This window comes from Cynocephalus volans, chromosome 17 (genome assembly GCF_027409185.1).
Source record: "Cynocephalus volans isolate mCynVol1 chromosome 17, mCynVol1.pri, whole genome shotgun sequence".
NCBI classification, from domain to species: Eukaryota; Metazoa; Chordata; class Mammalia; order Dermoptera; family Cynocephalidae; genus Cynocephalus; species Cynocephalus volans.
Genome location: NC_084476.1, coordinates 6,753,667 through 7,038,321, shown reverse-complemented (window position 1 = coordinate 7,038,321; position 284,655 = coordinate 6,753,667). Strand labels below are relative to the sequence as shown.

The window sequence follows — 284,655 nt, the reverse complement described above, 5'->3', positions numbered from 1 at the left end:
CCCAGGAAACCCAGGCTGCCTTCTAGAGACTCACCTGAAAGCTCCCGACCATCTGAGCTCCCAGGGAGAGCTTGGCTCTTCTCTTGCCTCCCACATCCAGTCCACTGGCAACTTCATTTGATAAATATTTATTGAGCACCTAGCACCTAGTGTGTGCAGTTTAATTCTAATGAACAAATAAGAAACATTCAAATGGTATGTGCTCTGGGAACATAAAGTGGGCTGCTGGTCATGCAGAGTGGTTGGGGAAGGAGGCTGCTGAAGTGGTGTGTGAGGACAAGAAGGGGCCCCACGGGGGCTACAAGGGACAGCTCTCCAGGCACAGGGTGCGACAGGGGCAAAGGCCCTGGGGCAGGAACAAGACGGGGGCATGTTCAGACCTGGCAGAAGGCCTTGTGGGTGGAGCACAGTGATAGGTGTGGGGATAGAAGAGACTGGAGAGGGAAGGAGGGGTGGATGGTGCAGTGCAGGAGATGAGTTTGGACTTTATACGGGTTACCATAGGGGACCACCAGAAGGTTGTAGGCAGGGGCACAATATGAGCTGATTGACATTTCTGCAAGTTCACTTTGGCTGCCATGTCGAGGACGGGCTCCAAGGGTGTCTGGGGGTGGGGGGCCACTGAGGAGGCTGTGGCAGCTCCGGCAGGGACATTGGAATGGATACAGAGTGAAGTGGACAGATGTGGGACACACTTTGGGGATGGAGCCAGAAGCCCGACTGAAGAGCAGTTGAGGGGTGAGGAAAGAGAAAGACCAAGGGTGATGCCGGGGTCTGGGGCCCCAGACCCAGGCAGATGTTCTGGCCATGTTGAGTTTGAGATGCCTCTTGGAGCTCTGAGAAGGGCATGGCGTGGGCAGCGAGACATGAGTCTGGAGTCTGGGGGAGAAGCCCTGCTGAAGCCATCAATTCTGAGACTAGAAGAGGTCACAGGTGGCTGGTGGGCTCTTGGGGCAGATGAAATGATTGCTCCCAATTCCTCCCTCCCTGTTAGAGAATTACACATCCACACCCTTTGCGTGGTGACTCTACTGTGCCTCCTACCCCATTGACATTGGCCTTGGCCGTGTGACTTGCTTTGGCTGCTGGAATGCAGGCGGAAGCACAGGCAGAAGCACAGAGAGGTGTTCTGAGCGCACGACTCAAGAGGCGTTCTCCTGCACTCTCTCCTGGCCATGAAAAGGATGTGCCCAGGAAGCCACTGGTCCCAGAAGGTTGAGAGACATGCGGCACAGGCCTGAACCCAGCGGCGAGCCACTGCGTGTGGGGAGTGGTGGTTGTACGGCACGCTCATGGCCACAGCCACCTAATGTGACAGCAGAGGCTAGACCTCTCCACCCTCCCTCCTGGGCGGTGGGCAGGAGGAAAGGAGACTGTGCCCTGGAGGGCTTGGCACGGGATCCGGCCCACAGTAAGTGCTCAGCAAACATCAATTAGTATCACTAACATGCTATTAATTGTGACTCAGACAGAGAAGCTTCTCCAAGTGTTTTCCCAGCTCTGGACTCCTCATGGTCAGCCCTGCCACAATCTGCTCCAGCCTGTATTTCTTCTTGAAATTTTATATATTATTTTCAGCTATTACCACTGTATCCGAAGACAACCCTGGTTACCACTTTGGGGGGTTTCCTTCTAGTCTGTTTTCTTAATAACTGCCAGAGACTATGTAAATATGAGGTACTTCCAAAAGTTTGTGGAAAAATAGAATTAAAAGATAACACAAATCTTTCCATAAATGTTTCCAAGTATCCTCATATTGGGCCATTGGGACCAGAAACTTCTTGGGAAACTGTTTGTGTATACAGACATGCAACACAGACAGGGAGCAGAGGGTGGTGGTGTTTTGGGCAGGCCCTCGGTGGTTGGGACGGGCAGCAGCAGCATTCATTCAACATTTCCACGCACCAGTGCTCCACACTGTTGGAGCTCTGCCTGTGCGGCTCCAGAATGTGCCAAGACCAGCAACTCACCTCTCCCCTGGGGCAGCAGCCCTGGGCCAACCACAGATGGAAGCTGGAGGAGCTAGAGGACAGATACTCCAGCACCCTCGCCCTTTGGTGAGGGACATGTCTGCATGTGTCCCAGAGTTCTCCGGGGCTTCAGCCCTCGGTGCCGAGCGCCGCAATCTGACATGTGACACGTCCACTACCAGCACCTTTCCTTCCCCGTCGCCTCCACTCCCCTTCCAGGGCTTCCTGGGTCACCTCTGAATACACCACTTGTATTTGCATCTGTGCACCATGAGGCCACCAGCTGCCGTGTGCAGGCTTGGCTTGTGTCTCTGATCCCTTCCCACAACCACTCAGCAAATTCTAACAGGGCCCGTGTTTCGTAGCATGTACTGCTGCTGTGCCGGACACTGGTGGCAAGAGGTGTGGCAGTGCAGGTGACACAGCCTCTGTGCCCTCCATCCAGAGAAGGGCCTCAGGCTAAAGCGGAGATGGCCATTTCCGGCACATGTTTTATTCTGCCAGATCGAGGTTATACAACACACCCACCGCACCACCTGACTCGGAGAATTTCCCCATGTTCTTAAAAATCCAAAAACCTCCCTTTTAAACTAAGCCTATTTAAGAATGATATTAGCTACTATGTTCAGAAGATGTTCTTTGTGCCGGGCGCTGACCAGAGTGTGCCGCGTGTACCAGCTCATCTAGTCCTTCCAGTGACCCACAGCTAAGTCCTATTATCATACCCATTTACAGATGGGGAAACCAAGGCACAGAGAGGCCACGCAGCTGCAGACTGTAGATTTACATTCAGATCATGGAACTCCAGAATTATGGGGGGAGGGATATAGTGTTTGTAAACCTCCCTTACTTTTTGACATTTATCTCTATTTTCTAGTTGCTGTAAACAACACACAGCGAACAGCAGACCCTCAAGTGCTGTTGGCCTTGCTAATTATTTCCTTAGAGTGGATTCCCAGGAAGAGAATTATGGGGTCAAAGGGCAGGACTGTCTTTAAGACTCTTCATCCCCACTGCCGGGCTCTGGCCTTGCTTTTGGAATCTCTGCCTTCTTTCCCACACTGTCTTAAGCCGAGCATCAATAGGAAGGCTCCAGCCTTGGCCTCCCCCCACCCTGCCTCTGCCTGCCCGTCTCTGCACCTGAGAATGTGGGGTGACCTCCATCCCAACATCTCAGGTCCTGTCCTATATCCCAGCCAGTCTGAGGCTGGCACCGAGGCAGCAGGGCAGGGAGGGTCTTAATGAAGAGGTTGTAGCTGGTCCTGGCACACAGTGGGGCTTGGTTATTGAAAAAATGATTGAATGAATGAGACCCCTGGCCTGCCTGGATCCACTTCCAACTGCAGAGCAGCTCCCCGTGAAGCAGCCTCCACACTCTGGTGTCCACAGGGGCAGTCCCCGAGCAAGAGGGCAGCCCTTCACTGCTGAGGGACGGAAAGGGGGACAGGATGCAGACCCTGACCCCTCAGTCTGCAACCAAAGCCCATATGCTCCTGACAAATGCTTTTCTTGCTGAGACAAGTGCTCCAGGCAGGGCACCTTTGCTTGAGCCAGGCCCCCTGCCTGGAGTGCCTTGCGGCCTGGGTTTTCTAAGTCTGAACAAAAAGGAGAGCAGAAAACACTGTATTGATTGTTGCATAACAAATTACCCCCAAACTGAGCAGCTTAAAACAACAAACATTTATTACCTCGCCCAGTTGAGGAGGGTCAGGAATGTAGGAGCAGCTTAGCTTTGCAGTTCCTGCTCAGGGCCCCTCTACAGGCGGCAGTCAGTATGTCAGCTGGGGCTGTGTCATCTGACGGCTTGACTGGGGCTGGTGGATACACTTCCAAGACAGTGCACTTGCAGGGCTGTTTGGCTGCAGGCCTAGCTTCCGGCCCCACGGACTTCTCCATAGGGCGGCTTGGGCATCCTTACAGCATGGCAGCCGGTCTCCCCAGAACAAGCAATCAGAGGGCGCAAGCAAGACGGAAACCCAAATCTTCTATGACCTCCACTTGGAAGTCACACTCTGCCATTTCCACCACATTCTATTGGTTAGAAGTGAGCACTCCCTTCAGTCCACACTCGAGGGGAGGGGAACTGCACTTGCCCTCGGGGAGGAGTGGATAGTTTTTTAAAACCACCACAGCTGCATCCCAGTGGTTCAGAGAGGACTCACGGAGAGGGTCTGGCAGGTGCTGAGCCCAGTGCGGGGCCCCAGCAGGCACTCGGTCCGTGGTGACACTGTTGTTTTATTACCACTACCCAGCACCTAAATGGCACCATCAGCATTATCTTCCCTGATCCTACCTGCCTCGTGTCAGCCCTTGTTCTCAGGCGGCCAGAGGGACCCCATTTTCAACAGGACAAAGCCCAAACCCTTCTGCTTGGCAGTCAAGGCCTTCAAGGTCAGAATCCGGCCCATCCAAACTGACCCCCCCTTCCTCTGCTGAATGTTTCCTCTGTGCCAGCCGCTTTCTTCCCACCACACACCCTTAGCCAGGCTGCTGCCCACTGGGAATCATGCCCATGTCAAGCTCCACCTCCCCCTTCACTCTGTCTCTTCCTCCATCTCTGGATTCTTGCAGCACTGAATCCACAGCTGGTTCCACAGCCATCACATCCTGGGTTCTTCCATCACTCACCGGTTCACCCCATCATCCTGCCTCCTTCCCTACACTGTGTTTTTTCTCATCCCCTGCACCTAGAAGCCACTGTGTTTGAGCCTAGAGATGAGTGGGGAAGAGATCGCGGCCTGTTCTCCAGGAGCTGACAGTTGTGTCCCCCAAAGACCAGGCTCATTGTGGGAACTTCTGGGAGTCCCACTGTGATGTGGAGCTTTCAGTGGGTGGGCAGGAAACCCTGGCAGAAACGATTGTCCCCACACAGGGCTAACACCACCATCACCATCACCATCATCATAATCATCACCACCACCATCATCACCATCACCACCACCATCATCACCACCACCACCACCACCATCACTATTACCACCATCACCAGCACCACCATCGTCATCATCAACGCCACCACCACCATCACTACCACCACCATCATCATCATCAACACCACCATCACCATCACCACCACCACCATCACCATCACCACCACCATCATCACCATCACCACCACCACCATCATCACCATCACCATCACCACCACCATCACCACCACCATCACTATCACTACCACCACCATCACCATCACCACCACCACCACCACGATCATCAACACCATTATCACCTCACCATCACCACCATCACCACCATCAAAACCACCACCACCACCATCAACACCACCATGACCACCATCAACACCACCATCACCACCACCATCACCATCATCACCACCATCACCATCACCATCAACACCACCATCACCACCATCACCACCACCACCATCATCATCATCACCACCATCACCATCACCACCACCACCATCACCATCACCACCACCACCATCACCATCACCACCATCATCATCAACACCATCATCACCATCACCATCACCACCACCATCACCACCACCACCACCACCACCACCACCACCACCATCACCACCACTACCACCACCACCACCATCATCATCAACACCATCACCACCATCATCACCACCATCACCACCATCACCACCACCATCATCATCAACACCATCACCACCATCATCACCACCATCACCACCACCACCACCACCATCATCACCATCACCACCATCATCACCACCATCACTACCACCATCACCACCACTACCACCACCACCACCATCATCAACACCATCACCACCATCACCACCACCATCACCACCACCACCACCACCACCACCACCATCATCAACACCATCATCACCATCACCACCACCACCATCATCATCAACACCATCACCACCATCATCACCACCATCACCACCATCACCACCACCATCACCACCACCACCACCACCACCACCATCATCATCAACACCATCATCACCATCACCACCACCATCACCATCACCACCACGACCACCATCACCACCACCATCACCACCATCACCACCACCACCATCATCACCATCATCACCACCATCACCATCATCACCACCATCACCACCATCACCATCATCACCATCACCACCATCACCACCACCACCATCATCACCATCACCACCATCACCACCACCACCATCATCATCATCATCACCATCACCACCATCAACACCATCATCACCATCACCATCATCATCATCACCATCACCACCACCACCACCACCACCACCACCATCATCAACACCATCATCACCATCACCACCACCACCATCATCATCAACACCATCACCACCATCATCACCACCATCACCACCATCACCACCACCATCACCACCACCACCACCACCACCACCATCATCAACACCATCATCACCATCACCACCACCATCACCATCACCACCACGACCACCATCACCACCACCATCACCACCATCACCACCACCACCATCATCACCATCATCACCACCATCACCATCATCACCACCATCACCACCATCACCATCATCACCATCACCACCATCACCACCACCACCATCATCACCATCACCACCATCACCACCACCACCATCATCATCACCATCACCACCATCAACACCATCATCACCATCACCATCATCATCATCACCATCACCACCATCACCACCACCATTATCGTCACCACCATCATCGTCACCATTTGGATAAGAACAGCTCCTGAAACCACACTCTAATCAGGCTCCATTCCTTCCCGTCAAGCCCTGCAGTGTCAGGAAGGGCCGTAGTAGATCTTGGCCTTCACCTGAGGAAACTGCCTCACCTGTGCCAGTCCCCCCCACATGGAGTCAGAGGACCCTTGCACTGACAGCACCAGAATCTCTTCCCTCTTGGCTCACCTGGTCCCTTCCTGTTCCCCCCTGTATAGCCACCGCAGTTGCAACCAGCCTGTCTACCCCAGCAGAGCAACACGGGGCCCCCAGATCCTGGCTCTCCCCACAGGGGCTTCTCATACTCTGTTGGCCTGAGTTTCAGAAGCCCCCCAGGAGTGCACCTCTAATACAAGACCCCTGCCCCCCACCAGCCTGCCCACCTCTCATAAATGACCCTGCTGAGTTATGTGTTAAAACAGCCCAGCCCTGAGCACCGTCTCTGTGCCCAGCACTGAATGAGGCAGAATCTGTCTCTCCCCTCTGTGCTCAGGTGATGAGAAAGAACGAGGGGCATGGGGGTCTATGGGGCCAGCTCAGGGCTGTGCAGAAGGAGCTGGAACCTCCCAGATGCCCCCAGCTCTGTCCTGCCCGCAGCCCTGTGCTGAGCCCTCAGCTCAGAGCAGACAGCCATGCTAATCCTGTCCCAGGCTGATGGCCGCCCCCACTGGGGAGGGAGCACAAGCCACCCAGAAAGCTGATTTGGAGTCCCCTTAGCTGTGGATGGCATCGTGGTGCCACCAGGAGATTATACACATGTGAATGGTCCCCGGCAGCCGACCTAGTGCCCTGAAAGAAGGCAGCTAGCTATTAAGGAGATTCACGGGAAGGGGGTAAGGCGAGGAGGAGGGCTGATCAAGCTGTCCTGATTGTAATTGTCCGGAGGTGCTGGCCTCTCTCGTAAACACGCCGACCGCAGGCCCTGCCTCTGCGTCGCGGCAGGACTTCTCCCTGCTGGGACCATGCTGGCTAATGTTCTTTCAACATAACTCTATTTAAATTCACATTTCCATCATCCCCCAGAGGAGCCGGCGAGAGAGCTGAGCTGCGTGGTATAAGCCAGGAAAGGATTAGATGGGGTGGGTGTTATTTTTTTCCTTTATTTTCCCTCAGTGATGGAGCTGGGGTTATGGTGGGGGGTGGGGGCTGTTCTAGAATCCCGCCATATCAGAATTGGAAGAGCTGTCAGAGGCCATCAGATCAACCCTCTTGATGTCCAGATGGGAAACTGAGGCCCACAGGGCCTCTCAGCATGCCCAGCACAGCAAAGCCCCCTTTCCAGATTTCTTCCCAGACTGCACCCTGGGGCAGATGTCAAGGAAAGGCCTGTGAGGGATTGGGGGGACCTATAGGGTCTGTGGAGACCTGGAGCCCAGCTGGGCCTTTGCCCCTGTGCTAGTTAGCAGGTGGCACAACTTTCTTCCGAGCCACTGAGCCAGGCCTGCTGAAGCCCCCTAGACATCAGCCCCTGCTCTGCTGCTCTGCTGAGCCCGGGGACGGGGGAGGGCAGCCTCAGAGCCCCTGTCTTGAGTCACCTTTCTCCAGTGCACAGCCGGGGCCTCATTTCCTCTGTGGGAGGCCCCCAGGGGCTGCAAAGGCCATGGCCTCTCAGGAGAGGAAGAGGGGGTGAGTGAGGGGCTGCCAGATCGAGTGGCTGGGAGTGTGGCTCCCAGGGGAGGCCACAGCCTGGACGGAAGGCCGAGTCTCCTCTCTGCTGGGGTGAGGGGATGGGGGCTGCAGCTTAGGCTGACTGGCTGAGACCCCCAGGGAGGCACAGCCCCTGTCATTGGGCCAGGCCTGGAGGGCAGAGAGCTCAGGGCAGTAGACGGAGGCAGCGGAGAGGAAGTTAGCTGCACCAGGGATGAAACTCCCAGCCTTTTGGGTGCCAGAAATGTTCAAGAAGCATCTGGTTTTGTTTTTTAAAATATCCCTCATTATCAACAGCTTGGGTGCCGTGGAGGGGGCTTCAGCCCAGCCCGGAGTTCCCCCTGCCGGGAGGCCTTGCCACCACAGTGACAGTGCGGTGGAGATGGGGGGTCACCTCTTCCTCCAAGCAGCCAGGCAGAGCCCCATCATGCCGGGTCCTGGCCATTCGCCAACCCAAGGCTCGGGAAGGCTGCTCTAGCTGCGAGGGCCCTCTTTGTAGACTGCTGGGAGGGAAGGTTTAGCATGGTCTCCACCAGGACTCCAGCCCAATGGATGTATTAGTGGGATCCTCTCCTCCTGGGCAGCAGGTGGTGGGGGAGGCTTCCTTCATGGATCACAAGGCTCTGGGCTGCCACAACTTGTGTCCAGCAAGGGCCCTCAATTGTACTCCCATGGGCCAAAATTTTCTCATGTTTTAGGCCCTGTACTGAGCCCTGACCAAGGCTCAGAGAGGTTGAGACGCTCACCTAGGTTGCACAGCCTGGAGGTGCCCTCGTCCCTACCTTGTGCTAACCCCCGTGAGGGCGTCCCCTGTGACCAGTCTGCCGCTAGGATGGCCCCAGGAGGCTGGTGGATAGAACCTGGGCCGAGAGTCAGGAATCCTGCGTTCCTGGCCAATCACCTCCTCAACTGTACTCTCTGTCCTCCATCAAGTCACGCCCCCTCTGGCCTCAGTTTCTCATCCGCTAATCAGGCCGACCTCCCGGTGCCTTTGCAGAGGTCAAAGATGACAAGAGACACAAAGTCACTTTGCAGAGTGGTTAGCAAGGTGTCACAGACTCATATGCTGCTGGGGCAGTGGGTGTGTGAGGTGGGCCCAAGGGTCAATTGGGAAGGTGGGGACATGGGGTACACCAGGTTCCTCTGGCTGGCCTGCCACTTTGCCTCCCCACAGCAGGGGCCAGATGTGAGGGGCTGACACTGTGTAGCATAAGCAAGAGTATGTGGGTTCCGGTTGCAGCCCTGCCACTTGCTAACTGACTTTGGGCAAGTGACTTCCCCTCTCTGAGCCTCAGTTTCTTCATTTGTAAATGGGGATAATCATAATAACACAATAAGCCAAACCTCCTAGGACGGCCTGAACACGCGATGAGCTGAGGCATATCAACTGCATAGCACAGGGCTTGGCACATAGCAAGGCTCAATACATGTCGGCTGCTGTTGTAATTATCATTACTACCACCACCGCCACTGCTACTACCTCCAATGCCACCGCCATCAGCACCACCAACACCAACACCACCTCCATCACCATGATGACCACCACCACTATCACCATCACCACGATGACCACCACCACCTCTCCATTATCACTTCCAATACCATCACCATCACCACAATGACCACCACCACCATCACCATCACAACGATGACCACCACCACCATCACCACGATGACCACCACCACCATCACCATCACCACGATGACCACCACCACCATCACCACCACCACGATGACCACCACCACCATCACCACCACAACGATGACCGCCACCACCATCGCCACCACCAGGATGACCGCCACCACCATCGCCATCACCACGATGACCGCCACCACCATCGCCATCACCACGATGACCGCCACCACCATCGCCATCACCACGATCACCGCCACCACCATCGCCATCACCACGATCACCGCCACCACCATTGCCATCACCACAATGACCACCACCACCATCACCACCACCCCCATCAATGCTGTCATTACCACACCTTCTCACTACTTTTACACAGAGACCCTCATTCCCCCCTTGGACCCTGACCCTACTCTCTCATAGACCATCAGATACCCCCCCAGGGCCTGGTTGAGTCCGAACAGGCCCTTGAACAGTGCCAAGGATAAAAACTCCCCGCCTTGATTACCAGGCTCCAAAACCATCTCAGCTCAGGCCCACCCTGTGGGGCCTGATTACAACACAGGTGCCTATTTTTGGCCCAGATTTGCCACTAGCACCTCCTACTTGTCACTGTGCCCGCCCCCTACCCTTTTCCCATGTAAATTACCAATGTCAGAACTGAGAAGGCTCACAAGGGAGCTGGATGGAATAAACTGTGGTCATTGCCACCTCCAGGGCTCCAGTCCCAAAGGTGTCAGTGAGGCCCTAGGCAGGGGCCACCTGGTGGACACACGGGAGAGGGGGTGAGTCTGGGGCACTGTTGGATGTGGTTTGGCCAGGAACTGGGGAGCCTTGACCCAGAATCAGGACACCCCGCCCCTTTAGGTCCCCGAGGGAGATTGGTTCCAGGGACGATGACTGAGTGGGAGGTGAAGTGAGACTTGACTGTGTCCAATTCTGGAAGCGTCCATGGAGAGTTCCATCTAGTCCTGAACAACTGAGGTCTAAACTGCCCCAGACCAAAGCAGCCTGTGAGGTGGCTCATCTGATCCTCTAGGTGCCCACCCTGAATCTCTGCCAGGAAAGCAGTCAGTTCTCACCCCAAGCCCCAAGCAAACGGGGTCTGAGAACCAGGGCCAGCTATGACTGGCTCTGCCCTCGTGCCTGGGGCCAGCACCTGGACAGCCCACCCAGGCCTTTATAGGACTAGGAGGGACTCTCAAACCCTGAGAAAGAAGAGAGGGGAGAGCTGTGGTCATGGGCTCTGGCAGTTCAACGCATAGGGACTCTGCCTTCAAGCAAGGTGGCCCTGGATGGGGTCACCCCAGACCCTCTGGACAGTCTTCCTCTGTGCCCTTGATGGGAAGTGTGGAGATGACGGTCTTTGAGTTCCTTCCCCCAGAAGCCAGCTGTTGGGATGTTGCCCTGTACCTTCTTTCAGCTCACAGGACCGGTGGGAAGGACTCGTGGGGAACAGAAAGAGCAGGTGGCCCGAGGCCAGGATAGGCTCTGCTGCCCACGTGACCAGGTGCTCTTGGACCAGTCACCTGCCCATCTCCCAGATGCCAAATGAGAATCTCCATCTCCTAGAACCTTTGAACCAGAGTCTTAGAGCCAGAGAATCTCGGAATCGTGAAATCACAAACCTCCCAGGATGTTTGGGAAAAAATGTTTAGAGAGAGATAACAAATGGCAAAGGAATTTGGAAATGCTTCCCAAATGTGAAGACAGCTGATTCCTTTGTGCTGTCTCGGAGGGTGGGCGTGGGGTATGTGGTGGGGGTAGAAACACGAGGGCGGCTGGAGAGGCATCGAGAGGCTGCCAGGACACCTGCTTTTTCTTGAGCAGGAACCCAGAGTATGACACACTGCTCCAGTGCCACCAAGCCCCTCGCCTTCTCCTGCTAAATGCTATCCCCACGGTGGGGTCCCCACTGGCCTGGGGCTCAGCAGTGACCACCAGGAGCCGCCCCACCCCCCACCCCCCCAGCTACACTGTCCCCATCTGTCAAATAAGGTGTCTGGATTCGATTCTAGTTGCATACTCCTTTCCAATGAGATCTCACACAGAACCCCCAGTCCAACATCAGAGTGGTTCTGGGTTGGGGGGTGGTTGCTAAAGGGCCTCCTGGTGTCCTCCCTCAGCCCCTCTTGCTTTCAGCCCCTCCAGAGCTGCCCCACAGAAGCTGAGACTGCAGAGCACGTCTTTAGACCCCTCACCCGGATGGATGCTCTGTAGATGCACATCCCAGACTTCGGCACATCGGAGCGTCACCGACTCCAGTACGATGTCTCAAGGTGGCCCGATCCCACGTGGGCCCGGGCTCCCCGCCAGCCCGCTGGTGCTCCCACCTGTGTCATGCCAGCTGGGGAGGCAGCTAGAGTAAGGGGCATGTCTGCTCAGAGGAAGGGGCTCTTCTGAGGGTGGACGTTGAGACACTTGGGGCTACTCAGTGCTGCTCTGGGTCCAGGGGGACCAGGGCCCAACCCAAAGAAGGTGCTTAACCAAGAGCAACTGAGTAAATGGCGCTGCACAGGGGTGGCCCGTCCTGTGTGTCTCTGCCTGGACCTAGGCCCCTGGGTGGTGCTGGGAGTTGGGGTTGGGAGGGATGCCGGCATCCCTGGGCACTGAGGGGGTCAACCCGGCTTATATCTGGGCTGGGCTGGGGGGGGATCTGAGCTCCTTTCAGAGAGAAGCGGGAGCCCACTGACAGGTTTTTAATGGTGGTTTGATGTGATCAGGTGGCACTTGGAAGTTCACACTGATTGTAACGGGAGATGGACTGAGGGGCTGGCTGGGGACTGCACAATGGCCAGGAGAGGTGATGGTTGCTTGGACCAGGGTGGGGAGGAGGGGGGCCTTAGCGGGGACACTGCCAGAAATGGGTTTAGGAGAGGTAGGCATCAAGGATGACCCCTCAGCTGGCGTCCAGTCCAGACATTTTGACGATCGGGTGCCATTCACCTCGTCAGGGGACCCTGGGCGAGGACCAGGCTTGGGAGTAGATCTGAAGCTCTGTATTGGACATATTGGGCTGTGGGGGCCTTGAAACCCACGGGGGAAGTCAAGGAGGCAGTGAGATGCTCACGTGTGGGCGACGGCGGGGCTGGGTACAGCACAGGCTGCACGTACAGGTTTTGCTATAGGTACGGGTTGTTGCACTACTGTTGGTACAGACTGGGCTACAGGTACAGGTTGTGCATCACGACTACACAACAGGCAGTTGAGGATGATGACTCCAGTGCTAAAATGAGGACAGGGCCAGGGGCTGAGTCTCAGGACTGGCCACTTGCCTTTTGAGAACTCCTGGTCGCCATCCTGGGCCAGGCCGAGACAAAGCACGTCTGGGAGAAGCTTCCTCTGCCCAGTGGCACATGTAAGACATCACTGAGGGCTGGTGGGCTCCTCCTGAGAAGCCCTTGCGGACCCCAAGAAATATCTGGGGTGACATTAAGAGTAGGCTGTGGCCCCAAAGTCATGTAGATGGGGGAGGGTAGTGAAATGATGGCCCTGTGGCTGATGTGACTTTGTCAGGGCTCATAGCTGGTGAGCCTGGACTGCTGGGATTCAGGAGAGTCTGACAGCCCTTCCAAGGTGCGATGATTCTGAGATCTCTGATTCTCACTGACCTCAGAGTCCACACAGGGACCCACCTTATCCCAATGCCCTGTGGTGAACTGTCCCCATGCCCTGACCTCGGATGTCTCCAGCTGTCCTTCACCCCCAGCAGTGTTCCTTGACATGGCTAGGGGTTGGAGGGACGGAGGAAGGAGACTCCAGGCAGGCCTCCTTGCTGTGTCCTGTAGTGGGAGGCTTCTTGGGAAGGGGCCAGGCAGCCGAAGTTGCATCCCCACGGCTCACGTGGCTCAGACATCCTCATCACATTAGCAATGAAGGGCAGCTCCCTCGTACACTGAGGACTGCGTCCAGCTCTGGCAGGAGCTTGGAATGCCAAGCTGTCTCAGGGATGCCACCGCAGACAGATGAGGGAGCTCGCTGGCTGCGGTGGGCAGAGTGGCTTTGCCCCTGCCCCCAGGGGGCTGTCTGGGATGTCTTTAAGGAAGCTTTGTTAAGCTCCATTAAATATGCATCGGCCCCATTAAACTTTCATGTCCACTTTGAGGTATCACATTTTTCACCTCCTCCTGGGATGGGGGAGGACTGAACCGCAGGGAGGTGACCCAGGCAGGGACTGGGGCTTGGGAGAGCCTGGCTGTGCCTCCCTTGGCCAGCCCAGGCCCTGCACAAGGCCCAGTGGGAGACTGCAGCCCTGCGGTGTGCCATGCCCCAAGCCCTCGTGCTCCCCCCGTCCCTGGGCTCAGGGGCTCAGCCAGAGTCACCACACTGGGATAAGTGGGGGTCCAAAAACTGTAAAGGGCCAGACAGTAAACGTTTTAGACTGCAGACTTGTCTTTGATTTCTTTTACAACCTTTAAAATGCCAACACCATTCTTAGTTCACCATGTTAAAGAGCAATTATTTAACGACACTTGTTAGGGAAGGAAGGCTTTATTCAGCACATTGTGAAGGGTACAGGGACCACGGCAATGGGGTCCTGCAGTGGGGGAGAGAGATTGGGCTCAATCCCAAATATGGTGTGGGCAAGTGGGGATTTATAGCCAAGTGGGGGTCTGTGGATGGAAAATGTGTCACTAATAACTAAGCCTGACTTAAGTTTGGCCAGACAAGGAATCTTTGTCAACCAGCTGAACAAAAGCAGGCTGGAGCTAGATTTGGCCTGCAGGCCATCGTTTACCAGCTCCTGGACTACTGCACGGTGCCTGGAGGAGTAAAGGCCTTTGGAATTGGGCAGACTTGGGCCAGGAGTGGAGCCCTTTAGGATATTCACAGCCTGTGCACCGCTGGCTTTCACCAGTCTCTGGGGAGCAGATGTCGGGTGTCAATGGTACAGGAGAACTACCTGGCAGGGCCCTCCTGGCTTTGCTGCTCGCAGCAGTCACCTGGGGAAGATCACCTGTTTGGGCATCTGTGTTCTCTATAAAGTGGATACACAAACAGGATGTCAAAAGACTGGTGAGGATTCAATGAGATGCAGTGGGGAAACCCACCAGAGCAAGCAAGTTCACACCACAGCCTGCCATCAGAATCACCCCAGGTCCTTAAAAAATGCTCTGTGCAGAAGCACAGTGAGATAGCACTCACGCTCATTACGATGGCCAACATTTTAAAAATGATTCTGAAAAAGGAAAATCACACATGGCAGCAAGGATGTGGAGAAATTGGAGCCCTCGTATGTTGCTGGCAGGAATGCAAAATAGTACAGCAGCTGTGGGAAACAGTCTGGCGTTTCCCCAAAATGTTTAACAAGGTTACCATTTGACCCAGCAGTTCCACTCCTAGGTGTATGCCCAAGAGAAGGGAAAGCACACGTCCACACAAAAAACCTGGGTACAAATGATCACAGCAGCACATTCCCCGTAGCCAAAATGTGGAAACAACACAAAAGTCCATCAACGGATGAAGGAATGAACAAAATGTGGTCTGTCCCTACAGGGGAATATTATTCAGCAGTAAAAAGGAATGAAATGTTGATACATGAGATAACACGGGTGAACCTCAAAAGCTTTATGCTACGTGAAAGAAGCCAGACACAGAAGGCCACGTGTTGTATGATTCCACGGATCTGAATTGAAGGCCACGTGTTGTATGATTCCACGGATCTGAAATGTCCAGAACAGGCAAATCCACACACAGAAAACAGATTAGTGGTTGCCAGGGACTTGGAGGGGACAGGGTGGGGGACTGACTGCTTAACTGGCTTGAGTTTGGGGTGGTAACAAAAGTTCTAGAACTAGACAGAGGTGATGGTTGTGCAGCATTGTGGATGTCCTTGATGCCACCAAATTGTAGACTTGAGGATGCAGAAGAAAGGAAGGAAGAGGGGGAGGGAAGGAGGGGGAATGGCACTCTGCTCCGGGTGGTGACATTGGTCCTTTCTTAGCAAAGGACAGGGCTGTCTGATCTGCTGCTTATGACTTTAATGAGAGTATTTCGGTGGTAAAATTACATGTTCCAAAGTTAACAAAACAAAAAAGACCTGTGTGCAAATGCCATCTCTGTGAGGGACAGGTGTGTGACCTCAGACAAGTCACTTCGTCCTCGGTCTTCCGATCTGGAAGTGGGAACTCTCTGTGCCTAGCTCAGTTCTTGCATTGTTGACTGGACCTGGAACATAGAAGCTTCTGGAAAGAGTCGCTGCTGCTGGCCTAGTGGCTGCTGTTGTCTTCTCCTCACTTAACCCTCAAGGCTACCCTGGGAGGCAAGAATTGTCCCCCTACACACACACACATTTGACAGACGTGGAGGCTGAGGATGGAGGGGGGGAGGGGCTGGAGGGGGTGGGAGGGGGAGGGGGCCCTGCCAGCCCCTCAGACTTCAGGTGCTGCCACCCGCCAGGCCTCGGTTACTCTGAGTCCATGGAGGTGACCCACACACTCCAGAGGGGCCCGAGGACCAAGGACGAGATGCTCTGGAGCTGGAGGTGAGGTGGGCCCTGCCCTATGGCAGCTTCTCAGAGCCCCTGGCGTCCTCCCCAGCCCCTCCCGGCCCCTCTGTGTGACCGATTTCCCCATGTCTCTGTCCCTGCGTGGGTCTCTGTCCCTGCACGCAGGCGGCCCTGGGTCTCTCCCCACGTGCGTCCCTGTGCGGGTTAGCTGCGTATGTCTCTGTCTCCGTGTCTGTCCTTCCCTGCTTCTCTGTGGTTCCCGCCTGGGTCTCTCCGCCTCTCTCCGTCTCTGTGCTGTGTCTCCCTGGGTGTGCCCCTCCGTGTCTCACGCTCTGCTTTTATCTCTGCTTATCTCTGTATTTCTCTAGGTCTCCCTGGGTCTCTCTCCCTCCACTTCAATGGAATATCGACCAGCCTGGCTTATGAAACCCCGTTATTTCTCAGAACTTTGCCTTTGAAATCTCAGCACGTGGGCTGGGGCCTTGGCTGGCGCCTCAGGCTGCCCGGGCCACACAGCCCACCGGGGGCCCAATCAGAGGAGGCTGCCCAGACCACTGCCCACCCCCAGCCCTGCCTTCCCGGAGATCTCAGCCAGACCCTGGCTGTGGCCAGACCTTGCCTGTGACAGTGGCCGGAGAAGAGGAGCTCTCACATTTGCTGTGGGAGGAAGTGGTGGGAAGGTACAGTCACTGACTGTCACTGGACTACCATTGCAGCCAGGTCTCGTGTACACTTCTCCCAGGTCTGTACCCTGCATGGTTGTGCCATCCTGGTTCTGTGAGCCCACAGGGGGTAAACTGAGGCACTAGAGCATCAGATTCATGGAGGCTGACACAGCTCCAACCACATGCACCCCTCCCCACCCAGGGGACTCCTGCTCATCTGTATTGAATGATAAGAGCCACTGGTTTGGAGACATGGCAAGGATTTTAATATAAAAAGGGGCAGCAAGGGTCTAGAAAGGCCAAGCCCCGCCCTGAGCTCAGGGAAAAGAGAGAACGCCTACCTGATGGTCTGTCAAGTTTTCACCCTCAAGTGCCATCGTTCAGCTCCAGACAGCTGCCAGCCTGGTGGGATGCCTGGCCCATTCTCCCTGGTGTGGCTCCCCGGGCGCACATCCTCTGGCTCTGCCAGTCTCTCCACCTCACTTTCCGTTTTGGGCCAGGTGCTCCAGCCATACTGTCTTCTTTCAGTCCCTTATAAACACCACACGCATTCTATTGCAGGCTACACGGGCTGTTCTCACTGCCTGAAATGCTTTTCCCTGCGATCTTAGCCTGGCTCATTCCCACAACTCCTTCACGCTTCATCTCAGACACTTATAAGGCCACTGCAGTCGGGACCCAGTAACTGTGTGTGTGCATGTGTGTGCATGCGTGTGCATGCATGTGCATGCGTGTGCATGTGCGTGCATGTATGTGCATGTGTTTGAGTGTGGGGTGTGCATGTGTGTGTATGTGAGCTCCACCTTCCCTCACACCCCTTCTCTAATGCTCCTGTCTCTCCCTGTCCCTGTCTCTCCTACGCTAAGCCTTGCTATATTTGCTATATGTTACCTCCCCTACTAGAACAGAAGCTCCATGCAGGTGGGAACTTTATCTTATTACTGTGTGTCCCTAGAGTCTAACCCAGTGCCTGGCACAAAGGAAGCACTTAGTAAATACTCACCAAATGAATGAATGAATGAATGAACGAATGAATGCCTTGCATTGGTTGATACCATGAATGGCCACAAGTCAATTTTTTAATTTCTCTAGAGAACTAGCAACAGGACTTGAACAGTGGATGTACAAGCAGACCCATGTTTTGGAAAAATGACCTAGTTCCTGGGTGGACAATGGATTTACAGGGACAGTGGATGTGTAAGACCAGGGCAGCCACCCCGAGGCCTGGAGGTCTAACGCTGGGCAGATGGAGGTGAGCAGAGCAGAAGGGTTGGAGACAGAGCCCTAGATGTAATTCCAGAGGACTACTGATGGATTGGTCTTTCGAAAAAGCCAGTTGTCCCCAGGGATAGAAGGGCACCTGTGTGGGGAGGTGGCGATGGGACAGAACCTAATCCAGTGGCCCGAGGCGGGTGGTGGTTAAGGGACTGGCTCTGCGTCCCAGCTGCCTCACTTTAGAGCAGCGTGGCTTGCAACAGTGGCTTTGTGCCTCTGGGCCCCTCAGCTTGATTATCTATAAACAGCCCCAGCAGCTTCCTAGGCTGTGTAACGACCCATAATCTCAGTGGCTTAAACACATAGGGGCCCGCTGTCCACCCACACAGTGTGTCCATCCCGCCGGGGCCCTGGAGCCAGGCTGACAGAAGTTCTGCCACCGGGAGGGCAGAGCGCAGAGGAGGGTCCCATGGCAAAACTTACATGCTCTGGCTCAGAAGTGGCCGGGTCCCCGCCCTCATGGCTCACTGGCTGGAGGAAGCCACATGGCCACGCCTCGCTTCAGGAGGGCCGGGAAGCGAGAGCCCCTGGAAGTGGGTTCAGTGGATCTGGTCTCACGGGGTGCCGTGAGCACTGCAGTACATGAGATGCCGTGGGTGAGGTGGACTTGCACGTAGCTGATGCTTACTATGGGGCCTAAGTGACTATTCTCCGAGCATGTCACTGGACCTGCCTCCCCGGCCCGGTCCTCTTTCCTCCCCCCTCGAGAGGGCAGCTTGATCAAGGTCAGCGCTGCCCGCACCTCACTCACCTGCTGTGGCCAACTGTAGTATCAGTCACAGAATCGTTCCCTTTCCATCGACCCATCCTTTGGTTGTTTGTTGTGCCACCTAAGGAGAGCGCCCTAACTCTGGACACTTAAATGTTCCTCTGTGCACGGGAGTTCTCGGGGTTTGCAGAGCTGCACGTGTGCATATCTCAGGCTGCCCCACCTCACCCAGCCAGAGTCCCATCACATGCATGATGCAGGAGACGCTCTGTGCTGTATTTTCCGTGGTAAGACCGAGTCGTAGAGCATGATACAACACATGGTATAATAAATACATACAGCATACACTCCTGCCATTGTGATACCTAGAATACGCCTCTTGGCTTCCAAGGAGGAGATGGAGAGAGGGCTCTGAGGAAGGACAGAGCACCAGCTCCAGGGAGGGGCAGTGTGGGGCAGTGGTTAGGGCCCGGGGTGGGATTGAAATCTGACTCCGCCACTTGCAAGGGCTGTGACTCAGAGCAAGTATGGTGGAGACCTTCAGTGTACTGGCCGGGTCCTCTTGAGTCCCTTTCCCAGCACTGCCAGGCTTTGCTGCTAATGGTTTGCAGCCATTGGCTGGTGCAGGGTACAGAAGGCCAGCTCCTGGCCTTGGGATGGGACCAACACTGAGGGTACCATCTATGCTGTAGAGCACCTCACAAATCAGGCGGACCCCGGCGCTCACTTGGAACTGCACCCTTGTTGGCCTTTGTCCCCTCCCCTGTCCTGCTTCCCCACTCCTTACCAGCTTCTCCTGGGAGTCCTTCCTTCATCAAATCACTTGTCTTGAGATCCTTGACTCAGGTCTGCTTCTGGAAAGCATAGACAGCAAGTGACTTGGCCTCTCTGAGCCTCACTTATCTCATCTGTAAAATGGACAAAACATTCCCTACAGCATGCAGTTAGCACGAAGGGCCTTAGCATAGGGCCTAGCACACAGTAAATTCTCAATAGATTGGAATAATAAATGGAACACATAGGAATCTTGTCAGTAGTGCTACTGGTGACTGAAGCATTGCCCCCTGGACTGGGTGAGGGGCAGTATCCTGGGTCTCCTGCACAGCAGTAAGGAAAAAGCAGCTTTGGGAAACTTCTGTCACCCCTCCTGGGCTCATCGCACCCACCTGTCCCCACTGGAGAAGTTCTCGCCCTTGGCTCTGGGCTTACAGCATAGGGCCCTTGATGCTCAGATTAGGGGTTGGTGCCTTGCAGGGAGGTCAGTTACAAGAATGGGTTTGGCTTCTGACACGGTCACTTCCTGGAGATGTGGCCTAGGACACTTGGGGACCTGGGTTAGAGCATGTGGACGTTTTACTGCAAAGTCATCCCTGTTATGGGGGGTGGGGCGCGGATAGAGGGTCTCTTCACGTGGAAGGCAGAGCTGATGGGCTGTCAGAGGAGAGCAATGGGCAGGGACACCCTGGCCCCTCGCTCCCACCCTGGGCCACCCAGCTCTGTGGCCACCTCTGCCAAAGGGGAGCAACTTGAGTGAATAATGGGTCAAGGTAGGAACGTGCTCTTGCCTGAGAGCAGGGCATGGTGAGCTTCTCTTCTGCAGCTCTTTCTGAGTCCAAGGGAGATGATTTTGCAATTCTGTGAGCTGGTTAAACAAAAAAAAGGAAAAAAAGGAAGCTGGTCTGTGCCCCTCTCCCCAGAGTTCTTTGGGTGAACGTCTCCACTAGGCCGGGGCTAGGTGACCCAACCCGATCCATGATTACAGCAACACCATCCCATCGGATGGGGCTGTCCACTAGAGCTAAAGACTTTACAGTGACATCTCCTTTCACCATCCTGGGAGGTCACTATTCCTTCCCTGTTACTGAGGAGGAAAAGGGAGTGACCACCCAGTAGGCGGCGAGGACTCAAGGGCGATGGCGGCTGAGCTCTAAGCACTGGGCAGTTGTGCCCGCCTCCAGGAGCCTCTCCTCCTGCCCCTCAGAGCCACAGACCCACACCGGGTCTGTCCAAGACCGTCCCTGGCCTGGGGTGGGTTTGTAACCTGAGGACTTTCCCTGCGGGGTGCAGGCGTCGGGGAGCCCCTGCCCCACCTGGGCCTGGCTTCTCCAGCCACCACCCCACGGACACATCTCAAACCTGGGGTTGAGATCTCCTGCAGAAAGGAAGCCTCAGAGCTGCCCATGGTTGTTATAAAGTCAGCAGCCCCAGGAAAGAGGGCGTCGGGTGCCTCTCTGCTCCCCTCCTCCCCTCCTCTCCTACTGCACCTTTCATCACAGGGAAAAACCCAGAAAGACAACCAACGTCAGCTGGAGTTACCAAGACAACCTCCCTGCCACCACCGGCAGGAAGGGAAGACAGCGGGGGTGGGGGGCACCCTCTACTGGACCCATCTCCGGGTCCAGGAGATGCCCGGGCTGGGCCGGCTGAGGGGCCAGGCAGGTCACACTGCCATGGGGTTGTCAGCCTGGGTTACAGGAGGTGGCTTTCATCTGTGAGCTGCTGCCTTCGAAGCGGATTTGATTCTCTCAGGTTCCCAGTGGCGAGATAATTGAGGAGGGAGTGGGAAGGGATGGAAGGGAATCCTCTCTGCTGTGGAAAAAGCTCAGTCACGGCTGCTTCTGCCCGCTGATGGCTGCCCCGTCTGGCCCAAGCCCACACTGAGGGCTCGGGGACCTGGGGAAGGACACTGAGGGCCACAAGGAAGAGGCTGAGGAGTCAGACTGGCTTGGTATAAATCCTGACTCCACAGTTTCTAAGCTGTGTGACTTTGGGCAACTTACTTAACCTCTCTGAGCCGCAGTACTGGATGGATAGTGGTTACCGCCCTCGTGGGGTTGTTGCGAAGATCAAATAAGAGAGTGTGTGGAGGGCCCCTCCCGTGAGGCTGGCCCCCAGCCAGCCCTCAGTAATGACAGGAGCTCTTCTGATTGCCAGGGACCGTCCTGCCCAGCCTGCCATGCTCAGTGCTCACACCTGCACCGCCCAGGAGGCAGCGTTAAGACCCTGTTTGTGCACAGTTGGTTTGTTTAATAGGTGAGGCTCAGAGAGATGAGCAACTTGCTGACAGCACCCAGCAGGTAGTGCAAGGTGGTTGGGTCCTCTCCCAGGCCTGTGTGATCCCACAGCCCAAGGTCTTCCCCACAGCCCACCTTCTTTGAGCTGCCCCAACTTTGCATGGTTTCTGGAGGCAGATGGATGCTTCCACTGGCAGGAGCAGGAAGACTGGGCCTCCCTGTTGCCCTCCAGCCCTCGGAGTGGCCCGTGGTCCTCGTGGCCACCCCCCACTCCAGGCCTCTTCCCAGGCAGTGGCCATGTTTTCCTACCCCCCACCCTTGTCCTTGGAATGACCTTAGAACAGTCACAAAAGCCCTGGGAGAGACACAGAATCCAATCACCTGTCATTAATTGTTGTTCCTAGTGTCTGCCCTAACAGAGGGGAAATATAAAGAGTTCAGAACAGAATGCAGCAGTAAACCGATTAGCTGAATCCAATCAGCGGGGGAGGCCCCGGGTGGGGGGTTTCAGGCTGGCGTGAGCAGAGAGGAGGATGACGGGCCGAGGAACGCATCCTGCTGGCCAGGAGCCCCCAGGTGTCCACTGCACATGGAGCTCCGTGCCCCGTCGGGTGGCAGGTAGGACTGTAGGTGCCCCAGCCAGGCCACGCTGACCAGCAAGACTTCAGCCCGCTGAGAAGGTAACCCCAAATCGGTTCCAGAGTAAGTTAGCTTCTTTCAGCCCCGAGAATGTTTAAAATTAAGTATAGACATGTTTAAGAGAATCAAAACAATAATAATAATATTTTTGTCTCAAGTGTGTGCATGTTGGGTGGGTTAAGCATTTGTAAAGTTCCAGAGAATTTTGCCGAATAAAGTTTGAGGACAGCCTTGTGATTCTGCCTTAAAATATGAAACTGAGCACTTAATTTAGACTTGAGATTTTAGATTATATCCTTAGAAAGTTTGTAAACGGTGCTGTAATTCACCACATTTGTAAATTCAGTGCGTTAGATGTACAAAAGATGTACTTAAATCTGTTTTCTCTGTCAGACTATCAAGGTACTTAAAAAGAAAACGGAATATATTGTTTATTTATGCGGCTTAAAATGTTTAAAGGAGCTTGATTAACTGGCTTTGTAAATGGGACCAAACAGTAATCAAATGGCCCTTAAAAGGGATTGTTCCAATGTGCTAGATTTATAAATAGAATGGTAACGTGTGTAAAGTGAACTTAACAGCTTAAGAAAGAACAGCGTTTTTGGATGCATAACATTCATGAATCAAATGTTAATGTTTAAAATCAATGTTATTGTCTGAGCAATTTTTTCTGTGCACAAAAGCCACCCCAGGGAACAGCAAACCACTGACAAAGATACATCTCTCTCGCCATTCAGAACTTACCTCTCCTCTGGATGGCACCTGCCGTATTTCTTCCTGAGAGGTGAGCTCCTAAGGTGACAGACTCTGCAGCAGTCACAGGTTTATGGTTAAAGGGATTATGTCTGCTCCAGGGGGAAGTATTTGGGTCTTTGATCAGGAATTGGCCCACAGGTCTCTAGTGGAGCAGCTGCCCAGAGGCCTTAGTTAACCCTCCCACCCAATGGGGAAAGATTCCTTAAGCTCCAGCAATAGCCAGGAAGTATCCACAGTACCAAACAGTTAATAAGATCTAACACTGCTATGGTGCTTGTTACACACCAGGGACGGTGGTGAAGCATTGTAGCTATTAACCAGTGTAATCATAATGACCCATTTCACAGATGAGGAAACTGAGACACAGAGCTGGTGTGTGGCAGAGCTGGGAGTTGGCCCCGAAGAGTTTGGCTGCAGAACATCACACTCCAGTCCTTCAGCATCTCGCTCCATCCTCTCGCCACCTCTCCAAGCTACACATTATTGTCCCATTCTGTAGATCAGACAACTGAGGCTCAGGGAGTCTGCAGCCTTGCCCACAGCAGCTTCTGGCCTGTCTGACATCTGTGCACCCAAATCCAGGGGGAGAGGTGGACTTCCAAAAGATAGAACTCAATGGTTTTGTAATTATAGTCAAGGCCGATGTTTTGCAGGCAAAGGGCAGGGCCTCAGCATGCATGTAATGGGAAGACTTGGCCTGGTCTGGGGACAGGGGAGGCATCCCGAGGAGGTGCTCTCAACGCCAAGACCTGAAGGATGCTGCTGGCAGGTGATGTGGGCACGTGTGTGCCTGCATCTGGTGGGGAAGGTGTGGGGGCAGAGAGTGCCAACAGAGGAACAGCCCATGAAAACTGGGCCAGGAGGACACCAGAGGGGGGCCAGGTGGAGGCTGGGAGAGAGGCAGGCTGGAGCAGGTGCAGGGGCCAGGTTGGACACTTTGAAGGTGAATCCTGAATTTGGAGTTCTGTTAAGAACAACTGGAGGTGGCTGAAGGGTTTTCAGCACCAAAGGGACATGGTTAGCCTCATGTTTGTGAGCCATCCATCATGGGAAGGCAGCAGGAGGAGATGGTGGACCAGTGAGTGGCTGCCGCAGGCATCCAGGCTGGAGGTCTGGAGCTTGGGCCAGCCTGAGGCACATGGAACAGTTGATTTAGAGGCAACATGGACAAGGGTGGTGAGGGAGAGGGATCAGACATCAAGGACCTCAGGGCCAGGCTGGGCCATAGGCATGGTGTGTGGACCCTGTGACTGCCACACCAGAGCCCAGACAGAGGGCCTTCCATTGGCCAGGGGTGCAGCCTGCCCCAGCAGGGGCTGCGGCAAACTGGCCTCCATGGAGCCCCCCGGCCTGGCCCGAGGTGCCCTCCCAGCGACCTGAACCGCTTAAGTCCTCCCAGAGGAGTCCGGGTAATTTGGTCTCTGTGTTTACTCCTGCAGTGAGCGCCTCTGAATCTTTCATCTTGACTGCTGACTGTATCAAAATTCCCGTGGTAATTGGATCAGGTGCAGTATTTTCCATGAGGATATTAAATCAGGCCTTCTGCCCGCGTCCAGAACGATCCATTTCAGAATATAAAGACGCAGGATATGGCATTACCCAAGGTATTTTTCCTCCTTTAACCACCCCCCCAATCATGGCAGCTCTTTATTTGTTGCCAAATAAATCGGGTCGTCCTCCCCTACCCCCATTTGTAGCCAAAGGAGAGGAAAGATTCCTGTGGGTGAAAGAGGGAGGCCAGCGGCCATGCAGGAGACAGGCAGGGCTTGTGGATGACAGAGCCGGGGGTCGCCCAGGACTGTGCCACCTGCAGGGGATCCGTGGGCTCAGGAAGAGTCACCCACGGGGCGGGGGTGCAGAGCCCAACCAGCCACTGTCCTTCCCTCCAGCCCCGGATCAGGCCGAGGATGGCCACATGGGGAGGGGGTGTGGGCATTCAGCTTGGGTGGGAGCCCCTGGTCAGCCAGGCTTGCCCCGGGGGCCAGCTTCATGATGGGACATTTTAACTGTCCTTAAACTGTGGGACAGAAGCTCATGGATACAGCAACACGCAGGGTTGGGAGGGAGTTGGAAAGAAGCTCAGAGACATTTAGTTTTTTTAAAAAGGAGAGGTAGAGCATGAAGGTCACGTCGGAGGTTGACGAGGACATGTCAAAATGGCCCTGTCACTTGGAACGACAGGGGTGGTGGCTGCACAACAGCGTGGAGGTACCAAACGCCACTGAGCTGTACACTTTAAAATGGTGAATTTTATGTGACGTGAATTTCACCTTTATTTTTAAAAAGTGGCTCTTGTCAAAATGCTGTGTCACCTGCCACCAACCCATTTCAACTTTTCAGCCAGTAGTGATCAAGTCTGGGTTCTGTGCCTGGCAAGGATCTAGGCCCCTGGGGCGTAACAGTGAACATAGCAAAGATTCCTGCTCTGGGGAGCTGACTCAGAGATGGGGAGATAGATGGTAGGTAAATGTGGTGAGAAGTTCCAGCAGAAAGGTACAGCAGGGAAGAATGTGGGCGGGGAGGTGACACTAAAGCAGAGACGGGAGAGGGGAGTGTGTGAGGAAAGTGCCGGGAGGGAGGGACAGCAAGGAGGTGAGTGTCAGGGAGCAGGGAGCAGGGTGGGGGGAGAACAACTGAGGAGAGGCTGGAGCACAGTGGGGCCATGTCCCGCGCTACCGTCTCGCCAGCAAGAACGACGCGGCACACAAAGGATCCTTCTGCAGATAAGCTTTAATGCCTCTTGAGAGGAAGAGCATAAGCTTGCTAAAAAATGGAGACCCCCAGCGAGGGGAGCCGCGCCCCTTATATAGAGACAGTCCCTCGCCTAGGACGTGTTCCCATCTGATTGGTGGCTGCCCAATCGGCCCAGCTGACGCCACAGGTGGGGCGGAGACTAGAGGTGGGGAAATTCCCAGCACATGCGCTCTAGACTTGTTTTTGCCGATTGTCAGTGTCGGCCGGCGCCATCTTGTAATGGCGATTACGGTGTGACGTGGGCAGCTCCCCACAGGGCCATCAGGACCCCAGCTTTGTCCCTCAGTGAGCTGGGAGCCATTGCAGGGTTTTGAGCAGAGGAGGGTGGTGATGGGACAGCAGGGTCCCTCTGTCTGCTGGAGCAGGAGAGCTGCAGGGAACAGGGGACAGCATGGGGACTCCAGGCAGGTGGCTGATGCAGTCACCCAGGTAAGAGTCAATAGTGGAAATGCACATGAAAACCACAAAGAGATCTCGGCACACAGCAACCCCAAGGGCTAGAACTAAAAAGATAGCACCAAGTGTTGACATGCACGTGGAGCAACTGGAACTCTCATATGTTGCTGTGGGGGTATAAAATGTCACGGCTACTTTGCAAAAGAAGAATATGGCAGTTTCTGATAAAATTCAATACACATCTGTCCTATGACCCAATAGTTCCACTCCCAGGCTCACGGCAGAGAGAAATGAGTGGTCATATTCATGAACAGACTTGCACAAGAGTGCTCACGGCAGCTTTATCCACAATAGCCCTAAATTAGAAACAGCCCGAATGTCATCCACGGGAGAGTGGATGAACACGTCATGGTCTGTTCACACAGTGGAACACCACATGGCAATGAGAAAGGATGAGCCCCGATACTCATAATGACACGGATGGATCTCACATCTGTTAACAAGGAACACACAAGAAAACAGACACCAAAGAGTCCATACTGTACGATTCCATTTGTCTAAACTTCTAGAACCTGATGTGTGAACTCTGGCGATAGAAGACAGAGTAGTAATGAAGGGAGAGAGCATAAGGAAACTTCCTGGAGTGACAAATGTCCTTTGCTTTGATCTTTGTCATGTTTTACGTGTGCATACACATGTACCATCCATCAAATTGTATGCTTATAATTTGCACATTTTATGGAATGTCAATTATACCCCCCCAAAAAAGTGGCATAGAGAGAGAGAATGTTCTCTCCAGCCCGGCTGTGGGGTGCTGGGTGGGCAGGAGGGGACCGAAGGCCTGGAGAAACTTCATTCCCTCCCTGGGCAATGAAGGTGGTCCCTGCCACTCACTTTGGCCCCTTTCCCGTGGTCCCTGTCCCTCATTTTGGTGGGCATCCCTGGTGAGAGATGCTGGCCTCAATGCGGGCAGGCAGTCTGAGGAAGCGGTTATTTATTTGGGGGATCTGGCCTGTTTGTCTAATGGGGGAGGGGCTGGCTGCGAGCGTCACGGGACCAGATTCCTGATTATAACTTCATAACAGGCACTGGCTATTCGGGAGGTGCTGATATTTATGGAATAAATACGGCACGATTTATGGCCATATCTCCCTCTGATGTCCCATCTGATATGCAATTCAATTTCTTTTATTGTTTTTGGGCCTTTGCCATGGAGGAGAATGCATAAATAAATAAATATATGGGCAAATGGCAGCCGGCAAGCCAGGCCGGGGCTGCCAGCCGCCGTCTCCAGTCCCATATTAGGCCCATCGATCACACGTTATGAAGCTGGAGCCAGTCCCCTGGCTGGGATGAGCAGCAGACGTGCTGGTCACTCCCTGTTATTTAGGGGCCTCTGTTGGCAGGCTGCCCTGCCTGCCCTCTGCCTGCCACTGGGCCATGGTGTCCGTGCTTGGGACCTGAGCCTGCACCACTCTGTCACCCACTTGCAGGGACCTCAAGGACCTCCCTCTGCCCAAGACCCAGGAGGGGGTGTCCCAGCTCTCCTGTGGGCCGAGGACACTGCAGACCCACAAGATCTGCCCCCCGCCTGGCTCTCCCACAGGAACCCCTAGAACACCATCCTGCTTTCATGCAGAGCGGCCAAGCCAGAGGTTCTGCTTTGGAGTCAAGCCACGTCTTCAAAACCAAGCACCGGCACCTCTGAGCCCTGGGGCCCTGGGTAAGTCACCTCCTCCCTGAGCCTGGCTTCCTCATCTAAGGAGGGGTAGCAGCCTTTGTTCTGGGCAGCTGTAGAGATGGGAGGAGGCCCTGCACACGGTATGGCACATGGCCGGCCATCACTCCAGCAATGACTGGCACTTACCGTGTGAGCTGCCCGGATGCCACGGGCACTAGCAGACGGCATCCCTGCCCTCAGCGAGGCCCCGTTCTGGGGGCGACAGAAAGCTCAGTGGCTGGTGCCCGGGGTCTTCACCGATCTCCAGGACTGTCCCCTGCTGTGGACAGGACCTCAGCCTGTGGAAGGACACTGCTGGAGAGCTCTGGGGCCAGCTTTAAGGCTGCCTTCACAGCACCTGTGGCCCCATCTCACAAGGACTCCCGCACCCTGAGATTCGAGTGGCCTGCAGAGTCCCTCCTATGCCCCTCAGGCACTGTCCCAGAGAGACCAGCCTCAGGGCAGAGGCCACCCACCTCCCAATGCTCCCATCCTGTGTTTCCCCGTCCCAGAGCAGGCTCTGAGCATTGCATGCTCCCGGCCTGGGCCGGGGTGTGAGACCTCTGACAGGCTCTCAGCCACACCTGGGCAAGGCTCCAGGGACCTCTACGGGCCCCTCCTCCTTCAGTTCTCCCACCTTCCTCCTCCAGCTCACACTGAGTCCTCCTGCTGCCAGGCCTGTCCCTCTCGGGTCTCCTCAGCCTTCAGACTAGTTCTGTGTTCATGCCCAGCCAAGGTTCTGCCACACACACGTGCACACATACAGATACACTCACACACTCCCCCTGTGCAAGCACACACACCTCCCACGTGCACACACTCCTTGCCTGCGTGTACACATGCACACATACACCGCACACCACAAGCACCCACCACCTTGCACCCCCCAGGTCCAAGTGAAAGCCTGACAGCTCCCAACACATCCTTAAGACACATCACTGCATGAAAAGTGATTTGCAAAGAATGTCCCCATTGGAGAGACAAAATTCCCTGCTGGGGGTTGGAGAATAAACTATGGAGAAGGCTGAGCTCAGCTGAGACTTCAACAGGAAGAGACAGGGTGCAGTAGGGAGGGTGTTCCAGGCAGAGGGAACAGTGCATGCATAAATGCTCGGTGGCCCCAGCGGAGCTCCCAGAAGGCTGCGGAAGGGAATTCTCACCGGGCACTGATGCTGTGGACCAGCCTATATGTGGTTTGTCCTGGAAATTAGGAGAGTCAAGAACTGGGTTCCAGTCCTGACCCCACAAAGCCATGGAACTCTGGGCGAGTCCCTTTTCTTTCCTGAGCCTCAGTTTCTCATCTGCAGCCTGGAGCTAATGCCCCCTCCCTAACAGGATGGTTTTGAAGATGAACCTGATGATTTCGAACATCACGTAGGTGGTGGGGAATAGCCCGGCCCAATGGGTGCGAGGATGGGGGTCTCCAAGTCTGACATGGTGCGGCAAAGGGGGGTGTCCTCCAACCCCACCTGCGCCCCCCCGTGGGCCCCATTGCTGCCACCACCTGTGGGGGTTCTACTGTACCCACCTCCCTGTCCTCCAGGTCCCCCGCCCCGCCCCGCCCTCCTGGGGTAGGCATAATTTGGCAGCCGTACAGTTTAATTTTCTAAGCTCCCCTCTGCTCGGCTGCGGCTGCGGCATCCCATCGGCCCCAGCAGGCGGCATAAATTTCCCGCGGCCTATGCAGAGCCCCATTAGCACAGCACGGGGAATGCTAATCTGCTCCTGGAGGTCCCAGGCCGAGAACCCCACCTTTCTCTGACATTTGTAAAGATCACATTTTCAAAATAAAGCCACGTGAAGGGGAGGTGCACTCGTAGATCATGTCCCCATCCCCGTCATGGGCTTGCCAGCACCTGCCCTGCCCTTGACCTTCACCCGCCTTTAAAGGGCCAGTGGTCCTGGGAGAAGAGCCCCATGCAGCCTGGGCCTCGCTGGCCGGTTTCTTCCTCCCAGCCTCCCGCCTGCTTTCTGTCCACACTCCCTCTTTCTTTCATACATTCGCCCATTCACTTGGTGCTGCATCCCACCCATGTATTGAGCACCCAGTGTATACCCTTCCTGGGATGTATGGCAGGGACACGACAGGAAACCCAAGGATTCTTGTCCTCTGGAACTGACAGTGTTGTTGGAAAGAGAGACATGAAATGAGCACTCAATGACAAGTGTTAGAAGTGCCATAAAGGGGAAGCCAGGGGAGGTGTCATAGGGAGTGGGGCATCGTGGAGGGCTTCCTTTAGGAGATGATGTTATCCTGAAGCCCAAAGGAGGAGCAGGAGACGAGGTAGAAGGATATTTCAGGCAGAGGGGCGGCAGGAGCAAAGGTCCTGGGGTAGGACGGGGCCTGGTATGCCTGAGGGTCTGAAAGAGGCTGACGAGGCAGGAGTTCTGGAGCCTTAGCAGCTGAGACCAGAGAGGTCGTCTTTACCCGAGGGCAATGGGAGGCCCGGCAGCATCATGCCAGGCCCTCAGGCTTGGGGTCCCAACGTGGTCACAGAGGTGCTCAAGTGCTCAGATGGAGAATCCCCGGGGGCAGCTGGAGTGCAGCTGTCTCTTTTCTTGTACCTTTTCCTCCCTGCGCTCTGCTGGTAACATGTAATTGCTGTTTCCTCATCGTCAGCAGAAAGAGCCCAGAAACAAAATTATTGTTTAAGGACAGCTTTCCTGCGGGCAGAACCAGTGCCCTCCTTGAGTGGGGACACAGCGGCAAATGAGGCTGACCTGGCCCCCACCCTCAAGGAGCTCACAGTCTAATGGGGGAGACAGACCACAGACAAATAAGCAAGAAAAAATACGGCGGTAAGGTGCGGTGGGGATTAGGGGGAAAATAACGCAGGGTGCAGGGTGAGGAAGCACGGGGAAGGCCAGCAGGAGGCCCGGGATGGCCTCTCCACGAAGGGACACTGGGGTAGACTGGGATGCAGAAAGCTGTGGGAAGAGGGATCCTGGCACAGGAAACAGCAAGTGCAAAGGCCCTGAGGTGGGAGTGCGCTCCGTGTGTTTGGAAGGAAGGTTGGTGTGGCTGGAATCAGCCACGTGGGCAAGGACAGAGGGTGGCAGGTGTGGTCAGAGAAATGGGGACGGGGACAATCAGGCAGTGCCTCCTGCTGGGACAGCGAGGGCCACGGAGCTGGGCAGCGGCTGTTGGAGAACCGGGAAGGGGAGGCCCTCGCATGACGCTTGCGTGCGTCCATCATTCACCCGCTTTCATTCATTCGTCCGGCTTCACTCTGTTCTCTATTTACTGCTCATTCCCTTACCAGCCAGTCATCATCCCGCCTTCCTTCACGAGGCGTTTCGTGAGCACCCACTCTGTGGTCTGCCCAGGGGAGGAGTCAGACCCCTTCCTGGCCCACCCTCAAGGTGCCCCTGGTCTGAGGTGGGGTCAGAAAGACAAGGAAACCCACTGTGGTGAGGCCGAGATGTTTAACCTACACACAGGTGGTTCCACGGCCCTGGATCCTTGGTAGTAAACACCGGGCAGCATTTGGTAAACACTGGTTGTGTGGGGGCAGTGTCTGGGCACAGTCCAGCCGTGTCTGTGTGGACCTGGCTCCCAGCATTTTCTTGGAGAGTGCCAGGCCCAAGGGTAGCCGCTCAGGACTCCAGGTGCCCGAGGAAGTGGCAGCGGGAACTAGCAGGTGCCAGAGGCTGGGTCTAGGGCTGGAGGCTCTCACTGGGGAGGGCACAGCCTGGACCCCTGCAAGGGGTTGGGGGAAGAAAAGCCAATACATAGGCCTCAGAGGCCATCCTCTGCCATCCTTTCATCATACAGGTGGCAATTCTGAGGCCCAGAGAGGGGAAGGGATTTGCCCAAGAATGCACAGCATGGGAGGCACCAAATCAGAAGAAGTCTGGCCTCCTAGACACCTCTCCCAAGGACCTCTTGGGCACACACATTCAGCACCTAAAAGTGACCCCCCGTCTTTCCTGGGTCTGCTCCTCAACTTGTGTTCCATCTCAGGATGACATCCCCTACCCAGATGGCCAACCAGACACCCAGAAGCCACCCTCAGCTCCCCACACCTCCAGCCTAACTGGTGATTCCCTCCCCCAACACCTCCTGGGCACAGACACTCCCATGCCCAGGGGACCACACTGTACTTCCTGGGTCCTGTGGACCCCGCCCCTCCCTGGTCCTATCGAGGCCACTACTCTCTCAGTCCCTGGGATCCTGCAGCAGCTCCTCCAAACCATCTCTGCTTCCACACCCACTCCTGGCAGCCCATTCTCCCTGCAGCAGTCAGAGAGGACTTTCCAAAGCCAAACTTGCTCCTGTCTCACCTCTGCTGAAAACAATTCTATGGCTCCCACAGCCCCTGGTGAAGTCCAGCGTATTCCTCTCTCTCTTGCCTCCCAGCCTTCCGCATGCCGCTCTCTCTGCCTGGAATGCTCTTCCCCATCTCCTTTTCCTGGCTGTCCCATCGTCCAGGTCTCAGCTGAGACTCCACCTTCTCCAGGAAGTCTTCCCTGACCTCTCCAGACCAGATTAGGCACCTCCTCTTCACGCTCGCTGCCCAGGTGCTTTCTCTGACCGCCCTGTGTTATAATTACCAGTTTATGCTCCAGGCCCCCAAGTGCAGGGACAATGTAGTCATCATTTATCACTCTGTCCCCTGTGCCCAGCCCAGGGTCTGGAGTGTGAACTCACTAAATGTCTGTCCAGTGGATGAATGAATGAATGAATGAATGGACAACCACTGTTACCTCCTTGGCAGCCCAGTCCTTGGGCCTGAACCACCCAGAAGGAGGGCATTCTTATCCATTCGAAGGGCCAGGCTGGGTACAGCAGAGAAGTTGAGACAGTTGCTGGACCAAGTGGTGACATGCCCCAAGGCCAGTTACGTCCCTCAGCCTGTCTGAACGTGTTAACTCTGGGGAGGAGAAACTCAATGAGGGTGACAGATGAGGGGCCCCCTGTCAACTCCCATCAGCACGAGCCCTCCCTGTCCACTCTGCCTCCCATCTCAACTCGCAGGTCTCCACTGAGCTGTCGCCTCCTCCAAGAAGGCTCCCTGATTGCCCACACCTCACAGAGTTCATCCTGGCCCCTCGTCTATTTCCTTTGTGGCTCTTACCATGATCATCACCTGATTCATCAGTTTGTTTCCTGGGTCACTGTCTGTCTCCCTAATTCTCTGGGGAACCCCATGAAGTCACAGTCTATCTATCCCCTGCACCGTGGCAGCCCCAGTGCCCAGGCCAGAGCAGGCATAGAGCAGACAACCCCTAAAGGAATGAATGAATGAATAATTGAATGAATGAATGAATGAAGAGCACAGGCTCTGGGGCCAGGCATACTGGAGTTCGAATCCAGGCCCTGTTGCTGACTAGCAGAGTGGTCTCGGGCAAGGGGCTGCCTCGGGGTGAGCCTCAGTTTCCCCATCTGCGAAATGGGGAAAATAATAATACTTACCTGTGCAGATGATTTGCTCAGCCCAGGCCTGGTCTCCAGAAAGGCTCTGTGCTGGCCACTTATCCCTGCTCAGAGGGCAGGATGACAGGGGCTCAGGCCTGGCAGCAGGGTTCTGGGGGCCGGGTTTAGCCAGTTACTAACGTCTCTCTTCCACAGTTCCCCATGCACCCTTAGCAGAGCCCCAGTTCTTACTTCCTGCCCTTGAAGCTTGGCTGCAGAGCAGGCAACGTCTCCCCACTTGACAGAAGGAAAGACTTTTAGGCCCAGGCATATGGACAGAGAGCACAGGCTACAGAGACTTGGAGCTGGGCAGGGCCCCATCAGAAACCACCTAGACCGATGCCTTCGGATGCCTTCGCTGTCCGTATGGGCAAACTGAGGCACCCCAGAGAGGTAGAGCCCCACCCAAGACACCACAGTGAGTCTGGCCCCAGCCCAGGGCTCCTCTGCCCTTGTGCTAGTGCCCCCAACTCTGGGCTCCAACAAGGCTGCTTAGGAGCTGTCAAAAGGGATCAGCAGGGCCCTGGCCATCTCCCCAGATTTAATTAACAGTCCTTTCATCTCTGTCCTGAAGGAATCAGCTATCTTCTGTCTTCTTAATTAACGTTCATTAAGCAAATCAGAACAACAGGGTTTTTCTCCCTCCTTTCTTTGCCTGGATGGTTTTAACCCTTGGTAGGTAGGCTCTGGGGAGGGGAGCCCACTACCTTTGCAGGTAGCCCAAGCAGAAGGCTAGGCCTCTGCAGAGACTCCCCAGGTCTCTAGTGCAGGCTCATCCCCCATGGGCCACACACAGATCTCGGCCCTTCCCACCACACTGCCTCCATGCTGGCCCCTGGACTCCACCTGTATCCATCTTCCTAAAGAAGCAGGTGCAGGCGCTTTGCTGCTCCAGAGCCTTCCCTGGCTCCCCAGCACAGCTAGGACAATGGGCAGATCGTGCCTAGAACCCACGTCCTGCCTGCTTCATCTCCATTCCCCTCTCCAGGCCAGCTCATCTCCCCAGCTCCTCCTCACATGCTGTGCACCTCCCGGCTCTGCACACGCAGTCGCTTCCTCAGCACTGCCCTTTCCACTCCCCCCTCCGGAGGCCCTCTCGAATGCCACTCTCTCCTGCCCAGAATTAGCTCTCTCTGCTGGTGGTGGGGGCAGACGGGAGCTTCTGAAATCCCCGAGGGAAATATTCAGGGGTCACTGCTCCTGGAGGGGTCCCAGACAAAGGTGCTCCTGGGGGAGGGTGCAGGCACCCCCAGCCAGTGGGTCAAGGCCAGTGTGCCACAGGTGCCACTTCTCAACTCTAGGAACTGGCACCTGCGTGGCCCTCACCTGGGCATGTGGAGGGAGAACTAGGCTGGGCCAGGGCTTCCACTGTGGGGAGAGGGGTACAGGGACCACCACCCAGCTGTCAGGGAGGGGGGCTGGAGGATGGGGTCTGGGGCTCGGCCTCAGAGCTCCAAGCTGCAGGGAAACTGAGGTCATGTGGCCTGTAGCTCCTGTGGGTTTCAGGTCATGTGTGTAGAGAGGGGCTCCTGGTTTCAGGGACAGATGATTTGCTGAGGTGGTGAGTCCTACCAGAAGGGGACATCAGAACCTCTCTTGATGGAACATTGGCAGTGTTCATCTCATCACCCAGCATCCCAGGCACTGACCTCCACAGTTCTGGCTCACTCTGAGCCCTTTGCAGCAGTTACAGAAGTGTTTATTGTCCCTTTGTTGGCCATATTTGGGGAGTTATCCTGAGAGTTTGTGGGTGCACAGACACCCCTATGCCTAGGGGGCCACACTTTGCTTCCTGGATTCTGTGGACCGCAGCCCCTTCCTGAACCCCATCTTACGAGGAACAAACCACAAGGCTGGGAGAGACCTGATCATGTCCTGCCACAAATGTGTCCTCAACAACCACCTCCCCTCTCTGGGCCTCAGTTTCCCCATTTGTAAGCCTGGGTCCTGGATCCAGTGACCTTTATAAGCCCATTTTCTTGAATCCCAAGACAGAGAAAAGTGGGGGATGTTTCGCTGTAAGCCATGTGCCAGGGGACGGCAAGAGCTGCCCCTGCCCCCTGCCGCCACATGCTCGGAGCCGTTGCTCCTGCTTGGGCTGTTGGAATACAGCAGCCAGTAAGGATCTGAGAGGCCAGCACCCACCTGCTGGCCCTGTGGAGGCCTGCCCTGGGCCAGGCCTGCGTGAACAAAGACTGAGGGGTCTCCAGGATGGGTGGTGGAGGTGCGAGCAGGGGTTTGATCTTGGCAGTGGGTTGGAGGGTGGCATGAGTCCTGGGCAGCTGGGAGACCTGGCTCGGCCCTCCCCCACTGTGTGTTCTTGGGGGTCACTCCATGCTCTCAGCACCCCTCTTGGCTCCCCATCAACCTGGCCTCACACACAACACTCTGGGGTCCCAGCGGCTGGGGAAAGGGTTGGAAGGGACAGTCGGACAGCAGGGACCCCTGCTCTTGGAGCCTGAGGCTGGCACCTGAGGGAGGCAGCCTTGGGGAAGGGCTGTATTCTGGCCCCAGGTCCCAGGTCCCAGGTCCACCCTCCCCTCCTAGTGCTGGCCAGCTCCCCTGCTGCTGTGGGACAGACCGAGTTGTCCTTGGCCACCAGGGGGTGAGAGGGACCGGTCCTGGTATTGTGGCCAATGTTGCCACCTGGTGGTTGATTATGGCTGAACATGAACAGCAGGACCTTGAGCCAGGCAGGAAAAACCGAGAATGCAGGAGGCCGGGGGACCCTGGCGGCGAGCTCTCCCAGACCTCAACTGAGGTCGTCCGCCCTGGCAGGATGGTCTCTTTGAGGGCTGCTGCCACAGCTGGGCAATGTTGGGCAGCACCCAGCCATTGGGACAGCAGGGTGAGGCATGTGTGGTCCTTGGCCCCTACAAGCTCACAGCCTCCAGCTCCTGCAGACCCTCCACAGGGCAAAGCCCCAGCTCACCGATGGCCCACATCATCTGGCTTTTGCACCCTGCCCCGGTCTCAGCCCCCAGTATCAGCTCCCTACCCAACGCTGCAGACACACAGGACTCGCCCTGCTCGTTCTCACCTCGGGGCCTTGGCCTGTGCTGTCCCTGCTGCCTGAAATGCCCTTTCCCCTCCTCATCCTCTACAACTCAGCCTCAGTGCCACCTCTTCCGGGATGCACCCTCCAACTCCGGGCAGAACTAGCAGCCCCGCCCTCCCTGCACGCTCCCCCACCCCACACCACTGTCTGCTGCTGCATCTGTCAGCCTGTTCATCAGTATCTATGCATGTCACGTGTCTCCCTCGCTGACTGTGAGCCCTGGGAGAGCGGGGGTGTGTAACAACCCTCTATGCCAGCACAGGACAGGGTACATAGTGGGCAACAGTACATGTTTGCTGAGGAATAAATGACTGTAAACACATGGCCACAACTCAGTCTTATAAAACAGGTAAGAACAAGACTTGGAATGTCATCAGGCTGTTTCTTAGTGGGCTCTTTCTCTCTCCAACTGGACCGTGGGCTCACAGAGGGCAGGATCTTATCTCAATTATAGTGATAACAACCTGAGCATTCCCTCCAGTCTGGGCTCTGGGCCACACATTTGCCAAATGCTTGAGTATCTCTAACAGGAAGGACTGAACACAGGGCACTAAGTGCTTGGGGCACGGTTGGAAAGATAGGAGGGGCTGACATCTAGGACACTGCAGAACTGACCCACCAGGGAGCTGCCACCACCTGAGGCTGCCACCTCTATTGGCTCTGAAAACTCGCCACTGTGACTGTAACCAGGGGCAAGAAATAAGAGCCAGGAGGCCACTGCAACTGCTGCCACCACCACACACGGGGCTGGAGAATGGAAGCACACTGCCACAGAAAACCTCCTTTCTCTGTGACCTCGTGTGCCACCAGAAAAATCCACCAGAAGGGCAGAAGCCAGCCTCTGCTCGGTAAACCTCAAGTGAGGGAATCTGACTAGCAGGACTAATTTGCATCCAGGACCTTAGCTGCAAAGGTGGCCAGGCACAGCAGCTCCTAGCATGCCAGTCTTTGCAGAACAGGGTGGCTCCTGATGAGGACGGTGGGGCAGAGGCTGCGTACCCACAGTCACACAGCAGGTGGAGATGGGATCTGAACCCAGCTCTGTCTGACTCTGGACGCCAGGTGGCTAATGGCTTCTGTGTCACACTGCTTTATTCCTACAGCCTGGGCCTCCCTCCTGCTCATACAAGCAAATCAATAAAAGCCTAACAGACTGAACTGAGAAGATGACCAATCAATTCATCTAAGCAGGGTCCTTGATCGAGAGTTATTAGGAGTGGTGGGGGGTGGGGGTGGGTCTCCCTTGCCCTGGAGCCAGGGAGGAGGATTCTGGTCTCCTTGGCCCCATTGTCTTCCCGCCTACATCACAGTCCTCATCTCTGGAGGGTCTGGAACAAAGATTGCCCCAACTCTAGGGTGAGGATAGTGGTTCCAACGGGCAGCCTTTCTATGTCTGGGAAAAATGTACAGGAACTCTTGGACAGTGGCTACAGCCTTTCCTGCCTTGGGTGCCACTTAGAGCTAGCAGCCTTGTGTCACCCAATGAGTGGGTCAGAGGAGTATTCCTAATCACAGAATATGCTGCTTCTAGAACCTAAGAAGGCCTACCGGGCATCGTGCTTCTTAGCAATAGAGACAACTCATCCCTTACCTTGGAGGGTGAGATGGTTCACTTAGATAGGCCATGGTACCAAGATATTTGGTCAAACATTATTTGAGATGTTTCTGTGGAAGTATTTTTTGGGTGAGATTAACATTTAAATCAATACACTTTGAATAAAGCAGATATATAATAGGGAGGGAGCTCATCCAATCAGTTGAAGGCCTTAATAGAGAAAAGACTGACCACCCTGAGCAAAAGACAATCCTCTCTTTGGACTTGAACTTCAACTCTTCCCTAGTTCTCCAGCCTGCCAGCCTATCCTGTAGATCTTGGACTTGCAGGCTCCACACCATGAACCAATTCCTTAAAATAAATCTCCATATTTATTTTAATTAATTTTTTCTCTCTCCATATATATGTATACTCTTTCCATATATGTGATTACATGTATATATATTATATATGTATAATATATACGAATAATATATATGTGAAAGATAGGTATATATTTAAAGTTATCACTATTAGCCAATCCCTGCAAACTTCTTTGGGGTATAATCCCACTCTTTCCTTAGCAGGTCCCGAGTTGGATTTAACCCTAGTTATTTGATCTCTGGCCAAGAGGGGAGGTGAGGGCAGATCCTGAGAAGGGCAAGGATTGTCTTATTGGGCATCTGCCTTATTTGAGGCTCCTGCGTACTCTTCAGGCATAGTGGTGAGGGTGGTGAGCACTGTTCTCTAGAAAGGGGGAGTGGACCCCTTCTGCAGGCCCAGAGAGTTTAAGGGAATCTGGAGATCCGAGGTTCTCAGCACATCTATCCAGATACCCACCCTGAGTCCCAGGGTCCCACTCCTTTCCTATCTGGACTCGGACTTTGGCTTAGGACACTTTCTAGGAATGAGAATTCATCTTTTCTGGAGTTCTGTTAATCTTACAGTTAGATCCTGAGCCTAGTTTTCAGCCTTGGTCTGCCTGGTGGCTATAGGAGTTGAAGGTGTCTTGAACTGTTGCCAACAAGAGCCTCTGGATTTCAAACTTTGCTCTGGATTGGTGACGGATCACCCTGAGCTGGTCATTTTCTCTCTTTAAGGCATCAGTGGTACTCAGCAACAGCCACCAAATTCCACAGTCGCTATAGTCCCTGCTCCCTACCCTCAAACAGCCGAGGTCGCAGGAGCCAGTCATCTCTCTCCACTAGTACCCTGGCCAAGTTTGCCATACGTGAAATCCTTATCAGTTGCACTGTGACTGCATGCAGGGGACCATCAGTACTCCACCCAGCTCCAGTGATACCAGCCAACCAGGATCATGGATGTATTATGACTTTCCCAGACCTTTGGCATTTTTGCCTTAGTGGGCTCCTTTTTTCATAAAAATTATGAAAAATGACATTTTGCTGGGGGGGAGGAGGGTATGGATAGTTATTGTTTAGTGGGAACAGAGTTTCAGCTTTACAAGATAAAGTTCTGGAGATGGGTAGTGGTGATGGCTACACAGTGTGAATGCACTTAGTACTACCGACTGTAACTTAAAAATGGCTAACTTAAATTCTATGTTATGTGCATTTTACCACAATTAAAGTGTTTTAAAAATTACATTTGGCAACTGCATGGATAGAAAGACAAATATATTAATATCATATATTAAAAGGTTTTCTGAGACCTAAACTTTTGGGATTTTTCTTCTGACTTTAAAAAGAAATCAGAACATTTTTGTGAGCTCTTAAAAGTATTGTAAGCCACCATGTCTCCTGTGCCTGATGGATGAGTTGGCCACAGATGGGTGCACAGCCAAGTGAGAGTATCTGGGTGGGCACCGACGGTCGGCTGCAACATGTTCTTGACCATAAAAGAAAGCTTTAATGAAGAAGCCTCCACAACACTATGAAAATTGAACTTGGAATTGTGTTACATTAATATTTTAACTTACGGAAAACTTACATATATAAACAGTTGTAAATCCATGAATATAGATGCCAGTCTCTTTCTTCTGGATTAATGTCATTCAGTACAGTTTTATAATTACCTTCATTAATATCTTGCACATTTCATACTTAATTTATTGCTAGGCATTTCATCACTTATATCACTGTTATGAATGGGATCCTTTTCCCTACCTAATTTTCAGTATTGTTGCTGGCACTGGTTTTTGCACTTTATCCTATAGTCAGCCATCTTATTAAGCTTTTATTAATTCTGATAGCGTTTCAGTAGAATCTCTATGGTTTTCTAGTTGTACAAATATAAGATAAATAGGAGATACAAATATAAATATAAAATAAATATAAGGTATAAATATTTGCCTTTTAATTTTTCTTATCTTATTGCATTAGCCAGAAGTTCCAAAATAACATCGAATACCAGTGGTGATATCATATACTAACTCCACTTGGATCTGTTTCTGGAATCTCTATTCTATTCCATGGATCTATTCTGTAGCCCTTTCCAGAACCGTATTGTTTTAATTATATTTAAATAACTGGTAGTTAACCACTCCACTACAGCTAATCTTGTTTCTCAAAATTTTCTTGACTACTCTCGCCATGTTGTTCCTTACCTCAGTGGAAGCACCTTTGGAATTTCACCGTTTATTCTTAGCATGTTTAGGAAGTTTATTTCTGTCTTTGTTAGAGTTTTTCTGGGAACAGCTGCTAAATTTGATCAGATGCTTTCTCTAGCATCTATTGATATGAATATGTGGCATGTCTCCTTTTCTCCTTTGATTTACTAATTTTAATGAATGGAGAGTAAAGGGGGGCATTTACTTGAGGTGGGGGTGGGGTGCGGCCTCTCCAAGGTGACTTTGTGGTGAGATCAAGGGTCCTCTTCACAAGTGTCGGGTTAGAACCTCTGCTTTGAGGGCAGAGCGAAGCCAGCAGCAGGAGGACTTTGCAGGTTTATCCGAGACGTGCAAATGTGCGGAACCGTCTCGGGACCTGCCGAGGGCGCACTTCAGCGCTAGGAGGACGTGGCAAAGCATAACGACCGAGTGGAGACCCGTATGTCCCCTTTCATCTCAGGATTTGAAAGGCACTGGTGATCAGTTTCCGTCTAATGAGCAGCCATTGAACCCTCACAACAGCGGGGATGAGCCTGCATCTTTGCCACCCCCATGTCACAGGTGAGGACACTGAGGCTCGGAGAGGCCGGGGTGCCCCAGCAGAGCCAGGATGACAAGGCGGCGCGGGCTGGCTCCAGAGCCGGGCACTCCCGGGCACGTCCACCAGGTGGGGGTGAGCGCGAAGGGACGGGGCCGGCCGCCGTCGGTCCCTCCCACCCCGTCGTCGCGGGTCCCGCCCGCGGGGAAAGGCGAGTCCGGGTGGCCCGCGCGCGGTCCGCGTGCACCGGGCGGAGCGGGGCGTGCAGAGCAGCGCCGGCCGCGGGCGTCGGGGCCCCGGGCCATGGCGGCGGCCGCGCTCCTGCTGGGCCTGGCGCTCCTGGCGCCGCGGGCGGCGGGCGCGGGCATGGGCGCGTGTTACGACGGCGCGGGGCGCCCGCAGCGCTGCCTGCCGGGGTTCGAGAACGTGGCGTTCGGCCGGCGGGCCGAGGCCTCGCACACGTGCGGCAGCCCGCCCGAGGACTTCTGCCCGCACGTGGGCGCGGCGGGCCGGGGCGCGCAGTGCCAGCGCTGCGACGCGGGGGACCCCGGGCGCCACCACAACGCCTCCTACCTCACGGACTTCCACAGCCAGGACGAGAGCACCTGGTGGCAGAGCCCGACCATGGCCTTCGGCGTGCAGTACCCCACCTCCGTCAACATCACCCTCCGCCTGGGTAAGCGCGGGCTCCGGCCGCCGCCCCTGTGTCCCCTGACCCACCCCCACCCCGGGAGGCTGAGCTGCTGCGCGCCCCCGATTGGGCTGTGGGACCCAGACGCAGGGGTGGAGGGCTCGGGAGACTGAGGGGTGCCCCTTGGAGCTCGGAGGGGCAGGAAGCCTCCTGGGAGCCCTTTGCAAAGCCGTGGTTCTGGGTGCAATTACAATCCCTTGCTTGTAATGGTTCTCCGTCCTAGACCCAGACTGTTGGGGAGAGGGTCACAGGTGACACACCAGGGGGTGAACCGTCCAACCTCCAGGGCAGGACTCCCAGCTTCGGGTCTTCTGGTCGACTTCAGGGGCTCAGTGGACCCCTGAGGCTACCTGCAATCCTCCGGTGTGCTCTGGGGGATAGGAGCCAGGGCATTCGCTACTGAACGGGAAAAGTAGCCCTCTGGGCAGGACCAAGTTTTGTCATGCTGGTGCGTAGCTGGACCAGTTGGTGTGGCCTGTCTTCCTTGCCCAGGATCCCTCCATCCAGTCCCACGCCAAGGTGCAGGAGTCCTTAAGTCCCTGGGAATCAGCATCCAAAGTCTGGACCCGTCCCTCACTCTCGGCCTCCCCCACCACAGGGAACTGGAATGCCCCCCCAACAAGTCCAGCCCAGTCCAGTGTCCTCGTTGAGCCCCTGCCATGTGCCAGCCACTGCAATAAGCACCTTTCCTGTTGCAGCCACACTGCCCTTTCAGGGAGAGGCTGTTGTCACAGATTTACTCCCTTATCTGTGATGTCACAACCTCCCAAAGCTTCAAAAACACAAAGTATTTTTATAACTCGTTTTGGCTACTAAACCTGGTCTGAGGCTATGGATGGACTTTTTTTATCCTAGTGAGGGTGAGTATTCATTTCGCTCGTGACGTCTCATCTGAGTCCAGCCTGCAGCCCCAGATGCCATTGGGAAGGGTGGAGGGTGGGGGGCAGTGGGGGGCTCGCACTATGTGTGGTATAAGGCTTTCATCATCTTCCTAAACTCTGAAAAGTTCAGAATTCCAGAACACATCTGGAGCCAACGAGTTTGGATAAGGGATGATGGGAGTGCATCCCCGTTTTTCAGATGAAAACATCGAGGCTCAGTGAGGTTGAGTGTTTTGCCCAAAGGCACACAGCTGTTAAGTGACCATCTGGATATGGGTATCTGTGTACATCAGAGGTCAGAGCATAAACCCCTTGACATGACCTCCACCACCACCAGTTGAGTTGGCTCCTGCTAGGCCTGGGTGACAGTGCCCTGTGGAGAGCAGGAAAATTACACTGGAGTGGTGAGGAGAGCAGGCAGGAGCTGGCAGAGTGCCGCCTGCCACTCCAAGAAGCTCAGTTCCCCTGGGACCATGTCACTTTCTCTTGGCCTATCCGGACCATTAGGTGGGGCTTCTGGATGGGGTGGGGTCTCTAACCTGGCATAGTGGGGGGAACAGGAAACCAGTGGGGAGGGGAGAGGCTGGGAGAGTTGGCTGGACAGGGCTGGCAGAACCCCAAGGCCACAGGAGAAGGATAGGGCGGGAGTGGGGAGACACTGCTCCACAACGAAGAGTGTCACATGTGTCAGAAGGAAAGGGACTCAGCCCAGGCACCCACGAAGCAGGATCGGCTTGGGGAAACTTCCAGGTGTTTGGATTTGTGGGTAGTCCCCACTCACGGAGCACTTATTGTGTGCTGGGCCCTGTGCTTGAGCTGCGTGACCTCGTTGAACTCTGCCTGGATCCTTTAGAAGCAGGTGGTTCTGATCCCTGTACAAGCAGGGCTCAAAGAGACCCCACACTGTAAGTGTGGAGCCAAGATGTCACACGCATGCACGCACGTACACACACGCTCCAGGCCAGCATCCTTCCTTCGTGTGGTACAGCACCAGGCACTAGGAGGGAGTCCAGAAGCATTTGTACAGCAAGAAAAGAATGAACAAATGAATGAATGAATGACGGTGTCACCTCCTCCATCCTCTGCTTCTGGGCCCAGCTCCAGGTTCTCTTTTGCCTGCTCTGGGAGGCAGAATAGGGTAGAAATCACAAAACAAGGCTTTGGACTCAGGCCCAGCAGAGCCACTCGCTGGGCAAGTGATGTCACCAGTATGTGCCTTGGTTTCCTCGTCTGTGCAATGGGGGTAAGAGTGATCACCTCCAGGTTGTGCAGGTTCCATGAGCTCAGTTTGGTGCCTTGACAGTCTTTGTGTGTGACGAGTGTCCATCTGCTGAGGATGGCTCAAGGCTGAGGTTCCCCTGTGGGGTGGGCTGTACTGCAGGAATTGAGAAATGCTCCCCTGGCCAACCCAGCTCCCAAAAGACATCCTGACCCTGGACGCTGTTTACGTAAGCGGGGTGCTGGGGGCCTGTGGCAGCCCCAGATATGGCTCATTTTGGGTTCCATATGACAGGTTTGCTCCAGGCTAAGCCATGGATTGCGTAACATCGGGGGAAGGAGAGGTCTGGGATTGTAGGGTGTCCCTGATCTTTAGAGGAGGTGGGCCAGGGAGCCCCTCTCCTTGGTCCTCAGGCCACCTCTGCTGGCTCCATCTTCCACCCTCCCCTACCCTTGAAGCCTCGTGGGAGGGGAGAGTGGGCGGCCCGCTCTGGCCCAGGATCCTCTGGAGGCAGTGGGGTGAGGGATGGGGGAGGGAGAGGCTGTTCGTCAGCCTGGGATGGAGGTCGCTGCTTTCCCAGCCCCCTGTTGCTCTGGACATCTGTTCCAGATCCTGCAGTCACTAAGCTGAGCCTTCCTGTCTGGGATGAAAGGCAGCAGCGGGGTCTGGCAGCTCCACTGAGGCCCAGGGAAGCCGGCTGGGCTGGGGTCTGGTGGCGGTGGGGAGCGTGGGAGGAGTGGACAGTCCATCTGGGGTAACAAACACTTATCGAGGGGGCTCTAACCACGTGCCAAGAACTCTCTGAGCTGGCATCCCGACCTGGCATGGTTTGTTCTTTTATAGATGGGGAAACTGAGGCTCTGAGGATGAGATCAGTTGCCCTGGGTCACACAGGCCAATAAATGTGGTGGATCCAGGACCCTCACCCTAACTGCACTTCACTTGGGAATAATGCTGGACCATGTGCTTCTGGGAAGAACCCAATCTGAGCCATGGCTTTTGGTGGGGACGGGGCGAGTCTTTCCTTCCTGGAACCACAGAAAGGCTCCTGAGTCCCCAAGCAGATGAGTTCTGAGCCTTCGAGCCTCAGGTGAAATTGCAGGGTGGGCTCCTGCCTCCCCACCCTCCGCTCTCCAAATGGCTGAGCGCCGAGGTGACTCCTTCCTGTATTCATTCAGCCATTCGCTCAGTATCTGCCGCGGAGGTGTGGCTATGAGCAGGACCATGCACAGTCCCTGCCCTCGTGGGTCTGCCAGAAGGTGGACTGTATGGAGGAAAGACAGAAATGAGGATTTATGCTCTGAGAACATGCATGGGGGGACAGGAAGGGCCTTGCAGCAAGAAGCCTGGCTCTGGGTGGGGCTGGACTTCAGGGGGACCCTGCCTGCCCCTGAGGAGCCCCGGAGCCAGCTGGGTCTCCTGAGCTCTGGCTCCATCACATCTTCCTGTTGAGTGGGCGGCTGTGTTTGTATTGGCTGGGGCCTCCTTCCTTCTCCCTGGGGGATCTGGCTGGAACACTGAGCCCTAGACAGGTCAGGGGTCAAGGCAGCGCCCCGGTTAGCTGCCATCCACCCACGCAAGGGGACCCCATGGCCCCTGGGCCCAGCCGGCCTTGGCTGCCTCACCCCTCTCTGAGCCTCCCAGGACTAATCCAGGAGTTTCAGGGTGGGAAGCCCGAAAGCCCAGGAGGGGTGCAGGCAGCCTCCCCGCAGGCTCGCCAGCCACCGCACCTCCCGCTCCAGCTGCAGCCAGCGGCGCTTCGGCAGGACCGTGAACAGGCCAGGAGGCTCTCCCGTCCCTGGTCTCCGCACATGTGGATGCCTCTGCCTGGCATGCTTTCTCTTCCCAGCTTCCCGCTAACCCACGTCTCGTTCAGAAACAAGAAAACTGAGCGCCTGCCATGTGCCAGCCCCCGTGCCATGCAGTGGAGATGCAGCAGTAGACAGATAGCTGTCTGCACACTCGGCCCAGAGGTGACCTCCTCCGGGAAGCCCCCACCGCTCCAAGGTGGGCCAGAGGGCCTGACTATGTGTCCTTGTAGCCCCTCGCCAGTCTGGATCACGCTGTGGGGAGGTTTTGGTTCGTTTGCGTTCACCCCTAGCTCTGAGCTGCCAGAGGGGATGCCTGTTTTCACAGCTGTACCCCAGCGCCCAGCACAGGGCCCGTGACGCAGGGGTGCTGGGTAAATGTTGGCTGGACGAATGAATGGAATAACAGCTAAAACTTAATTGTGCGCATGCTGCATGCCTGGGACTGTCCTAAGGGCTTCGCAGGCATTTGCCAATTTAGTCCATTATTGTTATGCCTGTTTTGCAAACAGGGAAACTGAGGCAGTACATTCAAGTCATTTGCCCAGTTAACCCAAGGGAGGTCAGGTGTTTTGCCCAAGGCCCCAGAGCTGGGAAGTGGTGGAGCTGGGCTGTGAACCTCAGCTGTAAGACCTCACCGATCTTCCTCTCCTGGACAAGGGAGTGAGTGAGGGATGCATGCAGGAATGACTCCGGCTCTCCAGGTGCACACATGCTCCCCAGCCATGGGTTCCCAGCAGCGCCAGCCTTCCTCCTGGCTCTGCCCTGCTCCTGCTCACTCCAGGGCTCCAGACCCTTCACCTGCCTCCCTCCCCGGGCCAGCCCTCCCACCAGGTGCGCCCTCGCCCCATCTCACGTCCTGGGTTTGCCTGTTGGAATTGCGGGCCACTCGCCCTGGCCCAGTCTCCCACCTGAGCCCTTGACGGGGTAATTTCACCAGCCTCCTGAATGTCTACCAGCCCTTGGATGTCATACAAGGGCCTCATACTTAGAGTCCAAAAGTAAAGGCACCTGCATTCATAGCAGCATTATTCTCAATAATCAGAAGGTGGAGGCACCCAGGGATTCACTGACAGGTGAATGCATGAGCAAAATCAGTGTGTGCGTACAGTGGGCGCTTGTCTGGCCTTGGCAAGGAAGGACGTGCTGACACGTGCTACAAGATGACGGACACTGGGGCACAATGCTAGTTGAAGTAAGCCAGACACAAAAGGACAAATACTGTACGATTCCACTTGTATGAGGTCCCTAGAGGAATCGGATTCATGGAGACACAAAGTGGAACAGTGGCTGCCAGGGGCTGGGGGAGGGGAATGTGGAGTTACTGTTTAATGGGGACAGAGTTTCAGTTCTGAACTTTCAGAAAAAGTTCCAGAGACAGATGGTGGTGGTGGTTGTGCAACAGTGTGAATGTCCTTAAGGCCACTGAACTGTGCACTTAAAATGGTTAAAATCGTAAACTTTGTATTATACATATTAAAAACAAAAAAGCAAAGTCAAGGCATCCTTCTTCTTCCCCTGGTCTCCCTATACATTGAAGCAAGAAACTGGTGAATCAGCTCCCTCCTCAGCCCTGTGCCTTCAGCATTCACCAGATAGCTGGACCTTTCTCAGAATGGTCTTGGTGTTTGTCCCCCTCTCCATCATCCCTTCAGCTCCTTGTCTGTTCCCTGACTTGTGGCAGTGGTACTCAGTGCCCTGCCGACTGTCTTTGCACACTTGTAGTTTGTACACTCCAGTCATGGCTCAGCTCTGACTGGACCTCAGAATCCTTCTTAACACAAAGCCCTAGGCAATCATTAATCAGGCAAAACCTGTTAAACACCGGGTTAGACAACGGACTTACCAATCCCAATTCATATTAAGGGCTCAGAATTCATTCAAAGATGGGAGGGCTGTGATGGACCCAGCCCCGTTTCAGCCAGGCTCTTGTGTCTGGCATCATGGTCATGGGGAGTCCCCAGCTCTTCACAGGGACCTACCATGCCCAGAATTGCCAAGAGCTAGGACAGAGGAAGTAAGGAACAGTGGGCAGCCAGACGATGGGACTCAGGGACCTTGCTGTGATCCCCGCACAGTCTGGAAGCAGCACTCCCGCCTGGTTCTAATGCCCACACTGGGCAGGGCAGCCTCGCCCACACGTTCCCAGCTCCTCTTCCCAGCCCCAGGCCGTGGCTCCCCAGATGGCTCCAATTAAAAGGCTTTGTTTTGTTTCTATTTTCCCAAAATAAGACTCTCCATTCCAAGCTCATTCTGCTTGGTCAGTGCCGGATGTGGGCCGGCTTGGATTTATGACTGTCCCAGTGTCATTTTTGATGGGCTTTATGTCCCAGCTGTCTGGAGAGGACATGGCTTGGCACTCCTGGTGCTTGGCCTTGGGGGTCTCTGCTGCACCCATATAATGGGTCAGCCAGCCGGAGGATAGGAGGGAGCGGGTGGGCCCTCTGTGTCTGCGTGGGCACCAGCACCCCCTTCCTGGGCAGCCCTTTGCTTGGGGACCCACAGAGCCCCAGTGGGAGGGTAGCCTGGTTCCAGGCAGCAACTCTGGGGGCTGCAGTCACATACAGACTCAGCTATTTTCCACGGGATATTGGTGGAGTCTCTTCTCCTTCCTGAGCCTCAGGCTCCTCATTAGTACGACACGAATAGTGATAGAACTGTTTGAGGAGCTCAGGTATGCAGTGTGCATAAAGCACTTAGCAAGGTCCCTGGCACATAGTAGGTGCGAAATACTGGCTGCTGTTGATAGAGACTCATTTGAGGATCATGACTCGTAGGCACAGTTGGAACAGTGTTAGACATATAGTCAGGCCTGCCTGCCTGTCTCAACTCTCTCACTGGGTTAGAAACTCTTTGAAGGCATAAATCATGCTTTGTCATTACTCACTCATCCGGTGAGCATTTATTGAGCACTTACTATGTGCCATGTGCTGTGCTCAGCTGTAAGGATTCATGGCACCTACCCCTGAGGGGGTCACAGACTAGTGGGAGAGATGGTAGGTTTTCATAGAACAGGATGAAGAAGCCCAGGGAGGCTGGGGGAGTGCCAGCAAGGCACCCAAACCCATGGATCCAAGGATGAGTGGCCAATTAGCCAGGGGAGGCGGGGAGGAGGGCATTCCACATTGGGCTGGGTGTTGGCAGGGCTGTGGCTGCCTCACGGTGGAGCCTGCAGTTCAGGGTGGCAGGAGTGTGGAGAGGTGGGAGGAGTGAGGCTGGAGCGTGTGCTGAGTCCGCTAAGCCCCGTGGGACGAGCAGGGATGCATGGGAGCCAGCCAGGTGTGGGGCAGGGGGAACAGCATTCCAGGCAGGGGAACAGCATACCGGGCAGCCTGGAGGTAAGGGGGCCATGTGTTCCCAAGCAGTGTCACCCCCAGTTAACAGTTGGGAATGACATTTTGGTCCAGCTTTCCCGACAGGAACACACCTATCTCCATCACTTGGAAGCCTCCTTGGGCCCTGGAGCTTGCAAGTGTCTGGGTTGGGGCTGCAAACTGAATGCTTGTTGCCATTTAGAAGATCTTGGGGCTGTTTTATTTCCCAGCCTTTCGGTTGCTTTGGGCAGAAACCTTTTCATCACGAAGCACAGATTAAGTTGTTTTCTTGGTCCTTCTAATTAACTCTCGTAACAAAAAGTCCCGCCGTGTCTCTGTGATGCTGCTGCGGCGTCTTCTCTCACCTCCTGGCTTGGCAAGGCAGGAGGAGCCCTGATGTTTCCTAGCGCGTGATGTTGCTTGTTTGCATGAAATCCCAGTGACTGCCTTTTTCCAATCGCGCTTCTAGCTGCCAGCTACCTTTTAAGTGGCTCCAAGCTCCCCTCCCGAGAGGTGTCTGGCTGCTCGGTGTTTACTGAGGAGTCTGGGCAGGCGGCCTGCAGCGGGCTCCGCACGGCGCGGTCGGTGGACGCACGTCGGGGCTGACCCCTGCCTGGTCCCGAGGCCTGAAGGCTGCGCGTAGCAGACACTGCCTGGGATTGCTACACACGCTTGCTTTGAAGGGACTCAGTTATTGTGCCAAGCTGTGCCACAACGGAACTTTGAAAGACATGTTAAAACGGAACGTGGCAAGGCGGTTGCTTTTTTAAAATTTTAGTAAAAATGTGTTTTCTCCCATTTTTAAATTAGAACAAGCTTCAGGAAAGAAAATTGGAAAAATGCAATAAAACTGAGAAAAGGAAGAAGAGTCACTAATGTCCTGAAGACAGACACGCACGCTTACCAGTTTGACGTCTTTTTTGCCGGATCTTTGGGGATCTTTAAGTAGAAATCTGATGATTCTGCTGTCTTGTCTTTCTTAACTCAACATTTTGGCTTCATCTTCCTCTGTGCGTTCCAAATGCTCTGTCACTGATTCAATGGTGTCAACCATTGTGCAAATTTATGTCCTACTGTTTACTTAACTTTCCCCTTATGGTTCCAATTTTTCCCTTCTATAAAAAAATGCCTCGATGAATGTTTTCATGCATGTAGGCTCCTCTCCTTCTTTGGATTCCAGAAGTAGGTTTTCTTTGCCGAAGGCCAGGAATATTTTTGTGACTCTTCATTCATGTCACCAAACTGCCCTCCCAAAGGGCCAAAATATATTTTCCCCCAAACTCTTCTGTTATGGTGGTAAAATACACATAACATTCACCATCTGAAACATGTTAAGTGCACAGTTCAGGGGCATTAAGTACATTCACGCTGCTGTGCAGCCCTCACCACCGTCCGTCTCCAGAAAACTCTGTCCCCATGAAACACCAACTCCCCGTTTCCCTCTCCCAGCTCCTGGCAGCCACCGTTCCACGTTCTAGCTCTATGAATCTGGCTATTCTAGGTACCACATGTAAGTGGAATCCTACAGTATTAGTCTTTTTGTGACTGGCTTCTTTCACTTAGCATCATGTCCTCAAGGTTCATCCATATTGTAGTGTGGGTCAAGATTTCCTCCCTTTTTAAGCTGAGTGATAGTCCATTGTGTGTGTACACGTGGTGTTTACCCATTCCTCCCTCGATGGACGCGTGGGTGGCGTGCATGTTAGCTACTGTGACTAGTGCTGCTGTGAACACAGGGGTGCAAACATCTCTTCGAGGCCCTGCTTTCAGTGCTTTTGGGTGTACACCCAGAAGTGGAGGTGCTGGATCATATGGTCATTCTATGTTTAGTTTTTTGAGGCACCACCAAGCCGTTTTCCACAGCAGCTACACCATTTTATGTTCCCAACAACAGTGTACACGTGTTCAATTTCTCTACGTCCTTACCAACACTTCTTATTTTCTGGTTTTTTTATAGTAACCTTAATGAAGGGAGGTGAGATCCAATTATATATGTGTATGACTTCAAAGCCTTCTTGGAAAGATTTGTATTATCTTTCAATTCTATTTTTATAAGAACTTTTTTTTTTTTTTTTAAAGATGACCAGTAAGGGGATCTTAGCCCTTGACTTGGTGTTGTCAGCACCACGCTGTCCCAAGTGAGCCACGGGCTGCCCCTTCTACAAACTTTTTGAAGTACCCTTGTGTAAACACACGAACACACACACACAGTCATACCCTGCGTAGCGATGTCACCGTCATCAACAGCTGCATATACGATGGTGGTCTCACAAGATCGTGATGCCTGTTCCGTACAGTCTAGGTGTGTAGCAGGCTACACCATCTAGGTTTGTGTAAGTAACTCTGTGATGTTCGCACAACAAAATCGTCTGATGCATTTCTCAGAACATACCCCAGTTGTTAAGCAACCCATAACTGAATATATATATGTATGTGTGTAAATATGTATATATATTTGTAAATAGCTTTATAGAGATATAATTCACATACCATACAATTTACCCATTCAAAGTGTACGGTCCAGTGGTTTTTAGTATATTCACAGAATTGTGCACTCATCACCACAATTTTAGAATATTTTCATCACCCCTGAAAGAAACTCTGTACCCGTTGGCAGTCACTTCCCACGTCCCCCCATATCCCCATCCTGACTCCCAGCCCCCAACAACCACTAATCCACTTTCCGTCTTTGCGGATTTGCCTATTCTGGACATTTCACGTAAGTGGAGTCATACGATCTGTGGTCTTTTGTGACTAGCTCCTTTCATTTAGTATAAAGTTTTTAAGGTCCAGCCACATGGTATCCCGTGTCAGTACTTCATTCCTTTTTATTGCCCGGTCATACCCCATGACATGATATATATGACACATGATATGACACACCACATTTTATTCATTCATTCATCGGTTGACAGACATTTGTGTTGTGTCCGCTCTTTGGCTGTTATGAACAACGCTGCTGTGAATATTCACATGTGAGTTTTGTGTGGACGTATGTTTTTACTTCTCTTGAGCATATACCTAGGAGTGGAATTGCTGGGTCATATGGTAACTCGGGTATGTTTAACATTTTGGGGGTCTGCTGGCTGGTATGGGGTATGTTTAACATTTTGAGGAACTGCCAGGCTGTTTTCCAAAGTGGCTGCACCATTTCACGTTCCCACCAGGAGCGTGTGAGGGTCCCAACTTCTCCACAGCGACCAACACTTGTTAGTAACTGTCCTTGATGGTAGTCATCCTAGTGGGTGTAAAATGGTATCTCATTATGATTTTGATTTTGATTTCCCTGATGGCTAATGATGTTGAGCACATGTGCATGTGCCTGCTGAACATTTGTGTATCTTCTTTGGAGAAATGTCTATTCACATCCTTTGCTGTATTTGAATGGGGTTGTTTGTCTTTTTACGATTGAGTTGTAAGAATTCTTTGTATAGTCTAGATACAAGCCCGTCACCAGATATATGATTTGCAAATATTGTCCCCCATTCTGTGAGTTACCTTTTCATTTTTCAGTGGTGTTCTTTGAAGGGCAAAAGCTCTGGTTTTGATTAAGTCCAGCTTATCTATTTTTTCTTTTGTCACATGTGCTTTGGGTGTCATATCTAGGAAGGCTTTGTCTAACCCCAGGCCACAAAGATTTACTCCTTGATTTTCTGCTAGGAGTTTTGTAGGTTTGGCTCTTACATAGAGCCAAGATGTTAAAGCAGAGGACTAAGGTGATTTCTCTTTGGTACCTAACGAAGATTATGGTCAGTGACAGAGGTGGCCGCAGCGTGGGCCAGAGAGAAGAAAGCAGACCCTGGGTGGGGGGAGTAAGCTCTGGGGACTTGGAGTCTACTGCTAATGATAGAACTTACAGGAAGGGCTCCCTCCATTGGTCATTCGTTCATTCATTCATTCATGCATAAACACTCGGTGAATGCCTGCCATGTGTCAGACACTTTGCTAGGTGCTGGGGTGGCAAAGAGTAAAAAGAAAAGCCAGGCGCTGGTGGGGAGGCCCTCTGTCTCTCAAAGGAAGCCGACTGAGGAGCAGTGACCCCGTGTGATGAGCTGCGTACAGGAAGCTGGCACAAACAGTGGGCTGTTATGTTATAGGAGACTCCCCCCGCAACTCGGGGAGGATGTGGGGTGGGCTTAGGCTAAAAGAAAGCTTCTGTGAGGAGGGGGTCCCTGAGTGGAGTCCTAAATGGGGGCATGGTATTTAAGCCAGCATGGAAATTGCCTTTTAAAATTCACCCTTTATTTCCTTGTTGCTGAAGTCATATATGCAGTGAGTTGAGAAGTCAAATACTTCCTCAGAGCCAACTGTGGAAGGCAGCAGGAGCTACCCCCGCTCGCCCACCCCAGCCTCCCTCCCAAAGTCCCCCACCCAGAAGCAGCCACGCTGCACTCCATGAGCTGTTTCTGTCCCCTGTTGCCTCCATATCTCCCAGTGGGGTGTGCATATAGCCAAGTTTTTCTGTTCTGAGGCATCGCTTATTGGCATCCCGTGAGGGAAGAGGAGGAATTAGGGACCCCCTCCTTCCTGCCCACCCTGCTTCCCACCCACAGCCACCCTTTCTATCCCCGGTCTCCCAGCGCAACTGAGTCATTGTGATATGTCTGGTTTGTTGTTGTGTGCGCTCCTGGGGCATGGTGGCGGCAGCTGGGTAGAGTGGAAGTGCCAAAAGTGCAAAGGCCCCCAGAGTGGTGACAGCAGCATGGGGGAGGGGAGGGGGGCTGAAGGCAGGGGAGAGGAGAGGCCGCTGGGGGGTGGGGGAGTGAGTAGAGAGGCCCCTCCAGGGAGGGTGAGGAAGAGGAGCCCAGGAGCAGACCCAGGAAGGAGGGCCAGGAGGGTGGGCTGCACAGAGGCCTGGGGCAGGGGTCTTTTGAGGTGATGGAAATGCTCAGAGGCCCAGGAAAGGAAATAAGGCAGGGTCCCCTGGCTGTGGCCATGAGGGGCTGGGGGTGAGGTGGCTTTGCAAGAGCAGTTTCCATGGAGTGGCCCAGAGAAGCTGAATTGCAGTGGGTTGAGTTGAGAGATGAGGCCACGGACCCGGTGGATCCAGACCTCTCTTGGGAAATTTGGATCAGAAGAGAAGTTATTGGAGATATTGGAACAAAAAGAGATGGTTGCCTATCAGGGGTGTTACAATGCAGATTCCTGTGCAGGGAGGTGAGTTGACCGAGATGAGAACTAGCCAATACCTGGGGAGCCTGCCAGTATCTCCCACCCCGGAGAGCCTCTAATGATCCATTCAAGACAGTGCATGCATGCAGCCACTGTGTTGCCCCTGGACGAGGATTCCAAGTGTCCCTTCCCTTCTGTAACATGGGTCCACATCCTCCTGGCTGCAGGAAAGGCGTACGAGATCACCTACGTGAGGCTGAAGTTCCACACCAGCCGCCCAGAGAGCTTCGCTATCTACAAGCGCAGCCACGCGGGCGGCCCGTGGGAGCCCTACCAGTTCTACAGCGCCTCCTGCCAGAAGACCTACGGCCGGCCCGAGGGCCAGTACCTGCACCCCGGCCAGGACGAGCGCGTGGCCTTCTGCACCTCCGAGTTCAGCGACATCTCCCCGCTGAGCGGTGGCAACGTGGCCTTCTCCACCCTGGAGGGCCGGCCCAGCGCCTACAACTTCGAGGAGAGCCCTGGGCTGCAGGTCAGAGAGGAGTGTGGCTCGGGGGTCGGGACTGGTCTGCAGGCGGGATGATGGAGTCAGGGGACAGCAGGAGAGTCGCAGTGGCAGGACCCTGTGGTTTTCAGACTTTACACTGCAGAGACCTTTGTTGCGTCTAAACCTTTTGTGGATGCCAGATAATGAAATAGATAGAGGGGCTGCTCGGTCCACCAGAGGTGTCCCCTCCCTTGCCTCCTGGGCAGAGCCCTGTGTCTCCCAGGAGCCATGTGACAGCCACCAACCCACCTGGCCCCTTCCCTGTGTGGGTGAGCACCTGAGGCCTGGAGTGGGGAAGGGATCTTCCAGGGGCGTGCATGAGTTGGTGGAAGGGCCCCGACCAGAACATGAGTGTGTGCAGACCCCCAGCTGGTTCTCCTTCTGGAACTGTCTGCTGTGGGGCTTCACTTCCTTCCCCTGTGAACTGATAACAGGGCCTGCCCCAAGGGCTTTTACAGGATAAAATGGGGAAAAGTGCCAAGAACATGAGCTTTGGAGTCACAGAGTGCTGGGTTGTAAGGCAACAGTGCCCAATAGAACCTCCTGTGATGTTGGACGTGGGCTCTAGCTGCACCACCCAGTGTGGCAGCCACTAGCCACATGTGACTCTGGAGTACTTCAGTGTGACTAGTGCCACTTAGGAGCTGAATTTTAGATTTTATGTCATTTTAATAAATTTTAAATTAAATAGCCACATGTGGCTATGGCAGCCACATGTGGCTATGGCTGCCACCTTGGAGAGTGCTGCTATGGGGTAGTGGTGACGTACGTAAGTGTCCAGGACAGAGCGTGGCATGTAGCAAGTGCTCTGTCACGCTCTGAAGGTGAGTGTTCACGGCAGCTCTCCTATCTTGTCTTGTGGCATAGAGAGCAGCCGGCCTGTAGCTCTATCTGTCCATTTAGGTCCCTCCAGCTCAGCCCACATGGGTCTACACCTAGGTTTGCGGCCCCCGTATATGTCCACATTCCTGCGTGTCAGTAGCCATTCAGCTGCAGGTGTGCAGGTCTTCTTGACGTTGCCGGGCACCGGACAGCTCTCTAGTCCACCTCCCTGGGTTCAGACAGGCCTCCGATGCGTCAAACTGCCATCTCCTTCCATCAAGACTTTCAGAGCATCTCCTTAACCTATCTGGGGTAGCAAGGGGGCTGGGGTTAGAATCCTGTTTGTTTCCAGAGGAGACACTGAGGTCCAAAAGAAGTTGTGTCCGGCCTGGGCTGTGCAGTACAAGAAGACATGGAGTCTGCTGGGTTGGGGGTCCTCGAGAACGCCCTCAGTTTCGATGATTCACTACAAGGACTCACAGAGCCCAGAAAAGCTGCTGTACTCACGATTATGATTTATTACATTGAAAGAGTACAGGTTGAAATCAGCAAAAGGAAGACGCGCATGGCACAGGGTCTGGGAGAGAAGCCGTCCTCTCCCAGGGAGTCAGGTGGACAGCATTTATTTCTCCCAGCAACGGTGGGTGACAATATGCACAGAGTATTATCAACAGGGAAACCCGCCTGAGACTTTGGAGTCTGGGGTTTTTACTGGAGGCCAGCCACTTAGACACGGCCAATGCCTGCATGGCTGACCTTAGTCTCCAGCCCCTCCAGCGATCAAGCCGATACCGTGTGGCCCAGGACCCTGTCATAAATCACATTGTCAGTATAGACTCGCTGGTGTGGCCCAAGAGAAGACACTCGTATCAGGCAGGACATTCCAGGGGCTTAGTGGTCACTTCCAAGGAGGCAGGGGCAAAGGGCCAAACCTCTCTTTGGGCAAGGTGAATACTTTACCACAGATAATCAGATCTCCAGACGCCCGTGCCCTTCCTGTCTCATCAAAAATGTCCAGGGCCGAGCCCGTGGCGCACTCGGGAGAGTGCGGCGCTGGGAGTGCTGCGACGCTCCCCCCGCGGGTTCGGATCCTATATAGGAATGGCCAGTGCACTCACTGGCTGAGTGCCGGTCACGAAAAAGACAAAAAAAAAAAAAAAAAAAAAAAAATGTCCACATGTCGTCATCTTGATTTTGTTTAAGATTTCAATCTATTCTCTGCGGGGCTCCAAGCTCTGTACATTAGAAAACACCAGCCACGGCTGGCCGGTTAGCTCAGTTGGTTAGAGCACAGCCTTATAACCCCAAGGTAATGGGTTCAGATCCCTGCACCTGCCAGCCACAAAAAAAAAAGAAAGAAAGAGAAAGAAAACAGCAGCCGAGGTCAGATGCAGACAGGCAGAAAGGGACAGGCTCTGCTCTGACCTGCTGCAGGCAGCTGTCACCTGGCAGAGGCTTAGGTGGAGATCCTTGACAGTCACAGATTTCCTGACTTGTTGCCTCGTGTGTTCTGGACACTGTGCCTGTTGGAGGAGTGACCTTTTCAGAAACGTCCCCCCTGCTGCTCCTAGGCAGAAGCCAAGGTCAGAGAAGGCCGAGCAAAGGCAAGTTCACCTTGCCCTTTTCTACTCGTCCCCACCTCAAGACACATCTGGGGCACACGTCCTTTCTCAGAGGACATGAAGCACGTTGGGGTGGGAGATAAAGAAGGATGTGTCCATGAGGCTGTGGGTCGTGGGGCCCTCTGCCCTTGGGGAGCAGGCTGTTGCAGAGCCAGGCCACCAGAGCTGAGTCGTGCTGGAGCCCACGTAGACCAGGAGCTGAAGCTGTTCGCCTCCTGCTTCTCCTTAACGCCATGGGCTGCATCCGTGATCTGTCCAACACCAAACCCAGAACCCACTGGTGGTCTTTGCTGGAGCCACTGCAAGTGCAAAAGCCCATCACCTGGGTACAGAGAGGCTTTGGTTTGCCCCAAAATGATCTTCAAGGAATCAAGGAGTGCCCTCTACAATCTGGGCTAAGGGAACAAATCCCCCTCTCTTCCGGCTCCCGTCCTGTGTCTCAGAGACTTCAACCCTGTTCCTTTACTTCCATTGCCTTCGCAGACTGAGGGAGCAGGTTACAGGCCAGAACATGGATGCAGGAACCCAGAGGAGGGCCACTGATGGGCAGGTCATTACCCTCTCTGGGCCCCGCTGGTATGATGAGGGTGCTGGGGTAGATGCAGGAAGGCAGGCTAGCCTAGTAGTTAAAGCTTGGACCCTGCAGTCAGATAGACCTGAGTCCCAGCTCTGCCATGCACCAGCCGTGCAACTTGGAATGCTTACCCTCTCTGAGCCTCATCTGTAAGTGGGGGTAATAACAGTGCCTACTCGTAGCGTTATTGTGAAGACCTGAGCCCTGATCTCACAATTAAACGTCAGCAGCTGCTGCACCTTCCAACTCTGACATCGGCTGGTTTGAGTTCTCTGGGTGGCGCTTTTCCTGGAGAAAGGAAAGAGTCTCATAGCCTTTGGCTTGCACTGCTGGGTTCCCCAGCCCAGGCTGTGGCTCCCTGCCCCTCCGCCACTCCAGGGACCAGCAGCATCAGCATCACCAGGGCACTTGCTAGAAATGCAGATTCCCCAGCCCTGGCCCCGACCTCTGAATGTGAAGCTGCACTTTAATGAGATCCCTGAATGCACATTGCATTTGAGAAGTGCAGCCATGGGTGACTCGGGGAGTAATGGGGACCTACAAACTCAAGCACAAACTTAGCATAGTGCTGAGGTTCCCACGTAAGATTTCTGGTGCTGGACGCCTCTCCCCGGCCGAAGCATCCCCAGGCAGAGGCCCTGGGTCCCAGGCAGTGGCCCTCGAGTTGCTCAGCTCAGGGGGACCAGGAGAGGCCACTGGCCTGAGTCATGCTGGGGCAAGAAGACAGACTGCCGGGAGCTCATTGTCTGTACCGAAGGCCTGATTGCCGTACCAGGGGCTCCTGGGCTGAATTAAAATGCTGATTAATATTCAGCCGGAGCCACCTCTGATTATAGCAGCAGGCAGATGAAAATGTCAGTCTTCACGTGGGTTTCCCCCATGCCCCACCATGCTCTTCCGTGGGGAAGCTGTTCATTCTGCCATCAGCAAGTACTTGTCGAGTGCCTGCTCTGTGCCAGGCAGAGTGGGAGGCTGGGGACGCAGCAAGAACAAAGGGCCCCGAGTCCCTGCTCTCGTGGGGCTTACGTTGTCATAGGAGAGATGTCACCGGGAACAGGTGACGTGTCCATGGGAGCCTGATCCTTGGCATGTGAGAAGCCGAGAAACCTAGGGCCTGCCCCATGCCAGCCCCGGTCAAGTGGGGCAGAAGGTCTCCGGGGCACATTATCCCTCAGCTGACCTCCAGAATGAGCCGCTGGGAAAATGCGGGTGACCCGCACAACAGGGTCTTAGACGAGTCCCCCACCCCAGCACCTCTGCTGCTTCCTGAGCATGTGCCAGCCCCACGCCCAGCTACTGACATGAGCCATCCTCCTCCAGACAGCCTCGTGGAGTGGGGGAGGTGCTACCCTTGTTCTATTTCACAGACGGCAAAGTGGAGGCTCTAGACGCTGAGTAGTTGCACAGCTGGTGAGTGGGGCACCCAGGTTGGCATGACCCCAAAGCACAGGCTCTTTATTTCTGTGGTGTCTTCAGAATTTGTCTGAGCTTAGCTGCCCCTTTGTCCCAGGAGCCCCCCAGGGCGGCTGGGAATGAATCCTCAAGAACCTGCTGATGGAGTCCCCCTCCCTCTCCCAGGAGTGGGTCACCAGCACTGAGCTCCTCGTCTCTCTAGACCGGCTCAACACATTCGGGGACGACATCTTCAAGGACCCCAAGGTGCTCCAGTCCTACTACTACGCAGTGTCTGACCTCTCCGTGGGTGGCAGGTAGGCGGAACCAGGACTCTGGATCCCAGAGGGAAGGCAGGAGGGAAGCCAGGCCCCAGGTGCTGGCGCAGAAGATGGCTGCCGCAGAGGAGTCACCACGTTGCTCTGTGGAGGGATGAGGAAGCCACTTGCAGCGCCCAGGGTTGCAGAGAGGAAGCAGCACCTGGGCCCTTGGCCTGGCTGCATCCTGCCTAGGGCCCCTCCCTCTGGGCAGCCCACCTCAGCTGTTACCACCACACCAGCTATGCACACGTGCCGAACCTGCTGGGTCTTGGTGCCTGCTGTTCCCTCAGCCTGGAAGTCCCTGCCCTTGGAGGGAAATGTCACCTCCCTGCCCCACAAGGAGGTGCCCTGCTATCTGGCCCCCTGGCCCCTGGGCATCAGTCAGTACAGGTTGTGGTTGGTCTGTCCTCTCCAAGAGCAGGGCCTGCCCAGGAGGCAGCGGCTCGACCCTCTCTGCTCCACATCCCAGGGCCCTTCTTGCGTGCAGCCTCCGGGTGGTGGAGCTCCAGGAGGGTTGTGGAGCCGGGGGAGACACAAAGAATGTCGCCCACATAAGCATTTCTCAGGTTCCTTCTTTGAAAGTAGAGAAGAGGACAGATGTGTCCCTGCCCCAATCACATGGAGTGGCAGATCTGATCTGATCGCTCCCCCAGTGAACGCGTCAGTGCGCACCAGAGTAGCAAGGATGGGCGAGGCAGGGAGGGGGCGTGCCAGAGGCCAGGGCTCTGCAGACGGCTGAGGCCTGGGAAGGGACGAGGAGGAAGGTTGGTGTGGCTGCAGTGGACGGCGGGGATCGGGAGGGCACAGTGTGGCCGGAAGAGGGTCAGGGTCGTGGCCGAGTTCATTCTCATCCACAGTCAATGGGAAGCTGTTGAAGGACTTGGCCAGCGAGGTAATAGGGTCAGATTTTTAAACACCCCTTGACAGCAGAGTGGGGATAAGAGAGAGTGAGACACCGATCATTAGGGATAGGGTGGGAGACAGGGTCACTTGGACCAGGGAGGCAGTGGCAGGTGGGAGCAGGGTCTGAAAGCTATTCAGGATGGAAAAGCAGCTGAACGTGTGTGTGGTGGGGCCGTGGGAGTGGGAAGGGAGGACGACAGCCAGACTCTGTGCTTTCATGACCAAGGGACGCTTGGGTGGCTTCACACTCAGAAGGTGGCTGGGGTACGTGCCCCGCTGCTGCACTCGGGGGTCTGCACACTCCAGAAGGCTGGGGCTTGGGAGCGATGGGCACTGGGGGGTGTTGGTGAGGGCCCCTCTGCTCCTTCTTCCCCTTCCATCCCCACGTATGAATCAGGTCAAACCTAGGAGGGGGGCCCTCCCAAGGATGGCAGACCACAGCGAGCTCCAGCACCTGCCATCAGGGGGCTTTGGGCCAGAGAACATCTGGGCCCCAGCTGCCAGAGCTGGACCACCCTGAAACTGGCAGCTGGCTGGGGAAGGCTGCTCACAGGCAGGGGACAGGTGGCCCAGCAGCATGGGTCCCAGGATGACCCAGGGATCTATCTCACTGTCCTTTCCATGGGTTAGAGGGCTTCCTAGTGGGGGGGAGGTGTTGGCAGCACCCCCTCAGGACAGGGGCAGTCCCTCGTCTCCTCCCCAATGACCAATGACTGCCATACTGCCTGGTGCCCACCTCACCCCTGCCTGCTCTGGGCTCCGGTGAGGATGCAGTGCTGTGTGCCTTTCCCATGCCCTGGGTCCCCAGATTAGAGAAAGCCCCAGGGCCCTGGCAGTGGTCAGCGACTTGTCAATGCCTGCTGAGGGTGGAACACGGCTTGTGGGAGCCACCAAGTAGCTGTAGAGGATTGCCCAGGAGCCCCGAGTCTGCACTGAGTTGGGGAGGAGAGGCTTCAGCTTTGAGCTCTGCCACTTAGCGTCCATCACTTCTGAGGCCTGAGCCTCAGTTTCCTCATCTGTGAAATGGGGATAATAACGGTCTCTCCCACCTCCGTGGCCGGTCCTGAGCAGAGCTGGGAGCTGGAAGCTGTGGTTGCCGTCTAAGTAGCTCAGTCTGGTTGCTTGGAACGGGGGTGATGACCGCAGGGGGTCAGGCACCACCAAGCACGCCATGTGGCCCTGAACACCTCTGTGTTCCTGCCTGGTTGCACCTGTCCCCTGATCCTGTGGGTGGCATGGGGAACGGGCCCAGGATGCCTCAAGACACAGACTCTTTGGGGATTTGGGATAAGTTGGGAGCTGTCCCCCATATGGGGCAGCCTCTTTCTTGCTCTTGTAGACACAGTTGAAGGAGAACTTCACAAGATGGCCTCCCCGGCCCTCACGCCCACTGCCCCTGGGACCACCGGCCCACCTTCCACCGGGGAGACTGCGATGACTTCTCCCTGCGTGGGGCTCCTCCCAGGAAAAGTCTTCTGCAGCCACCACTTACTAATTGATGGCCGTGGGCCTCTGTGCCTCAGTTTCTCCATCTGTGCAATAGGAGTAATAACGAGCTCATGAAGAAGAATGGGCTTTTCCATGTACAGAGCTCACAACAGTCCAGTGCAGTCAGTTCTCTGTCACCATGTCACCACTGCCCCCAGGGCACATAGCAGGGGTTCAACAAAGGCTCATGTTTGAGTTGTGGAAATCAGGGACTCACACCCCCACGCAGGAGCTACCCGGCGATTAACCCCTCATCTGCCGGTGCCTATCCTGCCCCCAGTCTATGGATCCTCTGCTCTGTGTTCTTTTCCCAGGTGCAAATGCAACGGGCATGCCAGCGAGTGCGGCCTGGACGCGGCGGGCCGGCTGGCCTGCCGGTGCCAGCACAACACCACTGGCACGGACTGCGAGCGCTGCCTGCCCTTCTTCCAGGACCGGCCGTGGGCCCGGGGCACAGCAGAGGCTGCCCACGAATGTCTGCGTGAGTGTCCTGGGGCCTCGGGGACCAGAGGCTAGTGGTGCAGGCTGAGAAACAGCCTCCCCTGAAACCTCGTGGCAGGGCTGCTCCTGGGGGGCCCGGTGCACAGGGTGGGGTACCCCTGCTGCTGCGGAGATGAGGGAGAGCTGAAGGAGGTGCATTTAAGCCTCAGTCCCCCCCACAAATAGCCCCCCCAGGCTGGGCCCACCCAGTAGAGGCACCATAGGGGGAGAGCTGGGAAGACCCCCACTCGCTCCTTTGTTTTAAGTGCTCCAACCCCAGCTGCTAATCAAAGCCAGGCTGCCCCCGTCCAGGGAGGTGCTGACCTGCCCACCCAGCCTCCCCCATGGAACCCCAGGCGGCCTTTGAGGTCCCAGCTCCCTGTGATGTGGCTTTGACCGCCTAACCTCAGAGAAATGCTGAGAGAGGGTGGTGCCATCAGACCTTCTCCAGGGATGTGGGGCCGGGAGGGGAGTCCCCCGCCTTCCCTCCCAGCTGGTGCCTGCTGCCCGGCTTCCCGCCCTCCCCCAGCCCACCCTGTCTCCCCAGACAGCCTCCAGGCTCTCCATGTGTCGCTGGCGCTGCGGCTGCTGGCAGGAGGAGCCTCTTCACACGCAGGCTGGCCTGACTGCCTGGGCCACTGGTGACCAGGGCTGGGGCAGGGAGGGGACAGCCTGTTCTGTGGGACAGGGTGCCCTGGGGGATCTGCCAGGACCCTAATGGGTTCCTGCTGCCCTTGCTGGCCTGCCTCCACCAGGAAGTCCTCCTGGGGCTGAGGAAGCAGTGCCAGCTGCTTGCACATTCCGAGCCTGCGGCTATTCCATGGTGGGGACACGAGAGGCCAGACTGGTTCTCCTGCCACGTCCTCACCCCTGTGGTCACATCTCTGCCCTCCTGGTCACCAGCCTGGAATCTGGGGCTTCATGCCTGACTCCTCACCCCGTACCCAGCCCTAACCAAGCAGCCCCTGAACCCTGAATTCTGTCCTGTTGATGTCCCTCCAACCCATCTAACTTGTGTCCTTCTCCTCTGGGTGCTGATGCTCCCTGTACCCTGCTCTGCCTGCCTCCAAGTCTCTCTCTAATGTGCAAATTCGATCACATCCATCCCCTGCTCAGACCTCCCACGGCTCCCCCTGCTCCAAGTGAAGTCCACTGACTGCGGCGGCCCAGCCTCCCTGGATCAAGCTCTGCCAACCTCTGACTTCACAGCCGCCCCTGCACACTGGCCCTGAGCGGCACGCTGCCCCCTGCACGCAGTCCCCCCTCTTCCCCGCCCATTACATGGCGTGCCGCCCCGCAGCAGCCTCAGCGCCCACCCGCAGCACAGGCTCCTGCTTCTCTGGCCGTGCCACAGTTTACCCTCCAGACTTTCACCTCCTGCTGGGGACATTCCCACTCTCCTCTCCTATGCTTGGCCCACTCCTCCTGCCCAGAGTCAGCACAGCCGTGACTTCCTCCAGGAAGACCTCCTGACCCCAGCACGGTTGTAGGGTCCCCTCCTATCAGCTCTCAGAGCCCCCCTGCTTCTCCCCTCGCAGCGCTGCACCTGCAGTGTTGTCACCTGCTGGCTGCTCAGCTTCCATCACACTGTGGCAGCACAGGTGCAGCAGCCGGCTCCATGCCCCATTCACACATGCACCCCAGGGCTCACCAGGGGAGTAAAGATAGGGCCGGCCCTCTATACATACTATTTTTTTTTTTTTTTTTTTTAAAGATGACCGGTAAGGGGATCTTAACCCTTGACTTGGTGTTGTCAGTACCATGCTCACCCAGTGAGCTGACCAGCCATCCCTATATGGGATCCGAACCCGTGGCCTTGGTGTTATCAGCACCACACTCTCCCAAGTGAGCCACAGGCCGGCCCCAGACTTTTTTTAAAAAAATGATTTAATGAGTAAATGGAGGGTGACTTGTGTTTTCTGTATGCCTGAGTGATCTCACAGCCTCTGGGGACCAGAGTCACACTACTATTATGACTTGGAGAATCCACGAGAGATTTTGGAGAGAGCCACGTTGCCACTCCAGGAGGTGGTCATTCTGTAACTCATGATCAGGTGACCCTGCCTCCTGGTTTGCCTGGAACGGTTCTGTTTATGCCTGTTGTTTTGCTGTATTGATTAACGGTGCACCATTTGCTCTTAAGAGCGTCCTGTTTTGGGAGATCAGTTGGTTGGTCTGCATATCCTTGATCAAGCCGGGCCTGAACTCCACCCTGGACTATGCTCTCACCCTTCCCTGAGCTGCCTGCTCGTTCAGCACAGGGCAATGCCTGGCACAGACTCCTCTCCTACCACGTGCCAGGGCCGCTCACACACACCCTCCCCCGCCTCCCGCCCACAGCCTGCAACTGCAGCGGCCGCTCAGAGGAATGCACGTTTGACCGGGAGCTCTTCCGCAGCACGGGCCATGGTGGGCGCTGTCACCGCTGCCGTGACCACACGGCCGGGCCGCACTGTGAGCACTGCCAGGAGAATTTCTATCACTGGGACCAGCGGACACCATGCCAGCCCTGTGACTGCCATCCGGCAGGTGAGTGGGTCCCACCCCCCAGCTCTCCACCCCCCCACCCCTATCCCGACCTCTGCTGCCCTGTGCCCTTCCTCCCCAGGCTCCCTGAGCCTCCAGTGTGATGACTCGGGCACCTGCGCCTGCAAGCCTACTGTGACAGGCTGGAAGTGTGACCGCTGCCTGCCTGGGTTCCACTCTCTCAGCGAGGGAGGCTGCAGGTGAGGACAATTATGAGGCAGGGTGCTGAGTCTCGGGGTGGAGGGCAGGCTTCCTGTAAGAGGTGCCGAGTTCTAGTTTGAGACCTGGTGAGGGAGGGCTGGCAGGGAGAGGGGAGGGACAGGTGTTCCAGTAGGGGGAAGAGCACAGCAAAGGCTCAGAGGCAAGCAGGAGGTGAAGCTTGGCACAGCTGAGCAGGGCGAGAGGGGACGCAGAGGAAGAGGAGACCCTCAGGAGGAGCTCTGGACCGACAGAAAGCAGCAGGGGGACAAGGTCGGAGGCCGGGCGGAGGCCATAGCAGGAACACTTTGGCAGCGTGCATGAGCGTCCGGCTGTGGGGAGGGAGACAGTGGGCAGATTCCAGAGCCCCTCACAAGGTGGACTTGGCAGGAAGTGGTGACCAGGGGGCTGGAGAGGAGGAAGGGTGGAGCCTGGCCCTCAGGGTTTGGGCATCTGGGTGGAGGGGGGTATGCAGAGGGAGTGGGGTGGGGAGAGGCTGCGCATTGACCAGATGTGCTGAGTCTGTGTCACCTGGTGGGACAGCCAAGGGGAGAGAGATGGGCAGGGAGCCACTGGAGTTTGGACCTCAGAAGAGGGGTCTAACGCCTTTACCATCACTTGATTGAGAAAATACACAATGACCAGAAAAAGTAAAGCTGTTATAAATTCAGAAGCACTTTAAATGAACTTGGCTTTGGTTAACGACAGTCTCCTCGTGTATTTGAAAGGCAGCGGAAGCATGATGGGGTGTGGGGAGGAGTCCCAGACTCCTTGCAAAACATTCGGTGTTTCTGGGCACAAAACTGACCATTAGACAGGGACCTAGCTGCTCCCCCAGGGTCTTTGGCCTCGGTACCTTGGCCTGTGCCACCCCCACGCCCAGCCTCCCCAGCCCGTCTGGCGGACTCACTCATTCTCAGCTGGAGCACCTCTCCTCACGAAGCCTCTCTCCCATCTGCCACCTTGCCCCCCTAGCCCCCACCGGATCAGTGCCCCTCCCCGGTGCTGCCACAGCCTCTCAGACACTCCTGCAGCACGCATCACACTTCCACATCTGCCTGTCTATCCGTCTGCACCAGGCTGTAGGGTCCATGAGGGCAGGATGCACAGATGGACAAGTGGGCAGGGGGACAGATGAGTCACTATAGCAGTGGGTGCATGGGTCACCTCCTTGGCCAGGTGGGCACAGTAAAACCAGGGGGCAGGCTCTCGGGTCAACCTGCCTCCTGGTGTCGGGAACAGGGAAGGGTAGGAAGATTTCTAACTAGGATGGGCCATTCCTGCTCTGAAGTTGCGCGTTGGACACTCTTCCCCTTGTCCTGTCTCTTTGGCAGACCCTGCACCTGCAATCCTGCTGGCAGCCTGGGCACCTGTGACCCCCGCAGTGGGCGCTGCCCCTGCAAGGAGAATGTGGAAGGCCACCTGTGTGACAGGTGGGTGAGCCAACGACAGTAAGCCTGCCACAGGTGACATCCGGGGTCACTGATGCGGCACCAACACTGGGGAGTGGAGGAGCGGTAGGGACACGGCCACACGGACCTGGGCAACCCCGTCCCCCTGCACCTTTCCTACCAGAAGGCTTTATGGCAGTGCTTACGCCTTGATCCACCCACCATTGATGGTTCATACGCCAAGAAATTACATCTGCTTTCCTAGCTTGAAATCCTGAAAAAAAGTAGCTGGAAAGGATAGGAGAGCTCATCTGTGTAATCCAGGGATAGCAAAACCATGGCATTCATACTACAGCCCTCCCGTGTGCCACCCACAGCAGACATCACCAATGGGGCACAGTGGTCCTGACCACGAGCTCTACCATAACCTCAGGGTCCATCTCAATGCCCTGCTCCGAGAAGCCCTCACCCGTTGAGCTGAGAGTTGAGCCTATCAGTCGTCCTTGCAATTCTATCATGGTACAAATGGGCATCTGAAGCTCAGCAGGACAAAGGGACTTGTCCAAAGTCACACCGTCCATCAGCTGCCTCTTTCAAGTGTTCGTGAGGCTTCCGAGCTCCAGCAGTGGGGCTGGCAGACAGACGTGGGTTTACCTCCTCGGGTACAATCTGTCTCCTTTTCCTGGCTCTGTGTCTGACATCTGAAGCCCTTGGCAGCACCAAAGCCATGTGACTGGCCCCGGCCTTGACTCTCACCTTGGCCAGCCCCAGGCAGCCCCTTCATCTGTCTCTGAAGGGTTTTACTCTGTGCCCCCACCCCAAGACCTCAAGTGAGGAGGTAGAGTTGGCGAGCCAGATCTAACCTGGGTTCTCCCTCAGCTCCACCCTGACTGCTTTGTGACCCTGAGTGGGTCTGCTCCTCTGAGCCTCAGTTTCCCCATTTGTGAAATGGGAGGGCGTGGTGAGATGTGTTCATCTGAGCTTGCTGGTCATTGGGGCCATTGCAGCTTCCTATGAATCGGATTCCTCCGTGTGGCACCTGCTCAAATGGAGCCTCCTGGGGTCCAACCAGGAAGCTGTATTTGTAATAAGCGTTTCCCCAAGGCTGTTTGGAGAAATGGCTGCTTCTAGCACTGGGACAGGGAGAGGACAAGATGAACCTAGAGTGTCTTGTAGTGCCAGAAAGCAGGGAAGTGCTCAAAACAGAAACAGACATGAACCAATAAAAAAAACAAACAAAAAAAAACCCCAAACCAGGATGGGGGCCCGTGTCAAAAGGACAGGAGCCAAACTGAAAGACCTCCCAGAGCTGGATCCACTTGAACAACAAAATAAACAATAGTATTGGATTAAAACCCAGAGAATAAACTAAATATCCACAAGTCCACACTGATGTAAATAGATGATTGAATAAATAAATAGACACGAACAAGGGGACAAATCTTCCTTGCAGAAGCATCCCAAAAAGTAAATGAGGGAAATAGAAAACCACTGCTGGAACATCACAGTAGTACGTGGCTGCAGACGAGCTGCTGATGACTGCTGACACTGGTGGGTGGAACTTTAAGGAGAAGCAGGATATTTGCATTGCCTCAAAATATTAATTACTGTGGTGGTTTTAACATATGTCCACAATTCTTTGATAACCCCTCCAGGAGGTGGAACTTAATTTCCCTCCACTTGAGCGTGGGCTGGATTTGGTGACTCTCTTCTAACAATTAGGTTAACATCGGGGCTATGTCATGTGGGCTTCCTGTACCCCTGTGATGTGATGGGCGCTACACCTCTGTGTATTTCTTCCTGAAATACATCACCCCAGTCTAATCCTGAGAAAACATCAGACAAACCAACCCAAATTGAAGGGCATTCTAAAAAAATACCTGACCAGTGCTTTTCAAAGAGCACCAAGGTCATGACAGACAAGGACAGACTGAGAATCTGTTACCGACTGCAGGAGACCAAGGACTCAACCAGATGCGCAACACCGTGTTCTGGATGGGATCCTGGAGCAGAAAAAGTACATGAGTGGAAAAGGGAGAAATCCTAGTAAAGCCAGGAGTTTGGTTAATGTTAAACAACGTTAACTTCTTAGTTTTGATACATGAACAGTGGTGATGTCAGATGTCAATATCAGGCAAAGCTGGTGACTGGGAACTGTCTCCTGTCTTTGCAACTCTTCTGTAATTCTGAAAAAAACAATTTTTTAAAGTTTCTCAGTGATTCTGGACTCCATGAGTCTGGCTGGTTCCTGACCTGCCCCTTCCTAACGATTCATGTTGCCCCCTGGGCATGTCCTGCCCCCATTCCAGATGTCGCCCGGGGATGTTTAACCTGCAGCCCCACAACCCAGCCGGCTGCAGCAGCTGCTTCTGCTATGGCCACTCCAAGGTGTGTGTGGCCGCTGCCCAGTTCCAGGAGCGCCACATCCTCTCCGACTTCCGTCAGGGTAAGAAGCGCCCCCTGCAGCCACCCCCGAGGGCCTGCTCCCAGCCCAGGCAAGTCTGCTCTGGGGAGGTCCTGCTTTGGTGGTGCGGGTGGGTGTGGCCCCTCCACCACGCCCCATTGTGGAGAGGAGCCACAGACCCACACAGCTTAGGTGGGCTTGGGTGTGAGAGGGTGGCTCCCCTGTGGCCGTCACCTCTCCCCAGTACCTACCAGCGACCCCTTGGCTCCCTCCCTGGACTGGAGGGCTGGGCAGGTGATAGATACCCTTTGGATCCTGTAGGGGAATTTCCACATGCCCTGTCGAGACTGGCCTCCCTTGGCATATCTAAATGCTGGAGATTTAGACTCCATTTCCTGGCCTCCACTTATTGAGCACCTGCTGTATGCCAGGCTCTTGCTGATCTCCTTACAGGCAGGGAAACTCACAGAGTCCCCAGTGGGTAGGGACTCTCACTCCCATTTCACAGACGAGGTGTTGAGGCCCAGAAAATGTAGGACACTTGCCTGAGGTCACATAACTTAGTCGCTGGCACTTGGCTTCATCAGCTCCGGAGTTTTGCTCTGGTTAAGACAGACCCAGGCCCTCTGTCTGGGTCCCTGACTCCAGGTGGCACAGCCGCACCTTTAGAGCAGGAAAGCGGCAGAACTCTGAGCTCTGCACTGAGTCAGAGCCTGCATGGGGCCCAGATGAGCCCCACGGAGCGCCCCCCACCTCCCGCGCCCCCGCCCCCGCCCCAGGAACGGGGCGTCCGGCGACAGAAGCTGGGCTCTGGGGCGCCCGAGACGCGGGGGCAGCGCGCCCTCTGCTGGACGCCGCGCAGACAGCAGGGCCGAGAGGAGCGTGCAATTGGGACCGCCCGGGACGTTCGCGTCGGCGGGACTCACTTTCCAAACCCTAAGAGGAGAGTCGTGAACCGTTCTGCGCTTGAGCCAGGCCCTGGGTTTTACGCTTCGTGGCTTCATTTCCTTTTATCTCACAATCGCCCTCGGCCAGCAGGTCTCAAACTTTTTGGTCTCTGGATCCCTTTATGTGCTTGAAAATAATGGAGGCCCCTGAAGCGCTTTTGTGTATGTGGATTGTTTGTAGGATGTTTGCTGTATTAGAAACGAAAATGCCTTTTTTAAGGGCCGGCCTGTGGCTCACTTGGGAGAGCGTGGTGCTGACAACACCAAGTCAAGGGTTAAGATCCCCTGACCGGTCATTTTTTAGAAAAGGAAAAAGAAAAGAAAATATTTTAAAATATTTATTAACTCATTTTAAAACAGCCGTAGCAAACCTATTACATTATAACAAAAATAACACAGTTCTGCCAAAAGAACTTCCTTTTTAAAAGACAAAACGTTTTCTGAGAAGAGTGCTTGTTCGATTTACATTTTTGCAAATCACTTTAAGGTCTGACTTAGGAGATGCCCGCTGATTCTCACGGGGGCCTCTGCCCCTCAGGAGGTTGTGATATCACGGGGCTTGCAGCTTCTGGAAAACTCCCTGTGCACCCGTGAGAGAGACAGAAGGAAAAATGCAAATAACACCTTAGTGTTAGTAAGATAGTTTGATCTCATGGACACCCAGAAAGGGGTCTCAGGATCTCCTGGAGGATCCGGACCAGCTTTGAGAACTGCCACCTGGGCCATAAGCACTTCATTGCCCCTATTTTGCAGATGTGGAACCAGCTTCAGAGACGTCAAGTAACTTGCCCAGAGTCACACAGCCAGCAAGGGGTAGAACCTAGTCTAGCACCAAGGAGCCCCAGGCCTCCCCTTTGTGACCTCTGTTCCCTCTCTTCATCCCTACTTCCTCACCACTTGGGTGCCCCGGGTGTTTGGTTTCCACCCCGTTGCCCAGCTGCCCCCTGGACAGTGCCCTCTTGAGGTCAATTGTTTTATGCTGGCTTGTGCTCAGTGTTAACTGGACTGTGCTCTGTCACCAAAGGGAGGAGGGACTGAACTGGAACTGGGGACTAGAAGGCCTGGGTTCCTGTCCTGGCTTGACCTCTTCCTAACTAGGTGGCCTCCCTGGGTGCAGCGGGGCTGATGACGCATGTACCTGGAAGGTCAGGGCTGGTGAGGTCACCGATGAGAAGGTTCTCTGAGGACCTGAAGACGAGGTCAGGTCCAGTATTGTTATAGATTGCCCAAGGCCCCCACAATGGCATCTCCAGGCCATGTTCTCATGTTAGCTCGAAATTCCACTGTAGGAGCAAAGCAGGTCCTGAGGTCTGACCACGCCCCAAGCAGAGCTGGGTCTCTGAGCTTTCTAGCTTCTCCTGGGGCTCCTTCCCACCCTGAGAACCCTGCTGGCCTTGTCACCTGGAGGCCACCCCCCGGGGCCTCACACTGATGGAATGTGTCTGTGTTTGCTGTCTAGGAGCAGAAGGTTGGCAGGCCAGAAGTGTGGGGGGCCTCGAGCATCCCCCACGATGGAGCCCAAGTGGGGTCCTCCTGAGCCCAGAAGATGAGGAGGAGCTCACAGCACCAGGTACCTGCCAGGCAGGGGTACAATGTCCCTGTTAGTTTCCTATTATAACAAACTGCCACACTTAGTGGTTGAAAACAACACAGGTTTATTCTCTTAGTGATCTGGAGGTCAGAGTCTGAAATGGATCTCACGGAGCTAAAATCAAGGTGTCAGCAGGTCTGGGTTCTTTCTGGGGGCTCTCAGGGAAAATCCATTCCTTGCCCCTTCCAACTTCTAGCGGCTGCCCGCATTCCTCGGCTCACAGCCCCTTCTTCCACCTTCAGAGCTGGCTGAGTCTGTCTCATATGCCGTCACAGACCCAGCTCTCCTGCCTCCCTCTTCCATCTTTTAAGGATGCTTGTGATTACATTGGACTCAGCTGCATAATCTAAGATACCCTCTCTACCTTAAGGTCAGCAGATTAACAACCTTAATTCCCCCTGGTCGTAACATACCGTATTTGCAGATTCCAGGGATTAGGATGTAGATGCCTTTGGGCCCATCATTCTGCCATCTGATCATGGCATCTGATGAAACCCCCGTTTTTTTGGTCACACCCTTGCCACGTGGGGCTCTTTCAGTGCCATGGAGCCACAGCCACTGTCACACCCCAGACAATCCCTATGCGTTTCCCGTCAGCATCTTACCCTGCCAGGCCACTACGTTCCATGTCCAGGGCCGTGGGGTTCCTGCAAGAGGAAGGAAGTTCTCGATGATTCTGAACCAGCCCCCACCAACTGGGAGAACTTTGGTCTCCTGCCCACTTATCAGTCCCAGAACTGGGAGCCTGGAGCCCATTCTTAGCTCTACTGTGGCTAGATTCAGGGTCCGCTGGTTCCCTGACCTAGTCCTGCCCTTTCCCTCACTCTCCAAGAGGAGCTAGAGAGGTGATGCCACAGTCTGAGGAGCCGTGTGCCCCGCAGCCAGGAAACTAGGACATGGGGGTCCTTGGGCCCGCTTGTGGGGCAGGCGCTGCAAGTTCAGAGGCACTTGAGCAGAAAACACACGCGGTCGACATATTTAAGAAAAAGGAGTCATTCATTCAAGAAGTGTCTGCTGGGTTCTGTGCTGGTGCTGGCACACTGCAGTCAGCGAGACGGATGGCCGCCCTGCCCTCCTGGCGCACTCAGCCCGGCCGCTCCCAGGGCCCCCTGGGCGGCTGTGAGGTGGGGGTGTGGCAGGGGTGTCAGGCTTCACCCCCACCGCTCACAGGAGGGACACGGAAACAACCCCCCAGGCTGGCTGGTGAGTGCCCCAGAGCTAAGACACGCATGTGCCCTTTGACCCTGCAGGTGTCCTTGCAGTATCCTGGCTACAGGCGTCTTTACTCAGGGGCAAAGACATGCAGAGCAGGCCCTGAGTGAAGGAGCGTTTGTAGTGGTAAAGATTTGGGACAGTCCAGCGGGGGAGGCTGGCCGGCCCAGTGGTGGACGCCGCCGCCGCGTGGGCCTGGGGCTGCAGGCCAGTACGCAGAGTATAATCCAGTGTCCGTCACTTATCATCTCACATACAGAATGCGTGGACAAGGGTGGGAGGATGAGACTCACACTATGACCAGTGATTGATTCTGGAGGCTGAAGTTGGGGTGCAGATGTCTTATTTTGGGTTCCCCCCAAAGCGCATGCTGAGACAAGGATGTGAGTACAAACTCATTTGCAAACTGATCCCTGATCAAAATGCAAGATGCGGAAGGTGGGAAGCCAGATAGGGAAGCAGGAAGGCTGGTGAGGGGCGTTGCTGAGGCTACTGCTGGGGGCTGCCCCTGGGGACCCTCGGACGGCACAGAACCCACCTCGGGATCCTCTTGCTGTGGAGTGAGGCAGCAGGGGATGTCCGCCCACTCCCAGGGCGTCCTGCACAGGTGAGCACATTCTTCAGCCAGAAAATGCCCTTGGGCGGAGGGACACAGGGACCTTCAGCCTGTTCAGGAATTGCCCACCCAGGCTGAGGTGGGGCGGGCTAAGAACTGGGGGGGCCCACTGCAGAATTAAAAATGTGGAGCCCCTTTTTCTGGAAATAGGGGAAAGTGCCATTAAAGGCCCTAAAATATAAAACCCTTTTCCTCGAGGTAAATATCAGAGCATCTAACTCGTGTGTGGACTCAAGAAAGTCACAGTTTGTTTTCACAGCCCCTACATGGAGCGCATTTTGTGCATTTTGTCCTCCCCAGAGCAGTGGACGGTGCGGGACGAGCTCGCTACCCGGAGCCTGCTCTGCCCGCCGCTGCCTCAGCTAGCCCGGGCAACAGCCACGCTGAGCGGCAGAGAGCTGCGGGCCCTGTCCCCTCTCCTGCTTTGCGTGACGTTCAGCACGAGTGGCTGGCCGGACCCGGGAAATAACATAGTGAGAGGGGATAGGACAGGGCTACCCGGTCGTTTGTGTTTCTCAGAATGCCACTGCCTTCTTTCCCAGTACGAAGCGAGTTCTGATTCGAATGGGAAGCGTGGCCTGGGGCTGTCCACGCCTCTGCTTTGTCATAGGTGTAGCTCCCTGGCCTGGGCCCTGAGCCTCACTGGGCTCCCCGCGTGTGGGTCCACGGGTGCTTCTTGCTTGTGGGACATCAGGGCGCTGCAGTCCTGCCTGTCCTATCTCCCCTGCTCATGTACAGACCTCTGTCCCTGTGGACTTCGCTTATGAAACCTGAGTTCAAGGATAAAGATATGAATGGCCATATGGTGACAGCTGAGCGTCCAACCAGGCGTGGGGTCCTGTGGGACGGCAGGGTCACACACCCGAGAGGGACAGGCTGAGGAGGTGCAGGCAGGCCACCCGCGGTGTCTGCTGTGCAGAAGCCCCTGATTTTCTACTTGCTGCAGTTTTACCTTTTTCGAGTGTTTAATTGCCAACAAAATCAATAGGGACTTTTAAAATCAAGCTAACTATATGAAGACTGTCAGAGCCTTCTTCTCTTGTCCTCAGAGAAGTTCCTGGGAGACCAGCGGTTCAGCTATGGGCAGCCCCTCACGCTGACCTTCCGGGTCCCCCCCGGGGGCTCCCCTCTGCCTGTGCAGCTGAGGCTGGAAGGGGCAGGCCTGGCCCTGTCTCTGAGGCACTCCAGCCTGTCTGGCCCCCAGGATGCCCGGCAGCCGGGGCAGGCACAGCTCAGGTTCCTGTAAGTATCCTCCATCCTGAGAGATGGGGGTGAGGGGAAGGGTGGTCTCTAGGGTGGGCACACTTCAGAATGCCCTGTGGTGGGGGACTGCTGCTAATCGCAGGTTCCTGGCCCCACCTGCCCCCATGTCAGGCTCCTGCTCTGACTGCTTCTCCCTGTCAGGCTGCAGGAGACCTCCGAGGACGTGGACCCTCCGCTGCCCTCCTTCCACTTCCAGCGACTCCTGGCCAATCTGACTGCTCTGCACATCTGGGCCAGCGGCCAAAGCCCAAGCCCTTCCGGTCAGTAATGATACCAACGTGCCCCCTAGAACCAAGCACTCACCAGGGTGGGGACTGGGCTGGGCTCCTTCGTGCATAGCCGTGTGAAGTCCTCCCAGCTGGGTGGTTATTATCCCCATTTTACCAAGAAGGCATTTGAGGCTCAGAGAAGTCAGGACACTCGCCCAAGGTCATATAACCCATAAAGGCAGCAGGATGGTGGCTGAGGACAGATTCAGGGACTGGACAGGTGAGGGCCCTGAGGAGGACAACTCGAAGGGACAGGTGTGTGGCCAGTGAAGCAGCCAAGAACCATTGGGTGTGGCTACTCCACCTCCGCAGAATCCACCGCGGCCCTGGGTCCCTGCTGGCTGCAGGGGGCAGGCCAGGATTCCCCTGGGAGGTCGCCCCTGCCTGTCACTGGCGGTATCTCACCTAAGCCATCTGGGAGCAGGTCTGGCTTTCTGTCTCCCCAAAGAAGAGGCCAGGACGTCACCCGTCATTAACAGTGTATGTCCCCACCTCCTACCCTGGTCACTTGTGATTGACATGGTTATCCTCTGGCCTTTTCCTAGTGATAACCTACCTACACACAATTTTTAAAAATTAATATAATATCCTGTTATATACAGAATCCATAGAAGGAAAGGATATAAAATGTGAATTTCAAATTGTCGGTGCTCCAGCGTGACCACAGGAGAAAACATAAGAGAGCGGTCAGGGCTTCCCTGCTGTAATCAATCAGTTCAGGTTTAGGAGAAACAAGCAGCTCAGAAGCTGTTTACACCCATGGAGGGCAGGGCAGTGCAGGCACAGAGTTGTGGGTGGCTAATCCTAGAATAAAAGCCATGGCTGGGTCTGTACTAACCAGGCAGATTTATGTGAGGAGCGTCGAGGGGGGACCTCACAGAGAGAGGTGACCTGGATGGGGGCTAGATGAGGCAGGGGAGGGTGAGCTCAGGTGGCACAGCTCCCCCACCTTGGTCAGCGTGGTCCTTTGTAAAGGTTTACTTAGCCTTGACCGTTCGGTCTCATTGCTTTGTTGTGGCAGAGCAACCGTCCATTTGTGGGTGAAGCCATCAACCGAGTTTCAGACATTCAGTTGAACATGATTGACCTTTATTCTTTAAGTCCTCTATGTTTGTCATTTTGAAGTCACAACTAAATGGGAATATTTGGCAGATCGCTGTGAGTGGGGAAGCTGCAGTGGGGGCCACAGGTGGAACAGGACATAATGAAGGTGGTGACCGAAACCCCACCAGTGACAGTCGGTAAAATTGTAAACAAAACAAAGCACTGTGTTTCCTGTATGTGCACCATCACCACACCCCCCAACAATTCCATGTGCATGTCACACATTCAGAAATACCCATGTCATGGATGGCGGCCCTTGGCTCACTTGGGAGAGTGTGGTACTGATAACACCAAGGCCATGGGTTCGGATCCCTATATAGGGTTGGCCGGTTAGGTCACTTGGGAGAGCGCAGTGCTGACAACACCAAGTCAAGGGTTAAGATCCCCTTACTGGTCATCTTTTAAGAAAGAAAAAAGAAATACCCATGTTTGTGTATAGTGAAGTTGGGGTTTAGGCTCAGGTGTTGACAAAGGTGAGTTTCTGCCCTTGCAGCATCAGCAGGACATTGAAAGTCATGTGGAGAGCTTCTGTGCATGCCAGGGCATCCTGCCGCATCCCTGGCCACTGCCTCCTGATCGTGACAACCGAAACACCCTCAGATTTGCTTCCTGGGAAGGGAATGGGATTTTGCTCCTTTCGAGAACATCGGGCTTAGTCAGCTTTTCCCAGGGCCCCCTCCTGGCCTGGCTTCCCCTTCTTCCTTTGTCGGGGCTGTGGTTTCATTGCCTCCATCCCCATCATCCGTGCCAGTGGTCCCCAACCGCCTCCCCTGACCAGCACACCCTGAGGCTCCTTTGCTGAGATCCCCCCTCCTCTCTCCTCCTGTTGGGTAGATGCCCTCTCTTTGCCCCAGGAATTCTGTCTTCACTCTTTCCAGCAGCTTCCAGAGCTTCCATCTGTCATCCATTCAACATTCAGTTAACAGAGATTACAGGGCACCCACTTGTTTATGCCAGGCCCGTGCTGGGTGCTGGGGTGCACTGGAGAGGCAGGTGCGCATGTTGACCCTTCCTCTCACCCCAACCCCCACACCTCTTCCTGCTGATAGTGTTTTGGGGCATATCTCTCTAAACTGGGGGGGGCTGGCTAGTTAGCCCAGTCAGTTAGAGCACGGTATTGTAACACCATGGTTAAGGGTTCAGATCCCCTTACCAGACAGCCATCAAAACAAAACAAAACAAAACATGTCTCTCTAAACCTTTCTGCGTACATGGACTTACATCTGTGTTTTTAATATAGAAATTTGATCACATGGTATAGTTATCTCTCGGTATCCATGGGGGATTGAGTCCAGGATCCCCCACAGATGCCAAAATCCACGGACGCTCAAGTGCCTGATATAAAATGGTGTAGTATCTGCTTATAACCTGCCCACATGCACCTGGGTACTTTACATCATCTCTAGGTTACTGGTGACACCTAGTACAATGTAAATGCTATGTAAATAGTTGTTATGCCACATTGTTTAGGAAATAATGACAAGAAAAAAAGTCTGTTTGTGTCCAGTATAGACACAACCATCCTTTCTTTCTTCTGAATATTTTCAATCTGAGTTGGTTGAATCCACACATGTGGAACGCAGGATCCAGAGGGCTGACTGTGCAGTATTCTGCAACTCGCTTTTTTCAGCTGACAGGATGTCTTTGAGATTGTTCCTTGTCGTGACACATGGCAAAGGCTGGTTCTCTGGGCCTGCAGGGTATGACTCTCTGGTATAGATGCTCCATGGGGTTTTAACCGTCCCCCTGTTGACAGACACTTAGCAGGTTCCAGTTTTCACCATTACAAATAGTACTGCAGGGAACAGGGGACAGCCTCATAGAAAGGTCTTTGTGTTTTTGTACAGGTATTTCTTTAGGATAGAGTCCTAGAAATGGAAATGTAGGCTGAAGGGTGCACATTTAAAATTTTGATATGTGCTCCCAAATTTTCCTTTAGAGGGACTGTCCTCATCTATACTCTGATGAGAAGCTCGGCCCGCTCCGCTGTCTGCCTGCTTCTGGTTGCTTCCCAGGGTTTACAGATAGTTGTTTTCATATTTTGCCCACAGAATATATAGTTGTTTTCTGTGGAAAGTCTCCCCTACTCTATTACCAGAAGCAGAACCCTCCTAATTTGTATTCATACACCCACCCCATTTGTGTCAAATGTCAGATTTCTTGATTTTTAAAATGTGCCCATTATAGTTTACTTAAACACAGAATATTCACTTTCCTTGCAGGTAAGACATTTCCCTGACATTCCCAAGTCAATTAGCTTCTTTTTCATCAAAACCCTTCTGTTAAAAAAATAAACAAACATTTCAATTACTGAACTGTTGAGCTTGTTAGTCTCGATGCCTCTTACAATACTTAACACTTTAGAAATGGACCTTAAGCCTTGTCCCAAGGTAGTGTCCAGTTCTGAGCCGGCCACGTGAGTTCCACACGCCCCCTGCCTCCACTCTAAATGATCTTCAGAATGTTTACCAGTGGGAGGGTCGTGCGTGGTGTCGTCCACCTGATAGAAAGTGGTGTCGTATTTGCATACAACCTGTGCACACGCACCTGCATACTTTGCATCATCGCTAGACTACTTGTGACACCTAATACAATGTAAATACTACGTGAACAGTTGTTATGCCGTATTGTGGATGGTTGTTTAAATCTACACATCTGAAATAGCCTTTGAGAGTGAACGTCTTTTCATAAAATTCTTAGCTGTATCTATTTCTTGTTTTGAAAATTGCCAGTTTGTCTCCTTTGCCCTTGATTTGACTGTTTTTTGAGAAATTGTGATTGGTTCACAGGCTGCCTTTATCTACGTGGGCCTGTGTCATATGTGAATGGGAAGGTCTGGGGTGACACGTGTGTGGAGCTCTGTCCCGCTCTCTCTTCTCACTCTGCAGGACAGGTGTTCCTGACTGAGGTCCAGCTCACATCGGCCCAGCCAGGGCTTTCCCCACCAGCCTCCTGGGTAGAGACTTGCTCATGTCCCAAAGGGTACACAGGCCAGTTCTGTGAATCCTGTGCTCCAGGATACAAGAGAGAGACACCACTTGGAGGCCCCTATGCCAACTGCATCCCTTGTACCTGTAACCAGCATGGCACCTGTGACCCCAACACAGGTGAGTCTTCCAGCACCTCATCCAAAGGACACCTGGGCTACACCCCGTAGAGCGAGATGAGGACTGACCCGAACAGGGTCAGCCTGGCATGAGCTCCAAGGTATTGGCCAAGCTGTGGGGAATTGTGTCACTGAACTGTCCTCCTACTGCTGCCTGGGTATCTCATACTTTAATGAAAGTAGCAACTGGCATTTATTGGAGCATCAGGCTCTGTGCCAAGGACTCTGCGTGCATCAATGAGAGCCTTGAGCCATGGTTCGTGCAGGTGGTCTGCCCATGTGCCCACCTCTCTCTGGGCTGGCCCTCCTTCTCCTGGGAAGGACCAGAAAAGGACCTCGGGGGATCTTGCCATGCAGAGGATCCTGTAAGAAAGAGCACAGGCGTTAGCATGGCAGGTGATGGCAGGAGGACTCTCAGGAGGGTCACAGGGGAGACAGCAGCTCACAGGTGTCCACTGAGAGCTGCAAACCTGCCACCCTCACCCTTACGGCTTGTGGACTTGGGAAGGCCACTTTCCTCCCTGAGCCCGCTCCCTCTTCTGTAAAGCAGGGATAATGACAGTGTACACATGCCTGGGTTGTCGAGGTCAGGAGATGCCCAGGCTCTGAAAACAGACAGGCCTGGCTTGCACCAAAGCTCAGCCACCACTAACTGGGCGGGCCTTAGGGTCTTCACCTGGGAAGTGCAGATTTGCAAGTCCTCACTTTTCAGGAATGTTGGGAAATAATAAAATAATGTCACCAAGTTCCTCCAAATGCTAGACACCTTTTTATACACTACATCATTGACTCCTACAAAAATCCCTGCAGGTGCCTGAGCCCTTACTGTCCCATCCCACCAGGGAGGGACCGAGATGCAGGGCAGCTGCACGGCCAGTAGGTGGCAGAGGGGCACCTCGCAGGTCGGCTGGTCCCTGCCCGCTTTGGGCCCCACTTGTAGAGGCGCAGACCCAGACAGAGGCTTGCCCCAACCACGGCCTCTCACACCAGGGCGCGTGCTGCCTCCCTGGGCCAGCTGGGGTCTCTCTGAGAAGGCAAAGGTCTGCTCAGCCTTTTCTTTTTTTTTTTTTTTTTTTTTTTTTTAAAAGATGACCGGTAAGGGGATCTTAACCCTTAACTTGGTGTTGTCAGCACCACGCTCAGCCAGTGAGCGAACCGGCCATCCGTATATGGGATCCGAACCCGGGGCCTTGGTGTTATCAGCACCGCACTCTCCCGAGTGAGCCACGGGCCAGCCCAGCCTTTTCTTTTTTTTGTGTGTGTGCAAAGACAGTAGTCTGGGAGTCAACAGACCTAGCCAGGGGGGGCAGATGCACAGCACGTGAGGTGTCCCTGCTTCTTGTGCCCATGGCAGATGTGCCAACTAAGTCCAGATGAGGCTTCACAACCCTCCCCCACACAGAGCTGCAGGCAGCGCCTATTGAGGAAGCAGTGGTGTCATGAGAAGGGACCAATTGTTATCCCTGCAGAGCCCCTGGCCCTGCCGTGACTTTCTGCTCGGTTTGGGCAAGTCCTCATCTGCAAAACGGTTGCAGTGGCCACCATGGCCCAGGCTGGGAGGTGCAGTGAGCCAGTGGGTGCTGTCCGAGGCAGGGACAGTTGCCCTTGGATGCCACCCCCTCTGTGCTTGTCCACCCCCGGCTTCCCACTCCTCTCCCTGTTTCCCTCAGCCCTGGCTGGGTAGGGGCCTCCTGGAGGTGGCAATTGTGACTAATCCCTTCTCAGCCAGGCCTCTCACTCAAGCCCTGGCAGTGGGGTCTCCCTTCCGAAGCGCCCCAGGCTCTCAGCAGACACCAGGTGCCATCGGGCTGGAGAAGGGGGTTTGCAGAAGCCCCCACCTTCAGAAACCAGAGGGCAGGGGTGAGGTTCTGTTCTGACACCAGGCGGCCTCTGGGTACCCACAGACCCCAGAAAGGGGATCCTCTTTGCAAAGTCATGTCAAGGCCAGCATCCTGGGTCTGTGCCTCCCTTATGGCACGTTGCTCTTGGTCCCTTGAAGTTAAGAGGACACAGAGAAAGGGGAAGGGAAAAGCAGCGTGAGCGCCGTGCTAGCTGTGTCCCCGCAGGGCAGGGAGGGTTTGGAACACACGAGCAGTGATAGCAGGCGTCATAACCACACGTGCCAGGGCGTGTGCGGGGCCCTGAATGCCTGGGCTCACCGAGTCCTGCCAGAAACCCTTTGAGGTCAGTGCTGTCATTCTCCCATTTTGCAGGTGAGGACGCTGAGGCGGGGGTGTCGGATGGTTTGCCCAGGTTCACACCGGCACGCAGTGGTGGGTGTGAACTCGGGGTGGGCCGGCTCCAGACCTGGACTCCCCATCCCAGGCCGTGCCGCTGCCTCCTCGGGAAGGTTCCCACCCCACTTCTGCCTGGGACATGCTCCGTAACCTGTCCTGCCAGGATGCCCACTGTCCCAGGGTGGTAAGCCCGTGCTTGTCTTGCCCCTCAGGGATCTGTATGTGCGGCCACCACACTGAGGGCCCGTCCTGTGAGCGCTGCTTGCCAGGTTTTTATGGCAACCCCTTCGCAGGCCAGGCTGATGACTGCCAGCCCTGTCCATGCCCTGGACAGTCAGCCTGCACGACTGTCCCAGAGAGTGGGGAAGTGGTGTGTACCCACTGCCCCCCAGGCCAGAGAGGTGAGTAGCTCCTGCCCTGGGGCCCTGCCTCTGCCCTAGGCTCCAGGGGTGGGACCCTGGGTTTGGGCCATGGCAGGTGGGGGAGAGCCCAGCTTAGGGGTGGCAGGCATCACCTTGGGGACACTCAGTTCCACAACCCCATAGCCAGGACCCCCAGCCACTGTGGATTGCTGGCAGACCTTGGGCTGCTGAGCACATCCAGATGAGCTGTTGAAAATACTCATGCCTGGGCCCTGGCTCCATAGAGCTGAAGATGGAGCCCAGGAATCTGGATTCCTAACAAATTCCCTGGGTGATTCTGATACACAGTTAAGGTGGAAAACCTCTGATTAAACTTTCAGCTTTCAAAAAATATTATCAGGTAACGTGGGAAGCAGAAACTGGCCCCCGCCCCCTTCCCAGGCCTGTCTCCATTCTTCATTCTTGCTCCGGGACTAGAGACGTCCTTGACACCTGCTTCTTTTAAATACAGGTTTATGGAGATATTATTCACACCCCTGACAATTCACCTTAGGCATATTACATTATTAATTTTTTTTTTTAAAGATGACTGGTAAGGGGATCTTAAACCTTGACTTGGTGTTGTCAGCACCAGGCTCAGCCAGTGAGCTAACCGGCCATCCTATATAGGGATCCGAACCTGTGGCCTTGGTGTTGTCAGCACCACACTCTCCCAAGTGAGCCACGGGCCAGCCCCTTACATTATTAATTTTTTGTTATGGTAAAACATATAATATAAAATTTGCTATTTTCACCATTTTTAAGTATGTAATTCAGTGTCAATTACATTCACAATGTTGTGCAACCATCACGCCATCCATCTCCAGAACTGTCTTCATCAACCAAAACAGAAACTCTGTACCCACTAAATTATTGTTTGACGGTTCTTCCTCCCTCCAGCCCCCGATAACAACTATTCTACTTTCTGTCTCTCTGAATTTGACTATTCCAGTTGTCTCATTTAAGTGGAATCATTTGATATGTATCTTTTTGTGTTGGCTTGTTTCACTTAACATAAGATTTTCGAGGTTCCCAGACATCTGACTGTACTTTTGGTACCTGTGGCTGCATTAAATTAACCCTGTCAAATGCCCTGCTTCATGGGGATTGTTCTGAAAGCATTTCTCTGGCAGCCAGCAGGTCTGGGTGGACAGCCCAGAGCAGGGAGCCAGAGAGCTGAGGGATCAAGGTCCCCCCGCAGGACCCTGCACCCCACCGACCGTCATACTACCCTCTTTTTCCATAGCCTTCCATAGCCTTCTTTTTCCATAGCCTTCCCCACTGGCTCCCTGACTGTGGAGTCCTGGCCTACAGCCGTGAAAGTGGACAGTTAGAGAACTTCAGACAGACCCAGGCTGAGATACACATACGGCAGGACTGCAGGGGAGTGGGCGCTGCTGTGCACAGAGGGAACCACCCCCCGGGGTGGACTTTTGATCCAGGGCCTTCTGCCAGCCATTTCTTTATCCACACCTGTGTCCTTCGGGCCTTGTGAGAGCCTGACACACAGAGAGCTCCCGGACAGATGACCTGTTCTCCTGCTCCCCATCCTGACCCCTTGCAGCCCTTCCCAGGACCTCCAGGGCTGCTTCCTGGGTGTGACCCACCCTCACCTGGTTCCAAGTGAATGGCCAGTTAACCATGTGGGCTCACATTCCTCATCGCCAGCTTTAGTCTCGCCTTTCCCATCGTCATCTCTATTGGAGAATCCCAGAGCCATGTATTAGCCTCTACCTAGAACTCTGTTCAGTTTTCCTTTCTTCGCTTTTTCTTCCTAGTATTCCTCATCTCCTCTTTCCAGGTTGCCTTTAGTAATATTAACTAGATTTCAGTGGGAATGATGAGTTTGGAGCCCACGGGGAGCCTGCATCTATTTTTCACAATGACAGCACCTTTCTTTTAAATTATAAAATTAGTACACGCTCATTGTAGCAACTGAAGCAGTGCAGAAATGTAAAGAGGAACATGAAAAGGCATGCAAGCAAGACAGCTTAATGTGCCCGTCATCTCGCCACCCCGCAGACCGCAGCTACTATTTGGGCCTGTGGATCCCACCAGATGTTTGTTTCATGTAGATATATGCAGAGAGACGGGCATGTTTACAAATGGCTGACACTGCATGAAGCACACAGTCCATGTATGTACTCTTATGACCCATCTGTGTCCAGAGTGGACCTCCCAGGCCACCCCCTCCAAAAGCCTCCTCACACGGCCTCTCTTCTGGATGTAGGGCAAGAGTCTGAAATGAACAGTACAAAGAAGTTCAGAAACCGTGAGAAGCAGAAAAGGTTAAGGGGCCTGGAATGGCACATGAAAGAGCAGCTACAGCTAAGAGGGGGAGATTGGGGAGGTGAGGGAGAGGATGACGGGGGGCTACAGTGACACTGGATGGAGTCAGTGGGGACAGTGATGAGGAGGTTGACCAAGATACTGGCGAAGATGGTGATGATGATAGTGATGATCGAGATAGTGCTGATGCTGAGATGGAGATAGTGCTAGGGGCAATGACAGTGAAGGTGATGATGGGCACAGTAATGACATATGATCATGAAAATGATCAGGATCATGATAATGACCAAGATGATGAAGAAAATAAAGTGATCAAGACAGTGACAACGATGAAAATGATGATGAAGATAATGGTCAAGATGATGACACTGAAGACGATGGTGATGATGACACTGGAGATGATGGTGATGATGATAGTGAAGATGACAGTGAAGATAATGCTGATGACAATGAAGATAGTGGTGATGACGACAATGATAATAAGGGTGATGATGACAATGAAGATGATAGTGATGACAATGATGATGATGACGGTGAAGATAATGGTGATGACAGTGAAGATGATGGTGAAGATAGTGGTGATGACAATGAAGATAGTGTTGATATCAACAGTGATGATAAGGTGATGATGACAGTGAAGATGATCGTGATGATGGCAATGATGATGGTGATGACAATGAAGATAGTGTTGATGTCGAAAATAATAAGGGTGATGATGACAATGAAGATGATGTTGATGATGGCAGTGATGATAAGGGTGATGATGACAAGATGGTGTTGATGACAGTGATCATGAAGATGAGGATGATAATGACGAAGATAACGGTTGATGACGAGATGATGGTGAGGATGACAGTGAAGATAGCATTGATGTCGACACTGATGATAAGGGTGATGATGACAATGAAGATGATGGTGATGACAGTGAAGATGATGGTGATGAAGACAATGGTGCTGATGACAATGATAAGGGGGATGACGTGAACAGGTGACCTGCCAGGCACTGTGCTATGCTTTGCACAAATTGTCTCACTGAACCCTCCTCACAGTCCTGTGAGGTGGCTGCCATTGTTGTCCCCACTTTACAGACAAGGAGTCTGAGTTCAGAGAGGCACAGTGGTGTTGACCTAAAAAGAAACTGAGGCCGGGGCTGGCCGATTATCTCAGCTGTCTAGAGGGCAGCCTTATAACACCAGGGTCATGTGTTCGGATCCCTGTACTGGCCAGCTGCCAAAAAAAAAAAAAGAAAGAAACAGGCCAAATATAGATAGCAAGGATTTATTGAGCCAATATGATGCATGCAACCAGAGAGACGCATGGTCGGGTCACCCTGAGAGGTGTGTTCTGAAGAGGGCCAGCAGCGCCTCGCGTTTTATAATCACAAGAAGGAGGAAGGATCGAAGGAGAGAGAGAGAGACAGCCCCGCCTAATTACTTTGGCAGGTTTTTATTGGTTGGAAGCAACTTATAGATTTGGGATTGTTACTGGGTTACATAAGGGTTACAAGAAGCATTCTAGGTTATCTTATGGCTTACTGGTGCCATGATGTCTGCTTCTAAGTCAAAATGGTCTTGTGATAATGTTTTCCAGGTCTTAGCCAAGATCTCCCGAGGCACTGTAATTTAGCTGACCTGGTCAGAGCAGATTCTTTTGGTCAACAGTGGCTTGTCCAAGACCACACAGCCCAGCCAGTGGTGGAGCTGGGACACGGCCTGCCCTGGAGCCCCTGCCCTGCTCCCCATGAGACTTGAGGGGTGCTGGCTTTGCTTCATGCCCACGTCACCCCCATGGGCCCAGTGTTCCTCACACCAGCCTTCCACACTCAGGGCGGCGCTGTGAAATCTGTGATGATGGCTTTTTTGGGGACCCACTGGGGCTCTCTGGGGCCCCCCAGCCCTGCCGCCGATGCCAGTGCAGTGGGAATGTGGACCCCAATGCTGTGGGCAACTGTGACCCCGTGTCTGGCCGCTGCCTGCGCTGTCTGCACAACACGACAGGTGACCACTGTGAGCACTGTCAGGAAGGCTTCTATGGGAGCGCCCTGGCCCGTGGGCCTGCCAACAAATGCATGCGTGAGTACCCACCTCCTGGACCCTTATGTGGGGCACATGGACCCCTTCTCCTCCGCCCCTGCTCAGGAGCCAGGCAGGGTGGCCGAGGAATCCACCTGAACCAGCCGGCCCCCTGCGAGGCTGTGCAGCCTTCAGCAGGTTACTCTCCTCTGACTCCTTTGTAGAAAGTGTTTGCTCTTCTCTGAGGTCTCTTTCAGCCTTGAGATCTTACAAACTCTGATTTTTTTTCCTGCTTTGGTAATTTAGTGCTTGTCTCAGGCTCACTAAGTTAGTACTTAAGGCCAACCCAGTGACCGTCCTGCCTGTGGGCTTCCAGTCAGGCCGTGCGTCCCCACCGAGGGGATCTTCCTCCTCCTCTCCCACTGCCTTGCCATTGCCTAGGTTAACTCTGGGCTCCCTGTCCCCTATCGGAGGCTACAGCTCGCATCGAGCACCTGTCGGCATCCTGCTGACCCTTGAGACACTGCCCTTGCAGTGACCAGGAGAGCAAGGTCATGTGATCCAGAACAGTGGGACAGGGCTCTGCTATGGCCCCTGACTGAGCCTCTGGCCTCTCTCCAGCCTGCCAGGGCTCGGGGCAGGCTCAGAAGGGCCATCTGCTGCCACAACTACTCTGGACTGTCTCTCCAGGGACATAGCAATCAGGCTGAGATTTGAGCTCAGCCCTTGAGCCTTTTCCCAGAATGGGTTTAGGAATCTGGACTGAATGTGAGGCATCTCCGGACACTCTCCCATCTTCTCTGCCCCTACTGGACGCCAAAGGCTGAACAGACAACCTGCGTCATTCTCCAATATCGTTTCTGCTCCCACCTCCAGCCTGCAGCTGCAATCCAGGGGGCTCGGTCAGTGAGCAGACACCCTGCGACCCTCTGACTGGCCAGTGCCCCTGCCTGCCTCATGTGACCAGACGGGACTGCAGCAGCTGCAGCCCTGGCTTCTACAACCTCCAGCCTGGGAGGGGCTGCCAGAGGTAGGTGGGGTGAGGCTGCCCTGGGTATCCTGGTAGGATGGAAGAAGGTACCAGGTAGTCTCCAGGGAGGGGCCAGGTTTGGAATGTGTCATTCCAGGCCCACTGACAGGTATAATGTGCCCTTCACCAAAGGGGGACAAAGGTATGGTCCCTTGGTGCCAGACTCATGGCCCTGGCAGCCCAGGACGCAGGCCAAGAGCAGCCCTAAGGGATGTGCGGGTGGGCAGGTGGCCAGTTTGGTCTCTGATTCCATTCTCAGTGATGTCATCACTGGGTGGCCTTTTTGGCCACAGCAGCACCTTAGATAAGCGTCTTTAGGGAACAGTGGAAGACTCCAGAGAAATGCTGAGTGAAGCAAACAGGTTTCATCCTTGCAGGACTTCTCAGAGCCTTTAATACGCTAGTTGCACTGTGACTTTCCAACAGAGAGGTATAGTCCCTCCAAGATGTTCATTTGTCCCCATAGCCTTTTTTTCTTTTTTTTTTTTTTTTTTTCGGCGAGCATCCTGTGAGACTTGAGCTTCCCAGAGCACAGCTTGGGGAAGCTGTTTGACGTGGACCGACATGGAGATGGGGTCTGGTCAGCAGACGGCTGTGATCTGAAGGCTGCTGGCCAGCCATAGCCAGCTGAAGCTGGGCTAAGAGTGGCCCAGAGCTTGCCTCAGATCCAGCTTCCTTCCCTTACTGCAGCTGCAAGTGTCACCTGCTGGGCTCCCAGGATGACCAGTGCCACCCCAAGACCGGGCAGTGCTCCTGCCGCCCGGGGGTCACGGGCCAGACCTGCGACAGATGCCAGCCGGGTTTCTTCGGCTTCTCCATCAAGGGCTGCCGAGGTAAGGAAGCTGGGTCCTTTCCAGGCTGCCTGGAGGGTGGGGCCTGAGGTCTCTGGGGAAGATGAGGGTGACAGGAGAAAGAACAGTCAGCCACAGGGCAGGTCTCCTAACGGCAGCCGTGGAAACGTGGAGCGAGGGAACTGGGAAGAGTTGCCAGTGTCCTCGTGCCACCCTGGAAATCTGGCCACAGACGCCACCTCTCTGGCCTCAGTTTCCTCACTTGTACGGCGGGGCTGCACCGGCACTTCCTGAACCTGACTGGTCCTGAGATCCCCAGGGAACATTTAAATGTCAGGCTGTCATTCATCACCTCCGACCTTCTGAATCAGAATCTCCAGGGATGGGCCCAAGAATCTGTACTTGAGGCTGCCACGGGGGTTCTGGGATCTGCCAGGTGTGAGGACGCAGGGGGTCTGGGACTTCCAGGGTGGGGGCCGCCATCTGGGCACCCAGCACCCCCTGTCGCTGGCCCTCTAGCCTGCAGGTGTTCCCCACTGGGCGCCACGTCAGCCCAGTGCCGTGAGAACAGCACGTGCGTGTGCAAGCCTGGCTTCACGGGCTACAAGTGTGACCGCTGTCGTGACAACTTCTTCCTCACGGAGGGCGGCGCACGCTGCCAGGAGTGCCCACCCTGCTACAACCTGGTGAAGCAGGAGGTGAGTCTCCGGCCTCGGTCCCGGCCGGGCCCCCTCCACCTCCCGTTCATTCCCAGTGACACCCCAGGGATGCCAGCTCTGTGCGGGACGCTGGGAACTGCCCACTCATCCACAGCTCTCGGGCCTTGTGGGCCCACTGGCCACCTTCTCCCTATGCCCACCCGGCCTCCTGGCCCATTCCAGCCTGGCTCCAGTATCACCCCAGCCCTTCCCCCACATTGAGGTGGACAGGAAAAAGGTGGCTCTCACCACATGCCCTTCCTGGCCACCCTATGGGCAAGGTCTCACACTTTCTCAGGTATGGTGGGCATGAGACCACAGGCACCTTTCTGTGGGAAGGGTCAGGAGGATACAGTGCCCGTTCTGGGTCACAAACAGAATTTCAAGCAGGGGGGTGGCATGGTACAGGAGTCAGTTTGAGTTCTAGGGTTAGCCCATTGGGGTTCCCTCCCCAGTCCTGTTAGTTGTCACATGCCCAGCGAGGCAAAGGTGGCCTTGGTGCATCTCAGTCTCTCTCTCCTACTCCAAAGCAGAGATTGTTCAGGGCTGCAACATCTTACTGGGAACCACTGGGGCCAGCATGCAGATTGCATGGTACTGCAGAAAGATAAGACAGCGTGTGCTGAATGTTAGGTAACACCCCCAGCAGTGAATGGGCCCATTGAAATCAGACCCATTGAAATTTCTGCAGGAAAACAGAAGAACATTTATACCAAGTGGGTAAATAAAGACCACTGGTAGCCTATCTCCGGACACTTTTACGTCCAAATGAGTTCAGGCCAGATTTTGCTGTCACCTAAGGAATGGGAATCCTTGTGGTTTTTCAGAGCATTTAGGGCTTTGGAATGGAGGAGAGGGCTTGGGACTTGTGGCCCTGCCTCCCGCAGTGGTCACAGGGTGAATTGAGCTAGGGCGTGGCAGGCGTTTGTACTGCGGCTGGCTCCTCGTAAGTGCTCTGTGAATGCAGTTGCTGTTCATATGACTGGAAGAATGGGGCTAGGGGACATTGCATTGCACCCTCAGCCAGCAGGTGTCCGCAGCGTGCCTGCTCCATGCCAAGTCCTGGGAATACGGCAAACAGGACAGACAAGTCCTTGGAAGGTTTCCCTCCCATGGTAGGACAGGGACGTGGTCAGCTGAGTGTCAGCAGGTGCCATGGGTACGAGAAGGGAAGAGACAGCCACAACAGGGTGGACAGGGTTGGCTCTCAGCTGCAACATGATGTGCCCTTAGCTTGGAGGCCCAGGGTAGGATTTGGAAAAGGAACCCAAAGAGAGCACAGGCCAGGCAGAAGGCAGGGGGTGTCCGGGCAGGACTTCCAGGCCACAGCCTCACACACCTTTCCTTTCCTGTCCCCTCCAGGTGGCCAAGTTGAAGGCCAGGCTGACCCTGATGGAGGGGTGGCTGCAGGGGTCCAGCTGTGGCAGTCCCTGGGGACCACTAGATATTCTACAGGGAGAGGCCCCACGGGGGGACGTCTACCAGGACCACCACCTGCTGCAAGGTACAGCTGGAAAGCAGGAGACTAGGAGGCAAGGGAAGGCAGGCTGGTCAGACGTGCCCTGTGGAGCCTTCAGTCTGGTCTTGTGCGATGATTTGAGGGCTCTCATGATACAGTCCTGTCACCCTAGGGGCCTCTCCTTCAATGTCCCCAGCCCACTTGTACTTGTAACTTTACTAATATCTGTCTCTGTCCCCATGCCTCCTGCCCTACCCAGACTGTAAGCTCAGGGAGGACAGGGGCTGGGTCCCATGTATTTACTCACCCCTCAAGTCTTGGGGTGCCCCCACTGTCTTGATTCTTACTGTTTTGCTCGTTGCTCGGTGCTTGCCACGTAGGAAATAAACAAGCAAATAAAGAAGAAGGAGACCTGTCACTAAAGCCAGGTGGAATTTGGCCCTGGGACAAGGAATAAGCACTGAAAATGAATTGATTATTTTATGAAGTTTTACACTTATAAGCACTATACTCCTTTAGCAGTCAGCTGTACATGAGCTGACCACCTGTTAGCAGGGCTATTGTCATAGGGAGCTATCAGGTGCCACATCTTAAAATGCCCACATGTGAGCCACATTGCAAATTCTGGAGCTGACTCGAGGTGGAAAGCCACTACTGTCCCAGACCCAGGAATTGCTTGTCATGGCTCTAGAAGGCTGGGGTCGCTCCCAGTCCCTCGTGTGTGGCTGGCTTACTGTGTGTGGAATGTGGGGTCGTGATTTGCCTTCTCCGGGCCTCAGTTTTTGCACCTATAACATGGGGAGGCTTTTCCTTTGAACCTGTTGGTGAGTCTGAGGAGAATGGGGGACACAAATGGGACCCCTGGGGTGGGGGCTTTAGTGTGTGAAATCTCAACCACTCTGTGACCCCCAACCTTTGGGCTTCCTCCAGGGGCCCGGGAAGCCTTCCTGGAGCAGATGACAGGCCTCGAGAGTGCTGTGAAGGGTGCCTGGGAGCAGCTGCAGGCACTGAGCAAAAGTGCCCACTGTGCCCAGGCCAGAGCCCAGAAGACCTGCTTGCAGCTGGCAGACCTGGAAGCAGCTCTGGAGTCCTCGGAAGAGGAGATTCTGCATGCAGCCACCGTTCTTGCGTCTCTGGTACCCAGGGCATCCCCCTTCCTCTGAGCCTGGGCCTTGGTCCTTGCCCCAACTCTGCTATTGACCTGGTGACCATGGGCATGCCTCCCCCTTTTGGGAGGCTCAGTTTTATCTGTAAATTGGGGATCATACGGTGCCTCCTCCACTGATTCAGTGAGATAATGTTTGCAAAGAGCAAGGCGTATTCCGCGTAGACAGTGAAGGCGCAGTCAGTGGGGCTGCGTCCTCATTGCTGTTTCTGTCCCTGGGACTCTGCTGTCTGGATGCCAACTTTGTGGCTAGCTTTGTGCATTTATAAAATCACTGATGCCATTCAGTTCTGCCCAATAATTTAGCCACAAGTGGTCCTTGCCTTTCTGGGATAGCTCTCAGTTTTTCCTCTTTTTCCCTTTTCTCTGAAGGTGATTCCTCAAGAGGGGCCAGGCCAGCCCACCAATTGGAGCCATCTGGCCACAGAGGCCCGTGCCCTCGCCAGGAGGTGAGGCCCAAGGCCCAGGGGCATGGTTAGGTCATGCCCAGGTAGTAGGGGTGTGGCTTTGGGCCCAATCCCCCTTCTGTGTGAGTTCTTGGTCATGGTCAGGAGGGTGTTTTCATACAGCCACCAAGACACCGCTGCCAAGATCAAAGCTGCTGCTTGGAGGGCCCTGCTTGCCTCCAACTCCAGTTACGAGCTTCTCTGGAGTCTGGTGGAGGGAAGGGTGGCCCTGGAGACCCAGCAGGAACTGGAGGACAGGTGAGACCTCCCCAGGTATGGCTAGAAGTTTGGGGTTTGTTCCTGGAGGTGATGGGGCCCAACTGGAGGCTGCTGGTTCCAGAACGGGCTTCCTCTGACTCCTGAAGTTCTTTGTTGTTGGTTGGGATATCTGGGATCTGCATCCCACTCAGAGTGGGGCCGTGGGGTCTTGGGCCTGCTTGGTGGTGAGTTACAGAAACCCACTTATGCTGGGGGATGCAGCTCAGCCTCTTGAGAGAAGAGACGAACACTGGAACCCAGAGCAGCACATCTCTCTCTCTCTCCCCTGCAGCATCCCCTGCAGCATCCCCTGCATCCACCCCCCAAGTTCAGGGCAGCTCCTCCCAGCTCCTCCCAGCTCCTCTGTGCCACCAGCTTCCTTCTTTGCCTCTGCAGACCAGCCAGCTCTGCTTCTCTACTCTGGGTGTCCCCTTATATCCCCCTCAGTTCAGGGCTCAGTGGAGACCCACCAACATCTGGCTGAGTCCCAAGCTGACATGCCCAGATGAGAGAATCTGACTGGCTCAGCTCAGATCAGGTGTCCAGCCCAGAGCCAGTCAGCATGGCTGGGGTGAGGTCACGTGACCCACTCCTGGGGGCAGGGGTGCAGGCTCTCAGAGAAGAGTGAGGGGTGGGAAGGAAGCCGGGGGTCTCCACCCCAGCGATGCCCGTAGTGAGGGAGGACTGGGTGGGGAAGGGTGGAGAGGTCAGGAAACCCATTCCAGCTGGCTGATGGCAGAATCACAGGCCATCAGGGCTAACGGCTCCATACAGTCACACGGCCCAGGGATCTCCATTTACCAGTGGAAAGTGACAGGCTCAAAGTCGCCAGCAAGCACGTGGCTGAGCCAAGACCAGGGCCTGGGCCACTGTGCTTCCCACATTGCCAGGCATTTTCCTCTTCACAATCTTGAAGAGCCAAACATTTGCAAAACATGTGATTCTGTAGCAGAAACCAAGTGGGAGCCCTTTCAGAACAGTGTGATTGGATTGAATGAATGAGACACAAGAATGTGGCCCCTTCACTGCCTTTCTGGTTCATTTGAAAGCTGCAGAGTAGCGGCCACCTTCCGAGGCCAGCTGCTGGGTACTGACCCTCCAGAGGACAACTCTGCCAGGGAACTTGGGAGAGGCCTTTGCAAGTCAGGGGCTCCTGCCAGGGTCCCGGACAGCGATGGGGAGGGATGGCCCCGCCACCATGCTCTGTGGCCATCCTGGCCTCTGTCTCCTCCCAGGTACCAGGAGGTCCAGGCGGCCCAGAAAGCACTGAGCACGGCTGTGGCAGAGGTGCTTCCTGAAGCTGAGAGTGTGCTGGCTGCCGTGCAGCAAGTTGGTGCAGAGGCAGCCCCGCGCCTGGCCTCGCCGGCTGTCCCCGGAGCACTGGTCAGCTCGGCCGGCCGGCCGGCCTCAAAGTTCTGCATGGGGTGGGGGTGAGGGGATCTAGCAGCTAGAAAAACCAGTGGAGCCCAGGCAAAGGCAGGTGACATGGCTTATTTGTAACCATATAGCACTCGATTAAAATGAGATAAATTATCTATAGGGCTTGACAGAGTTAGAGCTCAACCAGTCTTTGATGTTGATTATAATAATATGGAGGCTGGAGCCTCTTCTCCCCTATTGGCAATGATGCTGGATGGACATGGGATGAAATCCCAGCTCCACCACTCCAGTTCTGTGACCTTGGCCAAGGACTTTCCCTCCCTGAGCCTCAGTCTGTCACACAGAGCTCACCTGTTAGGTTATTTTAGGGCTGCTTCCATGGGGGCTAAGGGGGGATTCCTGAGTAATGCACAAGGTGGCCAGTCGTCTCCTGTGCCCCTCGCCCTGCGCTCATCACCTTTGGATAAATCAGGTCCATGTGCCTATTCAGTAATCCTGTAATCCCAGTGCTCAGAAACTGAACTTTAAAAAGGACTAAGCTTACACAAATGCACTTGGGACAAAACCTGACGGGAACTGACTGCCCGAGGCTGCTTATCTGAGGTCTTTGCAGACACTGCTCAGGTGCAGCACCTGCACAGTCCTGCCTCTCTAAAGTCCGGGAAATTCTGCACTGTGAAGCACATCCGGCCCCAAGGTGGCAGCTAAGGGACTGTGGACCTGGGGAAGGATTCTCACTTCACACTGAGGAAATGTGGTCAGGGAGGTTACTGAGTGGCCCAAGGAAGTGCAGCTAGAACTTGGTGGGGCTGGAATCTGAGCCTCAAGTGGCAGGTTTCCCAGCCTGGCTTTTCTTGCCCTGGCCCCTCTGCCTCAAAGTGTCCACAAGTAGCCCCACCCCCGTCATCCCTGCCCCTGGGGCTTTCGATGTACCTGGGGCATCAGGGAGGCCCACCGTGTTTTCGTGGGGCATGAGCTTGGATTGGGGGCTGGCTGCCAGGGGCTGACCCTCAGCCTCAGCCCAGCAGGGTGCCACTCCTCAAGTAGAGGATATGCCCCCTGGACCTTCCTCATAGTCCCTGCCTGAGCCCACTGTCTCCTTGCAGCCTCAGAAGTCCCAGGCTGGGGACCTGGGCCTGCAGGTGCGAGCTCTGGAGAAGACAGTCGCATCCAGGGAGAGCACGGTGACTGAGGCTGCCCAGGCCCTCCAGGCCACTGCCCAGGCGGCACTGCAGAGGTTGGAGCCCCTTACGCAGGTCAGCTTGTCCTTTGAAACAGGGCACTTGGAGGAGGTTGGGGCTGCCCTGCAGGTGGTCTGGGGTCAGGAGTTGCAGGAGGGGGAAGGGCAAAGACAGGAAGTAGTATTTCCATCCTCTGCTGCTTCCCACAAAACTCCTGAGAACCTCAGAGGCAGCCTGAGCCAAGGGAAGGGATGCTGACTTCCCAAGAAGAGAGTAAAGGCGTGAGAAGAGAGCAGAAGGACAGAAGGACAGGCAGACAATAGCTCCAGCAGCACCCAGGGCCACGCCCAAGACCCGTACTCAGAATCAGTTACAACTTGTTCATACCCTCATTCGTTCCCTAGTTCATTCTGCAGATATTTAGCGAGCACCTACTATGAGCAGTCCTTGGGACCCACGGTGTTAAATCACACAGTTTGACATTTATAGTCTATAAGGAGAGAGAGCATTCAATAATCAGGGAATTCAAGAAGTAAGGGGTGAATTTAGCTTCGTCCAGTGCTTTCCAACCTACTAAAGTATAAAAGACCTCTTTAAAAATTTTTTTTAACTTTTCATTTGGAAATAACTATAGACTTACAAAAAGGTTGTAAAGACAGTACAAAGAATTCCCCTCTGCCCTTCACACAGACTGTCCTTGGGCTAACATTATGCCCCATAGGACAAGCATCAATACAGGGAAAACAACAGGACTTAATACCATGAACTAGTCTGCATATCCCACCCTTTGTCGTGGTAATGGCTTGTCTGGGAGCCCTCATCTTCCTTTTAAAGACAGGAAACAGGGCTTTCTGTGAAGAGTGAGACTATGTCTGAAGAGCTGAGCCCAGTGCCTGGTACATGCCTGGGGAGCTTTGCTGTGTTGGGGCCCCCAGGGTCGTGCCCACTGACCTGCTGGCTACCCTGATCCAGGGCAAGTATGCTGGGAAGAGAAGTGACCTCCCCAGGACCCCACGAGAGCCATAGTAACATCAGGGCCAGACCCCGCCGTAGCAACCCCACCTTTCTCTCCCTCCTCACCCTGCTAAGCGTTCACTGGGGCAGCTTTTGGTGGCTCTTCAAACCCATTTTATTTATTTTTATTGCGGTGAAATTCACGTAACATACAATTATGCGTTTTAAAACGTACAATTCAGTGGCATTTCATACATTCCCAATATTGCGTCATTTCCTCCCTTATCTAGTTTCAGAACATTGTCTTCACTCCAGGCAGAAACCCCACGACCACTTAAAAAGTCCCTGTTTCTTCCTCCCTCAGCCCCTGGCAACCCCAATCTGCTTTCTGTCTCTAAGGATTAACCTATTCTGGATATTTCACGTAAATGGAATCATACAACATGTGGCCTTTTGTGGCAGGCTTCTTTCACCTAGCATAATGTTTTCAAGGTTCACCCACATCGTAGCCTGAATCAGGACCTCATTCCTTTTTATGGCTGAGTAATATTCCGTTGTATGGATGACCCACATTTTATTTACCCACGCACCTATCAAATGCGAATTCTTTAAGTATCTGGTTGTGTTTATTGGTAGCGGGGAAGAAACCAGTTTCCTATAAGTAAAAGTTGTACAATAAACAGATTTGCTCTTTCACCTCCACTGCTGGGACATGGCATTCTGGAAAGAAAGGTTCAGTTCTCCGTTTTCGCTTTAGTGCTTGCACTCTGCTTTCCTTCAAGCTTTTGTAGAACAGGCTGCTTCTTGGGAGTGAGGTTCAGCATTTAATACTTGTATAATAACAAGATCAGGTGTTCTGGGAAACAGCACGAGGCAACATCAAAGTTTTGGTGATGTTTTAGGGCCATGTGTATGTGGGTTTGGTGCCCACCTGACCCGCCTCCAGGCAGAGGCCAGCTATCAGCCTCTCTTCCCCTCTCTCCAGCTGCACCAGGAGGCCAGAGCTGCCCTGACCCGGGCCTCCTCGTCTATCCAGGCTGCCACAGTGACCGTCTGGGGAGCCAGGACCCTGCTGGCTGACTTGGAAGGTACGCCTGTCCCACTGAGCCCTAGGCTCTGTGATGCACAGATGCCCATGACAGCCACCTGACTCTCTCCTCAGCCAGGGCAGGCTTGGTTGCAGGGGGCGGAGTCCAGCCATGTGGGCCTAAGCCCAGCGGACCATTCTCTCTGCCTCTCTGGACCCCTCCTGTGGCTGCTCCTCTCTCCCCTCATCACATACTGCTCACCGGATATTAGCCCACATGGCCATCCCATCCAGACCACATGCAAGTCCCTCGGGACCAGATGGGAGGGGAATCTGATGCCGTGGCCTGTCCAACCCTGGTCCAGTCCACTCTGGCTGGGGACCCTGTTACCTGGTGCAAATATGGTCCAGTGCTGAGTTGGGGCTACAGGGGGAGGGATGGAGTTTCTCTTTAGAAGAAGGTGTGGGTTGATGCCAGTCTAGGTCTCTTTTGGACTTTAGGGAAATAAGGCTAAGTGTCCCCACTTTACAGATGGATAAACCGAGGAAGGGAATTACTGTCTATCCCTGGGTCAAGCTGAACTGGGAATAGAAACCAGCAAGTATTATGATTCTCCTGTGTGATGGGTTTCTGTGATATCCTCTTTGCTCCAGGCAGAAGCCCCCTCACGCCTTATTGGTGGCTTCTTATCCAGTGGGCTGGGTAAGGCAGGAACACAGCCCGAGCTCCAGAGGTCTCCTGGGATCAGAGACCACAAGTCAGGGGCTGGGATCAGAGACAAGTCAGGCCCCTGACGTTGTCTTTGCTCTGCAGCCCCACTCCGCCCCACCAACCCTGCTCCAGCCTTGGACCCAGACCCTCCGCGTAGAGGGTGGGCTGGTCAGTGCCTCCTACTCTCCATGTTCCTTGGTGGCCTGAAGTCCTGGCCACCCACCAATTAGGGGGCCTCCTATGAGAAAGGTGTGGCCATGTGTGCTCGTGTATCTAGAGGCGTATTTAGGAAAATGTAAATTTGATGATACGTACTGATAGATATTAGGATTTTAGAACATTAGAATTATAAGGGGTCTTAAAGTCATCCGCTGAAAATTCCACACCAGGCGGGGGACTCATCCACACTTGGCTTGCCTGTCTGCAGCAACATGGTGCTCACTGCCTTACCAGGTATCGCCTCACTGTGCATCGTTCTGAGAGGGAGAAAATTCTTGCATGTTCTGGATGGAAATGTGCCTCTCTGGTACTGCTGTACTATCTACCTGAGGGCTAGCCTCAAACCTCCAACCCCAGACTCTTTTCCCCATTCCTACCCCAGTTCAGAGACACCCCCTCCTGCCACCAATTGGCTTGTGTTCTGTTGGTGTTGAGGATGAAAGGAAAATTCGTGGATCGAAATGTGGAGCAGCATTTCCCCCGGGTATGATCCTGGGTCTCCTAGCCTGTGATATGTTCTGCCAAGAGAGGGTTTGTGTTCAAATAAATTTAGGAAATGTCTTGTGCTGCAACACCCTCAAGACCCTAAACAGACTATTAAAGGCTCTGAGAAGTCCTGTAATAAGAAAACTTGGTTCACGGGCCGGCCCGTGGCTCACTCGGGAGAGTGCGGTGCTGATAACACCAAGGCCCCGGGTTCGGATCCCATATAGGGATGGCCGGTTCGCTCACTGGCTGAGCGTGGTGCTGACAACACCAAGTCAAGGGTTAAGATCCCCTTACCGGTCATCTTTTAAAAAAAAAAAAAAGAAAACTTGGTTCACTTTCTTCCAACTTAATTGACATTTCCCCCTAATGTTTATTGACACCCTGCAGAATTTGGGCTCAACAGAATACACTTTAGGAAACACCATTTTGTGTATAAAAAGCAAGTAGATATAATTTCTGGATAGAACGATTATGTAATATAGCCATGAAGATTAGAAGCCTTGATTTTGTTAAATTCGTCTACTGTAATCAGAACTCCTTATGATAAACGTCCCTTAGAATTTTATTGGAAAGCGAAGGAAAGGAAAGGAACGGAGAAAGTCTCTCTTTACAAAGAGAAACTGCTTTCTATTAGATAATAGAATCTATGAGAATTGTAATATTTCCCTTTTTGTCTTGGCTGCTTGGGAGCTCCGGGGGAAATAGAGCATTACATTCCTGCAGAGTCATTATCCTAATTTTCTGGTACATCTCACACCTCTTTCCTTCCTCCCACCCCCCAGTTATATATGGCTCTTGAGTTTCTACTGTAATTGTCCAATTGTTGGTTTATCTGTCACTACACAGTGCCTCGAAGCCTTGTTAGGAATAGGGGGCACATAAAAATAAAGAGCTAAATGGAGTGTGCTGTGGCTCCCCACCCCCACCATTGGCCACGCACTGACCACATGTAGTTTTGTGACTTTAAGAGATACCATAATATAGCATGCATCTTTACATTCAGTGAGCAGTATGTCTTGCTCATTTTTGTTATTGTTTTCCTGGATAAGCCTGAGAAGGTTGTACACAGAAACTCCACTCCCGCTGTCCAAGGGTCTGGAACTGGTTGGGCATCTGCCAGTGACCGCCTGGCAGGCTCTCAATGTGTGTGCCCAGTTCTCCTGACACAGCCTCTGCCGGGTTTGCAGGAATGAAGCCAAGCTTTCCTCGGCCCAAGGACCAGGCCGCGCTGCAGAGGAAGGCAGGCATCGTCAGGGACAGGCTTGTTGCAGACACGATAAAGAAGACCAAGCAGGCAGAGAGGATGCTGGGAAACGCGGCATCTCTCTCCTCCAGCGCCAAGAAGAAGGGCAGAGAAGCAGAGTTGTTGGCCAAGGACAATGCCAAGGTCAGGGCCATGGCCATGACCACAATAGCTTCCCGCCTTCTGGGCCTGTGGAAGGACTGCATATAAGAGCTGCCCCGCTGTAGGTTAATCATTGTCCCTGTAGCTGTGCCCCCACCCGGTGTCCCCCGCTGAGTACTCCATACTTACTCACTGCTCATGGGTCCCCGGCTCTTGGCTTGGGAGCTTCATGTGGGAGACTTTGTTGATTCCTTATGAACGAGGTGTCATCGCTGTCCCCATTGTACAGGTGAGGACACTGAGGCCCAGTCAGGCCCAGGAACTTAAATCGCATAACCAGGACCCACATCTAGGTCGGTTTGGCCTTACTGCCTAAGCCTGTAGGCTTTTCTTTCATTGGGGCCAAATTTGAATTGACGTGTGTCTCCCCAGCTCTGTTGCTGGCTCTGTTGCTCCCACCCCAAGTAAACTGTCTTTATGGTCACCTAGAGAAAGGGCTGGATGTGAAGTTGGAGTTCCAGGCTTGATTTCTTGTCCTGCCGTTTGGACTTTGGCTCGTACCAGCCAGCCACCACCACCAACATAAATCAATCAATCAATCAATCAATCAATCAATCAGAATTTCTCTTCTGGAGAGAAATGGGTAGTATCCAGCAACTTGCGCTGTGCCCAGCACTTAGCCTTTATTCGTACGTGTTTGTTGAATGAACGAATGATCTGGTGCGTGAGGCAGATGACTGCTTGGCCATGAGAGCTCTTTACCTCCAAAAGGACTTACCCCACTCACTCTCTTCTCCCTGCTGCTGTCGCCCACCCCGCAGCTCGCTAAGGCCTTGCTGAGGGAGGGCAAGCAGGGGCACCGCCGTGCCAGCCGGCTCGGCAGCCAGACACAGGCCACCCTCCGACAGGCCTCCCGGCAGGTGCTGACCTCTGGAGTGCGCAGAAAGGAGCTGGAGGAAGCTGAGCAGGTACGTGTGCCAAGGACCCCGCCCCATTTCCTCCTGCCCCTGGCAGCCAGCGGGCACCCGCTCAAGCTATCCCTCCCTTCCCCCGAAGATGGGTGCCAGGCTGAGCGAGATGGAGCGGCAGATCCAGGAATCGCGCCTCTCCCTGGAGAAGCACATCAAGGCCTTGTCGGAGCTACTTACCAGGCTGGGTAAGGAGACTCCCGGGCTGGGCCCTGAACCGCTGGGCAGCTGCGGGATCTTCCTGTGAGGTCCAGGCCTAGGGAAGCTTTCTTCCTCCTCCTCCTCATCCCCACGGCTTTCTCCATCCCCTTCCTTGTGGCCCGTCACAAGCATCTGTAACTGCTCTAAGCCTCGTGCTAGGCAGGGTTGGCGTCTAGAAGTGAGTTCACTTTGAATAACCCTTAGTGCCTCCAGGGGCCTCTAGACTGGTGGGGGAGGGAGACACAGAAACTCACACGTGCAAGGACACCCCTGGGTACCAGGTAAGCAGTCAGCCCTCATGATGGAGGGTTCGAGAGAAGGGAGAATGTCACAGAAGCAGATGTGGCATCAGGGATCAGGTGCTGGTTTGGAATCAGACAGACCAGGATTCACATCTGTTTCTGTCCCTTCATTGGCCAAGTCATTCTATCTCTCTGAACCTCAGTTCTCCCATCTGTAAAATGGGAGTATCAGTAGGGTAATTTAGAAAGTGCTTGCCACAGTGCATGGGTGTTAGCAAGGAGGCATTTTGGATGAAGGAGACAGCAGCCACCAAGGCAGGGAGACCCCAGAGGCTGTGGAGGAGGCTCGGGGACACAGCAGTCAGAGCAGCTGGACTGAAGTGAACTGCATGCATTTCTTATAATTGTGGTAAAATATACATGACATTAATTGACCATCTTAGCCATTTTCAAGTGTACAGTTCAGTGGCATTAAGTACATGCACACTGTTGTGCTACCACCACTGCCATCCACCCGCAGAACTTTTTCATTTCCCAAACCAAAACTCTACGCACATTAAATACTAACTGTCCATTTCCCCCTGCCCCCGTCCCACTGGCTTATTTCACTTAGTGTGTTATCCTAAGGTTCACCCATGGAACAGCATATGCATTTTGAATCTTCGTTATTAATAGCAGGAGGAAGAGAGGACACGTTCTACGTTTTGTCTGGACACCAGGTCCACGCGAAGCTACTCACGCACATGATCTTACATGATTTTCACACTAATCTTTTGATGCGAGGACATTTATTCTCTTCCTATTTTGCATGAGGAAACTGAGGCATGGGGAGTTTAGATAATGTACCCAGGGTCCCACAGCCAGTTAGTGGGAAAGCTGTGGCTCATGGGAGTCTGCCCAAGAGCAAACGCTCTACAAGGCTTAATTGCTCCAGACATTGTCGTTTATTCATTGATCAAACTGCACGCTGGCACTGTGCTCGACCTTGGCATGCGGGAATGAACAACACACACTTGGGCCAGCCCCTGGAGCCCCTGGGAGTCCCTTTAGCCCCTGGGAGCCCTAGGCAGCCTGCGCAGAGCCCTAGGCAGCCTGCGCAGGTGGAGTGGTAGCTGTAACCCAATTCTGAATCTCAAAGACCAAGTTGTTTGGACTTTCCTGTGGAGGGTGGGGCCTCTCGAGGTCTTTGCTGGGAGCAGGACTTGCCCAGGCCAGCAGGGCCTTAACCCCTACTGCTTCTTCTTGCCCCAGGCTCAGGTCCTGCAGCCCCTCGCCCTCTGACCCAGCCTCCCTTGCCCAGGAATTCAGGCCCTTGGGGGCTTTAGGGCTCAGTGGAATCCTGTGGAGGTAGAAGCCACTTAGGACTTATTTCCTGTATTAGTCTGTTTCTGTTGATTATAACAAAATACCTGAAACTGGGTGATTTGTAAGAAAATAAAGTTTATTTGCTTACAGTTTCTGAGTCTGGAAGGTCCAAAGTCCAGGGAACACATCCGGTGAGGGTCTCGGTGGTGGCAACAGTGATGGCAGGGTAGCACATTGCAGAAATGGCAGGGCAGACAGAGAGTAAACTTGTCCTTGCTCTTCTTTTAAAGTCCTCAGAACCACGCCCCTGACCACCATTATTAATCCATTCACTACTGCACAGCCCTACAATCCAATCACCTCTTTAAGGCCACACCTTTCAATTTCATAATAGAACTTCCAATCCCTCAGCAGTTACAGTGGGTATTAAGTTTTGGAGGGAGGTTCAACCCAAGTCCCTTCCCCATCCTGATCATTCTCCCATCTGGCTGTGCTCTGTTTTTCTGTCGAATGTCACACAGTGACAAGATGGCAAGGGCCAGGTAGGGGAGGCAGCCCGTGGGTCCCATGCCACCATCACCAGTACCAAGTTCGAATGTGAGAACCAGGCCCCACCTTCTTGTTTGTTGCTTGGGTTAGGATTAGGGGAGTCTCTAACCCTAGGAAGTAGAGGTGCTACACACAGGGCCTTCCAGGCCGGCAGTCCTTCCTGCTCCATCCACCTGCCAGGCCGGCAGTCCTTCCTGCTCCATCCACCTGCCCAGCCATCAACTGAAGCCAGAGATCTTGCTTTTCACCCCAGTGACCTCCCACATCCTGGCACATGGGTGGCATCTGTAAGTGTGTGCTCTTGGTAGATTGATGCAGTCTGTTCAAGCCAGCAGAAATCACAAGGACCTCGCTCTCACATACTGCTTTGTAGCTGAGGAAACTGAGGCTGAGACAACTCACCTGAGGCCTTCTTTTTTAACAATAATAGTAACATCATCACCAAAAATTACCAGTGTCCAGTGTTATCCAAGAGGAAAGTTCCAGAGTCTGCACATGATCCCGTTGCGCCCTTGCCCACCTCACCACACACCCTCTTGGTCCCTCTCTTTCCCTAGTAGATGGTGGCAGGTGGAATCCTGGGAGGTTTGAGCTGGGAGAGTCTCAAGGGATGAGGGCTGTACAGGTTCCTGGGGCCTGCGGGGGAGCCGGCCCATGCTGAGCCTGGCTGTGCCCCTCTGCAGGGTCGCTGGACACCCATCATGCCCCAGCCCAGACCCTGAACGAGACCCAGCAGGCACTTGAACACCTGAGGCGGCAGCTGGACTCTCCAGGGGTCCTGCAGAGGAAGATGAGGCTGTTGGAGCAGGAGTCTGAGCAGCAGGAGCTGCAGATCCAGGACTTCGAGAATGACCTCGCCGAGATCCGTGCTGACAAGCAGAACCTGGAGGCCATCCTGCACAGCCTGCCTGAAAACTGTGCCAGCTGGCAGTGAGGGCCACCCAGACCCCAGCACATGCTCCCCCTCCTGCTGTTTACATGGCCCTGGGCATGCACACCCCCACAGGTGTGCCAACACAGGCACACCCACCAGAGCCTGCTGCTATGTGCTGTTCCCTGTGAACGTTCACATCTGCTTTAGAGTCAGCCTTTGTCTTCCTCCCTGCCAGCACAAGTGAGCGTGCACACAGTTCACCCAGGCAGCCACTGTGCGCACAGCCCATGAGTGTGCACTCCCACCCTGGAGATGCACACACGTGTTCACGTCCACCCAGGTGTGCACACGTGTTACAGTCAGTCCACACTGCTGTTGAGAGCCAGATATGTGCTAGGCACCCTCTGGTCTTTGGGTGAGTTATGTTTTGTCAGATACCCTGTGCTGCTCTCATACCTACTCTCACTCTAGATAGCAGGACTCCAGGCAGGGTTGGCACCTGGGAGGCTGAGGGAGATACCCATGGAGAACTGGGGTGGGGCTCAGCAAGAGCCAGAGTGCCTAGTCCCAGAGCAGCCTTCTGTCCCACCACAGCCCCCGCAACCCATCACCCAACACACACACCCAGCAGCTCTACAACATCCTAGGAGTGTTCTCAGCAGTGGAATCCGAGGCCCAGGGACCCCTGAGGCCATGGCACGGCCGGCTTAGCCAGCTGGAGCAAGGCCTACCCCTGGTGGGGGTATCATTGCCTTTACTGGATATTTCCCTTTGAGGATCCTGGGACTGCACCAGACTCCCTGAAGGAATCGCCTGCCCCAGACTCTATACCCCTTTCAGCCTGTGCTCTATCCAAAGAGCCAGGCTCTGAAGGGCCTGAGGGGCCTGGGTCAGGGGGGCTCAGAAAGGCCACCAGGAGCACTCCTTTGTGCCCCTACTGACACAGTTGGCCTTTGATTGACACTTCCCTCACCAACCCTGTTGCCCCACCTGCCCGGAAGGAGGCCACAGGGTGTGGGAGCCTGGCTGCCATTCCAGTGTGTCCTGCCCGGGGAATCCCCCTGTGGCCAGGCCTCTGTGCTGGCCTCTGCCCAGGACTCCCTGGCATTTCCTCCTGCTGCTCCTCCGCCCTTTCCCGGGTCCTCTTCCAGCAGACAGCAGGACTTGGCACTGGGAAGACAGGCAGCTCTGTGGGCTCAGCCCCTTCCCATAGCTCCCCCTGCCCCCATCAGGAGGAACAGGTGGCAGCGTGGACCAATTCTCTTTAATGTGGAAATAAAGGCCTTTACTGAGCTGGGTGGTGTGTCTTTGATCTCCCCCCCTGGTGGGCCCAGGGCCCTGGCTATGGGTGCACACGCAGCATACCTTTGTAGGGGAGCAGCATGTGGATGGAGGTGTTTGGTGATCCCTCTTGTCCATATGAAGTGGTAGGAAGGTGGAAGAAGCTGAGCTCATGGCTTTGTGGTGTCTTCCCATGGTGGGGGCACTTTGCTGGGAACCTGTGATCACAGGCGCCTAGCCTCTCCTCTGTACCCCCAGGAACTTGTCACCCAAAGTCTCAAGGCTGGGGGAACTTGAGGGGGGTGCAGAGAGGCCCTCAGCTGACCTCTGGTTCGAGCTGGAGACACGAAGGCAGGAAACAGTGAACTCAAAACCATGTGTCCAGGCCTGGCTGGTTAGCACAGTTGGTTAGAGCTTGGTGCTGATAACACCAAGGTGCAGGGTTCAATCCCTATACCGGCCAGCTGCAAAAAACAAAACAAAACGAAACAGTGTCCAGTGGCACAACAAGGAGCAGGGAGGGACACCAACGAGGAAGAGGAAGAGGGCTTTGGGCTGGACCATGAAGGGTGGGGAGACAGAGGAGGGAACATTCCAAGTGAGAGGATGGGCAACAGCCCGACATCTGCAGGTTGGGGGCCTGGCCAGCACAGGCCACTGCGGATGTATGGGGTGGGATTACGGAGCATGCTCAGTCTCTTGGCTGCAAGGCCCAAACCCCTTGGTTTAAACAGAAAAGGGGAGTCTGTTGGATTGGGAGTGTCTCTCGGAACCCTGGTGGAGAGGCTGCCAGGCCTTGGAGACAGCCTGGGGCCTGGAGCCCGAGACTGCTGGGTGGGCAGCTTCCTTGTCCTCCTTTCTCCTTCCTTCTTGGTCTCTGCCTCTGCTTTCCTCTCCGTGTTTGCACCAGTCTTTTCTCTTTGCAGAGTGGCTTTCTTTACTTTTCTTGCACTTTATGGAAGAGGACACCCCCACTGCTACCACACACCCACCATGGCCCCCAGGTTTACATGTCATGTGCATTTGACATGTCATCATGTCAAATGCTTGCAAGAGACAACCTGGACACTCTGTCCCGATTCCAGCTTCCCAGGAGAGACCAACCCAGCTTGGGTCAGGTCCTCCTAACCCCTGTTCAGAACAAGGATCTCTGGATCCAAAGCCACATAATGAGAGATGGCCCATGCCACCTCCCCCTGCCCCAAGCTAGTGGGAGACAGTGTTCAGAGAAGAGGTGTGCTCCTCCACAAAGAACCTTAGAATCAAGGTGGGGGGGGGGCTTGTAGTGACATTATTAAGCTGAGCTGGGGAATTTCCTGGGTGGGGGCGGGGAGGCTGAAGACAGGGAAGTGGTTGCTCTACAGTGAATTTGGCGATTGGTGTCTGTTGTCAGTGGTGCTGAGAAGATGAGGGGTCTTCCAAGACCTCTGGGACAGGGTCTAATGTCCCCCCAGCCCCTCTTCCCCCGATTTTTCTGCTGACAGTGGCACATAGCCGTTCTGATGAGGCTCTGGGCATTTTTATGCTGTGGAGCTCAGCGTAGCGCAGTCCCAGCCTCCCCGATGGGTGGGGAGCAGCGTTCTTCTCCACTCCACAGTGACATACCTCAGGCCTGACATCTGTGACTCATACAGTCTGATCATGCTTGGTGCACGCAGAGCCACTCTCCCGCCCCAGAGGCCACTGCTGGGTGGAATGTGGCAGCTGTTGAACATCTGGCTCACAATGCAGCCCAGCAGCTGAGCGGTGGAAGTTTGGGTGGCTCTGCCCTGCAGAATGGGTGACCAAGGACCAAGCAGCCCCACTCGCCAGGGCAGTGAACCATCTGAGCTGGATGGGGACTGCATTCTGAGGGCCCCTTTCTGTGACTTCCAGATGGAACCTCTCCCATCAACCAAGGGTTGTAACTCTTAAGTTCTTCTCCCCTCTAAGTTTTTACTATCTGTTTAAACCACCCAGAAAGTAATCAAAGTTACAACAACTCCTGCTTAGCAAGAAACTCTTGCTTCCTCCATTCTGCAGATTAGGGGACTGAGGCTCAGACAGGTCAAGTGCCTTGCCCAAGGTTATACAGCTCGGCCGGCCGGATCCAAACCCTAGGGGTGAGTGGACAGAGGAGAGTAACTGAGAAGCAGGCACTGGCTGTGCTGGGGAGGAGGGACCTGCTCCCCCCCCCCCCCCCCCCCCCCCCGCCCCCAACTGCTGCGCTGACTTTAGCCACATTCTATTCTGCCCAGCCCCTCCCTGGGGGCAGCCTGGCTACTTCCCACCCCACAGGCAGCCACAGGAAAAAAAAAAAAAAAAGATAATCAGCTGGTCCTAGGATTCCAATCTTAAAGGTCAAGATGGAGACCAGTCTGTGGGGAAGGAGACCGGTGGGTGTGTGTGGCGAGTGACCCGGCGTGCCATCTGCCAAAGCAGTCCCCATCTATGCCTGTGGCCCCAGCCTAAATATCAGGATGCCTCCTTTCACTGTCAGACTGTCCTGACTTGGACACTAGCCTTCACGATCACCCTTGTTACAAGTCCTCAATTCCTGTCCCCTGAGCCCCACTCTTCCTGCAATTATTGGCTGGTTTATTGCCTGGTGGGCTTGCACCCCAGGCTTCAGCCTCCAGACTTTTCTGTAAAATGGGAGTGCCGAGTCCTATCTCATAGTTTTGAGAAGGAAATGACCGTCGTACGGTGCAAACCGCCTGGTGCAGTGTCCCAGAAATAGCTTTGATGAACAAGACGCGAATTCATTCAAGCTGGTTACAGCGCCCTCGGTGTCCGAGTGGCCCCACTGCGCAAAGGGCACGGTAGTGTGGCCGCCTCCAAGGGTGGCGCGCTTTCTCCCTGCCGCTGGGAGCGCTTTGACACCCCCCCCCCCAGCGCCCCCAAGACCGTCCCGCTTTATTTCTGGGGAAGCCAGCGCGGAGGGGACTTGCAGAGGTCCGGGAGGAGCGGGGAGGGAGGGGCCGCCGGCGGCCCGCGCTGTGCGTCTTCCACGTGCTCCAGCAGAGGGGTCGCCGGCGGGCTCCGTGTCCCCATAATAGCCGCTTTGATGCCCGCGGCCCTGGCGGCGGCGGGAGGGCAGGAGAGGGGAGGAGAGAGAAGAGGAGGGGGGGGAGGCGAGGCGGGCCGGGAGCCGAGGGAGGGGTGTGTCCGGCCGCCCGGGCCGTCCCTCCGCCCCTCGGTCCCGCCGCCACACGCAGCCGGAGCTCGGACCAGGCGCCTGTCCCGCCTCCTCGTCCCTCGCCGCGTCCGCGAAGCCCCGAGCGGGCGGGAGCCGGGTGCTCGCTCACCATGTCGGTCGCGCTCAGCAACAGGTTCCAAGGTAAGCGCCGCTGTCCCCCCACCGGCCCGCGCCCGGCGTCTCGGGCCCCGCCACCTGTGCGCGCGGGGCGGACGGCGGGGTCCGCGGCGCGCGGGAGCCGGGCGCGGGACCGTGGGGGCTTGGGGCCCGGGGAGGCCCCCGCTTCCCGGCCGCCTCTTTGTCTCCTCCAGGAGGGAAGGCGTTCGGCTTGCTCAAAGCCCGGCAGGAGAGGAGGCTGGCCGAGATCAACCGGGTAAGCCCCGCCGCCCAGGGCAGCGTGCGTGTCGCCCGAGCCGCGCGCCGCGGGCCCGCAGTTCCCGGCGCCCCCGGGTGCCTCCTCCGCCCGCGAGGCCGTGCCCGCCGCCAGATCAGCCCCACTTCTTCCCCTTCCCCCGGGGCTTCCCGCGATTGCCTCCCTCCGCCCCCAGCCCTGTGGCCTCCAGGTAGGTCCGCCTCCACCTTCCAGCCCGGTCCTGGCGTCTCGGGTTGCAAGTGGTTACTCTCAGCCGAGGGAGGTGGGGCCGGCCGGGAGCTCGGATGCCAGCCCGGCTCGGCTCGGAGCTCCCCGCAGGCCCGCTTGGGACCAGGCGCACGGATTTGGCGCGAGAAGGGACCCCCAAGGCCAGTGCTCTCTTCTCTACAGAACACAGGCTCTCGGTTCACTTGCCAATGTCGGCAATTCCTGTGGTCTCCTGCCAACCCCCTTCCTGGCCCCTGAAACACACAACTCTTTTGCTATAACTTTTAGGAGAGGTTACCTTAGGGACTTGGTGCTTTTCTTACTGGTCCTGGTGGATTTCTATAAAGAAATTCTTCAGGCTGTTGCCAGGCATGCAATGGGAGCTCCATAAGTTTGCTCAATGACCTCGCAGATTCTAGAAGATAAGGAAAGGTGGCAGGACCTGTCTGGATTGGCCAAAGCGCAAAGGGGGCTTTAGGGTTCTGCAAATCCTGGTCTCAACTCTGGCTTCCATCACCTTCCCAGTCTGTGGTCTTTGGCAAGGACCTTTCCTCTCCAGCAGGGTCACTGTGAGGGTTAAATAAGGGAAGGTGTGTAGTGTGCTTGCTCTGTGGATGGCACTAGAATTATGTCCTGAGGAGCACTTCTCCCTGTTCCTTCCTGACGGGTGGCAGAGTTGTGTCCACTGAACAAGGCTGGGCATTCTCCCTCCTGGCTCCCTTGGGCCACTAGACACCCAGGGTCTGAGCCCAGCTCAAAGTCCCAAAGTGGGAAGCTGCTGGAGGTCCACAGAGCCCTGGTGGGGGCTATGGGGAGATGGTCTGGGGACCGGGGCGTGGTTGTATTTCCTCTCGCCAGTAGCATGCAGTCTTGACCGTCCTTGATTTTCTTGGACTGCCTGGAAATGGGCAGGCTGTCTGTCTTCATTCCACTGGCTATGGACAGCTCCAGGGACTCAGGTTTCCTCCAGGTAACTCTGGCCCCCTCACTGCCTCCCCGCTCTGTCTCCTGGTGCCATCTTGAGCACAGCTGAAAGGTTGCCTGGACATCTGGCTGGGGCCCTCAGGGGTCCAGGCCTGCTGGGCTCCCTCCCAGTTCAGTCTCCACCAGGCCAGCCTTCGTCTTGGCTGCTCTTGTCCTCTGGCCAAGAGCCTAGGACCCTGACCTCATGCAGCCCCCTGGGCCATTCAGCTGGGCGGGTTCTGAGCTGGCTGAGTCCATCCACAGCCAGCAGGACCCTGAGCCAGAGACAGCTGGAGATGGGAGTGAGGTGACTGTAGCTGGACAAGCCAGAAGAGCTGAAAGTGCTGGGGACTCTCTGTGCCAACCCCGCCCTTGGGGAGGAAGATAAGCAGGGGAGGGGCTGGGGAGGCTACAGGGTTGTTTTGGGAAGTGCGCTCGCTTGGCTCAGAAAGGGGAGGGGCTGCAGCTATTAGGGGCTGGTCTGGACACTACTAGGACCAGGGAAAGTGAGCAAGAAGGGGCAGGATCCCCAATGCCCAGAGACAGCAAGCAGCTGACCCAAGGCCTCACTGGAGCCAGTGGCAGAGCTTGCGGTCTACTGCCCTTTCCCTGCCTGCATGCTGTTCTGAGACCTACCGTGTGAGCCCAGGCTGCTGGAGGGCTGCTGGGGCCCAGGGTCAGGGCCTCTGGAGAAAGGAGCCTCCAGGATTAAACCAGAAGCTGGAGCTGCTTCCCCACCACAGCAGTTCAAGGCTGGCCCCTCCATAGTTTAGAGTCATGAGGCCTGGGCAGAGCACTGGTTCTGTTACCTCGGGCAAGCCACTTTACTTCTCTGAGCTTCCCTCTCCATAAAGAGATAACGGTGGTGATTGGTGAGGTAATCTACATTAAGTACCTAGGAGAGCTGGCTGCTGTCATGGTTGTTATCATTTTTTCCTTTGGGGCCTCAAGGTGCAGGGGGTGGAAACCTGGGATATGCCTGAGACATGCTGCGACCCATACTGGCTGCTCAGCAGGCCTTGGTCTTCCTGGCCTGCAGTGGGAGCGGTGATCCCTGCAAGAGTCCATGGAGATGAGCAGACAGAAGCTCTTTGCAGACCTGGGGAATCACTCTGTTCGAGGGTCTGGTTGACCCAAGGCCATGGCTGCAGTGTGGGGTGGATTCCAAAAGGAACCCTTTGAGCATCCTGGACTGCCTTCCTTTGGGGTGCAGCTTCATTGCCCCACTGGAATGTGGATTCTGGGGGGCTGGATTGAGTGGCCTTCCCAGTGGCCTCATGGAAGCAGGACAGGCGTCATGACTCACTGCATGGGGGGCACATGACTGCTGCTGTGCCTGGGGCAGAGCCCAGCCTGGCTGGCAGCTCTGGGGGCATCTCTGGGCCGACACCCCGGTTCCCTTTGGGGCCTTTCTCCTCCCCTGGGCGGGCCAGCTTCCAGAGGGCAGCAGGGTAGCTCAGTCTCAGTATTGCTGTTGTACAGGATTCGAGAGTAAAAATAGAAGGGGACTTGGGTGGGCCTAGGGTTCCCGGGGGGAGGAAGAGATCCATGAAAATGCAGCTTTTTTTTGGCTTCACTTTAGTTTTTGCTGTGGTTTTCTGAGCACTTGGCATGGACTGGCACTGTGCCAAGCATGTGTTGTGGGCGTTATCTTGTTGAATGCTCACTCTAGCCCCGGGAGGTGGGTACTGTTATTCCTGTTTCACTGACAGCAAGACTCAGGGTTGAGTAAATTGCCCAGGTTTGAACAGCCCAACTTGGACCCAGCCTGTTCTCTGTGTTTGTGTGTGCACTCACGTGTGTACATGTCAGCACTACTGGAGTGGGCAGAACCGGCGAGTGCCTCCTACTCCCCCCACATAGCTGACATTCCCGGCACCCTGATGGCGTGGTAGGTGACCCTGGGCCAGCTAGGCCCGGCCTTATATGGCAATGGGAGAAATTTTCTCCTGCTTCCCACAGGGACAGAGAGAAGCGATGGGGCTGGGTGGGCTACCCTTCAGAGTGCCTTGCCCTGGGACCTCGCAGGAGGAGCCCAGAGGACAGTAAGGCTGCTGCTCAAGCTGGCTAGTGGCCGGGATCTTTAACACAATAATGGGAGTTGTGGCTGTGCTCCGTGCCCAGCGTGTGACAGGCACCATCTCACTGACCCCTCTAGACAGAGCACTCCGTTAGATAGATGTGCAATGAGACTCTGTAAACATCCCCATCAGACCAGGAGTATAGTATTATGACTCCCATTTTAGAGATGAGGAAATGGAGGCTCAGCCAGATGAAGTCCCTTGCCCAGGGTCACCCAGCCAGAAAGTGGCAGAGCCGGGATTCAAACCAGGTCTGTCTGACTCCAGATGCTGCCTATGGCCTGCTCTGGCCCCTGTCCACCAGGTGGCTGCGACCTAGCTGTGATGCAGACCTTTCTTGCTTATGTGGATAAGGATCTCTGGCGACTGTCCTAACATCTCAGCCCTCCCGGATCGAATGAAGGGCACTCAGCATTCCCTGTCGCATTTAGGTGCCTAATGGTTATTTCAGAACCCATCTGTACTGGGAAGAGAGCTGTGTAGGGCAGGCTGGGTATCTCTGACCAGGGGTGTGCAGATGTCCCCTGCCCCTCCTCCAGCAATGGGGGACCTCTGAGACCTGACCTAGGCAACTACCCAGGTGTGTCTCTTCCTGTGTACCTGGCAGTACCACTCTGTCCTTGCCCAGGTGAATGTGCCCAGTTGACATTGCCAGGCACCCATCTCTCTTGCTCTTCCTTAATATATTATAAGGAGGATGGTGATAAGTGACCACGTGAGTCTCTGAGGATTCAGTGTCCCCTGCAGGTCCGGCCAGTTGTGACCTCTGTGTGGCCATGTCACAGGAAGCTGGAGATGGAATTTCTTCAGGGTCTGCTTCATTTATGTTGTTGGCAGGGTGTTTTTCTTCAGCTGCCCCATCTGTTGGCGAGGACGTGGCATCCAGATGAGGCCCCAGAGCTGCCACGGGGAATGTGAGCCTGCTGTCCTTGTGGGTGCATGTTACAGCTTCCTGCTACGTGCCAGCCACCAGGCCGGGCATCTGTAACCTGGTGCTGGCCCTTTAAGAGCCCATGGGCTACGTCAGAGGCCTCAGGCCAGGCATGATGCTGCCTGTCCTGTGCTTGGGGTGCTTGCCCAGGGCTGCAGCCAGCAGCCCCTTGGATGGCCTCCAAGATGGTGATATCCGCCCACCCCAAAATTCTGCTGCAGTTCATACATAAAGACGAGCCTGGAGGGCCAGGAGCAAGAGTCCGCCAGAAGGTGCTAGAGGTACCAGCCCAGAAAGAGAGTTAAGTCAGGGAGCAGCGGGCAGATGGCAAGAATCCAGAGGCCAGGACACAGCAGGGGCTGCCAACCTCTGATGGTTTTGGAAATAGCCCCTCCTGGTCATGAGCACTTGGATGGGGCTCCCTGGGGGATTCCGATGAGCATCAGAGGTTGTAGGTGACAAAGAGAGGTAGCAGTGAGCAGGTGTGGCTGCAGGCGCTGTCCCTGGGCCTGGGATGGGAGCACCTCACCCTGTGTGGATGACCTGTCACTGCTAGGTCAGCCAGGAGTCAAGGACAAAGCGAAGCTTGCCCTTGAGGAGGGACGGCCAGAGGTCCAGTGCTCGCTGGAGGACTTCATGGCATAATGTAGGGACAAAGAGTTGTGTGTGGAGGTGCCAGTCAGGTCACTGAGGCCTGCAGACTTGTCCCTCTGCATATCAATAGCCACTTTCAGAGCCTAGTAGTCCCCTGTGCCCAAACCTATTTCCCCCACGCCAGCAAGTTTTTGCAGCCAGAAAACCTTATCATTTGGGACAGTGGGTTGATTGGGAGAGGGGGTTGGGGGTAGAATAAACCATCTATTCCCACAACCCCTAGAGGGCTATAGAGTGGTTCCCTGGCCTCTGGCATAACCCTCTTCTGCAGCTGCCCAAGAGGAAAGGTAACTCCCAGTATTGACCTTCTTTGCCCAGAAACCTGTGGCCAGGCCACCTTCTCCTTGTTTGAGTCAGGGAGGGAACTGGGATGGTGAAAGGAGGCAGACCTTGAATTGTTAAAACTTTGTAATCTTGAGCAAGTTGAACAACCTCTCTGGGCCTCTGTTGCCCCATCTGTCAAATGGGGATACCCAGAAAGAGGAGAGAGACCTAAGTCAAGGGGACAGTCTCCTTTCTAATCTGTTGAATAGTCAAATGATGGTCTGTGGGGGTTGTGATCTGACTGTATGGATATAAATGTTAGAAAATAATAATAAAGAGCTAACATTTATTATTTACTAAGTGCGGCAGGCACTGTGTTAAGCACTTTACGTGTATTTATCTACATATGTAGTCCTCGAGGCAAGCCTTGATTATCTATGAGGTAGATAATCTTTTGATCCTTCCTACAAATGAAGAAACTGAGGCACAGACAAGTGTAGCAATTTTCCCAAAGCTGCTAAGTGGATTCAAGGCTTTACCCTCTTTATGTTTCTTTTGCTTTTCTTCCAAACATCTGGGGTGGCTTCTATCTCTGTCACTTCTGCCTGTGGACCCAGGGTCAGGGGGTTGGTTCTGGATAGACAGGGTACCGGTCCACTGGGCATGGCTGTGCACCAAGGATGGGCAGGGATGCGAGGGAAGAACGCCAGGGCGTTGTGGGGGAGTTGCGGGCTGCGCATGAGCTGGCACCAAGAATCCCAGGCTCGGGGGTGGGTGGAACCTGCCTCTCCCACCCCTGCCACAGCTGCCCGAAGCCCGGGGCCCGCGGGGGCTGCCTACCCACACACAAACAGGTCAGCTGCTTCTCTTGCCCTGGGCACTCTGTGGCTTTAGCATTTGTCATTTTTGGCTCTAAGGGAAAATATGAGTCCAGTCCTTGAGTCCCCTCCAGTCTCTGTCACACAAACTTGCAAAGCTGCCTGACAATTTCAGGGATGAGGATGGAGAAAGGAACTCTGGATGAATGGCAGGCTTCTCCAATTATTGAGTGCCTACTGTATGCTGGGCACTGCTGGGTGCTGGGCATCTGTGGAGCATAAGACGTAAACATGTCCTCCTAGGACCTGTGGCTGAGGACGTGCCTCCTCCCAGCTGCCTTCCGTCACCCACCTCCTTGGCCACTCTGCATCTCAGCTCTGTGCGGGCAGGGAGCCCAGCAGCATCTGCCATGGAGTTCAAGCCCACCACAGCCACTTGCCTGCTCTGCTGCTGTGGGCGAGTTACTTATCCTCTCTGAGCCTCAGTTCATCCACTCATCCCACACATACTTAGTGAGCACCTACTACGTGGGACCTCCACTCTAGCAGGGGGAAAGCGACAATGGACAGTAACCTGAATGCACAGTGACGACACTAGTTGCTTTGGGAGGTGTCCATCCACGGAACAGAAGCAGAAGCCGAGTGGGATGAGGTGGACTGCAAGGGGCGGGCTGCAGCGGGCTGCTGCTGTAGGAAGCAGGGGGGTGATGTTGGCAGCATTGAGAAGGTGACATTGAGCAAAGGCTTGGAGGGAGGGAGGCAGGGGGGACCAGGCAGATGTGTGGGCGTAGAGCACTCCAGGCTGGGCACAGCTGGAGCAGACGTCCTGAGGTGGGAGCGAGGGAGGAAGAGTCCGAGGTAGCTGAGGTGCCCACAACAGTGGTGGAGGGGCAGGAAGGGGGACGTAAATGGAGTAGTATGTTAGATGATGCCGAGTGCTATAAGGGGGTCCAGTGAAGGGCATCTGTTATTAACCACTTGTGCCCTTGGCCTGCTTGTTCTGTGTCCATCTGCGATTTGTCTCTAAGACCAGGCACCGTGTCCCTCACCTTGAATCCCATCTGCCTGCACAGTGGCCCAAGTAGAACTGGGTCCCTAGGAGTGGTCAGTGCACACTTAAAGGCAGGCTCCTGGCTGGGTGGGATTTCTGGTCAACCAGAGCGGGAGAGGCCCTCCAAATCTCTCCCCAGAGGTTCCCAGATGCTGGGCCATGCTGTGCTCTTGTGCCTCCCCATGAAGGTTTTCCAGTTTTTGGTGAAGTGAGGGGAACATGGGGGCAATGTGGTGAGTTTGTCCAAGGCTGAATGGATTCCATTTAAAAACTCAGAGATCATGAACTTCCTACTTTTATGAAATGTCCTTTTCAGAACTCATGGCAACAGTCAATGGTAATTGTTTTAAAAGTCTTTACTTGGCAAAATAGAAACTTGGCAGACCAATATTAGTACACCCCCCCCTTAAAAAAATGTTTCTTGTCTACATTACCCCAAAGTCTGGGAACCACTGACCTAATTTGTCCTTCCACTGGACAGATATGGGATCCGGAACCCCAGGAGGTTCCTGGTTTGCTCAAGGTCCCAGGCAAGAGTTAATTGTCTTACTTTTGGTCAGAGAATGCAGTGGGGGAGCCGTGGAGAAGAGCCATGAGAGGGAGCCAAGGGGGTAGGGAAGACATCTACAGAGCTGGCCGAGAGGGGGGCGGCCTCCTCGGCTGCAGAAGGCTCCAGCTCTGGTTAGTGGAGGCAGGGTCATGGTAATGAGGCCAAGCCAGCTAGACCCCATGGGTCCCGGGACAGCCCTCTGCCTGGCTGCAGGAGGGCATGGGCCCTGGAGTCTGACAGACCCAGGTTCCAAACCAACCCTGCACTGTCTGTGGACTGGAGATGTATTATTTAACCTCTGGTCATGTTCTAACCAGTAAAATTGGAACATTAGCAGCTTTGAGGATTTAATGAAGTCACACTGTGCCTGCCACAGTCAATGTTTTATCAAAAGCAAGGGGGCAGTCAGACCCCTCCCCAAACCCAGCAAGGCAGATGGGTCCCGCCATGAAGGGGTGCTGAGTTGACATGGAAGACCTTGGGCCATGGAAGGCATCACATTCTGCCTCAGGCTCATGGTTTCATCTGCTGCTTATTGAGCACCGAAGCATGAGCCTGGTGCTCAGTGCTCCTGTGGGTTAGCCCCATTGAGGGACAGGTGCCCTCAATTTTACTATCTGTGAAATGGGCAGGTACTGTTGTGCCTGAAGGGACTGAGGTCCAAACCCTGATTGCATATAGACATTTAGGTTCTTATCCCCCATTCTACCTGAAGCCTCATAGGGGTTTACAGCAACAGACTGGAAGGTACGGAGTTCTCTGTCCTAGGAGATGTGTAAGTACAGACTTGGTCATCATTTAGTGGGAAATGATAGCAAGAGTTTAGAAACAGATCAAATGATTGACGTGGATAACACTGCACATCATTTTCAACATGGACTTTCTGTAATTTTAGGATAGGCACCTTATCTTATTCACCTTGGCCTCCCCTGCTTCCTTGATGCCGGGCACAGCACAGTGTGCTCTGCACTTCTGAGGTTTTCTCAAAAAATGCTGAATGAGTGAATGTATGGGGAGCGACACCCATGTCCAGTGAGCTCGGCAATGAGGAAAGTGAGGTCCGGCGAGGAGAGGGGGTTTGCAGAGTCCGAGGGGTAGGATGGGAACTTGTCCTCTGCTTCCCCATCTGAATACAGATTCTAGGGCTTCTGGAAGATTAGCCACAAGGCAAGTAAGATACCTGGTGCTGTGCCCAATGTAGCAGGTGGTCACTCATTGGTAGCTTTGTGGTTTAAGGCCGGAGACCAGGCTGGATGAATGTTCGCAATCTGCCCATCTCTAAGGGTCGAGGCTAAGGGTACAGGCTGTCAACTCAGATGGAGCTGAGTTGAAGCTCTGTGTGAGCCTCAGTCTCTTCGTATGTAAAATGGGTATAATAATTAATAGTAGCTACCTCTTGGGGCTCTGGGAGATCTGGAGAGATCATGTGGGTAACCTGGAGGCTATTGTTAGTGCCCATTCCTCCCCACCTCGACCTTGCCCATCTGGTTCTGAAAAGACTCACTTGAGTGTCTCCAAGTATCTGAAGGGAAGGTGGGCCAGAGATTAAAGACCCCAGTTTTACAGGTAAGGAAACAGGTAAGAGTGTAAGTGACCTCCCAAGCAATGGACAGTTATTTTCTGACTGGAGCGGAGACTAATATGACCGCAGCTGTTCATTGAGTACTGTCTATAAGCCAAGAGTCATACACACACTCTCATTGGATTCTCATGCACACTCAAGAAGTACCTATGATAATTATCCCCATTGGGCAGATAAAGCAGTAGTAGAGGGACAGAGAGGAGTTAATTTGCTCAGGACCTCACACCTAAGGGATTAGTGACGGAACCAGGCAGCTTGTCTTTGGAGCTCACAGCTTCTCAGATCCTGGAGCCAGGGTGCCCTGGAGGAAGCACAGGTCCCCACACTAGTAATTCAGTTGCTGGCTGAAGGTGTTCAGTCCTCTAGAGCAGACCCTCCAGGCCCCTCCCCAAGCTGCTGAGCAAACTTCCTACCCACAGGGTGGACTGTGCAGATCTGCCTCCAGGGGTTGCTGGGGCCAACACAGGACACACCCTGCCTGGTCAGGCCCGGCCACCCAGAAGGTGAAGAGGTAATCGGGCAGTAAGCCTCTGTGTCACTGACCTCTGCCCCCTGACCCCTTCCTTGCTCAGCGCTGTCCTCTTGCCTCTGTAGGAGTTTCTCTGTGACCAGAAGTACAGTGATGAAGAGAACCTGCCAGAAAAGCTCGCAGCCTTCAAAGGTAAGCTGGGGCTGGCTGCCCTGCCATCACAGGGAGCTGGGCTGGCCCATCCGCCCATGCACACAGGACTCCTTAGGCCCACAGGCTAGGCCGTGGCCCCCTTTCACCCAGGATGCTCCTCTTCCTGGCACACTTCGAGACAGGGGTCCCTTGAGAGGTGGGGGCAGGCCCCTCCACCTTCTGCCCTGCAGGCCCTGGACTGGCCCTGCCCCTCTCTTTCCCTGGCTGCTCGGCAGGGCTCAGGCTGGCTCCTGGCCGCTGCTGCCCAGGCCCTGCTCGCTCTCGGGGCCCCTCACACAATCAGCTCTTTGTGAGCAGCCCTTGCCTCGGCGCTGGATCGTCTCGGGAACCCCTGTGGAGAATGGACGTTTGTGTCGCCACAGTGGGGCACGGGGGCAGAGTTTCTGCCATTGAGTCCCAGCAGCACAGGATGAAAAGAAAACAGGGCCTGGGAGCCCATGCGGGGAGAGGGACAGCATAAAGATCTCTCTGTCTGGGGCCCTGGCACTTGGTTCACAGCCAGAGGCTCGAAAGGAGAGAAGCCGTGCACACAGGAGCGGAGCAGACCCTCCTTTCCTGCCGAGGAGGCACTCAAGATGTAGGACCCCTGGACTCGCTGGAGGACGTGACCCCCATGTATTTGCAATGGGGACATCTTTCCTGCTCCAAGGCAAAGAGCCTGCCAACTGCTCCTCAAATCCCTTACAGCTTAGTTGTCTTTAGGCAGGACATCGACGGCTAATAATAGTAATAACAGCTGGCATTTGTCAAGCATCAACCTGTGTGAAACACTACTCACGTGGCCTTGGGAGCTCCCCAAATCACCCCAGTCCACCAGGAGGGAGCCGGTGCAATTGGTCATCTATGGATGGAGAAAGTCGGGGTCAGTGAGGTATGGTCACTGGTCACAGCTCACCCATACCAGAATTGGGACTTGAACCCATGTTGGTCTGGCTTTAAAGCATTGTGCTATGATGATTTTTACATTAAGAAAAAAGGAGAGAAATAGGAAAAAGCCTCCCCTGTCCCCACCACACCCCAGCCGCCTGCAGAAGAGCCGTGCAAAGAAGAGCAGTTCTCTCTGGATGCCAGCGGGGCCACTCTGTAGGGGTGGCTATGGGAGGAGGGCCAGGGTCTGGGGATCTAATGTCCGCTCTGCTTGTCTTCGCCGGGATGTTGGAGTGGGTCTGTTGGGCTTGACTGGAACCACAGGGAGTTACGTGGGAAAGGAAGAGACTTCAAATCATTCACTCATTTTCTCTCCAAAATGAGCATTTATAAGCACCAGGCCCCTGCCCATAGGAGCCTGTGTCTAGTTGGGGAGGGGACAGTAAACAGAGAGCAGGGAAATACAAAAGTCAGCAGATCATAGTAGGTGCTTTGGCGAGAAAAGAACTTAGGAGGGAGGACAGGAGTGCTTTGTGGAGGGGGTGGGTCGCTTAGAGATGCAGTGAGCTGGAGCAGGTGGGGGACGGGCAGCAGAGTGGAATGGAGGGGCCAGGGGTGCCTGCAGACCATGGGGAGGACCTCGGCTTTGTCACACTGGCCACCCCATGGTGCAGAGTAGACTGTGAGGGCCCTGCTGTGCCCAGGTAGGAGTGACCTGCCAAGGCCACGAGGTTTGTTTGACACACTGCCCTCGGCAGAAGATACCACACTCATTGCTCAAGTTATCCTCCCTCTGTTGGAGGCTTTCCTGGTCTTGATCAGGGAATTTTAATTCAAGTCTGTAGGTGAGATTCGTGGGGAGGGTCTGTGTATCCCTGGAAACTGTGCTGCTTTGTGAGCTGGGGCGGGCCCATGGGCCTTTCTCCTGGTTTCAGAACCAGTGACCTCTTAAATCGTAGGTTCCCACACCTGACTGCCCCTCAGAATCACCTGGGACACTCTAAAATCACACCAACATCTGCCCGCACCCCGCCCTTCCCACACCCCCTGAATCCAAACCTGCAGGGCCAGGACTCGGTTCTGATCACGCCACAGCTGATTCAGCGCAGCCAGCCCGCGCTGTTGGGGACCTGGGAGGAAGCCGCTGCCCTCCTGGTGAGAGAGTCAGAGTGGCCCCAGCTGGCCATGTGCCTGCAGGAGGGGCACAGGCAGGAGGAGCTCTTTCTCCTGGAGTGGGGAGGGTAGGGTGGGCTCCCCCAGGACCCAGTCACTTGCTCTCAAGGGAGTCACTGGGTTGCCGCAGGGAGAGGTGCTGCTTCTAGGCTAATGCCAGCATTTGTTCTGTGATTTCCAGACAAGTACATGGAGTTTGACCTGAACAATGAAGGCGAGATTGGTGAGTGAGGCCTTGAGTGTGTTGGGGGCAGGGGGAGGGAGGGTGGTAGGTGGGTAGAGGGCTTGAGGGTCCACGTGGGTAAGGAGAGTAGGGTGGTCCCGCGAGAGTGATGAGCACACAGGAACTTCCACAATGGGCCAGGCCAGCCGAGCCGGCCCGGCGTGAGCACTTCTGCCCTCTGCCCTGGCTCCACGGCCCTCCCTCAAGGCCGTTTCCTCCCCCTCTGCTTCCTTCCCCACCCACCTCCCTGCCCATACCTCAGCCTCCCATCAGGGTGCTATGGGGACTCAGGATAGAGGGTGCCACACCCTGCCCAGAGCTGGAGACACGAGGGCTGCCCTAGGCTGGAAAGGCAGGTGACCCCTGACCCAGGGGGCTGGCATTTCCTTTGTACCCAAGCCTGCCTTTCCATTGTACAGTTGACAGGGTGCTTTCGTGTTCATCAGTTCCTTCCTCCACGAGACCCTTATTGCACGCTGCTATGCTGGGGGTGACGCTCTGTCCTGTGGCACTTGCGTTCTGGTAGGAGACCATAGCTCTGTCTTCACCAGCCATACTACAACACGGTCAAGGCCGGTTTTATTATCCTCATTTCACAGATGAGGAAATCAAGACTCAGAAAGGCGGATTGACTTGCTCGGGACACTGGTTGTCGAGCGGCAGGTGCAGGGCCCGCCTTCGGCTTCTGAACAGGCTCCTCCTGCTCCGTTTCATCCTGTAGCTCCTGGGTGGCCTCTGCTGCCGGAATTTCTTCTGCTCTGTCTCCTGTCCTTTCTCTTTTCTTCTCCCTTTTGAGTATATTGATCACTTTTTCTTTAGAAAAAAAGTGTTTTGGAAATACATTTTCACCATAAAAATTTTTGGGAAACACAGCAAAGCACAAAGACAAAAACACATCACCCACAGTCCCACCTCCAGACACATAGAAACATTTTGGTTTATAGCCTTCCGCTCTTTATTCTAATCACAAATGCTATTTTATACCATTTTAGAACCTCCTTTTTTTATATTTTATTTTTTGTAACTTAATGTACCAGTGAGTATTTTGATTTATGATTGCTTTTTCTTCTGAAAAATCCGTTGTAGGAATGGACTCTAATTTGTTTGGCCAATGCCTTAAGAGTTGACCATTTAGACCATTTATAATTTTAACTATTTTTGATGATTCTGTGAAGAACATCTTTGTACGTGAATCTTTGTCCACATTGCCGGTTATCTGCAGAGTAAATCTCAGGAACGAGATGTTGTGGGTGAAAGGCTTTGGAAGCATCTTGCCAAATTGCTTTCCAGAAGGGTCCTGCCAGCTTTGAGTCTGGCTGGCTGCGTGTGGAAGCCCTTGGCTCTCTCCTGTAGGAAGCTGCCCAGCTCTCTTTGAAGTGCCCTGGACACCCTGGCACCTTCAGACCTGCACGCCCTGCCTCTCACTGAGCTCTGGCTGCACTGGCCCAGCCCCGCTCCCACCGGCCTTTGCGGATCCATTGTCCAGTGAAGGACAATCCAAAGGAAATTGCCTCAGATCTTGGTGGGAGCCAGGAGGTCAGAGGCAGCAGCTCCTCAGGGTGTAGGGACTTTTTGGTGCCTCCCTTGTTTTTCTTGAATTTTGTTCTTTTGTTAGTTTTCCTGCTCCACAGGATATTTTTGGCACCCTCTTCCCCCTAGTAGAGGAGGAGCCCTAGGACAGCAGGGTGGGGGTGGCAGGTAGGGAGAAGCTGTCTGCCACCCAGTGTCCAGGAGAGTGGCTTTCAATACTGGGGTCATTTCATGGGCCATTGACTCCCTGGGTAGCAGGAGCAGTGGGCACACAGCTCACCCTAGCCACAGGGAGCAGCAGGGATAATAATAAGAGTGTAAAGAAAAATGGTTCTGTTACTGAGCACCTGCTCTGTGCAGGAGCTTGCCATACACCAACCATTCTACCATTGATGGAGCAGGGGTTCAGAGAGGTTAAGTACTTTGCCTTAGGTTCCACAGCAGGAAACAGCAGAACTCAATTCCAACCCAAGCCTGTCTCACTCTAGAAGCCCAGGTCCCTAACCACTAATGTATACTGCCTCTGAGGAGAGCTGGGAAGGTGTGATGGGCTCATCCTCCCCAGAGGAGAAATGCCATTGACTGCAGATCCAGGCGGGGGATCTCCTGCTGAGCTTCTGGACGTGGGGCGCAGGAGTGGAGCTTTCCCAGCTTCCCTGCTCGGCCCCAGCAGCCTGTCTCTGCTTAACAGATCTGCTTTTCCTCTGGCAGACCTGATGTCATTAAAGAGGATGATGGAGAAACTTGGAGTCCCGAAGACCCACCTAGAGATGAAGAAAATGATCTCAGAGGTGACAGGTGGGGTCAGCGACACCATCTCCTACCGAGACTTTGTGAATATGATGCTGGGAAAACGGTCGGCTGTGCTGAAGCTGTGAGTACCTCTCACCTCTCTGGGGACCTCTGAAGGTAAAGTCGTTCTGTGCAGAGAGGCCCCTGGCATGGGACACCTCATCCATTCCCCAGCCAGCAGGTAACTTGCTGTATGACCTTCTGGGCAAGGTGCTTAATTTTTCTGAACCTTATTGCCTTATCTGTCAAATGGTCACATTAATACATAGCTTGCAGGGGAAATTAGCCTATAGCAGAGTGTCTGGCAGAATCAGTAAGTAAGTAACTGTGATGATGATGGTGGTGGTGATGGTGACAAATCTATTGTCTGAGCCTCAGTTTCCTCATTTGTAAACCCAGGGGTTGCTGTGAGCATAAAATAGAGTTAAAAATCAGCTCCGAACAGAGCTAGAGTTCAAATCCTGAAGCTATTACTTGTTACCAAAATGACCCTGGGAAAGTTACTCTAGGTCCTCAAGCCTCAGTTTCTTCATCTGTAAAATAGGGATGATTATACACGTCTTCTGTGAAGTGTTGTCCTGAGGGTCAGTGAGATGGCACATGAAGATTCCAGCTCAGTGCCCAGCTGATGGCAAGCACCTAATTATGGTAGCCAAACTCACACATCGTAGGTACTTCCTACTTGCAGAGTGTTAGAGATTCCCTGCAGAGTCTCACCATCATGTCACAGCTGAAAAGGACACTCACTTGGCTTTTATGAAATAAGATTCACTTTTTTTTTTAAGTATGAAAAGTAAAATATACTGTCTCATTTTATGAAGGAGTTCACAGAGGCCCAAAGAGGCTGAGTAACTGGCTCATGAGCCCACGGTTCAATCTAGCCAAAGCTTTTAGCATCCCCACTTACAGACAGAAACTCTGAGGATGAGAGCGGTTGAGTGTCTGGCTTGACTCACCCAGCTGGGAAGTAGTAAGGCCGACATTCAAATCCAGGCTGTTTCCCCCTGGAGGTCATACTCTAAACCCCTACCTGCTACTCCCCAGACTTTATTCTCAGAGCACTGGGGAGGTTTTAGAAGATCTGAAGGGGTTTTGAGCACAGCCATGGCCTAGCCTCACTCAGCCTCGTCCAGGCATCACAGTTAGAGGAAGGCACCTGGCCTAGAAGTAAGAGGCCGGGGTCTCATCCTGCCTCTGCCTCGGACTGCCTGTGTGGTTCTGAGGAGTCCCATTGCCACTTTGTGCCTCAGTTGCCTTCTCTGTAAAATGGGATTAGCAGGTCCTTCCTTGTAGCTGCCATCTGGGCTTCTGTGAGGATTGTAGATTTGAGGCCATTCTGTCAAAAACTGTGCAGACTCAAAGGCTGGGATGACCTTTTTCTGGATGAAGGAAGAAGTCCTAATCCTGTTTTTTTCTTTTCTTTCCTCCATCTCCAAACCAGAGTCATGATGTTTGAAGGAAAAGCCAACGAAAGCAACCCCAAGCCAGTTGGCCCCCCTCCAGAGAGAGACATTGCTAGCCTGCCCTGAAGACCTCTGCCTGGACCTCCCTGGCCTCCCCACCCCTGCTCCTCCCTCCTGATCTGCCCTTCCTGACTCATTGCGATTTGTCTTGTTTGTTTGGTTGTTGTGGGTTTGTTTTTCTCATCGGCAGAATCAGTGATCTCTTTGTAAAGCACAAATTATCTGCCTTAAAAGGGGTCTGGGTCAGGGGACCCCGAGCCTTGGGTCCCCCCCCCCTCTTCTTCCCTCCTTCCCCTATCTTTGTGCAGAAGGGCTGACATCAAACCAAAAACCAGAGGGGGCAGGGCCGGGGCTGGAAGCCTGTGTTCCCTATGCTTGCAGCTGGCACTGTCCGTCCTTCCAGGTCTCTGAGCTAAGTTCAGGCTTATTGGCCTGGCCCTGGTGAGAACCCCAGTCTGCTTTCAGAAGACCTTGGAGTAGGGACAAGTCTTCAGGATTTTCCCAGACAGCTCTGTGGTTTCAGTGCTGTTGGGTTGTACAGGACACAGCCACTCAGTGCCCCATTGCCGTAGCTGACCCCCCTCAGTCCACTCCTCTTCTCATCCACAATGATGTGACAGCAGGCGGGACGGATAGGAGCTTGCCAATTTGAGCCCTTCAAGAAGGTAGCAGAAGGAGCCCTGTGGTCCTGCTCCCTGGCCACACCTTTACAAGCAGCTCAGATGGAGGGCAGCCTCACTATCCCTCGCTGGGGCAGCAAAGGGCTTCAGATATAGAGATGAGGCCAGGGCCTTGTAGGAGGGTTGGCTCAGTGCATTCCCACCTTTTGGGCAAAAGGATGGGAGAATGGGGGGTAAAATGTTCATGGCAAAAAGCACTACTGTTAAGCCAAGTGCTGAGAAATAGGAGGTTGCCTTTCTGATCCCAGTCTGCTTGAAACCTGGTTTTGCTTCCCTCCTTTACCTTCCTAACCTACTCATACCACTCATTCATTTATTCATCCACTCATTCATTCAACAGATATTTATTGACCACCTATTATAAGCTTTAAGTCTTCCCACTTTGTCCTGACACGTGCTGTGTCCACTGTCTCTCGGACTCATCTCTCCCTTTCCAAATCGCTCAAAACCTTGAGCTTGGGGATTAGATTGGAGTCACCTGCATCCTTTCCGATGGACTCAGGATTTTAGAGGCCTGTAGGTTAGCTAGGCCAGTCCTCTGATTTCACTGGTGAGGAAGCTGTTGTGGCCCACGGTGATGAAGTGCCTTGCCCAAGGTCAAGGTGTTAATCTGAAGATGGCAGAACCTGAACTGAAACCCTGCCAGTGTTCAGGTACCCTGCCAGTGCCTCATCTCTGCTCTGGGCTGCCTTAGTCAGTGATGAAAAGAGGGAAGGGGCGGGGAGGGGTAATCTGCTTGGTCAACACTACGGGAAGGCTTCACTCACTCTAGAGGCTGGGACTTGTGCTCCCCGGTGACTCCAAGCGTAGGGTATAGGTTAGGCCCAGGCCTGGCTCTGCAGTTCTGCCTCCCCCGCAGCTTCTTGGCTGAGCCTCAAAGAACCGCTTCTCAGGACTCTCTCAGGAAGATGTCCAACTCAGCCCCATCTTGGCTGAGCAGACTGCACCTGTGTTCTGGCGTCCCTTTCCCTGCCTGCTCAGGACTTCGATGCATTTACTTGCTGAACATTCTTGTTAAGCACCTGCCATAGGCCAAGAATTAAGAACCCAGTAGTGAAATGGACAGACTCATGGAATTTAGAGTCTAATGGGAAGTCAGACCCAGACAATGACAGTGAGATGAATGTTAGGAAGGTGGGGTGGGTATGGGGGTGAATGCCCTGCAGTCCTGGGGGAGCCTAGCTAGACCCAAGACTGGGCAAGGGTTTTGGAGAAGCCTTTCCAAACCTTAAGTGGAAAGGACTGGGCACTATTGGAGGTTGGAGCCATCTGGGCTCCCGGCAGCTCTTTAGTGGTCCATGATCAAGGACCTAAGGCGCTGCCTCTGCAGCAGCTTAAGGGAATAAAACAGGTAGAGCATGAGGTTGGGTTAATCTGCTGGTTTCAACCGGTTCAGGAGCAAGGTTATTTGGCCATGACTGGCTGGTCTCCAGCCTAAGGAGCTGCTTCAAATGCACAGGCCTAGTTGAAGTTTAAACCCCAGCAAAACATTCCTCCTTGTAAATGTAAAGTCCTACTCCCAGTCCCCGCTCCCCCCGCCTTGTTTTTTGGGTTTTGTCTTTGTTTTTGTTTTTCTTTTGTGTTTCTTTTCTTGAGATCATCAGATTAGCAACTGCCTGTCCCCACTCCTTCCCACTGCCCCTCCTCTCTGGGACAAGTTGAGACCTTTGAGGAAGATAAGGCCTACCGTAACTTCCCATCATATTCATGTGTCTGTTTCTCCCTTTGAGAGAAAAGCAGAACCAATCAGGCTTATTTCACTGGGTTCTAGTTTACAAGACTGCAGGAAGCCTCAAAGGAGAAGAGCAAGCAGGTGTGTCCCCAGCTTCCGGAAAGAGGGTTCTCTCATTGGATTGGGGGTCTGTGGCCTGGGAAACTCCATTTTTTGAAACTCAAACCCTTAGGGGAGAGGGTTTCAGGAGTGCTTCCTGGAAATGGGGATCTGCATGTATTTCAGGTTGTGGCTGTTTGCTCTAGGACTCTTATTTCTCTGTTTCAAGGTTCAACTTCTTGGGACTTCGACTGGCTTCTTTCTGAAAGACCAAATCTAACTAATGTAACCACCAACACGGGGACTGCCAATATGGCATTGTCCCTATGACTCAAAAGGCAAGAGTTTGTCAGGCAAATTCAAGTGGATGAAGTTATGTGTGTGCGTGTGTTTATGGAGTGTGTGGGGGGTAGGATACCATCTGTACAGATTGAAAATAAACCAGACAAACTTACCAATGTCTTGATTGGTGTATTTTGGCGACAGTTCTGGGCTCAGCAAATTAAGAAGAGCTAGCTAAAATAGTAATGTATCAAATGAGTGTGTTCTGTGTGTTAGGGTCTGAGACAGCTGAGCTTCCTTTACTTCTCACCACAACCCCACAAGACAGGTTCTAGTCCCTCGTCCTTGTTTTTACAAATAAGAAGCAGGTTTAGAACAGATAAGTAATCTGCTGGAAATCAAACACTAAGTGGCAGAATATGCCCCCCTGGAGCCAACCTATGGGCTTCAAGTTATGAACCTCTGCCCTAAAGCGTTTCTAATGTAATTCCGCTGCATAGGACTGTGCGGTATCATCAGTCAGCACATCCAGGCAATCAGAAGTTTAATACTCCTTCCACCATTTTATGGCTGAGGGCCACTAGAGAATTTTCTTCTCTGTGCTTCCTTTACCTCACCAATTAAATGTTAATAATAACCCCTAAGTGACTATCATGTCTTGAAGATTAAATGAGATAGTACTTCTAAAGTGTTTTGTGCAGAACTCGGCACAAACTGTTTTGTGACCAGAGGTGGGTATGGATTTTTCTCTGGAAATGATTACCTCGAAAGGAATAAACAAAGATGGTCTTTGGTGCCCATTAACTCCCCCTCTAAGCCTTTGTCCTTAGACACGCAAGTGTCTCCCTTGGCGAGGGCCCATCCCACCTTCTGAACGTCCCTTCCTCCTCCTGCAAAGCCTCTCAAAAACTGCCCCCTGGAAATACGAATTTGTCAAGTTCCTAACTATCATCTCTGAAACATAAGCCAATAGCCACCTACATCTAAGGGTTACTGAGATTTCAAAAAGGAACAACACGCGCCGAGCGCTGGGTCGTGCGCCACCCAATAAGTAAAACCATTATTACAACGTGACCCCCCAGCTAGATGCGAACGCAGGGGCGGGCCCAGAGTGCTACAGGGCGCAGGCGCAAGGGCCCCGCGGCCACGCCCCTAATCGGGAGTTGGCCAATGAGGGGATGGCGGCCCGGCGAGCGCGCGACTTCAGACGGTCCTACGACCACCCTCGATCGCGCTGCAGATAGGGATGCGTGACGTCACCAAAGCGCACCGGAAACGCGCCATCCGCTGCGCGCCGCTGGCGCTGGAGGAAGGAAGTTAGCTTTTGAGCGTCCTGAGCTCTGCACCCAAGGCCGCGAGCGGCAGCGGCGGCTGCTTCGACAGCCTGAGGGCAGCGCGATGGGAGACGAGATGGACGCCATGATCCCCGAGCGGGAGATGAAGGTCAGAGACTGGCCGGGGCCTCCATTCCGCCCTTAGTCGTAGCGTCGCTTTGGAGTCTGGCTGAGCCGGGAAACGCCGGTGCCGGCTGCCCGCCTCCGGCTGGAACAGTTAGTTCACCGCGTTCTGAGTTCTCAGTAGTGCTCCCTGGAGCACTCTGGCGGGCTGCCGGCGTGATAGCCCCGCCGAATGCGGTTTCCCGTCCCCTGGCCTTGTGCACGCCTCTTGAGCTGCCGTAGCTACTTTGATGTGGTGGTCGCAGTAGTGGTAATAACTGCTGCGTGATTACTGTGTGTCGGGCCCTGTGGTAAGCATCACAGCAACCTTACGAAGCAGTCCTTAAAACGAGAGCAGATCGGCGCTCGGAAAGTAGTTTACGCATTCGCGCTGAACAAAGGAACTGAAAACCAGGTTCATTTAAGACCCTCTCTTCTTCACTCTCAGTGTACTACTTCTGTAAGGTGGTCCGGGCTTGCTCAATGTAGAGCCGGGGAAGATTACCCATCCTACAAAACCTCTCGTTATTTGGACCAGGAAGATTATTTTGGCAGCGGAAGTTAGCCTAAAGTCGGGAAACTAAAGGGAGGGCCGAGTGATCCGAATGATGCTAACGAGGGAATCCCCCAGCAGTAACTCCCAGGGTGCTGTGTTTGTTTAATAGCTCTTGTATCTGTTCTGACAGAATGAAGGTACAGAGAACGAGATACGGTTTTTTTTAAACAGCTGAAAGGGAGTAAGTTGCAGGAAGATTTTAGGCATTTGTGTGAACAACAAATCACTGAAATGCGTTTAGGGGAAGGTAATCCATACCATGTTTAGAATAGTGATTCTCCCTTCTTGAGAGTCACTGCCTGTTGCGAGCCACTTAATGGGATGTGTCATATTCCTCAAATATGCTGGGGCAGGAGGACCACAGACTTAGAAATGACAATCTTCTTTTGAGTTACTGATTCTAACAGAAAGGAGAGCCCACCTCTGCCTCTTCATTCCACTGGCCCTCTACACCCATGTGACCAAGACCCAAATAGCATATTTGGGATTATCAGGATGAGAATTACGTAAAGACTGAAAATTTTATTCTATTCCTGTATGAAACTATACGATGGTTTCACCTGGAAAGCTTTGTGAATTTTTGCTCACTGACTAAGAGTATTTCAGTTGGTCTCTTAGCAAATGTGTATTAAACATCAAATCCAATTAAATTAGTATGTGGGGTAATTTAGAGATCCTGTATGAAACACACCAGAAGAATCTAGTGTATGAAAATGAAGGCCAAGAAAAGCTTTATAATTTTGGAATGTAAGCACAAAATGGATTCACTTTCTTTTCACTAAAATCTTGACCCGAAGATAAGTACAGAATTGGGAAAGAAGAAGGAAAAAAAAAAAAAATATATATATATATATATAGTAAAACATAACATAGTGATAAATAAACTTATGGAACTCTTTTTATCAAAAGGTGGTACACGCTGAAAATTGTCTTTGAAAACAGGCATTGGCAGGAGGTCAGGGAAGGCTCCCAGACCAATTATGTCTAAAAGCTCTAAAGTACTAAGGAGCATGAAAATCGAAGGAAATGAAAACTGGGAGTAGGTGGAGGTGAGGTTGACAGTAGCTGTGGCAGAGGTGATGGCACACTTGTGGGACGGAAGCAGTGTTGTGTGGTGAGGCTGCATAGATGAATGGGTCAAGCCATGCCCAGCCTGTAACCTGTGTTAAGGGTTTTGGACTTGCATTTTAGATGTCCTCATAGCATCTAGGTTTTACTTAAAGGTCTGAAATGCCAAGAGATCAACGCTGTTCTTTTCTGTGATGGAATTTTGTTTAGCATTTGATACAAGTAAGCCAGTTCTTGGAACTTGGTCATCTTTCTGTGGTTGTTATTTCATTATATATTTGTTGAGTACTGCACTGGAAGTTAGAACTTATTGTGTAGTTGGGTGATGCTTTTAATATTTAACAATTTCTTAAGCGTTACGGTGGATTATGAGATAATACGTACCATGAAATAGGACAAAATTATAAATAATAAAGTGTCGCTTGTGTGGTGATTCAGGCACTAGGAATTCAGAAAAGGAGAAGATTGGTGTGAGCTGGATTAGTCAAGGAAGGCTTCATGGAAGTTTTTTGTTTTTTGGGGTTTTTTTCCATTTATTTCACTCAACAAATATTAACAAGCACTATGTCAGGCACCGTGATAAGCACAGGGGGTTTAAAGACCACTAAAATTGTCTTTGGCCTCAGGGTAATATGAGGGTACTTCAAAAAGTTCGTGGAAAGATTCATATTATCTTTTAATTCTATTTTTCCACAAACTTTTTGAAGTACTCTTGTATATATTTTTTTGTTCTGAAATAAAATCTACTGGAACATAATAACAGACGAGATTTAATATCCTGTTTTCCCCGAATTGATCTTGTTTTGATCCTTCACAACAGGATTTTCAGTTTAGAGCACTGAAGAAAGTGAGAATTTTTGACCCCCCTGAGGAGTTGCCCAAGGAGCGCTCGAGTCTGCTTGCCGTGTCCAATAAATATGGTCTGGTCTTTGCTGGTGGAGCTAGTGGGTTGCAGATTTTTCCCACTAAAAATCTTCTTATTCAAAATAAACCTGGAGATGATCCCAATAAAATAGGTAAGTTTCTTGATTTAGGTTGCATAATAGAGAGAGGGGTATGGTGAGAAGCTAATGTGTTTTCTTTCCAAGAAATCGTTCTAATATTAAAATTGAAACTGCTGTTGGTCCTAAGGTTGACCCTCCAAGAAGAATAAGTTCCAACTAGGATGCTGGAAGCCTTTCTAGGTTTTCTCATTGGTCCTTTGTATTTCCCTTTCAGTGAGTTGTTCCCTCTGAGCTCAGAGGGAAGAACAACGTACCAGTATGCCATGCTTTTATTTTTGGTCACTTGAACTGGGGCTCTGGCTCTCAAGGAGAATGGTTTTTGGTTGCATGGATTTTTAGTTGGCACAACAGTACCATCCAAACAAATGGGAATGTGCTCTGTTAGTTTCCCAAGGTTATATGAGGAAGAGTCCCTGGGATACTTATTATATACGAAAGTTAAGTTTTATTTGCATAAAAAGATACTACAGGATATGATTACGTAGATGCAAGAACTGTTTCACCTTGACCTGGATAAAAGGGATTGTAGCTCTATACTTAGAACATAATGTTTTCTGCTTTGTCTGTTTGTTTTTTTAGTTGATAAAGTCCAAAGCTTGCTGGTTCCTATGAAATTCCCAATACATCACCTGGCCCTGAGCTGTGATAATCTCACACTCTCTGTGTGCATGATGTCTAGCGAATATGGTTCCATTATCGCTTTTTTTGATGTTCGCACATTCTCAAATGAGGTAAGCTACTGGCAAACGGTAATGTCAACATGTGTTCACAATACCACTTGTCTAAAGGTGTTACCATTTCTCATTTACACATGAGACAACCAACCTGGGACGCTTAGGTGACTTGCCCAAGGCTATAGAGTTAAAAGATGTCAAAAGTTCCTACATTTTGGGTCTCTGGCCTTCTAGCACAGTGTTCTTCTGTCCCAATCAGTTCAAAATGATAATAATAATATTGAGTCAGTAACTGAGTGTTTAGTGCTTTATGTGCCTTGTTCGTGCCTACCACAGCCTTGCTTAGTTGGTACTGTTATCTTTAATTTATAGATGGAGAAATAGGCTCAAAGAGTTTAAGTAACTGTCCAAGGTTCCAGTTCTTAAGAAGGAAAGAAGCACAGCCAAGACTTTGTGTGTTTGGCTGGCTAGTACAGGGATCAAACCTTGGACCTTGTTGTTATGAGCATCATGCTCTAACCACCTGAGCTAACCAGCCAGCCCTTATAGCCAATATTTTAATCTAGTGCCTGCAATTTATTGATTATTTTGCATTTGTCTAGTCCCTTGCTGGGAGTTCCTCCCAGTATGCTAGAATAATTGATTGCCATTTTCAAAGTTGTGTTGAAATTGTCTGTAAAAAATAGATTGTTCTGTGGTTTTGTTTTTCCTCTCCCCTTCTCTAGCCTTCCTCTGCTCCTCCCCATCCCCTGCAGGCAAAAGAAGCCCCCCGCTTCTCACCTCCCCAGGATCCAGGTGGGGAAAGAGGGTGTGATTTTTAGATTTTTTTGTATTGTGGCCTGACTGCCTCCCATTAAAAACTTACCTCATGGGGAGAAATAAATAGATTGTTGTGTAGAGCTAAGTCTTTTTTTCATGGTTACAATGAGAAGTGAATGAACCGTGATTTGGAAAAACCTGTATATTCAATAATTTCCTTCTGATATTAAGTACATCTATTTATTCACTTATTCATTTATTTTGCTTTTACGCGTTTATTTTAAAAGGCTAAACAGCAGAAACGCCCATTTGCCTATCATAAGCTTTTGAAAGATGCAGGAGGCATGGTGATTGATATGAAGTGGAACCCCACTGTCCCCTCCATGGTGGCAGTTTGTCTGGCTGATGGCAGTATTGCTGTCCTACAAGTCACAGAAGCAGTGAAAGTGTGTGCAACTCTTCCTTCCACAGCAGCAGTGACATCTGGTGAGTAATAAGAGCTTTCACTCTGTAACGTGTAGTAATGGTAGTTTATTTAAAAATGAATTTCTGGAAGTATAAGTAGATGTTTTTTTGTGTGTGTTTCTTGGGTAGAAATGGAGAATATTCTCTATTTCCGTAGTTAATGTCCATGAAGCCAAATAGCAAACATGATTTAACTTGAATGTGCTTGGGTTTTCTGGAGAAAGAAATATTTTGGTACAACTGGTTTAGAACTGTGTTTTTGAGAATAATTGTTTCTGTATCTAAAAGGGTTGTACTCTGAAAGTCATTTGTACCTTCACGAGAAAGGCATTAGAAATATCAAATAGGAGTAGAGAATGATTTCTTGATATTTGAAAACCTTCCTGTTTTCCTTGTCTTATCTAAAGCCTCCAGAGTTTTCTTTACTTTGCAGCTTTCTGGACAATACTCTGTTGAAAAAACATTTTTTTAGCTTTTAATTCAGTGGCCCAGTGATAAATCACAATTGACTTGTATCATTAAAATCATTTTACTTTTTTTCACGTTACTGAGTAGGGATGATCCTACAGTCTTCTATGGATGGCAGGGGAACAAGAAATGGTTTTTGTAGCTATTGAGTGGTAGATGTTATTGGTTTGCTGTATTTTCTTCAGTTCTAAATTGGTGGCGTTCTTATTTTTGCTCAGTGTGCTGGAGCCCCAAAGGAAAGCAGCTGGCAGTGGGAAAACAGAATGGAACTGTGGTCCAGTATCTTCCCGTAAGTTCTTGCTTTGGACTTCAGACTTTTCTTACTTAAGTTACCCACTGTTTTGGGAGCTGGTTTGGGAGTATCTGTTGTTTTTTTCTTTTTTGGCAGCTGGCCGGTATGGGTATCTGATGTTTTTTCTATTAAAAAGTAATTTATGCTCATTGTAACATCCATCAGTGAATGAAGAAAAGAGTGGAACTCTTCCCTTCTGTCCTCTAGCTTTCCTTCCAGAGGTACCCACTATGTTCTCATAGTGCCTAGCCTTCTAGACTTCTCTGGATATTTATACAAACAGTCTATATATAGATACATTATTTTTGTTTTGCTTTTTAAGTAAAATGTGATCATATTCTACATGCTATTCCCCAACCTTATATTCCCAACCCATTCCATTAAAACAGCTTAAGGGGAAAAAGAGTTAGTGAAAAGGCTATTACCATAATGCAGAATCACTCTGGGTTAAAGCCCAGTATTTGTCTTTTAACTGAGTTCATCTTAAAGGTGCAATTTCTCTAACTATGGACAACAAAGAAAATGATTCACCTGTTCTTGCATGTGTGCTCTGTCATCCTCTCTCTGATTTTCTTGAGCTAATATTCACAAATATTCCTCAATATAAATTGACACAAAGAATCCATGTATTTCTGTTCAAGCTTGGACACAAAGGAGGAGTTCATAGGTGGTAGCAAGGTCTGTGTTGTCCATTCCTCCTTGAGACTGCTCTCTGAGGGGTGTGCAGAGTGGTGAATTTGGTGGTATGGGTTTGAGGTTGAGATTGTTTCTTATTTGTTGTTGCCAAAAGTTATGTGAAATTTGGTATATATTCTTTTGGGGCATTAGCCTATAAAAAAAAATAGTGCAGTTGGTTTAATTTTCTTGTTTTGATGTTTGCCTTTTTTTTGTAACTTAGTAATTGGGGTCTTTTTTCCAACCCATTGCATATAAAGACATTACTTCTCCTTGATGGCTCTGTGGCAGTCCACTGCGTGGGTGCACCCGGGTTATCTGTGCCGTTATTGACGGTTACCTGCATTAGTGTCGTGGCTTTGTTGCTGTGAATGGTACCGTGTTGAACATCCTCATCACCTGCATCTGAACATGCTCGTGCGCTTATGAGGGAGATTCAGAAAGTTTGTGGAGAAATAAAATTAAAAGATTATACGAATCTTGCCATGAGCTTTTCGAAGACCCCTTGTATTTCTGTAGGAGGGATTCCTAGTAGTGGCCACCACTTCTCTTTGTTCAGTCTTTCCCGGCTAAGAAGTTGGAACGGATGGCTTCTAGGGGAACAGGTTGGCCTTGACAGAGTTTCATTTGTTTAGACATAGTGTCATTTGACACTTTTTCTTTTCAAATCTCTTTCAGACTTTGCAGGAAAAAAAAGTTATTCCTTGTCCTCCGTTTTATGAGTCAGATCATCCTGTCAGAGGTAACACTGCTTTTCTTACCGAGTGGACGTCTAATGAGGTGCTGTCTGTATTACAGAAATTTCAAAGCATACGATGTACCTACATACGTGCTTGGGACGTGTTGGTGCCTACTTCATGAATAATGTCACTATTTCAGTGTAAATAATTTCAGTATAATTATATCAGTGTAATGATAACCATCTGGGAGAGGCCCGTTTCTCATGGTAAATGACACAAAATGGATCTTGACTTTATTAGAATTCTTTATGATTTGCCCTGATTATAATCCACAGAAAGAACTGCCACTCTGGGATGAATTTGGGCTTCTTGAGTCTCAGTATCTGTGACTTATATTTAATCAGTGAAATCTGGACCTTTATTGAAGCTATAGTACTTTGACTTTTTTTTTTTTTTTTTTTACCAATAGTATATGTTAATAGCATACAGTAGCTATTCCAAACATAAGGTGCTTTTTGCTGTATCTGCTTGCTGTGATTTTTATTACCTACTGATTAGGGTGTGTCTTTCAGTTCTGGATGTGCTGTGGATCGGTACGTATGTCTTCACAATAGTATATGCTGCTGCAGATGGGACATTGGAAACGTCTCCTGATGTGGTGATGGCCCTACTACCGGTATGCACATGAAAGAAATGGCTGTGTTCTTTGAGAATTAGGATGCCTTCTAATAAAGTTGGAGGCTTAGGTTTTAGGTTCCTTTACTTATTGGCAATGATGGTGCAACTTCAGATGTAAGGTTTCACTGCTGCACCATAGCCATGGGATCAAAATTGTTGTGTCCACTTATAGCATGTTTTACTGTTTAGTTATGAGGTAGAAGAAATAAATGGTAAAACTTGCTTTTGCTTAAGCTGTAGTCTATGAGTCTTGGTTAACCTGATAAAGAAATATTAGAAAAGCAAGAAAATATCTTGATTTTTAAAATGCTTTCATTTATTTATTCATCAAGTATTTATCAATTGCCTATAGTGTGCTAGGCACTGCTTTAAAGCTGAGAACCCAGCAGTGACCAGGGCAAAGTCCTTGCTCTTTCGGATCTTACATTCTAATGAATGTGATAGTCAGTAATAAGTGTGGGATCAGGGAATGACAAGGGTGATGGAGAACATAAAGCAATGTAAGGCACAGATGATGACTGGGATGACAGTTGAGACTGTGTGGTCAAAGGCCTCTCTGAGGTGAGCAGAGAAGCAAATGAAGTGAGGGGGTGAGTCATTTTGAAGATAGAGGAAGAGCATTGATGATGAGGTCTGTGAAGCATTACTAAATTATGATGGCATCTCCGAAAGCAAATGAGGCAGAGCTTATATTTCCACATCAGAATCAGCTTTCAAAGTCCAGAAAAATATTAAGAAATACTTATTAGTAGAAAGACCCCCCCAAAAGCCATCTCATAAAAATGACTTTTAATCTTACCACTCAGAAATAACTTGATATTTTACTATCCAAATTTTCAGATTTTTAAATATGTAATGTCTAAATGAAACAAAAGTGGGAGTTGTATTAGTAAATTGCAAACGTCTTTCTATGTCAATAAATAAAATTTGTATTTAGCAAATATTTGGATAGAAAATCAGTTTATTTAGCCTTTCCTCTACTTGTATATTCAGGTTGTTTGCAGTTTTCTCTTGTTAAAGAGTGCTATGATACATTCTTTTATGTACATTTTATGTGATTACGTTTATTTTTTAGAATAAATACCTAGAAATAAAATCAGTAGGTCAAGGGATATATGCTTTTTTTGATAGGTTTTTGAAAACATTGGCAAAATATCTTCTAGAAAAGTTGTGCAGTTTAGGGCCAGCCCGTGGCTCACTCGGGAGAGTGTGGTGCTGATAGCACCAAGGCCATGGGTTCGGATCCTATATAGGGATGGCCGGTTTGCTCACTGGCTGAGTGTTGGTGCTGACAACACCAAGCCAATGGTTGAGATCCCCTTACCGGTCATCTTTAAAAAAAAAAAAAAAGGAAAGAAAAGTTGTACAGTTTATACTCCTACTACCAGTGGGACTACCCAACATGTGTGTCAGTGTGTAGTGGTGTCATTTTCAGTCCTTGCCAATCTGATATGTGAAAAACATATCTTGTTTTTATGAACTCTTTTGGGTTCCTGATAAGGTTGAATTTTAAAAATATGTTTACTGAGATGCTTTATTTCAAGATATCATTAGACTTTTCTTATTCTCAGGGATAATGTTAACACTACCATTTGTTGAGTACTACTTAGGTTACATGTATGGGGCTAGAAGCCTTATATGCATCATTTTTTAAAACTAATATTTATTTATTTTAATATTATTATAAGCATATTATTACAAATCGTGATTTTTCTTTATGCCCTTTACCCAACTTTTCCCTCCCCTGCATCATTTTATTTACACTCGGAACAGCCTCTGAAGTAAGCTTTTTTTTTTTTTTTTTTTTTTTTTTTTAAAGATGACCGGTAAGGGGATCTTAACCGTTGGCTTGGTGTTGTCAGCACCACGCTCAACCATTGAGCTAACCAGTCATCCCTATATAGGATCCGAACCCATGGCCTTGGTGTTATCAGCACCACACTCTCCTGAGTGAGCCACAGGCCGGCCCTGAAGTAAGCTTGATAGTTCCATTATACACTCAAGAAAACCGTATCGGGGAGGCTGAAAAATCTGTGTTTGTCCCATAGCTGGGAAGTGACAGAACAGAGTAAATTCAGTTTGGTTGATGGCCAACGTGTCTACTCCTTGTACTGCTTAATGCAGCCTTTCTCTTATGTCCGTATATTTGGGCTGAGATTTTGAGTGAATTTTCTCCAAACATAAATGGCTTTATCTTTTGAGATTCTTAACTATGTAAGATTAGAGAAAAATAGCCCATGAGATTTTTTTCTCGCTCTGTTCATTGTAGAAAAAAGAAGAAAAGCACCCAGAGATATTCGTGAACTTTATGGAGCCGTGCTATGGCAGCTGCACGGAGAGACAGCATCATTACTACCTGCATTACATTGAGGAGTGGTGAGCAGTGGGCCCAGGTGGGGACTTCTTACTCTCACTGTCAGGTCACAGCTGATCACCTTGTTCCATTTGGAATTTTTTTCCGTGAGAGGAAAATAAAGGCTGAGATGCCCTGAATATATTTTCTGCTGATGCTTGATCATGTCTTTCTATTACTTCTGTTTCCTCAATCTTGAATTATTTAGGTTTAATACATACTCATCTTAACAATCCAGTTTACTTTGTAACGCCAGTGACAGTTTATGAAAATACTGGTATTTAAGGAACATGTTAAAAATTTCCTCCTGAGAGCAGTTTCCCTTTGAAAGATAGATTACTTGAAGCAAAGCTGTGTTTGAACTTAATGGTGTTCTGGTTTTATTCTTTAAGGGATTTAGTGCTGGCAGCATCTGCAGCTTCAACAGAAGTTAGTATTCTTGCTCGACAAAGTGATCAGGTAAATATCTCTTTTTTGTTATTTTTATGTGATACTTTTCTGAGAAAGATTTTGGAGGGAATTAAATATGTGGTTGAGATTAGATGAGGTCACATCCTTTTCAGTAAGTTTCTGGGTGAGTGCAAAGTTTAAATGACAAAGTGCCTTGGACTAAATGGCTCAGATATCACACTGGAGAAACACGGGTTTCAGACTTAGCAGTTCCTTCAGTGTCATGAAAAGCCCTTCTCTTCTTTTAGGGTTCATCCACAGTCTGTGGAAACATACTATGGAATCAACCTCCAACTGGAGTATACCTGGATGTGTAGAGGCTTTTTCTGCCTTGTTCTGTTTTACCATCTGTATTAGTCCATTTCTGTTGCTTATAAGAAAATACCTGGAACTGGGTGATTTATAAAGAAAAACAAAATTTATTGCTTACAGTTTCTGAGGCTGGGAACTCCAAAGTCCATCTGGTGGTGGTGACAGTGACCCAGGGGTCTCACATTGCAAGACGCTGGAAGCAGAGAGAGAGACAGACTCTACTGTCTCTTCTTTTAAAGCCCTCAGAACCATGCCCCTGACCACCATTTCTAACCCATTCACTACGACATGGTCCTACAATCCAATCACCTCTTCAAGGCCCCACCTTTCAATTACCATAATAGGATTTCCCACCCTCAACAGTTACCATGGGGATTAAGCTTCCAATATATGAAATTTGGGGGACATGATTCAATCAATCTACAGCACCATCTTTATTTTCTTCCTATTACTTAAATCAGCCTCTTCTATACATTTAACTATAACCCATCCTCGATTATGGAAGAAAAACCTGTCGATCATACCAAATTGTGATTCATCAGAAATACTTTGATTTTTTTTTTTTTTTTTTTTTTTTTGTCTTTTTCGTGACCGGCACTCAGCAAGTGAGTGCACCGGACCTTCCTATATAGGATCCGAACCCGCGGCAGGAGCGTCACCGCGCTCCCAGCGCTGCACTGTCCCAAGCGTGCCACGGGCTCGGCCCAGAAATACTTTGATTTTGAAAAACCGCCAGAAAGAGAAAAGTGCATGTGCACGCGAGTGCCTTCTTTCATGTTGCCTTCCTGCAGAGCAGGGTGGGCTGAGGTAGGCATGCTATGCCATCCACTGTAGATTATGCAGGGTGACTACAGAGGAGGCACGATGAAAGGGAAAACTTCTAAACACTGTTTTGAGTTTTAAAATGTTTTGTGCACCATTGTAGAAAAGAAACAAGTACTTCCCCACCCCATACCAATATATCGTGCCTCTTCAACTGTTCAGCATTTATCCGTCATTCTCTGGACAGCAAGGTGGCTCCCAATAAGGTGGCATAATTCTCACAGTGTCTGGGGTGGGCTGCTTTTGGGTTAGAGGCCAGAGTTCATGAGTCTGATTTGTAGCTCTAGGACCATCTACCTTAGGTTGACTTCAGTAACAATTTTTTATTTGCACAATGATTTTATGTATTCACTCATTAAAAATTTACTTTTATTTTTCTTTTTATCAAGTTAATTTATGTACTTAAAAAAATCAATTAGTAGAGAAGTAGTTATAAATGAAAAAGAATCACCCCTGTCCCACTCCATCATGCTGCAGTTCTGCTATCTAGAGAGGATCATTTTTAACTTGTAAACTTTCTTTTAATGGCCGTCACCTTATTTCTAAAGAATAATCTGCTTTATCATTAGTTATTGATTATTAATTTAGACCTTATTGACTGTATGGCAGATGAGGATTTCACTCACATGTGGCCCAAGTCGCCTCTCCTTCCTCTCACTGGAGTTATAGCATTGTTTTAATTTCTTCTATTAGTTACTTTTGTAACTTTAAGTGATCTTTTTTACCTTCATTTCTAGTGGAATCTCTTGATCATCCAGTTTGTGAAAGGAATATCTTAGCACCCCCACCCTTTCCTTTATCACCCTTCCAGCTGTTACCATCTGTCTCTCCCCTCTTCTGTAATACCAAAACTTATGCTGTTTGCATTCTGTCTTATAATGGTTATTAAGTCTTTTTCTGTTTTGTCTACAGATTGTTTTTAAAGTTGAAATCGGTTTTATTTGTTACCATGAATATGTGTCTGTTGCTTACTCCATAACTGTCATGTGGTACGATTGCAGTTCGTTTCCTAAGCAGCTTTCTGTTTTTCCTTTGTTGAGCAAGTTCTCTTTGAGCACTGTTCCCTTCTGAATCATGCTGCCCACTTCTGCTCAACACTGAAAGCTAGACAAAATGTTAGTGAGTTTAAAAATCAGGAGTCATTTGTTGGAAGGAACAGAGCACATCAAGCAAACTTAAGCAAAACAGTTTACTAGAAAGACTTAAGGATTTTCTCAAGGAATGCAGGGACAGGAAGACTGTCCAGTCTAAGGAATTGGGAAGACAGGAACTGAGGTTACCTTCTGTCTCTGGACGAGTGAGCACAGGGCATCTGGCCAGTTTTATAGGCTTCTCGGTGCAAGACCCCAGTAGAGATCAACTGGAGTTCCTGATCCCAGTTCCAACTGTCTAGGAATGGGTATTAACTGGCTTAGTGCAGCTATTGGATTTGCCCTTATGGTCAGCAGTCTACCTACTTATGGTGGAAGGTACTTTAGAAAGTGTTCATGATAGTGATTATTCACAAGGCAGGGGCTTGGTACACCTGGAACAGATAGGCTGATTTGGAAAATTAACTTCTTGTGTGCTTGAGTACTCGTGGCTTTTAGACCATCTTCCCAGATTTCATAACCTCCCACTATACACAAAAAGCTAAATCTAGTAAAGCATCTTTTTTTCTTCTCTCCTGTTTGAACAGTGTTGGGAGGAACCAATGCAAAGCTCCAACCAACATGGCATTTTCTTTTTTTTTTTTTCCAGATTAACTGGGAATCTTGGCTACTAGAGGATTCTAGTCGAGCAGAACTGCCTGTGACAGACAGGAGTGATGACTCCTTGCCCATGGGAGTTGCCATAGATTATACTAACCAGGTGGAAATCGCCATCAGTAAGTAGCCTGGTGCTTAGTATAGAAATAGCCTTCTTTCTAGTGATGGTTAATACTGAAAAGCCAATTACATGTGTTCATGACATAGTCTGCTAGGCACTTTTAACTGCTGGCTGCACACTTCTACTTGGAAAGTGATATGGGTGCATTGTGACAACAGTAAACTAATTTGAATGGATACTTATTGACGAGACCATAGCCAGACACTGTGTGTGTGTGTGTCTGTGTGTCTGTGCCTGTGCGTGTCTGCGCGTTCTTAAGAGTCTGGTTGAAGTATAAAACTTCGGGATTTCATAGCTTTCTTTTACTGTCCAGTTCAGTTCCCCAGTGACTTTCCAAGGGAGTAGACAAGAATTAGAAAATGGAGACTCCAAACCCATGGTTTCCACGCTGGGCCTCGGCGTGTGCTCTGAATAAATCTTCTCCCCTGTGGGACTTTAGCAATGCTACAGTCAGTGAAATGTGAAAGTACAACAGAAAGAATAATCTTTGCTCTCTTATGCTTCAATTTAGAGAGGTGTCCTTGTCAGGCACCATTAATTTCCTTGTCCTTTCCTTGGTGAGGCAGGAGTATTTGGTCTGATGAGCTCATTTAGTGTGATTCTCATGAAGTCTTAATTGACACAATACATACTTAAGAGTCTAGTCTGTCATTTTTCTACTAAACCGAGCGCTTCCTAGAGATGGCTGTCTTGATTGGGGGCATGCTAAATCTACCTTCTGAACACTAAGACAGTCATAAAAGCTAAGGGAGCCTTGTGAGAGTCAGAGCTCCTGCTGATGGAGCGTCCCTGAAGGGCTCAGCAGGATGGTGGTGATCTGATAGTGGCAGGAGTTCTCTTTAGATTGCTGGTGCATGAAAGGCTGTTCAGATCTGAATCAGAACAGAGTGACTCCAGCTATTGAAATGAGTCCTGCAAGCCCCTTTCTTGTTTAGGGGCTTTTTCCCTTCCAGGACCAGGCCCTGAAATTGACTTGGCTCTTTTATCACCTTTGTATTCTTTTTAACAGGTGATGAAAAGACTCTTCCTCCTGCTCCAGTTCTCATGTTACTATCAACAGATGGTGTGCTTTGTCCATTTTATATGATCAATCAAAATCCTGGGGTTAGGTCCATCATGAAGACACTAGAGCGGCTGTCAATAGATGGAGAACGACAACCTAAGTCACCAGGTTGGTGCCTCTGCCTGCTTTGGCAGAAAGGGAATACCTGGGCTTGCATAGGATTATTTCTAAGGATGAAAATGTGAGAAATACGGTGTAAGGATGCATAGTGGTTATCTTCACCTAGCCAGTCTATTTTAGTAAGGCATGGTCTGATCTTTTCCTTGAACATACATGCACATACTTGCCTTCCCTCCCCACAAGCTTTATTCTCCAACCATTACTTTACTTCAGAGAAAAAGGAAGGTCAGCCAGAGGAATCCTGTAAGGTTACTTGGCAACAATATCCTATTATAAGACCCTATATTTTATGATCTGAAACCTAAAGATACAAATTTAATCATGGTGGATTGGTTAAATAAATGATTGTACATTCATACATTGAAATGCCATGTCACTTTTAAAAATGTGTTTATTGACAAGAAAAGAGCTAGTGGAATATATCTGTGTTATCCTTTTTTATGAAAAAATATAGAAAAAATACTTGAAAGATGATTAAAATGTAAATAGCGGTTATTTCTGGTTGGTGGGAACATGGGGATTTTATTTTCTTTTGTTTATGTTTTATTTTCTTTAGGTTTGTTTTTTCCTCCTCTTTGAAAACATTATTTGAGTAATACATGTTTATTGGAGAAAAATTAGAAAACAGAAAAACAAAATCAGTTAAAGCCCATCAGTCATTAAGTAGTAGCCACAGTCAGCATTTTTGGTACATATTCATCATGCATGTAAATAAATGCACACATACAAATACTAATCTGTAATTTCAAACTTTTTGCAGTGATATTGTATCACTTAGGAGAAGAAAATATAAGACTTTTAAATGGCATTTTTTTATATATTGGAGTTTCACTAATATTTCTCTTGTTGAATTCTGTGAGTATATAACTGATAAGATTTTTTTCTTCTAGTATGGCTAAAAGGCCCATGATGTAACTAGTTCCATATCTAAGAAAAAGTATGTTGACCAGTTGGGTTGGATAAGGTTAGCATACTAAGAGTCTATTTTCGCCCTCCATCTCAATGCTGAGTGAGTTGTACATCATAAATAGAGCCACTTGGGCCCAACTAACTGCCATCGTGACCACAAGTAGTAACGGGGTGGCTTGCACAACCTTTGTTTTGGAATATCCTGTTGTCCATAATGTATGCACTCTTTGAGATGTTTGTTTGTTTTACTTTCTTAAGTGGTCATGAGTACCATGAACTACCTACACCAAGTTGCCTGGTCTGTCTGTCACAAGCAGGGCAGCCTGTGAAGCTGGGAGCCTGTGGGATGAAGGTAGTCACCACAGGCTGAGCACAAGGACTTTGCTACTAACTCATTAAATGCCAAGCACAACCAGAGACCAGTTTTACTGTTAGCCTTTCTAGAGAACTTCCCCCTGCCCTCATAGTTGGTTCAAAGGTAATAGCTGTGTTCAGATGAGTGGAAGAGAGCTCCAGAAGGGGACAGTCCGTCCTGTCAGCTCGCCAAGTCTAGCTAAAGCCTGGGTCATGGGCGCAGAAGACTTTAATGGTTCCATCCGCTTCCATACTGCAAGTGCAAGGGTGCTGTATTGCATGATCAGAAGTAGTAGCAGCATGATGGTTTTCAAATGTTCAGTTCTATTTCAGTGGAAAAAAAATGCCTGATTTCTTCAGAGTCTCATATGTGTTTTTCATGTTTGTCCACCTAATATGTGTGGAAGTGATTAACATCTATATGTTCGTGTCTTTAAAGAAGTTTGCTGCTGCTTGTTACGTATCTATTATGTAAAAGAAATATTAACAAAATAAATTGCTTTGTTGCTTTCATAGAAGTGGTAATTTACTTGAGTCTTTGTTTTCAAAAAGTGATATTTTCATGTTTGTATCCTAAATATTTCATTGCTTTAGACATAGTATCTTCCATGAAGATAAACTGTCATCTCAGCCAATTTGGAAGAACCAAGGCCCATTAATATAAGTAGGAAATGTATTGACATAAACATATTTCTTATTTATTTAGTTACTTAATTTAGAAAATTAATATCTTTGCCTTATAGATAGTTTGGAAAAAACAAAAAATTTTAAACCTACCTTTTGGGGTATTCTCTTCCAGTGTTTTTCTTCATAATTGTAATCATAATATGTTTACATTATTGGTATGCTGGTTTTAAATTTACTTTTTTGGCAGCTGGCCAGTAAGGGGATACCTTGACCTTGGTGTTATAAGGCCATGTTCTAATCAACTGAGGTAACTGGCCAGCTTGGTTTTAAATTTAAATTATAAGCATTTTTCAGGTTCCTATTTAACCTTCATGATTTATTTAAAACAGTGATTGCTTAATATTCCATTGATTATTTTTTACCATTTGGGTTGTATTAAATGTCTTTTTTTATTTTTTAGATTATTTTTGTATGCTTTATTAGAAGAAGGATTACTGGGTCATTTTTGATGGTTTTTGAGACATAATGTCAAAAGGTTTTCTGAAAAACCATGCTAAATTAGTTACCTACCAGTGATAAAAAGTTTTGGGTTTGTTTTACCCTTCCAAACATACAAGATTATACATATTTAAATTTTGGTAATTTAGAGAACAATAAAAAATATACCTCATTTAAATTTATATATCTTCAATTAGGGAAATCGAATATATTTTCTTTTTGGGAACTAGATTCCCAGTTTATACTGTTAGAGCCTTGAAATTTTAAAATCTGTTTGAGCATTTATAAAAATATAAAACATACTATTTGTCATTTGCTACAGATTTGTTTAGTTCATTTACCTTTTGATTATTTTATCATACCTAAGTATTTTTTATGCAGTCAAATCTTAATTTTTCCTTTTGTGATTTTTTTTGGTGGGGGGGATGGGGAACTTCTGAATTTATCAAGTTGTTAGACTCTCAGAGACCTAACATATATCAATTCACTTTTTGCTTTCTTTGTTTTGAGATGTATATATATATTTAGGTGCTTTTTTATATGTATATATCTTTAATTAATCTGGAATTGCCTTTTGTGCATACTATGAAGTGGAGGTATGAATTAAATTTTTTCCTGGTTGTTAAAGTGTTGCAGGATGACTTATTTTTCACTGTTTTGTGATGCCATAGTAACATTGAGGAGTGTATTTTTTCTATATTATTCAGGTGGGTGTTCATGAAGTTCTGTTAGTCAGTCTAATGTCTTTCTCCATTTCCTTTTTCTTGCAAAGTTTCATACATTGTATCCTATGGAATGTTTGCTATGGGAAGTCCAAGAGCAACTCTATTCCCATCTTTTTTTTTTTTTGCTTCTTGCACTAGGATTATTTCTGACTCACTTCACCACAGACCCTTTTTTGCTTGCTTTCTGTTATGTGGACCTTTATTGTTACAGTTTTAACTTTTTCCCTCCTTTTTGTCCTTTTTTTTCATTTCAGGAAGTACTCCTACTACTCCAACCTCCTCTCAAGACCCACAAAAACTTGATGCTTCAGCAGCTGCAGCCCCCACCTGTCTTCTGCCTTCATCGCCTGCTGCTCCCATCTCCACCTTCTCTTTGCCTCCTGCTGGTGGAGCCCCTGCCATGGTCTCCTTTGGTTCTTCATCCTTGAAATCATCTGCTTCTGTCACTGGGGAGCCCCCTCCATATTCAAGTGGCTTCGACAGTTCCAAAACAGCTCTGGGCTCCGGCACATCTCCCTTCTCATTTGCTCCTCCTTCTAAAGCCTCCCTGGCCCCCACCCCTGCAGCATCTCCCATGGCCCCATCAACTGGTTCATTTTCCTTTGGATCATCGAGTTTTAAGCCTACCCTAGAAAGCATACCAATGCCAAGTGTGTCTGCTCCAAATATAGGAATAAAGCCCTCCTTCCCTCCCTCAGCATCTGCAGTCAAGGTCAACCTTAGTGAAAAGTAAGTCACTTTTAAAGTTTGATTCTTCTGTAGGATGGGTAGAAATATTGCATGCTATTCAGTGGAAGTAATTTATGTATATATTATGTATGTATGTATGTGTGTATTTTTTTTTAATGTTTTTATTTTTGTTTTTTGGTGGCTGGCCAGGACAGGGATCGAACCCTGGACCTTGGTGTTATCAGCACCATGTTCTAACCAACTGAGCTAATCAGCCAGCCTGATTGACTGGAAGTAGAGCCACTGTGAGTGGAGTTACTGATAGATTTTTTTTCTTTTTTTCAAAGTCATACTTGCAAATGGTAAAAAGTCAATCAATGTAAATGGTTTGCATTTTATCAGTGGACAGAGTCCAGAAGGATCTCTTAGGTAGCATGTTATTTTTTTGACTACTAGAGATTTATATTTGAATACTTGCTTTGCTTTTTCATATTACCAATGGAATGGATATTCCCTATTTTAAAAAGGAAGCAATCTAGAGTATACATCCTGGAGGGGAAATGAATCCCTTGTCTTTTTTCCCCTTTGCCCACCCTTGAATTTTCAAACTGTTTTCTACAGAGCCACCCAAGTGATCTTGTAAAATTTTAAATACATTACGTGACTCTCCTGCTTGACAGTCCCCAGTGGCTTCTTACTGCTTTTCAAGAACAATCCAAACTTTTTGTCATGGGATCCAGTTTCCTCCAAACCTAGGTCCTGCCAGTTCACTCATATTTTATTTGTTTACCTCTTTATCTGCTTGTTCTATTCTCCCCACTAGAATATAAGCTTTTTGAAGGAAGCAATCCCTTATATTTTATAACACCTCCAAGATAACCATTGAATATGCTTTTTTCTGTACTATCTCTTGTTGCTGTGGTGGTAGTGGTCCTGCCGCCACTGTTATTCTTAATATTAAATCAGCACACAGATACTTCATTCTGTTGGTTGCATAGTATTCCATTTTGTTGACTGGACCATAATTTATGTGACCAGTCATATAATGCTGAATATATAGACTTTTGCTCTTCGGTGGAACTGACTTAACGTTCACATCAGACCATAAATATCCCAAAGATGGTGACCTGCTTTCCTCTTCCTTTTTCATGCCCCGGAGGAGATGATCACCCCCAAAATGAGTTTTTTTCCTTGGCAAGGGGAAAGTACTAAGCTCTCCTAAGCATAATTGGGTTCTACTCCCCCCACCCCTTTTTTTAAAAAACTCAGCTTGATAGAATAGAAAATAAGTATTTCATATTATAAATTTAGTATCATTGTCAAGTTAAGTATTTGATATTTTAGTTGAATAATTTCTTCCTAAATAAACAGATGATAAAATAAATGTTTTCTTGCAATTTTCACCTTTCATAGGAAATAGCTAAACATTTATGTTTTCTGAAAGCAATAAAGTGTGGATAGTGGGGCTGGCCGTTTAACTCAGTTGGTAAGAGCCCAGTGTGATAACACCAAGGTCAGATCTCCATACTGGCCAGCCACAAAAAAAAAAAGTATGGTTGGTAGTTATCCTTTGATGACATTGTTCATGACCAGTATGAAAGAATCGTCTAGCAGGCTGTTCTTCCATCTTCAGGTTTACGGCCGTGGCTACCTCTGCTCCTACTAATAGCTCCCAGAGTGCACCCTTGATGCTGCCCTTCTCTTCCACTCCCAGGCCAGCTGCTTCTGCACCTCTCAGCCACCCCACGCCTCTCTCAGCATCATCCAGTTCCTTGTCATTGAAGACCTCAGTCTCTCCCTCACCATCAGGTATGATTTAAGCACAAACTACTTTAGACCTCAGTCCTGTCTTCTCAGATTAACAGTTTCAATATTGTTAAGAATCCTGGGTAACATAGTTGGACAAGATTATTTTTTCTTGCTTCCTATGTCTCACACTAATGTGCTATAACATGCATACTCTGAATTGGGAGATTTGCAGTGGCTTGAATGGTGCCAGGCTTTTCTCTCACTTCACGTGGAGCTGAGTGTACTTGATGATTCAAAGGGAAGTGTCTTGCCATTGGGCATTTATCTTGGTGTGGAGCCGGCTGAAGGTCAGTTACAGAGCAGTCCTTTAAGATGCACAGAAGAAAAGAGCCTGCAGTGATGCTTAGGCTTATTGCCCCTGCTGACTGTATTTGCATTTTCAGCAAGAAGTTTATTAAATAAAGATCACAAATGGAGGTCATTATAGACAAGCTGAGTTGAAGTTCATTATAAAACTTTATGGGCAAACTTTATGGTACCTAGTCTGTCTTTTTTTCCTCCCCTTTGGACCTACAGAGAGGTTGCAAAAATTATATGATTAATACTGTGCACTTTACCAAGATTCAGCATTTGCTAACATTTTGTATCATTTGCTTTATCTCTTTCTTTTTTTATGTGATTATTTTTCTAAAACATTTGAGTTAATTGCAGACATTATGAAACACTTCACCCCTCGATACTTAAGTGTATATCTCCTAAAAACAAGGACACACAATACATTATCAGACTCGAGAAATTTAAAACAATCTAATCTACAGTCCATATTCACATTTCCACGATTGTCCCAATGTTTTTTTTTTTTTTCTTTTTTTTCTTGGCGACTGGCCAGTTCAGGGATCCAAACCCTTGACCTTGGTGTTATAACACTGTGCTCTAACCAACTGGGCTAATCGGCCAGCTGTTCCAATGTTTTTGTAGCCTTTTTCCCCCCTCCAATCCTGGAGCCAGTAGGAGATCAAACATGCATTGTTTCTTTCTCATCAATCTCACTTGATCTCAAATAGTTTTTCAGCCTTTTTTGTCTTTCACCACATCAACATTTGTGAGTAGGCCAGGCCAGTAGTTCTGTGGACTGTCTCAATTTGGATTTGGTTGTTTCCATGTGATGAGATTCAGGCTAACGATTTTAGGTAGTAATACCACAGTTGCAATGTGCATCACATCACATGATTTCATTTTGTCTTGACATAGGTGATGTTAAGTTTGCTCACATGGGTAAGGTGGTGTTTGCCAGGTCTGTCTCAGTTTTTAAGATGGTTATTTTCATGAATGCTAGCAATAATACCTAACTAGACATATTTGGGCAGCCATTTGGATGTTTAGGGTCAGAAATAATTTTATTCTGATAAATACTGAGCATGCAGTGAGCTGTGAAATTCCTGAAGTCTTTGCTCTTTTCCTGTTGCTTAGGAGAAAGGGCTGTCCTATAAAGGCCAAAATCACCTCATTCCAGGACTTTTCATAAGACTATGAAAAGCATCTGTTTATGACCCAAAAAGTTAAGAAGCATTGCCTTGGTCTTTTCACACCTCTTTACAGTTTGGGAGCGAACACTTGAACCATAACACATATATACTTTCTCTCTTTCCACTGCTCACCACCCACCATCTACTATCATCATTGTTAAATTCTTAAAAGTCTGAGCATCCTAGCTTATCAGGTCTCAGTCCCATCTGCACACTAGATCTACTGGGGGATCTACTACCTAACATTTTAGTCAGACTCTCTGAGGATGAGGCTTGGGTATGAGTTTATGGTGTGTTTGTTTTTTAAAAGTTCTCTAAGTGATTTTAATGTGCAATAGAGTGAGACTTTAGAGGCTTCCAAGAGGGTCCTGAAGACCCTGTGAGTTCTCACAAGGTGATGGGGGTTATTTCTCTAGTCTGGTGCGTCAGTTCCCAAGTTCCAGAGTGCATCTGGAGCCTCTGCGGAGAGTAAGAGTAGGCTAAATGGCCAGCCTCCTGGCTCTGCGTACGAATACACATACCTGTTATCACAGACACTGAAGTTTTATCTGCTTTATAAGAAGATTTCATACCTAAACTTCTTAGTAAATGTTTTTTCATTATCTTGGAGTAGAGGCTAACATACTGGTGGTTATCACTCTTTAACAGAGATCATCAAAGTAGGATATGAAACTTATTTCCTTAGAGTTGGAGCAAGGACATTTGTGATGGAAGAAATAATGGGGACAAATACTGTCTGTTTTAACTGACTTTTTATTCTAGCAGGACGATCTGCTCAGAGCAGTCCAAATCCAGTGCCCTCAATGGTACAGAAATCACCCAGGATAACGCCTCTAGTGGCAAAGTCAGCCTCTCCCCAGGTATGTTTAAATTTAGCTTACAATGCTTGTGTTTACTAATTTACTGCCCCAGGCATACATGTTAGTAAAATGTGTTTTCATATCTTAGAATTCAGACATTGGAAATAGTAATTAGGACTATGTTATAGGAAATATCAAAATATGACGTTTGAATACTTGTATTCTCATGAAAGACATTTATGTATTTAACTTTTTATTCATGTATAATACACATAGAAAAAAGAATACATCATATGTATGCCACTCAGTGAACTGTCATCAACTGAACACCACTTGGTAACTAGTACCCGGATCGAGAAACAGACACCCAGGACCCCAGAATTCCTCCTCATGTGTCCCCTTCTAGTCACTACCTTTGCCAAAGAGTACCCACTATCTTGATTTCTAACAGCATATATTAGGTTAGCCTACTTGTACCTTCCGTCCAGTAGAATCATACAGTATGTATTCTTACATCTTGCTGTTTTGCTCAACATTGTGTTTGAGAGATTTATCAATATCTACTCTTGATGGGCCCTTGAGTGGTTTCCAGGTTTCAACTGTTATTGAATAGTGTCCCTGTGACCAGTCTACTTGATGCCTTCTGGTGAACATATGTACACATTTCTGTTGGGCATATACCTGGAGTGGAATTGCTGTATCATAGACTATACATACATTCCGCTTTGGTACATTGCCACTTGGAGTATATCTGACTTCCAGCGACTCTACATCCTTGCCAGTCTTGGTATTTGTCATCTTTTATTGTTGTATTTTGTGATTTTAATTTGTATTTCCCTAATGACCAGCAAAATTGAGCTTTTTTCGTATGATTATTGAGTATTAGGATATTTTCTTCCATGCAGTGTCTATTCATTCCTTAAGCCTATTTTTCTATTGGATTGTTTGTCTTTTTCTTATTGATTTTTAAGAGTTAGTTCCTTGGATATAGACACACATAATCCAAATACTTTTTCACTCTGCGCATTGCCTATTCATTCTCTTTTTGGTTTCTTTTGATAAATGTAAGTTCTTAATTTTAATGTAGTTGAGTGTATCAATTCTTTTCTTTTATGATTAGTGCTTTTCGTGTTTTGTGGTAGAAATCGTTTCCTATTCCAAGGTCAAAAAGATATTGTCCTTCAGATCCCTGTACCAGCCAGCCACAAATGGACAAAAAACAAAAAGATATTTTCTTTTGTTTCTCTAAAAGCTTTATTATTTTATTTTCCATATTTAGATTTGCGATCATCTCAGTTTATTTTTATGGTTTAATGTAAAGAGAATTGTATGTCAGTTTCTCACCTGATTGTTTGAGTGCCCTGGGAACAGGAGTGACGTCTTTTCCTATTTTGTCTCCCCCAACCAACCCTCCCCCCGATCCACCGCACACACCTGAACTGGACACATAGGTCACAGCTCTAGCTTGTGGCATAATGTGTGAAATATGGTATTTGTAAAAGAAATGTTTGCTATTTTAGTGGATGCTTGTGCAGTCTAAAACCTCTCTAATATTAGTTATTTTACATACCAAATAGTCTAAAAGGCATCTTGAGTTATAACATCACTAAAGTAGAACTCTTGATTTCTATCTCCCCCAGATTCCTTTTCTAGCGTTCCAGTCTCAGTAAGTAACACTAACAAATCAGGTGTTTGCATAAGCCCCGAACTCAGGAGCATTCTGGATTTCTCTTTTTTTTTTTTTTTTTTTGTCGTTTTTTCGTGACCGGCACTCAGCCAGTGAGTGCACTGGTCATTCCTATATAGGATCCGAACCCGTGGCGCGGCGGGAGCGTCGCCGCGCTCCCAGCGCAGCACTCTACCGAGTGCGCCACGGGCTCGGCCCTGGATTTCTCTTTCCTTTAACAGCACCTTTCTCAGTCCAGACTAGCAGGAGGTCCTGTCAGCTCCACCCTTTACTGTGTCGCACATCATAAGCCCACACCTCTGTCCCCTTGCTAGTGTCTTGCATCAGGCATTGCCATCTCTTACCTCATTAGCCTCCTAACTGCTTTCCCTATTTTGGTTCCTACCTCTCACTGCCATCCCTGTTCTAGAGAGCAGCAAGAGGGACCTTTTAAATCATAAATCAAATAGTCATTTAAACTCTTCTAAAACACCAGTAGTAGCTTTCCAGCACATCTAGAATAGAATCCAAGCTCGTAGGTGTGGCCTTATGTAACCTGCCCCTGCCTGCCTCCCTGACCCCATCTCTGCCCTCTCCAGCACCCTTCTCCCACATTTACTTTCTCTCTTGCCTGGCCAAGGTCTTCCTGCCTCAAGGTCTTGGCACTTGCACTTCTCACTGCCTAGGAGGTGCTGCCCTGGATCTTCCCATAGCTTTCTCCCTTACTTCTTGCAGCCTCAGTTCAGATGGCAGCCCTCAGTGAAGGCTTTTTTGTCCATCTCATCTGAGGTAGTACCCTTGTTTATTCTCTTTGTTTTCCTATTTATTCATCAGCGGAAATTATTTGACATGTTTACCTTTTATTATCCACCTTGTCCCAGTAGAAAGTAAGTTCCTTGAGAATAGGGACCTCATTTGTCTTGTTCCCATCTATCTCTACTGTCTAGAGCAAGCCTTATACAAAGTAGAGACCTGTTAAATATAGGTTCAGAAAAATGAGTGTTGGAATAGTGATTGTGGGGTGTCTCTGCATATGATAGGCACTAGCGTGATTGCTTCTAGCAACCTTAACTTATAGTATAGGATTCATTTTTAAATGTTTTGCCTTCCATTTCAGGCTAAGTCACTTCAGCCTCCTGTTACAGAAAAGCAGGGACATCAGTGGAAGGATTCAGATCCTGTGATGGCTGGAATCGGGGAGGAGGTAAATTTGTATCCTGGGGATTTTTTCTGGAAGTAGCTCTGACAGTGAGACTTGAATGGCTCTGAGTGCAGGCTCCTCCACGACTAGTTTACTCTAGCATTGACTCTCACCCAGACCAGGAGCCCATGCTGTCAGGAGGAGCAGGAGCAGTGCCACCTCTGCCATGCCGTTTAGACTGAGTTGTTTCCTTGTTTGTGGCTCCTACAGATTGCACACTTTCAGAAGGAGCTGGAAGAGCTGAAAGTCCGAACTTCCAAAGCCTGTTTCCAAGTGGGCACCTCTGAGGAGATGAAGGTTCTGCGCACAGAGTCAGACGACTTGCACACTTTTCTTCTGGAGATTAAAGACACCACAGAGGTTTGTATCTAGGGATATTTTTCCTGGGTTGAATTACATTTTTAAAAATTGTTCTCCTAGCACGCCATGGTTTTATATACTTTATCTCTTCAGGGACCACCGGCATTGTTTATGTGGCTGAGTAGTTTACCTAGGAATGCCTGAGTTCAAATCCTGCCTTTGGCACTTACTCTAATACATTTTGTGACTGTGGGCAAGTTAAACCAGCTACTCTATTTCAGGTTTCTCATCTGTAAAATGGAATAATAATAGTTTCTACCCTACCCCTTTGGCACATACTAGGCATTCCACAAAAGTTTATTATAGTTATTAATTTAGTTTAGGTATGTTTGAAAATTTCCTTTTTTAAAAAAATAGTGTTAGGTTAAAAAAAAGGCAGAATATTTTAGAGCAAATACAGTATAAAAATATCAAATATTTGTTAATAGTGTTATTTATTGTTACTGTTATTACTACTTAATATGTACCAGTGGCACCGTGGGAAACATTTTATTTGTATTATCTCACTGAATCCTCCCAATTTTCCTGTGTGGTATGTACTATTACTCTCTCTATTTTGCAAGTCAGGAAACACGGCTTAAAAAGGTGAAGTAATTTGTTGAAAGTCATCCATTTAGTGAATGGTAGTGCCAGGATCACAGTTCACACTGACTCTATAGAGTTCTCGTCTTAAATGACATGCTTGGACATTCTCCAGGGTGTTAGCAGTGATTGTCTTCAGGTAGTAGGATTATGAGTATTGCCAATACTTTTCTTATTTCCTGAGTTTCTAGTCATTAGAATATATCTTTTTAGTGAGGACAAAAAATAATTTTAAAAAAAACAATCATTAGTGTCTTTCTTTGTAAGCAGTGAAATTTTTCTTTTTGAGAAACACCACTTTCCTTGATCCAGACACAAAGGTTTCATTTCCTGGAAATACACGTTTTTGTACCAATACATTCTTGTACCTTTTCTAGTCTCTTCATGGAGATATAAGTACCCTGAAAACAACTTTACTTGAGGGCTTCGCAGGGGTTGAAGAAGCCAGAGAACAAAATGAAAGAAATCGTGACTCTGGGTATCTCCATTTACTTTATAAGAGGCCACTGGATCCAAAAAGTGAAGCTCAGCTCCAGGTAGGAGAATCTATTTACATCTATTGCAAAGATTTAAAAATGAACTCATGCCTCAATTGCTATACTTTTTTTAAGGTATGACAGTCCCATATAAAGTTGATTTTCTGCTGATAATTTACCATACTGTCTATAAACTTCCTTAACTGCAGCAAAGAAAATAGCACAGTTTTCCACTTTTTTATTTTTAAAAAATAGACTTCTTTATTAGACTTTAAGTTTGGTAGAGAGTACTCTTTTGAAACAGATGTATTTATGAATCAAATCATGAATAAGAATTTTTAAAGTAGTAACTATTTCTTGAGTGCCAGGTAATCTGTTAGCTGTTTGTTATGCATTATTTCTTGTCTTCAAAACCAGCTGCTCTGCAAGGTGAGAGTTATTGATCTCGTTGTACAGATAAGGAAATAGAGCTTCCTAGGCTAAGTAGCTTGCCCACGGTCATGTTGGCTTAATAAGAGGGAAACCAGAATTGAAACCTGTAACTTCCCGGGCTCTTTCCTATGTGCCATATTTTAGCAAAGTTGTTTTTTTTGTTGTTGTTAATATTTTTTTTATTTTTTGTGGCGTTTTTGGGTTTTGGGAGGGCACTGGTCAGTACGGGGATCCGAACCCTTGACCTTGGTGTTATAGCACTTTGCTCTAACCAGCTGAACTAACCAGCCAGCCCTCATTAATTCTTAATCTCTGCTTTAGCTAATCAGATTTTGTTTTCCATTTTTCAGTTTATCCAAAATCATTGTGTTTCTAGCCTTAGTGTGGGATCATCTTCTGTCTCCTCACTGTCGCCTAGAATCCCAGTGGGAAGAGCGCAGTAGGCAGCTCTGGTCTTCCTCACCTCAGATGTGGGGTCTGCGGGTGTGATGAGCTCCTCCTGCCTCAGAGAATTTGAGGCCCTAGACTGTACTGTTCCCACCATTTCTATCCCACACCTGGTAAACCTATGACAGTAGGAAATGAGAGAAACTGTCCCTTCTCCTAGAAAGGTCGAGGAAAGCCTACTGTGTTCCATAGGCCTCTGGTATTCCTCATGCATCCTCCTTCCACTACAGACGTTCTCTCTCTTTGCAAGAGAGAGCCGCCTGCCTGCCTGGCTGCTCATCAAGTTACAGGCCTCCACGCTGCTTTCTAGTTACATGTTCTTCCTAAGTGCCTTTTTCAGCTCTCGCTCTGTTGCCAAACTAAGAGGAGAGTGTACAGCTTTAGGGGGACACTTACTCCATTCAAAAGGAAATAATTTTCTTTTTTCATGGTGCTAAGCAGGCAGTAATAGTTGGCATATATTGAGTGCTTCATATGTACAAAGCAAAGATGAGGAAATTGAGATACTGAAACTGTCCAGGTTTCACCACTAGTAAATCTTAGACCCTTGAACCTAGGCAGTCTGACTCCAGAGCCTGTGCTCTTAACCACTGTGCTGCAGTGTATAAGCCCTACAGCTGGGTAAGTGACAGAAAGACAAATGAGTAGATTTAATGTGTGATGTGTTGCTGTGGGACCACAGGTTAGGGAGCAGCTAAGCCACAGAAAAGTAGTAGTTGTGATAAGTCTTGAAGGAAGAATTGGATTTTGCTGGTAGACAAAACTGGGAGAGCACTCAGAAGAAATAGCATTGGCTAATGCAGAGGTGCAGCCACATGGAAGTGGTCAAAGAACCTCCTGTGGTCAGTGAGTGTTGCAATGAAATTTATATTTGCTACTAAGATTATTGCTACTTTCCTTGAATCAGCTTGGCTCTTGTTAAATAACATTTTCTCTTTTTTCAGTTGGGATATATACCCTTATCTAAGGATAATTTTGAAAATACATTTAAATATAATAAGATCTTTGGACAAATGTAAAGAGCTTTCCCCAATATATAACACACTGTCTTCGTTTGTGTACATATTTTAATTGAATGTTTCTTTAATTTTTGAGAGTCAAGTTGCATAGCCATGAAGGTTACAGTGGCCCAAAATTTAAAGGAAATCATTACAGGTCTATAAGTTAACTAGGTAAGAATTTTAATAATGGTGAATTCAGTCTCTAGTGCTGATACCATTCTACGTTTTTGAAAAGAGATGAATATTTCTGAACTGATGAGAGATTTATGTTTTATACTGTGAATACATAGGTTCAGAATTATGTTCAGCACTGTTTTGTATGATAGTTTTATCTGTATTACAGTTAATTTCATGGGTAGGAGAGTAAAAACTAAATGGATGTACTGAGTACCAGAGTGCAGTGGAAAATTCCCAGAGCATGTTGAGATACTTTACAGGAGCTGAAAAATGAGAACTAAGTGAGAACATTTGTTCCCTAGGGGCCCTAGGCAGACACACCCATTCTGTTTCCCTTTTCTTTGTACCACCTCTCTGTCACACTATTAAAGAAATTGACTTTCTGTTTTTCCATGTTCATTATGGTTCTCAATATAGAAATATATCAAAATTTTGTCTGTTTTGATCCATCTTCTCACATGCTACCAGAAAAATGAGTCATTTGCCTTTTGATTTTTTTCTTGTAGGAAATTCGGCGTCTTCATCAATATGTGAAATTTGCTGTCCAAGATGTGAATGATGTTCTAGACTTGGAGTGGGATCGGCATCTGGAACAAAAGAAAAAACAAAAGTGAGCAAGATCTCTTACCCACCACAGGTTGGAGTAGATATAGCTATTGCCTATTTTAAAATATGATTTAGTAACATGTTTAAAATCCCTAGAAACATATCATTCTTTTGACACGGTCATTCTAATTCTAGAAAGCTTTTCTACAGAAATAATCGATACAGCAATTTACATAAAAATTTATATTGGACCACAGTTTATGATAGTGAAGAATTGGATTCAACCTAATTATTCAAAAGTAGAGGAATGGTTGAATAAATGTGATCACATTTTTTTTTTCTTACTACAAAGTACTATATAACTATTGAATAGCATGCTTATACAAAAAAAAAAATTAAATATATTTTCTGTGCTACATAAAATGTATAAAGTATGTAATTGTATCACCGTAACTATTAGATACAATATATAAAATATAACCAATCAGAAAAAGGTAAGACAAGCATACTGGGTGATCTCAATGTGGAGGTGCAAGTGTAGAAAAGAGACTAGCAGTAGATAGATCTATCTATCAGAATATTTACAGTTATACGTGCAAAACAGGATTGAGAAGATATTTTCCTTTATACTTTTCTGTATATTCCAAATTTTGTTTTGGAAAAAACATTCCTAATTAGTGTGGATAATTAAAAGTTTGAGAAGAATGATGGCAAAGGCATGCAGAAACCGTTTAGCCTAGTTTCCTTCCCTGTATGTTTGGTTTTGTGCCGTATATTTTCCAGAACGAATAGATTCAGTACACTGTGAGAACAGTAAGTGACCATAAGAAATCTGAAAAACATCTTTCCTCAAAATGTTAGATTTCTGGAACACCTCCATTTGATAAATATGGTTAGCCCTGTATGGAAACAAACCAAGAAATGGTCTGTTTGCTTGTTTACAAACCTTTCAGTGGGGCATTCTGGGTTTGATGTCAGGGACGGGCCTAGAATGTGTTTATAATTTAGAAAGCAGAATTGAGTAAATTACTTTGTGCTATGTGGAGAAAGGCTAAAGAGCCCTGACCTGAGGACCCCCAGCTTGGAGCATAGGTACGGGGAGATAGAGGTGAGAAGCTCTCCCCACCTACACTGTCCAGAGGGAGGATTCTGGGGTCTGGGGCCTGGAGCGCTTGTCCCCATGGGCAAGTGAGAGCTCCATTAGAGATTTCACACTGTCCAGGGGGAGGATTCTATGGCCTGGGACCTGGAACACTTGTCCCCATGGGTAGCTGGGCTCCAATAGAGATTTCATAGCTCACTCCCCTGGTTCTGATTCATGTCCACCCATATGCGTTGCATTCCCACAAGGGAGAGAATAGCCTGACCTGCCAGTGTGAACCTTTTGCTTTGCTTGACTTTCTCATTGCTAATTAGTAAGTTGGCTTTTTTAAAAAATGCGTGATGCTAACAGAGAAGCTAAGCTTTCTTTTCCTTTATGACAACCCCATGGATTTACTACTTACTATGCTTTTCTGAGTTTCCTTTCAGCAGAGTTCAGATTCTTAAATTTATACACTTTTCTGTTTTGATAGCACTTCTGTGTTTTAGGCCCATCTCTAAATACTACCTTGTATCTCACTGAAATGCCTTTTTAATTTATGTTGACCTCCTTGTCACCAGAAGCAGTTAGCTATCTCTGGACTCCTCAAGGAGGTAACGGGAAAAGAGGAAGTAAAACCAGAAATTTCTGTTCAGCGTAAGCATTTTTCATTCCATGATTAGTGTTGAGGCAAAATATGTGTATTGACATATGATAGCAAAGAAAACTGTTGATTTGTAACTGACATAGGACCACTCGTTTTGTTTTTATCTGTATAGTCTTCCCTCCCCTTGTCTCCAAATTAATAATCAAGATAATTTTTAAAAAGACAATAAGGATTTATAATGAAAAACAGAAGAATCTAGACTTATCCATTTCCACCCTTTCACCTACTTTCCAGAGGCAGCTACTGTTATCCTTGTCTTGTTTTAGTTCTTTTGGGTGGGTTATGTCCCTAGTGCTAAGTGCTGTGCTATGTCACTGTTTCTTGACAGCAGTCTGAAGAAATGACTGGCTCCCATAGACTTAGAGTGAACCTGGGTTTTTTTCTTGTTATTTAATATAATTTACATACAGAAAGATACATATGTTCTGAGTATACAGCTGAATGAAGTTTTCCTTCTGTTCTTGACTCCCATCTTACTCCAGCATTTTCAGAGCCTCTCTGGGGGTTTGCCTAATTTATGCTGTCCTCTGCTATACACTTGTCCTGAGTATTCTAAGCTGTTCTTTCCTCATTCTATTTTGTCTTCATTAGACTTTCATTCCCTTTTTATTTTCTAGCAATTTCTTGATTTTTCTTGACCACTAGTGTCCATTTTTTGTTTTCACTGGGAGAGTTGTAGGCTTTTTGGTTGGAGGCTCCTTTTCTTAAACAGTTCATATTTAATTCTTTTCTCATTGATGTCAACAGGCGCCTGCTTGTACCAGAGCGAGAGACACTGTTTAATACCCTAGCTAACAACCGGGAGATCATCAATCAACAAAGGAAGAGGTTGAATCACCTGGTGGACAGTCTCCAGCAGCTCCGTCTTTATAACCAAACTTCCCAGTGGCGCCTTGCCTCGGCTGTTCCTTCCCAGAGCAGCACTCAAAGGTGTTCAGCAAACTTTCACATGATAAATTTGGTGGAATGAATGCTTGAATGAATGTTTGTGGAGTAATGTGGGATAGTCTTAGAGTAGTTCAGATGTCGGTTTGAAAGTGACTTTGCGGTCTGTCACCTGTGTCACCTTGGTCAGGTTCCTTACCCTCTCTGATCCTTTGTTCCCTTGCCTAAAAAATTGGGATGATAACACCTGCCTTGTAGGATTGTTGGAGAGTTAAATTAAGTCTGTGAAGCACTTAGTTTTGTGCCTGATGAAAAGGGGCTCAGTAGATCACAGCAGATACCATAGTAATAGTGTTTTATTGAAAATTAACTGATAGGATTAGGTGGACTGACTTGTCTCTGAAGCCCAGAGTTGCCATTTGGCTTAAGTTGGGAGACTATTAGACCCTATCAGTTAGACAGTTTACCCCTGAGGTTATCAAGCGCTTTTGTGTTTCTGCTTTTAGGCCAAATATGTAGATTTTAATTGCCCTTTAAATAGTAAGCCACCAATGGTATCGTGTTTGGTGTGGGGTTGGAATATAACGTTAAAGTTGCAGTCTCTCTCCCTTTGGATTAATTGCATCAATTGATCAGATGGCATGTTTCTGTATTGAGGATGCTCTCATCTCTTGCATTTATATTGAGGACAATAGTATACCCCTCACAGCCTCAGATATCTCAGGTCATAGTTGGTTTGTATGTAACACTATCCTGTTTCAGTTTTGACAGTCACCTTGAAAGCCTGCGCAATGCTTTGTTGAAAACCACCATAGAATCTCACAACAAACCCTTGCCCAAAGTACCAGGTAAATGCACCCTTTCCAGTCTTTAGCTCTCTTTGCTCTCCTCCAGCTTCTGACATCTTAAAACCCGAGTCTTATGCATTTATGGGTTCATGAATTTCTTGCAGCTAAACTGTCCCCTGTGAAACAGGCACAACTGAGAAACTTCTTGGCCAAGAGAAAGACCCCGCCAGTGAGATCTACTGCTCCAGGTAATTGTCCCGATGGGGGGTGTGGGGGTGGGGTGGGGTGTGTGTGTGTGTGTTCTTTTTGCTTCTTAATAGGCAGTTGAGGAAATTTCCCCAGAATGTTGTCGATCTGAATAGTGGATGGAGTAAGAAGCAATTTAAATAGATGTTCTCAACGAAGCAGCTCAGGGTAGTTGTTTTGGCTTTTACACTATGTTTTCTGCAGTCCCTAGATTATGTGGCAGTGATTCCCAAGGGTTTGGGGTAAGCCGAGCTGGGTCCTAGGCTCTGCTTTAGCCCTCACTTTTCTGATTTGTATGGGGTTTTGAGTAAGATTGTATTTGGAAAAAAGGCTTCTCTTAAGAAGGAAAAAAGACTACTGAATAGTCAAATACTTGTTGAAAAGAAACCATATAAATGATGTAAAAAATTTTTTTGCCATTAAATTGTCTAGAAAATTACCTCAATTGTCTTTTAAAAAAATTTGTTATAAACAACTCCTGGCGTACCTTGCTTTGCTTTAGTACCCATATCTGTGTTTTTCTTTGAAATCTTGTTTTGAGTTTAAATTGTTTTTTTATACCAACAACAAATGCCTTTTGGTAATTAAAATAGCTGAAATAAATTTAATCTTACTGTACCATGATTTATTAATTTTTCTGTAATCATACAGGGCTAAATTAGGTAAGCAATAGTCACAGACAAGTGAATTTTTTAATACCTTTTTCCCTTACTTAAAGAAAACATTCTCTTTAATTGGAAAAAATAGGGAAATGTAGGAAGAATAAAAATTACTGTTTGTCCCTCAGCTCACATATATGGCCCCACTTATGTTATTTTAGCTTACTCTCAAACTATTTCTTTACATGTCTAAATCTGATTTTTTGAAAACGAGATTGGGATTAAAATAGTAACAGTTTTGATTGACCTTTGTTTTATAACAGCATTCTAACCAACTGAACTGATTATTTTTTAGCTAAAAATTATTGAGCCCTTAAAATAAAAAAAAGAATGAAATAACAAGTGTTGTCAAGGGTATGGAAAGATTGGAACCCTTGCATGCTGTTGGTGGGAATGTGAAATGATGCAACTGCTATAGAAAACAGCTTGGTGGTTTCTTAAAAAATTAAAAAGAGAATTACCATCTGATCTAGCAATTCTACTTCTAGGTATATGCCCAAAATTGAAAACAGGGTCTCAAAGAGATACTTGTACACCTTGTTCATAGCAGCATTATTTACAGTAGCCAAGAGGTGGAAGCAACGTGTCTGTCAGTGGATAAATGGTTAATCAAAATATGGTGTATCCGTACAATGGAATATTAATTAGACTTAAAATAGAAGGGGATTCTGACACATACTACAATATAGTTGAACCCTGAGGATATTATGCTGAGTGAAATAAGCCAGACACAAATAGACATATATTGTATGATTCCATTTATATGTGGCACCTAAAGTCACCAAATTCATAGAGACAGAAAGGAGAATGGTGGTTTCCTGGGGGGCAGCGGGGGGGACGGGCAGCTGTTTAATGGGTATAGAGTTTTAATTTTGTGAGAAGAAAATAGTTCTGGGGATGGATGATGGTGATGGCTGCACAGCAGTGTGAATGTACTTAATACCACTTAACTGAACATTTAAAAATGGTTCAGATGTTAAACTTTATGTTATATGTATTTTACCACAATAAAAAAAAATTGGAAATTTAAAATTTAAAATAATATTTCATGTCTTTCCTCTCCCTTCTATTTTTAAATGTTTTTGAACCCATGCCTTATAATGACTGCATAATATTTCCTTGTGTTAGACAGCTATAATTTATTTATCCAATCCCTGTTGTTAAGTGTTCATCTTGTTACCAGGATTTTACTCAGAACATCTTTGTTCACAAATCTTTAACCCACATCTCTGATTAAGTCTTTATTTATTCTTTTTTTTTTTTTTTGAAAGATGACCGGTAAGGGGATCCTAAACCTTGACTTGGTATTATCAGCACCACGCTCTCCCAAGTGAGCCACGGGTCGGCCCTTATTTTTTGTTATTTTTAATTTACTATTTTGAAAAGATTGAAACCTCTAATTGCAAGAATAATACAATGAGTACCCACTTACACTTCGTCCATATTTACCAGTTAGCATTGGCCACAGTTGCTTCGATCCCTCGCCGCCCCCTGCACCCCCAACACACATACATATTATTGTTAGTTCTGCTGAGCTATTTGAGAATAAGTTGCAGACGGGACCTTTCTAAATATTTGGGCATGTGTTCTCTAAAAACAAGGACATCCTCTTTTACAACCATAAAAAAGTTATTAGATTCAGGAAACTTAACATGGGTGGAATACTGTTATCTAATATACAGTCCGTACTCAAGTTTTGCCCATTGTCCTACTTATGTCCTACATGCTGACTTAAAAAAAAAATTTTGGATCTGATTCAGGAAATCTACAGTGCATTAAATTGTCATTCTCTTTAGTCTCCTTTTTTCTTTGCTTTCCTTCAGAGTTGTACTAGTTAAGCATGCCTCCCCAAATACTGTAATTTGGTTTTGCCTGGTTTTTGGTCTCTACATGCTATTTAAGTCCATTCATTTATTCTCTAGAAGAGCTTCTCTTGTTCCACATCAGGTTGGTAAGATTGATCCATGTTGTTACCTGTAGCTGTCATTTATCTGTTTTTGTTGCTATGTAGTATTCCATTGTATGACTGTATTGCAGTTGTTCATCCATACTCCTGCTGGACACGTGCTGTTTCCAGTTTATAGTTGTCACAGGGAATGTTGTTCTGAACGTTCTTGCGCACGTCTCTTGGAGCACATGCATGCTCTATTCATTTGGTTGCATAGCTAGGAGTGCCCTTGTTGGCTTGTTCTCTGTCCATGTGCTTAGCTTTTGTAGATCCTGCTGAACAGTTTTCCAAAGTGGTTGTACCAGTTTATACTTTACCATCAATGTATGAGTGTTCCAGTTGTTCCATATCCTTACCAAACTGGATATTGTCAGTGTTTTAATCATTCCAGTAGAGCCTTTTTATATGTTAATCATTTTGATATCTTCTTCTGTGAAGTGTCTGATAAAGTAATTTGTTCACTTATCCATTGGATAATCTGTCTTAAATTTGATTTGCAAAAGTTTTTATAAATTCTGGATACCAGCCCTTTGTTGGGTATGTGGATCGTAGGTACTCACACTTTGCCTTTTTACCCTCTCAGTTTTATGTCTTTTGGTGACAGAAGTTCTTGATCTTAAAGTGGTCAGATTTATCAGACTTTTCTTTCACAATTTTTACTTTTCACGTTCTGTTTAAGAAATCCTCCATCTCTAGGTAGTGAGAGTATGTATGCACCTTTATTATCTTCTAGAAACATTCATGTATTGCCTTTGACAATTAGATGAACTCTATCTACATGGAACTGATTTTTTTAAAAAATAATTTCATTGAGGTATAATTTACCTATGAAATTCACCTGTTGTATGTGTACAGTTTGATGATTTTTGGTAAATTTCTAGAATTGTATAACCATCACCACATTCCAGTTCTAGAACATTTCTATCACTCAAAACATTTTCCCATGCTTGTTTGCACATAATCCCTGTTCCACCCCTAGCAACCACTGATCTGTTTTCTCTATGGATCTGCCTTTTTTAGAAATTACATATAAATGGAGTCATGTGTAGTCTTTTAGTTTGGCTTCTTTCACTTAATATCGTGTTTTTGAGGTTTACTCATGATATGTAAAATGTATCAGTAGTTCATTCCTTTTTATCTTTGAAAGTATTTCATTTTATGTATATACCATATTTTGTTTATACCTCTGGAATTGATTTTTGTGAATGATATGAAGTATGACACGTGTCATTTTTTGTATTTAGATATCTGATTCTCCCAACACTGTTTATTGGAAAGACTCTCCTCCCTGCTTAGCAGGGCCACCTTTGTTGTAAATCAGTTATCCATATATGTATATATGTTTGTTGGTCTCATACACTGATTAGAAAAGACTACTACCACACTGTCTTAACTAGTGCTAAAATAAATCTCAATACTGTTTTTTTCCACATTCTAGAGTTGTGCTATCTAATACAGTACCCTGCTTAAATTTAAATTAAATTAATTTAAATTAAACAAAATAAAAAATTCAGTCTCGCAGTTCCAGTAGCCACATGTCAAGTGCTCAGTAGGCACATGTGATTAGTGGCTACTGGAACACAAGCACAGATATAGAACATTTCATCACCACAGAAAGTTCTACAGTCTTGAGCAAGTACTGGCAAACTTTTTTCTTAAAGGGCCGGATAGTAAATATTTTAGGCTTGCAGACCCTGTGGTTTTTATTGTCTATTCAATTCTGCTATTGTAATGGGAAAACATCCATAGATGGTGTGTAAATGAACAGGCATGTCTGTGGTTTAATAAAACTTTATTTATAAAAGGAGAGAGCTGGCCCATGGTTGCAGTTTGCTGACCCCTGGTCTAGAATGTTTGGGCTCTTCTCAGCGCTTCACATTTCCATATTAGAACTGTCTTGTTAAATTCCACCTCCCTGTACTTAGAGTAGTCAAACCATAGAGACAGAAAGTAGGATGGAAGCTTCCAGGGGCTGGAGGAGGGAATGGAGAGTTAGTGTTTAATGAGGACAATTTCAGTTTGGGAAGATGACAAGAGTTCTGGAGGTGGGTGGTGGTGGCGGCTGCACACTGTGAATGTGTTTAATACCACTGAACTATATATTAAAAATAGGTAAATTGGTAGTTTTTATGTTATACGTGTTTTACCACAATAAAAAGGGGGGGGGGTTTCTACCTCCCTCAACCTTCAGAGAGAAGTTGAGATTTTGATTGGAATTGTATTGAATCCAGATCAGTTTGAAAATTGACATTTGCGCAGTGGTGACCTTTCAGTTCCTGAACATGGTACTCATTTGTTTATTTGGGTCTTCTTTAATTTCTCTTAATGTTTTCTACATGGGAGACATGCATCTTTTGTTAGATTTATTGTGAAGAACTTAATATTTTTGATGCTCTTGTTTTTTCCCTCAAGCTTTATGTTTTGTTGTTGGATGTGGTATATGGAAATATGTTTGATTTTTGTATATTGACTTTATAGCCTGCTGGCTAAAACTCATTTATTCTAATAATGTGTCTGTAGCTCTTTCTTGAGCTTGTAGCTGTGGAAACAATTATATCCTCCATGGATATTATCACTTTTGTTTCTGTCTTCCCCAGTCCCTTTCTTTCTTTTTCTTACCTTATTTCACTGGGTAGTACCTCCAGTCAGAGTCTAATAAAAGTGGTGAGTGGGTGTCCTTGCCTTGATCTCAAAAGGAACACTTTCTGTAGTTCACCCTAAGATGTGAGGTTTGCGACATCTACTGAGATGATCATACGATTTCTCTCCTTCCTCTCCCTACTGCTCATGGGGCTTTCTGCCTTTCTAAATCTGAGTTAGAACTTAAGCAGAATAAGATCCTTTAAATTTCAGTGGGACCCCCTTTCTGATGCCAGAAGGGTAGCTGCATCCTCGATCACAGCAGTGAGTAGCACCCATCAGCTGTGGAGGCAGCACTGATGGGATAGTGAGCAGTCCAGGCTCCAAGCCTCTGTAAGTGAGTGTGGCCATTGTGTCTTTCAGTTAATAGGGCTTCCTCCACCCAAAGAGAATGAATGGGACCAGAAAAATGAAAGAAAGAAACTGAGCGAATCTCCCAGGTTATATTGGACCTTGTGAGTTACATAGTTCAGCCACTTTCTCTTTCTATCCAGTTATTGAAGGGGATGATCTGAATTGTCTTTTGTTGTTACTCTCAGAAACCAGGATTTTAGAAAAATTGTGGAGAACAGTGTGGCCCCAAGAGAATGTGGGGTTTGTGTTAATTTCCTGTGAGTGGCGTAACAAATTATTACAAACTCAGTGGCTTAAAACAACACCTATCATCTCACAGTTCTGTGGGTTGGAAGTCTAGACACCATGGCTCAGCTGGTCTTCTGCTCAGGGCTCACAAGGCTGAAATGAAGGTGTTGGCTGAGGAGAGCTCTTATCTGGAGGCCCTGGGGAAGGTCGCACTTCCAAGCTCATCAGGTTTAGTTCCTTGCAGCTGTAGGATCAAGGTCCTTATTTCCTTGATGTGTGCTCCCCACCCACTTCATTTTCAAGCCAACAACTGCACATTGAGTCTTTCTCGTGCTTCAAATCTCTGCCTTCCTAAACTTCTGCCACTTCTCTCTGACTTCCTTTTTTGCCTCATTTCTCTGCTTTTAAGGGCTCATGGGCTTTTGCATTGGGCTCACCTGGATAATCCAGGATAACCTCCCTATTTTAAGGTCAGCTGACTAGTAACTTCAGTTATATCTGCAAAATTCCCTTTGCCACCTAACATGATATAACTATGGGAGTGGTACCAGGTGGCAAAGGTCATGGGCCAAAATTCTGCCTAGCAGTAGAGTGCTAAAACCTGGTTTTCAAGTCTGGTACACATAGATTTAAATCCTGGCTCTACTGCTTACCAGCTTCATGTCCTTGGGCAAATTACTTAACCTTTCTAAGCATTAACCATAAAGTCAGATAAAGCAATTTCTAATTTATAGGATAATTGTGAGGATTAAATGATATAATGTATATAGATGCTTTTACACAGCCAGTGGCACCAAGTAAGTTCTCAGTAAATGTAAACTGCAATTTTACTGGTGATACTGGTGATTATGGATGGAATTTCTAAGTACCCTGCTGCATATTTACTTATATCAAAATAGCACAGGGCCAGTGGAATTTTCTGTGGTGTTGGAAATGTTCTGTATCTATGCTCTCTATACAGCGTAGTAGCCACTAGCCACATGTAGCTGTTGAGCACTTGAAAAGTGGCTAGTGTAACTGAGGAATTGAATTTTTCATTTACTTACTTTTAATTACCCTAAATTTAAATAGGCACATATGGCTAGTAGCTACCAAATTGGACAGCAGAGCCCTAAACACATAGTATTGGTTTTCAGTTGCATCTGATTATGTTACACATATACTATGACAATAAAATAAGACCAACAGTCAATAAATATTAGCAAAGCTGTTTTAAATAACTTGGAGAGGAGGAAGGCCTAGGTTTTTTGTTTGGTTTTTGTTTTTTCCAATACACAGGCAGTAGCGTGTTCTGAAATTCATGGTAGAAATTAACATGATGTAAAGTCTTACTTAATGGTTTAAAGAAGGAAAAAACAGAAGGGCAGGAATAAGCTCAGTGTTTTTTGTTTGTTTGTTTTTAACAAACCTAATTGTCTGATTCAAAAGAACCATTAGATTTATCTGGAAATGTTTGAGACACTCAGGACTGAGGACATTCTATCTTTTCCAGTTTGCATTAGGCCTGTTCTTGGAAGTTTTTTGTGGGAGAGTGATGGTAATGGTGTGACTGTTCACGCTACCCTGGAACCTTGTCTGTTACTTTTCTGATATATTATTCTACCACTGAGAACTTCTAGAGAGGGCTCAAGGTCTGCTGCTTTTACATCAGCATTAGTTCTCTCACTTTTTCTCATCTTTTTGTTTAAAAGTCAAAATGTTCTTGTCCTACGCAGCTCAATTTTTCAAAGCCCTATTTGAGCAAAGACCCCAAACTGTCTTTGTTCAAATTCAACAATAGCTGTTTCCACTTAAGTAATAATTACAGCATTTTACAAATCAGATATTTCTCTATTGACAGTGAAAATTGCATAGCTTTTGGGCTTGCTTTAACTTGTCTAAATAATGTTTTGTTCGGAACTTTTGTAGCCAGCCTGTCTCGATCAGCCTTCCTGTCTCAGAGATATTATGAAGACTTGGATGAAATCAGCTCAACATCATCCATCTCCCAGTCTCTGGAGAGTGAAGATGCCCGAGCATCCTGTAAAGATGAGGAGGAGGTGGTTCAAGTCCCTCGGCACGCTCCTGTGGTTCGCACTCCTTCCATCCAGCCCAGTCTCTTGCCCCAGGCAGCACCTTTTGCTAAGTCTCACCTGATTCATGGTTCTTCGCCTGGTGTGATGGGAACTTCAAGTAAGTAAACAGTGAGAAAGGGAACGGTCTTTTTTCTCTGTTAGGTTTCTAATTAATGAAGGAACTGTAACTGGGTTTTATACTATCACACCAATAAGGTTGCTGGTTTCAGCTCATTTCTTCTAATCCAGAAATTTTAGAAGATTGATTCAAAAGATGTCTACCCCTTAAAAGTGGTTGTAGGCCACTGTGAGCAAGAAGAAACTCTCCATGGTTACATACTGTAATGGAGGAAAATGAAGGAGAACACATGTTAGAGATGGAGGCACTCTTGGTCTCTGGGATTTAGACTGGGTCAGCAAGAATTTGCAAGGCTTAACCGCAAACCACAGACTTCCCATTGAGTTACTAGGAGATGGGGAGGTTTGAGAGGGGCTTACAGCTGGCTAAAAAATATATAATACATGTTTGGAGACAATAAATTTGCTTAGTGTGTGCGCTAAGCCCCAGAACTTTGTGTCTGGTTTCTGGTTGCCCACCACCCTAGGCAGCAGCCCCTAGCTCAAGGCATGCCCTGAGCAACTCACCTCGCTGCACTCTCTTGGCAGGGCTTTGTGCGGCCCTGCTCCCTGGGGAATTCCTGGCAGAGGCTACGTGTAGTCCTGCCTCCTGAGACCCCCAGGACCAAGAGAAAGGTGCACTGTAACAGCTTTACTTTTGAGTTCAGCTTGTGTGTTTTAAAACAGGTCTTTTTCAGGAGTGAAAGGAAGAGGCTGTTGGCCTCAGTACGAAGCAATATCCACACTCATTCCTTTCAAACCCTAGCCTTCCTTATAGCACATTCTGCCTGAGAACTGACCAGCTGCAAAGCCATTGTCAGTATTGGCTCACTGGGGTGACCTGCATTGTGTTCTCCCACCTTCAGAACAGAGTGTCAGGATCTTGCATCCAAGTGACTTCTTGCAGAAAGCAAATACCTACAGGTGGGAGGGACTGAAATGATTAGATTTTATGAGAGAAGGTCAGGGAATTGATCTATATTGGTATAAAGGTTATGTTTTGATCAGTATCAGAAAATGGCCATGTGAAGTGTTCCAACTGATAGTAAAGGTGGGCAGGCAAGTTGCATGTGGTGTCTTTGAAAGATATAGGTGCCAGCTTGTCAGTTTACTGGCACTTTTCTATGTTACTTCTTAAGAATTTTTAATTTTAGCATTTTACCTGCAACCTAACGTGGAGAATTTACCATTTTAACTTGTGTGTGTTCCTTTTCTCTGACCCACTTTCTCACATAGTTTTTTTCTTTTCCTCTCAGTGACTATGTCTACTAGCAAAATTATTCCTCAAGGGGCTGACAGCACAATGTTTGCGACAAAAACCGTGAAACATGGTGCACCTGGACCTTCCCACACCATCTCAGCTCCCCAGGCAGCTGCTGCTGCAGCACTGAGACGGCAGATGGCCAATCAGGTGCCAGGTAAAAACTAGCTCCATATCTCTGCAGAGACTGATTATGAGCTATCTGAGTCGCAGGCTAGGACAGCAGGTGGCAAGAAGCAACTGGTTCTCTTTGCTGCCCTTCAGAACAGAAGACTGATGGGATAATCCTCTCCTCTTTTTGAGGAGAGAGTTCCAAGAAGGCAGAGAGTAGGTCTGAAATTTTTTGCTTTCAAGGGGAGGTATTAGACCTGCCACATTTAGTTAAGTGGGAAATCAGTGGGGGGGTTTTTGTTTGGTTTTGTTGTTGTTTTTATGACATTAATAATCCCTCCTTTTGAAGAATGTCTTTGTTGAGCCCTAAAAGTAATTGTTGAAATTAGATCATCTAATAACATTAGAATCATCCTATAGTATCTTAAGGATCCCAGCCACCCTGGGAGGTGGGTATTAGTATGCCTATTTTGTGTTTGAGTAGCATAACATTCAGAGAGGTGAAAATTACTCAACCAGTAAGTAGCTAGACTCCTGCCTGGTGCTTTCTATTTCAGTGTAGCTTTTTCTTAACATTGTAAATTTAGCCCTTACAGATGGAAACTCTAATGCGCTAACCATTGCTTATATTTTGTCAATGGTTTATTTTGTTATCCAAAATTTTCTACGTTAGGATTTAGCAGTCTAGGTAGTTGGGCTCAAGGACTTCAGTTATCACTAGTTATCAATTTACAAGCCAGCGGTTCTTAACTGGAGGCCACCCGTCCTCCCTCCTCCTCTGAAACAGTTACAGTGTTGCTGGCATTTAGTGGGTAGAGGCTGGGAATGCTGCAAAAAGTTTTAAAATGCACAAGACACCCCCACAGTGAAGGGTTATCTAGCCCCAAAATGTTTATAGTACCATGGTTGAGAAACTGATATAAGCAAAATATTTTTGTTTTAGTGGAATAGAGTTGTTTTGTAGTTATATCACTGCTTAGAACACCTATCAGTTTAGAGAGTTCTTTTTAAAAGACTAAGACGATATGGTTTGGCTTAAGCAAAATAAAATTAAATTAAATTAAACAGTGATAAATCAAAAGATTTCTAAGAAAAGTTTAAATATTAAAACACTTGTTAAGGCAACTAAAATGGATATTGCAGAGCAAAAACAAGATAACTTTTTAAGGTGCCTTTGAACTTTCTGAAAATATAATTCTTTGATGTTCTCTTTAAATATGTGGATTAAGCAGAATCTTGGCCTTGTGCTGAACAGGCCCAAAATCAAGCTCATTGAGTCGATTATTTGTAAACTAAATCTGCGAGGACTAGGGATATTTTCACTCTTAGCAGAAGGTGTTGTGATCTCCATTATCATGCTGGAAGCAAAAAGTTCTAAGGTGTAGACACCTTTGAATGTGAAAAATGAAATATATGCCATTGTAGGCAAGATGTCCCTGGTCACTTCTCTGGAAGAGGAAATAAAAGAGGGTTACTGCAGTTCTACCATTCTGCCTGAGACACAGCTTTCACTTTTGCCAAAAATATGGTTACAAGAAATCTAAGAGCTTTCCTCAGGCTTTCTTAATATTTAATTATAGAATGTCATTAAGTCTTTTGGAATATAATTTAAAATTATAAGACACTAAGAGAAGTGAAAGCTGATGAGGTAAGTAAGATGGATAAGTAGGTCTCAAATATTGCTTTTCCTTAACTCAGGCCCTGGCCTCTTCCCCCACTCTGGTCCAAACTCCATTTTCCACATTTTATTCATTGTGTCTGTCTCACTAAGCCATGAGCTCCTTTGGAGAAGAAACTGTATTTTAGACACCTTTTGTATTCTCAGCCCCAAAGAGCCTGGCACATAATAAGCCCACATTAAAGAAAGGCAGACAAATGAATGGCAGAAATCCAGAGTCTGAAAGCTGTAAATCCTCTAACTCTAGCTGCCCTTTTCCAGGATGAGCCAACAGTGTGGCAGGTATCTTGGCTCTGCTGTAGAAAACCTGGCTAGGAAGTTCCTTAGTGTACACTAGTAGATTTGATTAGATTGCAGGAAGCCTCATTCCATGACCTTTGTTAATGGAGTAGACCAGGCTTTCCACTGAACACAGCACTGCAGAACTACTTGAAGTACTGGCTGGCTGCTTAGCTCAGTTGGTTAGAGGGCAGTGTTGGTAATACCAAGGTCAAAGGTTCAGATCCCTATACCAGTCAGCTGCAAAAAAAAACTACCTAGATTTCCTTTATATATAATACGGTTGCAATCTGCTCGAATTTATGTCCTGGTTATTCATTTATATATGGCTAGAATTTTTAATCCTTTACTGGAATTAATATTGTTCTCTTTCTTCCCTGTTTAAATAGCTGTAAGTACGTTGACTGAATCAACTTTGAAGAATGTCCCTCAAGTGGTAAATGTGCAGGAGTTGAAGAATAATCCTACAGCCCCCTCTGTAGTGATGGGGTATGTTACAATTTTTCAGTGTGTTTAAGCCAGTGAATTATTCCGTGATAGAGAAGAACTGCCTGGAGGAAGCAGCAGTGCTGCTGCCACAGGGTGACTTTTTCCTACAGAGTCTTAGGTTATAAGAGGGGCAGAGAGCTAATTCTTCACACACACCTGGGTTTTCAGGAGATTGTCCTTTTCAGCTTGCCAGTGACAACTGCCTCATGAACCTTGAAGTCTGTCTTGGTGATATATACTCAGTTTGCTGTTTTCCATGTGTAGGTTTGCATGTGGCACACATTAGCTTATTTAGTCAGGTATGCAGTTTGGTCTTTTTTCTTTTCTTTTCTTTTCTTTTTTTTCAAATTCTCTCAGTGTTCCAGAGTTGATGCTTTAGGTCTAAAGCAAACAATTGACTCCAAAAACTCTGGTGCTCTCAAGATTGACAGTCTCCTCCCTCTCTTCCAGGAATTTCTTTTCTTTCGCTTTTTGGGGCCAGCCCGTGGCTCTCTTGGGAGAGTGTGGTGCTGATAACACCAACGCCACATGTTCGGACCCCTATATAGGAATGGCTGGTTAGCTCACTTGGGAGAGTGGTGCTGACAGCACCAAGTCACGGGTTAAGATCCCCTTTCCAGTCATCTTTTCACCTTTTGAAAAAAAAAATTTTTTTCTTTTGCCTTTTGTATGAAAACACAATCTTTTAAAAAACAGCAGCTCTGTTGGGAGACCTCCAGCTTCTCTTCCATGCCATGTTTGAGGTCTGGATCGTTGCTGCTGGAGCTCGCTTGTTTTTAGTCCATGTCTGGGTTTGGAATCCGAGGTGCTGACTCCCTCCCACTACTCTGAGCAGCATAGTTCATAGAACATGCCTGTACCCTGCTTTGCTCTGCATATTTTGTAGCCATGGTCCCTTTACACCAACCAGTCTCCCCTGTGGCATAGGGAAGAGTTGAGGGACATTTCCTCCATTTGGACATTGGGATCATGAGGACCAGTGTCATTCAAGGGGTTGGTGTCTGGTTCCCATGGTAGTCCAACAGCAGGAAGAGCAGCCTCAGACCCTGGTGTTTCTTCACACAGGCCTGCTGTCTGTAGCCACTGCAGAGCAGATCCTTTCACCGTTCCATTTTCTCTTTGTTGAGTGGCCCTGCTTCTTTGGTATAATGGCCTTCTCTTTTTTTCATGTTGGTCCATTTATTAACACTGCCCGTTCCAAGAATTTTTTAGTTATCTCTGGGCCATGTAACAGCCAAAAAAACAAGCCTACCCACTTTCCTATCTTGTAGCGACCTTGGAGCCTTGGTATGCAGTTTAGACCAAGATGGTATTTGTGGTTGTTGTGAACTTTTCAAGGGAAAGAACTATGCATTTAGAGTTTGGGAATTGTAGCCAGATTTTCAGCTTAGGGAGGCAAGGAAAAGCCACTGAAAGAATATTACATAAGGCAGGAAAATCGAGCATATAGTAAAAGAAGGATGGTCTGGTATTTCTGAGATATTTTAGCCATTAGCTGTGTGTGAGAAACACCTTTGGAGATCTCACTTTCTGTTTTCTCAAGCTTTGTTTCCCTCAAATGGTTCATCTGAGCTGATCTCTTTGATCAGGGCTTCTTTGTTCAAAGAGCAATTCTGAGTTTGCCCTTTTTCTAAGAAGAAAAATAGACACAAAAGTTAAAAAGGAATCTTGAAACTTTCTCTTCTTTTCTCCACAGAATTGGACTCTGGTATGATTATTTAACTTGTATGCCCAGCATGGTGCCTAAAATAGTTCCTTTTTAATAACCATTTGTTAAATAATAGGTAGACTCTAAACGTAATTGATACACGAAGATTGGCATTTACTACCTCCCCTTATAGGAAAGATTGAGAGGGAAATATGTTCATTGTAAAATGACTTACTTTCAGATTCTTTTATGCAGTAGTTTCCTAATAGTATTTTAGGTATTTAATTTTGCATGGTATCTTACAGAAGATTTATTATAGGATGAGCTTATATATTTCTGCCATTGGCATAGCTTCTGTGCATTGGTTTCATCCGTTCTGTTCTTTGACTGACTATTCTATTTAATGGAAGAGTGTCTATCTGGAGCAAATTCGTGTCTGTTCAAACTCCTCTCTATGCTCAGTCTGCTCTGAGCATGATGCTGACCTGCATATTAAGGATACAGTAGTGAATAAGACGTATCAAGTCCCCACTTTCACAGCACTTATAGTTTAGCACGAAGACAGCCAGCCAGGAAACTATCAATTAATCAAACAGTTGTTTAGTTGCAGTGTAGTAAGTTTGATGAAGGAGAAGGACGGGGTGCTAAGAAAGCATCTAAGACAGTCTGATTGAGTCTGTGGGAGGAATTTGATAAGGAAAAGATGGTTTAGATGAAATTTGAAAAGTGACCAGAAGTTGCTAGGCAAAGAGTGGAGAGAAGAGTGTTCTGAATGAGGGTGCAGGCTGTAAGAGCCCAAACCTGGGGAAGGCAGAGCATGTTTGAGGTGAAGTGGAAAGAAGGCCAGAGTGGCTAGAGTCCTGGCAGCCAGGAAGTGGAAATGGAGAAAGTGGGGCCAAGTAAGGTTAGAAGAGATGGGATTTTTGTTTTTTGTTTGTTTTCACCAGAATATACCAGGACACACCATTCCTTTCAAAAATTTTGGAATTCATTCATTTATTCATTCTTTCAACGAATACTTAATGAGCATCCTCTGTGCCACGCTGTGTCCTAGGTCCTAGAGATAAAGCAGTTAACAAAACAGACAAAGGGAAAAAATGTGCCCTAGTCATGGAGAGACAAACAATAAGTGAAATGAAGAAGTAAAATATGTAATATATTAGATGGTACAAGGTGTGGTGGAGAAAACTAAGGTAGGGGAAAGTTTTGGGAGAGTTATCTGGGTGTGGGTTATAATTTTAAGTAGGGTAGCCAAAGGAAAGCCTCCCCAGGAAGGTGAGATTTGAGTAGGACTGAAAGGCCAGAGAGCAGGTCTCATGAGTATCTGAGGGAAAAAGCTCCAAGCACAAGGCCTGCAGCAGGAGCGTGTCTGGCAGGTTCAAGAAAGAGCCTAGCGGCCTCGCTCTGGTGTCCGGAGCAGAGGGAGCAAGAGGAAGAGCACTGGGAGATGAGGTCAGGGAATACATTGTTGGACTGGTATCTGTTTGAGTTCCTGCTTTCATTCTTCTGGTGTATATTTAGGAGTGGAATGGCTGGATCATATGGTAATTCCATGTGCATTTTTTTTAAAGAACAGGTTTTCTGCTGTGGTTGTTTGGAGTGTTATAAATGTTAATGAAGTTAAGGTGGTTGATGATGGTGTTCAAGTCTTCTGTATTCATAATGATTCCCTGTCTACTTGTTCTATCAAGTATCGAGAGTTATATTGACATTTTTGACTATAGTTGTAGATTTGCCTGTACTCCTTACAGTTTCTGTTGGTTTTTGCTTCATGTGTTTTGAAGTTCTGTTATTGGTTACAAAAACATTTAGGATTGTTATGTTCTTTGATGAACCTGGTTGTCATTACAAAATGACCCTCTTTATCCCTGGTAAGATTATTTGCTCTGAAATTTGCTATCTCCAGTATTAACATAGCTACTCCAGCTTTCTTCGTTTGCGTTAACATGGTATATCTTTCTTCATCTTTTTATTTTGAACTTACTTTGTGTCTCTATATTTAAAATGGGTTTCTTGTAGCACAACAAAGTGAGTGTACTTAATACCACTAGACTGTACATTTAAAAATGGCTAATTCTAAGATAGTAAATTTCATATGTAGTTTACTATGATTAAAAATAGTAATTAAAAATAAAAATAAAATGGGTTTCTTGTAGACAGCATATAGCTTTTATTATTCAATTTGACAACGTATGACTTCTAATTGGAGTGCTTAGATTATTTACATTAAATGTGGTTATTAACATGTTTGGAAACATGTTTGGACTTAAATCTACCATATTGGTCTTTGTTTTCTATTTGTCCCATCTCTTTGTTCGTTTTCTCTCTTTTTCTGACTTCTTTTGGATTGGATATTTTTTGTGATTCTGTTTTATCTAAATTTTGTTGGCTTATTGGCTATAACGCTGTGTTATTTAAGTGGTTGCATTAGAGTTTATAGTACACATCTTTAACCTGTCACAGTCTTATCTTCAAGTGCTATCATACTGCTAAAGAGTAGTATAAGAATCTTACAATAGTATTCTTCTGTTTATCTCCTTGCCACCTTTGTACTATTGTTGTACATTTTACTTCCACCTATGTTATAAACCCCACGACCGTTAAAAACAATTGATTGTCTTTTAAATAGATTACAGTATTAAGAACAATGTCTTTATGTTTACACATATAGTTACCATTTCTGGTGTTCTTCATTCCTTTGTTTAGTGACAGGTTTCCATCTGGTAGTATTTTCCTTCTGAAAAGACTTCTTTCACATTTCTTGAGGTGCAGATCTGAATTCTTTGAGCTTTTGTATGTCTGCAAAAGTCTTTATTTCATCTTTGTTTTTGAAAAATATTTTCACTGAGTAAGAAATTCTAGGTTGACAGTTTTTTTTCTTTCACTTATTTAAAGATGTTGCACCACTTCAAAAATAATAACTATGGTAATGACCAAAAACTTTTCAGAAACTATAATTCTTTTATTTTTCTTACTACAAATGTTCATTGTAGACATTATAAAAAACACAGATAGTTATAAAGAACAAAATTAAAATCACCTTTATTCCCACCAGAGATGTATTATTGTTGCTGTTTACATGTTTTTTCATCTTTATTCTATGAAAATTTAGCTTTTCAAAGTAAAATTTGTATTCATGCTGCTTTGTAACCTTTTTAACTTAATCACGAAACTTAATCATTTACGTTTTCCATGTTAAAAATTCTTCGTACAGAATCCTGTTTTCATGTTTAATATGGGTCTTTTCAAAGCTCTGATGCAATTTCCAACTTACATTATTTAAGTTACTTAACATCTAGGTATTCATTCAGGAACTGCAATTGATTTAACAGACTTTCAGATAATATTTTGGATAATGTTTGAGTCTTTAAAGACATAAATTTTACCAATAGAAGACAACAGTTGGCAGTTATATCTCCATTCGAGGACATCAGGAACTCCCAAGAATGAGTCAATAGCTTTTGTTTTCAGTATTTTCTATTATGTTCTTTCATTTTCCCTCTTGATTTCTTTGTTTCTTCAGTTACTTTTGATAAGTGTCCTGTCTGCTTACTTGCCTCACCTTTAGATTACTAAAAAAATTCATTGTTCATTAAGTAATTAACTTAAATCCACTGTTATATATGTGTATATATAAAGATATATGTGATAATGATTAATATTTACCAAAATAAAACATAACTGGGTCTCATTTTTTAAGCCCTTTAAAATTTAAGGGGGCCGAGCCCGTGGCGCACTTGGTAGAGTGCTGCGCTGGGAGCGCGGCGACGCTCCCGCCGCGGGTTCGGATCCTATATAGGACTGACCGGTGCACTCACTAGCTGAGTGCCGGTCACGAAAAAACGACAAAAAAAAAAAAAAAAAAAAGATTGGTGAGGGCCTTAGTTTGCATAAGGGCACCTGATAGTCTAGATCTAAATAATTAAAAAAAAAAAAAAAAAAAAATTTAAAAAAATAAATAAATAAATAAAAATAAAATTTAAGGGCTGGCCCGTGGCTCACTTGGGAGAGTGCGGTGCTGATAACACCAAGGCCACGGGTTCAGATCCCTATATAGGGATGGCCGTAGCTCACTTGGGAGAGTGTGGTGCTGACAACACCAAGTCAAGGGTCAAGATCCCCTTACTGGTCATCTTTTAAAGAAAAAAAAATTTTTTTAATAGGTGAACTAATGGGATGAATAATTACAGTATTAAATAAAGGTCATTAAAATTTAAGGGAGCACTAAAAGGGCCTAGGCGACATTTTCGTGCTTCACAATCTTAACAACTCAATTTTATAATTGTGTGTTGAGTACACAGTTCTAGACCTTGTGTGCATTTGTCTGCCTGTGTCAGCATGTAGTACTGATAAGGTGTGGCAAAAGACAGAAAAAAATTACCCTTTTGTGTTAGTGTTTGAAACAGGTTTGTTGTGGTATTTTCCATGTTTATCATATTTGGTATTTTCACCTTCAGTTGTGTTTCTCTCTCTTTTTCTTTCTCTCTTTTTAATCACAGCAAACATGGCCTGTTATCAGTTTTTTTGTTTTGTTTTGTTTCTTTTTTCTTAATCAGAGTGGTCTGGGCAATGGAGAGTCCGAGAATTTCAATTCTCTTGGAATTGTTTTTCTCCGGGAACCGAAGTTTCCTACTCAAGATGATCTTAGGTGGCTCTGTCACATAAGCAGGAGGCTGTAGTGTTGCCAGACACGTCAGTGTTATGTGTAGACTCATGCAGTAAATAAACATGTCTCTTTGGTGCTTTGTTACAGTGCCATTTTCTGCTTGTGGTCCTTTCATTTTTGTTTTCAGTTGTAGAACAGTGTCAAGATGAATTTCTGTTGATCTCTTTCAGGCCCATAGTGCTAGAAAGTAGAATAAAGTTATCCAAAATATGGTAATTTTGATTTTGACTTTTCTATCTCTTGAGCATTTTCTGGCTGTTGATTTCCATTGTTTTGGTTCATGATCGTGCATAAACCTTACTGTTTCTTTCTGTTCGCTGTCTTGGATCGTGGTAGAGATTTCCTGGATCTGATTTGTTGGAGGAAAATGAAGGAGAACACATATTAAAGATGGAGTCACTGTTGTTATACAGGACTGAGACTGTGTTAGCAAGAATGCAAAAGACTGACTCTGTCAGCAAGAATTCGCAAGGCTTTACCGCAAACCACAGGCATCCTATGGGGTTGCCTAGGAGACGGGGAGATATGGGAGGGGTTTACAGCTGGCTAAAACATATTTAAAGCAAGCTTGCAGAAAATAAAGTTGCTCAGTACATGTACTAAGTCCCAGAACTTTGAGTCTGGTTTCTAGTTGCCCACCTCCCTAGGTGGCAGCCCCAATCTCAGGTGCATCCTGAGCAACTCACCTTGCTGCCCTCTCTTGGCAGGGCTACATGTAGCTCTGCTTCCTGAGGGACTCTGGTCTGCACTAGTCCCCCAGGACCAAGAAAAATGTTCAAGTTGTCAGTTGGTTTATTGGCTGATGGTGCTGAATAGCATTTTTCTAATAGGGGTGTCATGTGGCCTGGTGTATAGGTACTGTGAATCCTAATATTGTGTGTTTGGGGATTTAGGAAAGCCAGGAGATATATAACATTATCACAAGTAAACAGAACAATAACTATACTCAATCTAATTCATGCATGGTTTAATTTACTGTTGTGTCATGACTAAATTTGGGTATAAAAATTTTTCTAAAATTTAGATAAATTGCTGCTTTTATTTTTATTTCCAGTTTCTTTTTTGTTTGTCTTTGAGGAAACATAAAAGAGTTTAATTTCCCTTATGATTCTCATGAGCTCAAACCATTTCTCTAAGCAAGTCTGCCATGTCTGCCCAGGGATTGCTTGGGTCCCAGCAATCTCACTCACACATTCCTTTTCTTTGTTGGAGATTGAGCAGAGGTGATGGGGGAGTGCTGCACCTGTGCACCTGCTTGTAGAATATCTCAGGGGAACAGGATGTGTTTTTCTCCAGAGACATGCACATTTATATCTGCTTCTGGCTTCAGTAGAAACACGAAGGGAGTGTTGTTTCATTGAAAATAAGTTCATTTTTTTCTTTCTCAATCTAATAAAGTCTGTTTGGGAAGGTTCCTATGGTATTCCAGCAGAGAATACTGACACGCTTGTAAAGATTGTTAACTTGTTTGATAACTGTCTTCTATGAGGCATGGCCTATCTTTGTCTTTCCTCTTCAAACTTAATTTTTCAATGGAAAAATATTAATCTTTCTTAAATCTAGGGGGAGTTCTGAAAAATAAAAGCAGATCCTACAACTGTTACTGCTGTAGACACCAGTCATAGCTTTGGGCTGAGGACAGATAGATTGAAAAAATTGCCCCCAGGAACCAAGAACTTTTGTCTGATTGCATTAACAGGTGATTTTCTTATATATTAGTACTAAGTAATTATTGAAATAACAGTTCCCTGCATGCAGTGTTCAAGGTTAACAAAAGATGGTGAGAGGTCTTTCTGAAAATAGAGGTACACTTTTCCTGTTGTAGCAAAGGTACAGGTTGGAAACATAACGGTGGCACATTTGAATTCTTTGTGTGCTCTTGGAAATAGATGCTGTAAGAAACTGAGGTCTCTTCTTTGGTTAGCACCTTGAGCCATATGTGGTAGCAAATCGGATGCATCACATAGATCCTGTTAAACATTAGTTCAGATTGAAAAAGAAAATCAGCAGTTCCCTACATGGTCTAGAATACCGGGGAAGGTTGAGGAGAGAGAGGGCTTACTCTTCAGACAGGAAAAAGATCTAGTTTTGAATAGATACAAATCGGATGCATCACATAGATCCTGTTAAACATTAGTTCAGATTGAAAAAGAAAATCAGCAGTTCCCTACATGGTCTAGAATACCGGGGAAGGCTGAGGAGAGAGAGGGCTTACTCTTCAGACAGGAAAAAGATCTAGTTTTGAATTGATACAAATTTTTTTCTTAGGATTGCAGGAAGGAAATAAGTTTTAAGGTCACAGCACTGACTTTTATGCTAAGAACCCAAATTTAATTTTAAAAATTTACCTTCAGTTGAAAAAAAATGTCAAACGAATTTGGTTGGGGTCCCAGACATCTGTATTCTACCCAAAATTGGTATCATTTATTGGAAAGAAAGTCGGCTCAAGGACGAATGTGATTTTCACACAGTTATGCCTTTCTCTGAGTGTATGTTTTGTGTGTTTTTTAGTTCTTCAGTGCCATACTCTACAGCCAAAACACCTCATCCAGTGTTAACCCCAGTGGCTGCTAACCAAGCCAAGCAGGTAACTTACTGATTTTTACTTTAAGTTATGCAGTGTCTGTCTCTATAACTGAAGACCATACTGTTTTAAGTCCTGACTTTGTTTAAGTAATATTATCTCAGCTAATTCATACAGCTGTTGTGTGCAGGACAAGTGTTCAGGCGTGCCTCGCTCGCTGGTGAGGCAGCCTAGGCTCAAGTGACTAGTGCACGCTCACTCAGATGAGTAAATGGTGGAGCCAGAGCTGGAGCCTGAGGCTTCTGACTTCTTCCTTTCTTCATCACATTGTTCAGTGTCAGTGTCTGGGGAGTAGGTTATTTTGTTTTCTCCTGCAATCCCTTTTTCAGTGTTTGCCGATTTTCAGTGATGTTATGTCTGGCTTCAGGCTTTTGACTGATAAACATTGTCTCGTACAAAAATAGGTTATATTATAAACAGATAAACAATCCAGAAGAAAATAATAGGAGATGGCTGGAAGATCAAGCTGTCTGTGAAACTTTTCCTAGGAAATCCTTGTTTCTCTGCTACCCTTAAATTTATCTCTGAGATGAGTAACTTTAGATTGTGTTTGAGATCAGAAATTGAGACTGAACCTGAGAACTTACCTATTGTGAGTCCTCAAATATGGCTCCATTCCTTAGTTTCCTGTGTCTTAAAATGACATTTAAAGCATTTAGCATTTGATCTTTCTTCTGGAGGTTTTCATGTTCACCATGGAGGACACATAATACGGCATAAATCATGACAAACAAGTGAGAGCACTGACTGGAGATGGATAAGCCAAACAGTTTTGCTTTTAACCTTGTTGTAAATTCATTGAGAGCTAGAACCATTTCATTCATTTACTCATTCATTAATTTATCTACCAAATATGCAAGTGTCTTTTATGTGCCAAGTACTGAGCTAGGCACTGGGAAATTAGCCAGGAGCGAGACAAACATGACTCTGCCTTCATAGAGCTTGCAGAATATTTCTGTCTCCATCCTCTAGTGTGGCCTTATGTGTGGTTGCCTTAAATGGAAACTTTCATTTCTTTTCTTTTCTTTTTTGGCAATTAAATTGCTAAATAAAAGTATTTATGCTTGCTTAATTTAAATTGTTTGTACATTTACAGTTTACATGTTCTTTTGTTCCAAAGGATGGTTAGTGGTTTGTCATAAACATTTTGCTTGTGTTCTGTTATAGGGGTCTCTCCTAAATTCCCTAAAGCTATCTGGGCCCACACCAGCATCCAGTCAGTTGTCATCTGGTGATAAAGCTTCAGGTCAGTGTGCTTTTTTTTTTTTTTTTTTTAAAGATGACCAGTAAGAGGATCTTAACCCTTGACTTGGTGTTGTCAGCACCACACTTACCCAGTGAGCTAACTGGCCATCCCTATACGGAATCCGAACCCATGGCCTTGGTGTTAACATCACCACACTCTCCCGAGTGACCCTCGGGCCGGCCCCCAGTTTGCATTTTTGTTTCTGTGAAAATAAAGGTGAGAGATGCTCTCCATAATAGAATTTATTGTTGTAGATCACAGAGGCAGTTGACATAAGAAATCAAGTATGGAGATCATAGTCAAGAGGCCTTATCTAATGAAGAATTTCTAGGAAATGAGTGAACTCTACAACAGCTATGTAGACTTCTGAAATTTTGAGTTTAGTTTGAAAAACTTTAGAGCAATAGGAGAAAACTTTCCTTTATTTTTTTTTCCTAAAAAGGAATAAGAGTACTGTCTTCTTCCTTGCTAGGTGATCAGAGTTTAGAGACGAGTGAATCAGAATGTTGAACTCTGTTTCTTCTCCTAAAAGGAATAAAAAATTCTCCTGGTTCACAGTGACAATTCAAAAGCTAGTAAAATATGCTCAGTAAAATGGATTTGTTTTTAGTGTGAGATCTCAGAGTAGGTATAATAAAACAATATTATAAGATTTTTATGGCTTCACATATTTTCCCAACACTTACTCAAGCATGCTAATTCTTAATTAAATTAGTTTTTACAGTTACCGTAAGTGCTTTCACCAGAGTCCATATTGCCCAAGCCAACTTGAAACAGAAGAATGATTTTTTACTTGTAACCTAATTTTGTGTGGGTCTTCCTCAGTGTCCCCTTTCATTGGCTCCTTTTTTATAGCCCACCTCATTTGACATGAATTACTTCCTGTTTCGAGGATCTTGTGTGCCTACAGTCCTTTATTTTTACCACACTCTTGACTCTGGCTTTTATTTTGCTCAAGCAAGTCCTCTTAGAGAATCTGAACTTCACACATTAGAGACTACTTTCCATAATATTATTCTTACTTTCTCTGTAATCCAAAGCTTTCTGATTGGACATTAAGTTTATCTTCAGTAAATATTCCTTATGCTCAGAAGAAAACCATTATTGTGTTAGCCAAAGTTGTATTCTAGAATTCAGATTAAAACAGAAGCACAGTTGGTGTCATGTACACCTCACATGAGAAGGAGGAATACAGCATTTTTCGACTAGGCCTAAAGCTTTACATTCAAAGGAACAATTTAGTGGAATCATCAAAGACTTTTGAATCATTTAGGATTCAAATTAAGAATTTTTTTTCTATTTCTAACTAATATTATAGAAAAAATTTTTAAAAGATCGTATATCCTAACTTCTTTCACGTACTTCATGGAAGAGTTTTTTGTCACTCTTTAAGGGTCAAGAAAACCTGAGGGATTTTGCTTCATGCATATGTTAGGCAAGTAGTGTGACTTAACAGAGAAATTTCTGAGATTAGAATAGTTCTCTCATTAATTAATAATGGGATACCTTTATTGTTTTTCTGATTATAAAACTATTATGTGTCCACAAACATGTCTATGGTATAGAGATATGTAGGAAGTGAAAGCTGCCCTATAAATTCCATATTCCAGAGTTAATGACCCTTAACGATTTCATATACTCGTATATCTTTCCAGATTACTTCATTGTTGTTTCTTAAACAAAAGTAGGCATATCCTGTGCGTACTGACTTTGTGACCTCTTTCCCCGTCCCCCACTTACAATAACTGTCCTGTCCATCTTTCCAGGTCTGATACAGAGCTACCTTACTCTTTTTTCTTTTTCTTTTTTAAATAGACTTTATTTGGAAATTATTTTAGATGTACAGAAAATTTGCAAAGTTGGTACAGGGAGTTATAACTGTCACCCAGGTTTTCCCATTGTTAACATATTTCCTTAGTACATTTGTTAAAACCAAGAAACTGACATTGGTACAGTAGTGTTTACTAGACTGAACATTTAGATTTTGCCAGTTTTTCCATAGGACTTCATTGTGTAGTTAACACCCTGTTAAATTTTACCAGTACTCTGCTGATAGTTTAGATTGTTTCTGATTTTTCAAGGTAATAAGCAAGAGTGCATTGAAAATCCTTGTACACACTAGTTATTCCAATAGTTTAAAAAAATTTTTTTTTATTAATATATACCCCGTATTCATTTAAAGAGAAGGTATTTTTTCCTCATTGTGGTTTGGTTTGGTTTGGACTTTTAAATGAAGTTTTTCTATCCCCCTCCCCCGCTTTTAAAGTAGAGCAATAGAGAAAAAATCGAAGATTGTACTCCAAACTATTAGTAAGTTCTTGGAATGAAATTAAACGTGGAGAGGATGATGGATTGCGCTTTTAACTTTCTACACTTCTCTGTATTATAGCAGTCATGTATCACCTCTATAATTAGAAAATATGTATTACTTATTAAATGCAAAAAAACTGGAAAATGCAGGAATGTATAGAGAAGTAAATTGTCAGTCATGAAGTGACTACTCAGAAATATTTAGCATATTACATATTTCTCTTTGGATTTCTTTTTCTTCTGTTATCTATTGATTTAAAATAATTATAAAGCTACATTATATACAGTTTTATACATCTGTATTTTTTGTTTTTTGGTTTTTTTTTGTTTTTTTTTCCCCAAATAAAAGATGACAGGTAAGGGGATCTTAACCCTTGACTTGGTGGTGTCAGCACCACCCTCTCCCAACTGAGCCAACCGGCCATCCCTATATCCGAACCCGTGGCGTTGGTATTATCAGCACCACACTCTCTCAAGTGAGCCACGGGCCGGCCCTACATATGTATATTTTGGCTTAGCCTCACATTCTAAGCATTTTTTCATACCATTAAAACCTAGTAGAATATTCTTTTAAGACTTTAAACTACACTAGAATTGTTTTGTTATCTTTTCTAGAAAGGAGAGTGTGGCATACCTTCAATCGGAACTAACACTGACTGAACCAAAGAGCAAGTTCAGAGACCTTGAGCACAAGTTAGGCAGCACACTTGCTCCCGTTGGCCCCGACCTGTCACAGAATGACATGAAGCCCGCAAAACTGAAGCTGAGGCTCTAGGCAGCACCACACAGTCTGAGCTGCAGGGAATTATACACTGGGACAGTGTTTCTAACCCACCTTTTGTGATGTTATCTTTTTCCATGATTTCAGGGCCAGGGACAGCTAAAGTTGAAACAGCTGTGACTTCGACCCCCTGTGCTGTTGGGCAGTTCAGCAAGCCTTTCTCATTTTCTGCATCAGGGTCAGTAATAAACTTAAATTTTGTGGCAAATCACTAGCAGCCTTATAGATAGCTTCCCCAAATCTTATAATCAGTAGGTATATTTATATGCTTATTAAATGTGCCTGAACTTAAAGGTCACATCACTGTAATAATACATCTGATAGTGGAAGTAGCTTAACATTCTAATGTAAATCTATTTAACCTTTGCATTTCAAGTCTATACATGTTTTATTGCATATTTGTTTATTTGTTTTGTTTTTTGGCCTAAGTGTCATTTTCTTTGGGTATTGGGTCTCTGTTAAATTCTATAGGTCATCTAGTTTTTCACACTAAGATATTTTATTTTTTCTTTATCTTTTACACTAAGATATTTTCATTGTGATGCCATTTGGGGGACAGATGTGAAACTTGAATTGGCTTTACTGCATTGGGAGTTAAATATACTAAACTTCTTAGAGAATATAATGAAAGACAGTGGCTGTTTGAAATTTTGATTTTGTACAGATGGGGGGGGAATCTGTTTCTGTTTCATTTTTTAAAAAACAATGATGACTTCTGGTCAAGATGGTGGAATAGACGGTACCCAGCATCACCCTCTCCCACAGTCAACCAATTTACAACTATTAAAAAGTAATGACAGCCAAGCTGGGACCACTAAAGCTCAGGGAAAGAGGAGAGACCTACAGAGCTCATGAAGGCAGGAGAAGTCATGATGAGAGAAAGAAAGGACCAATCCAACCATCTCAAACCCAACCACTTCAGGGCTTGCCCTGGTGGGCACACGGAGCAAGTGCTGGCAAAAGCTGCTGCTGTGCCCTTCCTTTGAAGTTACTTGGAGGCTATAGGGGAGAAGAGGGTCTTGGTGGCCCCCAGGACAGCAAGACCACTAACAGGGTTTCCATGACTCACATAGGAACAAGGTGCCACAGACAACTGAAAAAAGGAGCCACTCAGAGGCTGGTGAGTCATCACAGGGAACGGACACATGGCCTGTCCCATGGGAAATGTTTGGAGTGTCGGTGGTGGGGGAGACAGGCCCATCAGGGGAACATTGGGGCACGGCATGGACAGCTGATCTGCCCTCCAATCAGCACAGGTCCACTCAGTGGAAACTGGTCAGGAATATAGAACTGTAGAGGATGCTGCTTGCTGAAAAGACTCAGGCCCAGACCAGAGTTTCCACACAACCCAGGTGTACCAGACCTCACAAGACCCAGAAGTGATTACAAGGTCAACAGTTAAAACCTGAGCCGCACAAAAAGCCTTCCCCAGAGAATCAGCAGCAAAGCAGCAATTGAGCTCAACCATAGGGCTCAAGTGCTGGTTCTCACAGGAAGTTCCCCCATTTTAGAAGTAAGCAGAAGACAACAAATTAGCTCCAGTGCAAAGTTTAAATGGTGGGCACAGCAAATAGTCCAACACAGAACTGAAAGAAAAAACAAAATACCCACAGATCAAAGTTCTGATATTAACCAGTAAAGGTCTAACACCATCAAAGAACACCTATATAACCTAGGAGGACCAGAAGCCCCTCGGGGTCCTAAGCTGGGATGGGGGGAGGACTGTGGGTCTCAGCTGTGCCCCCCAATGACCGCATCTAATCCAGCAACGACCACTAAGCTGCTGACAGAAGCACCCTGGGCTCCTGAGCCAGGGCAGTGGGGGGCCAAGGGCCTCAGCCACACCCCCTGACATCTGCATGCAGCCCAGCGACGACAACCAATCTGCCACCAGAAGCACCCTGGGCTCCTGAGTTGGAGCTTTGGGGAGCCAAGGGCTTCAGCCACACACCCCACCATCTGCAACAGCCCAGCGATGAGCACTGAGCCACCAGCGGAAGCACCCTTGGCTCTTAGCCAGGGCATTGGGGGGCTGAGGGCCTCAGCCACACACTCCTGATGTGTGCATCCAGCCCAGTGATGACTAAATTGTCACCAGAAGCCCCCTGGGCTCCTCTGCCGGAATGAGGCGTGTGCCACAGGCCTTGACCATGCTCTTCCTCCCTCCTCCCACTCTCCCCCCCCCCCCCAGCTGCTCCACAACAACATCTTAGAATGTAAAAATAATAAATAAAAAAATTTTTTGTTTTAAAAAAATAAAAAATAAATGATGGCCAGACTTGTAAAGTTGGGTCATTTTTAAAAATGAGAGAATTTTCTAAACCTCATTCCAGGGTGAACCTTTATTAACCTTGGAGTGAGAGAGCCTGTTCTGTTACAAGCGCTCATGTTGAAACCTGTGTGAGCTGCCAGGCATTCTCATCCCTGCAGTGCTGGGGTCAGGCTCTGTAGCTGAGCTCAAAACCTGTCCGAAGATCTTGGCCATTGAAGGGTTGTACATTCAGTTCAATTAGAAAAGCCTGTTAAGCTCTTTCAGTTTATTCTTTTGTAACTGAAATCGATGAACTGCAGTGTCTTTTTCTGATGTTAATATGTTTCTTCAGTATCCTTCAACCTAACATGTTAGGAGAAAAGAGAGTAGTAGAATAGAATTTGAGGGGAAAATTATATATTATATGTATTTTTTCTTTACTGTGAATTGTTATGTGTTTTTTTGTTTTTGGGGGGGGCTGGCCAGTACAGGGATTGAACCCTGGACCTTGGTATTGAATTATTATGTTTTTTACTTCACAAAGGTAATTTGGAGCAAATTTTAAAGAGTAGATCAATGCCAGGAATTATTGCATCCTTTATTATAGCATCCTTTATGCTAATAATTAATCTTTACTTCTGTGAAATCATACTCTTCTTCCCATTTTTAAAATAAGCTGGAAAGGTTTGGATTATTAAGTCACTGTCTTGCCTCTATTATATAAAATTTCTTCACCAAGGTTGAGGTCTACCAACAAAGAAAATGGGTTTTTTTTTGCTTTTTTTAATATGATAAAATGTTTAACACATCTTCTAGATAATCTTTGTTCAAGGAAGGCAACAATGGGTAAAAAATCTAAATCCTTACATTATTTACTATAATTGATAATGCTTGGTCCCTTATGTTTTAAAATTCTATTTAGTTGAAAATTTGCTATTTGAGCTTTTGTCACAGTGAATAATGTATTGTAGTTCACACTTGTGCTGAATTTCCTTCTTTGGCTATTGTGTCTTTACTTATAGTGTAAAGAAAATGTACAGGAGAGAGGAGATGGTGAAAGGAGTCAGAAAGTTTTTGAACCAAGTTTTTCCAGCCCAGAACTCAGAGTTCTGTCAAAATGGCAGAGACGGTGGTTTCTGTTTCCTTCTATCCATCATCTCCGCTAGCAATGTGGGGCTTTCCAACCTGCTCCCTGATCTTGGGGTGGGGTATGAGAGGTTCTTCCTAATCCAGCTGCTTCTGTCTTGCCAGACTTTTCTTTCAGTCCTCCACTAGGCAGACCATCTGCTATAGCCACAACTCCCACATGCACATTCCCAGTGCGTTTCTATTACTTCTGCTTTGCTTTTCTTGGAATAAGTCCCTACCTAAACCTCTGCCATGGAAAGCCCAGCCATCCCTCCAGGGCCTTCTTAGTGGCTACTGCCTTCTTACCTCACCACAAATTGCCTCTTCCTTCCCAGAGATCTTGGAGGGGCGTTATTGCTTCAGAGATGCATGCTTTTACTCTGTTGTTTATCTTCTAGATTGTGAATTCCTCGAGACCAGATTGTATGAATGAATTATAAAATGGAATATTAAAAGGGCAGTATTATTTGTGCCTTGGGTTTGTTCATTTTTAACTTCTCTTTTTCCACTCACTAGGGCTAGCTTTACTTTCGGGATAATCACACCAACACCGTCTTCTAATTTCACTGCTGCACAAGGTACAGTCTCTGCTGAATAGCATTACTTTTGTGTTTCCCTAAACAAGTGCAGGTTACTGTTGTACAGATGTGTTGACATTTTACTTCCTCCTCAGTCTCACATTAAATTTGGTGTGGATAATGTGCATTAGAAATATGCTGAAATTTAAGAAACGGGTGTGGGGAATTTCTGTCTATTTTCATCAATAAGAGAAGGGAAAGGATTTGCTTCTGGAAAATCAAGGCTACACGTTAACATTTGAGTGTTAACATGTGAATGAAAATTTTTTTTCTCCATCTTTTATTTGATCAATCTACAGACATAGTACTGTAGAAATAAAAGAACTAACTCATTTTTTTTTTCCTGGTGACATACTAGTAAACACATTGGTCCCATGCATGTTGTTACAAATTTCACTGAGTAGCATGTTTTTAATGTTTAAGAAATATGAAGACCTGTAAAGAAATCAAATCTGTTTAAGTGCCTTCCAGTTCTCAGTTTTAAATAATTAAATTTATTTTTCCTTTATTTTAAGAAGAAAGTTTTTACTATGAAAATTAATGTGTTCTTATTGATGAAAATATGGATTTTAAAGCATAAAGGAGTTTAGAATTACACATTGTACCCCTCAGTAATAACCATTGCAGTTCTGTTATATTTTATTCTGGGGCTTTTGTCTTTTTTTTTTTTTTCCCATTTAACATAATCTCTTGTGAATAAATCTTGTATAAATGTCATTTTTAATGGTTTCATAATTCTATTTTGTGGATATATTTAACCATTCACCTATTGAACATTTAGGTTATTTCCAGGTTTTCCCTATTATATCACAGTGACTATCTCTCATTTATTCACTCAACAAGTATTTTTTGAGTGCTTTCTGTGTGCCTGCCCAAATGGTAGAGTTTTCTTAGTGGAAAGGGGATCTCCCAACATCTAGAGGGAGATCATGGAGCTGACGGCATAGCAGACTTGCTAAACGCAACTGTGGTGCGGCACTTCAAGGGCTGGTGAGCTCACTCCCTTCTCTCTAGAACAATAATTCTTAAACTGTTTTCTTTAAACCTTTGCCCACTTAGATGTGGCAGCAGCACACCCTCAAGGCCACCTCCTCTCCATTCTCACTTTCTAGAGGAAAAGCATCTCAGTGATGTGAAAGGTTGGGAGAAACAAAATCATTGTCAGCATTCATTCATAAGGAAAAATAAAATAGAAATAAAGTACAACAGTAATTCTGTATAAATATTGTAATTAATGCAAGAATGCACAACAATCCAAAACCATGAACAGCTCAATATAACACCATTGATTCAAAGAAATCTTTCTGGAAAGTATAGGTAGTAGGGGCTTTTTAGTGTCTCCAAGAGTTTGTGATAGCCAGACTTCCTAAAGCAATATGAAGTTAGAAACCTCCATAATTTATAAATATGAAATTTTAGTTACCCTTGTTAACTGACCACATATTGGTGCTTTATCTATATCTCATTTGAGTTTTGTAACAGTTCTGTGAGGTAAGTACTGTCATTACCTATATTTTCCAAATGGGGAAAATGAGGCTTAGAGAGGTAAAGTAACTTTTCCAGAGTCACACAGCCAGCAGATTCCGGAGCACCTGGCTCCAGAGCCCGTGTCCTTGACCGGTAGACAATACTGCATCTGTAAAATAGCTTACTTAGTAGAGCACTAGTAAGTAGTGCTCAATTGTATATAAAAATGATGTGGATTGACGCTTTATTTGGCCAGAAAAAATAAAGGAAGAACTTCCATTTTGAATCAAATTCTGGTCTATCAGGAGGTCCATAGGCTAGCACTGTGCTGAGGATGTTATTGAAGAAAGCACATAAACAAGTCAAAGGAGAAGGGAAGATGCTTTGTTATGTCTCTTTTGAGATAATATGTTAATATTATGTATCCTATGTATGTGTGATTATTGTGATTTAATGGCCATAAAAAGAATATCCATTCCTTTTCATCTTGGTGAAATGACTCAGAGCTAACATTCCTATGGAAAAGCTTTCATTCTGTCTTCCTTAAAGAAAACTGCTGTTAGGGCCGGCCTGTGGCTCACTCGGGAGAGTGCGGTGATGATAACACCAAGGCCACGAGTTGGGATCCTATATAGGGATGGCCAGTTCGCTCACTGGCTGAGCGTGGTGCTGACAACACCAAGCCAAGGGTTAAGATCCCCTTACTGGTCATCTTTTTTAAAAAAAAAGAAAGAAAGAAAACTGCTGTTAGAACAGGCTATCCCTGATTCTATAAAGGGAGGAGAGAGGCTCTGGCTTAGAAATACAATCAGTGGAAATGTGATAGATCATATTTTGCTAAATCCAACCCATTTCCCAATTTCTTTTTTTTTTTTTTTTTTTTTTGCTAGGGACAACACCATCCACTAAAGAGTCAAACCAGCTGGATGCATTCTCATTTGGTGGTGGAGGCAAACCTTTTTATGAGACCATCCCTGAAAGCTCACCTCCCTCAGGAATCACATCAGCATCAAATATCACAGGAACTGCCGTGGCTTCTCCTGGGGAGTCTGCTCCATCTACCAGCAGACCTGTGGCACCTTCTGGGATTGCTCTTTCCACCACCTCTAGCAAGCTGGAAACTCCGCCATCCAAGTTGGGAGAGCTTCTGTTTCCAAGTTCTTTAGCTGGAGAGACTCTAGGAAGTTTTTCAGGACTGCGAGTTGGCCAAGCAGATGATTCTACAAAGCCAGCCAGTAAGGCTTCATCCACAAGCCTAACTAGTGCTCAGACAACCAAGACTTCAAGTGGACCCTCAGGATTTAGTTTTACTGGCCCTCCAGTATTAGGGAAGCATGTGGAGCTCCCTGTGACCTCTGTAACTGCTACCACAGTAGCACCACTAGCAGCCACCAGCACAGGCACCAGTTCCTCAACTGGTATTTTTGGCAGTCTGCCACTCATGGGATCCCCTGGGCTAATCAATTTTGGTGGGACATCTCTAAGTGGTAGCAAGACTAGTTTTTCATTTGGAAGCCAGCAGACCAGTAGTACAGTGCCCCCATCTGCCCCACCATCAACTACAGCTGCCACTCCCCCTACAACATCGTTCCCCACATTGTCATTTGGTAGCCTCCTGAGTTCAGCATCTGCTCCCTCCCTGCCTGTGTCCAAAGACGATGCTGTGCCATCAACTTTGCCTGAGAAGCCAGGCAACATTGAGGTCTCAGCATCAACAACCTCACTTCCAGGGCAGCCGCAGTCAGCCCAAGTTCCCCAGGCTCCTCTGCAAACTTCTGACTCTGTTAAAAAAGAACCTGTTGTTGCCCAGCCTGCAGTCAGCAACCCTGGCACTACAGAGTCTAGCACCAGCGTCATAGCACCTTCTGCAGAGGCCACTCCAGCAGCCACTGGGGGCCCCGACGTCAAGACAGAGGCAGTGTCTCCTGCTTCCACTTTTTCAGTGCCTGGGCAGGTTGCTGTCACAGCACCTACAATCACAAGTGCAGGCCCAGGGGCCGTCGAAACATCAAGCACCCCCACACCCTCCAGCACTGTTTCTAGTGTTGCTCCAGGCCCAGCTACAGAGACAGCAGTGTTTGGGACTGCCACTTCTGGCTCATCAGTCTTTACTCAGCCACCTGTTGCCAGTTCTAGCTCAGCTTTCAGCCAGCTCACCAGCAATACAGCCACTGCCCCCTCTGCCAGCCCCATGTTTGGGCAGGCAGCAGCCAGCACCTCACCAAGTCTGTTTGGGCAGCAGACGGGCAGCATAGCCAGCACAGCAGCTGCCACGCCTCAGGTCAGCAGCTCAGGGTTTGGCAGTCCAGCTTTTGGCACCTCAGCCTCAGGGGTTTTTGGACAGACCACCTTTGGGCAGTCCCCGGCCTTTGGGCAGTCGACGAGCAGCCCCGCAAGTGGCTTTTCCTTCAGCCAGCCTGGGTTCAGTTCCGTGCCTGCTTTCGGCCAGTCTACTTCCTCCACCCCCACATCTACCAGTGGCAGTGTCTTTGGTGCCTCCTCAAATACCAGTAGCATCGGCTCTTTCTCTTTTGGACAGTCATCTGCCAACACAGGAGGGGGGCTGTTTGGCCAAAGCAATACTCCTGCTTTTGGTCAGAGTCCCAGCTTTGGGCAGGGAGGTTCTGTTTTTGGTGGTACATCAGCCACTACCACAACAGCAGCATCCCCCGGGTTTAGCTTTTGTCAAGCGTCAGGTAAGAATTTATGGTATATTTTTACATTGTTCCCCCTGTGTTATTTGACATTTACAACAAACCTGTATTACTTTTGTAATTATTTTATTTTTTTGGTGGCTGGCTGGTATGGGGATCCAAACCCTTGACCTTGGTGTTACCAACACTTCACTCTAACCAACTGAGCTAAGTGACTGTCTCTACATTTATAATTAAAAGAAAGAAAGAGAAAATAAACGGAAAATAGTCTGAAAGATGAGGAAGGGAGTTTAGAGCACATGCGATCTCAGGAATCTTTGTCCTAGTTGGCAGGATCTGTCACAGCTCAGTGTAGCTCCAATTTTGCTTCTCAGCAAGTCCTCCACTCTGCTAGCCACCAGAGTGCCAAAACTGCGAGAAAAAACAAGCATCTTTCATTTAAGTTCATGGCAAGTAGTTTAATGACTCATAAGTATGAAATTTTAAATTTGGAAAGCACTTTAGAGGTCATTATGTCCGAAGCTGTCAAGCCTCAAAGAGACTGATCTAATGTTAGATAGTGCTAGTAGGGGAGCCAGAAGGAGAATCCGGCTCTCCTCATTGTAATTCACTGTGCTGCCAATATTTTATATTTCCTCTGACCCATCTTGTTTGCTGAAGTGGTGGATACTGACATTTGAGGAGTTGGGTTTTTTCCTGTTTTCAGTGTGTGATTTAAAAAATTAAAAACTTTAAATTTTACTATTTTTGAAAGTGAAACTCAGTCCTTCACTATTGCGTGTCCAACTTATAGCAGCTGCTTTCACTTCTAAAAGTTATCAATAGGCAGGGCAATTTGAAAATCTTTTCTACATTTTGCTTTCTGGTGGTTATCTTAGAAAGGCAACTCTTCAGCAGTTAGGCTCTGGGGGGAAACAAGGACCAGTGATTTCTTGGGGGCAAGGTTACAAGTTAACTGCTAATTCATTTCTTCAATGATAATTATTTTTGAAAATGGCTCATAATTTATTAGAAAGGAAATGTTTCCCTTCCTTCAACAAATATTTGTTAAGCTTCTACTAAGTTCAGCCACAAGGACACAGTGGTGAAAAGACAGCCAGACTTTTGAGATCCACTTGATTCCCTGTGAAGAGACCAGTGGCCTATTTGAATGATGGGAAATGGGAGAAGGCCCTATGACTCTTAAAAGAGAGTAGGATATTCAGCACTGTCTCTGTCTCTAGCACAAGCTTGTCTTGTAGTCAAAACTTAAGAAAACCTCACGTACATACGTTATCAAACTATTTCAACAAATTCAGAGTCCCTGAAGGAACCTTCATTTTTCTCATTTAGTAACTGTGTTGAAAGGTACCTAAGCTATTTACTCCAGCCAGTTGAGGAATTATGACTTGCCCAAGCTCACCTGCCTAATCAGTGACAAAAATAAAAATTGAATTTCAGCCTTCTAACTCCTTATCTAGAGCTCTTCTAATATAGAGTTCTGCCTGATTTCCCCAGGCCCTGTTCAGCCCAGCATCTCAATCATGTTATGCCACCTGGAAGAAAGGTACACTACCCTGAAGAAATCTGGTATTTGAGATTCAGAGGAAACCAGGGAGTAGAAATATTCCTAATATTGTCAGTCACTGGAAGGAATTCTTGGTGGCTAAAAGTCTAGGGAGAAGCTACGTTATTAGCCCCTGCTCACTTGGTAGGAGAAAAGGATTTGGTGCTCAGGACTTTGGAATTTATACTACTATAAGATGTTAGCAATGAAAAAAGGTCTTTAAAGTATTACTCAGAATTTCCTCCATTTCCTAGATGGGAAAACAGACTTTATTTTAAGTTGATTTATTGTGAGATATCTTGAATGCCATTTAAAAATACCAACACTTTTATGTTTTAAAAGACTCAATCAAATTGAACTTTTGGTTTTTTTGTATTTTATAGGTTTTGGGTCTAGTAATACTAGTTCTGTGTTTGGTCAAGCAGCCAGTGCTGGTGGAACAGTCTTTGGCCAGGTAAATATGTGTGTTTGTCTTCATTCATGTCAACATATATCAAACCCTTCCAATTTTCTCCACTATAATATAATCAGTTCATGTTGTACGTCAAGTCGTTCTTAAGCTCCACTCTCTTCTGCTGCTTTAGAGATGCAGAAGTCTCAACCTCCAATTAGAGAGAATTGTTAGAATTTTGATCCTTCTTTGGCAGTCCTCTGGGAAAGTATTTTAAAAGCACATTGCCTGATTCTCATCAATCTTCTGCTTGTTCTGTTAGACCAAGGGTTAGCAAATTACAATTCATGGGCTAAATCCACCCCTCAGAGTTTTTTTTTAAGTTCTTGAGCTAAGATTGGTTTTTATATTTTTACGTGGTTGTTTAAAAAAAAAAAAAAAAGGAAGAATATGCAACAGAGACCACACGTGGCTCCTGTGCTAAGCTGTAAGTAGTCCAGGGATTCCTCCTGGTGAACTAAACTGTTTCACTTTATACAGCTAGCAGTTATCTATGTGCCTGGCATAGCTTAAGTGCTTTTATAAATTAACTCATTATCATCATAGCGCCTGTATAAGGTAGGTGCTGTTATTATCCCCATTTGAGAGATGAGGACACTGAGGGCTCAAAGAGGTTAAATGTACTGGTACATCCATGCCAGCTGCTTTTAGATCATAGTAACCTCATGAGTCCTGCTGAAGAAAAATACCCTGATGTATCTGAAGTGATCATGACTTTTGGAAGGTAGAATTGGTATTAGGTTAATAAAGTTGTCGGCATAGTATATGTTTCTTACACATCGTTAATAGGAGGTTTTCTTGATCATCTCCTTTTTCCTTTGAAGATGGACTCTGCCCTAGTTAGTGATCTTTCTTGAAAGAGAGAAATAAAACCTGATTTCCAGTTTCTGGTAATGGATGACTAAGTAATTCAAACCAAGTTCCCTATTGAAAACAGCTAAAAATGCTAGATAAAACATAAAAGCCAGATTTTTTAAAGCAGTGATAAGCTAACAGGGTATTTTACCAAGTGAAATTAAAAGGAAAATGGGAACCTAGGACAGTAAAGTAGAGCATAGAAGCCAGTTTTGCCCAGAGGACATTTGCTAATCTGAGAAAATTTGTATTTTCTATTTAGTAACCCAGAGGGCAAAGAGACAGAAATCACTAAGTTATGCACAAAGTGGGGAGTCTTTTAAAAGAGACCCTCCTCCCCACAAGAAGCTGAGACTCCACATTCACAGGTCCCAGCCTGTGAGTGTGGCCTGATATCCTAGGAAAATGATGCCTCCAGATGTCTGGCAGAAGCAGCACAGACCCACTCTGAAGAAAAGAAACTTTACTCTAGGCCTCAAATTATTCTTACAAATAATTTTTAAGGACATTGATTCCTGTACCTAAATTAGTCACACAGGGAAACAAGGAACTCTGAGCAAGAGCCAGAATAAATATCACAAATACATTTGCAGAGACTACCTAGACTATAAAATAACTGTTTTACATGTTTAAAAGAAAGAAAAGATAACCTCAAAAATAGCAGTAAAGAATGGGAAGTTATAAGAAGTGTCATAGTAGCTTTGAAAGAGAACCAAATAGAACTTCTAGAAAAATGCAATAATTAAAATTTAAAACTTGGTAGATAAGGCCCAACAGGAAAGAGCAGTAGTGTACTAGAAGAGGGTTAGATAGTGAGTATTTTAGGCTTCGAGGGGTATACACAGTTTCTGTCACAGCTACTCAACTGCCATTGTAGCTGAAAAACAGCCATAGACAATATGTAAATGAATGGGCATGATTATGTTCCAGTAAAGCTTTATTTACAAAAACGGTGTGCTGAATTTGTCCCATGAGCAGTAATTTGCTGACCCTTGAACTAGAAAAGTAGGTTAAGTTATGTAGAATACATCATGGAGAGCAAAAAGGATGGAAAATACAAGAGTACAAAAATCCTGTAAGAGAAAAATCTAACATAACATTTAATCAGAGTCCCAGAAGAAGAGTGAGACACTGTGGCAGTATTAGAGAGAAATTTTCAAAACCAATAGGTAATAGTAACTAACAGATTCTAAAACCCAACAAATGCCAGACAGGGTGCATAGAAGGAAATTGATTCTGAGACCTATCATAGTGAACCTGCAGAACAACAAAGATAAAATATGAAAAGCAACCAGAAAAAAAAGACAGGTTACTTTCTAAGGAGCAGTAGCTGGACTGACAGCTTACTTCTCGGTAGTGATGATGAAAGCCAGAAGATGTCTGTCTACCTAGAATTTCTAAACTCAGCAAGAAATATCTTTAAAGAATGAAGTAAAATTAAGACATTTTTCAGAAAAACAAATACTGAGAGAATTCATGTCTAGCAGACCTAAAGGAAATTCTAAGGGATATTCTTTAAGCAAAAGGAAAATTTGACCTGATAAAATTATGGCCTTCTTAATTTTAGGGTAAAACAGCCATGAAATAGGAAAATTGTAGCCTATATAACCGACAGAGTAATTATCCAGAATATATAAGGAATTTTATAAATCAAAAAGAAAAAAAGACAATTTACACCCATACCAAAATGGCTGAAAATAAAAGGGCTGACAATACCAATTGGTAAGGAAATACAGTAACTAGAAGCTCTCATGTATTGGGAGTATAAATTTATATAACCACTTTGGAAGACCATCTGGTAGTATCAAAATTAAGCTGAATATACAAAATCCTTATTGACCCAGCAGATGTACTCTGGATATATAACCAGCAGAAATGAGTGCTTTCGTTCACCAAAAGATATAGATAAGAGTGTTCATAGCATTATATTCATAATAGCTAAAAACAGGAAATAAGCCAAATGCCTATCAGTTGAAGAATAGATAAATAAATTGTGGTATATTTATTCAGCAGAATACCACAAAGCATTGAAATAAACTGTACTGTTCATATATGAAATAATGGATGCCACAGACACCATGTTAAGTGAAAGGAGCCAGGCACAGGGAGTGCTTACTGTAGAATTGCTTTTATCTAAAGGTCAAGGACAGGCAAAACTTGCCTATGGTGAGAAAAATCAGAATAGTGGTTACATTTATGGCAAAAAATGGAGTATGAGGGAGCCTTCTGAGGTACTAAAAATGTCTTGATACTTGATACCTTGAACATTGAGCATTATAAACAGTTATAATCATGTTAAAATTCATTGAGCTCTACACAGAAAGTTTGTGAACTTAATAAAAAAGTCAATAGAAAACAGGCAAAAAAGACTTCATAAAAGAGGATGGTGTTGGTTGCACAAACATTGTGAATGTACTTATTGCCATTAAACTGTACATTTAAAAATGGTTAAAGTGGTAAATTTTGTTATGTATACTTTACTGCAATAAAAAATAGAAGGAAAAATAAGAAAACATTAAAAACAAAAATACCCTTATTATTGGTCCCTAGCCAAAGGATCAATGAACATAAAGATGTTCAACTTCATTAGTAATATAAATTAAAACCACAAAGAAAAATAAACTACAAAAATTAAAAGTCCAGTAATACTAAGGGACTTGCATACACTCCTAATGGGAATATATATGTTGGTACACCCACCTTGGAAATAGTTTGGTGTTACCTAGTAAAGACCAGAAATTCCACTCTAAGATTTGTTCTTTAGAGAAACTCCTGCACATACATACCAGGACAGAGGAGTTTCAAGGCAGCATTGTTCTAATTGTCTAAAATTGGAAGCAACCCAAATGCTTATCAACATTCAAATGGGCAGATAAACTTGTGTTATTCTATAGTAGAATATTATCTAGCTGTGTAAAGGAGCAAATTACAGCTTCATGGGTAACTCTGACAAGCGTAATGTTGAACCAAAGAGATAGAAAACTTATTGCTGTGATAAACATCATTTTGTTACTCCCCCGCCCCCCACAGAAATTATGTTTGCAATTGGAGGGGCCAAAAATTCAACAAATGTTTATTTATTATAGTCATGGATTCTGTAGGTCATAAATTCAGGCAGCAGAGTGGGGATGGCTTGTCTTTGTTCCTCAGTATCTGTGGGCGTCTAGAGTCATCTGAAGGCTCACTCTTATGTCGGTGGTTAGCTTGGCTGTTGTCTTAGATCTTAACTGGAGCTTTTAGCCAGAACACCTACATTTGGACTTCTCTCTGTGGCCTGGGCTTCCTCACAACATGATGGCTGGCTTCCAGGAGGAACATTCCAGGAAAGAGAAGGAGCCAAGCCGAATCTGTCTAAGCTTTTATGACCTATCCTCAGAAGTCACAGAACGTGACATAGGCTGCATCCTCTCTGTCAAGGCAATCAGAAAGTGCCCTCCAGGTTCAAGGAGAGGAGAAATAGATGCCACCTCTTGCTCTAGAAGAGCATATGGGACTAGCAGTATTGCTGTGACCATCTTTGGAAAATATTCTGTCACAATGGGACTATTGGAGAGTGGCAAAAAGCCTTGTTGAACTGATTTCTGGAGAGTGGAGCCCATCACAGGTGAGCAGGCTGGTACAACAGCTTCTGGGGGCAAATGCCAGTTGTAGGTTTGGGCAGGTAGAAGAAAGCCCTTGCCAAAGAATGAGAAAATTTACTGGCTGGAGAAGAAGCTGTTGGCAACGATGGGGGCAAGCAAAATTGATAGATGACCAGTAAGCACAAATACTGGTGTTCACTGTAGCATTATTCACAGCAGCCAAAAGGTAGAACCAACCCAAGTATCAATCAGAAGATGAATAGATAAACAAAATGTGGTATATTCAATGAAATATTATTCAGCCATAAAAAGGAATGAAGTTCTGATTCATGCCATACATGGATGAACCTTGAAAACAGTATGATAAGCGAAATAAGCCAGACAAGGACAAATGCTGAATGATTTTACTTACAAGAAATATCTGAAATAGATAAATTCAGAGACAGAAAGCAGATTAGAGGTTACCAGGGCCTGGGAGGAGGAGGGAATGGGCAGTTGTTGCTCCGTGGTGACACATTTTGGTTTGGGGTGATGAAAAAGTTTTGGAAATAGATAGTGGTGATGGTTGCACAACATTGTGAATGTAATTAATGTCGCTGAATTGTACTCTTAAAAATAGTTAGGGTGGCAAGTTTTGTTACATATATTTTACCATAACTTTTAAAGATTGATAATGAGATACCAAAAACCGTTGAGTTTTATTTACACTGTAAGTTAGTAAATTGTATGGTTATGTGCATTATATCCCAACAAAGCTATTTTTAAAAGAATCAGATTGGGATCTGAAAGACTTGCAACCCTCACCCGTCCACCACTTATGCCAAGAAAAAGGAAGTGAGGCGGGGCTGAAAAGCAGAACGAACTTGCACAGTCTTGTACCCTGTTGCCTGAAACTGTTGAATCTAGAGGGACACTGTAGCCCAGTTGCCTCCGGGCTCAGTCACTTATAAGACACATAACCTAAACTTGAAGCAGAAATGGTGTTGGACTAAGCAGAGGTGAGCTCAGTCTTCTTACTTCTGTGACCCAGTTCCAGATTAGCCCTTACATGTACTCCCTCAGTTCCTTACATGTACTTCCTTCCTTCAGCCTGCAGATGAGAGCGGGCTCTCTCTATAGGAAAAACATTATGTTCTCCTATATACAAAGTCCAGGAAACAAACAAACAAACAAGCTGTGGAACATACAGAGCAACCAAAAAAGGGGGAACCACAATCAGATTTTTTAAATCAGCGAAAATCAACCTACAGATGATTCAGATATTGGAACAAGAGACAAAGACTTTAACTATTGTGCTGAAAGATTTACAGGGACATATTGAAAGATGGTTGAATATGGAATCTCAGCAGGCAAATGAAAGTTTTAAAAAAATGGAAAGCCTTAATCTGTATTTGAAATTTAAATCTAGTATCTGAAATAAAAAACTTATTTGGAAGGCTTAATGGGATAGCAATGAACTTGAAGACATGTTAGTAAAAATTATCCAAAATGAAGGTCAGAGAGACTGAAAAACAAACTGGACACAGCATTAGTGACCTGTGCAGCAATATCAGGTAGTCTAATGTTTGTATTAATCAGAGTCCTGGAAGGAGAAGAGACGAGTAGGGTAGAATAAATGTAACAAAAGAAGTGCAAACCTTATACAAGTGATATAAAATATTGTTGAAAGAAATTAAAGACCTGCAATGGAAAGGCATCCCATGTTCATTGATCAGAAAACTTAATATTTTGTTAAGATGGCAGCACATAGCTAGTGAATTATAAAACCAGGAATGAAACCAAGGTCTGTCCAAATTAATCATTCATACAGGAATTAGTGGTGAGTAAAACAGACAAAAGTGGCTATGTTCTTTTTTTTTTTTTTTTAAAGATGACCGGTAAGGGCATCTTAACCCTTGACTTGGTGTTGTCAGCACCACGCTCTCCCGAGTGAGCCACGGGCCGGCCCTAAAAGTGGCTATGTTCTAAAACAGTAAAATTTCAGATAGTGTTAAGTGGTAATAGGGGAAGATGGTTTAAGTTAGAGCTCTGGAAATGCCCCTCTGAAGTCTCATAAATGTCTCTTTTTACATTTTGTTTCTTTGAATTAGGATTAAATAACAGCTACACATTGAGATTGGTTGATATGTCTCCTAAGTCTCTTTATCTGTAGATTCCCCCTTCCATGTCTCTCCCTTTTTTACTTTTCCTCGTAATTCAGTTGTTGAACAAAGCTGGTCACTTGTCAGATGGACTGGTTGCTCACTGCGTCCCCGTGGAATAGCTTCCGAGTTAACTTGGTCATTGGTCCGCTTTTACTTCCTGCAAAGTGGTGGTTCTGTCTGGAGGCTTGATGAAAGTCAAGTTTGATTTGGGGGCAGGGGGTGCACTATTATAAGGCTGGACCTTGAACAGTTACTCCTTAGTCAGTGATGTTAAGAGATTATTGTTAAGTTTTTTATTTTTATTTATTTTTATTTTTATTTTTTATTTTTATTTTTTTTTTGTCGTTTTTTCGTGACCGGCACTCAGCCAGTGAGTGCACCGGTCATTCCTATATGGGATCCGAACCCGCGGCGGGAGCGTCACCGCGCTCCCAGCGCAGCACTCTACCGAGTGCGCCACGGGCTCAGCCCTATTGTTAAGTTTTTTAGACATAGTAGTCTTGTGGTTATGGTTAATGGTTTATAGATTTATACTGGAAAATCAATGAATGAAATGATGTCTGAGATTTCCTTCACTAATAAAAGGTGAGACATAATTGGGGTAAAGACAAAACTCAATTGGCTATGAGTTGATAATGATTGAGGCTGGCCAATGGATCCGTGGGGGGTTCCTTATACTCTTCTGTTGCTTTTTTTGTACCTTTTTGATATTTTACATAATTTTAAGTTTTAAAAACTATTTTTACCACAATTAAAATGAGTGGAACTCTCTCTAACCCTTTGTGAGGATGCACATTCACATCAGTGACATATGTCAGTTACGCACTTCTATTCATTTCTGTGGATAGCCACTATTTATCAGACCACATTTTAAAAATTAGGCTGAACCATCTGAAATTGTCTGCATATTGGCAGTTGCCTATGCTTCAGCCCGATGCCTGGAAGTCAGCTACACACGCTGATACTTTCTACACGCATGTGTGAGCTGTCTGCCTTCCTTTCACAGGCAGTTGTCAGAGCCTATGCTTTATGATTGGATTGGATTCCTAGTTTTAAAAAGCTGTTACTCATCATTAAATGGTTGTAGTGAACTGTTACCATTTTTGTTTGTTTTATTTTGGGGTTTTTTTTTTTTTTTGGGTGGCTGACCGGTATAGGTATCAAACCCTGGACCTTGGTGTTATCAATAACATGCTCTAACTAACTGAGCTAACTGGCCAGCCTCCTGTTACTATTGTTTTTAAAGAAGTTTGAAGAAAAAAAGAGAGAGACTAACAAGTACATTAAGTACATTGTCCTAAAGCAAAAATGAGAATATGTTCAAGGCACAAAAGACAGGTATGACTATACTGAGAGAGGGGGAGGGTGAAAGAAGATGATGTCAGACAGGTACACAGGGGCCAGACCATGTGCGGCCTCCAGTAAACAGGAGTGAAGTGATCTGACTGCCATTTCAAGTAGTGTTCTAGCTGCCGTGTGGACATAGAGTGTAGAGGAAGCAGAAGACCAGGTAAGTTATTGCATAGTCTGAGCGAAAGGTTAGGGTTAGGCAACTCAGACCAGAGTGGAGCGGAGGAGACGCACTGAGGTCATGTTTCAGAGGTGGCCCCTGAAGGTGTGACTTTGTGGAGATTAAAAGATTATTATAAAGTAATCAGAAAAGTGCCTAGCACATAGAAAGTGCTTGATCCTTGGCCCATTATTGTTGTTGTCACCGTCGTTAAAATGTTGGACAGCAACAGTTTTTTGAGCATGTAATTATATTTCATGCACTGTTCTCAAATGCATTACATTTCCTAGCTCATTTAATTCACTCGCCATTTGAGGTGGGTGGTTTATTATCCCTATTTTACAGAAGAGGACTGACAGCACCATTCTGCCCCGCTTTGAAGGAGGCTCCTATAAGGCTCCTATTCACAGTGAACCATTCTAAAGCCTGTGTTATTCTGCGTGATCAGCCAAGGAGATATCACACTTACCTAATGTGAATGGCCCTCAAATCTTGCACTCGTTGTCCTTAAAGAACCAGTTTCCAAACAGAAATCAAGTGTCTGTGCCTGATACAGCTTTGAGTCAACATGTGCCCCTAAGTTAGCAGCATTCTCTGAGCATAAGATTTGCAAACTTGGACAGAATTCAGCTGTGGTCATCATTTCAACAATGGAGCTAATTTAAGCTTCTGCAGTGCTGAGAAAGTCATTATGAAATAAAAATACACAAATTTAGAGAAAAGACAGTGTAAATCACTTACCAGTTGCTGATGAGTTCAGCCAAACACTAGAGGAATCAGAGTAAGTGGTATTCATAATAGCATCTAAATGTTTTCAAACTTTTTTATTTGGTGCGTCTTTTGTGGGGTTGGTTTTCTTGCCCCTGGCATTATGTCTAACAGAGACTGCGAATAACAGGACAGATAAACATCGAAAGTTCTCATCTACCAGAAATTGCATTTTTAGAGAACCATGAGCATGGAATAGCCTGAGAATTTCTGATTTGTAGGAAGTCCTTGTCCAGTACAACTTCTTTTGTGGTTGTTAGAGCATTCGTACCAGAACTAATCAGAATTCTCTTTTTCCATTTGTACTAGCTGTGAGCCCCTCCTACCCACGGATGTGGCCTGCCGTTTTACGATGACCTCTCATCCTATCTTGCTTCCTGCCCCTTTTGTTTTTTAGCAATCATCCCCTTCCAGTGGTAGCGTGTTTGGGTCTGGAAACACTGGAAGAGGGGGAGGTTTCTTCAGTGGCCTTGGAGGGAAACCCAGCCAGGATGCAGCCAACAAAAACCCATTCAGCTCGGCCAGCGGGGGCTTTGGGTCTACAGCCACCCCAAGTAAGTTAAGAAGAGTTTTCTCAGTCCCTTGGTTCTCTAATGCCATTGTCATCCTCATAGTGTTATCGAAGCTTCAGTGAAAAGTAAAAAAGAAGAAAAAAAAAAGGTCTAGAAGTCCCATTTAAAGTATCTATCCCAAAGCAGTGTGATCCGTTTTTGTTTTCTTTTTTCTTTTTGTTTTTTTAATGAGATGTCCTATATAATCGTGAAAAGACATCAGAGCTGCAGGGAGAAGGATCTGTATTGAGCTGCTCCCCTCTTCTCTCCCAAGGCCCAAATCACTCTTTTCCTTAGTGGTGAGATGCCTTGAAGTGAATGCGAGCAGACAAGCATAAATGAGCAGCCGCAGCACAGCTGGGATGCAGGAGCAGGAGCGTGTGTGCTTTCATTTGGGTCGTACTCTTTGAATTCGCTTTAAAATCCAGCTACTGCAGAGAAATGTTACGCCAAAGTGGAAGCCTTTAGTATTTGTCTCTTACTGTTGTGTTTTATTTTCATCTGAAGCTGTATCTGCTGGCACTTTCTTCTCTAGCTAATTTTTAAAATTCTTTGTTAATCTATTTATGGTTGGAAATAAAAGAAATTTATTTAAATTTTATTTATCTACTTTTTCTAAGTAATAGACTATTTTTATAGCAGTTTTAGGTTTACAGAGAAATTGAACAGAAGGTACAGATAATTTCCACACCCCTCCCAGCCCACACACAGTTTTTACTATTAACATCTTACATTAGTGTGGTACATTTGATACAATTATGAACCAGTATTGATATATTATAACTCAGTTTTACGTTAGGGTTTCCTCTTTGTGCCGTATGGTTCTATGGGCTTTGCCAAAATGCATAATGTCATGTATTCACTGTTACAGTATCATACAGAATAGTTTCACTGCTCTAAAAATCCTGTCTTCTTTACATATTCATTTCTTTCTCCTTCCCTCCTTCCCTCCTTCCATGAAACCCTGGCAAATTTGTTTGTCTAAATTAAAAAAAAAAAATCCTGCTGCTGATGGAGGCTGAGATTGGAAGACAGGAGCCTGTCATCTTCGTGTCAGCTTCTCGCAGTTGATGTGCTGCACAGGAAGCTTCTCTCATCCATTGCACTGTATGTGATCTTAATGAATCGCAAGCCAGTGTTCTACAGTCATGACAGATGCTTTCTTAAAATTAAGGACCATGTAGTTAAAAGCAAAACTTTCTATCCTGATTTCCTCTTCTGGATTCATAGATCAAAAACTAGCTATGTTGATGTCACTATTCCCTCCAATAATATGTAAGAAACAGTTATTTGTCAAGAGACACATACCTCTTAACTCTTGAAATTATGTAATCAGAAATATTTGTTCTTCAGCTTTTGGTCCGCCAGGAGGGATTTAGAATCCTAGAGTGAAGGGATCTTAGAAATCAAGTCTAGTAGTTTTCAAAAACTGTTTTTGCAGACGAACTCTTAAGCAGAATCCTGAGAAGTAAAACAGAAGTAGGTTCAGGCTGAAATGGGGGTCAGGAACCCTGGGGTGCACGTGGGTAGTTTCCCCAGGTGTCACCACAGGACTATAGGGCTCTGTTATCAGTCTATTTCTGTTGCTTATAACAGAATACCTGAAACTGGGTAATGTACAAGGATATGAAAGTTATTTCCTACCATTTTGGAGTCTGGGAAGTCCAAAGTCCAGGGGACACAATTGGTGAGGGCCTTTTCTTAGTGGTAACTGTCCACAGTCATGGACAGGATGGGCTGAGCAGAAGAGAGAGCTGACCTGCTCACTCCTTCTCCTTTGAGAACCGTGCCCATTACTACATGAATGAACCAATCCATTCACAAGGGCACAGTCCTCACAATCTAATCATCTCTAACGTCCCCGCTTTTCAAATACCGTAATTGGACTTCCCATCCCCCTAACACTGTTACAATGGGGGTCAAGTTTCCAATTCATGAACTTTTGGGGGGCACATTTAACCAATAGCAGGCTCCATAGCACATAACTTTGGAAACATCCTTTTATGGTTTTCCCCATTTTCCCATGAGGAAACAAGCCTAAAAATGGTTAGGTGTTTTGTTAGGTCACAAAACTAGAAAGTGGCAGATCTAGAATTGAGCTAGATCATAGATAACATGCCAAACACAGTATCTGGCACAAAATAGGCATTTGATAACATGCTATTTAGAAATTTGGGTTTATCTCAGAGGTAGGTTATCGTCTGCAGGTTGTATTACTAGCCAGCTTTGTTAAAACTTAGGTTTGTCAAATCACTGTAAATCCTTTCCTCCTGGTTGATTCATCTCTAATGCCATAGCTTTTACCTGTCAAGGAATTGCCTTCTCTCAGCGGTCAGCTGGAGCTGACCTATGCTGGCTCATGAGAGCCAGCTGTGCACAAGTCTCCCCAAATCCCTGTTCAGTGACATCATGTTGGGTAGCCTGCTCTCAGCCATGGTGGAGCACTGACACCACGGAAACTGGAAAGAAGCACACATCATTTTATGCCACTTTGTTTTAGAGCAGCTTGAATAAATGGTGGAACGTTTCAACATGCAGCACTCCTTTTGAGATTGCAAATGACAAGTATTATAGCTTTAATGGTGTAATTCTTGGGGTCTTTGCAAAATGGAAAGGATTTACTATTCTATTGCTGATTGCTCTGTGTTTTATAACAGTGAATGTGATTGAGTTGTAGAAGGAGGAGAAATTAAAGGAACAGAGAAGGGAAGCCATCTTTCATGAGAGTCTACCATATGTCACCCTGGGTGCTCTACATGCATTAACTCATTTCATCTTCCCAGCAGCTGTGCATAGTCAGAATTGCTGTCCCTAGTCAGAATTGCTATCCGTGTTTTATATGTGAGGAAGCTGGGACTCTTTGCCCAAGGTCACATAGCTATTGGGTAATCTAACCCAGGTCTGACTGCAAACGACATGCTTGTTCCACTATGATATGCTATGGAGATCTTAAAGACAATGGATTCTTAACGAGAGAAAAAGATAAAGAAACCCAAAGACTTCTAAATGGTCTCCGACTTCTCAAGAATTAAAGTCTCCCAACATTGTCCCAGTAAAATCATTTCACCTCTCATTTAATATGGTTTCACCAAATTTCTCCAAGAGGAGATCCAACCCTAATCTTGCACTTGAATCTGTCTGCTGTTTGGAATTTTGCATTGCTAGCACTAACAAAGTCAGAAAATTGCAGCCCTCTGTTCTTGAAATACCGAGTAAAAAGAATGGCTGAGAAGCCTGTTCTTTGTCTCCAGTGTTAAATGTACTGCCATTGAAGGAATCATATTAACCTTGGGCTAGCTCATTAAGGGCAAGATCAGACTCCACCAGGGGATAAGTAATCCTGTGGTACCAAACGTGAGGGTGATAGAAAGGGATTTCTTAATCACTGCAGCTGTCAGTGCCTGACTACCCAGCAGATGGGTCCTTAGCCAGGCTCTTAAATCATCAGCAGTGTTTTACAGAGCAGTCACCACGTGGTGGGCCAAGTTTCTGATACTATGTTATTGGTGCCTAGAAATGTGAGGTGGCCGTGTTGTAGATCAGGAGCCACACAACTGGAGGTATTAACCATGTTGCATTTCCCACTGGGGTGGACTTTGCAGCAGAGCAAGATGAGAGGCCTGAGGAATTGACAGGTTTGTGGTGGGACACCCCTTCCAACAGCTTGATTTTGAGAGTGACTTTGAGTGCTCCCCTGTACTCTTCACCCCTCACCTTCACCATGAGCACCTGATTGGCTTGGGGAGAATTTCTTATACAGACATTTTTACTCCCCACTTGGTGACATAGTCAGCTCTGCATTACCCACCCAGAGATTACCCAGGGCATATATTTTACCTCCTATTTATGCCTGTCTCTTTGGGCATCCGTGCCATTTCAGAATAGCCTTCCCCCAGGCTTTTAGGGGTGCAAACTAATTTTAATAAAACACTCATCCAAACATGGTGGGAAAACATGAGGTTATTCCTTCCCTGTCCCCCCCTCAAAAAAAAAGTGGTTAAAGAAGAACTCATATAGAACGTGCCGTTTGTGTTTTCTGAGTGGCCGCTGCTGTGCCTATGACTTTGGCTGTTTATATATTGCCTATCAAGTTTACATTTCTTATAACAGACAAAAATACTTCTCAACCACCTTGGTTTTTAGGCTCATTTTCTTTTTTCTTTAAATCTTAGAGTGGATTCAGTGCATAGTTGAGGGGAGAGAGTAACCCACTAAATAAGCGTCTAAAAGGTCAAGGGCTTAATTGAACCTCTTAGAAAGAGGAAATCAGACTGGAAGTCTTGCTGGCCTTCTTGAGTACATCCTCTGCTCCTGTCAGATCAGAAATAGGAGCACCATGATTTTTCTTGTTTCGCTTCCTATTCTCTGAGCAGCTTAGGCAACAGCAAACATATTGAACTTGACTATAAAAGCAGAAAGCCAGTGCTAGAAGCCATTTGCTTGATTTGAATTTGCTCTAACTTTAATTTCCCTAGTTTGACAAAATTTGAACTTGGTCTTCGAGTGAAGAGACCGATGAAAACAGCCCTGTCCTTCAGAAGAAAGCAGTCCCATGTGAAGCTGAGATATCGGTCCTCTGTTGCTGGGTGGACCTGATACCTGTAGGAGCACCCAGATGAGTTTTTACGAAGGAGCCTCTCAGTGGGGCCTCTCTGCCCTTTTTTGGGGTGCCTGTGGAATCATGCCAGGAAATCCTACGCCTGGGTGCCAGAGTGATTAAAAACACATCATCAAGGTGCATGAAAATCAGAGAAGGGATCTGTTTCTCTACAGCCCAGCACCCTTGGATCCTGGGCTTCTCTGTCACCTCCATCTCCCCATACTCCCAACAGAGGCTTCTCCCTTCTCTGTTCTGAGAAATAATGAGGACATTCCTCTCCCTCTGATTCTTCTCACACACGTTCTTCATCCCTCAGATACTTCTAACCTGTTCGGAAACAGTGGGGCCAAGACATTTGGTGGATTTGCCAGCGCATCATTTAGAGAACAGAAACCTGCTGGCACTTTTAGCTCTGGAGGAGGAAGTGTGGCATCCCAAGGCTTCGGGTTTTCTACTCCAAATAAAACAGGTACTCCTGTACATATTAGTTATGGTTATTTTTATACATTTATGCATAAATACCTGGAAGGAGATATCTCTAGGGTGGGTATCTCAAAGGATTGGGGTTGGAGTATGAAGTTACCTTTTCTTCCAATTTATTTTTCATATCTATTGAGCATCTACTGTGTTTCTAACATTGTTCCAGGTCTTCTGAGACATGCTAAAAAGGATAGGATGTAAATAAAACAACCCTTAAGAGAACTTAGACTCTTTTGGGGGGAAGAAAACATTGTAAATATTTAATAATTGCAGAGCAATCAAAGTTAAGGGAACACATAAAAAGTGATAACTAATATAAACAAGAAAGCATCCTGAGTCACAGATTTGTTTGGGTGTCCATTACCTGTGATGATTAAGACAGGTAATGTTTAATTTCTTATGTCTACATCATTTTGCCCTCTTTCCCAAATCACCTTTTTTAAAAAAAACTTTTAATTGAAGTATAATACATGTATGTGTATTACATATACATGTATATATGTAATATCCACAGTATCATAAATATACAGCTCAATTAATTTTTACAGTTGGAGTATATCCATGTAGCCAAAAAAAAAAAAGAATACATTACCAGTACTCTTTATCCCAGCATTACTTTTAAAATAAACATTTATAAACTCTGTGCCTTCTTATAATAATATATTATACATTTATAGGTAAAAATTTTAGAGAACTATGTGTGTTTAGGTAGAAAAATATATACTTTGTTTCTGTAAACTGCCTCTCCACCCTGCTTCTGTCACTGTGATCTACAGAGGGTCTCTACTCCTGCCCCTGTTGTTAGATTTTTTTAAGGGAGAGAAGGAAACAGCAGCTCTTTAAAGCAAACTCCCCATGGGTAAATGGGCAGGATACTTCACCCTTGTATGTATGGGATACTTTGAAAATATGCTAATTCCACAGGAATGGTCCTACCTGAGGACCAGATGTGTAGGTGGCTCTGACTTACTTTACAACTGGGGCCGCCCCAAATTAATACATGGAATCTCACACATTAGAGCCTGAAGTGCTGCTGTTTCCAGATGCACCGTGCACCTTCATAAGACCTGTGACTTGGGTAGCTTAGTTTTTGGTTGTCAGTTTTTAATATTCTTTTCCTAGAATTTGTTTGTTTCCTAGAATTTAAAATGGACTAGAAATGTGCATCACAGCTTTATTTTGGTCGTGTTCTTGTGCATGCACTCACACACACGCACACACAGACACCCCCAGTGAATGATTTAAAAATGAAAGGGCTACAAAGATTTTGGCCCTAGTTAAAAAAGGCAAATATGATCATTTGTCAGAGAAATTTTAGCTCATTAGTCATTATGACTTTTTATTTATTTATTTTTTAGGGAACCTGATAATATTTTCTTCAACTCTTATGTTTTTCTTACATGTGATTCCTTATCCTCGGATCATGTCCCCATTGATTTGAGAATCTGACCCTTTTATTTTTTCAGTCTTAGAGAAAATGTACCCTCCCGCCTTCCAGAATATTTTTTCTGTTTGACTGTTTGCCCACAAAACCACCTAGATTGAGGACCCTAACAGAGAAAAAGCTACCTTTCAGATACATGAGGTGAATGAACTAGTAACCACAAACTTGAACCTGAGGGTGGGAGAAAGACCACTGCCCCTTGTGTTTCAGGAACTCCGTCTTTCTCTTACTGCAGAAGTCGTACGGCTTCTCGGAGAGCTCCTTCTGTCAAAGGAGGCGCCTTAAAGTACTGAGCAGGAGGAAAGGCTGCTTCAAGTAGAGGAGTCAGCCTTCCCTTCCTGCCCAGGCAGTGCTGATGCCAAAGGCGTCAGGGTTATCACTCATTGCTTCAAGAGGGATTTTAGGTTGATGGTTGGGATGGGTCTTTGAAAAATTCCAGAAGTGTTCATCCTCTCATCAGTAAAATTACTTTAGGAAATAATACTGCCGAAGGTTGTCTGAGGAGAGGATGGAAGGTGGGACAGACTGAAAATGGCCTTGCCACCATCCCCAGTCTGTTGGGTCTGTGATATGGAGGGAGACAGGGAGTGCTAGCGGGGAGATGAGAGGTGGCCTTGTGAGTCACGCAGACCTTGTTCCCGTCACTGCTCTACCACTTACCTGCTAATATCAGACAAGTGATGCATTCTTTACGCCTTGTTTTCCTTACCCGTGAAGGAAGGATCCCAGGCTTATTGGGAGGATTAAAGCAAACTGTTGTAAGGCAACTGGCACATAGTGGGCCCTCAGTAAATCAGAAATTTTATTATTGTTGATTACTAGTACACTTCTGTTCCTTCTGGAGAAGAAAATCATGAAAATATGGTATCTAATAAAATCAAACCCCTCCTGGCATCAGGAGTGAGTTGCCTGTCTCCAAAAATATGACCCGAGTGACCATTCTCTTCCTGTTTCATTTGGTTATGTCCCAGATTTGTCGCTGGGGCCATATTGTGTGTTTGTGTGCATGTGTGTATGCACACACGCGTGTGTGGGATCTCCTCCCCTCCCCACCCAGTTCACTTTCTGTATCATTGCAACTTCTCATTTTTCACTCACCTTTGACCAAGAAGTCTAAACAATATTGAGTACAAGGCACTCATAACCTTGTGTGTCTAGGAAGAAAGCGTAACTAGATCTGTGATCAGTCTTAAATAATTCATCTGCAAAGGTTTTATACACTTCTTTTTTCCAGCCTGTTATATTTATAACCCAACAGTCTCCATTACCATGGCTTGGAATTTCACTCAAGATTTTAAAATGCCCAATGTTAACCCAAACATGAGTCTTAGCAAAAAGTATCTTCTCAATGCGTAACTACTGTTAATGGTAAATAAGCACATAATTGAATCACAAAATAATGGTTAATTCAAGAATCCAGCTGACAGCTTTTATACCCAGTGTTTGATCTTTCCTGATTCAGGTAGCAGAAGCTTGTGGTGTGACTGTGTTTATGATAAGAAGGCCAGATTCATCTCTCTAACCCCAGATTCACCTTGTGAAATGAGCGATAGTAAAGGCCCTGCCTCGTCAGGCTGAGCATCTCCTTGGCTGTTACCAGGCCACCATTACTCCCTTCGACATGTGGCTCACAGGCGAGCAGTCATTTAAGAAGTCGTGCCCACTGTGGAGAGTGGTGTCCTCTACAGCATGTCTTGTACCATTTTATTCCATTCAGTTCAACACACTTGCTGAGGGTCTATTCTGATACCTTAGAAAGATTTGAGCAATGTCTTGCAGGCTTGGGAACCCCCATCAGAAGCGTAAGGAGTAGCTCAGGGGAGGACGTTTTGTCTTCCTGCCTGATGGGGATCACCACCCATCAGATGAGGCTCCCACATGCACGACCCGACCCTTTTCTGTGTGGTCACCTGTGTACGCACTGCCCCTTCCCAGCCTATGTCCATTGAGCAGCCGGGTTAGCAGCTTACAGAAGCTTCTGGACTTCGAGACTTCCCTCACAGTTGACTTATTATTTTATTATAAATGCAGCAGCCTTCCTCCAAAGAAGAAATTCGTTGTGGTTTTTACTGAGGAGTAGTTCCAGACTTCAGAAAGAAAGCATTTTTTGAAAAAAAATTCTTATTTACCAGAGATAGAGAGAGGGAGTTTCTACTGAGGGACGTGCAAGGCATCCTCCAGCTGTAAATAAATAAGAAGCCCCTGGCTGGGCGCCAGCATGCACATCTCCATCCCTGCTGGAACCCAATTCACAGGTTGTCCCTGAGAGGGGGTTTGAGCCTCTAATTTTATAATTCGAGTTTCCATGAAGCTAAATGCCTTGCCTCTGTGCTGATAAGTAATAAAATCTGTCACCTTTTGACAGCTGGTAGTAGGGAGTGGGGTGTTTTCAATGAGTTGTCTCCCAACAGCTCGGAGGAGCTGGGCAGGGTCTAAGATGCACCAAGCAGCCCTTGGTGGTGGTCTGCTTTCACGGGACTTCACAATGACAGCCCGACTTGCCTCTGCATGGGATTTGGGGATCTCTAAGACAAACACAGGGTCTGCAGGAACGCTCCTGAGTGGACCCCAGACCCTCTGTTAGAAATGGAGGGGGGGTTGGGTTTTTGTTTTTAATTGTTATTGATAGAAGGGGTGTTGTCCTTTATTATAGTTCTTTGTGTTTGAATTTCTAACATCCTATTTTCCCTTTTTTTCCTTCCTCTTTTGATTTGTTTTCTCATTGCTCATGTCTTCTCTTCCTGTCTCCTTCTTTCTTTCTCCCTCCCTATTTCTGTTTGTTTGCCTCTGTTTTGCTCAGGTGGCTTCGGTGCTGCTCCAGTGTTTGGCAGCCCTCCTACTTTTGGGGGATCCCCTGGGTTTGGAGGGGTGCCAGCATTCGGTTCAGCCCCAGCCTTTACAAGCCCTCTGGGCTCGACGGGAGGCAAAGTGTTCGGAGAGGGTACTGCAGCTGCCAGCGCAGGAGGATTCGGGTAAGCCCCCTGGGGAGGCACCTGGGGAAACCCACAGGCTCATGCCAGCCAAAGGCACTGGGGCCCAGGACTCTGGTTCTGAAAAGAATGTTCTTGCATTTTCCAAACCTTTGATGGTGAGCTGAAGACCCCTCCCTTAAATTGGCAGACAAGTCTCAAGGATTCCTGTTCCTCTCTAGGGCGGGCTCATTTCTTTCAAGCCAGGCTCTGTTATGTGGGTGACATCAGCTGTGTTGCTGGTCGTCAGAGCCCCCATTCTCCTAGTTGGGTTAAAGGAAGAAAAACAGCCCTGTCTTGGCTACTCCAGAGCTAAGAGTGCCCTTGTGTAACGACTCCTGTTGGGAAATTCTGAATGAATAGTCTCCACTAGACTCTTCTCTCCTGGGATTGTTCTGTATTAGATCCCTACCCTCATGTCCTCTGCTCACTCCAGACCCCCAGAGTGAGCATGCAGCTCACAGCCCTGGGTCCAGCTTCAGCCCGGACACTGCGTGGGCACCCTGCACATGGAGGAGTCTTGTTCATTCAACTCCGAAGCTGCTCTTGCTGCCTGTGCACCTCTTTACTTGAAAATGCCATGGTAGGGGTTTGCTTTTAAGGTCCTCAGAGTTTCAGTGTGGTTGCCAAAACCCCAAGGAAAAAATAGCCTTTGCCACACCACAAAGTCCCTATAAAATGTATGTGGTGATGACTACAAAGTCTCTCATTTAAAGAAGGTATTAATGCCTGAAAGTGACTCTAAAACGCTTCTCACCCTCAATACCTGGCTCAGGACATATAAAGCTGAAGATTTTAGGTGGGGGAGAATAATTTTGTTTGGGGGATTTATAGAGGTACTTGGGATGAGTCTTGGCAAGATGATAGAATCTTTACCTCGAAAATAAACGAAAGTATGTTCTTATTTATACCCTTCCCTCCCACAAAAGATGCTGAAAAGCTTCAGGGAAAGTGAGCCAGTTGAAGTGTTGTTCTTTAGATTTCATGTAGAAACTAATAGGTCTTTTAAGTTTCCCCTCAGGAAACCCCAAGAATTAAAGGTAAGGAGCTTTGAAAAGAGACTTAGGGACCAACTTCATTTATTTATTCGAAACCAGCTGTTCTCTTTACTAGTAGAAAAGTGTCATCTTCTGCCTTGGTGTGGCTCTTCTACATCAATCCTGACTGGCCCATTAGTTCCATTTTCTAGAACAGGGCTAACAAGGACCAGCTCAGGAATTAAGTGTGTGAAAGAGCCCATTACCTTTTCCCAGGTCCTGGCTGCAAGCCCGTCTCTGACCCTTGGCAGGCCCCTGAGAGGGCTGCGCTGTTGAGCGGCCGAGGCGCGGGGAGGGAGAGACAGGAGCGCTCCGGGCAGGCCCAGTGCCAGCGGCCCCTGGCCTCGTCCGCGAGAGGAATCACGGCACGTTTGCCCCAAGCGCCGTCTCTTCTCCCAAAACACACTGACCCATTTCCTCACCCAGTCACCTCCAGGCCCCAGAGGCCCTCCCCGCCCCCTGAATGCCTTTGAAAGTGATCCAAGGGGCTCTACTATGTCACTCAGCCGCATTTTCTGGACCAAACCCGGAGGAAAAAGCCCTCAGTGAGATTGCCAGGGCATCGTCCCAGCATGGGGAGAGTGGTGGCCATTTTCACTTATTTTGTATGCTATTTATTGATTCAGGAACAAACACAAAATTCTGAAGAAAATGACTTGGAAACTGCCAAAAAAAAAAAAAATTACATACAGATAGAGGGGCAATCTTTGTGTGCAAAAGACTTTTTACCTCATCATTCAAAGAAGATAGTATCATAGAATTGAGATCCCGAGAAGAGGTGGAGATAGATAAATGGGGGAGGCGGGTGTTCAATAAATGAGCGGTGCTAACATGATGGAATAAAACTGAAGACTTATTGGAGGTAGAAGAGCAAGAACGTGGTGCTGCTTAGTTTCCAGAAGCCCCTGAGTCTCCAGACAGTGGACGAAAACGGAAGCGCTAGCCGGGCTGGACTCCATGTTGTGTTTCTGTTCTTTTTCTCCCCACAGCCGGGATAGAGGTTTGCTCTGGGCGTTCTTCTGAGAGCCAGAGACCAAGCCTGTCACCACAGTCGTGCGTTGTGCACCCCGAGACTCACGGCCGTGGGCTGAGGCTCCTGTGCTAACCATAGTCCCTTTCTCACCAACACCCAGGTTTGGGAGCAACGGCAGCACCACGTCCTTTGGCACCCTCGCGAGTCAAAACGCTCCTACTTTTGGCTCCCTGTCCCAACAGACTTCTGGTTTTGGGACCCCGAGCAGTGGCTTCTCTGGTTTTGGATCTGGTGTAGGAGGTAGGTGTGGCCCCGCTCTTCCCTCACGAACACGGTGGTCCCGCCTGCCATTTTCTCAAATAAATACCTTCTTCCCCACGTAAATGAGTGTTTTTTACCTGATGATTTAGTATTTTAAAAGCTGAAAGTGGTTGAAAAATAAAATGTTCTTTTTTAGTTTTAATTAGCCTTGCAACATTGTGCCATTTCTTATCAAATAAAGAAATTACTGACTTGATTTTCTCTCAGGATTTGAGAACCCCAGATAATAATGGTATTACGAGGCCTTGGTTTAAAAATCACATGAGCAGATGCAAAAAATAAGATGTAGAAACTTCACAAAATGTCTTGTGTTTGTTTAACACTGCTTCAGGTAGCAGAATGTGTATGTTCTGTTTTGTCCTTGCCACAAACTTACAAGGCACAGAATTAGGCATCATTATTGTCTTACAAATGAAGAAACAGACTCCGAGGGGCTCAGTGGTTTGGCCAGAGTCAGGCGATTAGCAGCAGAGCCAGACCTAGAGCCCAAGTGTCTTGCTTCTCTGGCCCTTAGAAGAGGAAGCAAGTGGATGGAAAATAGAAAAAACAAAAACAAAACAAGTTTTCCTAAAGAAATGGGTCTGTGTGGTACCGTGCAGCTATGTAAAAGGGGCTATGCCCAAGACCCTCTGCCTACTACCAGGGTGGGGGCTGAAGGGAGAACCCTAAAATACTAAGAAGATGACTCTGAAAGAGGAAAGCATTTCCCCTGGGTCTTGGCAGCTCCAGAGGGTGAGCTTAGAATAAACGGCAGCTATGAGCACCTCCCGCCAAGCATGCTGCAGACAGTGGGAGCCCAGGAGGATTTTCCATAGGAAATAAGGGAGGGAAGGAACTTGGCTTTCAAGTGTGCATGTGCTCTGACTACCTTTTTCACTTCCTTTTCAGCATTCAGCTTTGGATCATCTAACTCGTAAGTACCTATCTCCCTTTTTGAGTCTGACCTTAATTAAAAGCATTAAATAAGGGTGGAAGAGTGTCTGGTCTGAAAACCGTTGAAATACTAATTCTTGCTGGGTTTGTGCATTTTGTTCCCACACTTCCTGTTTTAAAAGCTTGTCCTGGAAGTGTTTGGGTTTTTTGGACTTGCTGGTCTTTGTGGGAATACGGCAGGGGTGCCAGGCCTCGCTCAAGGGCCGTGGACAGGAGGCAGGAGAGCGTGCGTTCTGGTGGGCACGGGACTGGTAGGCAGGATTAGGAGATGCCTTCCCTTCTTCCCTGTTAGCGCGTCAGGAGCTCCGTGCCGACCTGGGCTCCCAGCCTATCGCCGGGTCGTGTGTGTGGTCTTCACTCTGTGCTTTGGTGGTGTCTCGCGGCGTGAGAATTCACAGTCCTGGTAGTGAGCACAGGCAGCCGCCTGAGCGCTGCAGCCCTTCCTCGGTCAGAGCTGGAGCTCACACCACCTCGCCTCTGCTTCCTTGCAGGTCCGTCCAGGGGTTTGGTGGCTGGAGAAGCTGAGGGGTGGCGGTGTTCCTCGCAGTTCCTGTGACCACCTGCATTCTCAGCTCCCTTCACCAAGAAGCGCTGGAGCAGGCTGTTAAAAATGGACATTCTCACTGAAACACACAGCCAGAAGGGAACAAAAGAAACCAAAACTCAAGAGATGCTGGATTGCTTGTTCTGTTTTACACTTCATTTTTGGGTTTCTGCCCTCTGCTATTAAACTGTTTGGTCTGTTTCTATACAGAATATATGTGGGGTTTTTTTAGGTCTCAGCCCAGTAGAGAAGTTTCCCCTTTCTGTGGCTCTGAGAACCCGGCACAGCCTCCATCAGCCAGCAGTGTGTGTTCAAGGATGGCGTCAAAAGTAGCCGGCGTGGGGTGTTGGTAAAGAAGGGGAGTGGGCTCTGCCCAGGCCTCACCTGCTCCTGGAGCCCTCCATGTGGGGGAGTCAAATGCTGGTGGTCCGCCTTTCTGAGGCTGTCACTTGCTATCTCCTCTGCATGTCCTTTTTGCAGTTATTTGTTTATCAGGACCCGCAAAGGGCCTGCTGTGTGTGTGATTGGGTGGAGGTAGAAGCTCACATATGCAGGCCGCAGTTGAGTTTCAGAAGCCTTACTAGCAACTTTAAGTAGAGTCACAGCCAGCTATGAGGCAGGTGTCCAGTGTGTCATCAGCTGAGTGTGGGTGACAGTGTGCTGCCCTGTGGTCGGCCTCCTCAGTTCATCTCAATGTGGCTCTTAGTGCCGTGTGGCCTACAGCACAGTTCTACTCTGGAGAGGAGATGGGCAGTTGGTTGAGAGGCACCCTTTATCTCCAGTATGTGACAGTGATGTTGGTGACCACACCTAGCCCACTCTATTAACCACAGTGCAGATAAACCTTGGGCAGACGTAGGAGTTGCAAAGATGTTGCTATTGCCAGATACCACTAGCAGGACAGTGCTGGATTTGATAACAGTGTTTGCTAGCGTGGCCTAGAAATGATTGTTTCAGTTTTATTAAAGTGTTTATTTCTCTATAATGCAGTGTCTTCCAGGCCTGGGTGTATTTTATTTCTCAGGCCTACGATATCCTAGACAGCTGCCGACAAACAAGGACTACCTCACATAGAAAGCAGGTATGAGACTTTATCTTTCAGGCCCAGGATATGCCAGTGCTTTGGCTTGGGTCTTAGCAGGGAGGGCTGGAAAGGGACAGTGGTTTAGAGTTTTACATATGAGAAAGTTGCATTTTTTTAATGTTTTAATGAAAGTTTGATGTGATATTATATTGTCATGTTACAGCCGGTATGACCTTCTTGGTTCTGTTGGCTTGTTAGGGAGGGTAGACCACAGCGTGTCCACTGTGCTACAGCCGGGTCTGGTGGTCCCCATCCTGCCTGTACCTCAGCTCCGCCCGGAAAGTTCTTCATAAAGTATAGATTCACAAGCCTCCATCCTGGATATTCTGATTCAGTAGGACTGAAATAAGGCCTGGACACCCAACTGGTTTTGTGTCCAGTGGTTTCTTAAGCTCCTAAGAAGGGAAGTCTCAAAGTATAGCACTGTTAGAGTCCAGGAACCCCTCCCTGAACCATCTGTCGGCAGAGCCAGGACCTAAAACTAGGTCTGTGGGTGTCTAGGTGACAGTCTCCCACTCTCTGTGCAGTTTAGAAGAGAAGAGGGAGGAACTGTCCACATTTTGTGTTAACTCGGGGCTCTACCTGTTGTGGAGAGCTGGGGACTTCAGCATTTTAATGTGTACCCTTTTTGGTCCTTGTGGCCTTGAAGGGCCTCTCACCTTCTCTACCGTGTGTTCATGAGACGCCTCCTCAGCCATGAAGCAAGGGGACAGTCCCCCAGACATTCACAGCCAGTCACAGGTGTCTTCCTCCCACATGTGCTCTTGTTAGTTTGCGCACAGGGGCCATCTTGAGACAAAGAGATTCAAAATTTGGTGGGAAAACCTCTCAGCGGAGGGCCTAGTGCTGAAGGGGGCCATGTACTAGGTACCGAGCCTGCCTGCCGACCAGCACCCAGGCCCAGCCAGTCTTCCTCTACCTTTCTGTTTCCGCCCTACCCAAGGCTCCTTTTTATAAATAGAAGCTGGTTCAGCCTAAACCCTTGACCTCAAATTCTCTACGTTAATCTTCCATTGAGGTGGCATGTGACATCTCTCCATAAGGCCATATCAGCTGTGCTTGGCCAGATAACGCCCCCACCACTCACTGTCGGGCGGCAGCCCCAGAGGAATGTGCTGCTGGCCTGTGAGCCCCTCCGAGTTCCTTTTTTGGGGTCGATTGCACTGGCAGGTGATAGAGGTCAGCTCAGCCAGCCAGCCTGCATCCCTGAGCCCAAGCTGCTAGATGTCTAGCTGGGAATGCACAGTGGGTCCCGCCTGTCCGAAAACATGATGATGAGCCTTTCCACGATGGGGGCTCAGGTGGACGCCCCACAGCAGCTCGTCTGGAGCAGAGTGTTGTACTGGGCAGGCGGCAGTCACGGGGCTGCAGCTCAGGAAAAGCAGGAAGGAGAGGGAGGAAGGTAGATTTAATGAGCTAGGTCATGTTTTGCTTGGCTTTTCCAGACGTAAATGTCATACGTTCATAATTGGTGCTTCAGATGGCAGCACAGTGACAGGCCACGAGCTTGTTTTCTTGTTTAAGGGACAGGTAGAACCTTAATTACACAGTGATGCTCGTAAACCCAGCTCCTCATCTGGGCAAAAATACAGGTCCCCTTGCATAGTGATGTGGCTGACCTCATGGTCCCTCAGCGCTGTCCTGTCCAGCCCTATGAGTGTCCTGGGGCTTGCCTTCAGCTCTGCTTTCTGGTGTTGGCAGCCTCCAGAGAATTTTCTAGGTCAGGTCTCCAGCATTACAGAAAGGGTGTGGACCATGCAGGCTGACCTAACCCTAGCCCTTACTAGCTCTGTGACCAGAACAAGGCACTCGGCCCTAGTGTCGAGGTTTTCTTCCCTCACTGGTAAGATGGAAAGTGGAATACCTGTCTGGCAGGGCGGCTGTTGGGACTTGATGAGTTTCTAGTCCACACAGAACACCCGGCCCAGTCAGTCCCAACAGTGGTCACTTGTTCTCACCTTACGGGGGTCTTGCCTGGCATTCAGTTAAACAGTCCTAAGCAGGTTCCCACTTGGACCTCATCTGGTTTGGGCGGTAGGGGCATTTTCCGTCTGGCTGTCGGGCCCCTTATCAAACATGTGACCACATCCTCTGAGAGCTGGACCAACCCTCACTGTAATGCAGCTTAACGTAGTATTTCTCAAGTTTTCATATGAGATTTTGATCCAGCAGAGCTGGGATGGACCCTTGAATCTGCATTTTTAACAAGCAAGTGATTCCAATGCTGGTGATCCAGGGACCACATTTTGAGAAACTCTTTAAATACCTTCCACCCACCCAGGGAGTCTCTGAAAAATAGAACCTGACTCCCATGGACATGTTTATCCAAAATAAGGGGTCTTTCTGAAATTGTTGATAAGAGACACAGGTTTACATTTAAACTGCTCTCTTGGGCACCTCTCAAAAGAAACTATGAAAGCAGGAGCAGGGCCAAGTCACCCCGTTGCCAGTCAGACAGCTTCTGACCCACTGCTCTGTAAAGGCCCCTGACTAATGGCCAGGAGGAAACGCCTTCCTCGCCCTCTTCCTGCCTGACGGTGGCCCACTCCCACCTGGCTTCTGTCTGCCACTTCGTTGTTTGTTACGGATTAATACTTAGGAGGAGGAGGAGCGTCCCTGCTCCCCCTGAGGTTGGCTTTCCAGTTGTTCCTTTTTCCCCCTCTCTCATCAGTTCTTGTTCTCAGTTTTAATTTATCACAGAAAACCCAACCAGTACTTCTAAGCATTTGCTTTTTAGCAAACAAAACGCCTAGATCCTTACCAGAGACGGGGCTTCTAACCTCGTCCTCCAAACACGCGGGTGGGACGCAGGGGATGGGGTTGCCTCTCTCCTGCTCTCGTGCCCCTCGTTGGGCTGCCTCTTCGTTGCTCATCACTTTTTTTGTGGGGACGAAAGCAATTGGATTGAGATTGTGTCAGTCCCAAACTCCTGTTTTCAAAATGTTTCAAAAGGGCCCCGTGGTCAAATAAGTTTGGGGAAAGAATGGGCAGAACAAAATTGAACAGATCTTTTTATTAAAGGACTTTTGGAGCCTGTAATATGCAAATATGCTATGTAAATCAGCAAGATGAGGCAGTCTGCCGTTTCCCAAACACTTTTACCATGGAACCTTCTTGCTTGGAGTCATGTTCCCTGGAACTTGTCCTGGGAGCTGCTGCGTCACTCGCACTGCTGGACAGAAGCACAGCTCACTTGCTGCACGTGCTGTTTCTAACACAAACTCTTTCTCGCTTGATTATGACAGTAGTTATAATTCACTGACTGCTCACTATATGCCACGTACTGTCTGTCCTAAGCTCACCATATGCCAGGTACTGTCTCTCCTTCTGTGACATTTTCACATTTCACACCGAGAGCTAGACACTGTAACTCACATCTTTGAGATGAGAATACAAGGCCCAGGAGGAGGCAGTCTGCCCGAGTCACATGAGAGACTTCACGAGGGGCCCAGCCTCCAGCATCTCGCGACTCCTCTTCTCCAAGATATCCACTTTAAAAGAGATGCCTGCCCGCCGTGCTGGGGACACTCTGAGCTTGTCACTGTCTGCCCTGCCACCCCATGAAAACGAGCCACCCTCGGGCATCAGTCACAGCAGACATTCTACCTTGCGATTACTCGCCTCCATTCTGCTGCCTCTGCCCTTGTATTTGCGATCGTCCCTCTAGACTGTGGCCCTGGGGAGGGAGGGTTGGGGCAGAGGCCGAGTCCGTTCAGCTCACGTTAGCAGGAGCCATATGCAGACAGGGGCTTGCTAACCGCTTCCTGATGAAGACAGCCAGACCCTGGCTGGCGGTAGCAGCTGGCTTCGCACCCCGCAGCTGTCTAGCCCATCCTCCTTCGCCATCTCCTCTGGAGTCTGGCTTTGAGGTCAGGCCACAGGTGACCCACTAAGGCGGCAGTTGCTGCGTTGTTCAGCCCCTCTCTGCTTATAAATAGAAGCCCATCCGGACCACAGCCCTGGCCGGAGATTCTCCACATTGTTTTCAGGCCTAGACTGCCAGCTGCAAAGAAAGTCCGATTCAGAGAGATGGAGGCAGGACCCAGGGCAGCATGTGGTGGGGGCCAAGCTCCATCTCCTCTGGCTAGGGTCCCCTCCAGCCCTGCTCCTTCCTGGCCTCATGCTGCTGGCCAGGCGAGTCTCGGCCCAGAAGGTGCAGAAACAGCTTGGCTTCCCCAGCCCTTCAGGTGTTGGCCAGCACGGCCTCACCTAGGCTTTCATCTGAACAGCTAGACGAACTTGCAGCCACAGCAGTCCTCCCGGTGGCCAGCTGGTCCCCTCTTCGTGCCTCGCTGTCCCCTGCTCCCATGGCCCTTCTGCACTTTCTCTGCTGCTCACATGGCCGTTCTCCCGTGTCCTCAGGGCAGCTCCACGCTCTCTGCCTCAGCACCCCCTGCATCCCTTCCCACTCGTGCTGCAGGTGTCAGTTACAATCCTGCCTCCCTGGAAGCCTTCCAGGCTGCCTGCCCGCCCACACGTGAGCTCACTGTCTCTTCCTGTCCTGCTGCACTGCCGTTTGGAGGCACACGGCACAGTTATCCTGATCCATGTGGTTGATCTGATTCATTTATCTAGTCTGTCCCCCCACCCCCATGGTCTGCTCTATGAGGGCAGGGGCTGTGTCAGCCTTGTGTGTCCCCAGCAAGAGTCAGGAACTGTTGGTGAATGGCTCCCAGAATGACTTCCCAAAAAGGAGCCAGGACTTGCTCAAAAGCCAGACCCCAGCAAGAGATGACAAGGGGCGGGGATTAGACTGTTTAAGGGCACAGGGCCATCTGATCATCTTCCCTCCCCCAACCCCTGCCCAGTGGTCCTCTGGCTCTCATTGTCCAGGAACATACGGGCTTGAGGCAGCCAGGTGAGAGATACATAGCGCAGGCCGGCCTCTGAGGGTCATGGGTACGAGGCTCTCCTCAGAGACCTACCAGCTGGACCAGGTCATTTCAAATGCACCAAGCAAAATTGGGGCAGATGCTGGTGCCTCATAGGGCAGGTGTGCACAGAGTGTAGGGCAGCGTCTGGCACAGAGTCACAGGGTGTTCACTCATGGCTTCCTGGTTTCACAGGGAGACCCAGTCCCGAGCAGATGAGCCCCAGTGCCCCCTGCCCTGGGCACATGCCCATGAGGTCTTCACCTGTTCCCTGACCAGCAGCACTCACTTCAGGAATGGGGCTCAGGGACCCCCAAAGGGGGGACAGGGCCTTGGGCTGAAAGACACCTTGCCCCTGTTTCCCACCTCAGCCTCATCCTGGCCCTATGAAAGGGTCACCTGTGTCCTCCTGGGCAGTTTACAGGTTTTTGTCCCTGCAGGAGAGAACAGTGGATGCATGCTTCCACCCCTCCAAAGTGTTTGCTAATCTCCCATCCCAGAGCTCCCCAGCTGGCCAAGGGGCTGCAGGGGAGGGGAGCAGGAAGACCTGACATGCTGGGTGCAGCTGACAAAAGGGGCTGTATGAGCTGGTGGAACATACAATTGACACCAGCCAACATTTTCAGGAGTAGTTGGAATTCTCAAATCTTGGGGCATCTGCTTTTAAATCGCTTTTGTTCTCTTTGTTTCAGAGAACAGAGATCTGCCCAGTGTAGGGAAATGAAACTGCTGTAATTACATCATTAGGTCCTAGGTAAAGGTGATTGGCAGTGCAGCCTGAATCCCTCCCCCTAGGGCCCAGGCTCAGGTAGCAGCAGGCACGCCTTCGAGCTGCAGCTGAGCCTGGGGTCCATCCCCACTGTGCCCCAGTCGGGACATTGGCCCTGATGATCTGGCTGGCTGCTGGTTCTGGCCTGCAGGGTCCCACTTTTTAACTTTGAGCCACTCTAGAAATGAATAAACATCTCCCAGACATTCGAGCCAAGTGGTGTCAGATCTGCTGTGTGGTTGTCAGCTTCACAGATGGCAGGACCCGTGGTCACCATCCAAAAGCATTTATCGATGTGCCACACTTCCTGTGTGCGGCTCCCCTGCCAACCCAGTGTGAGTGCAGCACACATGGGAGGGGGAGGGGGCTGGTCTGTTCCAGCCACACGCTTATCACCCAGGCCCTTTTCTCACTGAATGTGTTGCTGGCTGCAAGATGTGTTTTCAGCGGGGAGGCGGTTCCTTCTATGCCATGGCATTGAGCGAAGCTGTCCCATGAGTGAATCAGAGAAGCCCCGCATTTGAGTGCTGAAGGTTATCCTGTTCAATTCCTCCTTAAATACAGAAGGGAATCGAGACCCAAAAAGGAGAAGAGTGTTACTCAATCCAACAATTCAAGTTTATTTGGTTAAGATCTTGGTTGTGCCTGGGCTCCGGTTACCTCTAGCTGTGTGACTTTGGGAAAGACACCTAACCTCTCTGAGCCCCCCTTTCATTTTCTGTAAAAAGGATGAATGATAATACTTTCATCTAAGTTTGAGGAGTCAATGAGATTAAGTTTAAGTTTGAGGAGTAAATGAGATACTGTATACAAAGTTGGTGTTATTGTTATTTTTATTATCATCACTTAGTGACTGAGCAAAATGTTAAGCTCCCCCTTTCTGATTGATGCATTGCTCTCTTCCTGCACACAGTGACTCCTAGACTCACTAGGACACTACTATAATCAAAGAGCCAAAACGAGTCTGTTGCAAGGAGATCTGAGTCACTTGCTCTGGTAGCTGTTTATACTCCAAAACAAGTGAGATAGCTGCCCGGAGGTAGAATAAGAGCGTTACAATTTTAAAAGATCTTTCTCTTCAAACAAGCATGATGGGTCAGCTTATGCAATAAATAAGGAATTTTCCTCACTGAATGAGGAAAATATCCATGGTCAAACTTGCTGTGGTAAATATTTCATCTTCACATATTCAGCCATGCTAGAAAAATCAGTTATTGGAAGTTGCATCATGGAGATCTGGCTATAACATGCCGTCTCTGAAGGGCTGAGGAGCAGCAGGAACACGTGGCCCGTTTTAGGCTTTTGTGTGTCCACAGGAAGATGGTGCCTGTAGCTCAAAGCTGCAAACCAGGCGGGCCCCACCCCTCCATTTTTGGTGCTTACAAAGATCTGTTTCTAATTGCCTCTGGCATCCCTAAGGCCCTCACTGCACAATCCCCTCAATGGAATGACACCCATGAAGGTGAGATGTCACTTTTCAGTAATCCATGTTAAAGTGAGGTCTCTCCAAATGCACAGGGCCTGAAAGTGGAACTACCAGTATAAATAAATTAGAACCCTGCCTCTTAGGAAGCTTCTCGTCTGGTCTTTATTGTAGAGATGAGCCTTGTCATGGGATGTCCATCTCTTGCACTTTGGATATAAAATCAGAATGCACCTGGGACCCCACTGCAATGTGTTCTTTCTAACGGCTTATCTGGCTTATGAAAAGTAAGTCTTTTGTACCCAAGTGACTGGATTGGGGAATCGGGGGGTGGGGGGGGGAAGGGAGCTCCAGCTCTCCTCAAAGGGTCATTTAATGCTGATCTGGGCATGAGAGCAACTTGCCTGAGTAGATACAGTCATTCCGATCTAAAAGTCAATTTAATTTCCAATTAGATTCTTAATCAAGGATGTTTATTTTGTCTTACTGCTAAACTTCTGTCAAGAACACGTAGAATATTCAAAGTACACTTGGCTTAGCTGCCTAGTAACGGAAAATAGGACCTTAGGGACCTATACTGTCGTGATCCATTACTATTTGTAAGTTTATTAATACCACAAATAATGGCTCCTGTTTTTTCCCTGATGCTAATACTGGATTTGAGAGGTAGGAGAGAGCAGAGAGCTGGAGATGAAAACAAAACTTGGACTGCTCATCTTACAGCAAAACTTTTAATCTACATCTCAGCTACTGAGGTCAGAGCTACTTCTCTAAGGACCAAGTGCCCCAACCTGTGGTCATAGTTCTCCAGATGAGTCTATAGATCTAAAAATGAAAGTCTGTTCCTCAACACAGAATTCCTTAGATTTCCTTCACATGGAAGGAAAGTGCCCTCCCTACTGAATCAGAAAAGGTTACTATATTAGGTATTCACAAATTAAAAGCACAAGGAATGTCTACAGAGGACTGTAAATCCCTATAGAGATATGTGGCTATTGTGTAGCGTTTGGCAACATGCAGTGCTCCTGCTGCATGAGTGCGTGCAGGGAGGGTTGGAATTCCTGCAATTTGGGGGAGGCCGCAGTGTTTTCAGCGAGCAGAGTGCTGCCTTGAGTTGATCATGGTTTTCAGTTGCTGCCTATGGATGTATTGATGTATCGGAGAATTACTATTGTTTTTTTCTTTAGTGTATCATTGTGTTCTTATGAAATTGCTGCAATACTTTTTTAAAATTTGATTCCTCTGAGTCTTGGATATTTCTAAGTTCTTTTTCCCCTAGAAAATGTGGGAATGAGTGTCACTGGCCTCATAAACTCTTATTCCTAAGTGAGCTAAGATGCAGTTTTCTGTTTCCAGAGAGATAAATTAGTAGGAACTGGATTCACACTTTGTTCTGACACAACTAACTAAAAATCGAATCCAACAGTTTTTTTTTTTTTTTTTTTTTTAAAAAGATGACCGGTAAGGGGATCTTAACCCTTGACTTGGTGTTGTCAGCACCACGCTCAGCCAGCGAGCTAACCGGCCATCCCTATATGGGATCCGAACCCGGGGCCTTGGTGTTCTCAACACCGCACTCTCCCGAGTGAGCCACGGGCCGGCCCCGAATCCAACAGTTTTCAAGACAGTTGACATCAGGCAACGAAGGACAGTGAGCCCTCAGATTTAAGAAACAAGTGAAGTGAGCCCTACAGCTTCCCCAGTTACTGCCTGGAGAAAGTGTCCAGATCACAGTGGAAGGAAGGAGAGTCCAAGAGGAGCCCAGCGGTCTCCCTGAGTTCACAAGGCAGAGTGAGAGAAGAGAGAGCTCTGCCATCTGCAGAGCACCCCCTCAAGTATTCAGCGAAGTCCTGATCAGCACGTGCATGTGAGGAAGTTCCAAGTCTAGAGAAGAAACAACATGAAAGGTTCAGAGGCAAAATCTTCAGAACTCTAGGGCAGAGAATAGCAGTGCCTCTTCCTACCAACCAAAGTGGAAAACCTCATAATTCACTTAGCACTGAATACAGGACTCAGAAAGGTTTTGCTGTAATAGCAGGGAATATTAGTACTACACAGAATGCCACTCTGACCTCACCTAAAAAACTTAAAAGCAAGAACCAAGTGAATCAAGCTATTTCCAAGTAAGCTCCCAGAACAAGTCTTAAGAAATTTTTAGGAATATAAAAATACCCAGTATCCAATACAATAAATTTTGTAATGTCTAGCATCAATCAAAAAATTATCAAGCATGCAAAAGAGCAGAGAAATACAGTGTATAATGAGAAAAAGCAAACAACTGAAATGGATCCAGAATGACACAAATGATAAAATTAGCAGTCAGTAACTTTCAAACCATCTTTACAACTGTATTCTATATGAGGGTACTTCAAAAAGTTTGTGGAAAAAATAGAGTTAAAAGATAATATGAATCTTCCCATTAACTTGTTGAAGAACCCTCATATTTTTAAGGCTCTCAAGGAAAGATTAAACATGTTAAATAGAAGCATAGGAGATATATGAAAGACTCAAGTTGAACTTCTGGAGATGAAGCTATAATGTCTGAGATGAGAATATCCTAGAAGGGATTACAGGATATTACACTCTGCAGAAGAAAAGACTAGTGAACTTGAAGACATAGGATTAGAAACTGCCCAAAATGAACCACACCAGAAGATGGAAAAATATTGGAACAAAACATCAGTAAAGTGTGGGACACCTTCAAGTGGCCTAACAGATGTGTAACTGGAGGCCCTGAAAAAGGGAGGAGAGGTGGAAAGAAAAATACAAAAAGCATCAGACATGGTAACTACATGAGTAGATACAAAGATCTGGGGTGATTTTTCCAAATCTCTTTAAAAGAAAACTCTTTAAAACAAAAAGAACAATGTCTTGTGGGTTTGATAACATGTGTCTGACAAGAGTAACAAAAAGGCTAGGAGAGAAGGACCAGAGGCCTGCTGTTAGGAGGCTCTGCTTCCCTGGAAGTGGTGTGATTTCAACGGAAGACAGACTCTTACAGGTCAGAGATGTCTATGATAAACCCTAAAGCAGCCACCAAAATAACACGACAAAGAGTTATTGCTAATAGACCAACAAAGGGGATATAACGGAAACAAAGATAAATCCAAAAGAAAGCAGAAAAAGAGAAAAAAAGAGAACACAGAACCAATAGGACAATTAGAAAACAAACGTAAAGATGATAGATTTAAACCCAGCCATATCAATAATTATGTAAAATGTGCATGGTCTATAAAAAGCACTACCCAACCATATGCTGCTTATAAGGAACCAACTTCAAATGTAAGACACAAAAAGATAGAAGAGAATGGGAAAAGATACATCATGCCAACATACACTTTTTTTGAAAAGCTGGAGCAGCTATATTTATCAGATAAAGTAGACTTCAGAGCAAAAAATATTATCTGGGATAAACACAGTCATTTCATAATGTACCAATTCATGAGGAACATGAGTCCTAAATGTTTCTGCACCTAATAACAGCTTTAAAATGCATGAAGCAAAACTGCTGGAATTGCTATGTGTTTGCTTGTTTAGCAGCTAGCTGGAGCAGGGATTGATGTTATCAGCACCATGCTCTAACCAGCTGGGCTAACCAGCCAGCCCCAGGCCATTAGAATTAAGAGGAGAAATAGGTAAATTCACAATTACAGTCCAAGGTTTCAACAACCCTGTCTCAGTAATTGATAGAACAAGTACACAGTAAATGAGTAAGAATCTTGAAGACTTGAGCAACACTATCAGCCAACTTGAACCTAACTGATATTCATAGAACACTCCACCCAGGGTCAGTGGAATATATGTTGTTTTCACGTGCACATGGACAGATAGACCATATTCAGAGTCATAAAACACGTCTCAATAAATTTAAAACAATTCAAGACATAAAATGTTCTCTGACCACAATGAAATTACATTATAAATCAGCAACAGAAAGATATATGGAAAATTCCCAAGTATTTGGAAGCTAGATAACACATTTCTAAATAATTATGATTCAAAAAAAAAAATAGAAAGGAAATAAGAAAATTTTTTAACTGAATGAAAAATGAAAATATGACATACCATAATTTGTGGTGCTGAAGTAGTTACTTGCAGGGAAATTTATAGCACTAAATGCCTATGTTAAAACAAGAAAGGGGGCCGGCCCATGGCTCACTCGGGAGAGTGCGGTGCTGATAACACCAAGGCCATGGGTTCGGATGCCATATAGGGATGGCTGGTTAGCTCACTTGGGAGAGCGTGGTGCTGACAACACCAAGTCAAGGGTTAAGATCCCCTTACCAGGAGCTATCTTTAGAAACTAGGGGGAGAAAGTACATGTAACCGAAAATAGGCAGAAGAAAGGAAATAATAAATATCAGAGCAGAAATCAATAAAGTAGAAAACAAAACAAGACAAAAATAGGGAAAAAAAAAATCAATGGACCTAAAAGCTGACTCTTTGGGAAAATCAATGAAATTAATCAAATTTTAGCCAGACTGATCAGGAAAAAAAAGAGAGAAGACACAAGTTACCAATGTCAGGAATGAGAAAGGCAACATCACTACAGAGTCTCCAGATATTCAAAGGATAACCAAAATGTTTATGCCAGTAAATTCAGCAACTTCAATGAAATAGACAAAATTTCTAGAAAAACACAAACTATCAAAGTTCACTCAAATTAATAGATAACCTGAAAATCCCTATACCTATTAAAGAAATTGAATTTATCATCAAAAACCTTCCCATAAGGAAAATTCCAGGCCCAGAAGGCTTCTCTGGTGAATTCTACCAAATGTTTAAGGAGGAAATAATACCAATTATACACAAAGTCTTCCAGAAAGTTGAACAGCAGGGAATGTTTTCCAATTCATTTTCTTAGGCTAGCACTACTCTGATACCAAAACCCAACAAATATATATAAGAAAAGAAAACTACAAACAAATATCCATCGAGATAGATGTAAAAATGCTTAAAAGTTTAGCAATCAAATCCAATATATAAAAAGGATCACACATAATAACCAAGTGGGGTTTATTCCAGCAATTCAAGGTTGATTTAACATTTGAAAATCAATGAATACAATTCACCATATTAATAAAGACAAAAAAAAAAATAATGATCATCTCAATAGTTACAGAAAAGGCATTTAAGGAAATCTATTGTCCATTTTGATAGAAACTCTCAGCAAACTAGAAATTGAAGGGAAGTTTCTCCACCTGATAAAGGGCATCTAAGAAAACCTGTTAACATTATACTTAATGGTAGGAGATGTAATGCTTTCACCTTCAGATCAGGCACAAGCCAAGAATGTCCACTCTCACCACTTCTATTCAACATCATACAGAAGGTTCTAGCCAATGTACTAAGGCAAGAAAAAGAAATAAAAGGCCTCCAGATTAGAAAGGAAGAAGTAAAACAGGCTTTACTCACAGATAACATGACCATCGATGTAGAAAAATCCTAAGAAACCTACAAAATAAAGTTACCAAAATGAGTAAGTGATTTTAGTAAGGTTACAAGTTCAGTATACAAAAATCAAATGTCTTTCCATATATTAGCAATGAATAATCAGGAATTGAAATTCAAGGGCTGACCCCGTGGCGCACTTGGGAGAGTGCGGCGCTGGGAGCGCAGTAGTGCTCCCGCCCGCGGGTTCGGATCCTATATAAGGATGGCCGGTGCGCTGCTCACTGGCTGAGCGCAGTGCGGCTGGTCACAAAAAGACAAAAAAAAAAAAAAAAAAAAGGAATTGAAATTCAAAAAGCCAATAACATTTATAATAGCAACAAAATTACAAATTACTTAGGTATAAATCTGACAAAAGATGTGCAAGACCACTGAAAACTATAAAATATTGGGCCGAGCCCGTGGCGCACTCGGGAGAGTGCAGCGCTGGAAGCGCCGTGACGCTCCCGCCTCCAGCCACGGGTTCGGATCCTATATCGGAATGGCCAGTGCACTCACTGGCTGAGTGCCGGTCACGAAAAAGACCAAAAAAAGAGAAAACTATAAAATATTGCTGATTGAAACTAAAGAACACCTAAATAAATGGAGAATATATACTCATGAATCAGAAGCCTTGATATTGTTAAGATCTCAATTCTCTTCAAACTGACCTATAGATTCAGTGTAATCTCAGTCAAAATTCCAAATTTTTTTTTTTTGGTAGCCAATTCTAAAATTTATGTGGAAGTGCAGAGGACCTACAATAGCCCAAACAACTTGGAAAAAGGAAAACAAAATTGGAGGACTTACACTCCTTGACTTCAAGAATTATTAAAAAGCTGCAGACTGTATATTGGTGACAAGATAAGCGAATAGGTCAATTGTATGGAATAGAAAGTCCAGAAATAAATCCACACGTACATGGTCACTTGATTTTTGACAAAGGTGAAAAGGCTTCTCAATAAATGCTGCTGGAACAATTGAATGTCCATATACAAAAAAAGAACTTTAATTCCTGCCTTGCACAATATACAAAATTAACTCGATGAATCATAGACATCTGTGTAAAACATAAAACTATCAAAATCCTATAAGAATACCCAGGAGAAAATCTTTGGATTAAACAGATTTCTTAGATACCAAAAGCATAATCCATAGAAGAAAGTATTTATAAATTCAACTTAACCAAAATTAAGAAGTTCTGCTCTTCAAAAGACATTTAATACAATAAAAAGATATGCCACAGACTAATAAATTACTTGAATTCATAATGTAAACAACCCAATTTTTAAAATGGACAAAATATTTGAACAGTCACTTCACCAAAGAAGATATTCTGATGGCAGATAAACACATGGGTACTTAACATCATTAGTCATTGGGGGAATGCAAAATGACGATACCGCTGCACGGCTGTCAATGTCTACAGCTAGGGCCGGCCCATGGCTCACTCGGGAGAATGCGGTGCTGGCCACAGGTTCGGATCCCTATATAGGGATGACCGGTTAGCTCACTTGGGAGAGCGTGGTGCCGACAACACCAAGTCAAGGGTTAAGATCCCCTTACCGGTCATCTTTAAAAAAAAAAAAAAGTCTACAACTAAGACGACTAGTCATAGCAAGTTCTGGCAAGGATGTGAAACAACTGTAACTCCCAGGTGTTGCTAGTTGAATGTGAAATGGTCCAAACACTTTGGAAATCAATTGTGGTATATTCATATAATGGTATACTACTCAGAATAAAAAGGGATGAATATTGGTAAACTTATCAAAATGGGTGAATCTCAAAATAATGATGCTGAGTGAAAGAAGCCAGACAAAAAAGGACTGCATAGTGTATGGCTTCATTCATATAAAAATCTAGAAAATGCAAACTAATCATAGTGACGGAAAGCAGACCAGTGGTAGCCTGGGGATGGGGGAAGGCAGGGGAGGGCAGGGGGACGGCTAATGAAGGAGCGTGGGGGAACTTTTGGGGTGATGGGTATGTTCAATAGCTTGACTGTGATGATGGTCACAGGTGTATTCATGTGCCAAAACCTATCAAATTGTTCACTTTACATATTACATGTCAATTATATCTGAAAAAGCTGGTTTTTTAAAAAAAAAGTTTGAGCAACCCTGCCTGTCCTTCTCACTGCTCTTTAAGAAAGAGAAATTCTAATCAGACTGGTCAGATTCCAGGTGTGCTGGAGCATGACACGCATAGAGTCCAGGTGAGTGCATAGGTGTGAGTGTGATTCTTCTGCCTTTCCCCAAGCAGTCAGAGTGATGCACCTTGTGGCTGGGGTTTGGCCCTGGACTGGGTAAGGTGGAGTGAAATTGGTACCCAGAGGGATTCTCTGCAGGATCCAGCTTTCTGGGTCCTCTAGCCTGGATTTCAGAACCCCTGTCCAGCTAACGAGGAAGTGGTACTTTCTTCTTGGGTGTCCATTTCCCTCAGCCCTCCCAGGGAAGGAAGGTGGGTTATGGGCAGGATTCAGACGTTTCTGGGCTCCCTGGACAACAAACCACCAATTCTGCCAAACGCACGGCCATTTCTTACTCCATAGTTCCTACAGGATCATCAGCTTCCTGTCCAGGGAGCAGCAGCTGGCTACCATAAGGAGATGGAAAGTGTCAACATGGCGGAATTGCTGCAGAGCTGTCTGTCAGGGAGACAGCTGCAGAAGCCTCACGGCACCCTCCGCCCGCCGCATTTACCTTTGCAGGAAGTGGCGGCTGTTTGCAGGAAATCCCTCAGCCTCGTGTAACAACATCCTCAGTGCTGTGTTAACCACTCCGTCCGCTGCACTGCAATGAAAAGCTGTTGCTCCTGATCAGATGGTTGTGGCAGCTGCCAGGCTTGTTCTCCGAGGCCCCGCAAGTGCAGAACTCGTCACTGACCAGAGGCTCGAAGTCCCAAAGGGAGCTCATTTTCCGTTGCTGACAGCCAGATCTGCAGCCAAAACAGTGATGGCTGCACATCAGGGCAGATGCCCCTGCTACTACCCCACGATGAGGATGTCAGCTGGGGGTCAGGTGGGAGAACCCTGGCAGCAGCCTCCTGGTTCCCCATGTCCCCACCACATCTTGTGATGGGCCATTGTCCAGATTCAAATAATCAGGGAAGCCCAAGTTTACACCTGTAAAACACCTGCCCCTGAGGGTATATCAAAAAAGACCTTCTTGAAGGTCACCCTGCGGTCATGTTCACTATGACACTTAGCAAATGCTCCCTTTACTCTCACCTTCGTTTTCATGCATAAAAATAACCTCATTTCATGGAAAATAGGATTTTCCAGATAAGTGAATTTTCCAGATGAGGAAAATTTACCTCTTTAAGCACTTGAAATTTTATGATTTTAACCAGTTGGGAGGGAAATCTTTCGAAGTAGACCACACATTGACTTTTTTGCACAGCCTTCCTAATATAATTTGCCCATTTGTTGGTGGCTTGCCGTGAGCAGCAGTCACTGGGCTGTAACAGTGAGAAGCCTGCTGGGTATTTGGGACCAACAGCTTCAGACAGAAATGTCTGAAAAGTAGCAGCAAACCTTAAACAGGAAGGAAACACTGACATGTGCTACAGCGTGGATGAACCTTGAGGACATGTGCTGAGTGAAATAAGCCAGTCACAAAAAGATAAGTACTGTACAGTTCCACTTACATGAGCTATCAAGAGCAGTCAAGCTCATAGAAACAAAAAGAAGAATGGTGGTTGCCAGGGGTCGGGGAGAGGGGGAAGGGGGTGGTTGTTGAATGGGTATAGAGTTTCAGATCTGCAAGATGAAAAAGTTCTGGAGGTTGGTCACACAACAACGTGAATATTCTTCCTAACATTACTGAACTGTGCACTTCAGGATGGTGAGGATGATAGATTTTACATGTATTTTATCACAATTAAAACTTGGAGACATCAGTTAATTAGCCATAGAGAGGGATACCCAAGGCCACCGTTCAGTGGGGGTTGTGCGTGGCAGCCCTGGGCTCAGCCCTCCAGTGCAGGAGGCCACGGCCCTTCGCCCCGTCCCACGGCAGCCCATGAGGCAGGGGTCACCATCCGCATCCTATGGCCAAGGACGTGGCATTTTTCACCTTTGAAGTATCAGCTGAAACGGGGGCTGAAAAGAAAGGCATTTTAACGTCCGATTACAAGTTTAACAGCAGTGAACACCCACTGGGCACATGACTCCGGCGGGGCCCTGTGCTGCGGGCTTTGCCGGACGGTCCCACGGAGCCCTCCTTCCCTGGGAGGAGGACATGGCCCCTCCTGCAGGTGAGGACACGGAGGCTCGGGGAGCAGCGGTGGGAATAGCCCAGCTCGCTGAGCACTTGCCTGAGTGGCACTGCTGCCCGTGCTCCGCGTCACCTGGCCTCTGAGTGCCCCCACGGACCTACAAGGTGAGGAACCATGTTTATCCCCATTCCACGTCTGGGAAACTGAGACCCAAGAGGAAGGTGACTTGCTCAAGGTCATGCAGCCAGGGAGGGACACGCCAAACCAGGCGGGCTCACAGGACCTTCTCCTGACTCCACACCCAGCTGGCCCAGGAAATCCATTCCGAGGAAGCCTGGAGAACGACTCCTCCTCGCACACAGGGCACCACGTGCGGGCTCTGACCTGTGTTCTCTTCCTCACAGAACCTTCTCCTGGTGACTGACAAGTGGCAGGCTGCTGTGCTGGGCAGTGATCCTGGGCAGACAGAGGCAGTGGCCAGAGCCTCTCCTGTTTGTGGCGACCCCAGTGCCTGCACAGAGCAAAGCACATGGGGTGCATCCCCCGTGGCTCCTGGAGTAACATTGAATGTCACTGTGAGCCATCCCCCCGATGTCCTCCCTGCTCTGTTCCTCAGCCTCCATGGGCTTTCCCTCCTCAGAGACTATCCCGGCCCTGCTTCCCCCCTAGAATGCCCTTCCTCGCCCCTCTCTCATGGCTGAGAAACTCCAGTTCATCCTCCAAGTGTCCGCGAAAGGCCACCTCCTCAGAGAAGCCTTCCCAGATCCTCCAGACTGGACATGTGACATCTGTCGTGTGTTCTCATGGTGGCCTCCCTTCCCCTCACAGCCTCTTCAGACTTCGTGTCCTCGCACCAGCTCCCAGTAGCGTTTCGCTGGTCTCCCCTGGACTGTAAGCCCTGAGCTGAAACGTCTCCAACACCTGGCAAAGTACCTGGAGCCCAGGAGATGATCAAAAATACATTTGTCAAAAATGAAGTGCTGATCCATGCTACAACGTGGATGAACCTAGAAAACATTATGCTGAGTGAAGGAGCCAGACCCAAAGACCACACCTGGTATGATTCCATCCACGTGACATGTCTGGAGTAGGGAGATCTATAGAGACAGAAAGTAGATTAGTGGTTGCCTGGGGCTGGGGGGTTGGGGGATGATAACTAAAGGGCACAGGGCTTCTTTTTGAGATGACAGAAATATCCCCAAATTGATTGTGGTGAGGATTACTGCTATGGTCTGAATGTTTGTGTCCCTGCAAATTCATGTGTTGAAACCTAATCACCAATGTGAGGGTGGGCCTTTGGAAAGTGAATGGGATTAGTGCCCTTATAAAAGAGGCCTGAGAGAGACCCCTCGCCCCTTCCACCCTGTGAGGACACTGGGAGAAGGCGCTGTCCGTGAACCAGGAAGGGGGCCCTCCCCAGGCAGCGCATCTGCTGGCTCCTTGATCTTGGACTTCCAACCTCCAAAACTGTGAGAAATACATTTCTGTTGTTAGCAAAGCACCCAGTCTACGGTGTTTTCATGATAGTAGTCTGAATGGACTGAGACCATCGCACAAATCTGTGCGTATGCTAAAAATCATGGAATTGAAGTTTAATGAATGTGTTGTATGGTGTGTGAATCACATCTCAATAAAGCTGTGGGGAAAAATTGTAATGCATTTGTCTTACTGTCTGACTGGCACTCAGTCTGTACTTGTCGAGGATGCTGAGAAGCCTCAATAACCCAGCCTGGCCCCTGGCATGCGGCTGTTGCAGATGAATTTTGCCATATTTAGAAAGAGGAGCCTCTGATGACTGGTTAGCTCAGTTGGTTAGAGTGTGGTGTTATAACCCCAAGGACACAGGTTTGGATCCCTTTACTGGACAGCCACCAAGAAAAAAAAAAAAAGAGGAGTCTCTGATCTCTCCTATAAACCATGGTTTCCATCTGATTATTTTTGGGGAGCCCCACTGGCATGTTTAACACTGAGCACAACCGCTACACCTTGACTGGGCCCGGATGGGGGAGGATGGGGGAGGTGTGCGTGCCTCCCGCCTGCGGATTAGGAAACAGGCACACGAGGTCAGGCGACTGGCCCGGCCTCACTCACCAAGACAAGTGGCAGCCAAGAATAGCACAGGGCTCAAACTGTGTCGCTCTCGCTTGCTGTAAACACCCAGCCATGCCACCCTTCATCTCTCTGATTAAAAGGGGACCATAAAATAGGCACCAGGCCGACAGGGGGACTAATCCCATCTCTGCATTCCAAGCCAGGCTGTCTGGGGGGACAAGTGGGTCGGGCCCTGCCCGGACAGGATCTAGGCTGGCCTTTGCCAGGACCAAGGTCAATTTTGGGGTTTGCATCTCCGGACTCGGGCAGAGAGACAGAGTGTGTTCGTTAAGATGCGTTCTCTTGCATTTAATAGTTTCCATCGTCCGGTGCCAGCAGGGCTGCAGCAGGCTCAGCATCACGCCACACCTAGCGAGCCATCAAGGGCCAGCCAGTGGACTGGGTGCCAGAAGTAGCAGAGAGAGCAGACGAAGAGACGTGTCAAAGGCCAGGAATCTGAAACAGCCCAGCTCTGCAACTTCCTAGCCTAGCATCTAGCAAGCCCCATGTCCGTTCTGAGGGTCAGTTTCTTCATCTATAAAAGGGGGAGGACAGCACTGGATGTGATCGATGGTGGCAGGAAAGGGCCCTGGCAGCGCAAAGCACTCACGGTCTGGACACACGTCTCTGCAGTGGTTGGTTGCATTCTAATGATTTTGAAGGAAAATTTTTGGATAGTGGGTGTGCACTAAAAAATTCGCTTTAATTGAGTACCTGGACCCCAGCCAAATGGGAAACAGTTTCTGTGGGAGTGCCCAAGCTGGATCGAGGATGGCCAAGTGATAAAGCCAGAGGTGACAGAAAGAACAGCTGGACTGTTAGAAACAGCTGAGAGCCTTGGAGGACCCCTCAAGCCACCACCTCATGCAGTTCACAATGAAACTGTGTCCTTTCCAGAGCTGAGTGGGGTTTCCCTATGGCCTCCTGTCCTAGGCTCCCATGAGCTTACGTCCCATTTGAAATAGCTCCAGAGCAGAGGTTGAGTTCTACTGAGAAGTGACTTTAGAGGTGGAAGGCAGCCGTGCATGGGGTCACAGGGCTGCTGCTCCTCCCAGACATCTTGTGCCCCACGCAGACTGTCCCAACAGCCAGGCCCCGGATCCTGGAGCAAACCTGTGACAGCTGGGCGAGGCTGGTGTCTGTATCTCTCGTCCTAGTCTGGACTTCTAAATTTAACCTACTATCAGCTTGAGAGGCTGGAGGGCTTCCGCCATGTGAGTAAATGCCACTTGGAATCCACTCTGCTCATAACCACCCTCCCCACACGCTCCCCTCCAAAACCCGTTACCCACAAACTCAGCCGCTGTCTCCCAGTCCCCTCGCAGCTGCACAGCAGCATGAGCTCCTTTGGCTTTGTGCTGAGAGGATCCAGCTCAACGTTCTCCTGCTGCTCGTTAGGCCTGCACCCTGTGCTCTACACACACACACACACACACCCGTGGTCTCTGCACCCTGTGCTCTACACACACACACACACACACACACACACACACACAGCTCACACACACACACACACACACACACACACACACACCCGTGGTCTCTGCACCCTGTGCCACACACACACACACACCCGTGGTCTCTGCACCCTGTGCCACACACACACACACACACACACACACACACAACTGAAAGCCACACCACGACAGTGAGCAGCACCACCCAGGAGCCATGTGAGCGGAGGGCGGCCAGGGATGCCTGTTATGCAATTTCCTGCTCTGGTGTCTCCAGCCCAGCAGGAGGACACAGAGCACAGTGGGGCTGCTGCCACGTGGACAACCCGGGGAGAAACCAAATCCCAGGGCCGAGAGTGAATGGGGGCTCCTTGTCCCCCTGGCGATGTGGAGATGCCACTGCCCACCTGGAGGATGGGCCTGTGGTCTGCTCACTGTGGGCCACACAGAACCAGCTGCACAAAGACTTATGGGGGTGGGGGGATATTTCCTGCCCAGGGCCCCCCAGGAGAGTGGGAGCCCTGGCATGGGGCCTTTTTCATAACAGTAACCAATAATTACCAGGCCCCAAATGTGTGCCACAGTCACATGTTCAGGCAGTGGAAAGAGCTGGGCTCTGGAGCCGGGTTCGAATCCTGGCTCTGCCTCCTCCTAGATGCGTGGCCTGAGCAGCATGTCAACTTCCACACTCTCCCTGTTTCCTCATCTGTAAAATGGAGTCACAATAACACCATCCCCCACCGTGGGGTTGTCAGGAGTTTATAGCCAGCAACGGAGTAGAACAATGTTCACATCGGCCAGGAGGCAGCTATTCCAAAAATCCTTTGCCATACAAGGTGAGTGGGGCTCACAGGGGATACCGTCTTGCCCAAGTTCACACCAGTGGCGTTGAACCCGTGGTCCACCTTCAGAGCCCACACCCACTCCAGGACCTCCGAGATCCCCCGCCCATCACCACAGAAGTTCCTATTAAGGGAAGGTATTGACTCTCAGCTCTGGCCCCAGCGACCCCTGTATCACTGCTGGCCAGGGAGCAGAGCCATGTTCTGGGCTGACATTGTCTCGGCTGTTTTCCATAGGAAGACAGGTTTGCAGGTCCACAGTGTGACACAGGCTAGGGCCAGTCTGAACAGTAATCACTCTTGACATGGGGGTTTCTACTGTTTGCCAAAAAGCCAGGCTGCCCTAAGTCCTAGCTTGACCTCCAACCTGCCGCCTTCCTCCAAGAGGGGTCCCAGCCAGGGCCCTTCTGGGTGCAGGGCCGACCCCAGAGCTGGCTCTTACTGGGGAGGGCTGTGGACCGAAGCGGTGGAAGGAACGGGCACATTCGTGGGCTGGCTCGCTGTCTCCCGTCTTCCCAAGCCCCTAGCACCACAATCCCAGCCTCAGACCATCCCCCTGCCCCCCAAACACGTTCATCCCCGTGGCCAGCAACTGAGCCATCAACCCCCAAATGAACGGCCGCTTCAGAAACATGCAGATCCTAGCCAAGGCTAGTTTAAAATTAACATTTTATTTTTCTTTATGAATAGTTGTTTGTTTTTTTTAAAAAAAGGCTCATTTTACATTTTCTTCTAGAGTCTTGCGGCTCCTGGTAAGTGCATTGGTTCGTTTTTCACAGTAGCCTCCACGACCGAGGACGGTTCTTATTGCTGGAAGGAGTGAATGTCCACGCCAGGGTGGGGGGCAGGGGGACATCAGAGGAATTGGGGCCCTGGGCAAGAAGCCAGGGTCTGTGCTGGACACGGGGAAGGAGCGGAGGGAACAGACCCCGCCAAGCCGAGCATCCTTGGCCAGACCTGCAGCCTCTCCGGGGCCTTCCCAGCCCCATCTTCAGCAAGGCGGGAGGGGTGGAGAGAAAGGGGCACAGGGCGAAGGTGAGCAGGCAGCAAGGTGGGCTGGGCATCGGGGGGGTGCTGGCCCCTGCCTTGAGTGTTTCTTCACACTCAAGAAATGCGGGTTTGGGGGCCCCTTTGCTCCAGAGCAGCTCACAACCCCCCTGACTGTTCTGCTCCCCAGCCCCCACTCCAGTGAGAACCCCTCAGTGATGACCCAGCCCAGAAGCAGAACTACCCCTGACCTGTCACTAGGGCCCTGTCTCCTCTTTAGTGCAACAAAGACCTGAGTGTGGAGAAGGGCCTCCCCCATCAGGAGGCCAGGTCCTGTCCCAGGCCGCCCCCTCCCCGGCTCTTCCCTAGAGGTGAAGCTGGGACCCCGTCGTTGCCCCCACTCAAGGCTACAGCCTCTATGGGTGGCACGGTCTCCCTACACACCAAGGGGAACCTGCAGCTTCTGGGGTGAGGGCCCCTAAGCACCGCAGCCCTGCCGGTGGCTCCAGCCCTGCACCCCAGGACAGCTGCAGCCTCCCGGCACGAGCGGCTCAGAAACGGACGGGACGTCAAGCACCCCTTGAATCAAGACGGCATCACACGGATAATACAGAGGACTTAGGTGGCCTTCTGCGTTGTCACCGAGACTCCTACAAATGGCTCATCTGCAGCAGAAATGGAGGATTTTCTTATCTGAAGGTTTTCTGTGCTTGATAATCATTAGTTGAATGCAGGGCCCCAGTGATGTAGCTGAGAGTTTGGCAAGCTTGAAGGAACGTGGCTTCAGTGGGGTGTCCCCTAACAGTTCCCAGGAGCAGCCTCACAGCAGACACTGTTAAGAAATCTTGGTGTTGCTCAGGACCAAGTCCTAGGGCTCCAGAGGGCCTGGGACCCAAGGGAAGGTGGGCCGCAAGGACTGGCTTCAGGCCCAGCCCCCACAGAGGCTGATGCTCTCAGCTGTGGGCCGACTCGACCCTCCAGCCCTGGGCCTGGGCTTACTTCTTGGAGGACAAGAAGCAGGGGGTCTGCCACCTGCCTCCCCAGACCTCCCAGGTCCAGGATGGCCTAGGCCTCAGGTGCCTCCACAGCCTCCTCCAGCTCCACCACTGTGGCACTTGGAGCCTGTCTGCAGCCTCCCCCAGAGCTCCTGGGAGTGGCGTCCCTGAGAACGAGCCCACAGCCCTGCCTCAGCTCCTGTGCAGTGCAGGGGAGACCGCTGGCCAAGGGCGCTGGTGCCCGCCAGCCTCAAGCCTCTACTGAGAGGCACAGCGGGAAGGGAAGGGGGCGCTTGTCTTGCCTTTGAGACTCAAAATGGGACTGTGTGTTGGCGGTCCAGGTGGCTGGCTCCCAGGCATCTGGGACCACTGGGGATGGAAAAGGAAAAGCAGAGCCATCCGAGCTTGAGTCCTAAGGACTGAGAGGGTAAAAATTCCCTGGGCCCAAGCCGTAGCCCACAGCACCCTCCCTGGGTCCTCTCCGAGCCACCCGAGGCAAGTTAAGGCTGCAGAGGAGAGGAGAGGACAGGAGAGGCGGCTGGCAGGTCTAGCCCCCGCCGGGGAGGGCTCTACCTGGTGGCAGACAGAAGGGGCTCTTCAGGCAGAGTCTGTCTGTGGCTCTGTGTCTGCTGGAAGGAAAGAGTGAGCAGCTGGCTTTAGGTCTCCATGTCTACCTTCTCCCCAGACAACCAGGAAGGGGGCTCAGATGAGTCTCCGTCCTGACCCACCCCTCCCTCCACAGTTGCAGCGTCCAGTAGGAACGATCCTGCAGTAGGAACGATCCTGCAGTAGGAACAATCCTGCAGTAGGAACAAACGATCCTGCCTTCTCTCTCGGTTGCATTTTTTTCCTCTACATTCAGCTTAAGGCAAACGTTTGGCAAAGCAGTCTACATAAGGCCGCATGACAGGAGGACGGGCTGGCTACTGTGACACACGCCAGCAGTGCTCAGCTCCTCCTCCTCCCGCCCCTGAACCTCATCGAGAGGAGCTTTAAAAAAAGAACTGAAAAAGCAGTGTTTCATGGAATCTGTTGCAAGTGAACGGCCAAAACTGTGAGAAAAAGGAGAGGAGAGGAGACCAGAGGTGACCCTGCAGGGCGCACGTGGGTCTGTATGACCCACGTGGGTCTCCCCGATCCCCGCCAGGAAGCAGGTGCCGAGGGCCTGAGCACAGTGAGACCTGCCTGCTGGAGCAGGTAGAATGGTTGCATTTTGCTGAATGACTGAAGAGGACGTGTGGGTTTGGTTTTGAGCAGTATATTATTTCTGAGTCTAATCTAGTGGGTGGCCCTGGCTGTTACCGGTGCTTGGGTGGGATCACCACCAGCGGCTGCCCGTACTTGGGCCGCCACATGAGGACCTGAGCATCGTTGGCGTTGGGCTTGACCAGGGCACTGGGCGGGATGGGCTCGTTCTTGCTCAGGATCTTGGGCTGGTCCTGGGCAATGGGCTCCCGCAGCCGGGCGCGCTGGCCCAGGGGCCGGTTGGGGTTCACCTCGATGCTCAGCTGCATGCGCCAGTGCAGGGTCTGCAGGATGATCATGTCGTTGGTCGAGGTGTTGGTGGCCACCAACCATGTGGTGAAGCTCTGGTCCCGGTAGATGTTGGTTAGTTTGGCCACGTTGCTCTCGCTGACCGGCACAGCCCACGTGACACTGGGGTAGAAGTTGTCGTTCATGCTGATGATGAACTTGGAGTCTCTCTTGGTGGGGCCCACAATGGTGCACGTCTCTGTGGTGTTGCCATACCAGGGGTAGTTCACCCCATCGGAGTCGCTGATGGCCTCGATCTTGCCCTCCTGGAGGTCAGGGAGCTCCCAGCTGGACCTGCAGGCAAGGAAGGCCAAGTCACTTGCTCGGTCACTCCTGCATCCCCGTGGTGGGCCAGGGGCTGCTCTGGGCCCTGAGGACTAGGTAGATGCAGCAGACCTAGTCCCCTTTGTCCAGGGACTTACCTTCTGGAGGGGTGGCAGACATCAACATGAGGTTGGCTGAGCCAGGGGCTCCCCCAGATGTGATCTCCCTCAATCACCACATCCTGCTCTCTAGCACCATCCCAAATCAGACTCCCCCCAAGGCCAGCACGCCCTCCCAGTCCCACCATCATTTTAGACAGGGACTAGACCTGATTGGGATTTGGGGAAACCTTAGTTAACTCTTCACTTGAGCAGGATTTGTCATTTGCAGGACCACAGTCATGAGGAACCAGGCTGGATGCTATGCCCCCCACTCCATGTCCCAGTGCTGTCAAAGTTGGGCCAACATGGACGGATACCTGGTCATCGCCCCATAGCAGGTTGGCCCAGCCCTCCAGCCCACACCTGCCCCCACACCCCAAGAAACAGTGAGTTTCCTTCTCTAGTTTTAGGGGCCCACAGGAGGCTTCCGAGCCCAGTGGCTGTGGGGTCAGCACATCTGGGAATGGGTCCCATCCCACCATTGACCAGGTGTGGCCGAGTGCAAGTGCCTTCCCTCTCTGGGCTTCAGTGTCTCATCCGAGAAAGGGGGGATTCGGCCTCTCCCTCCCAGCACGCCTGGAGCCCGTCCCCTCCACGACCCCTCCACCACACAGGGGTCTGGACTCCCTGTCTCTCGCCCATGCAAGAGACAGCACCAGGAGAGGCTCCAGGGGGCTGAAATGCCCCTCCCCCACCCACTGCCCATGCTGTCCCTCTGCTCCAACTTCCCTAGAAGAGGCAGCAGCCATGCAGCCACCACTGCAAGGACAGTGCTGGTTGGCCCCTTTTGCAGAGCAATACCACCAGAGAAAACCTGACATGGGCACCCTCCCCAAATTCAGTGCTCAGTCCCAGCCCAAGGCCAGCTTCATGGTGCCTCCTGGGCTGGCCACAGAGTGCTTTGCTGCAGCGGCTGCTCTGGGGACAGCCTGCACGTCTAGCTTCGAGGGGAGAGTGGGTCTGATTAGAGACCACTCTGGCTGCACAGAGTCAGCCTGACCTGCCTACACCTGCTGGGGCCAGAGTGGCTGCCAAGCTGTCCAGAGCTCGGACTCGGGACCCCACCAGCTGCAAGTGTCAGCTGCCACCTCAGTGGCATGAGACCCCAGGCAAGATGCTACCCCTCTCTGGACCCTGTACTCATCACACAATGTCCCTGGGTCACTGCAAGGACTGAAGGCAGTACACAAAGTAAAGGCCCATCACTGGTGGTGGCCAGCACCTCTGTCACTTTTATTGAAATAATAATAACTCTCAGGGCCGAGCCCGTGGCGCACTTGGTAGAGTGCTGCGCTGGCAGCGCTGCGACACTCCCGCCGCGGGTTCGGATCCTATATAGGACTGACCGGTGCACTCACTGGCTGAGTGCCGGTCACGAAAAAACGACAAAAAAAAAAAAAACTCTCAGAAGCTGTTCTGGGGACATACAGATCCCACACTCCCGTGAGTCTGTGGGCATGGTGGCATCTGAGGACCCACCCGGGCTGTAGGAGCGCGTTAGCATTGCAGACTCCCGGGCAGGCGGTGGAGGGTTAGGCAACTTCTTCCCAAGGAGATTTGGCTCAGGACCCCGGGGCCTGACTTGCTCCATCCTGTTTCCGCCTTGACACCTGTAATACTGAGCTCAGGACGCCCTGCACCCACCGCCCCTCTGACACCTGCGTACGCCAGCAGTGCTCTCTGGGAACAGAGTGTGTTTAAGTACTCACTCCTGTCCACAGCGACCAACCCACGCGTCCGTCGGCGGGTGATCAGATAAATGAAACGCTCTGTCCATACCACGGCAGATTATTCAGCCTCAGATGGAAGGAATTCTGACACATGCTACAACACGGATGGGCCTTCGGACGCTGCTATGTGAAAGAAGCGAGTCACAGAAGGACAAATACTGCAGGGTTCCACGTATATGACAGACCTGGAGGATTCATAGCGACAGACAGTAGAATGGAGATTGCCAGGGGCTGGGGGAGGCGGGGATGGGGAGTCAGTGTCTCAGGGGGACAGTGTTAGTTGGGGAAGACGATAAGGTTCTGGAGATGGACGGTGGTGACAGCTGCCCAACAGCATGAATGTCCTTAATGCCACTGACTGTGCACTTAAACGTGGTTAAGATAGTAAAGTTTATATTATGTGCGCTTTACCATGATAAAAACAAAATGCACTCATCTACTGAAACGCATTGTGTAATGTTAACAGCAAAATTGGGGCCACGATAGGAAGAATAATTAGAAATGTGCCTTTACGAATGTTTCTGTTCATTTCATTAAAAGCTCAGAAATTCAAGGAACTCTGGCCTAGTGGGCCAGCTCCTGCCTGCCCCTGAGCACATCAAACTCTGAGGGGACCTGGCAGCCTCAGACAACCTCACATTTCTAAAGTATGCACTGGTCCCTAAGATTCTGGGTCCCCGCAGTGGTGGGCATGAGCCTACTGATCCAGTCCCCCTGCACAGACGGGCGCCACGGACCAGAGAAGAGGACTGGGGTGCCTGTCCCGAGTCTCTCAGAGCCCAGTGCCTTTGCCCACCTGGGCCCAGCCCTGTTTCAGAAGACACTCCCTCTGTCCTCTCCCAGATCTTACACTTGCTTGGAAAAGTTTCTTTTTTAAAGACAGACAGCAAACTTGCAAAGGGGACCTTGTTCTTGCCTTGGCCCCTTTCACTTCCACAGTCTTGTTTTGGGGAATGGGGCCTAACATCAGAGTGGCTGCTCTGTGACCCCAGCCATGGGGTGTTCCGTCCTTGCCCCCACTCATAAATGCCCCAGGCCTGGCTCCTTCACAGACAGGTGATGATTCAGGAGCAGGCCAGCAGCGGTGTCTCGTGGAGTATTACTCAGAACCAGGGCCAGGTCATCAAGAGGACAGCATGGGTCCCACCGGAGAGGTGGAATGCCACGTGGTCAAGGGCACAGCTCAGGAAGACACGGAGCAGCCCTGGGTCCCATCTCTGCCCTGGCTACCAGCTCTGTGATCAAGTCACAAACTCTGAGCCTCTGCCTCCGCATCAGTAGCCCATGGATAATGCTACCCACCTCCACCTGCCAGGGTTTTGTGATGATTCAATGCATTACCACATGCCACCTGGTGCGCAGTCGCCAGCAATAGATGGAAACCGCTGGAGACCATCTGAGAGTGGTGTCAGCAGTTAGAGGTACACCTCTGACGCTAAGGGACCTGTTAGCCCCAATGTGACCTGAAGCCTTTTTTGGCCTCGTTTATATTTTCAGATTATACATGCTCTTCCAGTAATGAATTCCACACAGTTAACTGCCTCTGCAAGACTTTCTGTTGCTCGTTCTAGAATGACTTTGAGCTTCAAGGCCGACCCTCAGTTCCCTGCTACACAGGGTGGAGGGGTGAACTCAGACCCCAGCTCTGACACTCTGAGCCTTCTCCACATTTGCACGATGGGACAATAAGGGCTCCTACCCCACAACACCTGCGAGCATATGCCACCAAGACACGAGCAAAGCTCCAGCGACCGCACAGTCTGTACACCCAGGAAGCCACCTTCATCCATGGCCACAGATAGCGACAGGCAGGGCCGCCCATCATCCTCCCGTCCTCGTCCTCCCAGGTATGGGAACTCAAAGGACAGCAGGCAGGGCCAGGCTTGAACCTGGACCTCAGGATGCTTCCCAGGCCCCGCACATCATGTTTGAGACGACTCTCGAGCTTCCCTCCACATCCCATTGACATCCACTCAACACACGCTTGCAGAGCACCTGCCCTTGACACTGGCCATGAAGCCATGTGAGGAAAAGCCATGCGGGACAAGCATGCTGCCCCGGTCAGCTGTGTTGGGGGGGTCCCGTGCCATCCCTGCCTTTCTCTCTCACCTCGAGAATGTTTCCCTTTTCCTTTGCCTTCACCCTGGCCAGGACCCCTCTCCCCTTCCTGGTCTCCCACCCTCTGCAATCTGTTCTCCCAGAGTCCGAGTGATCTTTTAAAAACACAAAGCTGATCACATTGTTCTGACCCTGTTAAACCTGCCGTGACTCCCATTGCCCTTCAAGCCAGATGCAGTTGGAGCCTAGAGCCCCGTGTGTGCACACACGCATGCACACATGCGCACACACATACCCATCCTCCCAGGGTTCCAGATCCACCAGCTCATCCTCAGCTCCTCTCAAGAGCCATGCCCCTCCCATCTCGGGGCCTTCTACCAGGAGCAGCGACCTTCTCCCCCTCCTCCCCCTCCTCCTCCTGTCCTAGTTAGTAGCTGCCCACTGCTCAACTCTGGAGCCACCACCCCAGGGATGCATGCCCTGACCCCTCATACAAGGCCAGGTACACTAGCATCCAACACCATGGATCCTTGTCCTGTTGCTTCCTGGCACATGCTCAGAATGATTAATTATGTGATCATTTGTTGACAACCTCTTCCTCAGACCAGAAGGGTCGAGAGGGCAGGGGCCATGCCTGTCTTGCCCATTGCCATATATCCAGGATTCATCCTAGTGCCTGGCCCAGAATCAGGTACAGTCAATATTTGTGGCTTGGATCAATGACCGTCAGCAACATTCTGGGTCTCATCTTCAGGGCCCTGGGCCCTGGGCCCCCAAGAGGGTCTCCATAAGGAGCCAAGGGCACCAAAAGCTGCTCGGTGCCTCTGCCCACCCTGCAGAGCTGTGGCTGCAATAGCCACTTGCAGGATGGGTTGTCACCACAGCAATGCCAGTGACAGCATTACTGTTCCCTGAGCACACAGGATGTGCCGGGCACCATACATACTCTGGAGCTGTGGGTGCGTTTTATAGAGGAGACTTATCGAACTCGGAGGCCTGAATCAAGGTCGCACACCTGAGGAGCAACTGGGCCAAGGCCCACACCCTGAGCCAGTTCCTATCCACCCGGCCTCTAGTGGAACCTCGCCCAACATGCATGCAAGAACCTTGCCCAATATGCATGCACACATACGCATGCACACATGTATACACATGCGTGCACACATACATGTGCACGCACAGACGTGCACATACATGCATGTATGCACAAATACAGACACAGAGGTTCTGAGCAGCAAGACCGACCAAGTGTGAGTCTGAAGGGATTAGAGAAAGCCCTTCTCTGGAGGTTGGAGAGGGGGTTGAGGCTGCTGCTGAGGGGGCACCAACAAGGGGTGAGTGAGGGTCACCCTGTGGGTGACCAGTTCAGGGTTCCCAGCTGAGCCACCAGACAGGAGCTGGACCAGCAAAAAGGCCTCTCGGTGGAGAGGAAAGGAAACCAGGATGTCCAGAGGCTTTCGGGGCAGGTGTGCCTTGGAGAGGGGGTGTGACTGGCCACCTGCCTGACCTGGGACCAGGCGGACTCAAGCACACCTTTCTGACTTCTTCAGGAACAGCAGCCCAACTGACGGTTCCAGTCTTTACCCACAACTGTGGCTGAGTCCTCTTCCCTGCCAGGCGAGCCTGGACTTTCTCCCCGACATGAGCAGGACCCCTCAAGTCCCCAGGGATCTCCATCTCTCTCCCATCAAATGTTAAGGTCCCCGGGGCTCTCTTTGTCGATGAATCCCCAGGCTCCAGGACAGAGTTCTGGACTCTGGAGCCAGAAGATCCAAGTCCATTTTGTTTCAACGTCGAGTTTATCAAACATCACAGCTCTTTCTGCATTTTGGTCCTGACTACATGTCTCCTGGATTCTTACTCATTTAATTGTCTCCCTTAATCACTTTTTTAAAAACTCAACTAAATTTAGTCTCTCCTAAGAAACACCTTTGAAATAAAAGATGGGAAATGCTAGAATATAGATATATAGATATTGATATATACTCTGTAGATGTATTTTCTATTATGCATTAAATACGTTACTTCGAAGTAAAATTTAGCCTTAAATGGTTTCACCCAAATATTATTTCACCTCCCACAAGCAGTGAGCATTCTGCACTTTAAGAAAGACTTTTACAGATAAGGACTTGAGGCTCCAGGGCAAAGGGTCTGTCCAAGGCAAGGGACTCTCCTGCCCAGCCCTGGTTTCAATCCCCTCACACAGGCCAGGTGGGATTTCAGTGATTATCTCACCTGGTCCCCAATTGTACAGATTTTACAATTTGGTAAAATTTGCAGAGTACACATTCTGTACAAAGTTTTACAATTTTACAGAAACCGAGGCCCAGGAGCCCCACTTCCATGCCAGCCTGGGATCCTGGTTTCCCTGTTTTCCTCTCACCACGCTGCATGCAGCTCCTGGGCTATCCCTCTCCAGCCCAGGTCACCAGGCCCTGCTCACCTAGCTTCCCCCAGCAAGCACCCGCTCACAGCCCCGAGGGAGGGGCTGCAGCTGTCACCTCCCTCAGGGCCTGCTCCTGGAGCTTCCCCCAAAACAAGCCCCACTCTTCCGGGCCACCCTCTTCCTGCCCACCTTGCCCTCGTGACCCCGGCCGCAGCCCTGGGCCCAACATGAAGAGGAAAGACCAACAGTGCCTGTTTTAGTCTTTAGTTATAAAACGTGTGCTTTTTGTTTAAAAAAAAACCAGAGCCACGAAGAGGCATGTGAGTGAGAACCGAAAGCCACCTCCTCCGTGCCCCCCCTCCCCCCAGGCTACTCACCACATCGCATTTGGGTAAACATCCTTCTAGACCTTTCCGTCTGCATATACACACAGGATATGTTCCCATTTTTAGAGTTTTCTTTTTTAACAAAAATGGGTTCTTCTACCCTAAATATTGTTTGACCACTTTTTTTTAACGCAACCATATAGTAACCTTTACCCATGTGGGAGCGTCTGTCCGTAGCTCCTCCTGGTCACTTGCAGCAGCCTCGCCGTTCCCTGCACTGTAGACAGACCATAATTTCACCCCTCGAGTTGCTATTAGGAACGGCGCTGGAGTTAACATCCTCACACATGCACGAGTCTTTAGGGACTGGCTCTTCCATTCTCACGTTCGCTAATTCATCCATTCAGAAGACTGTCGCCTCCGACATGCTGGGCCCTGGGCTGGGGACGTAAGACGAGCTCTACATGCAGAACAGCAGAGTTGAAGGGCGTGCACAGGGGAGGCTGTAACAGGTGCAGCTGAGCTCACCGCAGAGCTGCCTCAACTGCATTCCCACAAACAGCAGGTGAGGGGCTCCCCTTCCCCGAACACTGGGCACGACCGAGCTTTTTCATTTTCACCCAGATCCAATCAGTAAAAAAAACGATCTCAGTATTTAACTTGTTATTTCTCTCATGCTAGCGGCTGCTGGTGCCTTCTCGCACATCTCCGGGCACAGCCAGCTTATTTCCCACACTTGGAAGGTGACCGAGGGCTGCAGCAATTGCTTGGCCGGGCCGGTCCAGGGGGAGTTCTCCTTGGGCCGGGCCATCTCCCGCCCCACTTCCTCCCACCCCAGAGCTTTGAAACAAGGACTTCCCTCTCCCCCCACCCCACTCTGGCCTCCGCCAGGGCCTGGCAGATGGGGGAGGCCACCTTCCGGTCACAGAGAGGAAGCCTTGTCCTCAATTGTTCTGAGTGGAGCCTGAAGCTCAGGCCCCGGCTGCAGGAAGAGGCCACGTGGTCACCAGGGAATTCCTCCATTGCCCGGCCCTGGATCTGCTGGCGCTGAGCAAGCCTCTGTGGGCAAGCAGCTTCAGGTCTCAGGCTGTGTCCTCGTCATAAAGTGAGGACCTCATGAGGTCCTGGGGAGGACACCTGGAGCTAACATAGTGGAAAGGGAGCCGAAGACAGCCATTCCCAACATCATCACAGCAGGGCTGGGTGCACCCCAGCTCTGGTGTTCCCCTACCACTGCCTGCCCTGTCCCACCAGCCTCTCGTAACTCTGTGACATCAGAAGTCAGCACATTTCGGCCAGAAAGACCCTCAGAGTTGTCACGGCCCAAGGCTCTCATACTGGACAGGTATCTGAAAGCCAGGAGAAGGGGTAACATAACCACAACAATAATACCGCAATCTGACTCTGCCAGGCGTGGCATAATGAATAGTAAATTATTAGTAATTACGTCTCATAATTACGGTATTGAGCACGACCACGTATTGAGTGTGGAGTATGCACCGGGCACTGGGCTAAGCTCTCACCATGCACCATCTCATTTAAACTTCAAAACGACATATGAGGTTTGTACAAGGATCCTCCTTTCATAGATGGGAACAGTGAGGCTCAGACAGTTTAAGAGACTGGCCCACAGTCTCTGCTGGACATGTATGCAGGGCAGTGGCACTGTCAACCCAAAGAGACCCTCCCTGACCTCACCCCCAAGTCTCCCTGTTGGCAGAATCCTGAGCCATAAACTGCCCTTGGCCTCAGACTTGGCTGTGGGGCAGGTTTCCTGGGGACCCCAGAGAAGGGCAAACTGGGGACAATGTAAAGTGTCTCCCACACAGGCGAGAAATTGTGACTTGTCACTTAGAAGACTCTGTGCCAGCTGACAGGTGGCAGTTGAGGAATTGCGGAGGACGGGTTGTGGAGGCAGGTGTCTCCAACAATTTGGAGGGGGGGTTGGCTTTTAAAGCAATGTGGGTTGGACCCAAAACCGCATAGAGTCCTCTTAGGCTGGCGCAGAGAAACTCGCCGTTCCCAGCTCTCGTCTGTGCAGGTCGGGGTATTACTGAGGTGGCAGGGTTTATTTCAAATCCAGAATGTCATTCTAAAAAGTTCTCCTCCTGGCTTAGAGATTAACTTCAAGCAGAGATAACATTTGGGGGTATTATGGATTTTGGCTAAGTATCTGGAATTAATATTCTGAATACCAGCCCATTTGTGAGGAATGGAAGCCCTGGCCTGGCCTTCGCTCAATTGCTTAGGTTAACCCGCTGTCCCCTCCCAGGCCACTAAAGCCAGTGCCTGGGTTTCATCTTAATGCTTTGAATTGTCTGGGTTGGGTCCAGCGGTTCTTAACCAGGAGTGATTTCACACTCCTCCCAGGGGACATTGGACCATGTCTGGAGACATCCGTGGTTGTCACCACGTGGGGGGTGCTACTTGCCCGGAGCTGGGAGAGACCAGGAACAGAGCCAACACCCACCACGCACAGGCCAGCCCCTGCATGAAGAAGGGCTCCACTGTGGTCCAGTCAAGGCAGGAGGACCACTGTGGGCTGGTTGAGGCTTCTGGGCAATCCCACCAACTCACCACCCCACTTTCTTCCATGCCATAAGGCTTAAAAACTGGGAAAACAGTAGTTACTCCAAGAGGTCTAGGGTAGGGAAGATGGAAAGGGTCTTTAAAATCCTATCCAAATGCTTCTATTTACATTCAGGAGGGAGCCAGATGTCAGGCCCTTTTCAGGCCTTTTCCAAAGGAGCCTTTCTCATTTCCAAAAGGCAAGGGTCGAACGCAGGGCTCTGCCCACGGATTGGAGGGACTGTACCAGTCGGCAATTCAGTTCCCTAAGACAACTCGGTTGATTAATAATGAGCAGTCAAGCAGCTTCCTCCTCTGCCTTTCAGCCACAGGATGGTCACCTACTCCTGTCCTTCCACTGAGTCCTCACAGCAGCCTACAGGAGTTCTCTCCTTATCCCCACTGGCAGATGACAAAAGGGACCCTCTGAGGCTGCCTTGCCAAGGCCCCAGAGCCAGCACCGCTCGAATGACCGCTCCGAGCTGCCCCTCCCAGGGAGCCTCAGCTCAGCCCTTCCCCGGGGCAGGTCCCATCCCAACTGGGATGAGAACCCAGTGCATCCGGGGAGAGTGAGCTGGGCAGCATGGAAAGGGCCCTGCCCGAAATCGGTGCCCCAACAGGGGGAGGACAAAGGGACAGCAAGGAACATGGCCTTCAGCTGCTTTAAAACTCAAAGCTCTCACATTCTTTTTAAATTTTTAAAAGTCAGAGAGTGGGCTCTCTATGACAGAGGAAGACCTGGGCTGGGGGAGAAAACTGATTGCAAGCAGGGGCTGGCATCTGCCCTGATTCCATAGTCCAGCCACAATTGTCCACATGTGCAGGACCATCAGTCTCCCCCCAATACAACAGCAACGTTCGGGACGACCACCGGGAGCTCGGCCCAGCGCTGACCGCTTGACAAACGTGGTCTTGAGGAATTGTCACAATAAGCCACGGGGAAGGGGCTATACTATTAGCCTTCGTTTGCAGATGAGCAAACTGAGGCCCAAGTGGTTAAAGAACTTGCCTAGGGTCACACCCTGGGAAGTGACAGAGCCTGGCCTCCTGCCCAGGTCTGCTTGATCACAGAGTCTAAGCGTGCATGAGGCTGTTCTAACCAGGAACCGAGGACTGGCACAGCAAGGGTGACATCGACTCAGGTTCCTCACTTGGGCCTGGCTCCAGCACCAGTGCCCAAAGGGACTCAGAGACACCAAATGGAGAACACGGCCCCAGGCGCCGGAAGGATCTGGAAACCCCCATGTACAGATCGGGAAGCTGAGGCTCTGAGTCAGGGAGAGCCAGGTCTGCACCTTGGGCTCGTGCCTTTCCAACTTTAGAAGGACCCTCTGCCTTCCCTACTCCTTCTAGAAAAGAAACTGGGCTGAGCCTAAAACCCCTAGGAAAACCTCTGTTTCTTGACAACTGTCCCGGATGCCTTCCAAAGCCAGAGGAGGTTTCTCGGCTTAAGGCTTCTTAGAAAAGGTCCTCATCAAATAACTAAGAATCATGTTTCCCTTCTCAGAATGGAGAGTCAGCCCCTGCCCCCACCCCGAATTAGATTCACAGCTGCTCTTGAGCATTGCAGGGCTCAGTGCAGGAACCAAGGTGTTGGAGGGGACCCGAGGAGTGTCACCCACCTGCACCTCTTTGGGGCGATCACGGTTACACCCTGGTCTTAAGTCTTTCTAAGGTCTTTCCCTTAGAACTTTGGAGTCATCAAGTGGGGAAGTCACAAGATCTGGTGTCCAGCCACCCGCCACCCCATGACATTCTTAAATCAGTGATGAATTTCAACTCCTGGGGAAATTCTGCTTTCTCTTCCTCACTTGCCAAACCGGGAAGTGGTGCTGCAGAGGGTGGACACTGAGTGACAGGCTACAGGAGAGTGTCCATGGCCAGTCATGGGGGTCAAAGTGGGGGGCTGCCCCTCAGGGCCCACCTAGCTCTCTCAGAAGTGTCCTTGTGCTGGGAAACAGCTCCTTTTGCCGCCCCTGTCTTAGGGCAACCCTTCTAGTTAAGTCCCTTTCCCTCTACCACTGACTACTCTGCACACCGGGGATGGCCTGCTCTGGGGTCAGAGAAGAGGCCAGAGAAGAAGACCCAGGATCCCAGGGTCCCCACTGAGATCTACATCATCCTAGGAACTGGCTGGAGACGAGAGGCCAGTGGGCTCCTCTTAGTTGCTCCTAGCTAGGGCCCCACCGGAAGGACACTGGATGTTCGATGGCTGCCTCAGGACAGAAAGCTCCACATTGCAAAGCAAACCAAGTTTCTAAAACCCGTCCTCCTCTCCAACAGCAAAGCACTCCTCCAGGTCCTGATGTGCATTTGAAAACCCTGGAGAGCCACGTTGAGGCCCAACCACAAAGCCCTGTACCAAGAGGAATGGAGGCCTAGAGGGCCCTGAGTGTCTGCCACATGTGCGCAGGACGGCCTGAGCCGGGGGACAGAGCTGTAGCCTCTTTGGTGACCCCTGACGGCACTGATACTGCTGTTTTGCCAAAGAGGCGTGCGGAAGGACATCTGCTTTCTCAGCATCTTGCAGAGAAGGACACAGAAACCTCGGACCCAGGGACAGTGGCAAGATAGGTCCCAGAGCCAAGACCCCAGTCTGTATCAACAGCCAAATCCTCCAGGAGTCACCTGGCCAAGAAGGACTCAGAGGCTCTTCCATACCTGCCTAAATCTCCCCTCTGGCCCCGCGCAGGCCCCTCTCCCCCTGGCATCTCTACCCCCCAGGCCCCTCTCCCCCTGGCATCTCTACCCCCACCCCCCCGGGTCCCCACGCCGGGCCACCGGGACCGTGCTGGTTCCTGAGTAGTACTCACATGCCTTGCTCCCCGTACTGGTTATAGAACTCCATGTGGCTGCACGCCTGGATCCAGCCGACTATCCAGGTCTCCTTCTTGGGGATGGGCGGCATGACCACCTGGGCCGAGGCCCGGAAGTGGGGCGTCCGGTAGCGGAGCACCACGCTGGAGGACTCGTCGATGCTGGTGGGGATGGGGTCGATGGAGGCTTTCACGTCAATCACCGTGATCCCTTCCCGGAAGACTCTGGCTTTGCCTCCGATGCTCTGAATACAGCCCATGGCACACAGGACCGCTCTGATCTCCAGGGAAGGACAGCAGTCCCAGAAGAATCCGGGCATTGAGAGGCCGCGGCTGCCGGGCCGGTGCGGACGGCGCTGCTCTGCAGTCTCAGATCTCAAGGCCGATATCCATGGGATAGAACGTTCACCGAGCGGAGGGGGTCGGCATATCACCGGCCGGGCCTGCTTATAGACGAGGGCTCTGCTGCATGGCGAGAGCCCTGGGCTCTCCCTTCTCCCGGCAGTGGACAAAAATCACCGATATTCTTTGGGTTAAACACAGAAAACTTTGGCGTTCAAGGCATAACCACGTTGTTCTGACATCCAGCCCTTCCGTGCCTCACGCGCGGGGACGGCGGCTCAGAGACTGTCGCTGAAGTCTCCGGAGGAAGGAGGCCAGCGCCGGCGGGCACATAAATAAGGAAGGCTCGGTCCCCGCGCGGCCGCGCCGCCCTCGCCGCAGGACCCGACTTCCTGCCCTGCCTTCCGCACGCGCTCGCTCCGGGGCCGCTGCTGTGCGACCGGCCGGGGTCCGGGAGCCCTCGGGGCCAAGCGCAGACCCGCGGCTCCCAGGAGGCGAGCTCCGGGCTCGGGCCGCTCGCCGGCTGCCGGTCGGCGCCCACACGCGGACGCGGGCAGGGGCGCGGGCCGGACGCCCCCACGCGGGCGCGCCGCGTCCCCCTCGCCGCTGTCGCTGTCGCCGCCCGCCGCTGAGGACCTGGTGGGAGGTGGAAGGGACAGGGCGTCAAGGGCCGCCTCAAAGTTGAGCCGAACTTTGCCGCGGGGGGCGCGCGGGGGGCGCGGGGGCGGCGACGCGTGAGCGCGGGGCGCGGGCTGCGGAACCGACAGCGCAGCTCTGGGCGGTCTCCCCGCAGGCGGCGGCCACCGCCCGCCCCGTCAGTGGCGGCCCCACGACCGCGCGCACCAGCGAATAATCGCCGCCCGTGACATCTCCGCTGACACCCCCGGCCCGGCAGCCAGCGCTGGGCGCCCCTTCCCCGCCCAGGTCCCCCCGGCCCCCTGGGGGCGCAGTGCCACCCCCCAGGCCGTTCTCATCAGCGCGCGCCCCTTCAGCCGGGCCCGGGTCCTCCGACGCCGGGGGGCGCGGTGTCCCCGCCCCGCGGCGCCGGGCGCTTCTGTCCCCCTCGCCGGCCGCGAGCGGCCCCGGATCCCCGCGCGTCGGGCGCGCTCGCCGCTGCCGGGGAACTTTGGCGTGCACGCCCCCACCCGGGCGGCGCCGCCGACTCACCTGCCCCGCGGGCCGCTCCGCGTGCCCGGCCGCCGCCCTCCGGACGCCCCTGACCTTGCCGCGGGCACGCTCCCGGGGCGCCCCCTCCCTCCCCCGGGCAGTGTCCTTGGCTCTACCGGCGTCTGGGGCCGGCGTGGGCGCCCCCGGCCCCCACCCCCTCCGGGCTCGGGGCTGCTGGGGGGCGGCGGGGGGCGGAGGGCCGAGGCTCGGGGCTCTCGCGCCCCCAGCCCGCGCGCCTCCTTATTTGATGATCATGGTGACCGTGCGGTCGCCCGCAGCCCCGCCGCCGCGCCGCAGCCCCCGGGCGCGCCCCGCGCTGCCTCGCTCTGCGGCAGCATCGGAAAGGCAACCAGGTCAAACTTTGCAGAAACTCGGCCCCGGCGCCGTCCTGACCCCCGCGTCGGCCCGCAGCCGCCCGCCCAGCGCAGCCGGCGCACGCAGCACCGCCGCCCGTCGCCGGCCCCCCGGGGATGCAGCTCGCAGGCGGCGGCGGCAGCGACAGCGGCGGCGGCGGGCGGACGCCGCCTCCTCCTCCCCGCCCGCCCGGCTCTCCAGCCCGCCCTCCCCTGGAATCCCTCGCTCCCTCTCCCCCGCCTCTCCCCCTGTCCCTGTGCAGCCGCTGGGGGAGCTGAGGCTCTCCTTGCACAAACGACATTTCCTTTTTGGCCAGCCCCGGGAATTCTGGGTAGTGTAGTTCCGCTTCTGTCTCGGGTCCAGGTGGGCTGCTCCCCACGCCCTTTGAACTCTACAGGCCAGAGGCTTTCCGGGGCTCACAGCAGGTGGAGAGAGACTGTACTGCTCTGGGGTTCCTGGCCTCGGGTGGACAGTGGCTGAGTGGCGACAGTGGTGGTGGGGGGGCGCTCCAGGTCTGGGATGGTTGGAGGTGAGGGGAGTAAAGTTTGGGGAGGGAGCAGCTGGTCCCTGGGCTGCCCCCTCCCTGCTGGTCTGCTGACACCCTGACAGGTAGGCAGCCTGTTGGGCCCCAGCTGTGGACAAGCGTCACCGTGTCATCTCCCGTCGGCCACCCTATGCAGGGAGGCCTGTGGTTATGTGTATTTCACAGAGGAGTGATCTGAAGCGGGGAGACTAGGAAATGTGCCCAAGGCCTCACCCTGGCAGGTGTCCCAGCTGAGGCCAGGACCCCGGTGGTCTGAGTGCAGAGGTTTAAAGGGGTTGGAGCCAGGATACCAGTGGGAGAGCTATGAACTTCTCTAAGCAGCGTCATGCTACCTTACAACTACACCCCCCCCCCACAGTTTGTGACATCAGAAAACCTGGCAGCCACATTAAAGCCATGCTCCCCATCCCCCCACCCCACCCCAAATTCTGACTTTCAAAGGTGCCCACAGCTGGGTGCTGGGCAGGTGGTTCTGGCCAGTCCCAGAGCCAGCACATAGTGAGTGCCTATGAGGGCAGGGGCTGAAGGGGCCAAGGGTTCCAGCCACTTTGAGGTCTCCCCTTTGAGGGATGACCAGCCAGGCTGAGTGGTCTATCTCACAGCAGCACCAGCTCAGCCACAGAGCAGGAAACAGCCAGTGAAGGTGGCCACTGCCTCCCACCCAGTCACACCCGCACCCCGACCACTGTCTGCAGTCTATTGAGGGCTTGTCTTTTTCTAGTTCAGTTAGGAGGCTGCTTATTCCTAGTCCTGCTGACCCAGACCAAGGCAGGGTGGCCAAACCAATGCTACAGGGGCCCTCTAGGCCTGTTTATTACCACACAGTAGAACCCCAGACAGCACATAGGCCCTCTAAGGGCCCCATGTAAATTTCCATTTCCAGGAAGAAGTCTTTCCTGGGCTCTTAACCCACAGTGACATCTCCCTGCCATGAACTCACGGCTCCCTCAAAACATTCTGCTCCTCTGGGACTCGCTCTACAGCCTTCAACATTATTCAGCATTCGATCATTATTATGCTACTCAGTTTATAGGTAGAAAAGATATTAGCTTTTCTGGTGTCTGTATCATCTCCCAACCCCCATCACCCCACATGCCTGGAACTGAGCAGACCCCAGTGGCTGGAGTGCTCCTCGAGGACAGGAACGCCATCCTGGTACCAGGTAACAAGCTCAAGGGTGCTCCATGAACATGTACTGGGCTGCACATCCCTTTCCCGAAAAGAGCAGGAGCCGGAGCCGTAAACTGCCTCACTGAGTAGCAAAGCCCCCGGAGGTGATTTTCTGAGGATGAGAGTTTCCCTCAAGGCCAGCCTGGAAGTGTTATTACTCTGCTCTGCCCTGGGGTTGGCCTGGATTTGTGATGGTGATGATAAAACACCCACTATGTGTCAGGCAGAGCATGAGCAAGCATTGTATCCTTTACCCTTGACCTTGATCCTGGGTTGTGGGCTCTACAGACAGAGAAACCCAGGGATCAGGGGACAGTGACTTCCCAGAGTCTGGATCCCAGCCTAGATCTGGCCAACTGCAAAGTCCATACTCAACTCCTCCACCAGGCACACTGCCCTTGCTAGCCAGGGCCAGCCCCTCTGAGCTAGCACAGGACTGACTGCTAGGAAGTCCCACTGGAAAGGTCCTTGGGTGCCCACAGGGTGAGGACTTTCAAAGTAGAAGATGCCTCTCTCAACATGCACCCCTTTCATATCACCCCCTGCACAGGACTTTCAGTCTGCTGGGGGAGGGCCCAGGCAGCATCCTCTGTGGGCCTTATTTGCAAGCCTCCAATCTGAGGGGCAGTTCCCCCAGGGTCAACCCTGACAGACAGAGGGTCTGAGCATGCTAGGCTCATGCATGCATTTCCTGTTCCTGCTCCTGAAGCACTCACCGAGGTTCCAGCTGCTTCCCCAGCTCTCGGGCCCGTCCGGTCCTCCCACCTCCCCACACGGCCTTTCCTGCTGCTCAGCATTTTCTGGAGCTCTGTGGGTGCTGGGCACAGACCCATGGCAGCCTCAGCATGTGTGGAAGGCTTGTGATGAGTCCACACGAGTGTGAACCGCTGGGGACCAGACAGAAAGCCAATGTCCACTTGGAAGGCAGGCAGGGCCAGAGGGCCAGGCAGGTGGCTGCAGGGGGGACATCAAGAGGCAAGGTGGCAGATCCAGGCACAGGGCCCACCCAGCATCCCTGATGCACATCACCTCTGCGTGGAGCAGGCTGGGCCCAGCCAGGTGAGAAGGACCCGGATCTCAGACGAAGATGGGGAACACAGGCCCAGTGAGGCCAGCCGGGGAGGGCTCCGCAGCCAGAACCCAGGTCTCCTGGACCCCAACTCAGTGATGAGGTCACTCTCCATGGAGGGACAGTGATGTGGCCTGGGGGCTGGCCAGGAGGCTCGGGCAAGTGCGTGAGACCTGAGGTCTGAGGTGGTCGCCGATCTGGAGGCTCGGGCTCTCTAGCCAGAGGTTCAGAACCACGTTTCCTCCAGGGCGTGTTACTCGGGACGCCTCAGCTGGCCTCCCGTTATCCTCAAGTGTGATCCTTCCCCAGTGTCCGCTGGACACTTCCGCTGGGTCAGGCACTCGGAAGGCTCTGGGGACACAGCCAGGGCCAGACAACAGCACTTACATCCCCACAGGCCAGAGAAACGTGGAGGGGTAAGTCCAAGAACAACGGATGGCAATATTAATCAACGTAAGTAATAAATAGGTACAAATTGATACTCAGAATGGTTGTAGTAAGTATCGATTGCTATGAATCAGGAGGTATCTGAGTGTGTTGTTTTGTTGTGTGTGTCCAGTATTGAGCTGGGGCAGGGCAAAGAGGGGTGCCTGTCCTCGGGGTGTGGGGTATGACATGGTGTGTGTGAGGGTGTGAGTGTGAGACCGTGTGTGTGTGTCCCTTTGGGTGTGTGTGTGATGGTGTGAGTATGTGACTGTGTGGGTGTGTGTCCCTGTGGGTGTGTGTGTGATGGTGTGAGTGTGTGAGTGTGTGACTGTGCGGGTGTGTGTCCATGTGGGTGTGGGTGTGATGGTGTGAGTGTGTGGCTGTGTGTGGGTGTGTGTGATGGTGTGAGTGTGTGATCGTGTGTGGGTGTGTCCCTGTGGGTGTGTGCGCCAGTGCATGGTGTGAGGGGGCGTTTGTGGTGTGGGCATAGATGAGGGAGGGCGGGTATATTGTGTGTGACAGGGTGTAGGGGTTGTAGGATGTGTTTGGCTGTTCTGGTTGTGTGTGCCACGAGTGCGTGTGTGCGGGTGTATGTCCGTGCGGGTGTGTGCAGGCGAGCGCGTCCCCGTGTGTGCGGTGTGTGCAGGTGAGCGCGTCCCCGTGCGTGCGGTGTGTGCAGGCGAGCGCGTCCCCGTGCGTGCGGTGTGTGCAGGCGAGCGCGTCCCCGTGTGTGCGGTGTGTGCAGGCGAGCGCGTCCCCGTGTGTGTGGAGTGTGTGCAGGCGAGCGCGTCCCCGTGCGTGCGGTGTGTGCAGGCGAGCGCGTCCCCGTGTGTGCAGTGTGTGCAGGCGAGCGCGTCCCCGTGCGTGCGGTGTGTGCAGGCGAGCGCGTCCCCGTGTGTGTGGAGTGTGTGCAGGCGAGCGCGTCCCCGTGTGTGCGGTGTGTGCTGGCGAGCGCGTCCCCGTGTGTGTGGAGTGTGTGCAGGCGAGCGCGTCCCCGTGTGTGTGCGCGTCCGCGTGTGCGAGTGTGCTGGGTGTGCGTGTGGGGCCGGCGGTGCGGGTCGGAGGCTCCGAGGCCGAACTGAGGTCGCGGAAGGGCGGGAGAGGGGCTGCTTGTCCCAGCCTGGCTCCCGGGGCCCGGGGGTCCCAGGTGGGGACGGCCCCGCCTCGCGCCCGGCGGAGCGTCCTCCCCTCCCGGGACGTCCGCGTGAACACACAAGCGCCCCCTTCCAGACCGGGCGCCGAGGCCGGGTCCCCGAGGCCGGGCAGCGTGTGGCTGGCGCGCCCCCAGCCCCGCCGGGTGCCACCCAGCGCCGTCCCTCCGAGGGCTGAGAAGCCCAAGTGCAGGCGGCGCGGGGAGGCGCCGGGGGCGGGGGCTGCTCCAGCCGCCCGGGAAGGACGGAGGGGACGACGGCAGGCTGGGCGCCGCCGGAGGTCGGGCGCGGCCCTGGGAGTTCTCCAAGGTGCTAAAATAAACCCGGCGAAGATCAGGTTTCCCGACCAAAATAACCCAGGAGCAGCCTTAGAAATGCGAACTGAGAAAGCGATCCGGAGCGGGAGGTGGCGACGAAGACTGCCTGTCACAGGGCTCCCTCCCCGTCCTGGCAGGGGACCCCGCGCCGCCCCTGCCTCTGCCCGCCCCCAGCCGCCAGGCCGCGCGCCGCAGAGCGCAGCTTCTCACCCACCCCCTTCTCCTTCCCTTCTGGGGTCATTGTCCCCAAAACAGCCTCCTGCTGCCCACCCACCGGGCTCTGATGGCCGGGTATGTAGTAGATTAGAGCCAGGCTCTGGACTCAGTCATTCATTCAGCATTTATTGAGTGCCTACTGTGTGCCAGGCACTGTCTGGGCACCTGGGTCCCACCAGTGAACAAAAGACAACAGTCCCTGTTCTGTGGGGTTGACGTTTTTTAGGGGGACACAAACCACAAAACGCACAGAACAACGAAGTAAAGTTATGGCCTGTTAGAAAATAATACAGGCAAAAAAAAAAAAGAGAGAGAGAGAGCAAAAGAGGGTAATTGGGTAGGGGTAATATTTGAATCTCAGGGTCGCTCGTTGGCTCGCTCGTGGCCTGGATAGAGTCCCTTCGCCTCTGAGCTTCAGTTTTCTCATCGGTGTGAAGGGGACGAAAAGCCTGTCCATGAAGTTAAACGAGGTGACCCAGGGACGTGCACTTAACTGTGAGTCTGGCACATAGCAAGTATTAAGCACAAGTTAATGATAAATATGCTTGTTAGTATGAGTAGTAAATCTATCTTAACATGTAAAGACAGCAAACGCCAAATGTCCACAATGTCCAAACTGCTCTAGGTCCCACAAAGCTGCCAGAAAACTTCTCCTGCTCTCAAATAAGAAAGGGGCAGTATTGTCAAGTGGTCAGGGACAAGAGCTGACTCGCAATCCTTGTGCCAGGTGTGGGTCCCAGCAAGTCACTTCCCTCCCAGCCCACCTCCCAGCAGCCGATAGTGCTGGCCCAGGAAGGTCATGCAGAACAAGGGCCAGCTGGCTCGATGCCTCAGGGGAGGCTAGGTGGTGTGCAAGGATGGGGCCACGGCAGTCATCTTTGCCCTTCCCACTGGTCCCTGCATGGGGCCTGAAGCCCAGCAGGTTCAAGAAGTGTTCCATGAGTGAGTGACGGGTCAGGCCAAGCAGGCAGGGAGCAGAGAAGCCATGGGACATGTGTCCAGGAAGACGGCTCGCAGGCTCAGTGAGAAGGTCCAGCCGGCCCAAGTCCCAGCTCTGGCCCTGGCCGGCTGTGTGGCCTCACAAGTGATGTCACCACTCTGAGCCTGCTCTTTCTCCTCTAAAATGGGAAGATGGAGATTGGACTAGCCCTGTCAACTGGAAGTGGTCTGTGACCCCATCACGCTTTTCCATGTCTGAGCACTGCAGTAGGTAGCTCGGGTTAGCCCACCAGGTCCCCTGGGGATGCATCCAAGGACAACGTTTTGTTTGGCACTTGCCACTTTAACCGCTTATTTATATTCTGCTTTACTGCACAGGGATATATGTATAAGGATGGCCATCCCAGATAGTTTTGAATAGTCCCAAGATGGAAACAACCTAAATGTCCAATAATAGGAGATTGGTTACATAAAATATGGCACATCCACACGACAAAATGCCAAGCAGCCATTGAAAAATAATGAGGTTGTCATGGAAACATAGCCAAGTTTATATTGTTAAGTGAAAGGGTAAGTTAGTTTTTTAAAGGATGTATAATGTGATCATATTTTTTAAATGCATATTTGTGTGTTATATAACATATGTTATATATAGTTTGTTTCTTATATACTATTTTCTGATTATTAAAGTAATACTTCATAGATGTAAAATATTTTAGTAATTGGAAATGAGACAAGTTAGAATCCCTTTATAACCTGACCACCTTTGTGTTAACAGTGTTGGTCTCTGGGTGGTGGGATGACACCTATATCACGTGTATTTATTGAGTTTATGGTAGTAAGCATGCAACACTTTCACAGTAAGAAATAAATAAGGCTGTTGGTGAAATCATACTGTTTTACACACTGGCTGGTTATCTTGTGGGTGTGTATCCTATTTCTCCAACTATCCTGCAGGAAGACATCAATTGAAACATTGAATGAATGAATGAATTCTAAGGCTTGAGAAATGGGACTGTGTGGCCCACGGTGGGTGCTCATAAAGGTTTGTGGGTTGAGGAATGGTGCTTGCTTCTCAGCCACTTGAGAATGTGAATGGGGTCACTCCACCTTACAGAGGAGAGTGACAGGTGTCAGGCTCAAGGGTGGACACCACCTTGGGCTAAGTGCCCCCCTCATATGATCCTCTTGCCAGCCCTCTGAGGGGAAACAGAGACTTAAAAGGGTGGGAGGGTTTGCCTGTGCTCACTCAGCTGCAGGTGGCTGAGCGAGGGTTTGAACCTGGGGCTGTCCCACTCCAGAGCCATGTCTTAACCACTGCTGGGCTGGAGTCAGATTGGACCCCATGGCCCTTCCCAGCATGGAGCCTACTGTGGCCCTCAGAACCTGCCGGCAGCTCTAACCAGATAGAAATGCTGACACAAGCCTCTGGGTATTAATATCCCCTGTCTGGGCTGGGCTCCTGTGCCCCTCCTGAGGCCACCCCAGGTCATGGGCCCCACCCAAGGAGAGTGGGGTGAGTGCCCTGGTGGAGAGCTGAGCAAACACATCCAGGTCCCTGTGGTCTGAGGGATCTTGGTCCAAAGGGCCTCCTGTCCCCACCGCAGACACTGCTTAGGAGTTAGACCTCTCCTCTTTTCTGTCTCCTGGCTGGAAGCCTTCTCCTCTGAGCTTCAGCTTCCTCCCCTGTCCAATGAGGATGCTGTCACAACTACCTCACGTCAATGCTGGTTACACGGTGTCAATAAGCTAAAGCACACGGAGAGCTCAGACACTGCCCAGTAGCCACGCCTGTGTGCACATGTTCATGTGCATCCATATCCAACTGTCTAGAGTCCAGGAAGAGGCAGCACGTGTCATCAGTGCTACACCCAAAAGGGCAGGACATGATGCAGTCTGGGACTTCTCCCCCTGTGGCCTCGTGGTCTGAATGGGACACTCAGGAAGGGGAAGAGGAGGAATGAGGTGGCCCAGCCCTGCTGGACCCAGCGGGAGTGTTTGCCAGGAACCTCAGACTGAGAGCTTCTGGACTCTGGCCTCAACCAGCCAGGAATGGGGTGGAGGTCAGACCATGGTGGTTCCTTTGGAAGGGGGCACCAAGAAGCGAATCGATTCCTAACCCATGGGCGGGGGCTCACTATGTGGCAGGGACCCTGCTCAGCTCTTCACAGACATCATCTCACTGGGCCTCACAACGACCCTAAGAGGAGGACACTGTTATTCCCACATTACAGGTCGGAAACCAAGGCCCAGGGAGGAGAAGTGACTCAAGGTCTCACAGCTAGTTGGGGTGTAGCCACGACAGATGGCACATTCCTCTGTCTGACTCTGAGCCTGTAGCCAGAGAGCACTCACACACATCCACACCCCGCAGGAAGCTTCCTGTCCTTGGGAGGCTGTGGGGTGCTCCTGGGTTTTTACGGGTGGGCTCCATAATTAGAGAAGTCGCAGTGTCCTGCCTCCATCTGGGCTGGGCATCCAGGCCTCGACCATCCAAGGAATCATGAGACCAAGGGGTTCACTTCTGACTCTTCTGGTCAGCTTATACAAGCAGCTTCCCCTGTCAAGCCCAGGGGATTTGGGGTTCCCAAAGGTCACTCAGGTAGGTGCAGGGAGGCCTGCGTCAGCTCCCAAATCCTTGACTGGGCCCTGTGGGTCTGCACCCTGTGGTCTGCAGCATCTCCTCCCCTCTGACTCCATGCACCAACCACCAGACCTCCCAGCCCTCCTGTGGGGTAGGCTTTGCCCTGCTTAGGGCTTCCCACTGTCCTTCCTTCCTGAGGAAAGGCCTCCATGAGTCCCAGACCAGACCCAAACTCTGATCCTGTGATACGTTGACACACTTGTCGTCATTTACATGTGTCCTTTCTTTGATCCCCACTGAAGTGTGAGCTTCCCGGGGACAGAGGTGGAGTCAGGTTTGCTCTCTGCAGTACGCCTACCACCTAGCACGCTGTCAGGAACCAGGTAACTATTTATGGATTGTCTGAGGCTGCTGTAGTGCTCCTGTCCTTTGCAAAACTCTGAGTACTGGGGACAACCACCAGGGGGCAGATCCATTAACAACCAATTAATTATCCCCCCTCTAATGGAAATCAAGTCTTACAGATTGCCTTCTGATTGGACTGTGATGCACTGAAGCCAGAGTCAAGACAGGTTTTTTTAAAAAAATGAAAGAAAGAAAGGAAAAAAACCAGCCTGCCAGCTCAATGAAGTGCTGTCACAGAGGGAGGAGCTGGGCCTGCCCTCAGGGACCCAAGAGGATGCTGTCAGTGACGTTAACTCCACTTGGTGCCTGGGTTCCACTGCCCGGTTCACAGGACTAGGCCCAAGCTCCCCAAGCAGTGCAGCAGACGGCCCTCCTCACAGGGTCTGGACTGCTCAGGGGGAAGCTGCTCAGAGCAGGGGAAGTGGGACCCACCTCTGCCCCAGGCCAGAGACCAAGGCCACAGCAGAGTCCGGAGCAGCAGGAGGACTACATTTCCCAGAGTGCCCCAAAGCCCGGGGATGAGCCATTGTCAGATTTAAATAGCCCAGGCCTGAGGCAGCCAGGCCGCAGCTGCAGCGTCCCTGTGCTCCATTGGCGCTGGCTCCGCATCGGTGGGCTCCATTGGCTGCCCGGCTGGCACTGACATCCCGTGGAGCCTGGGGCAGCCGGAGGTAAACAGCCATGTGCAATCCTCCACTCTATATTTAACAGCTACCGCGGAGAAGGCAGGGAGACAAGCGACAGTGGCGGCTGTCGTCTTCAGGGAGAAGGCCCTTGGAGCCGGGCTGGCACCGGTCTTTGGGTGAGCGAGGATACCATGCCAGCTTCCCAGAGCCGGGCCCGTGCCCGGGACCGCAACAATGTCCTCAACCGGGCCGAGTTCCTGTCCCTGAACCAGCCCCCCAAGGGGGCCCCAGAGCCCCGCAGCTCAGGCAGGAAGGCCTCAGGCCCCTCGGCACAGCCCCCGCCCGCCAGCGACGGGGCCCGCGAGCGACGACAGTCACAGCAGCTGCCCGAGGAGGACTGCATGCAGCTGAACCCCTCTTTCAAGGGCATTGCCTTCAACTCCCTGCTGGCCATTGACATCTGCATGTCCAAGCGGCTGGGGGTGTGCGCCGGCCGGGCTGCGTCCTGGGCCAGTGCCCGCTCCATGGTCAAGCTCATTGGCATCACGGGCCACGGCATCCCCTGGATCGGGGGTACCATCCTCTGCCTGGTGAAGAGCAGCACACTGGCCGGCCAGGAGGTGCTCATGAACCTGCTCCTGGGTGAGTGTGCCCGCCGTCCACCCTCCCGCCAGGCCCCTCGGAAGGGAGACTGCCCACCCTGCCCCACTTGGGCCAGGACCAGCGGGGCCATAAGAAACCGGCTGGAAGGATCTAATGAGATTAAGCAGGAAGGGTGCCCCAGAAATGGGCAGGCCTCCAGCATGGGGCGTGGGGAAGCGAGAGCAGGGACCGCACAGACAAGAGCCCCCTGCAAAGTGGGGGCTGCATGGGAGCCCAGTGGGAACAAAGGGAGGCTGGGGCCAGAGGCGGGGAGGGATGACTGGTGGTGTCCTAGAACGGTGTGTCACTGTTTAACTCCCACCCCATCGGCTGAGATTCTTGACTTCTTGATTGCTCTCAGCAGCACCTGGGAGCTGCTGTCCACCCCAACCCCCACCCCGCTTGGTTCAGGGACCCTGCAAGCTGCCTGGGATTCTCCCACACGGTCTGGGGGCCCCAGGGATCCAGTCTGAGACTCCCACTCACTCCCAGAGTCCTTATCTGCTCCTTCCCCATGGGAGTCATTGGAGAAGAGAGCCTGGGGGATGGTCGCTGGTTTTTGTTTTTCCAAAGTCTTTGCCACCAGCCCCTTTCAATTTAGCACTGCCCTGTGCCAGGTGCCACGTGGGACCCGTGTGGAAGGCAAGATGTCCCCTCCACATGGGAGGTGATGCCCAGCCCTGTCCGCCCACCCTTCAGGCACCTCCAGATCCCCAGGGTGCTGCGGGGAACCTCTGCTTCCACCCTCCGTGCCAGGCCCCCGTTGATTCCCTACCCCTTCCCAGTGTGGCCACCAGACGGGGGACGGGGGGGCGGCGGTCTCAGGCAAAGTAAACATTAAAAAGGGATGTCGGTTCCAAAACGGCTATGGGTTGGACCACTGAGAACTTCAGTCCCTGAAGAAGTTACAGTGAAAACAAGCATCCCCCTGCCAGGTCCTAGAGTCAGGCTTGACGCTCTGTGGGCGAGGCGTGGGGAAGAGGAAACAGACACTCCATGCAGAGATGGCCAGGCCTGCCACCGGCAAGGCTTCCTGTTCTTATTACTAAACTATTTACATTACATTACTTGTTATTTATCCCAAATACACAGCCCCACGAGGCTGGCGCGTTATCGTTCCCATTATACTGATTAGGAAACTGAGGTTCCTGTAAATAAAGCAACCTGGCCAAGCCTCAGAGCTTGATTTGCGTCAGGTCCGCGTGGCATACAGGCCCCTGCTCTTTCCGGGGGCCGTGCCACAGGCTTGAGTGGGAGGAACACAGCCAGGTGGCCAGGACCTGGGCCGGCAGCCTCCGGGACAGAACCTGCTGTCATTATCCGTGGTTTCTCCAGTGCCCGCTGCAGCCTCACACAGGGCCGCGGCTCAAGAAGACCATGTTGGGAGTTAGGTTGCCTGGTTCAGGGATGGGCTGGGAAAGCCCATGCCCCGGCCTCTCTCAACCCTGCTCCCTAGACCCTGCCGGCTCCTTCCTTTCTCCCCTGTGTGATGACAGAGGTGGTGAAGCTGTAGTGTGTTGCGTGTTTACTATGTGCCAGGTTTTGCACAAACCACATCATCACTTCTAATCTTCACCATAACCCCGTGAACATCATGCTTATATTAGTCCCCATTGCAAGAGGAGGAAACTGAGGCACAGGGCAGCCAGATGCCCAAGGTCATGCAGCTAGTCAGTGCTGGAGCCAGGGTTAGAGCTGGGAGCAACTTGAGCTTCGCTTTGCATTTCTCAGGGATGGGGGAGAGGGAACTGCCTTAGGCTGTTTGGAGCTTCAGGTGGGGTGAGAAGCAGTAAGAAAGCAGGCAGATCTCAGCCTTCCCACCGTCAGTAGACTCCAGGAAGGAGGTGAGCTCCCCGCGGTAGGAGGTAGGCAAGCAGGCTGCCCCTCATCGCCTACTAGAATAGTTCCACTTTGATATACATGAATGTTTTTTTTTATACATGAATGTTTGCTTTTAAGAAAGCTTCCCCTGCCCCAACATTTAAAAACTTGCAACCCACTTGTTAAGATGAGGTTTCCAGCAACCAGCAGCTATGAACACAAAGATACTTCCCTCCTTGAATAAGAAGGACAGTAGCTTTTTAAATCTTTGAAAACATCATTTATTGAGCTTCATTACATACCAAATACTATGCCATGAACTTTCCATATTTTATGATGTAAGATGCCTTCTTGATAACCTTTAGAGGCAAATATTAATATGCCCATTTTACAGATGAGTAAACTGAGACTCAGAAGGGTCAAGCAACTTGCTCACCCATGCAGCTGTAAGTGGCAGATCCAGGAGCCTCCTGACTATAACCCCCACGCCTTCCTCCTGACCGGGGGCTTGCGGGTTGGGTGTATCATCTGTGTGTTCCTCTACTGAAGCATGTGGCATTGAGAAGGTGAAAGGTCTGGGAAGAGGTTTTCCATCTTTGCATCCAGGCGTCAAGGCCAAGGAAAGATAGCGGCCTGGCACAAAGCAGCCACTCAACACTGGCCACTTAGAGCATGCAGGACGGGTCTGGGGGTCCCAAGGTCACTTTGGGGGAGAAAACTGCAGCAAATAGCTCTAATCCCACAGCTCTGGCCTCACCAGCCAGGAGGGATGATTGACACCATTTTCTTCCCAGGGAAAACACCATCTGCTGAACACAAACTGCAGGCTTTTCTGTCATTTAATCTTTGGAGGGACTGGGGCACATTTCAACACTGGAGCACAGGCTCTAGGGTTGGACTGGGCTTTGTCCAGGTCTCCACTCTGACTCTTACTATGCAAACTGGGCTAAGTCAGTTCCCATCTCTGAGCCTCAGTTTCCTGATCTGTACAGTGGGTCTGGAGGACTGAGGTTGGGGTCTGAAGAGAGCTGGTAAAGCACTTACACAGTGAATGGCATGCGTCATGTGCCCAGTGGGTGGCTGATGCTGCCGTTGTGGGAACTGCAGGGCCAGGAGGGGTGAGGGAGCCTTGCATAGCCCTGCCCACCCACTCAGGGCCACGGGGCACCTAGCCAACCCCCTGGGGGCAGTCTCTGTGTGCAGTTGGGATCTTGGTTCCCTTTGGCCCCAACAGGGCAGACGTGGGAGACTAGGGAAATGGGAGCTCCAGCCTCTGGGCCTAGGCAGGGTCCCAGCAGGGCCAGGAGAAGTCCTCTGCAGTGCTCCCTGTAGGGAGCAGGGCAGGTGGTCCTGTAACCCCCTGTTCTCCCCCCACCTCCCTGTGCACACTACCAAGACTCCAGAAACCTCAGAGCCAAGAAGGGTCTTAGAAGCTGGCAAAAGCTTGGACTTCAAAGTCAGCCAGACCTGAGTGCAAATCCCAGCCCTGCTAAGGGACCTCGGCCAGGTAACCTAACCTCTCTGAGCCTCAGTTTTTTTTTTTTTTTTTTAAAAGATGACCGGTAAGGGGATCTTAACCCTTGACTTGGTGTTGTCAGCACCACGCTCAGCCAGTGAGCGAACCGGCCATCTGTATATGGGATCTGAACCCGGGGCCTTGGTGTTATCAGCACCGCACTCTCCCAAGTGAGCCACGGGCCGGCCCTGAGCCTCAGTTTTTCCATCTGTCAGATGGGTTGTTGGGACACTTCACTAAAGTGTGTGGCACGTACTAATGCTGGTTAACTTTGTATAACAATGATTACCACCACCACCATCATCATCACCATCATTATCAGAAATCCCAGGTCCAGCCTCCCACAAGCTTCTCTCCAAACTCTAGACGCCTGTGAGCTGACCCTGTCCCCTTCTTTGTCCCTTCTCTACAGCATTCAGCTTGGTGATCCCAAAGGGAGCCAGGTGACAAGTGGCCAGGCCAATCCCAGTTCACCAACCCCATCCTTCTTTCCTCATGGGACTGTCCTGTGGTAGAAAATGGCCTCAGGTCTTGTTGCTATGATCTATGTCCCTTATAAAAGTATCTTTACTGAGATTTTCCTGAGTATGAAAACTATACATTTTTTATATGTCGTTTTTATTGTGGTGAAATATATGTCACATAAAAGTTACCATTTTAATCACTTTTAAGTGTGCAATTCAGTGGCGTTAAGGACATTCACGTTGTTGTGCAGCCACCACCACCGTCCACCTCCAGAACTCTTTTTGGTCTGGAAAATTGGAAACTCTATACCCATTAAGCACCAACTCCCCAGTCCCTGTCCCCCAGCCCCTGGCACCCTCCCTTCTACTTTCTGTCTCTATGAATCTGGCTACTCTAGGGCCCTCATATAAGTGCAATTACACGGTGTGTGTCCTTTTGCATCTGGCTTATTTCACTTTGCATAATGTCCTCAGGTTCATCCGTGCTGTAGCATGTGTCAGAATTTCCTTTCTAAGGCGGAGTAATATCCCACTGTCTGGATAGACCGCACGTGGCTTGTCCATTTACCCGTCAACGGACACCTAAGTCATTTCCACCTTGTGGCTGCAGTGCAGTAAGTGCACACGTCCCTGCGTGAGCCCTGCTTCGGTTCTTTCGGTTGCGTGCTCACGAGTCGAGGGCTGGATCACAGGGTGATTCTATATTCAGTTGTGTGAGGAACCGTCACACTGTTTTTCACAATGACCACACTGTTTTACATTCCCCCAGCCAGGGTCCAGGATGGAACATACTGACAACATCCCTGACAACACTCATTATTGTCATCTGGGTTTTCTTAAACTGTAGCCGTCCTACAGCGTGTGGGACAGTGTCTCGCTGTGGTTTCGATTTGCGTCTCCCTGGTGACCAGTGATCCTGAGCGCCTTTCCATCCTATGTTCCTATGGTAAGAAGAATGTGAGCGTCACAAGGACAGCTCATGAAGAAAGTGAGCAGCTCCTGCCAGCCCCTCCCCAGGAATAACTCCTGTCGCGGCTTGGGTCACCTGCTCTGGATCGTTCTCTGTGCGCACACTACCATACAATGTGTTCCTCCCGCTGTGTTGGCCCTGCTCTCACGGGCCGTGGGAGGCCCGCTAGGCCGTGGGTCTCCCATTTGGAATCCTTGTCTTGGCCCCCATGTCCCTTTACGCCAAGCATGAGGGGTTCAGAAACCAGAACGGGCTTCCTCGGCCTGGCAGTCCCCCCAGCCCAGCCGCCCTGGCTGACTCTCCAAATAATCTGTTCTGTCAGCTGTCCTGTCCCCTGCTCACTGACTCTTGCTCTTAGGGACAGCTTAGGTGACAGCCTCTCTACGAGGCTTGTAACCTGTCACTAATTGAGGGATATCTAGGCTGCTCTCAAATCTTCACTGTCAGATACACTCCTGCTGGAGATGACACGCTCGCTCCTCAGAGGTAGATCGTCCCCTCCTCTTCCCCAGTGTCACTTCTTATCACCTCAGTGGGGCTCAGCACAACAGCAGGTCCCTCAAGGAGGCTTTAGCCACCCCCAGACCAGGTTAGGGCCCCGTTACACACTGTCCTGGCAGCTGCGCTCACAGCTGGTGTGACAGAAATGACGGATTCCCTTGCCCCCAGCAGTCTCAAAGTCAGGAGTCATTGTGCAGCCATCACCGTCCCTCTCCAGAACTTTCTCATCGTCCAAACTGAAACTCTGTCCCCATAAAACACTGACTCTCATCCCCTCCCAGCCCCTGGCGACCACCATTCTGCTTTGTCCCTATGAATTTGACTACTCTAGGGACCTCGTATAAGTAAAACTACACTTATTTGTCCTGCTGTAAAAATAACTTTTTAAAAATGTGCACAAATAATACATGTTCATGGTAAGAAAAAATTTTAGGGCTGGCCCGTGGCTCACTTGGTAGAGTGTGGTGTTGATGACACCAAGGCCACAAGTTAGGCCACAGGGATGGCCGGTTGGCTCACTTGGGAGAGCGTGGTGCTGACAACACCGAGTCAAGGGTTAAGATCCCCTTACTGGTCATCTTTAAAAAAAAAAAGAAAGAAAAAAACATTTTAGTGCGAATTACAAAAAGACAATAAAAATCACCCTTAATCCTCCCACCCAAAAAGAAGCACTAGTAACATTTAGTGTGGTGCCTCCCAGACTTTGTTCTTTGCACATAAATATGTTTATCTTATTTTACAAAGATGGCATCCTACTGTAATCCTGTTCTGCAATCGGCCTTTTCCCTAAACAGCCCCGAGCTCTCCTTCGGTGACTATAAATACACCTCAGCTTAGTCCTTGTCAGTGGCCACAGAGTGCTCTGTTGTCTAGACGTGGCCACAGTTGTCCCATCTGCCTCCTGCTGAAGGGCACTGGGCTGCTTCACGTTTTCAGTGTCATAAATAATGCTGCAGTGCGCATCCTCGGCCACGAGCCATGGTGCACATCCCTAATTATTTCCCGAGCAGATATTCCTACACGTGGAACAGCAGAGTCGAGGGAGACACACAGTGAAGACTTCTGGTTCTGATGCCAAATGCCCTTCAGAGAGGTGAGACCAGTTTACACTCCCCCTCAACAGTATAGGGCTCCTTCCCAACCTCCCAGAAGCCAGAATGGGGGATTAAAGGCAAGGTCGACCCCCAGGCCAGTAGTACCAGGACCCCTCCTCATAGCCCCACCAGGGAGAGACACTGCCCACAAACCTGTCCCTTCACCAGCCAGCAAGGAACCCTAGGAAGCCTGTCTGCTCCTGGTTGGCCAACAGCTGGGCCGAGCCTCTGCCTCCCCACCGCCCCCACTCCCACCCCCAATTCCCCGGAGACACTGCCCTGCCACTGACCAGGTCCTGCAGAGCGAATCCTCAAGGAGAAAGCAGCCCAAACCCAGAAGGGGCCACCAAGGTCATCCCAGCCATCCCTCTGCCCCCCATGCACACAGGCACCGGCAGACATGTGATGTTCTGACCTTCAGAGGCCCCAGGAGCAGCTGACCCCAAACCTCCCAGGACAGCAGCTCTTTTCTGAGAAAGCGTTAATTCCGGCCTTGCGCTGTGGAGCCTCCAACATTCCAGGCCCTGAGGGTCGCTGAGTCGGGGGGAAAAGGTGGGCACCCTGGGAGGGCTCCTGGACAGCAGAGCCTCAAGGACAGCTGTGTTTCCCAAATGGGAGGTCCAGGCATCTCAGACCCCAGCTCTGTGAAAGATTGCCGGGGCCTCTGACTGCCCTCTGATGTGGTCCCGAGTGGCATTTACACGCAGCCCTCAGATGTCAATGAGCAGAGGGAGCTCTGAGGGGTGAATGCCAAGGTCACACGGCTTGCCAGCAGCCGACCTTGAACCTGGTCTCTGATTCTAGAGCCTGAGTGAATAGCCACTGCCCTCAGTGACCACAGACAGTGGAGGCCCAGGGCGGTTAAGTGACCTTCCCAGGACACACAGCAAGTCCGAGGCGGTGCAGCTTCTACCAGCTCTCCTGACCTTTCCCCCCATGAGGGCCCCGTGCCCCACTCGGCATCGAGGAGAGAATGTAGGTCAGCACACGCGACAGGGCCTTGTGAGCAGAATTCGTGGAGCCTTGAGTGATGGTGCCATTTGCTTCTATTTCTGGGCACCAGATTATGTGCTGATGGTGTCAGAATCACAGTCACACCGGGGCTGGCCGCTGGAGAAGAGGGAGAGAGGCCCTATAGGGGCAGTGGGCAGGGGCAGGGCAGTGGCCTCTGAGGGAGGGGCTGGGGGGCCAGGGGAGCCCCTTGGCCCTGTTAGAGGGCCCTCCCTTAGTTGAGTACCACAGCCCCCCCTTCTACACACCACCCTCAAAACCAGATGGCTGCAGCGTAGTAGGGGGGCCGTGGCCCCTCACACCTGCAGTGGGTAACTCTCTGTACAGCTCTTTTCCCACCGCCCGTCTCCACCTCAGCTGTGTGGGACCCCAACTTCTTGGCTGACTGACCCAGCAGTCAGCCATGCCCAAGAGCTGGCGGTCAAGTGAATGAATGATCCAGGCACAGGAGGGGCTGGGTCAGCTGGACAGCCAGGTGGGGCCTGATGGCCCCCAAGGCGTACAGGGTGGAAAGGGGCAGGGTCTCCACCTTGTTATGTCCTCAAGAGGTGGAACCAGCCAGACATGGTGGCAGTTTCCCAAAGGCCCTGGTGTGGGGTCCTCAGATCATGGGACACAGGCAGCCTCAGAGGCCTCCCTTGGGGGCAGGGGAGGGTCCCTCAATCTGAGCTCCAGGTGCCCCACCCCCAGCTCTGCAACTTCAGTCACATCTGTTTCATATACTGGGCCTTTATGCTTCCACTGGGAAAAAAACATTTTGCTGCTAAGAATCTGAAAGATTTGGGTCTAGCTCAGTTCTTGGCCTACAGGTCCTGACAGCCCACACGGAGAGCTGGGTGCGTGGAGAGGAGGGGGCCACAGCCCTCTTTACCTTCAGCCCCATCGGAGCCAGGCCCTGAGCCCGGTGCACCCCCTGGGCCGAGTGAAGCCCCTCTGTCCCCTCTTCTTCCTTGAACCCAGCAGCTTTGCATGGGGCAACACACTGGGAAGACGGATTTCAAACCAGTCCGTTGCTGAGCCCTGGTTTTCAGCTGAGAAACCCAGTCACCAGTAGGACAGATGGCCCATGCCTTCCAGTGGCCGGTGTCATATTGTGACCTACCTTGGGGCCCAATTCTAGTCCACATTAACCCCTGCAGACTCTGGCAGCCCTTCTGGCACACAGACCCTGGCAGGCCACTGCTCACCAGCAGCAGGGAGGCCTGGGCCTGGTCCCAGATGCTCTGACTTATCCTCAGCTGAGGTCCCATAACAAGCCAGATAATTTTAACCCTGGTGGGACCTCAGAGAAGAAAACCCTGTCACCAAAGCATCTGCTTGATGCCACCCAGTCCCCAGGGCCTGGAAGGCTTCCGTTGCTTACCTGGGCCAGGCCAGGATTTAGGAGGGAAGCAAAGGCAGCAGTGTGCTATCGAGGCCACATTCCAGGTGGTGGCAAATGCTTACACACACTGACTAGCTCATTTCATCTTGTGACAACCCCTGTGGCAGGTGGGACCAAGGCTCTGAGAGGTGAAGGAACTCATTCTTAATTAGTGGAGCAGCCAGGACTGAAACCCCATCTGCGACTCTGGAGCCTGCGAGTTTAACGCCCTCTCCATGTCATGCTACTGTCACGCCAGCTGAAGAGAGCCTATCACCCAGGTCATTTTGGGGGTCTTGCTGGTTAGAGAGGGGCCCAGCTGCCTCCCTCCAGCTCCCACCTGCCCTGGAGATCTGGCAGCCCCTGTCCCTCTCTCCTGCTGGAACTGTGACCTCCCCTGGGCTCCAGATGACGCCAAGCCTGGGCCTGGGCCAGCAGCACCTGGTTCTCTCCCTGGTCACTTCCTGGGAGGCCCAGCCCTGGGGAACAAGTTGCCTGGAATTGCCAGGCGACTGTAGAGCCAGGTTCCTCCACCCCTGCAGACCCCTCCTCTCTCAGACGGGGCAGCCTCTTGTCCGCCTGCTTCCTGCCTCTGCCCTCTCCCTGGCTGGCCAGGCATGTCCCTGGGTGTGAGGCCATCAGCTAGCCCTGTGGCTAATGGGAGGGATGGGCCCGGGAGAGACCAGACTGTAAGCAGCAAACCCTGCAGTGGGCAGGAAAAGCAGAAGGCTGGGGCGTTTTGTGCTACCCAGGGGATGCGGTGTTATTTGGGAGCAGTCTTTATGTCCAGCTCTGGAACGGTGAATACACCACAGCCTCCTACTGTGCAGCTGTGGGAGTCGGGGGGCATAAGACATGGCAGGACTTCCAAAAGCAGGTTACAGAACAGTGGAGGCTCTGTAGGATAGAAAGGCCTGGAACAGTGGCTACCTCTGAGTGGCAGGGTTACTGGTAATTTAAACTCTAACTTTTGTTTTCTGTTTTGTAAGTTGTCAACAGTGAACATCATCTATTGTGTCTTTTTTTAAAGGTTTTTTTTCATTTTCTGAGAAAGAGCAGTTGTCAAGAGCTAACCACTCTGGTACATGCGGCAAGGTGTCCTAGGAAAGCTCCCCACAGCGGGCTGCATTGAACTGTCAGTTAGTAATAATCCTCCAGCCTTACCCAACTCTTCCAGCATGCCTGGCATGTGGGGGGACTGACTTGATCCAGTTTGCTGGGACTTCCTGCCATAGCACTGAATATCTTGTGTCCTGGGAAATCCCTCTGTCCCAGACAACCCTGGGAGGTTGGTTGCCCTGCAGGCACTGTGCCTGGCCCCCTCCATCTCACAGGTGAGGAAAGTGAGATGACTTGTCCAAGGTCACACAGCCAGGAGTTTCCAGGGCTGGGACTCAAACCCGGGTCTCTGTCACACGTGTGAGCTTTGCCACCTCACCACATCACTGGAGTCAAGAGGTCACCTGAAGCTGGGGAAGCCTGGGGCAGAGGTGCAGGCTCTGTTGACTCTGCGCCTGCCCTGGGGGTGCTGCCTGGCCTGCAGATGCCACCCCAGCCCCAGGTCAGAGGGTGTGAACTCTGAGGCCTTTCTAAGGGTGGGGAAGGTTGACTTGGAGCCCCTGCATTGGCTGTCTGGGTGCCACTGTGATCAGCTGGTCAAATCGGGGCCCTGTCATGCTGCCTTCATCTAGGGACACAGAGAGGCTGAGCAGCCCCTCCAAGGCCACACAGCAGGGTGGTGGCAGAGACATGATGGAGAGCCAGGTCTCCCCCAGGCTTCCAAAATGGGGAAAGAGCCCACCCCTCTAAATGTGAGCCTCAGGCCAGTAACTCAGCATTTGGAGACTGCCACCCTGTATCTGGCCCCCGGATAACCTCTGAACAAAACAGGTGTGGCCCCTGCCTCCATGAAGGTGTGGGGGAGGGGCTGTGGGGCAGACGCTAAACCTCTCGCCACCCAGTGATCCCTTAGCGACCGCCGGGCAAGTGCCATGAAGGAGAGACACTGGGCCTTAGGAACGCACAGTTCAGGGCCTGACCTGTCTGGGAGGCCTGAGGGATGAGAGAGAACAAGTGAATGGGTTGGGAAAGGGTGGAACATTCCAGAAAGAAGGAGCAGGTATGAACGCTCCAAGCTCCAAGGCTTTGTCTTGTCTTCTGTGAAGTGGGGATGACATGGTTCAGCTGCTGTGGAAAACAGTCTGGTGGTTCCTCAAAAGTTACATAGAATTATCGTATGAACCAGCAACTCCATGCCTCGGCATATGCCCCAAAGGACTGAACACATGTACTCAATAAATATCGCTACACGAATGTTCACAGCAGCGTTATTCACAGAAGCCAGGAAGTGCAAACAACCTAAGTGTCCATCAACAGATGAACGGGTAAGCAAATGTGGTAGATCCAGACAATGGAACATTGTCTAGCTGTAGAGAGAGATGAAATACTGACACGCGCTGCAGCGTGGATGAAGGTGTTATACTAGGGGCTGGCTGCTTAGCTCAGCTGGTCAGAGCGCGATGCTATAACCGCAAGGTCAAGGGTTCGGGTCCCCATACCGGCACAAAAAGTCATATATCGTATGATTCCATTTATATGCAATGTTCGCAATAGGTAAATCCAAAGAGACAGAAACAGATTGGTGGTTTCCGGGGGCTGGAGAGAGGGGCGTGGGGAGTGACTGCTAGCAGGGACAGGTCCCCTTTTGGGGTAATGAAATGTTTTGGAACTAGATGGGGTGGAGTTTGCATGACATTGTTAATGTAGTAAATGCCACTGAATAGCACACTCTAAAATGATTAATTGTGTTATGTGAATTTCACTTCAACTTTTAAAAAATGGGGATGATAATGCTGTGCTGTCGGGGCTGGTGAGGTCTTCAGTGAGAAAAATCACCCAGGCCGGGCCCCACATGTCAGGACCAAACCCCCCAGGGACCCACAGCTGCCTGTGACACCCTGATCACCCTCTCTCCCTAGCAGCACCTTTGCTAAACGTCTCCCAGCCTTGAGCAAAACGGGTCCTCGCCCGCATGGAGTGTGCAAGTTATAGTGGGGGGGAGGGGGTCTAAGAGAGAAATAAATAAGAAACCGTGTACTATGTAGGTGGTGAGAAACATTGTAAAGAGAAATAAAGCAGGGTGTGGGGAACAGAGCACGATGGGGGCTTTGACAAGCAGGTGGCCGGGGACGGCTTCACTGCGGAAGGACGTGGACATTGAGAGGAGGGCGTCCAGGAAGAGGGAGCCGCAGGGTTAGAGGCCCTGAGGTGGGAACATGCCTAGAGGTCAGTGGCCGAGTTGTCAGCAAGGGAGTCAGTGGCTGAGTTGTCAGCAGGGGAGAGGCAGGCAGGGATGGAAGGGGCTGGGGCCGGGAGCTTGGCCTGGTTGGTGGCCCTGACGGCCCTGGGGGCCTCTGTCTCCTGCCCACAGCCCTGCTCCTGGACATCATGACGGTGGCCGGCGTGCAGAAGCTCATCAAGCGACGCGGCCCATACGACACGAGCCCCGGCCTCCTGGACTACCTCACCATGGACATCTACGCCTTCCCGGCAGGACATGCCAGCCGTGCGGCCATGGTGTCCAAGTTCTTCCTCAGCCACCTGGTGCTGGCGGTGCCCCTGCGCATCCTGCTGGTGCTCTGGGCCTTCTGCGTGGGCCTGTCGCGCGTGATGATTGGACGCCACCACATTACGGACGTCATCTCGGGCTTCATCATCGGCTACTTCCAGTTCCGTCTGGTGGAGCTGGTCTGGATGTCCTCCAACACCTGCCAGATGCTCATCTCTGCCTGGTGAACTGGCCGCTGCGCATCCAGGGTGGCCAGAGAGAGGCGGCAGGAGGAAGCGGGGTCTGCAGGGGTGGGGTGAACCGGGCAGCCCCAGAGTTGGCGCCAGCCACCCCCAACTTGTCTTCCCCATCTTGGTTGGAGGCTGGTGACCTCAGCCCTGCCTGCCTTGGCGACTGGCATGTCCAGTGGTGTCAGGCCTCTTGCTCCGTTGCTTGGTCTCTGCGTCTCCTATCTGGGAGGGCCAGGGCCCACCGTGGGGACAGCCCTGCTTAGCTTCTGCTCTGGAGATAACAGGCGGGAACCAAGATGGCAGGAGGGGGCCACATCTTGTCTGGTCCTTCCATCATCATGACTATTGAGTCGGCCACGCCCATCATGCCACAGCACGGTGCCTGGAGAGTGCCCTTAGCCCACTGCCCAGCATGGGTGCCATTGCCATTGACGGTCAGCAATAGCTTAGAGCAGCACTTTCCAAGGGTGCCCCGCAGGCACCAGCCCACAAGATGCTTTGGGGGAAAAGGGGTTTTGTGGTCCAATAAATTTAGGAAGCGCTGCACACTCTGGCCCCACGTTGGACATTCACAAAGGCCGTTGTTGCCTTAAAAGCTCTGACAAGTCCTGTAGAGAAGCTTCCTGCTGTACCTTATTTAACCCCATGTTTCTTAAACTCATTGGACCCCAGAACCCTTTTCTCGAGGAACAGCTATTAACTCGTTTCCTCTAGTGCATTTTGGGAGCTGCTGCGCTGGGGCCGAAGGGCCTGCTGTGTGAGCTGGCCTCTCCCAGTGCCTGGCCCTGAGCCTGGGAGACGAGGTGCCCATGCCACAGCCTGAGGAAAGCGCCGGCCACAGCCCTGGGCATCGGTGCAGCTTTGGCCCCCAGGGGCCAGACTCCATGTGACCTAACAGGTCGTTTCCAAGTCAACCGTTAGTAGATGTGCATTTCACGTGACATTACAGATGATGTGCAGACGGACTCTGCTGTGTGGTTTTTTCTTGTGTGATGCAATTGTCAGACACTTTGGCATTCCCAGGCAGGAGCCTCTGTTAACACGTGGTGGGGGAGGCTGGCTTTTTTGGCCCCAGGCAGGGCCATGGTGCTGGTGATCAGGGGCGATGGGCATAGGCTGGCCTGCTCCTGGGCTTTTCCAGGCTGGTCGGTCCCTTCTCCCTGAGCTCACTGTCTGGTGATCCTCCCCAATGCTCTGCACGGGCTGCTCTGACCAAGGCCTGAGCAGTGACCCATTTGGGAAGCCCTCACTGCAATGCTGATGGGCCAAAGACCCTCTCTCTAGCCTTGAGCCTTCCTGGAGCCCCTCCCTCCCTCCCAGCTGACTTGGTCCCTGTCCCCCTGGAAACGGACCAGTGACCAGGCAAACACAGCCAAGCTAGATGAGAGCTGCCATGAGAGACCTACAGGACAGCAGGAGCTCAGGAGAAAGGCGCCTGAGGCCAGCCATGGGTGTCAGGGCAGGGGTCCCAGAAAGGGAAGAGCCAGGAAGGTGGGAAAAGTGCCTTTAGTAGAGAGAGGGGAGGGGCGAGATCCGCGGGAAGCTCAGATAGTGGGGCAGGGGTGAAGGGGTGGACGGGAGGCTCTGCATTCCCTGAGCCAACACTCTGCATGTGAGCGCTCAGCAGCAGCTAAAAACAAGCCTCTGAGGTGGACTCATTGATGTGCCCATTTTAAAGATGAGAACACTGAGCCCTGTGAGAGCAGGCGACATGCCCAGGATTGCCCACCAGGAGGCAGCACAGCAGGAGCGGACCAGTCTGTCTGCCTCTGGCCAATCCTCGATCCTCGGCACTCCACGCCACATGGCTCCACTCGTGCCCCTGTCTCTTCCAGCTGCTGTCTGTGTCTTCTTACAGAGACAACAGTCATGTTGGCTTAGGGCCCACCCTGCTCCAGTGTGACCTCATCTTAAGATCATATTAATTTACGTCTTAGTCACGTCTATGAAGACCCTATTTCCAAATGAGGTCACATTCATAGGTATTGAGAGTTAGGACTTCAACATATCTTTTTGGGGACACAATTCAACCCACAACACACAGGATCCTTTGGAGGAGGAAAACCACTTCCCCTCCCAGCCGGCCCACTGGGACAGAGCCGGGATACAGCTGCACTCCTGTGGGAGGGGCGAGCTGCCACAGAGGGCCTGCCTGCGATGGCGAAGACAGCTGGGTCTCCCGGGTGCAGTGTCCTTCCCGGGCTCAGCCTGCCCTCCTGCTGCAGGGATTCTACATCCCTGATGGCAGTGGTCCGCCCAGGGCCGATGCCCCCGTACACAGGATCAGGACCCCCGTCCACGCTCCCAAGGCCTCTGGCTTCTCTGTTGAGCCTCCTGTGTGCCCAGCCCTGCTGGGGCTGCCAGGGATCTGTGCCCTGTCTTTGCGCTAAAGGAGCTCCAGAGATCCAGATCCAGCTGAAGCACCACCAGTTAAAACCCCCAAAGTCCAATCCTGAGCCGTGTCTGGTTCTGGAGTCTTTAAAATACCTTCTGCGCATGCTCACGGGTGGCACCTTTCCAAGATGCTGAGCAGAAGGGGTGAGGGCGTCTTCCTTCTCTTCCTGCCCCCGCCCTCTGGAATCTGTCATCCACGGTGAATCCAGCTCCAGGTTTGGGCTGGGGACATCAGGCTTCTGCAGCCCAAGACCCACGTCCCCAGCAGGGGGACAGGTCCCCAGGGGTTCTGCCTCTGCAGGGGATGAATGGATGGCCTCTGAAGTCTTTAGGATGAGGAAGGGTTTCTGAAGAGGCGAGGGCTCTCAGCAAATCCTCTGAGGCTTGGAGGGGACGGTGGTGTCCCCAGAATGGCTAAAAACGGTTAGAGGAAAGGCCCCCGGGGAGACAGCCTGTGAGCCACCTGGAGCCACATTTTGGCTGTGCTGACGTCCCCTCTCCAGCCCCAGTGTCCCATGGGATCACCATGTGACTCGGGGTGCCTCCTCTTGGGAGGCTGGCACGGGGTCCATGCTTAATGTCAGCCGCTGGGCTCCTGGCCTTGTGGCCCGGGTGGTGTGGAAGGAACCAGGAGGCGCTTGTTATCTGTAGGCTGGTGAGGGCACTGACTTTGGGCCGTGGCTCCCCTTGGACTTGATCCCTCTTGGACTCTGACGTCTCTTCAGAACGTTAACTCCACAGCCCTCTCCCCAGAAACCCAAGGGCTGTGGGAGGAGATGCCACCCAGGCATCCTGGACAGACCCCTCTGGGGCGCCTGCCAGAGCAGAGCCTGAGAGGAGGGGGAGCGTGGAGGGGGCTGTGACTCCTTCAGGCTCCTGGAGGGAGCCTGGGCGGGAGGTGGAGGC

At 49.6% G+C, this 284,655-nt stretch overlaps 6 protein-coding genes across 9 annotated transcripts; 4 read left to right on the top strand and 2 right to left on the bottom strand.

The window, feature by feature from the left end:
- The first annotated feature begins 41,740 nt into the window (after positions 1 to 41,740).
- Positions 41,741 to 103,847, top strand: LAMC3 (laminin subunit gamma 3). Its single transcript, XM_063082353.1, has 28 exons — positions 41,741 to 42,113; positions 54,690 to 54,994; positions 59,606 to 59,736; positions 62,445 to 62,611; positions 64,951 to 65,139; positions 65,219 to 65,336; positions 66,669 to 66,767; positions 69,035 to 69,171; positions 71,536 to 71,646; positions 74,545 to 74,737; positions 74,900 to 75,018; positions 79,020 to 79,238; positions 81,687 to 81,875; positions 85,991 to 86,236; positions 87,053 to 87,206; positions 87,897 to 88,039; positions 88,517 to 88,695; positions 90,058 to 90,199; positions 91,085 to 91,290; positions 91,692 to 91,768; positions 91,889 to 92,023; positions 93,259 to 93,406; positions 94,510 to 94,659; positions 96,524 to 96,626; positions 99,173 to 99,372; positions 100,152 to 100,298; positions 100,387 to 100,486; positions 103,279 to 103,847. The coding sequence occupies exons 1-28, from the start codon at positions 41,741 to 41,743 to the stop codon at positions 103,527 to 103,529; spliced, it is 4,731 nt and encodes a 1,576-aa protein (XP_062938423.1). The 3' UTR covers positions 103,530 to 103,847.
- A 4,107-nt stretch (positions 103,848 to 107,954) lies between these two features.
- AIF1L (allograft inflammatory factor 1 like) lies at positions 107,955 to 125,928 on the top strand. Its single transcript, XM_063082252.1, has 6 exons — positions 107,955 to 108,069; positions 108,240 to 108,301; positions 117,997 to 118,063; positions 120,306 to 120,347; positions 122,589 to 122,751; positions 124,111 to 125,928. The coding sequence occupies exons 1-6, from the start codon at positions 108,039 to 108,041 to the stop codon at positions 124,196 to 124,198; spliced, it is 453 nt and encodes a 150-aa protein (XP_062938322.1). The 5' UTR covers positions 107,955 to 108,038; the 3' UTR covers positions 124,199 to 125,928.
- A 2,253-nt stretch (positions 125,929 to 128,181) lies between these two features.
- On the top strand, positions 128,182 to 219,262 carry NUP214 (nucleoporin 214). 3 transcript variants are annotated; one of them, XM_063082114.1, is made up of 36 exons: positions 128,182 to 128,308; positions 130,746 to 130,941; positions 131,509 to 131,660; positions 132,650 to 132,848; positions 133,514 to 133,584; positions 134,941 to 135,004; positions 135,515 to 135,618; positions 137,890 to 137,996; positions 138,366 to 138,432; positions 141,298 to 141,424; positions 142,436 to 142,597; positions 145,977 to 146,451; positions 148,025 to 148,200; positions 150,432 to 150,526; positions 153,250 to 153,336; positions 153,544 to 153,693; positions 154,653 to 154,811; positions 157,315 to 157,418; positions 159,850 to 160,032; positions 160,750 to 160,835; positions 160,940 to 161,023; positions 168,759 to 169,022; positions 170,278 to 170,439; positions 172,740 to 172,839; positions 181,665 to 181,740; positions 182,905 to 182,983; positions 186,162 to 186,252; positions 189,970 to 190,031; positions 192,389 to 194,194; positions 196,082 to 196,152; positions 205,405 to 205,561; positions 210,475 to 210,627; positions 214,883 to 215,054; positions 217,222 to 217,361; positions 218,271 to 218,295; positions 218,807 to 219,262. In XM_063082114.1, the coding sequence occupies exons 1-36, from the start codon at positions 128,264 to 128,266 to the stop codon at positions 218,838 to 218,840; spliced, it is 6,285 nt and encodes a 2,094-aa protein (XP_062938184.1). In that variant the 5' UTR covers positions 128,182 to 128,263; the 3' UTR covers positions 218,841 to 219,262. The 3 variants fall into 3 exon arrangements, with proteins under 3 accessions (XP_062938184.1, XP_062938183.1, XP_062938185.1); XM_063082113.1 differs by having other exon boundaries at positions 150,429 to 150,526; XM_063082115.1 differs by lacking the exons at positions 186,162 to 186,252; positions 189,970 to 190,031 and having other exon boundaries at positions 150,429 to 150,526.
- A 22,467-nt stretch (positions 219,263 to 241,729) lies between these two features.
- Positions 241,730 to 257,687, bottom strand: FAM78A (family with sequence similarity 78 member A). The gene is made up of 2 exons (XM_063082488.1): positions 256,863 to 257,687; positions 241,730 to 244,850 (listed from the first exon to the last, which is right to left on the bottom strand). The coding sequence occupies exons 1-2, from the start codon at positions 257,183 to 257,185 to the stop codon at positions 244,322 to 244,324; spliced, it is 852 nt and encodes a 283-aa protein (XP_062938558.1). The 5' UTR covers positions 257,186 to 257,687; the 3' UTR covers positions 241,730 to 244,321.
- On the bottom strand, positions 257,486 to 268,232 carry LOC134365523 (collagen alpha-1(I) chain-like). The gene is made up of 8 exons (XM_063081648.1): positions 267,982 to 268,232; positions 262,944 to 263,381; positions 261,620 to 261,862; positions 261,159 to 261,396; positions 259,486 to 259,524; positions 258,768 to 259,346; positions 257,905 to 258,548; positions 257,486 to 257,843 (listed from the first exon to the last, which is right to left on the bottom strand). The coding sequence occupies exons 1-8, from the start codon at positions 268,230 to 268,232 to the stop codon at positions 257,486 to 257,488; spliced, it is 2,790 nt and encodes a 929-aa protein (XP_062937718.1).
- Positions 268,142 to 282,321, top strand: PLPP7 (phospholipid phosphatase 7 (inactive)). Of its 2 annotated transcripts, none has more exons than XM_063082153.1 (2): positions 268,142 to 268,817; positions 272,567 to 272,724. In XM_063082153.1, exons 1-2 carry the CDS (start codon positions 268,367 to 268,369, stop codon positions 272,599 to 272,601), a joined length of 486 nt encoding a protein of 161 aa, XP_062938223.1. In that variant the 5' UTR covers positions 268,142 to 268,366; the 3' UTR covers positions 272,602 to 272,724. The 2 variants fall into 2 exon arrangements, with proteins under 2 accessions (XP_062938223.1, XP_062938222.1); XM_063082152.1 differs by lacking the exon at positions 272,567 to 272,724 and adding an exon at positions 280,988 to 282,321 and having other exon boundaries at positions 268,145 to 268,817.
- The last annotated feature ends 2,334 nt before the right edge of the window (positions 282,322 to 284,655 follow it).

Coding starts and splice junctions, on each gene's coding strand:
- PLPP7 (XM_063082152.1), top strand. CDS start 268,367: ATGCCAGCTTCCCAGAGCCGGGCCCGTGCCCGGGACCGCAACAATGTC. Junction 268,818..280,987: donor GCTCATGAACCTGCTCCTGG/GTGAGTGTGCCC, acceptor TCCTGCCCACAG/CCCTGCTCCTGGACATCATG.
- AIF1L (XM_063082252.1), top strand. CDS start 108,039: ATGTCGGTCGCGCTCAGCAACAGGTTCCAAG. Junction 108,302..117,996: donor GGCTGGCCGAGATCAACCGG/GTAAGCCCCGCC, acceptor TTGCCTCTGTAG/GAGTTTCTCTGTGACCAGAA. Junction 118,064..120,305: donor AAAGCTCGCAGCCTTCAAAG/GTAAGCTGGGGC, acceptor TGTGATTTCCAG/ACAAGTACATGGAGTTTGAC.
- FAM78A (XM_063082488.1), bottom strand. CDS start 257,185: ATGCCCGGATTCTTCTGGGACTGCTGTCCTTCCCTGGAGATCAGAGCG. Junction 244,851..256,862: donor CAGTACGGGGAGCAAGGCAT/GTGAGTACTACT, acceptor CCTTGCCTGCAG/GTCCAGCTGGGAGCTCCCTG.
- LAMC3 (XM_063082353.1), top strand. CDS start 41,741: ATGGCGGCGGCCGCGCTCCTGCTGGGCCTGGCGCTCCTGGCGCCGCGG. Junction 65,140..65,218: donor CTGTGACTGCCATCCGGCAG/GTGAGTGGGTCC, acceptor CTTCCTCCCCAG/GCTCCCTGAGCCTCCAGTGT. Junction 81,876..85,990: donor CTGCCCCCCAGGCCAGAGAG/GTGAGTAGCTCC, acceptor TTCCACACTCAG/GGCGGCGCTGTGAAATCTGT.
- NUP214 (XM_063082113.1), top strand. CDS start 128,264: ATGGGAGACGAGATGGACGCCATGATCCCCGAGCGGGAGATGAAG. Junction 128,309..130,745: donor TCCCCGAGCGGGAGATGAAG/GTCAGAGACTGG, acceptor CCTTCACAACAG/GATTTTCAGTTTAGAGCACT. Junction 170,440..172,739: donor GATGGCCAATCAGGTGCCAG/GTAAAAACTAGC, acceptor CTGTTTAAATAG/CTGTAAGTACGTTGACTGAA.
- LOC134365523 (XM_063081648.1), bottom strand. CDS start 268,232: ATGGCTGTTTACCTCCGGCTGCCCCAGGCTCCACGGGATGTCAGTGCC. Junction 263,382..267,981: donor GTCTCTGGCCTGGGGCAGAG/GTGGGTCCCACT, acceptor GAGAACTCCCAG/GGCCGCGCCCGACCTCCGGC. Junction 258,549..258,767: donor GGCTGCGGGCCGACGCGGGG/GTCAGGACGGCG, acceptor GCCGCCCCCCAG/CAGCCCCGAGCCCGGAGGGG.